Source organism: Rhyacophila brunnea, unplaced genomic scaffold (assembly GCF_057557595.1).
Source record: "Rhyacophila brunnea isolate RB1 unplaced genomic scaffold, BYU_Rbru_1.0 scaffold_20, whole genome shotgun sequence".
NCBI lineage: Eukaryota > Metazoa > Arthropoda > Insecta > Trichoptera > Rhyacophilidae > Rhyacophila > Rhyacophila brunnea.
Window position 1 is genome coordinate 6,552,332 of NW_028232860.1, and position 288,358 is coordinate 6,840,689.

The 288,358-nt window shown below is 35.4% G+C and overlaps 8 protein-coding genes across 14 annotated transcripts in view; 5 read left to right on the top strand and 3 right to left on the bottom strand.

Annotated features, from left to right (window-relative positions):
* The first annotated feature begins 27,703 nt into the window (after positions 1-27,703).
* LOC147071122 (integrin alpha-PS3-like) lies at positions 27,704-85,982 on the top strand. Of its 4 annotated transcripts, XM_085947847.1 has the most exons (22): positions 27,704-27,760; positions 29,627-30,026; positions 39,441-39,562; positions 45,765-45,856; positions 50,570-50,693; positions 53,393-53,496; positions 54,128-54,252; positions 60,388-60,565; positions 61,249-61,446; positions 63,635-63,755; positions 66,319-66,516; positions 69,216-69,395; positions 70,501-70,643; positions 73,846-73,909; positions 74,890-75,028; positions 75,428-75,635; positions 76,812-76,966; positions 78,066-78,688; positions 79,773-79,996; positions 81,691-81,747; positions 84,975-85,063; positions 85,432-85,982. In XM_085947847.1, the coding sequence occupies exons 2-21, from the start codon at positions 29,836-29,838 to the stop codon at positions 85,032-85,034; spliced, it is 3,306 nt and encodes a 1,101-aa protein (XP_085803973.1). In that variant the 5' UTR covers positions 27,704-27,760; positions 29,627-29,835; the 3' UTR covers positions 85,035-85,063; positions 85,432-85,982. The 4 variants fall into 4 exon arrangements, with proteins under 4 accessions (XP_085803973.1, XP_085803974.1, XP_085803971.1 ...); XM_085947848.1 differs by lacking the exon at positions 39,441-39,562 and having other exon boundaries at positions 29,756-30,026; XM_085947845.1 differs by lacking the exon at positions 85,432-85,982 and having other exon boundaries at positions 84,975-85,135.
* A 2,474-nt stretch (positions 85,983-88,456) lies between these two features.
* On the bottom strand, positions 88,457-96,347 carry LOC147071123 (splicing regulator SDE2). The gene is made up of 4 exons (XM_085947872.1): positions 96,118-96,347; positions 92,203-92,501; positions 90,103-90,288; positions 88,457-89,648 (listed from the first exon to the last, which is right to left on the bottom strand). The coding sequence occupies exons 1-4, from the start codon at positions 96,220-96,222 to the stop codon at positions 89,441-89,443; spliced, it is 798 nt and encodes a 265-aa protein (XP_085803998.1). The 5' UTR covers positions 96,223-96,347; the 3' UTR covers positions 88,457-89,440.
* Positions 96,348-101,475: 5,128 nt separating this feature from the next.
* Positions 101,476-165,587, top strand: spn-E (tudor domain containing 9 protein spindle E). The gene is made up of 26 exons (XM_085948091.1): positions 101,476-101,873; positions 107,566-107,703; positions 109,953-110,174; positions 112,426-112,501; positions 113,579-113,709; positions 115,229-115,387; positions 117,482-117,681; positions 121,032-121,207; positions 122,433-122,596; positions 124,188-124,355; positions 125,369-125,531; positions 126,930-127,057; positions 127,612-127,824; positions 133,193-133,422; positions 135,607-135,664; positions 138,351-138,442; positions 141,211-141,376; positions 142,955-143,176; positions 145,642-145,863; positions 147,837-147,956; positions 151,270-151,433; positions 152,075-152,194; positions 153,249-153,516; positions 154,434-154,549; positions 157,757-157,972; positions 163,783-165,587. The coding sequence occupies exons 1-26, from the start codon at positions 101,682-101,684 to the stop codon at positions 163,925-163,927; spliced, it is 4,269 nt and encodes a 1,422-aa protein (XP_085804217.1). The 5' UTR covers positions 101,476-101,681; the 3' UTR covers positions 163,928-165,587.
* Positions 165,588-186,508: 20,921 nt separating this feature from the next.
* On the top strand, positions 186,509-213,479 carry LOC147071125 (uncharacterized). Of its 3 annotated transcripts, none has more exons than XM_085948092.1 (13): positions 186,509-186,841; positions 190,043-190,223; positions 192,212-192,348; positions 194,188-194,317; positions 196,010-196,287; positions 197,119-197,237; positions 198,396-198,521; positions 200,763-201,060; positions 201,789-201,906; positions 202,691-202,940; positions 203,491-203,590; positions 206,486-206,557; positions 209,029-213,479. In XM_085948092.1, the coding sequence occupies exons 1-13, from the start codon at positions 186,646-186,648 to the stop codon at positions 209,700-209,702; spliced, it is 2,679 nt and encodes an 892-aa protein (XP_085804218.1). In that variant the 5' UTR covers positions 186,509-186,645; the 3' UTR covers positions 209,703-213,479. The 3 variants fall into 3 exon arrangements, with proteins under 3 accessions (XP_085804218.1, XP_085804219.1, XP_085804220.1); XM_085948093.1 differs by having other exon boundaries at positions 202,694-202,940; XM_085948094.1 differs by lacking the exon at positions 186,509-186,841 and adding an exon at positions 187,077-187,187.
* A 782-nt stretch (positions 213,480-214,261) lies between these two features.
* On the bottom strand, positions 214,262-216,403 carry TTLL12 (Tubulin tyrosine ligase-like 12). The gene has a single exon (XM_085948095.1). It carries the CDS (start codon positions 216,261-216,263, stop codon positions 214,386-214,388), a length of 1,878 nt encoding a protein of 625 aa, XP_085804221.1. The 5' UTR covers positions 216,264-216,403; the 3' UTR covers positions 214,262-214,385.
* A 1,151-nt stretch (positions 216,404-217,554) lies between these two features.
* alph (protein phosphatase alphabet) lies at positions 217,555-258,514 on the top strand. Its single transcript, XM_085948096.1, has 4 exons — positions 217,555-218,757; positions 232,019-232,136; positions 255,151-255,244; positions 256,177-258,514. Exons 1-4 carry the CDS (start codon positions 217,951-217,953, stop codon positions 256,256-256,258), a joined length of 1,101 nt encoding a protein of 366 aa, XP_085804222.1. The 5' UTR covers positions 217,555-217,950; the 3' UTR covers positions 256,259-258,514.
* Positions 258,515-271,446: 12,932 nt separating this feature from the next.
* On the bottom strand, positions 271,447-278,947 carry Mgstl (Microsomal glutathione S-transferase-like). Of its 2 annotated transcripts, none has more exons than XM_085948098.1 (3): positions 278,738-278,947; positions 272,850-272,926; positions 271,447-272,507 (listed from the first exon to the last, which is right to left on the bottom strand). In XM_085948098.1, exons 1-3 carry the CDS (start codon positions 278,867-278,869, stop codon positions 272,255-272,257), a joined length of 462 nt encoding a protein of 153 aa, XP_085804224.1. In that variant the 5' UTR covers positions 278,870-278,947; the 3' UTR covers positions 271,447-272,254. The 2 variants fall into 2 exon arrangements, with proteins under 2 accessions (XP_085804224.1, XP_085804223.1); XM_085948097.1 differs by lacking the exon at positions 278,738-278,947 and adding an exon at positions 274,229-274,501.
* A 3,062-nt stretch (positions 278,948-282,009) lies between these two features.
* LOC147071129 (microsomal glutathione S-transferase 1-like) overlaps positions 282,010-288,358 on the top strand; it is a 6,753-nt gene continuing 404 nt past the window's right edge. Inside the window, exons 1-3 of the mRNA XM_085948100.1 lie at positions 282,010-282,222; positions 287,860-287,948; positions 288,300-288,358. The exon at positions 288,300-288,358 is cut by the window's right edge and continues 404 nt beyond it. Coding sequence (XP_085804226.1) covers positions 282,106-282,222; positions 287,860-287,948; positions 288,300-288,358 — 265 coding nt within the window. The 5' untranslated portion in view covers positions 282,010-282,105. The remainder of the gene's footprint in view (positions 282,223-287,859; positions 287,949-288,299) is intronic.

Sequence of the window (288,358 nt, forward strand, 5' to 3'; positions counted from 1 at the left end):
TTGAATTCATTTTCAGTTAAGTTTTGTATGAAAAGTTATTTTGGAAGAAATCCGTAATCCAATCCACTATTATTCGTTGCTAGGGGTCTGGGGTTTTAGCAACTAAATTAATAATATATACGTGCGTTACTATGGAAATCGAAATGACATTTCAGTATTATTTCTATCAAGTACAAATTTTTTTGATCGTTTAAGCTAGCAAGTCAAATTTATATGATTCAACAGAAAATTTAAAAACGTTGTATATAAAAAGTTCTTTTTATTTTGTAATTAGTTTTAATGTACGTTTTACGATCTATGTTTCGCTACACAAAACTAGCCTGCTTTTTGAGCGAAAATGAACTGACTCGCCACAAAAGTCGAAAAGAGAAAAAAAAAAAAAAGGTAATAACACCTCTCGGCTTAATGACATTTTGCTGTCTCGGCACTGTACTCGTCAAGGCATAACTTATGTTTTAAACTTAGTAATGCGATTTTGCTTCGTAAATGTTATATTTGACATGGTTTTGATATTTCCGTCAATATCGGGGTGGGACTTAGGATTGTAATTTGTATGAAATTTACTCAAACAGTCGCCTTCAGCAAAAGGTAGTGCTAGCCAATTAATAGTAACTATCACATAGCTCTGGGTGTTGTAGATCACAGCTGACTTAGACACTATTTTCAGACATTAACACTTTTAAGTTTATGTATATTCTACAGTCAATATTGTTTCCTGGATAAAATCTTTTACCATATAATATACACATATTACAGATGTCATTGTTACAATATTGAGATGTTTGAACTTTATGATGCTCTTCGTCAGATTTACTAAGACTAACCGGGCAAATATATATAGGTGATCGAGTACTAAAGCATATCGCAGAGAAATAATGGGAACTGAAAAACCTAACGGGTAAGGAGAAGCAGGCTACCGATCTTGAGTAAGGAAGAATACGTGATAAATTTTAACACGTGTCAATAATACGTTATACGTCTAATACTGACAACTGCTCTCGGTTTATACATTTCACATCCATATTGCGTGGTTCATTTTCGTAGTACTTAGTTTCGTAAACTTTTTGAGCTTGGATTTGCAAGCCTTCCGACATGTCCGTGCGGAGGGGAAATACAGGATGCCAACCACATCTTCTGGGAATGTCTGAGTTTGTGCTCCGAACGGGAGGAGATGCCCAGATCGGTCCAACATCCTGTTAAGCCCATCGGGCCGTCCGACTTGGCTGCTACTAAGTCCAATTATCTGGCATTTAAAAAATTTGCGGTGTCTTACTGGGGGCGTGAAGATTTCTTCACATAATCTTTGATGTCGTTCGTTTCCTTTGTTATATATACCTTAAATTCATTTTCTTTTTCGTAATTTCTATGTGCTTTTCTCTCTATGGCACCTTGCATTTGAGTAAATTCTTTAAACTCAGTCAGAGCTCACTTTGAGCGTAGCTACCTCAGTCTTGCATATTTTCTCCCAGGGCATTCCCAGGCAAAATTGAAATAGATGCTTCACATCGCCACCGTAGGGTCCCGTGATACGTTCGATTAAGACCCAGTGCGGTGCGGGGCAGTTTTGGTTTGGAGGGATTAACTTCAATGTATTGGTATATAGCCTATCGGAATTATATTTATTATCAGTTGCGTGGCATCACGTCTGGTAGGTCTTTGGATACTTCAGACCCAAATGCAACTTTCGGCATACTCACAAGTTGAGTATGAATATTTTGAAGAAAGAGAATGGTAGATTAAGCTCTATGAAGTACCTAGTCTACTTTTAACGCCATAAAATATTTCGATTGAGAAAACAATCTTTGAAATAAATATTGTCATTCTTATAATTAAGATAATATTTCAACGAATTATTTACTCCACTAAAAATAAGTATATTGTTTTGACTTTAGGAAGACCTTCAGAACTTCTTTGATCCCATTGAAATAGCTTTAAATGTTATGATTGTATCAAAAAATACCACCAAAGAACCTGTCATCGTTCGAGGAGAGAATTTTAAAGGTAATACAATAAAACCACGTTGCTATACTGTGGCAACATGGCTTCCTTTCCTCTCGATCCTCTTAGCCGGCTCTCACATCAAAACTTGTCCGCCTACAACGTGTTGAATACATTGATGTGACCTCATCGTTATGGTAAATGGAGCTCCGCAGATTGGTCGAATGCGACTCTTTAGTTTAAAAAAAACATCCCTGTTGCAATCGACAAGTTGCTAACTTCTCGGGCTGCGAGTTGAATTCATATACCGGCTCGCCGATCGCCGCATCCAAATAGCTATATGTTTCGAAGGTAACGTGCGACTGTCGCAAGGTTAATGTACGCGGTCTTCATATGCGACACCGGATCGACGTTCTTGAAAGGTTTGATTTATGGCTGTGCGGCAGACGAGGCGAGTATAGATGTGAGAGCCGGCTTAATCATACCTGTATCACTAATAAGATATTTTAGCGGGCATGTACAAACTTCAGTCAATTTTGTACTCCGTGGGTTTATCCGTTTACGAAAAAAAAATGTGAATTTTGCATTATATTGTCGCTACATTTCAAAATCAGCCAAGTCCACCTTTAGGTATTTTTAACTTTTTTGTGAATTGCTTAAGAACTAATGCTTTCCAACATTTCTTCATTATCGAAACGTGGAACTTATTAACTTTAAATATTCTTTACTCGAAATAATATTAACTTTCACCCTTGTGACCGTGTACTTGGAGAAAATAAAAAGCTTTTTTTCTCCTATTCATCCAGTATGGCTGATTTTGAAATCTAGTGACACATTGGTATCCCTTATTATTATGTGACTGGTTTTGTTTTATATTTAAACCATTAGGTATTTGAAAACATTACTATGAAACCTTTTGTTAAAAAAAAATAATGGAAAAGCAACAAAATAGTGGAAATGTATTATCAGTTCAATTACTTTAGATCAAGGATCGGACACGCTGCGCTAATAATATCCACCCTTCGCCACTCCTGTAAACGCCTCTGAATGAAAGGATTTTAGTGCCACACTTTCTTGTCCCGAAACGAAGCTGCACGGGAATGATGTAGCAATCATGCACCTCAGTGCTTAAAGACAATGCTTAGAAAATAAAAATCTTGACTTCCTTTAATCAGTATCCTCGGAGTTCATATCGAAAACGAGTGAATCGCATCAGTGGGGTAGCTGCTCGCCACAAACATTGGGATTCAGTCGGACAAAGGGCCCTAAATCTCGGATAGTTGTTCCTCAATTTTCTATTTTATAATTTTATACCGTTCACAGTTATATAGAAACGTTATAAGAAAAATTATAATTCCATTAATAACTAAAAGTAAAACAAACTCACCAATTTTTTATATATTCATTTATGTAATTGCACTTAGCACTCCAGCATTCCCTATTGCAGCACCATATTTAGAGCAGTGACAGATAGGGAGAAAATTACCAAACTCATAGCCGACCCTCGATAAGGTATATTATGTGGGTCTATTATAATATACTTATCGACCGCTAAAGTGATACAGTGATAAATACGACGGCTACTTAGGGTGGGTTTGTATCAAGGTATTAGCACTTATTGTAACAATTACAATAAGTTGGTTGTAATTGTTGCAATAAGTACTATATTTTAACAGTACCTCTCTTGGCTGTAATAAAATTTACAGTATTTATTTAAGGCCATGCATTAGTTGAGGCACGGTCTAAAAAGAACGTCGCTAGGCGATGCGCGGATTGCGGGTGGCGGGTGAAAATGACGCCTGTCAAACGAAATATTAATTGTCATATAAATCCAACATACGTCCATTTTATGTTCTGTTTATTGTTCTATTAGTAACAATAATAATATATTCATTGACATGTTTTCTTTTTAAAGTAAATGGGTAACGTTTTTAGTCATCTTTACACGATTTTAGAATTAATTGACCCGTCGCCATCACGCAGCAAAGTGACGTGTTCCTGGGTCAACATTCTCTCAGTGAATGGCAGCGAGTCCAAAATTTCGTCGCGCGTACAGTTGAAAATTATTTGGCGTTTCACTGATGCGTCACCTTAAATAGACAGTTTTGACTATTTAGACGGCTAACTTATTGTTACAATTATTATTGTAATACCTCAATACAAATATGTAATAAATACTATCACTTTATCACTTTAGCGGTCGATAGTCGCCTTGTGTATAGAATAGACCCGATGGTACAAAAGAAGAAAAATAAACTCCCATATTATTAGGTATATAAAAACCTTTTTTTTATTTAAAATAATGCAAAAATTATTTTCTAAATTTGTATTCCGCACTTCATAGCATTTACCATATCTGACCACTATTTTTGGATTGCGGCGTAAAGAAAAATAAGGAGTTATGCTTGAATACCATATTACTAAATTTGCAGATGTCCAGGGTTTCAACAAACACCAGCCGGTGGCAGCGCCTGCAGACTTTATTTTGAGTCTCCATTTTGCCACAGGGTGCGGAAACGACGGCGTCTGTGAGGCTGATCTTAGGCTTCAGGCTTTTTTCCCTCTTATCGGGTAATAATTCTTTGAATATGTGCTGGTTTTCATATACTTAACATGTTGTTTTAACAAGATTATACGTTTGAGTTGCGCACGCCGCTCACACCCAGCCGAATGCTGTCTACTCAGTCTGTACAGTAAGGCTGTACAGACTGTACAGGCAGTGGCAGCGTTTTGCGGAGCGGGACCGTACGACGTACATTTTAAGCAAGAGAATACAATTAATGCGCGCATCATGCTCCGCACTGCAAAACGCTTAGTGATGCGCTATAGACTTTGTTTAGAAATTTTTAATTCATAATTTATTTTTATAATCTAAGATTTTTGTTTCCTTTGAATTTTTACTGCAACCTGAACATGGTTATACTGAATCAAATACATTCATGAATCTTGAATTCATCAGACTGGATCACTAATGTTACCTTTATATGTATATGATATCATTATCTTTGCATTATATTGGAACCCTGTTGAACCCCTGATATGTTAAGAAACCTAGTTAAATGCTGACTTAAAAACTAGGTGGTGGCGCTTTTCGCAGTAGACTGTATAATTTGAAAGATGATGAGAAGTCCGAATCTAGGGGTGGGGGCGATTTAACTAAATTCCAGACACTGACCTTTTTGATGTTCTGAGTGAGACAGTCTTCGGAGTGAACAGTTGTGTTTCAATAAATTTATTTCTCCGTCTAAAATTACAAATACTTACTTAGGATAATTAGTTAGTTATTTCGCTAAGTGATCATTATAAATCGTTTAATTAGTGTTAAGCTAGCTGTTATTAAATTTGGTGTTTCGTTAAAATTTGTTAACGTTATACAAAGTGTTTCAATTTAGTACATCTTATATTTATTAATAATTATTATTAATAATATGTACTTCGTAGTTTATAACCAAACAAGATACTCGTAGTTTAATATTTTTTTTTGAGTAAGTGAAAATACTAATAATATTTCTATGACCGTGCTATAACTTTTGAAAGCCTTAATAATTTATACGCTTACGTAACGTGTGACGAGCGTTACCTAGCGCGCCATGGTCAACCACAAAGGGGACCCCATGCAAGTGGAAGGAATGTCCACAAGGAAGTGGAAGTCAGACGTGGCTGAGGGTATTGATGACTTCAAGCTGCCTCCCAAGGCCAAAAACAAAAGGCCTGATAAAGAAAAAGAAAAGGAAAAAGAGAAGGACAAGCAAAGCGCTTCCACTTCTAAGAGTAAAAGCATTAAGTCAAGGGCTGGTTCAGCCTCCGCATCTTGCGAGGAGATCAGTCCCGTGGCTTTGAGTATTCTCTCTGAGTCTCAAGAGAGTGCATCCAGGGCGACGCTTGCCATCAAGAGGGCGCTTGCCACCCTCAAGAAGGACAGTCGTATTGCCAGAGCAATCGTGAATGCTGTGACCGCGGAGCTTGAGATGGAAATCACTGAAACGTGAGCCATAGCGATAGAGCTTGAGGCGCTCAAGGCAATTGTGAAGGATCGTGCCTCCTTAACGTCAAAGCCATCATCCAGGCTCCTTCAAATGCTCCTCCCAGGGTCCTTTGGAGTGACTTAACCCATAGAGAGGCTCAACCAACTAGAGCCTCTGAATGTCCGCCAGTTCCTCCGAAAGCTGTCAGCATGCCAGGGGTGATGTTTAACCCGACTAAGGGTCAAGAATTGACTGCCACAAAGGAAGCGGTCATGAAAACTTTAGTGCCTGAAACTTTAGGAGTGCACATCACCGGGGTTTGGAAGATCCGGGGAGGTGGGATCATCGTGCATCCTAAAAGTGACGAGGAGGCCCATGGCTGCTCCTGGGCTAACTGAGGCCGGCTTGAAGGCCCAAGTCACGAGAAGAAAGCTTTCCCTTGCATCTGATGATAAAACTGAACCACAAAGCGGGACAAGAAGACCGAACGTTGTCATATGATAATGTCCATCCCGAGAAAGGCTCGAGAGCGCTGCTTGCGGTCACAGCACTAGGGAAGGGCATGACAGAGTGGGGTGCCCCACGGCTGACGAACCAGGCAAGTGCCCTGCGTGCACCGCTACAAGAAGCCAAACGGCCACTTGGCCATCGACCCCGACTGTCCCGCGCGCCTACACGCTATTGAGGAGGAAAGAAGCCGCACTGACTACTGTCCGCAATGATCTCCTTCGCTCAGATCAACGTGGCAGAGGTCGAGCTACATCTGCCGAGCTGCTTGAGGTTGCTAGGGATCAGAATACAGACATAATTATGGTACAAGAGCCATACGCCTTTGGCCCCATTCGGGGCCTAAGCGGTGGCCGTATCATACAAGCTACTCCGAAGTCTCTAGCTTGCATATTTGTAATTGACACCGCACTGACTGTGTTGCATCTCTCGCATCTCTCCAATGAGCTTTTCGCGGTGGCGGATATTGTTAATAACAAAGGGTTCTCCATTGTAGTTATATCTGCGTATTTTCAGTACAGTTCTTCTACCCTGTTTTGCACAAAACAGCTGGAAAAGATCCTATACGCTTGCAGAGGCAAGCAGATAATTGTTTGGGAGAACGTTAACGTCCAGTCCTTGCTCTGGGCCTCCTCTGGGTTTAGATCTCACAAGGACAGTTCTGAGCCACTCGAGGAGCTCTTGGCCGCCTTTAACTTGACGGTTCTAAAGGACCCTGACGGGCCGGCCATTTTCTTCACCAGAAATGGTGAGTCACACATTGATGTCACTCTGACATCCAGTGGCGTTGCCAGACGCGCCGTGGACTGGCAGGTCTACGTGGACGCGGTGGCTAGCGATCACTGTATGATCACATTTTTGTTCAGAGTTGGGGGAGATGCAGCCCCATTGAGCCAAACCGAGAGCGCACTGCTTTCTAGGCGCTTTCGGATGAGCTGTGTCAATTGGGGTGCTTTTGACCTCAAAACTAGTATATTGGCCATTGCCATATCGGCTGACGATCTCCACCAAAGAGCCAATGACTTGACTGCGTTCATTACTCAAACTGGGGAGTCCACGCTGGGTAGAACCTTTTTGAGGCCGCTCAACCTTTCCCCATGGTGGATACCAAAATTGACATCATTGAGAATGACCATGAGACTTGCCCAAAAGAAATTGCAAAGAGCTAGAAGATCTCAGAACGATTTATCCAGAAATGATGAACCTACGAAGATTGCTTATAAATCCGCAAAATTCTAAATAGAGTTAAATAAAGCCAAGAAAAAACACTGGCGGAATTTTGTCTCTGAAATGGGGGGCTATAATCCGTGGGGGCTGCTATTCCGCGTGATAAAGCTGAGCTCAAGGCCTGGTAAAGTCATGGTGGTTTTGCGGCGCCCCGATGGCACCTTTTCGATGGACAGCGCAGAGTCTGCATCCATACTGCTGGAATCTTTAAATCCACAGGACATACCTACGGCACACGAGGATGACAGAACCTGTCAACAAAGACTATCTGCAATCTTGCCGTTGGAGACTCAGCATTCTCCTGAGCCTACCGAGTTGGAGGTGGGATTAATTTTTGATAGCCTCAGGGCGGGAAAAGCTCCCGGACCTGATGGAATCTGCAATGTGATTGCCAGAAGGGCGTGGCTTCGAGCGCCCCATGAGATTGTCAGACTGTATGCTGACTGCATGAGCAGGGGCATCTTCCCGGACTGTTGGAAGAAGGGTATCCTAAGGATTATACCTAAGATGAGCACACGACCACCGCATAACCCAAAAACGTACCGTCCAATCACTCTCCTGCCAGTGCTGGATAAGATATTGGAGCGGCTAATCAGCAGAAGGCTGGAGGACCACCTTGAGAGAATCTACCCTATCTCGGATAGGCAATTTGGCTTCAAACCCGGCAAGTCTACTGAGGACGCCATCAGATTTTCACAGAAATTTGTTGAGGACTCAGATTGAGTCATTGTGGTAGGCTTTTTTTGGACATAGCCGGTGCCTTCGACACCGCATGGTGGCCATTAATTCTGTCTAAGCTTTGGCTCAGACAGAACCCGGGGGACCTCTTTGCCCTAGTGCAAAGCTATTTTAAGAAAAAGGAAGTTATGTACGACTCTACCACTGAATTGATTAACAGGGAGACCACCATGGGGTATCCGCAGGGTTCCGTGCTTGGCCCCTTGCTATGGAATGTACTTTTTGACGATGTTTTGACGTTATCTTTGCCTCCGGGCTGCGCGCTCGTCACGTACGCCGACGACCTTCTTTTACGAGTTGGCTCGTCGTCACACCGCGCGACACTCAAGCGCGTAGCTAAGGACGCATTATCAAGAATCTTAAATTGGGGTAAGCTTAATAAGCTTGCATTTGCACCTGGCAAGATGGAAGCTGTCCTCCTCAAGGACAGCCCAAGGATTAACATAAATAAGCGATCACCCGCAATGCGCTTTGCCGTTCTCGAGAGGTGACCTACTTGGGGGTCGTTCTGGATGATAAGCAGACGTTTTTAAAGCATGCTAAAGTAATTGTGACTAAGGCCAACTCCGCCTATCAGAAAGTTGCTCGCCTGGCGGACAACAATTGGGCTTAAGGCCTTGGGCCCTGAGAATCGCCTACAAGGCTATATTCATGGGCATCGCTAACTATGCCTCCAGCGTGTGGCACACCAAAGTTTCGCTAACAATTGTGAAGAAGGCTCTGCTTAGCGGACAGAGGGCTGCTCTGATTGGCCTTACTAAGGCCTATAAAACCACATTTACGGGTGCCCTGGCAGTCCTTGAGGGGATCTTTCCTCTCGACTTGCACGTTCAAATGAGAGGATCGATCACTTTCCTTATGAAGAGGATCAATATAACTCTCGCCGGTGTCCCTCTGATACTGCCATCGAGAGTGGAGGGCGTGAGCTACAGAAAGACTGTACCTGAGCTGGTTTACAAGACCGCATATCCGGCATGGCAGGCGAGATGGGTGGCCTCCTCTAAGGGCCGCCAGCTTTTTCTCCAGCAGGACGCAGAGAACGTCATGTATGACTGTTCACATATTGGCCCCAAACGAGCGGAGTTGTTTGCCCGGGTCCGACCCCATTCAGGCCCAATAGGACACGCGGACATGGTGGCAACCAAGGCCAATTTTGCGGCATTTACTAAATTTGCCAGAGCGAACGGGGAGCGGCACACTCCGACTACCCTTGCGACTCTTTTCGAAATTAAAGTCACTTTGATAGTTGCCAAATAAATTAACATCATGCATTCGCACTTCGGTGCAAGGTTGCATCACCAGTCCCGTGCAGCTCTGCTCGGGACAAAATGAAGGATTAAATTCTTTGATCTGGCACATGTAAGGGTTATGTTAGGAGGCCGCGCATTGACGTGACTGCATATACACAACGGGTGCAGAGGTCGGAGTTTTACACACCATGACCTTTTTGATGATTTTGATGATGGCTCCGTGGTCTGGTTTCACTGTCACTCGCGCGGTCTTGTTTGATTTGGGTCACCCTGTTTGCGGCACTTGGTACACAGTTTTATGGATGATATGTGAGGGTGGATGAATGATGATGACCTGTATTATTTAAGAGGATGAGAGGATCACTCAAGCCGTAGCAGACATAGTGCAACGAAAGTCTTATAAAATGTTTTGAATCACTCAATAATTAACGTAGCGCGGCAACACGCGCTTGATCGTATCCTTGAGCTGACTCTATTCAGAAGTATCCAGAAGTATTCAGGGTATTCAGAAATATCCGACGGTCACACTATTATCAAACTGACGAATTACTTCTGAATCAGTACTAGCGACGGTAAACTATTAGAAGCCCGCACACGTTCACTATGTGGATGTAACTGAATGTTATTTGCATCATAGTGACTGCGGATCACTTGGTCTTGTGACAATACAAAAGACAAGACTTGAGAGAGGTGGAAAGTAAGGATGAAATGCAAATTTAAATGGCAAAACCACTATGTATACAATATGTCGAGTGCAGGGCTTCCGGGTTCGTGTTGGGCTCATCAGACAGCGTGCGACTACAAATCCAAGTGTGGAACGAGGGCGAACTGGCGTATATGGCGCGTGTGGAAATCAAAATCCCTCCGTCAGCCGCCGTCTTCAAGCTTCTGCCCGCCTGCCATGCGGAGACTCCTCAGCACCTTCTTTGCAATGTCGATGCTGCTCTTCAACAGAATACCACCAAGGTGAGCATATAAGACGCTAGAAGAGATATGTCCCACACCTAATCAGATTTTTCCCCAAAAAATATATCTTTTAATTTTGATGCCAGCCCATAGAAACATAGCATGACCTAGAAATGTCGCTAGACAAACGTTTTTTTACTGATTTTGCTACTAGCATTGCAAAATGTGCAACTAAACTGATAGAAGTCTAATGGCTGACGCTCGTGTTACGGTGTGGCCAAAAAGGAGATGAAATATTAGGAATACTAATCCAATTCTACAAACACTAGAGTAGAGGCTTTTATTGAGAATGAAAAATGGGTACACCTGCAAGTCTGGAACTTGGTTGGACATCCAAATCGACTGCTTAATCCGCAAACAACCGGCTAACTCCACGCGAAATTTAACAATTCCATTAATACACTTGGATTTTTTTTTACAAATAAGCTGCACTATTTTTGCTTCTCTTTTATAAATATAAAGAAAATTTATATAAAGAGCGGAGTTGTTCCATTTATGATATTGGAAATTTGGCACCTGCACTTGGCTGTTTTGTTTGAAAAACGATATAGGTATAATTATAATTATATAATATATAATTTATAGGTTTAAGAATCTGAAATTATGTATGAGCATAGAAAACATGATTTATAACAAAATGCCATCAAAATCTCATTTTTAGTCAAAAGTGCAGTTAGCTGGTTTGCGGATTAAGGTAAACATTGAGGTGAGTAAAAAAAATCCACCAGGGATCTATCCAGTGACTAAAGTTTTATATGTGTGACAGCGTGAATTAGGTCATATACACCAAAACTCATGGCAGCGACCGCAAAGACAGAAAACCGCCTTCCTCGTCTGGAAAAACTTGATGCGGATTTTTATCGCGAAGAAAAATTCACTTTGTGTGAAATGGGCATTATGCGGTTATTATTAATAACCAGCTGCCAGCCGTCACGAAAACGTGGCATCGCGTGGTTGCTGTGAATTTGGTTCTAAAATTTAGATTTTGGTTACAAGTACCTATAGCCTTTGATTTTCTAAAAAAAACAGCACCTTCGACGGATCGACAAGAGCATCTGTCACTTTGACAATTTGATGGCAACCCACGTGACTGTATTGTTTTCACAATGCAAAAATGGACTAACCCGCATAGTCCACTATTGCACTATCTTAATCTGCAAAAACTATTCACTGGCTGCCATCTAGTCATCGTTTAGCGATATAATGTTAGTCCATTAATGCATTGGAAATACTATATTATGTTTGGATTTTTTTTTTTGCATGGTTAACTCAATTCTATGTATTTTGCAGGTTGGTCCACTCTTGCTTCCACTGCCTCAAATATGAGTCGAAATCGCACACAGTAGGGATTGTGTGTCTTGGTTCACATCACTATCCGTTTTTTAATATATTATTATATTTTGGTTCACTTTTATAGACGATTTCCCTCGATATAGACATGCGGAGTGTGAAAGGAAGTGAACTGCAATTTTCAGTGAATGCTCTCACCACGAGTGAAGAAGTCTCTCCAGAAAACAACATTGTTAATGTGACTCTACCGTTATTGGTAAATGCCAGTTTGCAAATTACAGGGTTAGTATTAATCTAATTATACTGAATAAACTAGTATCTACTGTCCGACAATAATAAATCGCTGATAACAGGACGTCGCTGTAGTCGCATATAGAATACTTCTTAGTGACGAACCGGTCATGGCGGCAATGCATGCTAGAGACGTATTTAAATAATATCGGCTCACTTTTTAAATGCAACTCCTTTTCTTCTTCGTAATAAACTAAAAATTTACTAATAATAGTTCTATCATCACTATTGATCGTTTTAGACATATTTTTATTATAAAAATCAGTGTGTGTACTTATGTACGCGCGTTAGAAGTCATACTTCTTTAGCGTAATAAAACAAAAACAAAACTTGTGATAACCTAGATTCGTCAACTAGCTCTTAATTATCTTCTTAAGTTACACACTCAAGAAAAAGGGCCGCTTATTGGAGCGCCGTTGATTTTCTGCTATACACTTTTTAATTACTTCATATCATCATCAGCCAAGGTCGATCCACTACTGAACGAAGTCGTCATTTAGCTTCTTCCACTCCTCACGATCCCCAGCTCAAAATATATCAAATAATCTCGTCGAGCATCGAATTATTCAAAAATTATTTTTCTACTGGGTATCCATATATAAATATATATATATCTGAGGTGTTTTCAAGTTATGTATGTCATTATCAGGGTTGGCGAACCTTTTTACGTACGCGTGCCAAAATTTCCCAAATATTATTTTTCAACCGTCTGACGTGTCGAGCAGTTATGACGAAAAAATAGTTTTTAAAAATTCTATTTAAAAAATTATGATTGTTTCGTATTTGGTGCAATCATTTTTTGTGGGTAGAAATGAAATTGTTTGATAATGTGGTACCTAATTAATTTGGTTCTTTACGCACAAATTGACATCGGAATGGCTCCGATCAGATGAGGCATTTTCTCGCTATAGTTGTCCCAAGCATTATAAATCGATCAAATTTAGAGGTTTGCGGCGCAGCATTCTCCGCCGCCTGATGAGGTTAGTACTATAATATTATATATATGACGCATAAAGTCTAAAGAGCGACCTATGCAATTACATATTTACATTAAACGTTATGCTTATTTTGAAAGAGTATTTAGGTACCTGCTATTTTTTGTACATAGCAATCTTTCATTTATTATTATTATAGGTATTTTTTCTTTTCTAGCATGCCACTGATGGCACGCGTGCCATAGATTCGCCACCATTGTTATATATCACATATTTTACTGTATAAAAAAAATATTATTATGTTATCATTTTTTATAAACGTATTGTTTTGTGTTAGTACTCGTATAAGCAATATAAAATTGTAATTATATTATAAATATATGCAATTTATTTACTATTGCTGTCCCTTCTAAACTATTTGTCTAAGAAAATAAAACAAAAAAAATCACTTCTGTCAGGTTTCTTTGCTACCCACTTTTTTATTATTTTATTAATTCTTTAATATGTTAATTATTATTTCTTAGGAAACCAATAAACAACAATAACAATGATTCGGAATCTAGTCAAGCCCATGTCGAGGAACTTATCAAGTTCCAGCAAATCTTCACAGTGCAAAAGTTAGGAGCCAGCCCCGTTGACGACGCCATAATATCCGTAATGATACCGCACAAGTACTCACTCGGCAGCCGTCAGTTCACATTCACTCATATCCTCCAACAAGATGGAATCCAATCGGGACAAAGCTTCTCTTGTCAAAACGCCGATTTGGTTTATTTCACCGACAATATCACAAGCAATAAAGTCACCGAGAAAACGACAGTAAACGAAGATGTGATCAAAAGAGCTAAGAGGTCACCTGTAACATTTAATAAATCAGCTTATATAATTTATGAAGATGCGTTACGCAATCTCGGTCCGGACGAAACTGGAACTAGGCCAACAGTGGTCAAAGTGGATGATAATATCGATACCCAAAAGGTAGACGAGGACACGAAGAAACTGTCGATGAATAGAACAATTTGGATAACTTGTGCAACAGACGGCATCGTGTGCCATGCGCTGCGCTGCCATCTTCGCCCGTTTCTGAAGTCGCAAACTGTTGCCACGCTCCTAATTACCATGAAATTAAATGTTTCAATACTACGAGGTGAGTGATCTGTAACTATAAGACTTCGGTCACATAAGCAGGTGCTTCGCTAGTGCTGAGCTAAGTGCTATGCTTGTCTACTAAAAATACTACTGCCACATTGCACGCTAGGTACGTGCTAAGGTACAAATTCATTTGACATTTGGGAGCGCTTAAGTCAACAACGATATGTCACTCTCAAAACTAACCAGAAAGCTACTTCTCAGAGAAAATTTCGAAAGTCGCAAATTCGAACATGTTGGGTGCATAATGTCAATTCATCCCGTGCGTCATTATTCATAACCTCAAAATGTACGGTGTTTGACGTTTGTCATACTGAAGAAACATCCGCCATCTTGCAAAATCCATAAACAATGGCAAAATCACTAAAAATAACCAACACGTTTGTTCGCCGGGAGACTCACGAGGTGACTCATAATCACGTAGCGAGGCGCGACGCGTGCAGTGTGGCCATTGCGATAGAATAGTGTGCATATTCGTTCGCTAGGATATGTCACCTACCACGTAGCCACCAAGCAAGGCACCTGCCTGACACGCAAAACTTTCCACTACCTAGCGACTATTTTGACAGGACGTATTTCGTTTTTTACCGGGAGGTCGCCACTATCGCTCTACTGCGCAGACGCATATAGGCCCACACGCCAGCGTGCAGCGTGTAAATTAGACCGGCTTTCAACTTTTTTCGGTAGATTGTTGACAATCTGCTTGTTAGCTTGTTCGATGATGACACTGGGCGAGTTTACAAGCAGATTATAAATTCGCCAACAAGCAGCTTGTAAAGTAGCTCAATGTCATCTAATACAAATATCTATGTACTAAGATTTCAATCTGTTATTAAAATTACTTGGTTTTCGGTTAACCGGTTTCGGTCACATTATTTATGAAAAAATCGTAAAACAGATGAACCAGCTGCTCGCGCGAATGAATTTTCAGAGTCCAAAATATCGACCAAACTTGGTAGCTACTGGCAATAAAATATACCATTATTTCCAAAAAATATATCACCAGAAGAAATGGTTTTTTATAGACAAATTTAAATATTATTCAACAGTAATATTCAAACGTTATAACCTGAAAGAATCATCAATTCACACGCATCAGCCAAAACATTCTTAGTTAAGAAAAGAACGTTCAATATCATACATGTTAAAAAATGAAGCGATTAAAAACACTCAATCTGTTGTAAAATGTCGTTAAAAGTGGTTTTTCTGCCTCCTTAGGTGAGCCCCGGGCCTCTTCAAGCGCAAATCCGACCGTGTATAACACATTATATTCATGAAACCGAACCCAAATTTTTAGAAAAATATCACAACCTATAGATCCACGTGTATAAGTTGTCCGCTGAATGAGGACGCCACATGCTAACATTTCAATACTTTTTATACTTACTGTAATGAGCTTAGTTCTAAATTCTAACACCGGATGATTTATGATGATTATATATACCACTTTTCCTTTTTAGAAACAATCATAGGAGATAAAGACATCGTCGTGTTTCAATCGCATGGTCTAGTACAAGTAACAGGACCTAACAATGCGGGAATAACTTTTGGGGATATGGCAAAAGTAAATTCTGAATTTTTAATCTCTCACCAGAATGGCCAGGTAGGTCCTTTGGTCATTGCCATGTCTGTGATCGTCGGAATGCTTCTACTTCTGTTTTTATCCATGGGACTTTCCAAGGTGAGTATTATCCAGTGGCGAAGGGTGGAAGTAGGCTATTAATATCAGACATAAATATAGTGCATACTAAACTTTGGCATTCAAACGTATTTTCATTAAACTAAGACTACAATGAATAGAGAGTGTTTGTTAGTTTAATTCAATTAAACCCTACCTAATAATGGTAAAAAAATATTTTATAGAAAGAAGAATATTTTTAACGAGTATGGTTTGGTCTAGGCAGGGTTTAATGAATTTAAAAAAAACTAACCAACACCACTTGTAGTCAATTATGTACTTGAAAACTAATAAGTATGACTGAAAAGGTGTGCACAATGTTATTGGATCCCCCATAGCACACAAAAACTATTATGGTTTGGTTTAGGCAGGGTTTAATTGAATTTTAAAAACTAATCAGCACCATCTGCAAATTATTGTATTCTTAGTTCAATTCAAACAAATAAGTATGACTGACAAACTTTATTGTGCACTAGGTATTTATTTCGAATTTTAACAACCTACCTCCACCCCTTGCCACCGGTGTTATCACATGAATAGAAATTTCTTTTTATCTGTGTATCATAATATGATAGATTGACGCAAATCCGAAGAGATGGATGCGGGTTCAAAGATTTTTTTCTAATACGTTTTGGTTTTCAAATTATGTAAATGTTCAGTATAGAATAATAAAATTATACTCTCAAATATTGTAAATTATTCTTTGAAAAAAAAATAGTTAAAGTATTTGTTTTGCTAATAATTTTGCCTTTTTATTTGCAGGCTGGATTTTTTCAACGTAAAATGAAAACGGAACTTGAAGCCTTGATGCAAGCAGCGGTAAGAAAACCACCGGATTTACTAGTATACGTTTAATTCTGTCGAATATAAAAAGTATATATTATACAATTAAATAATTTCAGTAAATAATAATATGTTTCTATAACTATTGACCAGTGGCGAAGGGTGACTTTTGGAAAGAGGTAGGCTGTAGAGATTAGAGAATAGAACACACTTGTCGGGTATATTACAGGCATGCCCCCCACAAAGGGGGGCTGACAGGGCTCTAGCCAAAGGGCCCGGCCTTAGAGGGGGCCCAGCGTTGCGGGTCGACCAGGTAAGTGAGAGAAATGCACCAAAAATTTGCTTGAACAGTAAAAAAAAATCGCCTGCGCCGCTATTTTCCTCAAGAAATATTTACATTTTAATATAGGTAAAATAGTTTAAATTGCTGACTTACGAAAAATGGCTACTTACCCAATATGGCGAAGGGTTGCATGTAGGTACTTGGCTACTACAAAAGGAGGTCGCGATCAATGAATGCTTCATAATCTGATGTGAAATAAATCAACTGGATTTATTTATCGCTGAAAATACACAGAATCACCTTAACTCTGGGGTTCTACGGAAACCATTTGAGGAACACTACTGTCAAAAATCACATTGCCTTAAACTTAGCGATAGGTAGAGGGGCCCTCCATACATCCTGGCCTGGGGGCCTGCTTCAGGGTGTGGGGGCTATGATTACAGGAAATAAGAAGATAATCAATACGAGATTACTACTTATGAGTAGGATTACACTAATGACAACGACACACTAATTCGATGGAATTTCAATAACTCACTCACGACATAAAATTGAGCGATGAGTTTAAATTATGTATCCTAAAAAATTATTTAACCACATCAAAAAAATCATTAGATAAAGTTTATTTTTATTTTTCAAAATAATTTATAGGTATTTATTTAAGTAGTATAATATGTAATTGAATGCCATTGACTTTTTTTTAATTATCTAGTAATTAATTATTGTAGACAAAGCTGCAGTCATAGACAATAATATTATGCGCAAATCTTTTGGACTTAGCCACCGGAGCCTACCCTATTGTATTCATTGCGATAGACATTCTGGGGTCACGTGACATAGAGTTAATACAAAAAAAAACCTCAGCATTCCTCTTCGAATAATCCGATTAATACGTTAAAGACAGTTGGAGCGCTGTGGCATATTTTTTTTAAATCTTCATAAACGTCCGGAATATTCCGGTCGGAGTGATAAATTCAATTTATAAAATACATGTTTAACCAAAAGATAATTATTATTTTTTCCTGTTTCCAGGCCCAACAATCTGAAGACCATGAATGTGTCGAAGGCGTGACTAAGGACAGTGAAGTTGACATTAATGTAGAAACATAATTCCAATAGTGGGGAATATAAAAAACGAATTTGTTCGAAAATATCTAATAATTACTAGATAAAAAGAACTTTTTATATACAACGTTTTAAAATTTTCTGTCGAATTATTATGCTCAATATGCCCAAACTTGTACTTGATATGAAGTACCTAATTAAAAAACAAACAAACCAATAAATATAGAATACTGAAATGTCATTTTGATTTTCATAGTAACGCACATATATATTAATAATATAATTGCAAGGACTACCTCCTTAGCAACGAATAATAGTCTTTTACTTTTTACTGATTTTTCTGAAATAACTTTCCATACAAAACAGAAAGAATGCATTGGCATCGTGTTCTGATATATTCTAAAAGTTTCAAATGTCTAGCTAGTCGGGAAGTTAGTTAAAAATCTATTGCAAGATTTGTACTGGACAAACAAGAATACGAGAAAATAAAAACGTTGTAAAAAGAGGTTTATTTATTGATAAAATATTTTATAAGTATTATTTTATAAAAAACTAAAACTTCTATGAGTAGTTTTTTATATTGAAATGAAAAGCTTAATAATAATAATAATATTTAACTCGGTACAGTTAATATTTAATAAACTCTTTATTTTAAGATGAATATGATATAATATTATTATTTTTTATTTAAAAACACACACAAATTTGGTTAATCTAACATTTTCGGCGTGACCGCTGGTCCAAAATTGGTGATCATTCTGAAGGTGGTTGATAATTATTATTGTCTGATGACTACATCGCAGCCTAAATAAATAAAACGTTTCGTTACTTAATACGGTCTTTAGATCTCGCTAGACCAAGATGTGATTGTGTCAATATATGAAAAAAAAAATCTGGCATACCATACTATTATACTACAAGATATACCTACTGTGTAAAAATTGGCCTCTAATAATAAATATCGTACACAATAATATTATATAGATTATAATGCTCATTTCGTATTGTATTTACTCCCCCTTTTTTTTAAAGAATATATTTTTTACCTCTTCTCTCCCCAATAGAGTGTCCCAAAATATAGGCTTATAATAATTTTAATCATTTAAAACCTCATAAAACTTTTTAATGTTATTAAAAATAATGTATGACATACCTATCATCATCATCATCAACCTGAGTCTATCCATTGCTGAATGAAGGCATCTCCAAACTGATTCCTCTTCTTTCAGCCCTGTGCGTTGCGTTGCCACATATTTCCGCAGAATTTAACCATTCCATCGATCCAGCGGCTTTTAGATCTACCTTGCGGACGTTTTGTACTGGTTGCGTACCACTGGATGGCTAGATTTATCCAGCGATTGTCCCTTCTTCGTGCTATGTTCCCAGCCCATTTCCATTTGAGGTTTAGTGAACTCTATTACATCGCAAACCTTTGTCTGTTTTATTTTCACATCATTCCACATTTTGTCGTTTCGCGTTATGCCCAGCATAATCTCCATACCACGGTGTGCTACTCTCTAATCGCTAGTTTCTGGATCTCTCTTTTACTTAGGGTCCATTTTTCAAATGTGATTACGGGAAGCACATACAATGGGAGGTCATTTTTGTAGACATAATTCATGCAACCAATAAGCTATACTCTGCGAACAATTTCATCAAATACACAACTTATAATTAACTACATTAAATTATTGCAGGTAAATTTCATTGTCAATAGATGAAATTAATTTTTTAAGAAATCTTACTAATAGGTAGGTACCAGGGAACTCAGAAATAATGGGAACTGAAATACACAACGGGTAAGGCGATAGCAGGTAACCGACTCGAGTAAGGAAGAATCCGAGTTAAACTTAGACACGTGTTAAGAATACGTTTTACGTCGAATACTAAAAAATGCTCTCGGTTTATGCATTTAAGCTCATTTAATGTTGGTGTATTACACACTGCACGTGCATTATGCGTGCTTCATTTTCGTAGGACACTCACACATTCAAAAGCCTGCTTCACCATGCGGCGTATTGAATATTGCCTATTGGTATTCTATTTATTATCTGTTTTGTGGTAGGTACATATTACCTACCATTGTTTATTCATAAAAGCGACAATAATACATACATAAAAGCCAAATCACCATGTCCGCTCCAAAGCGATGAGAATCCAGAGTGGAGATTATATTAAAGGATGTTTTACGAGGAATTCTTCTTAATCATTCTGACAGACGCGAACATTCGAAATGTTCCAAGGACCATGACAAACGAGGCCGGAAGACATGCGCTTTTTAATTTGTGCATTGTTGTAATAAAAAGAATTAAAATAATAATCGCTAACAAATAACAACTAACTATCATGCCTTTCAGTCTTCAGATCATGATTGACAATGACGTCCCTAGACAAAATGCCGCCCCTAGGCAGTGCCAAAATGCCGCCACATTTTTTTTATACAGTACTTTTTATCATCCTTTCATGACTCCAATATCTAAGAAATGTGTTGTATGGATACGTTACTAACAAGATATATATCACTAAATCTAATTTAAATGCCATCTCTGCTCCAATAGACAATATTGCGAGTCTACGGTATCAAACAGGTATCTACATTTAAAAATACACTTGACAACTTCTAAAACTCTCGAGTGACTGGCAAACATAATTGGATAAATTTTAAATTAGGTGTGCACGTGTCATTGCTGTTCATCAAGAACGTGACGTCCAAAGACGACGGAAGTAAACTAGACATCGCGAAACCGACAAAAAATCCTGTTTAAACTTTTATAGTAGGTAGGTACCTAATTAATACATTTTGTTTCCAATCAGTGAGCTGATTTTTGTAATTGAAAGATATTTCCTGTATTACTAAGTTTAGTTTAGGTAGCTATTTCGATACTTATATACCTAGTGATTCTCCTCGATTTGCCGCCATTTGGGTAACTGCCGCCCCCAAGCGACGCTCAATCTGCCTACCCCCACGGGACGTCACTGATGATTGAAGTCATACAAGTTAAGATACGTATAATAAAACTTCAATTAAGCAGCATGCTCATAATGCATCAATTAAGCAGCACTGAAGTTCAGTCCTATGCGACATCAATTTACTTTTCCACCTGAAAACTATAAAAAATGTGGTTATAAGTCGCAGTTTTCATTCCCCTATGAATACGACAAAATATTCACAGAATCACTACCGCCTTGCACTAAAAATAATTTTCCATGGTTTTTACTAGGTGATTTCATAGACCCTGGCCAAATTTAAGTCAATAATATACGATACAAGTAGAGGTATTATTTTCAATAAACCATTTTTCTCAGCCGACATATTTGACTTCATGTAGAGTAGTTTGCGTGCCAAATTTCTTAAAGAAACCTTGATAGTAAATACGGGGAGTAAGTCAGAGTAGTAAACGCATCTAGGAAAAAAACCATTCGCTCAATACATTCGTTATTTTTATTGAACTAAACACACTGAAAGACAATGGGTATACCTACCCACTTTATTTGTCCAGCCCCGGCTTTGAACCCATAGCCCATGGCTTCTTCTTCTTCTTCTTTCTCGGCACTACATCCCGGGGCGGGATTTGGCCTCCTCTACAATTGTTCTCCGCACGCTCTTTTGCCTGGCTGCTCCTCTCCAGTCTCCAGCCCTCCCCATCTTTCTCCAGTCCTCTTCGATACAGTCAGCCCACCTCTTCTTTGGTCTGCCCCTAGACCGTTTCCACTGTGGGATCCACTTGGTCATGATTTTTGGCGTCCTGTGCTCAGGCATTCTCTCAACGTGTCCAGCCCACCTTAATCTTTGGGATCGACAGAATTTCACCACCATTTCATGTTTTATTAACTCTTCTAACTCGTGGTTCATTTTTATCCTGTAACTTCCATTTTCCAATGTGAGCCCGAAAATTCTCCTGAGGATCTTTCTTTCGAATATGGCCAGTTTATGTTCTTCCCTTTGAATGAGGCACCATGTCTCACAGCCATTTAGGTAGCTACTGGTTGAATAACTGTTTTGTAGATAAGCAGAATAAAATGGAATCTGGAAAAACTTATGAATTCAGACCCCCTGAAAAACTACCAACAAGTGCTAGATAGCAAATTACAAGTGACACCAATTACTGATGACGTAAATGATGATTGGGAAAACACTAAAAGCTGCATAATAGCGAGTGCCACTGAAGTACTAGGGGAAAGAAAAGTACAAGCAAATAACGGCTGATTCGATGATGCTTGCAAACAGGCAATTATAGAAAAAAATAATGCAAGAAAAAAATGCCTACAAAGAGAAACACGCCAAAGTGCGGAAATTTATAAAGAAAAAAGAAAATATGCAACAAAACTCTGCCGTGAACGAAAACGCGAAATGTTGAGGAAAATGGTGGAGGGTATGGAATCTCAGAGAAGGTGCAATGAAACTAGAAAATTCTACAAAACTTTTCGGGATCTAACTAAATCATACCAACCCAGAATGAACATTTGCCGAGACTCAAATGGAAAAATTTTAACTGAAAAAGAAGATATCATGGCAAGATGGAGAGAATATTTCTATTCACTGTTAAATCATGCTGGCAATGAACAAGGAGAACATGACGATGAAATGGTATATCATACAGCGGAAGAAATCATTGAAGAACCTACGCTGAATGAAGTAAAGCAGGCACTAAGGAGGTTAAAAAATAATAAAGCACCCGGTGTTGATATGATAGCTGCTGAATTAATCAAAAAGGGGGGACCAAAGCTGGAAGAACATCTGTACCAATTAATTCTCAATATATGGAAAAAGGAAACACTCCCCGAAGAATGGAAGATGGGTATTATAGTACCTATACTTAAAAAGGGGGGATAAGACTAACTGTGAGAACTACAGAGGTATCATTCTCCTTAACACAGCGTACAAAGTTTTTTCCAGTATTCTATATGCAAGATTACTAAGGTATACGGAGAGCATCTTGGGAGAATACCAGTGCGGATTCCGCCCCAATCGATCCACCATTGATCATATTCACCTGATGCGGCGAACTATGGAAAAGGCGTATGAGTATAAATAATATGATTTTGTATCATGTCTTCATCGACTTCAAACAAGCTTTTGACAGTATCAACAGAGAAAAAATGTTGCATGCACTAAAATTACTAGGAATCCCCTCAAAGCTTGGAAGACTGATACATGTCTCCCTAACTGAGTCAAAGGCCGTCATAAACATACAAAATGAGCTAACGGACCATATTGTGATTGAGTCTGGTGTAAGGCAGGGTGACGCACTCTCCACCATGATATTCAACCTGGTTCTCGAGGCCATAGCCCGTAAGGTTGACATAAGGGGTTGTGTTAACTCTAACATATCCCAGATGTGCGCCTATGCTGACGACATAGTCATAACTAGCCGATCCAAACAAAGACTGATCGACCATGCCACAACATTGAAAAAGGAAGCGGAAAAGCTTGGATTAGAAATAAATACCTGCAAAACAAAATACATGGTATCCACGCTAGAGCAGGGTCCACCTCGAAATATCTGTGTGGAGCAGCAGGTATGGGAAGAGGTTCAGAGCTTCACGTACCTGGGCTCTAACCTAAACACACTCAATAAAACAACAGAAGAGGTGAACATACGACTCATAGCTGCTAATAAGTGCTTCTACGCCTGTAAGGGTCTACTTAGTTCGAAAATCCTAAGCCCATGGCTTCACAGACTGCATATTTTGCACATGCTCTGCCGAATTCCTTATTGCATTTTGTGGAATTGGTGGAGGTTGGCTGTTCAGATTCAACATAAATAATGCACACTAAACTTTGTCAATCGTACTTATTTATTTTCATTGAACTAAGAATACAATTTGCAGTTGGTTTTTGATAATTTTTAAAATTTAATTAAGCCCTACCTAAAGTAAACCATAATAGTTTAGGTATGCTAAAGGCGATCCGACAAAAATAGGTCACACTTTTTCAGTCATACTTATTTGTTTTCGTTGAATTAAGAATACATAATATTATTATAACAGATGGTATTCGTTAGTTTTCTTAAGTTATGCCCTGCCTATGCAAACCATAATCGATAAAAAATATTCTTATATCTATAAAATATGTATGGTTTAATGGCATAATAATTTAAAATATTTTATAGATAAACAAATATTTTTCGACTATTATCTACTATGGCTTGGATTAGGCAGGGTTTAATTGAATTTAAAAAAAACTAACAAACACTATCTGCACGTCATTGTAGTCTTAGTTCAATGGAAACAAATACTATTAATACTTTCGACCGAAGGTACTTGATGGAATTTGAATTTAAATTCTAATGGATTCAAGCTCTGTACTATTCCATTTAAGTCGTTTTTTGCGACCCGGGTTTCGCCTTTCGGCATCTTCAGGCGTCGTGTACACTCACCAAAGGCAAACACACACTGACAACGAACACCCTTAACTATACCTTATATAGTAAAACAATACAATAAAGTAGGTAAAAACTCCATTACCTACCTATTTAGTCAGAAATTACAACAAAAAGTACAATAAACAAATTATGAATAGCTGAAGTGTCTAATATTTCTTGGTAGAATAATTTATATATAAATAGAGCACAGTTGCAGAGCTTACCTATATTGAACGATCAACTCAGCTTTCCTAGTAGCCCTTTGTTATATCCTATAATATGATGTTTTACATATGAGACTATATTATGGTCAATTGTATTGACACACAATTTATATATGTTTGTATGAGATTATATATATTTGTATGAGAGTCTAGGGATGAGGATTTAGGTATGCATAATTGTATAATATATATATATATATATTATATTAGGTGAGTTATATATTATATTAAGCGAGTTTATATGTATAATTTTGTTTTTGTTAAAAAATAATGTTATAAAAATAAAAGTAGGTACCTTGTAAGTAGTATTATTATAGACATCTCATTAGTTAACTCGATTAATTATTTTTCTTAGAATTGACGATTTACACCTCTTGAGTGTAGTATTTTTTATTGTTATAAAGAATTTTGACCTATTATTAGGTTTGACGATTTATTATAATAATATGCTGTCCAGTGTATTGTTATTAATAAGATAGGGTTTTTACTAATTAGGTTTTTTACTGACACTTCAGCTATTCATAATTTGTTTATTGTACTTTTTGTTGTAATTTCTGACTAAATAGGTAGGTAATGGAGTTTTTACCTACTTTATTGTATTGTTTTACTATATAAGGTATAGTTAAGGGTGTTCGTTGTCAGTGTGTGTTTGCCTTTGGTGAGTGTACACGACGCCTGAAGATGCCGAAAGGCGAAACCCGGGTCGCAAAAAACGACTTAAATGGAATAGTACAGAGCTTGAATCCATTAGAATGGAAACAAATACATTTAACTGACAAAGTTTAGTATCCAATAATTATGTCGGTTTTCAACAGCCTACCTCTACCCCTTGTCACTGCTATATTGATAAGTCAGTCGGCAATTCAGGCTGTTTCTCGTCTCACACTTCATGCTAATTTCATGATTTTAGCAAAACCACAATAATAATAAATAATTATTCATGCAATTCGCAATTGCTATGAATGTAAAATTCTATTGAATTTAATCATATTATATACATAGTAGATGTACAAGTATTTTTAAATTCGTTGTATTGGCTACGAGAGAAATAATAATTTAAAAAAATATATTAGATAGGTAGGTACTTATTTCAATAAGAATAATCTGGTTAGTGTATGTTAAAAATAGTAATTTTAACCACGAGATAAAAACTCTTGACAGATAAGGAATACGATGACCTAACATCCTGCAAAACTGCGTACGATTTTCCTGCGAAAAATCTCCATTTAACTATATTTGTCGCCATCAGACATTGTTGATACCAACATTTATTATTATTAAACCTATATGTTAAGGATTTAAATCTCGGGTGTCGATAAATATGCGATTAACTTAAACACGTGTGTGGTGTTCATCACTGCAGGAGTCATCGACTAACCTACCTATAATGTTATATTTGTGGGAGTCGTCGACATGTCGTAGGTCATGGTGTCAAGGATGATGATCCTGAACACAAAAGTGTTGCGCTGATTAAGATTCCGTAATTCTTTCTCGTGCCGAATGTGGCACGCATAACATAGGCTTGCCACCGCTGCACTACGGCATGATCCGTTTTATTGAGACTTTAACGTCGTAATATTATATTATTGTCAATACTTTTGAAAACACTGATGAATTTATTAGTCACACATCGGAGATATTTAAAATAGGAATATCTTATTGTGTAAATACATCATTAAAGCCTCCAAAAACATTACATATTGGAAAAAATCCTGGATAAGGGGAATTCTTATATCATACTAGCACATAATTACTATGTACCCTAAAACCAGCTACATAGACGAAATAACGAAAGAGTTTGGTGGATGTACGTGGAAGCGAAAAATTAGGGTTCCGAGAAGACTGTAAGGAGCTAAGGGAAGACTTCATCTAGCAGTGGATCGCCCTGGGTTGATTTCTTTCAATAATTTATTTTTTTAACATATTGAGGACATTACAAATTATAAGTTTATGACGTTCACAACATGACATGAAACATTATTATAAAGAAGAAAGGTAATAAAAACAATAAAAATGAAAATATAAAAAGAAATCATAATGCAAACATACAAAAGTAATGAAAATGCAGTTATACATCTATAGAAGTTCAAATAAGTACACCGAGTTTGCTAAAGAGACCCTATTTTAAAAAATTATAAAAAATCGTCCACCTAAACTCACCCTTACGCAAGTGGAATATCGTCGCTGTAGGATTAGTTTGTTGAATATACCAAATGTCAAATTTTCAGGAGACGAAAAACAAATTTAAATACATGAAGGTATTTAAATTGTTGTTTTTACAGCACATGAATGCTGTTTTCATTGCTGTTTTCATTACAAAGCAATTTAAAGAAAAGGATGGTTCTGGTTCATTTAGATACAAAAAATCATTCTGCATTCAAAGGTCGATTTCGACAAAAACGGATATTTGAAAAACCAATCCTATAGCGACGATATATCAACACCCGAAGCAATTTGGTTGAACATAATTATCGCCCTCCCAATTGGCATTACCAGTAGCAGATTGGTTCTGCACCGGAGAATAAACAACTGATGCTCTCTATTTCTAAGATAATTAATTATCAGGGACACACAGGTCAACACTGCCCAGAATAGCAGAGTTCTCATTTAATTTATACCTCGTATAAGTCGAAAAAAATACTTAGCTAAATAAAGATCTCTTCTAAATTGCCGACTGCAGTATGAAAGCATATCTAAGAGAAAGTCAGTTGAATAAAGCCACGGATAGTATACATACAACCTCAAGTAAAGGAGACTGATGATGTTGATGATTATACTATATTAGTAGAATTACCGCCCTTTGGGAAACGTCAGCGCATTTTTTTATGTTATAATTTGGAATATCCGAATATATAAAATTAAATATAAAATGATTACCTATCCGAATAAATTTAATTGAGAAACACTGAAATATGATAATAATAGCATTCGCTCATTGTGGTTATATCTGTACTCGACAATATCAAATGTATAATGAATGACTGTACATATCTAAAGGAAATATATTAATTATTATTATTGAGTTGGAACTTTGTTATAAAAATAAAATGATCAGTATAACGGCGATCACGCGAGAAAGTGCAAATAGCAACAATTTATATCCATTGTAAAAGTTTTATATTTTGTACACACATAATAATATCGTATTTTAAATATTAGTGGTTCTGTTTATTGTTTTGTACACATTGTGTATGGTGATTATTTTTCCTTACGGCGCTTGATCTTTAGGGCATTTGACCTCACCAAGACAGATCCTCAAACCAATTGCGCAGGTTTTTCCATACTTCTCCACACTTTATAGGCCCTTCTAACATTAACATAACAATTATTCATCATGCCTTTAATTAAAATGTGATATAAAATTGAGTTATTGATTGAAAGACAGGCACGCACAAAGAGGGGAGAGAGTTTGTATTCGAATCTGCTATACTTAATTCCATCTAAAAAAACGTATACCCTCATAATATTGAAACATCTCAGAAACATGTATATTAAATAAACCTTTTTTTTTTTATTCAACGAAATAAATAACGCAATTTGATAAGCATTTCGTGTAGGACCTACTAGTTTAAATTATCGCAATTCGGTAGGAGGCTCGTAGCTTAAATAGTTAAAGCATAATGGCGCGATGCCAGTAGATATACGGGTTCAAATCCCTTCGAGCATCGTATTTTTTTCAAATGTGATTTTTATAGTAGGTATATATCTGAGGTGTTTTCAAGTTATGTATGTACATATAATTGTAGAGTATATGCTCTTTAGCATTCTATTATATTACATATTCATAACTTTGCATTCCGGCTATAGGATGAAAATGTTGTAATATATTCTAAAAATATTTTTTACGTACATTATCAGTCTATTTATTTATTACTGCATACATTAATATAGGTGAATATCATTTAATCTAATTTTATGCGAGGTAATCAGGCAAAGAGGCGTATCAGTGTAGTAAAAAGTGCAAAGTTATACTACGTATACTCTATCAGAAAAACTCTTGAAAAAATTATGGTGCTGGGAGAGTCTTGAACCCTCGAATTTCAACCAGTAAAGCATACCAATTTAGTCATTTGCATCCTACCTATTTATGACGTAATTAACTAATATTCACGAAACTGTATTACATTATTGCTGTATTAGATTTTTTATGTGTTTCTGAGGTGTTTGTAAATTGTGTATGTTTAATAAAGATTGTTTCATTCTTAAATATAAATAGATTATTTTAATCTTAATTTAAAAGACAGGCATATTATGATTAGGTTAGCTTTAAACCAGAGCCCGATATGGACCGGAACGGACCGGAGCTTAGCTCCTGTTCGTGAAATCACCGAGATTATCACTCCATCTCGCGGAAAAAATAAATTTTGCATTCCGGTTTGTGAATTATTTAAATATAATATGATAATTATTTACTTTAAGGTTATACGAAACTTATTAAAATCATAGGTAAAAAAATAATGTTTATGACGTGACGTAAACCTCGATTTTCGTCTGCGGCGCCGAGAATATTATGCCCTAATCTTACATATTATAAGACTGTTATTCCCTGAATACTGTCTGGACTTGGCATGTATATTATACATAACCAAAATTTAATTCGCTTATTTTTATATAATACATCAAATTATTACATAAAATATAAGTATGTTAATATTTTTGGAAAATTATCGAGCACTCCGGTTTGTAAAATTGTCCATTTCGAGCGCTGGTTTTTACTAATTATAACAATAAATATTCGGTTCAACGTAAAGTTTTTTTATTTGCTTCTAAAGTAAACTGAAAATACGCATTCGTATTCACCCTCTTCTGTCATGCGATAGATGCGCCTAAATCTAACCACGCCTTGACCACCATGCTGGCCTAGTCATAGTCACTACAACAATATTAATTGTTATAGAAAATGACGGTTTATAATTAATTGTGTTTTTCAGATAGATATTTTAATGTTATTCGCATATTTATTGTTATTCAGTATTTTCTTCGGATGAAATATTTTTCAATTAAGTATTGTCGTATTCATTAAAAGCCCACTGACACATATCTCTTATCAACATAATGCATTTTTTATAAAATTTGATAAAACTAATGACAATTTCATAAGTGGAGTACAAATGTTGTTTGAGGCTTAGTGTTAAACGCAACATTTTGAAGAGTGGGCGACCATATAGGTCGGAAACGACAATGCAGCATACGTTTGGCCTCTTTGTGGTGCTAGTGTTGTGTATAATTGGTGCCATCAGTCAGATCCTTGACACCAACTTTGCGATCGTCTTCGAAGATCCTCAGGCTGATCCCTCATCGACTCTAACGCCTCAACGTAGAACATACTTTGGGTATTCCTTGGTGCTGTTTTCAAGCTCTAATTCAACATGGTAAGTGCAGTATCAATTGTATTTTTAATATACATTATAATATCAACCGGGAATGGGACTATTTATCTCCGACTGGACGACGCCAAGTGTATGCCAGGGTAACAATAGATCAGTGCTACCCAAACTCATGAGTCGCGAACTCCTGGGAGACCTTAGGGGCCGCGAAATGTTTTAGCAGAACTTTAAATATTTATTTAAGAATATGTTTTACAATTATTTATATAATATATTTTTATGAGAACACATAACACAACTTTTTATTGAAATACTTATATTGACGAAAAGATTATGTAATATGAATGCGAATCACCTGAGATGATTGTAGAATCCAGGTATAAGGATATATGTACCATGTTTAATCTTAGTAATGGCATTTAACCTCATATTAATATTTCGTCTCTGTTCTGGCAGAACACACTAACTGGAGAATACCAGTTTTGAGTAATTTGACTTTTGAAGTTGTTAAAATGTTTGAAATGGTCTATCATGTGAGTTTATTAAGTAATCGTAAAAAGGATGACTTTAAAATAAATACTGTTTATTTATTAAGAAGGTTTCCAGATGGTAAAGTTTAAAATAAGGAACATTTTGGTACTTATAACTAACTCAATATGTCATTTTTTCGAATTAGTGTCTTCTTCCAGAACAGTGACGATTTTATATAAAAAAAATGCAACCACAGCATTAAAATTGTTTTTGTATGCTTCATGTTTAGTCTTTTTTTTAATTTTATTTTGTTTATATAAATGTAGTACCTAATAATTAATGCCAAACAAAGGTTTGATAACTATAATAACTTATTTAGTTGGGTTTAGGTAGGGGGATTATTTTTTCAAATTTTGGGAGCCGTGGTATGAAAAAGTTTGGGAAGCACTGCAGACAGGGAGACAATTGCCTGATAAATACGCTACAGGGGCCTTATGTTAGAACTTGCGAGTCCCAGTCGCCCGGTCGACATGACGTCATATGACATAATTGTGCCGTACTACCGGAGTGATAATAGCACTCGAGAAATTAACGCTGCTCAAACACTGGCGCTATCCATTGTCCCTATACACAAAATAGGTGTTTCAGCATGTTTGAGCGGTGTGCGTTGGGCGGCTTGCCTCGACCGTGTATTGGCTCACGTCACAATTACGACATGTCGTCGGGTGACTTAATGTCACAAGTTAGAACATAAGGCCCCAGATACTTGAACCAGCAATTAGACAAACGAGTCTAATATAAAGTAGGTATCTAACAGTGGCAAAAAGTGGAGGTAGGCTGTTAAGATCTGACATAAATAATGCACAATAAACTTTGTCAGTAAAAGTATTTTTTTCATTGAACTACGACTACAAACTAAAATGTGTAGATAGTGTTTGTTATTTTTTTTAAATTCAATTAAACACTGACTAATCCAAGCAATAGTAGATAATAGTCAAAAAATATTCGTTTGTCTATAAAATATCCAAAAAGTCTGCCATTAAACCATATATAATTTTGGAGATTTTATGGATAGAAGCATTTTTTTTTCGATTATGGTTTGGTATCGCAGAGCTTAAGGCCATGCATTAGTTGAGGCACGGTCTAAAAAGATCGTTGCTAGGCGATGCGCGGACTGCGGGTCGCGGGTGCAAATGACATCTGTCAAACGAAATATTATTTTTCATATAAATCCAACATACGTTCATTTTATGTTCTGTTTATTGTTCGATTAGTAACAATAATAATATATTCATTGACATGTTTTCTTTTTAAAGTAAATGGGTAACGTTTTTAGTCATCTTTACACGATTTTAGAATTAATTGACCCGTCGCCATCACGCAGCAAAGTGACGTGCTTCTGGCTCGAGATTCTCTCAGTGAATGGCAGCGAGTCCAAAATTTCGTCGCGCCTACAGTTGGAAATTATTTGGCGTTTCACTGATGCGTCACCTTAATGAATTTTAAAAACTAAGCAGAACCATCTGTAATTATGTATTCTTAAATCAAAGAAAAGAAATAAGTATTACTGAAAAAGTGTGCACTATTTTTACGGGATCGCTTATGCCCTATTATAGCAGGGTTGGCGAACGTGGGAACGTTTTACATACGCGTGGGAAAATTTCCCAAAAAATATTTTTCGACTGTGTGACGTGCCAAACAGTCGGCTCGTTTTTTTTAGGAAAATATTTTCACCGCGGGCCGCAGGTTTCACAATTTTTTGCTGCGTTTTTTTAACTGCTATTTTTTGTACAATGCGTTCTGCGCGTCGATTGGTAAAAATAATAATAAAAACCAAAGGAAAAGCGCATGGCTATGTCGTCATTATTTTTTTATATGTAGGTAAGTATAATATTTATTTGTAACTTTTTTGAAATTTTTTATTGGTTTTCGTTCACGTGCCGTGCAAATTCATCTCGCGTGCCATATGTTCGCCACCCCTGCCCTATGGTATACCTAAACTATTATTAATTGAATTTTAAAAACTACCCAGCACCACAACACTCAAAACGAGGAAAACAAATTAGCTGTCATAGAGCGCAAAATACTCCGCAAAATCTTTGGACCCACGTTGGAAAATGGGAACTACAGAATAAAAATGAACCACGAGTTGGAAGAGCTGATTGAACAGCAAACAATCATAAGATACTGTAAGTCCCAAAGACTACGATGGGCGGGACATGTGGAGAGAATGCCTGAAGTTAGAGCGCCAAGGATCATGACGAAGTGGCTACCCCAACGGAAGAGACCCAAAGGCCGTCCAAGAAGTAGATGGGCTGACGCCGTAGAAGTGGACTGGCTTCATATAGGAAGACCCGGTAACTGGAGAAGTGTGGCGAGAGGCCGGAGTGAGTGGAGAGCGGTTGTGGAGGAGGCCAAATCCCACCCCGGGATGTAGCGCCGTGGAAGAGAAGAGAGCACCACCTGCAAAATTGTATTCTTAATTCAATGAAAACAAATAAGTATGACTGACAAAGTTTTGTGTGCATCATGTATGTCGAATCTTAACAACCTACCTCCACCCCTCACTACTGTACGTAGTTAATTTAAAATAATTTGGTTTTTGGTTTTTGCAAAGACGGTCTTGTGCAAATTTCACATTTCAATATTGCACTTGACTTCACCGGTAGGTATTGCGTAATTATCGAATCGAATCAATATTCCATCAATTTTGCAATTTATTTTAACTAACTTTTGATTAAAATAATATATTATTTATGTTTTTTTCCTTTAATATAGCAAATAAACTATCTTCGGCTGAACTAAATTAAATTCGAATATTTCTTATCTACTTTCTGGTATAAGTCAACACGTACGTGTATTCATTCTCGCATTTAATTAATCTGTGCGGCGTTCAGATGTCCCTCATACAATTGGAGTCATCCAGTCAGTAGCGTCCTGTTGGTGGCGCCGAATTGTCCTACACCTAAACCCTATCAAATTGCTTGCAAAATATTGATTATTATTATGAAAGTATACTTATTATACAATAAAATATTCAAATTTTTAGCTACCGGTTGATTAAAGAGTACCTACCTGCATGTCTATTAAAATCAATATTGAACGATTTTTTCCAAAAGAGCCTACTTTTTTTAAGGTTAATCCAATAAAAAAATTGAAAGAGACAAAAGACAAATTTAAATTCAAAAGTATTGAAATTTCGACAAATTTTTGACATTCATATTAACAAGCCAATAATTAAATAAACAAGTTAGTGGAATAATCGAAAGACAGAAATGTGTATTTGCAACTATATTGCATTGTAACTATGTAGATAGAATCATATTACATTATATTACCTCCATTTGCGCTCAAACGCCTGCCCACCCTTTCGTCGTAGCGATTGTATGAGCCGTACAGTCAATGACATTAATTAATATGAAGTACCTACTCGTCACAAAAACAGTTGCATAAACTGTCATTAACCGAACTTATATATATATATATATATATATCAATGACATTAATATGGACGAATCATCTGGAAAAGAAAATGACACTCACTTTATTGTCGGGTCTGCCGAATGGCATAATCTGTTCTAACGCCATTACAATAAAGGTGATATTGCTATAAATTCCTGATACTTTTTGTTGGGTCTGCCGAATGGTTCGGTTCGAACGGGTTCGCTCAAATGAACATTGACATTAGAAACACTGCTCTAACGCCATTACAATAAAGGTCATATTGCTATAAATTCCCGATGCGTGATATCACATAATGGAAATTGCGTGACGTCTACCTATACATGCGAATGCGCGAATTTACTTGCTAGCTACTGTATTGAGTGCGTCGTCCATTAATAATGTCATTGCGTACAGTGAACTGATGTGCTTTGCGTGATGAACAAAAGGGGAGTAAGTTGCTTCAACGTATGGTTATCGGTTACGTGTAAACTATACGTAAAACATTTCACCGTGGCACAGTTCGCCGTGAGATTTCTATCGGAAGGAGATGAACGTATATATACGGTCTCCAATTTTTTTTCATATTATTTTTAATATTCAATATGAACATTAATTCAATTTTCATAGCTGATTTTGGCAAAATTCACGAATTCAAGAATGAAAACCTATCCCAACATAGCCTAAACTAACCTAACCGAACCTAACCTAACAAATAATCCAGTATATCGGCTATTTTCAAAAAAAATTTGCCGTTGGCTTCCTGTAAACCGACTAGAACCGTGTTTTATTGAGACATACATTTTATCTCAGCACGACCCAAAGAGGTTGGACGGTTTTTAATATACGACCATATATTTCCGATGCAACATTTCATGGTGAAGTGTGATACGGCGAACTGCACACGTACAAATTTTATCATTGCATCTGTAATAATAAAATACAAAAACGTTACTCAAAAAGACTTTTCATGCACTCTACAGTATACAAACAAACAATTATTGCAGTAAATGGTTTTCTTGCATGAAAATAATGAGAACATTTAGTAGCACCTAATTTCAAAAGCCCCTAAAACGATTTTTAAATTTTTTTGAGTTAGATATGTATTTAGAATTTAGATGGATATTTTTGTTACCTATATGATGGCCAAAGATTGAACTTTAAAAAACGCCAAAAACCGTCAATACATAATGTGATCAAAAATTAGGGTAAATTTCAAAACCCGCTAAAATTGTTTAGTGTGCTTTTCAAATACCCCTAAAACGGAAAACCAAAATACTCTTTAGAATGTAACGAATTAAAAAATAAATACATAAAGTTCACAGATTTAATAGATATTATTTTTTTAATTTTTCTCAAAACTACCTAAGTACCTAAAATCATTTTTCTCATAACTACTTAAAATCGTTTTAGGGGCTTTTGAAACTAGATGCTTTTAAATATTTAATATTGATTACGTTAATGAAATTGCTCGAAGAACAAAGCTGGGATGGAGTGCTTTCGGACGTCTGAATATTATCTTCAATAGTGACCTACCATTATGTCTTAAGCGTAAGGTGTTCAACCAATGTCTGCTACCCGTGCTCACGTATGGCTGCGAGACGTGGACCCTCAACACGAGAGATGTCCAAAGGCTAAGAGTCACACAGCGAAGCATGGTGAGGTGCATGTTGGGCATCACGCGAAAGGACCGTAAAAGGAACGAATGGGTTAGGAAGCAGACAAGAGTACGCGATGTAATAGACGTTGCCAAACAGCTGAAATGGAGATGGGCGGGACACATTGCTCGCCGAAAGGACGGCCGCTGGACAAATGCCGTCATCCAGTGGTACCCAAGGGGTACGAAACGGCCACAGGGTCGCCCTAAAAGCCGCTGGATTGACGAACTGGTAAAGTTCGGCGGAAATACGTGGCAGCAAACGACACAGGACCGAGAGAGTTGGAGAAAGCTTGGGGAGGCCTTCATCCAGCAGTGGATTGACCCCGGCTGATGATGATGATGATGACGTTAAATTAAATTTATAGAATTGTACATTTGTTGATAAATGATTAAACTGAACAATACATTGTTAAAGAATACCTGTACCCAGATTTAACGCAATGAAGTAATTTTATTCTTCTTTTTCTGCGGTCAGTTAGTTATCGGCTGCGGTCAATTTTCCGTGAACGGTTTATATTATTCTCGTCTACTTTCCTTAAAACAAATCGACCTAAACGCAAAATTACTAATTTGTATATAATATGTAGGTAAATATTATCTACTATTGTGACGTTTATAATACGAGTATATTATATAATAATAATATTAATAAAATTATAGATAATGTTTTAATAACATTTCTAATCAATAAATAAACGAATAACTACATGATAATGACGTGTTCGGCAACAAAAATCCTTAGCAATGGCCTCTGATTTTTTACGTAATCCAATGAAAGGTGTTTTCAGTGTTAGCAGCGCTCGAAATGGAAAATTATGCGAACCCGAGCGCTCGATAATTTTTCAAAAGTGTTAACATAGTTATCTAAGTTAATGCTGTATTTGGTAAACATAATATTGACATAAGTTGAAAAAATATTTATACACATTACATAAATACAAAAATGTAAGGTATTTTTTGTAGTTTTTTTAAGACAACTGTTAACGCTTAAAAATAATATATTTTACATAGAAACTTTTTACTATTTATTTTTATATAGAATTTTTTTCATTATTTTGATTAAAACACAATGGTGACTTGTAACGTTTTCGAAATATAGCATTCAATTAAGTACCTATATGTATATTTTATAAAAAGTGTTAGATTTTTAGTAATGTTACTTATCTAGCTCAAACAGTCAAAATATTGGGAATTTCATGAACCGGAACTGCGCTCCGGTCCATTTCGAGTCCTGAGTGTTAGTACTGTTTATTTCTAAAATCTTAATGTCCATTGTATAAGTGGGAAAGAACTCAGGAGAATTCGATCCGAAGTGAAACAACTCGCCGAATAGAGCTGAGTTAAGATTGAACGTGTTAAATGGTTCGAGTTGCATTACCATTGGATTACACTCAAATTTGATAGGCCGTCTGTCGAGCCAATCGTCTACGCCGATTGTCCCTGATCGTGAAATGTTATTTTGAATCGTTTCCGAGAGGCATGGTCAAAATATAATAATGTATAATATTATAATATGATATTAGCGTATAACTTAACCGACGACCGGTGACAGTTATATCGACGATTACCGAGAACATTGCGGTAATCGTCAACCCAACTGACACCGATCTTTGATTGCGTTGTGAGCAAAAAATATGAGTTATTATATTTTAGCCACGACTCCAGTGAACGATCCAAAATGACATTTCATAATCGGGACGATCGTGGCAGACAATCGGCGTGAGAATCTGCCAGGGCAATTTGGTCTTTAGAATCATCAATGTTATAATTATTAAATTAATTAGTAACTCTCAGTTCATGGTCAAGAGTTTTATAGTAACACTGCTGTGTTATAGGGTGGATAAGTTAGGAAATATGTATTATAGAGAGGGGCGATGTGGATACATAATAATATTATGATAATTAATATATTACGTGTTTTATCAGTTTATTAGTATTTATCACGAAATAAAACTGTTGCTTTAGCAATGATACAGACATCAGGATAATTACTTGTGTATATACATATTATTATAAAAAAAAATATACTACCTATTCTTGACTATCAAAATGATTTCTAATTTAAAAATAAATTATTATTTTTTCCACTATGCCTCACAGAATGGAAGTTTTATTAAAATATCTTTACGAGAAATAGCTATTAGCTATTTGACTAATCCATTTTGATCGTACTTCACAGAAAAAAATAAAACATAATTTTTACCGCAACAATCCAAAAAAAATTAACTATCCTCGCAAAAGTGTGAAATAATTTATTTTAAAATATTTTAAAGATATGCTGCAATTTATCGTAAGTCCTAGATCAATCCACTGCTGGATGAAGATCTTTCCAACCTGATAATTTCGCTGCCTTCATCATAAGTCAAATGCCAAAGTCTTCGATTATGGCGATTGGTTGTCGCATTTCTACATTATTTATTTATTCTGTGGTGACCACTGACCATATTCGGGGGGGAACTTTTACAGTAGTTTTATTGATAGCAGCGACGCGTGGAATGTAATTTTGATTTAACGAGGATTTTTTACGACATGAATTGTCAAAACTGTCTTTAATTTGACAGCAATATTTTCCGATGTGGACGTGCATTCAGATGCAACCATCTACATTTGTGTAGCGGCAAAGGTTTACAAACCAATGTATAATTTGTGTGCGGACATATATATATTGTACACCCATAGTAGCCGAGCGTGTTACGCGTCGACTTACATATCGTGGGTCCCATGTTGAAATTCTGGGTCTGACAAATACACATATTGTTTTTCAAGTTTGGTTTGGAGTCGGAGTATTAGCCTAATAAGTTCATCAAGTGGCTAACAACCATTTCTCGTAAAAAAAGCAAACAATCACTCCATGGAGGCCTATATGATCTTATTAGGATCAGACATGGTCAATATATATACATGGCCCCCACACCCTGAAGCGGGCTCCTAGGCCACGATGTTTGGACCCCCCCTCAACGTATCACTAAGGTTAGGGGCAGTGCAATGTTCTACAGTAGTTTTCCCCAGATGGTATCACGCGGAACTTCAGGGTTCCGTGTAAAATAAAGGGTATTCCATGTATTTCTAGCTATTTTTATATAAATCCACTTGCATTCTCGGCTCTCGGTATCATATTATGAATCACAGATCATTTTGTGATAGCCAAGTAACATGCGACCCTTCGCCATATTGGATAAATTGTTATTTTTATTAGTCAGGAATTACAAAATAATATAAAATCCTACTCGTAAAATAGTACCGCAGGCGACTCTTTTTAGTATTAGAACAAATTTGTGGTATGTGTTTATCTCACTTAACTGGTCGACCTGCCACGCCGGGCCCCCCTAAGCCCGGACCCCAGACTAGAGCCCTGTCACCCCCCCCTCGTGTGGGCCATGTATATATTATAATATATATTGGTCCGTGGCCCCCACATCCTGAAGCGGGTCCCCAGGCTAGGATGGTTGGCGGACCCCCTACTTATCGCTAAGGTTAAAGGCAGTGTGACGCGCTGCAGTAGCGTTTTCCAAAATGCCTACGCGGTAAAATTATGGTGTATTTTTAGCGATTTTTTATATTTTTTTATGTACATCCATTCGAAATATGGAGCTGTGGAGTTTCGCCACACAGTTAAAAATTGAATAGTACAATCAAATATTTAAACTTGTTAATACCATTGAAGTAAAATAGCGCCGCAGGTGACTTTTTTATTATTAGAGTAAATTTGTGATCTGTATTTATCTCATTTATAGGGTCGACTCGCCACACCGGGCCCTTCCTGAGCCCGGGCCCCCAGGCTAGAGCCCTGTCAGCCCCCCTTGCGGGGGCCATGTATTAGTTTGGGCTAGACTTAAGATTTTTCCAATCGGTTTAGAGTTGGTTATGAGATCTGTATTGCATTTTAGGTTACAGGTGGGGGCCCCGCGAGCTAATTATAGTGAGCAACCAACTATAATCGAACCAGGCGTTGTATATCGATGTCAGCTACCCAATGGACCTTGCCTTTACGTACCAATTGATCCATCAGGTTTGTAATAAATTATTAATAATTCTGTTACCTTCACCAACACCATGACACGAGCAGAAACGCCGACCTTCAGTTAGTGTTTGTGGCAGAGTATGGTTTAACGACATAACTATACAAATCTAGCCTTGTAGTCAATTCTACTTCTCAATAGCCTTGCGACAACCTCACGACACGGTTCAGACAGGATATATAAGTCCCATGGTTCTAAACTATGGAAGAAGCAGGGAAGAAATGGTCGAAAGAGACCATGAACAGGTAACCAGTAGCGTAATCGTTTAGTAATAGGAAGTAAAATGTATGTTGTTAACCTTTTCTTTGTAAATGTAATAAAAATTTTACGTAAAAAATTTCGCCTCGGAGAATCGAGACTGCTCAAGTGTAATTGGAACGCTGTGACCACAGGCCTCGAAATGACACGTCGCGTAGATTGGGCGCGATCTAATTTGGAAATAATTTCCGGGAAATCTCCATTAAACTTAGAAAATAAGTTATGGGAGAGATTGTTTACGTAAAATTTAGCAAGTACATGCTTCAATAACTTTTATAACAATAATGGAAGTGTATGAAAATTTAAAAAGAAAATTGAATATTTATAAATTTATATACTGTATAATTATGAATAAAGAATTTTGATACTAATTTTATCGATACCAGTGGGTCTATTCTATGCTTATCGACCGCTAAAGTGATAAAGTGAAAAATATTATCAAACTTAGGGTAGGTTTGTATCCAAATATTAGCACTTATTGTAACAATTACACGTAGCCGGTTTTTATTGTTGCAATAAATGCTATATTTTAACAGCACCTATCTTGCTGCTGTTAAAATATCGCACTTATTGCAACAATAAAAACCGGTTTGGTGTAATTGTTACAATAAGTGCTAATATTTTGATACAAACCTACCCTAAGTTTGATACTATTTATCAATTTAGTGTTCGATAAGTATAGAATAGACCCACAGATAGAAGATAACTATCGTTATAAAAATATTGTAAACGCGTACCTATATCTATAGGCGCGTAATTATAATTATAGATTTTGTAAATGCTATAACTCGCTGACTATTATAAATATTATAAAAGTAACAATTGGAAAAACTTGAGATTCTGGTATAGATGGGTTTCTACCCATAAACAGTAATAAAACTCAATCGCCTCCTAAGTAATAAAAGAATCAAAAAACACAACTAAAAATACGAATTATCACATAACCTTGAACTTTAAGGCAGATCTATTTCAGTCAAAAGTACCGACCAGCTGAGTCAAGTCGCGGGACAAAAATAGATTCAAGGTTACGTTCATATTACTATGGAAAAGCCACTATTAAAGATTAAATAAATTTGTAGTCGCTCGTAATTAACATCTTGTTAGGATTAAGCATTTATATATTTAAGTTGAAATGTTAAGTATAATATTATAGAGTTTCTACGTAATAATATTCGTCCGGAAGGTAAATATCGAATGAAACGTTTTCTGCGGGAATAAACAGTTTTATTAAAACTTAGTAAAATTCTATTGGCCTAAAAAGGCCAAGAGTGGTGGAAAGGACTGGTACGTGGGTGTCAACCTTTCGTTTTGACATTTTAAATTTAAAGACTGCCATTCCCTTATTTAGTACCCGAATACCTATTCCGATACCTCGTTGGAAAGCTAGAAACTTTCCCCTTCGTTCGAACACGAAAAATCATATAAAATCAACTATTTTGCTTACGTCACCGTAACTGCGTATTTAAAGGACATGTTCTAGAGGGTGCTTAAAACACCCCTATTAAGTCTTAATTTTGCGGAAATAAAGTAGAGTAAATTTAACCCGATTTAATTAGAAGATATCTCTATTAGAAAGTCGCCAGGAACGGGAGATATACGTAAATTTATCCCGTGAGAGAAAGATATACATCTGCTATCCCTTACGGACTGTTTCCTGTTAAACCTCTATCCAGAGGGTATAAAAGGTGACATCCTTTTTCCGTAAAATTCATTAGTTTCCACACTCTTCACCAGCGATCTCCAACAAGCAGCAGTCCTTACTGCTAAGTTGTGAGACATGGTTCTCAGTACATTCGCGATTCATACGTACCAGTAAGTCCCCTTCGGCGGGCAAAACGTAGCGCGAATAACACGTATCTGTCGGTAGTGACGTCGGCCGCTAAAACGTAGCTCGAATACCACGTATCTGTCGATAGTAACGCGCTCGCGGAGTAATTTTATTTTTCATTACTCATCATACGAGGTGATGTAATCGGGATAAATTACGCGATCGGATTTGTTTTATAAAAACAAATTAATAAACTCAGTTTGTAATAATAAATTTTACAAATCTTTTCGGGATTATAAAATAAATTTTTGAAACTTTATTAAGTAAATATAATTAAGCAACAAATTTTAGTAGATAAATTTGTAAACATAAAAACAAATTTTAGTAAATAAATTTGTAAACATTAAGCAAACCTTTTGTAAACAAGTTTGTAAACACAAATAAATATTTGTAAACATACTGTGAACATAAATAAACTTTATAAACAACAATAAAATAAATTCTATTCTTTTTATAAACCCAATACTATGTGACTAAAGAATAATTTATATTTTCTTACGGGAAAATATTTCGTGAAATAAAAATATTCAAAGAATATTTGCGTATACATTCTCCGAGTTAGGTGTGACTTTTGGGAATTTGTGAAAGATTTCACAGAGATCCTATAGTGAACAAATAAATAGTTTACTGATACTTTAATGAGATTTAATTACGGGAACAATGACAGTTAACTTTATTGTGAAACCGTGAACTCTAGAACCCGAATAAATTCGGCACCACACCAGCTGAGAGTTTTATTTGGGAATTCAAAAGTTGTGATACTACAAAGGAGATCCACCTCTCCTAGTTCATCACTAGTCTCCTCAGTGACGGCCCGGTAGCATTATTGAGCTAGCCGTGAGCCGGGTCATGTCAACCACCCATGCTTATTACTGTCGAATCGCAGAATCCTAATCACAACATCCAGAAGAAGTGTCCTCGTATATCTGTTGAAAGGGAAGAAATACCCAAGTACATCGAACCAGCTTGCTGAGCTTGCCATTGTTGCAGTTTTCTAGCCAAATCTTGTGATTTCATAAAACATCTGGTTTATTGCGTTAAGCCCGGTCTTAAACTTGTCTCGACTGCAAAGCGTTGATTTTTTCGATGCAATTTTATTATTATTCAGAAAACACATGTAACTTAATATAGCACATAGCGTCGGTGGAATATTTTTGTTTGTCGCATGCAATAACATTAATATGGACGAAGCATCTAGAAAAATAATGACACTTTTTTGTCGGGTCTGCCGAATGGCATAATCTGTTTTAACGCCATTACAATAAAGGTGATATTGCTATAAATTCCCGATGCTTTTTGTCGGGTCTGCCGAATGGTTCGGTTCGAACGGGTTCGCTCAAATTAACATTGACACTAGAAATACTGTTCTAACGCCATTACAATAAAGGTGATATTGCTATAAATTCCCGATGCGTGATATCGCATAATGGAAATTGCGTGACGTCTACCTATACATGTGCGAATATCGCTATGCGCGAATTTACTTGCGTTGTCTATCAATAATGTTATTGGTCGCATGTAACAAATTTCACTCGACATAGGGCGCAAATAAATGCTCTTAATAATGTACTCAACATAACACTCAAAGAAGAATTAGAAATACTCAAACGTTATGTTTGAACCTAGTTTACTCAAAACTAACCAGAATGGTTCACTTGGCTTCTGAACCACTCATATGCAGATGCTGCTTTTTCATTCGTTCCAGCTAGTCACGTAACGTAACTATCTCACCATGGTTTCGACTGTACGCGTAGAAGAGAATTGCAACATTGTCAGCATTTTGAATTATGACCATATCCAAGTACACACGATTTTCTATATAAGCGACCGGGCTAAATTTCGACTGCATAATCTGCAAACCAGCTAACTCCATTTGGGCACATTGTTCAGGAAGTAGAAAAAACTTAATAATTTAACCATCGAGCGGAATTCAACAATTCCAAAAACACACAAATTACAAATAAGCTGCACTATGAATTTATTAATACACTATTTTAGCTTCCTGTTTATATATAAAGGGAATTTATATAAAGCACGGAGTTGTGTCATTTGCGATAAGTATTGGAAATTTGCGATAAGTATTGGAAGGTTGAAATAATTACAAGATAAAAATAACTTTTTATATACCACGTTTTTAAATAATTTTCTGTTGAATCATTCAAGACAGTTCTATGTATTAATACTTGATAGGAATACAAAGATAGGATCAAAAGTGCGGGGATATAACAGTCGTTATTGTTGCTGTTTTATTGATAGGTTTATTGGAACGTCTGTAAGTAGAGACTCTTTTACTGAGAGATATAATTTTTTTAAATTCCGTCGAAATGAGTGTCAAAAACTTTTTTTCTGGACAACGTCAAGTTCAGTTATTTCCTCTTTACGGAAAAGGGTTCATGTTTCAGTATTTTTAACCATTTCCTTGTATTTTTACCACGTTTTTATTAGCTCGTATTCTTGTTTGTCCGGTACAGATTTTTTCTTGTGCAGTACAAATTTTTTAACTAACTTACCGACTAGCTAGACATTTGAAACTTTTAGAATATATCAGAACACGCCGACAATGCATTCTTTTAATACTTTTGGCCATATTTAAGCAGAATTGAATTCATTTTCTGTTAATTCTGTTTTGTATGTTTCGGAAAAAATTCGTTAAAAGCAAAGAGATTGAAGAGAAGGAGTCCAATTTCTTTGGTTAAAAGTAATATTTACTACTCACTATTATTGGTTGCTAAGTGGATCCTAGCAGCTAAATTATTAATATATACGTGCGTTATTATGGAAATCAATATGAAATGTCAAAATGACATTTCTGTATTCTATAGTATTTATTCAGTATTTCTATCAAGTACAATAATTTTTTTTTATTAATAAGCAGCATCGTGAATATCTGGATATGCATTTGATAAATATTTGCCTTTTCGCACCATTTTTAAATCTAAGTGTGTGAAATACAATGCATCTTTATCGATCATTATTTGAAACTTCTGTCCATTGGATATTGTTTTATAGGTATCCACTTTTCTTATCAAACGAAATGTCTGAGAATGCCATGCGTAATATTAATAGTACTTATTTGTTTTATATAGAATCAAAATAGGTTTTCAATTCAGTTTTAACTCAACCTTAAAGAACTGCATTCAATCACTGTATCAAATCAAACTGTTCACTAGTTATTGTCTAAAACCTAATCTATTATATTGTATAAGATTATCTTCTAATAAACCCTGTCAAAGTATATAAGGTGCTTATATGAAGTTAATCCCGCCATTCCATAACACACGACAATAAAGCGCGAATTATATTATGGTGCATGTCGCTGACTATCACGTGACGTCACAGTATGCAGCCGCTACGGGGAAAAGGTGTGTAATGTCGTTTTTCTTGGTGTTTAAAATGTTATCAGACTGATGCTACCATCCCATAGCTAATTTTTAACCTTTAAACTAACAATGTCAGTTGTTAAAATCTGCCGAAATCACAAGAACAACAATGAGGTCACATCACGTTGAACTGCACTGCACTGCATCGACACCTGCATGACTTAATATACGTTTTTATCATCTTCTACGTTTATCGCGTTTATTTGTTTTTAGCGATTGGTACTATGTATTTTCTATAAGAATGTTGTCTATTATCTCTGGTCTGCAGGTTGAGTTCTATTCAAAATATTATCTATAGATGTCATGTCGCAAGTAATTTTAACGCACGCACATTTAGAAACTGTTAAATAAAATTGAAATTAGCTTGAATAATTAATAATAATTCAAATTACTAATACATTATAGTTGGCACTCTTCATCATTGTCATTCTTCGGTGAATTTACAGAGATGGTGATCGTTCAAAATATTCTGCAAAATGACGAAACTATATACTAAATTTGTCGCCGCGACAGCGTGACAGTAGGCGACATGCACCTCAATTTGATTCGCGCTTTAAACTCTATTTTATTCAACATCATCGCCTGGCATATATTTTTAACAGTTGGCTACACAGTATCTGTCCTTCAGTTCTATCGATTTGTCATTGCAAACTAGTAAAATTGCTATATACATTTATAAGTAATATTATGATACTAAGTTCTAGATATTTTTTTTTTGTTTTGCAGGAAATGAAGATGCCGAAGATTACCGCGATAGGAAGGATGGGGGCTGGTTAGGTGGCAGTCAGGCTGTTCACCAAAAAGGTGACATGGTGGCGGTAAGGCTGAACTCTTTACCATCGATCTACTTCTTCTTTCTTATCAACATCATAATAAAATAGTATAATTTTACAATAATATGCAGGTATTTCATTTGTATTTCGATCTCCAAACATAATTTTCTTCAACAGCCCTAAATATTCTTCTCAAGACTATCCTGTCAAAGATAATATCCAGCTTTCTCTCATCCTGTAAACTGCGTACCGATCATTATGATCAGTGGCGGCTCGACGACTTTCTAGGTAGCGAGGTTTAGTCATCAATATTATTAAATATACATACCTACCTACCTTCTCATATTATACATTATGTCCCAAGCTACTTATAATAATATAAATTTATTAATGAGGAAATGAATAATTTTTCAGAATAAATATTATGATTATCTGAGTCTTTACTCATAGTGCAGGATCCGATAGACTTTTCGTATACATAATATGCGGAACGCATTCTGACAATTGGAATAGGTTTTTGGGGTCACAAAGATATATAATGTCGATGTTGCCAGGCGATATTAGTGGTAATTTTTTTTTATTGAGGTTTTAATTTTTTTCTTATAATCCACCAACAATTGTTCTGAGTTCTTCAATAAAACCAAGACCGAATCAGGGATTGATTGAAAATGCAATAATTGTACCATGCCATCGGCATGGTCGTAGACCGGTTCGTCCCATTTGAAAAAATAAAAATAGCGGGTAGTGCAATGTGTTCAAAATTATCGATTCTGAGGATCCTTCTTGGCTTAAATTATTTTATTAAGTAATATTTTTGTATAGAATCACCCAGATTGGTTTCTTTACCATATATATGCATATGACATTAGTTTTAGTATAATGGTCAGTCCAGAAACAGTGTAGGTTGCATATATAGGTAGGTGAATAAATTAAATAACGATAACCACTAACCACATTAATTACACATTTATTAAAATAAAAAATAAAACAAGTCAAGTGTTCAAACTGCTTTAAGTATCATGATCACATTTTTTACAAACACTACTTACAGATTTGCACAATGATATATATGTCAAAACCGATTTCGTATAACTACATGATAATGTACGGCAGTTAGAATTACATTTGCATGGTTTAACTAAATAATTTGGTAGAGGTTCTTTCGTCATTTGCCTTGGATACAAATTATTTTCTCGTAACTCATAGCCAACTTGTAGGAAATCAACAGGCTCAAATAGTGGATCAGATGAGTTTTTCCATAAATAAACTTGTGCTGAAGCCCTTAAACAATGTAAATAGTTATATTTAAATTCTTAATAATATGTAAGCCTTGGAGATTGTTCCTTAGATGTGGTGGATTAATTGCAAAGATTCTTTTGTGAGCCCTCAAAATAAATTACAGCTTGTTGAATTTATTTGAAAAAATGCTCCTACATTTGCAAAAATCAACGAAGAAAGTGAGCTGTACATTTGTGGTGAATTTGACGACCCCACACAATGGTTTAAATTGCAGGGATGAATTTCCACTGACGCCGTTGATTTAAAATCAAAATCATTTAGAAGCAGACTCCAGATTCCAGAATATTCTGTCATATATTTCATGCTGTAAAAATGCAAAAATTGGAGATTATCACAGTCCCGATACAGATGTTTTAATCTTAGGCATTTATTTCTGGAATAAACTTGAAACGATTGGTTGCCGTGGATTATGGTTTGAGGGATCTCAGAAGAAATCTCGTGTTTTAGGATGCCATTTTGCAGCTAAATCTCTTGGCGAAAATATTTGTAATATTTTTCCAGAATTACATTCTTTAACTTGTTGCGACACCACTCGTCGCATAGGTACAAAAAACAAACTTTTCACTTTCAGCTTCAGGATGCACTTTCAGCTTTAGGTAATATATTGTTGGAGACCACACTAGTTTCAAGACCTGGAAAAAGTTTTCCCTTACTTATTATGTAAACAAAAAACAACAGCGGATGAACTTCGATATAAATTTATTTCCCAAACTATTGGATTTAGTTTAAATTTGTCAAGAGTGATATGAACATATGATTCATTGTATTTACACTGTTTAAAGGCTTCAGCATAAGTTTATTTATGGAAAAGCTCATCTGATCTACTATTTGAGCCTATTGATTTCCTACAACTTGGCTATGAGTTACGAGAAAATAATTTGTATCCAAGACAAATGAGGAATGAACCTCTACCAAATTATTTAGTTAAACCATGCAAATGTAATTCTAATTGCCGTACATTATCATGTAGTTATACGAAATCGGCTTTGACATATATTTATCATTGTGCAAATCTGTAAGTAGTGTTTGTAAAAAATGTGATCATGATACTTAAAGCAGTTTGAGCACTTGACTTGTTTTTTTTTTTTTTAATAAATGTGTAATTAGTGTGGTTAGTGGTTGTCGTTATTTCATTTATTCACATACCTATATGTGCAACCTACACTGTTTCTGGATTGACCATTATACTAAAACTAATATCATATGCATATATATGGTAAAGAAACCAATCTGGGTGATTCTATACAAAAATATTACTTAATAAAATAATTTAAGCCAAGGAGGATCCTAAGAATCGATAATTTTGAACACATTGCACTACCCGCTATTTTTATTTTTTCAAATGGGACGAACCGGTCTACGACCATGCCGATGGCATGGTACAATTATTGCATTTTCAATCAATCCCTGATTCGGTCTTGGTTTTATTGAAGAACTCAGAACATTTTTTGGTGGATTATAAGAAAAAAAATTAAAACCTCAATAAAAAAAATTGACCACTAATATCGCCTGGCAACATCGACATCTTTGTGACCCCAAAAACCTATTCCAATTGTCAGAATGCGTTCCGCATATTATGTATACGAAAAGTCTTTGGGATCCTGCACTATCAATCACATCTAAAAAGCGTGCTTAAAAATATTAACTTAATCACTTAATAATAATAATTATTATAGGCTTACCATTATCAGCTTTGAACAACGACATACAGCCAACATTTTACTCACTTAGGGGTAATTTGATTCGCTTTCTAGTACGCGTATACTAACGCTAATGCATTCACATCCTTTGTATTTATATATTATGTATATATAAATACGCAGTTTGAACCGCGGCGACGGGATGGGACTGAGTGAACCCCGGTCAGCAAAAATAAACGGCAAAGCTTTCTTAATTTGTACATATGGGTCACCGTGAAATAAGGCTTATTTAATTAAATTAATTATTTTAATACCGCGTAATCATTATTATATTATGAAATAATTTATAATCATTCCATTGTTTATTTGTGTAATAATAATAATAAATATATCTATAGAATTATGGCGGAATTTAAATGGATAAAATAAATTAAATAGTTTATTTAATCATGTAATTAAGTAGGTATATTACAAGGTAGACAATGATAAAAATATCGGACGTTTATTTTTGACATGATAACTATGTGGGGATGGTCCCTACGAACCCTGAAGGTAGAGCCGTCCCTGATTATGATCCATACGTTAATAATTAATACTGGACGCAAGAGAGTTCATAGAGAGGTGTTGATTTTCTTTCAGAGAACCTGTTCGCTCTGGAGACCAAAATGTCACCTGTTGGCGATTTATTTCATCGTGTGCATTATTTGTGTTTATTATACGGGAACAAGGGTAAACAAATGGCTCCACAGTTTGAAAAATATCACTGTAATTGCAAGATAGCATACATGAATCAAAAAGTTCGGAGGCTTCTGATTTTTCACGCGACAGTTGAGATTTGTTCGATATTTGCCCTGCGCAGTGGAACAATAGTGGCGAATCTGCCGGAAAAAACGAACTACACCGTGCAGAGACTCATTTTGAGGTTCACCAATTTTCACGACCTGTCAAATAGTACCAAACAATAATAACATCACGTCTAGATTACTCTTGAAGAGTGAGATTGGTGAGACAGTCCGCATTTTACGTGTAAACAGTTATTATCTTGATAGATTAAAATACACATTATTGGTGTCAGTAAATCCATGCACGTGTAAGGCGCTAGATTGTTATTTATTGTGGAAATTATAGCCTACTAGAACATTATAATTGATTGGTGGCGCTTTTCACAAGTGGACTGTAAATTTTAAGGTGATGCTAGATGGCGGATTCCGGAAATAGGGGCGGGGGGTGATGATGTACACACGAATACCAGGCACTGACCTTGGATGTGGTGATGGCTGGCGCACACTGTAGCTAGTTCGGTGTCCACGCACTTACACTGGTAAACTGACGGTGCACTTTTGATTGATGATAATATATTATGATATTATATGAATGATGATGATGTGTCGTATGAATGATGAAGACGCGACGTTCACTTAACCGTATCAGGCTTAGTGCCACGAAGCTCGAACAGATTAGGTCTATTTGGGTCACTCTATAGTTTACGTGGCGTCGCTCCTATCATATGAGATAGAGCGCTAGACCCGTCGGCTGTCTGGTAGTAACTGAATGATGTTCATAATTACATGCGTATTTGACCCGCAATTGCTAAGTCTGGTCTTGTGAGACTAAATAAATAATAACTAAAAAAATAAACACTAAATAAGGGCATTTGAGTAGGGGGGGACTAAGGATGAATGCGACCACAATTTGGCTCAACCATTGATTAGGTACAAATAATACATAATTATATACTACACTACACATTACATACAATTACACATTAATACATAACGTCGTTCGACTTATTTCATAAAAATTAGTTTATTATTCACAGGTGTGCGCACCACGGTGGTCGAATCAGATGCGGCCGACCGATTGGGGGATGACGGGGGCTTGTCACACGTCACAAGCTTCTCTCCCTCTGGATAGCCTGTGGAACAAGCACGTGCCGTTGTTAGGTAAATATAAACGTTAAAAGACCTAGATTTTTTACATGGAACCCGGTTGGAAATGACTGCTTTATGCATTGGTCTACGAGGGCCGCTTAATTTATCACTTCCCCATTACTGCCTCGCTAAGTAAAAATCCAATAAGCATGGAACGTGCTTTTGTTTTGACCACCCGAGCGGATACGTTCATATTCGATAAAAACATCGCGCAGGCACACAGCGGTAACGAATACGAAAAAATCAAGTTACGTAAGTAGCGCGGGCTAATGGCTTTAGAATTCAGTCGGCCGCGAACGGTGCTTCGGTAAGGACGTGTGATCCGCGCCCTGCAACCTCAATTCCTTCGACAGAATTGATTCAAAAAATTATTTCAGCTATCATAAACCCATGACCATTACTTCTAACAATTATGTGGAGCAAAAATAAAATAAAACCATTTTACGTTTTCTTTCGAATTTGGACAACCAGCATTCAGAAAATCAGTAGACAAAGCATGTTCCATGTTTAATAATTTTAGCAGTCAGGGTTTAAGTAACCATCATCTGAAGGGGCCAGGTGAGGCGGAAAATCTGAGGGGCCCAGGGGGGAGAGGCCCCCGCGAGGTGTAAAGCGCCGAGTTTTTTTAATAAACCATTTCTTTTATTCAACGAACATTCCATAATATATTAACATACATAACGCAATTTGATAAGCATTTCATGTAGGATCTACTAGTTTAAATTATCGTAATTAAGTAGGAGGCCTGTAGTACCTTGTTGGTTAAAGCATATTGGCACGATACCAGTGGATGGATATACGGGTTCAACTTCCTACAGGCGTCGTATTACTTTCGAATGTAATTTTTTCTTGTGAGTAATATCTGAGGTGTTTTCAAGTTCAACCAAAACACTGTATTTTTACTTAGCAGGGCAGCTTATGTAACAAAAAATTTATTATACGTGAATCAGTATCAATAATCATACAAAAAATCGATACATAGCAATGGTCGTTTGTTATTAATCAAATTATGGATTCGGCTTGGATTGTATTTTCCCCCCAGAAACCGAAAAATACAAAATATTTAAGTAGATGGAAAACTACTTTTCTTATTCCTCGTCAGGACCCCATGATTGAGGATCGTGACTCAGATGATTTAGCTGTCGAACAGGCTATGAATGGGTTGGCCCTACTCCTCTCGGTATTCTACGACATGCAGACCGGTGGTACTCATAAATAATTGTGGCAACTATCTGGCGCATACAATAATTATATAATTCGTAAGTGAACACCGTTAGTTATACCTGCAGGCCAGGTGTTTATCGCGGTTACATGTAAATTGTACGTAAAACATTTCACCGTGGCACAGTTCACCGTGAGCTTTCTTATAGGAAAGAGATGACCGAATACTATACGGTCACCAATTTTATTAGATTCAATATGAACATTAATTCAATTTTCATTACTGATTTTGGAAAAATTCATAAATTCAAGAATGAAAACCTAACCTAACCTAATAAATTATCCAGTATATCGGCTATTTTCAATATTTGTTTGCTGCTGGCTTCCTGTAAAGTGTAAACCGACAAGAGCCGTGTTTTATTTAGACATGAATTTTATGTCTGTACTATAGACCCAAAGAGGTTGGGCGGTCTTTAATATGCGGCCATATATTCCCGATACAACATTTACGAGACCCCCTAAACCAGTTTTCTTCAACCGGTGGTCCGCGGACCGGTGCCGGTCTGCGAAAGCTTTCACCATACTATCAACTGACTATATCGCTGCACGATTCGGGGAATTTGCACTAGATGAAATGCTGGGAGAATTTTTGAATGCTGCTGATATTAACCAGAAAGTCATATACAACATCATAAGCCAACATTTAAAACCGTTAGCTTAAATATATCTCTGAACATTAAGATTTACGTAAAGACGGACCTGTAATCTGTGGATTAATAATCTCTTTTTAGAAGATATTAAATCATGCACACTTGATCGTCGTGATAAAGAAAAGCTGATCGAGCTATCTTCTGATGTCACTCTGGTGTCCAGACATAAAATGCAATCATTGCCTCAATGTTGGATAGCCATTGATAAAGAATATCCATCTCTGAATTATATAGATCAGATTATTGGTAATTTTTTCGACTTTTCATTTATGTGAAAAGAATTTTTCATCTATGTCAGTAATAAAAACCAAACTGAGAAATCGAATGGCTGGTAATGCAGCGCTTCGTCTCTCAGAAACAATGCTGCAACCACGTCTATCAAATTTGCTTACAAAAAAGCAGCAACAGATGTGACACTAACCAAAAGTTGTAATTTTAAAACATCAGATTTAATAAATAAAATTATAACTATAATGTTGTTTATTATTTGTGGCTAATACCGGTCCGCAAAATATTTCTCCTATGTTCACCCAGCCGCGGGTGTTAAAGGTTGAAGAACACTGCCTTAAACCATATTTTCTTAACCGGTGATCCGCAAAGATTTTTGGGTGGGCCGCAAAAATTTTCTGCAGTTCAAAAATAGTTACCTAGAAACCCAACATTTGAAGTGGGGTTGTATTATACTTCGACAATTATTTCAAAAATAGTGTAAATATAAATATTTATTATTTTATTCCAATATTGATGGTCCGCAAAACTTTTTTTGATTTTTTTGTGGTCCGCGTTCTGTGTTGGTTTATGTATGCCTTTCAATTGTTGTAACTTGTAATAACTTTTTAGAAAATGAATTATATCAATCGTCAGAAAACGGAAAAAAGACGGAAACGAAATTTGATTACCTCATGGGTCAGGCAGGATTGTCAGCATTTTTTGTTGAAGAAAAGGTTAGTTTAAACTAATTTATAAATTACTATTATCTAAACACAAATTCATTAATTTATTAGTACTGTTTCAATATTAATTGAAGTAGATATCTACCTACTAATACCACACAGTAGCGAAGTATGGAAGTAAGCCATTGAAATCCGATATAAATAGTGCACACTAAACTTCAGTCAGTCATACTTATTTGTTTTCATTGAACTAATAATAATACAAATTGCAGATGGTATATAACGGTAAGTTTTCAAATTTTTCAAATTCAATTAAATGCCGTGTAAACCGATCCATAATATTCAACAGATACAAAATGTTCGTTTATATATAAAATATCCAAATTTATTCCATTAAATTATAAATAATAATTTTAAATATTTTATAAATAGAAAAATATTTTTTCCCTACTATGGTTTTGTAACACAGGGAGTAACATGAATTATTATGACTAACAAAGTATAGGTACACTACTTTTCAACAGCCTACCTCCACTATTATGGCTTGGTTGAGGCAGGGTTTAATTAAATTTTGAAAACCTACCATCTGATTTTTAATAACCTGTATTAACCGTATTGAATAAGTCAACTGTATTAAAATATGGGAACATTGATGTGCTAAACGTTAAAACGTTGTCCATAGGTGGAGAGCACTGGAAAACATTCGCTAGAACTGGTTCTTGGAGCACCAGGCGTCAGGAATTGGCGAGGCACGCCAATCCTACTTAACATACAGAAGGAATTATTTAACCAAAAACTATTTAAAAGGTTTGCTCTCTTATAATATTCAACGTTTATGATTTTCACCAAGTGAGAAAAACCATAGAAAACGGCGTAGCGAGCAATGTTCCGTGTAAAAATGTACAAAATGTGTCCGCACCTTAGACTATAGATACATCTAGACGCCACCCATTCATTGCATTGCTAAATGAAGCGGCGTGCCGTGCGTTTGTTTTTGTGGGTGAGCGAACGTATTCGTATACAAATGTTTGGGACCAAAGACTATTTTCTCTAGTGCTCGCACTAGACGCTCAGAATTAAAATATAATTTTCTATTTTTTTACGTACAACCATTAGGTAAAGATATCCATAATTTAAGTTATTTTCAAAAAACACTAGGTCACTTGATATTAAAATATATAATAATATACAAATAAATTATCACGAGCATGTATCAACTTACCTATGAAACGTAATACCATCTTATTGCTTATTAGTACGGCTACCACATTTTAAAACAGCATACACAACCATCTTTTCTACTTAATTAACTAAAAATATTTACCACTAACTTTATATTTAACACAAAAAATAGCAATTTTAGCAACACGCGCTCGCAGTTTATCGACACTTAGCTATGAGACAAACTAAGATTTCACGGCGACACCATAGCAAGATATCTTACAAATCTGTAAACCTTTTATCTTACTCTAGAGTCTAGCGCATGTCGCAGAGATTATAAGGGTGCCGAATACTTTCTCACTCGCACTTATGCATCGTTTTTGTTCAGGCCTTCGTCCGCACACATGTTTTCATCCCCCGCACAGTCCTTACACAAAAATATTGTAAAAGAAAGTTTCCTTTGCAAGATTTTAGTTTTGCTCGAATGCAGTGAATGCACGAAACCATCACATGCACAATTCTTCGACTCATTTCTCAGAAGGCGAAGGTCAAGTCAACAAAAACTACCCAACATACAAACGTTCTGCAAGTTTAGTATTAAATTTAATATATTTTATCAACGAATACTTTTTTTTTATTTGATATTTTTTATTTACTTAAAAAATTATCGTTGTTAGTGTTATTATTGACATACTCCTGGAATTCCCGTCTTCAATGGGGAGCCGGAATAAAGTTTTGTATGCCTAAGCGTGCAGCTTGGTCACATAGTCAATTAACAAAATATGAAAGGCTTACTACGTGATACTATCACTTGGCTATCTGGATAAAAAGAAATAGTTTGTAATATGTAAGATTTTGTTTTTTAAGTTTGAAAGAGATGAGCGTGAAAGATGTATGAGTGGAAGAGAGTTAGTATGAAAGTTCCTTTTGTAGAGACTGTACCACTCACTCAATTGTCAAGTGATATTTTTTTCTTTTTATTTAAAAGCAGTCGGAAGAAACACGTGTTGCGAGCGGACGCAAGTTGAATTTGTGTATAGTAGTTTCGTTCTACATCGGCATTGTTGTACGCTAAAAACGATTTGCAGTTGTGTTGGTGTTCTTTGGTAGTATTGACACAGGGTGTGCATGAAGAATTACGGTAAATAAGCATATTTTTATGACTTATTGTTTTAATAAAATATAGAATAAAAATGCGTAGATTAGAACATAGGTACCTATATATTATTTACTTATACCGATAGTTACAATTCAATGTAAACATCGTGTTTTATTATTTATTTAGTTGGGATTAGGAATATACAATGTTTTGGAATTTATAAATTAGCCTTAACGATATCATTATCATTATTTAACAGATTAGTTATAAATTTATAGAGAACTAAGCAATTAAAGACAATTATAATAACGTAAAGACATAATTTTGTTGGCAATGTCATTTAATTACACATACAATCATTAGAACTTCGGAGAACAATTACAAATGGCACTTTTAACTATAATTATAATGCTGTTAAAGTAAAATAAATAATAGGAAGAACATAATTTAATCGTGTATTATTATTTATTTAGTTAGGATTGGGAATATACAATGTTTTGGAATTTATGAATTAGCCTTAACGATATCACTATCGTTATTTTACAATTAGTTATAAATTTATAGAGAACTAAACAATTAAAGACAATTATAATACCGCAAAGACATACTTTTGTTGGCAATTTCATTTAATTATACATACAATCATTAGAACTTCGGAGAACAATTACAAATGGCATTTTCAACTATAAGTACACAATATGATACGCTGTTAAAGTAATATAAATAGTAGGAAGAACATAATTTATTAAAGGTATTCGTTGATGTCACCCATTTGAGTCACTGTCTGTGTCGTCGTCATCAGAGGTATCTGAGGTGTGGATTATAATCTCACTGGTCAATTCATCCGTTCTTATGTCGTATTCCAAAAAACTGCGTTCTTTTTTTTCCACATGACCACAGATATTCCGCCACTGCTCTATAGGCAATTGATTGCAGGCTTCTGCCACCAATCTATATACAGATGCCATTGTCATTTCAATATTGTTCTTTCCTACATAACCTTTAACAACAGACCATATTATGTTCTCTATGGGATTTAACTCTGGGTGATAAGGAGGTAATCTCAGTACAGAATGCCCGTGCTGATTTAAAATAGCATCTATTTTGTATTTTACATGCCGAGATTTATTCATTAGTACCAAGTTGTAAAGCTCCGGTTTGATCATCGTCGATGAGAAAGGTATATTATTATCCTGTAGCCACTGAATTATTTCACCCTTCTTTTTATTTGATGTCGGTGCTGGGTTCAACAGTTTATTGTGATATGATGCATTATCTATAACAACAACAGATTCAGGTGGTAGGTTAGGAATTAACATTTCTTTTAACCATTTTTCATAATTACTGTATTTCATCTCGTCATGATAATCGCCACTTTTTAAATTGGATTTAAATTTTAATAAAGCATTTGGCACAAATCCATTTTCACCGCCAGCATGGATTATTATTAAGCGAGTACCTTTTGAAATCGGCTTCTTAAAACTAGAAGTCGATCCGTCAGAATAAGAATATGATGTGGTATGTGTGGAATGTATGTAAGTTTCATCCGTAAATATAATAGATTTCCCCTGAACACGATATTCTTTAATTTTTCTTAAATATTCAATTCTTTTGAAAACTATGACACTTTTTTCCATGAGCAGCTTCCGATTGTCTTCTGTTTTTCTCCATCTAAATCCTATATCTTTCATAACTTTCCTTAATGACGTAATTCCACCCTTTAAATTAATATCTTCTTTCAATACGGCATGAATGTTTTTCAGTGTTGCAACAGTTTTATGATTTTTATGAAAGTCATGAATACACCGTCGAATTACAGATTTATCAAAGTCATCAATATTATTTTTTTTATTTTTAACTACCCTTTTTTTAGGACTCGAAAAGGTCCCTGTTTTTTGTTTTTCTCTTAAAACACGCCAAACCGTTCTTAAACCAACTCCTGATGCATTCGAAACTTCTGTCACAACACTACTTTCACTACATATTTGGTTTTTATTTTTTACGTATGTATATATATTATACATAACTTCCTTCGTTTGGGCATTAATAGTATGACTAATTAAACGGGACATTATAATTCAGTATGCGCATCGTTTCGATAACAATCACTATATGAACACACTGTAGACGATTGCAAAGAATGAGTTTATGGTATGTTTATTACCAGCAACTGTCTTTAACAATAGAAACTCCGCTTTTTATGCGCCTAAACTGCACGGATAACCAATTGGTGATAAGGTAATAATTGCAGGTGGTTCTAAGTAAGGTTTTATTACAGGGCTTAATGCATACACACAAATAATACCAACACAGATGCGAAGCAATTTTAGCGTACAACAGTGCCGATGTAGAACGAAACATCTATACTCCGCGCTAAAAATAAACTATTGATTTAATTATTAGCATATGTGTGTGTAGCAAAGAAAAATCACTGAAAATATAAAGCTACGTGCTTATAACCAAAAAAAAGACAAAGACTTTTCATTTAACCCAAATCTATTTAATTAATTTTTGTGAATCCTGAGTTCGACACAGTTCTGAGCTAGACCGGAACCCGGGATATCTCATTATTATATAAAATCACTGAAATTAATAAATACCTTAAAAATATAAGTTTAATGAAAATTGTATGTGTGTGTTTGAGGGGAGGCGGTGTAAATTTACCGCACTGGGTGACGGGTGACACCAACCTAGTTACGCCACTGCTCAGATGCGTTGATGATCCGCACACACAGTAGAAAAATTAGAGGGAACGTTGGTAGCGAGGTGTAAAATTTTCGGCGGGTTTACGCGAAATTGCATACAAAAATCCAATACTTCCACACTGTTCATGGCACTGGAATTTTTACCCGTTGTTATCTCGGAAAATAGATCGACAGCATGTTTTTTTTTTCTTTTTAACACTTATTTCTGGAAACTGACCATGTAGATCCTGGGTGGCGTCGCCCCCTAATCAAGCATCTAGCGGCGTAATGTGAGAGCTCCGCATGACCCGTTTACCCCGCCGCCTCCTGTGGGATTTGCATTATTAGAATTTGACTCTTGGCGATCTTTATCACATTGCGTATTCTTGTCTCTCTCATAATCCATTTCTTTCTTTCGTAGTTATTGATTCCATTTTCACAGAACTGGTAACACACATTGATTGAACACGTTATGTTTTAGTCACAATGGTAGGCAACTTTTGAAGATTCTATGCGTGCGCCTTGGTTCTGCGAGTAATGGACCAATTGACAGCTTTTGTTGACCCGCTCACTTTTCATCTTTCATTAAATTTGTACTTAAACATTTGCACCCAATCCTGGAGGTCCCTTGCGCAGATAACTAAGGTATTCGCCATGAATGTGGATTCACCTAGAATTCGGTAAATGCCATTGATTCGAATTTTATCATATAAGAGGTAAAATCAACTATGCGGACTCTCCATGTCCAATAATAAACCCGACACTGCTTGTCCGCTTAACACGTTTCCGCTGTGTAAATCGCTAATGGCATTATCCGTGAGCCCCATTTTCTTGAAGATGACGACATCCCAGTAGACTTTGTCAAGTTCTTCCTGAAGTTCAGGCAGGTATTGGCGTTGTATGTTGTAGATATACCTACTCCAAATAAAAATATTAGTCTAATATAACTTTTTTAAAGGCTGGTAGATATTATTGATATATTTCATTAGTTAACTCCATTCAATTCCATTAATGCAGTGACGTCCCGTCGGAGCAGGCAGATTGAGCGTCGCTTGGGGGCGGCAGTTACCCAAAGGGCGGCAAATCGAGGAGAGTCATTAGGTATATATAGAAATAGTTACTTAAACTAAAGTAATAACGGAAATATCTTTCCATTAAAAAAATCAGCTCACTGCTTGGAAACGAAATTGGATGGTGTATTTTTAAATGTAGGTACCTATCTGAAACTGTAGACTCGTATATGAATCATAGATGGCATTTAAATTAGATTTAGTGGTATATATCTTGTTAGTAATGTATCCATCACAGAACAGATAATAATTATTTCTGAGTTCCCTGGTATCCATACAACACATTTCTTAGATATTGGAGTCATGAAAGGATGATTAAAAAGTACTGTATAAAAAATGTGGCGGCATTTTGGCACTGCCTAGGGGCGGCATATTGTCTAGGGACGTCACTGCATTAATGTAACTCTTTAAAGTCTGATAGGTAATATTGATATAAGTATCTCATTAGTTAACTTCATTAAATTCCTAGTATTGACGATTTTAGACTTCTTGAATGTAGTATTTATTGATTATTATTTAATGATCTATTATTGGGTTTTGATGATGTATACGCTTATTGATTGTATCATTAGTGATAGGGGTTTTTTTACAAACTCTTCAACTATTCATAATTTGTTGACTTAATAGGTGTGTGATTTACTTACTTTATTGTATTAATTTATTATATAAGTTAGAATTAATTATATTCATTGTCAGTGTGTATTTATCTTTTGGTGAGTGCACATAGTACCTGAAGATGCCGAAAGGCGAAACCGGGTCGCAAAAAACGACTCAAATGGAATATTAGAAAATTTAAATCCATTATAATTTTAGTAAATATACCTAATAATCCAATTAACCCACTAAATGTTGAACGAATATTAATTCGAATGCAGTAATTATTAATATTAAATTAAATTAGGTACCTATTTATTTACTTTTATTTCAGGAGTATAACAGAATCTGAAGATAAAACGGATTCAAACGTAGTCATGCTATTGGAAAACAGCTCTGAAGTTGTAAACGGAGATTATTTTGGTTACTGCGTCACAGCAGGAAGATTTTTTTCAACTAATAAGCTTCTATATGCAGGATCTGCTCCCAGAGGAGACAACTACCATGGAAAGGTATATGTTTATGGTGATAAACAACTCAATCCGTGTCAGCATATTGATCGGCGATATAAATAGATTAGATACCGAAATTACAAATTCTCTAATAATGTCCATTTCCCGGAGTGTCCAATTATTGTAAACTCAGTAAATAGCTTACCGCAGATTATTTACGCGATGTCCATTTTTCCACATCGTCAGCTATATCCGATGACGCAAACTCCTTATAGTAGCTGACTATTTCCTAAATATTCTTCTCAAAATATTATTTTGTTTGTGAGGACGTCAATAAATAGCGAATCATAATTCATTGGACATGTTACTCGAATATAAGTTCCCGGTCTGTAAATATCTCTGTCTCGGAATCGCTCCGCACAACATCTCATTCTACCGACATTGGACCTCGGAACAGTATCATAAGTATTGTAACATAACTACTGTAACATACTCTTGTGCCGAATGTTTACGCTGCAAATAAAACTCGCTCCTCCACCCATCGGTGCAACCACCAAATCTCGACATCTCATCTCTCCTGACGACCTCTTCATCTATTACACCATGACCCCCACAGTGATGACTATCCACTATGACTTCCACATGTTTAATTGACCAAAAAATAAATATTAATTTCATGTCACTTCGAAAACAAGTGAGATATAGATAATATATAATTATATTAAATTTAACTTCGATTGCAGGTAGTGCTGTTTGAATTTCCTAAAAAAACGAGGCAGCCTATGAAAGTGGCGTTCGTTTTAAGAGGTAAAGAGTTTGGCGGATATTTTGGAGCATCGCTGGTAGCCACAGATCTGTCCGGAGACGGCCTGGATGATCTTTTGGTTACAGCTCCCTATTTAGCCACGCCTAAAGTCTATATATATCTCGGAAGTAATAAGGTGAGACCGAATCAAAATAAGTATGTATCAAATTTACTCTCTTATTTATTTATATTGATAATTTGTTTCTTTACCAATTAGCTGATAAATAGAAATCATATTATCACACGTTATCTCATTATTCTCCAACAATTCTATCCACCCTCCATACCCATTGTACTGCTTTCCAGTTCCGTACCCCAAGTAAACTACAGTCATTGGCAGACCCTCATAACCAGCGACTGTTTGGCCTGCCTCTTCTTTTGCGTTTTATTGGATTGTTCGATATCTCATTACCGATTCATTATCATTCATACTGTGCACATTATTTGGTCAGTATCGTCCAATCTTAATTAGTTGAACTGCGCTTATCTTTTCGTACAGACCATAAACCTCAGCAGTGTATCTTCGCGTCCAAATATTGCCGTCCCTGAACACCGTGGAGGTTTTTCTTTCAAAATCGTTGAAGACTCATTTATTAGAGCTAATTTAGGCCATCCGTTCACGAGAAAAAGACGCAACTGAAACTAAAATTCCAGTCAGTATCTAGCTAATGTATTTCAATGGCGGTTCGCTGACGACAAGACTGGAATCTCTCAGTTTCAAAACGTTCGCGAACGAAACCGAAGAGACGCGACATGCTAGTCTCCCAGTCTCTCAGTTTCCAGGCACCCATAAAACAGTGGTACTTACCAATATCAGTAGATTCGATTAGAAATCATATTTTCCTACCAATATTGATAGCACCGAACTGAATTGAACTGAAAAAATCAATAACAAGTCAAGATGTCAAAAGTTAAAGATGGGCGAACCGATTTTTAATTTAAAATATGTAGCAGTTGTTGAGAAATACACCTGCCAGTATAATTACAGGCTGCCAGAATATTCCCGTAAATATATTACGGAAAAAGCTTAGAATCAAGTAGGAAAGACAATGGCTTTGATAGTTTGAGGTTATGAGATTATCATTGTAAATGGGTTTCAGTAGCGCCGTGTGCGAAGCATTCATTAGTCATTGACCAGTTTATGAGTTCCATCAGCAACCAGTTTGTCGGATTTCTCCGTGAACGAAGGGCCTTAGGTTTCCGAAGCATATTATGTGACTACAGATTTTAAGTGTCTTTTAGTTCGTGGGACGTAAAATATTTTTATAGACCGAAGTATCCTTTTTGTTCGCTGAGATGTGAGCTTCTGTGCCTTCATTATACATTTTGTGGAAATGCTGAATTTACCATATTATTATCTAATATGTCTACCATCTGGGAAGTGGGATTCATCTCTTGCCTATCTCTTCCCAACGACTTTCAGCATTTTCTAGTGCATGTGAATGTTCGCCGCTTCTCCATTTTACGTTGACAATGAGTTCTCTCAGCCCACCTATCTATTTACCTACCTGTTTTTCTTCCTTCGCTTCTAACAGCGCTTGCAAACAGTATTGTCACCGTTTCTACTTTTTTCAATACCTAATCCATTCATGTACACTGTGCCCTCCCCATTCTTCTCCTTCTGTCAATTTTTGTATCCACTACTTTCTATAACAAGAATTCTCAACCTTTTATAATAATTACACACGATATTATATTTGACTACATTATTACGAAGGTTCCATGACAAAGCAGAACATGACAAAACAGAATAGTGACAAAACAGAACAGCCAGGGGAAAAATAAAACATTCATTTTTGTGGAATCTATTTATTAAATAATAAAACTTAAGTTTTTAAACGAAATATACATAAATATTTAATAGTTTTCAATTTTTAAGTACAATCATCAACTGTTTATTAGTTATATATACATTTTTTTACACAACCGTTATTTTCAAAATAATGCATTTTTTTATATATAGAGTAGGTATATAAAATTTGCATGAGAGCTGATGACCCAGAAAGAATATTGACAACTGGGAACGGTGATCTGCTCTCAAAATTAAACAAAGATAAGAAATGTATATAGGTACCTAATATAAGTATTTAATTAATAAATAGATTCCACAAAAATTAATGTTTTATTTTTCCACTGGCTGTTCTGTTTTTTCACTGTTTTGTTTTGTCCGGTTACCTATTTTATATAACCATTTTATTGAAAATAAGATAAGAAATGAGTGCAATAGGATTAAAGGGATAGACGTGACATATAACTTAAAAATTGCTTTGGGGTCAGTATTATCACATATTTGTTGGTAAATCTTTTTATGTTTTATATTTTAGTCTTCCCTAGAAATTCCTCAAAATGCGCCGCAGCATCTGGAAGGCGGACCACTTTTGGGAGGGGATTCTCAATTTGCTGCGGCAATTTCCGCTGCAGATCTGGATCAAGATGGCTACAATGGTAACAGCACCACGATATTTACATCGAATGTGTCTTCAATCGATAAAAGTTGCCGATGAACATACTAATCACCACAAAAATTCAAATTGAACTACTGAGCTATTATTCCAATTCCAAAATGTTGTATCAATGTATTAAGATTAGGTACTTATATCTTACATTGATTTATATATGATCAGTGGCGCATTCAGTGACGTAGAGGCCCAACGCACTGACTGATTTTGAGGCCCCCCTACAACAAGAAAAATATAACAATCTAATATTAATTTTCCAAATAAATCCATGCTTTTAAACAATTTATTATTTTAATTTTGCATAAATTATACAAACACGGTTTGATTGAAACACTCTCTTTTCTTACAAATCACAATAGGTACTAGTAAATAGTTTTTATATTAAAACACGAATATAACGAAAGCTCGAAATGGAAAATTTTACGAACCGGAGAGCTCGATGATTTTACGAAAATATTAACATAGTTATCTAAATGTATGAGTATTTTATAAAAATAAGTGTTAGATTTCTTGTTTTATGGCGGATCTAGCTCAGACGGTCAAATTATTTTCCTACGAGATTTTATTAATCGGAACGGCGCTCCGGTGCGTTCCGGTCCATTTCGAGCCCTGAACGAAAGTATGTATGTGAATTACAATAAGTACCTTATAACGGTAGGTACATTTAATCAAAACCTTGTTAATAATTTCATTTAAAAATTTAATTTAATTGCATAAATGCGGCATATCATAAGAATAAGCGCAAATATTAAAATACTATACCTACATCAATCTTATAATATTAAAATAACGTTTAAAATTTTGGTATCTTTCTAAATCTTATGACGAATCGATTGCGTCATTTGCGTTACAGAAACGCACCACTGTAGTCATGGCCCAATGGGGTGACAGGGCTCTAGTCTAGGGGTCCGGCGTGGCTGGTCGACCAGATAAATGAGATATACAAATATCTTAAATTTGCTCTAATAGTAAAAAAAGACACTTAGAGATTATTACCATTCTTAAATATATAGTTGTGCGATGCGATTTTTGGTTTTTGTGTATTGATACACGACCACACCATAATTCGATGATTCGATTCATAATCGCTAAAAATACAGTGAATTTTATTTAACCTCGAATACCATTTGGAAAACGCCACTTTAGAGCGACAGATGCCTTAGCGATAGGTTGGGAGTAGGAATTCGCTTAGCTTAAGATTAGCTATTTTCGATACCTATGAATCCCGGGATTGATAAACATAATCCCGAAACTTTCGGGATTGATTTTTTTATCAATTTTTATGGAAAATAAAATAAAAACGAAAATATAACAGAAAAAATACTTTTAATAACAAATAACTACATTAGAAATAAACTAAGTTTGAATGAAGTTTGATTTATACCCATGTGTAAGTTGCCGACTCATTTTATTTTTTCACATAAATTAATAAAAATGAGAAAGATTGGAAAAAAACAATGCTTCGCACTTTTAATAACAAAGTAATTCCACCATGATCTCTTACGTTTTACGGCAGTTTCATATTTGGCTGACAATTAGATTTATGAAGCAGAAAGACTATAAGTACACCATGATTTGCTATACTATTTTAAATCTTTACTATCAGAAACAGCAATCTCGTATTACATTCACATTATTATTTATATTGCAATATTATTTACTCCATTAAACTTATGTATTTCCAAGATTGAAGGTATACAATATTAACAATAAATGTCTTAAATAGTATAAATTATACTAGATTTATTTTTGACCGATTTTATCAATGTTATTTGTAAATATAAATTTTTTATATCAACAATGGAAAAAATGTCAATCCCGGGATTGTCAAATTGTAATCCCGAAATCCCGGAATCAGAATTTTGGCTCGGGATTGGATTCCCTAGTTGGGAGGGCCGTAGTTTCAAAATAATCATGCATTTTCGAATATATTTTTTAAATAAACTATTTTTTTAGTCAAATTAAGAAACTGTAATTATTAACCTTTTTATTATTGTATCCGACGATGTCCGCGCGGCTTAAACGTCGGCGTATAACGTCGTGGGTGCCAGGTTCGAATCCTGAGTCTGGCAAGTACCTACACATTGTTTTTCAATTTGTGTATGAGTCAGAGTATGGGCCTAATAGTTGAGCAAGTGGCTGACATCCATTTCTCACAGGGCTCGAAATGGACCGGAACGCACCGGAGCGCCGTTCCGGTCCATACAATCCCCAAAATTATCGCTCCGTCTCGTATAAATATTAATTTGACCGTCTGAGCGAGATATGTCATATTATAAAAAAATCTAACAATCGTTTTTTTAAATATATATAATATGTATAGAATTAGATAAGTAACAGTGTTAATATTTTCGTAAAATTATCAAGCGCTCCGGTTCGTAAAATTTTCCACTTCGAGCGCTGATTTCTCATAAAAAAATAATCTGGTAATACAAACCTCTACCCTGTGGAGGCCCATATCATCTTATTGGGATCGGACATGGTCGAAAAAAATGATTGGTTTGACAAAATGTTTACGATGTAAAAATGTATTATATTATTATATTTAGATGTATTGGTTGGTGCTCCCGGAGCTGCTGATGGATTTGGTGCTTTAGTTATCTTCCGAGGAGGACCTAATGGGGTACTATCAGAAAAGCCATCGCAGGTTATCTTTGCAAAGGACATTGCACCCAAATTATTACCATTCATGGGTTTTGGTGCATCTCTTTCCCCACCAGTTGACATTGATGATAATCATTACCCTGGTATGTTTAACTGAATTTTATTCAATAAGTATCCATCTAGGTTGGTGATTTCCCCAACCCAAGTTCCACGGAGCACTGTGGTTCGTCGATAATTTTTAAAATAAATCCCATTTTCAATGGGATTAAAATATCGATGGCCTAATAAATGTCAATATCCCGTAATTGACTTTTTACAAATTGTGCAGGAAGCTTAACAATGTGACTGTTAATAGTTCACACATGTTGTAATCACATAGCATGCCAATAACCTGTAGCATAAAAAGTGATAAAGCAAAGCACATAACACCTAATATAATGATAACATCTCATAAAATGTGACATATATTATATAAAGATAAACATCCAAATTTGTTATATTACTTACTGTTTTACCTTTTAAATAATTCTAAAGTGACATTTTGAAGCTGAATTCAACACACGTCATGCAACACGCTTGACAGCTTAAAGGCAAGATGCTGTTACATGTTTATTTCTGCAATGTTCAGATACGGGAAATTACTAAAATAGCTGTATCATTTTTGTTAAAATAACTACAGATATGGGAATTTCGCAGTCGATGGGCAGTATTTTTATTGTTTTTAGCACCTACATCAAAAAGTCATTTTCGTCATATATGTCAGATACGGGGTATTGACATTAGATGATCGATATTTAACAATTGAACATAATTTAAGTTTAGATTAGTGATATTTATTATTGAAGTAGGTATCAAAAGACATTGGCAAGCTTAAGACGCAATGACGTGCATATAATTTCTGGTGAAGAGGATAAAAAATACTAATAACCTCGAATACTGAATGTACAGATTTGTTAACGAGCTTTTATTTTTTTACTCCTAACTTGTGATGAGCAACTTTCACGAAGGTCAAATTAAATATCATTTTTGGGGGGCCACATTTGTAATGAAATCCTGTACATTTTTCGGCATATTATTATTATTTTAAAAAAAACTTTGTGGGCAGGCGACAATCATCACGGAGGGCACGCGTTGCTTTTCTAAACTGTCAAATCTTTACGGGTAAATGTTGGTAAGGCATAAAACATACTGTGGTAATTTATAGAGGGTTGCCCAAAAATTAAAGACCTTTATTCATTGTTTGCGACGTGGATGTTATTTCCCAAAAGATGGTAGCATTGGCGTGTAGCGTAGACTTCCTTCTCCAGAACGAGTGGTGAGCCGGCTCGGTAGCTGCTTCAGTATGACCTTTGCGTCCGTTTGAGATGGACGCTCCGCTGTCGAATCCCGCCGCCTGCGAGGTGCGTTCAATCATTCGGTGTCTCAGCCAGGAAGGAATCCACCTTGTTGAAATCCATCGTCGTCTCACATCCAATTATGGTAATGTGATGAATCAGCGGAATGTCAGGAAGTGGTGTACTAAGTTTTCGAGTGGTAGAACGAGTGTTCATGATCAGGAGGGGAGAGGAAGGAGATCCTCAATTGGTGACGTTTTGTTGAAGAACATCAATGATAAAGTTCGTGAAAATCGCCGTCTGACAGTCCGTGAGCTTGAGAGGTCTCGCACATCAGAACTCGCCGCATGCGTCTTACGACGAATTCGTCGAAGTGACGTCATCGTAAACCAAGAAACAAACGTTATCAAATGGAGCTTCGCCGATTGGCCGATGCAACTGCGACACTGCGACACTGCCGCATGCGTCAAGTTGCGTTCGCCAGAGCCTGCATGTCGACATCGGCCAATATCTACTCCGCGCATGCGCACAGCCGCACAATCGGCCATTTCTCTCCAGACTGTTGCCGCGTTCGGAGCAGCCGCGATGCGGCGAATGTCGATATCGCTAGGCAGATGTGCGAGGTTGTATCATAGAACACCGACTGCCCGTTCTCGGATGTTTTGATTTATGGCGGCCAGGCACACGAGGCGAGTTGTGATGTGCGAGCCGGCTAAAATTGTGATCCCAGACGTTAGTAAGTCTACCATACAAACGATTTTGAGGGGAAAACTAGGGTATCTAAAGGTGTACTCGTTGGGTGCCCAAAATGCTGAAGGAAACTCACAAATAAAATCGTGTGAAAAGCGCTTAGGTATTTTTGAACCTTTTGGACTCATTCAAATGGGATGTCCTCCGTCATCCTGCTCATAGCCATGGCGCCAAGCTATTTCCATCTTTGGCCGAAAAGCGCTTCGAGACCGACGTGGACGTGGAGGAAGAGGTTAGAATATTTTTGAGGTCGGTGGCGCCGGAGTTCTACGACAAGGGAATCAAGGAACTAGTGCCACGGCTCACCAAATGCATCGATCGTAACGTGGACTACGTCGAAAAATAGTGGAATATGTACCTAAAATTTTGAATGCTTTTTTTATAAAAATAAAATTTTCCTGATTTTTTAAATAATAAGGGTCTTTAATTCTAGGACAACCCTCGTAAATCAATTAAAATGTTTAATATTATTACGTATAGCTTTTATTGCATAGATATTGTAAAATTTTACTTTCGTATTCTAACTAGCGAATGGCTAATAATATATTTCCTATAAAGTTTATACATATTAATATTTTGGCTTAGCTCACAAAGATATCTCTAATTCTCTTGCTGGGACCAGAGAATGCGAAATCATTAAAAATATATATTAATAACTTCATAGCTGTGACATTTTGAAAACAAATCTTGACATAAGCACCGAAGCCACAGTATTTGCCAAAAAATATTTTCAATACATATCTGTTTCGTTGTTTTAGATGTGGCAATTGGTGCTTATATGAGTGGCCATGCGATTGTTTTAAGGAGTAAAGCACATGCTCGATTGAAGGCAAAATTAACAGGACCAGAAAGACTTCAAAGAGACAATTCAGCTTCCTTCACCATCGATATGTGTCTCATTTATTCACAGCTAATTCATATCCCAAAGACTAACATAGGTAAGAAGAACTGTATTATAAATAATGTTCAAAAAAACGCCGGATTTAAATTTTGCGAATTTTTCTTATAAGGTTGGCAGCTCTAAAAGTTTCATATGCTTTGGCTCTAAAGTACTATATTATTGAGATACATGTCGCGTACTGTCACGCTGTCACGGCGACAAATTTAGTCTATGGTTTTATCATTTTGCAGAATATTTTGAACGAACTCAATCTCTGTAAATTCAATGATGGAGTAATCTAGTAACGAGTCTCTGTAAATTCAATAATATTTTGAATGGAACCCAATCCGCAGACCATATATAATAGACAACATTCTTATAGACAATACATAGTAGTGCCAACCGCTAAAATAAAAAAAATACGCGATTTTGACATGTTTCGAAAATGTGTAGGCATGTAGAAAATGATAAAAAAACGTTCATTGAGTCATGCAGATGTCGATGCAGTGCAGTACAACGTGAGGTGATCTCATTGTTTTTCTGATGATTTCGGCAGATTTTGCTAACTGACAATGTTCGTTTAAGGGTTATGTGCTACGGGATGGGAGCATCAGTATGATAACATTTTAAACACCGAGAAAAACGACATTGCATACTTTTTCCCGCAGCGGCAGCTTACTGTCACGTCACGTGATAGTACGCGACATGCACCATAATATATTTCGCGCTTTAATCTCGCGAATAGTAAATTATAGCTTAAGGGGGGAGATCCAACATGTTACTACCACAATCGAGCAGCAATTATGAAACGAAATTAACTTCAATCTCATCAAAAAATAAGCAAGAGTTTGCCAGCAGAACCATGGTGCGCATTTGTCTGACATTTTGTTCCATACATAACATTTATACTTTGCAACGAACTAAAAATATTATCACTTCTCGAATAAACAATTTGTTTAATTCAAAAACAAAATCCGACGCTCTTATTGGGACACCCACCTGCTAGAATTTGTTCACCCCACCCCTCTCGCCGTCTTAAAAATCAATCATTATTATTACTAATTTTTCGAAATTCACCCCCCCCCCTTCCCCATGACATTTTTTTGAGTGCGTGCCTGCACTTACGACAGGCCAAATCTAATTATTTTGTTAATTTATTACAGAGGTGGAAGTAATTCTGAGTCTGGATGAAGAATTGAAACGCACTTATATTGATGGAAATAGTTCCGACTCACCTTCCTACGCCAAAACAATTAATCTTACTCTCGGAAATGAAAGTTGTCACTCTCTAAATATTTTCATTAAGGTAGATATGAATAATACATACTCTACTTAGCAGTGGCGAAGGGTGGAGGTAGGCCGTTAAGATCCACCATATGTAGTGCACACTAAACTTTATCAGATATACGTATTTGTTTTCATTGAACTAAGAATACAATTTGCAGATGGTGCTGGTTAGTTTTTAAATTCAATTAAACCCTGCGAAACCAAAGCCATAATAAATAATATTAAAAAAATACTCGTCGATCTATAAAATATCTAATAATCGTACATAACTTTGGATATTTTATAGATAGAATCATATTTTTTTATCTATTACCTATAGTTTGGTTAAGGCAAGGTTTAATTTTTTTTTTTAATTAATAACAATACATGTAATCCAGTGCTCGAAATAGAAAATGTTACGAACCGGAACGCTCAATATTTATATTATAAATATGTGCAATATTCGATATAATAACTGTAATACAAAAAATATCTCAATTTTAATATACAGATATAAATATCTACATGTATATGAATCTAATTGGAGTAGGAAACATAAAAATACATGAAATAATGGAGAAACCAATACAATTTCCCATTAGTTTCGTCAGTAGTTTGAATAAATTATAAATGTATAAATAACTAAGTGTAGATGGAAACATGAGTGAAGATTCCTTGTCGTAATTGATTTTTAGGTTTTTACCACGTGTACTTCTTCCTTCTTTCCTCGACATGTTATAATATAATTAATTATTATGTTTGATTATTATATTATGATATATCTTGATAATGGCCTCTGCAAATAGCCCAAAACGTCGAGGAAAGAAGGAAGAAGTCCAAAAGTGAAAACCCAAAAATCAATTACGATGACAAACAACCGTGAAAGTCTCAAACAGCAGATACCTTAATAAAACCAAGACACATGCTACTTTATTCAAAGCTCTGATTTTTAGTAAATTGGAAATATTTTGATAAAACTATTTTTTAATCAAATCAAAATCCAACATGTACGAAAAAGCATGAGCATCAAGCATCAAGAGCACAGTATGAACATCATAATAAATTATTTAAATAAAATTAGGTATTCAATTCATACACAAGTTTTACGAATGTAGCATTCTTTATTAAATATGCATACTTTTAAACAACTTTAGACCTAGATTCTTCAACTAGCTCTGGTGTGGTGATTTAGAATCAGGTTCGCAAAATAAATAAAAGTGTTTCTTTGATTCATCGAACTATCCAAATTATTTGTTTTTCTTATTGGTAGTAAGTTGAAATGGAGTGCCGCTGGTTTAAAATTATCTTGTTGCTTAATTCCGTATTTATTAATATTATTTACTATTACTTTTTTAATTATATTCTAGAAGACATTGATGTTTTTCATAAAAAATCTACCTGCAGGGTTTTATGACAGCCTAATACATTTTTTCAAAATATGCGATATGAATATTATTTTAAGCTAGGTGAAAATTCTTGAAGATATTGACATTTTTTCATAAACAATCTACCTTCAGGGTCTAATGAGAGCCTGATACATTTTTTTTAAATATGCAATATCTATAATTATTTTAAGCTTAGTAAAATAGGTGAAAATTCTAGAAGGCATAGCAATTTTTCATAAACAATCTACCTGCAGGGTCTTATAAGAGCCTAATAATTTTTTTTTAAATATGCAATACCAATATTATTTTAAGCTTAATAATAAATAGGTGAAAATTCTAGAGGGCATTGTCATTTTTGTACAAACAATCTACCGGCAGGGGAAAGCCTAATACTCTAATAGTCTAATACGAGTGCCTAATACATTTTCCATTATATATATTATTATTATAAGAATGACGTGAATATTCTAAAAGTGGATTGATTACGTCATGATACTTTTGTATTTCACAAATCATTTACCTTACGTCCTTCTATAATCTATACCCATGATACCCAGGTACCCTAAATAAATTATGTATTTTGTGATTTTGTCTGCACGCAAAAAAACATTGTTATAATAATATACTATTATCTCATATTGTCTTATTAAGAAAACGGAAGAGAGAAATAAATCTAAAGGTGCTTTCTTCAATAAAAACTTTATTTTTTATTATTAGACACATGGGTTGTCTTGAAATGCATTGTTGGGAAAAAAATATACCTAGCTCGATGCATTTCTAAGAACAAAATTTTAACTTGGCTAATTGTGGCACCCATTTGCATCGAAATATTATGTAGGAACAATAATCAGGGATCAACCAGTAAAATCATTGTTTAATAAAAAGATAATTATTTTACTATGTTTTCAAAATATTTTGAACCGGAACGCCATATGAAATATTCTGATGAGGCTCGAGAATTTTCGAGACATCTTGCTATCTTCTAGGATTCCACGAGAAGGAACGGTATATTCGAGGAATTCACGAACCGAAACGGTGCTCCAGGGCGTTCTGCTCCATTCCGAGCGCTGGTAATACCTATGTATTCTTAATCCGACGAAAACAATGTATGAATGAAAAGTGTGCTCAATTTTATCGTATCGCCCAAAGTATACCAAAACTATCTAAGTTTGGTTTAGGCACGGTTTAATTGATTTTTAAAAACTAATTAACACCACCAAATTATTGTAGTCTTGGTTCAATAAAAACCACTACGTATGACTAACAAAGTTTAATGTGTACTATTTATGGCGGATCTTAACAGCTAACCTCCACCCTTCACTACTGCTATTTAGTACTAGTACCTACATACTGACACCAAATGCTATAATATGTGCTTAAATTCTCTGGGTCTAAGACGATTCAGCACCGGGACAACTGGGCGCTACGCAATCGAATGAAATTTGAAAATAAATAGACGTTCGTGAATTATAGATACTTTTAAAATATATATTTGATAGTTATTTATTATTATATTATTTAATACTTGGTGAGAATTTAAATATGCACTCGTTAATAATGATTGTATTGTGCATATCATGTTTAAGTTCCAATGAGAAGAGAGTTATTTTAATTTTATATGAAGCGTCAGGCATAACAATTCTCAATCTGCAATAAAAAACATTAAGTTAGGAGCAAAATCGATTAAAACTACTAAGTAGTAGATAGAAACTTATTGCTTTCTATTTCAAATCATAACGAACGTATATTTATTTTATTTTATTATATTTTTAGCAGTTTATTGAGTGACTTTCAATTAATGTGTAATACTTTTTTCACTACAGTAACTCAAATACTGATTGTATTGTTATATTTTAGAAAGGCGTCCAGAACTATTTTGATCCAATTCAAATATTACTAAAGGCAATGATTATCAATCGAAGTAAGCAATTTTAATGTTTTAATTACTTTTAATTATACTTACCTACTAATATGTGAATCTGTCAGTATTCCGGGAGCCGAATAATCGCAAGACGAGCCCGGGCCCAACCCAAATCCCCCCTGTAATATAATAGAAATGAAATAAAACTGAAATAACCAGTTTCATCATAATATTAAATTTCTATTATATTTATAACCAAAAATAAAGAATTACATTTTTTTTCATAAAACTTCTATCAATTATGATGCTCTTACACTGATCCATTCACTGAGACTTTAAGAGAATGCTTTACGGTATTTTTGTATAGAACTATACTGCCCCCATTAGCAAAAAGGCAGCTATTTGCCAAAGTCACATTTTGAGATAATGAGACATTAACGTTTTTTCAACTTTTCTTAATATTTTTTTTAAATAATGTGGATTAATCATTTGACTTATGCTGTAAAAACCAGTATATTTTCAATCGATGCTGTGTTTTTGCTTATGAATCTCGTTATACTGTCTTCTTGTTTAGAATAACTACCGTTTTCGTGAAAAAAAAATGCGAAACAATATGTCGATTTTTATATTGAAATAAATTTTATACTGCTTTTGACTTTTTGTCAAATGGTTCAGAATTTCACGTAGAGCATTATCATTCTGTACACTAACTCAATTTGTGATTTTTGTCAAAAAGCTCCCTTTTTCCTTATGTTGGCAGTATATAATATTATATCGAGATTTAGTTCATGTATTTGTATCGTATATATTATTTAAGTAAGTTATTAAAAATGTATTGTTTGTTTAAAAAAAAATAAGGTTTTTTTAAAAAACAACATTCAATTAAAATTTTTATTGAAATTTTTTTTATTTTTTATTAAAAAAATTCGTCTAACACACTGATTAAGAAGCTGTATCTTGACACTTTACCATCTTTCACAGTATTTTGATGCTTTGCCTGACTATGGATACACTTGAAAGATAATCTATTTTGCTTTTAGTTGGAACTGAATTTGATAAAAACGATCCGGTGATAGCTCCTGCCGAATTCCATCTCCCAATACCCTTTGCAACGGAGTGTGGTGATGACAATATTTGTTACTCTGATCTCCATATTGAGGCTCACATTCTGGACATTGGGTAAGGACCTACATTGCAATATATATGATAGGTATTACCATGACCCCCACAAGCGGGGGCTGACAGGGCTCTAACATAGGAGCCCGGCGTGGCAGGTTGATTCGATATGTGAGATAAACACACGTCATAAATTAATTTGCTCTAATAAATAGTAAAAAAATCGCCTGCGGAACTCTTTCACGACGGAGATGTTAACATTTAAAAATGAGTACTTTCAAGCCCTGCTCTGGTCCATTAAACGTCAGGGGCTTTGTCGGTACATCTAAACGTAGCCGGCCCAATGCAAGCGTTGGATTTGAATACTTTAGAAAATTTGGCAGCGCATTAGGAGGACACTCACGGCAGACCAGCTGAAAGCCGCTGGTATAAATATATTGATTGATCATCCTTATTTTACAGAAGTTCCGGTTTTGTCCTGGGGTCCTCTGACAACGTTAAGCTGCAGATGATGTTGCATAATGAGGGCGAACCTGCATACCTGACACAGGTACGGGTTAGGATTCCTCATCCAGCAGTCGTTGCCAGACTTCCACCCACTTGCCAGCAAGATTCACCAGAGCAGCTAATTTGCAATATTGATATAGCTCTACACAAAGATATTATCAAGGTAAAGAATTAATAATTAAAAATTCCTGTCTTGACAATGGTGTGACAACCCAAATTGCTATAATCTAAAAACTAATGTGTATATTCTAAAAAAATTAGGTCAGGGCTCGAAATGGGCCAAAGCTCACCGAAGCGTCGTTCCGGTTCAATAAATCCCCAAAATTATCGCTCAGTCTTGTGGAAAAATTAATTTGACTATCTGACCACTTATTTTTATAAAATCTACATAAAATTAGATAACTAGGTATGTTAATATTTTCGGAAAATTATTTAACGCTCCGGTACCTACTTAAAATTTAAGATTTAAGTAGGTAATTGAGATCCCCGGGGTTCCAGCGGCTAGCTCAGGTGTCCATCGAACCCCGGATTCACAAAAAAAAAGTACGATATATTTGAGGGTGGAATTAAATAAAACCACGTCTGTCTCGTGTAACTTGGTATTAGCTTATATTTTACACTTTCTTTACATGTTTAGGTTTTTACAATTAGTTACGCAGGTCCGTATATGTCGGAAAGGGGACGCTTACTAACTTATTTATTTTTTTAAACTTCGCGTACCCACGCCATTAGTAAAAGGGACTAGTGATTGGCCAAATCTTGATCGCATGATCTTTGATTCGGCGAATCACGAGCCTGACCCTGGCGCCGGCGCGCGAGGATTTCACGCACAATGCGCGGCAAAATTTATTATATTTGAATACTTATATTTAGTCTTAAAATTATCGCTTTCATCCATCATCATTTATACTTTTTAAATTAAATTCAATTTATCTTAATTACACCTCCGCCCAATATGCGATTTTCACACACCGGACGAAGGCCTTTACTTATGATTAAAAAATACTTACGTGGTTGAGCAAGGAATCAGATTAGATGTTTTATGAAGCCGTTTCTAGAGGTCAGGGTTACGTTTCGACTTATAGCTACTAAATGATTATTTTACACCGGGAGAAGCCCGCCTGTAACAGGGGTGTATCATAATGAGGGTTAATATTAAATTTTGTAGCCATTTAAAAATATATATTTGGCTCTTGAAATTATTAAATAATTATTGACTCATATTTAACTCATATTTGGCTCTTCTGTGTCAAAAGTTTGCCTCAGTCTGGTCAATGCCTATTCGCAGTAATATTCCAATGTACTGTTTGTTTTAAGTCATTTTATATTTACTCTGCAGCCATTGGAGCTGGAAATCAATGTACGAAGAGTTAAAGAACCACAACTCAACATTAAGATTGAAGCTCTGACTAAGAGTGAAGAAGTCACACCAAACGATAACGCAATAGAAGTAATTTTACGCTTGACCATCCACGCCAAACTAGATGTCATCGGGTGAGTTTTACAAAAACACTTTAAAACGAAAACAATCAGGAATACTGTAATATATTTGGAATCAAGTATATGGACCTCCGTTGACTCTAGCATTATAATCCCCCATTACAACCACCCGGTCTCTTCGGGGGATGGTGGAGACTGCCGGGTGGAGGGAATCGTAGAAGGCGTCCTTTGTTTGCGCATAATCATCCTCAGTAAGGGTAGAACACTGAAAAACAGTCAAGGAGCTACCAGGCATCTTGAAGGAGGCATGTATCAGCCTCTCCGAGATCTGTTCCCATTTCACGAGGCAACGGGCCGCTCACTTTGACATCAATACTGCCACTCCCTGGCGATGATATTGCTGCTGACCCAGTGACGTTCCGTGGGGGTAGGCAGATTGAGCGTCGCTTGGGGGCGGCAGTTATTCGAAGGGCGGCAAATTGAGGAGAAATAGCTATCTAAGCTTAGTAATAACTAAAATTCCATTATAAAATCAGCTCCCTGGTTGGAAACAAAATGTATTAATTACCACAAAAGGTTTAACAGGACTGTAAATTTTTGGTCGGGTTTGCGATGTCTAGTTTACTTTCGTTGTCCTTGGACGTCACTTCCTTGATGACTAGCAGTGACACGTGTAGATTTGCAAATTATAGGTAGGTACATACTTATATAATTAATTTATTCAAATTTATTTCACTCACTCGTCAATCGCGAGATTTTAAAGTTGTCAGGTATATTTTTAAATGTATCAGAAACCATGGACTCGCAATATTGTGTATTGGAGGAAAGACGGCATTTAAATTAGATTTAGTGGTATATATTTTGTTAGTAATGTATCCATACACATTTCTTAGATAGTGGAGTCATGAACGGATGACAAAAATACGGTATAAAAAATAGGGCGGCATTTTGGAACTACCCAGGGGCGGGATTTTATCTAGGGACGTCACTGTCCTGACCTGAGTAAACAATAGAGTAACCCTTAATCAACTTTCTCCCGGCTCCTTTCCAGCGCACTTCCAGCGCACACATACAAACTTAGGTAAATAAATATTTTCAGAAATTTTCTACCATTAAAATATCTTTAAATTTATTATGTCATTATTGTCACCAGGAAATCTATCAAAGAATCAAACTCGTACTGGGATTCTGACGAAAATGATTCATCCAAGCTTATTCGTTTCGATCATATGTACGAAGTACAAAAGTCTGGTGTCAGTCCTGTGGAAGACGCCATACTATCCGTGATGATTCCACACACCTATTCATCGGGCACCGAAAAGTTTATATTCACCAAGATTCATAAGCCGGAAGGTTTTATATCCGGCCATCCGTTCTCATGTGAAACAACAGAAACGATAGACATTGTCTACACAAATAACGAAGCTAATTCCATTACAAAACAAATCGTTCAACAAGATAAAACGTCAAATAATGATACTTGGACGATATCCGAGTCACTCGTGCGTACGAAGCGTACTGATATCTTGGAAGAAACCGCTGACAAAATAATGCATGTGGAGAAAACAACAATCACAGATGAAAATATAACTGATAATCCCAGTTCAGGAAATAATCATACAAATGAATTACCAGCTAATAGAACCGTGCGACTCAATTGTGAGTCTGAAGGAGTTACATGTCATGAAATGCGCTGTTTTCTTGGACCCCTGCAGCAAGAACAGGCAGTCGCCAGCCTATTGGTAAAGATGGAACTAAATATGTCACTACTAAAAAGTATGTTTATTTTCAAATTGTTTTATCAGTAAATAAGTACTAGAGATAAATAGAGTGGTTACGTCATGTAAGTTATACGTAAAACATTTTACCGTGGCACAGTTCGTCGTGAGCTTTTTTATCGAAAAGAGATGATACCGTGATATGATGATCGTATACTATACGGTCTCCTATTTTATTCGATTCAATATGAACATAAATTCAATTTTCATAGCTGAGTTTGGCAAAATTCAAGAATAAAAACCTAACCTAACAAATAATCCAGTATATCAGCTATTTTCAAAATTTGTTTGCTGCTGGCTTCCTGTATAGTGTAAACCGACAAGAACCGTGTTTTATTTGGACATGAATTTTATGTCAGTAGGTACTATACGACCCAAAGAGGTTGGACAGTCTTTAATATACTGCCATATATTTCCGATACAACATTTCACGGTGAACTGCATACGTATAAGTTTCCGGACACGATATAGAGTATAGTTACAGAATCAATCTCTACAACAGTTTATCCCAACCAGAATTTTGTGGACCAGGCCCAATTTTAGGTTGATTGGACCGCTTAGGTCAATCGGGCCTCACGTTCTAGAGAGTCTCGCACCTTAACTAACTGCGAGCACCACAATATAAAAAACAATAATAAACTGAAACGATAATGTTCATTTTTAATTGCTGACAAATATTTGAATTAGTATAAAACCATTGAAATGAGTGGTTCATAAGCCAAGTGAACCAAGTCCATTGTGGTTAGTTTTGAGTAAGTAAACTAGGTTCAAACATAATATTTGAGTAATTCTAATTCTGTAAGGGTATGTATTATATTAAGTTAGTAATGATATATAATTCGGCATATTTGATAGACATATTTTTATTATAAAAACCTTCAAATTATGTCAATTGAAAGATCCGTACTCTACGGGAGCGTAAAATGAAATAATAAATTTGGGGGCATTCCTCATTTGAAAACGGAAGTCCGATTAGCTGCATTGGAGGGGATTGTTAGTTCACAGTTTTAACACGTGGACAACAAGTTCTTACAGTAGGATAACGATTTATCACTTTCATAAATATTTTGTTAATTTTACAGAACCTGTTATGGGACATAAAGATATTCTGGTACTGGAAACACAGAGTAGACTTCACGTAAAGAGCTTTTATACATTAAATAATGTCATAAATCGTGGAACTGCGAAAGTGCAGTCAGTGTTTGTCAGTGAGCCGCCAGAAATACAGGTCCAACTCTGGATCATTATTACATCAGTTGTTGTCGGAATACTCCTGCTTTTGCTGATTGGTACAGTACTAATAAAGGTAAATTTGACGTATTACTTTAGCCAATTATTATATTGACCTTCTTCTCATCACCAATTTCGTGCCCCTGACTGAAATACTTGTATTATTGATTGTTATCTTATTAGTTAACACATTAAATTTCCAATACGTTACCCTGTGCTATTGTTTTTCCAGTAATAACGATTTGTACATTAATTGAATGAATTATTAGTGATTAGGTGTCTAATGATCTATTAGGTAGGGTTTTTTACAAACACTTCAACTACTCTTAATCTGTTTGTTTTTTTCCTCCTTTAATCCTTGAATTAATGGGTATGTGTTAAAGTTTTTACCTACTGTATTGTATTAATTTATTATATAAGTTAGAATTAACTGTATTTGTTGTCAGTGTGTATTTACCATTGGTGAGTGCGCATAGCATGGCCCACAAGGGCTGGCAGGGCTCTAGCCTGGGGGCCCGGGCCTAGGGGCGGCCCGGCGTTCAGGTCAAGCTGTTAAGTGAGATAAACACACAATGCAAATTTTCTCTAATAGTAAAAAAGTCATGCGCTATCTTATTTACGAACTATTAACATTTAATAATATGTTACTATATGATACAACTTGATATGTTGTGATGATTGGTATTTAGGTACGTGTAGAATTTTATGTTATGATTAATTTTAATGTTTCCTGACTGATAAAAATGCCATTGTACCCAATATGGTAAGGGGTCACATTTATTTAAAAATACAAAAAAAAAACACTAAAAATACACTTCAGCGTGGAACCGTGGGGTTCCGCGGAATACCATTTTGGGAGCAGTATTGTAGAACATCGCACTGCCCATAAACTTAAAGATAGGTAGGGGGCCCCTAAACATTCTGGCCTAGGGGCCCGCTTTAGGATGTGGGGGCCATGGTGCATAGTGCCTGCAGATGCTGAAAGGCAAAACCTTGGTTGCAAAAAAACGACTCAAATGGAATATACAAAACTTAAATCCATTAGAATTTAAATTCAAATTCTATCAAGTGGTCGGATAGAATTAATATTGAAATAATAGCATTATTGGGATAAAACCATTTTTGTTTGAATATGCTAAAAATATGCACCATTGTCCGATATAATAATATGTATATCATTATCGTCTTAGCCATTCTGGCTGGATAAAGGTACTTCCTTGCTGTCATCATTCTTGTCGGTACTTATTCTTTCGTGTACTTCAGTTAAACTTGATTATTTCATCGATCTAATGGGCTTTGATGTGTCAATGGCAGTGGATTATAGATCTTTCAAAATATATCTTGGAGACTTTCCTAGCAGTGGCAAGGGGTGGATGTAGATTTTACATATTGCACACAAAATTTTGTCAGTCATACTTATTTGTTCTTATTGAACCAATGCTCGTCTGATCGTCTGCCACGATTGCCAAAATCTATTATCTATGGATTTCCGGGATCGTGATCAAACTGGAACAAATTCTATTTCCGTCCGTCACGATCCATTCATTAGCAAGCGAAGATTGCCGAGAACATATGAAAATATCAGAAAACGCGCCCGCTAGGTTTGACAGCTGAATTTTGATGTAAAATTGCGTGGGAAAACTGTTCAGTTTAGCCACCAATCTAATAAAGAAATAGTTTTTGGTCAACCTATATTTTTAATAATAGCAATGTTTATTTTAAACCAATCAATAGCAAGGCGTATATTAATTAGCTTTGTAATATTTACAGATGGGATTTTTCCAGAGGACAATGAAGGAGGAATTGAATGCGTTAAAAGAGGCAGCGGTAAGAAATATTTTTTTATCATTACATGTTAAGCACCAGCTAGACGCTCATGCTTTACGACAAGCTTACCTGCGCAAACCAGTTTGTATCGGGAAGCCCGTGTGTATGGACAGGAAAACTGAAGCTCGCGCATACCGAAAAGCACTGTAAAATTCTATACCGCGCAGGCAAGTCGTTGCCGTCTAGCCGGCGCTTTAAGTTTGAATGAGGTATTAATTTCAATTAAATACAATTTACTGAAAAATTACCTTTGAAACAAAAAAATAAGAGGACAATAAAGTATTATTGTGAGTACGTTTTTACACGCAGTTGACGAAAAATCCCGGAAGAATGAATGCCGCTAATCTGTATCGAAAAACTATCTTACTCAACAAAAAAATATTAATTGAAGGTAGAAGGCGGGATCTATCTATATTCTATATTATACTGTTAATTCTGCCTATAACGCCATTCCAGGCATCGGATGATAGAATTTTTTTTCCTATAATATATTGGATAAAACAATTATTGTAGACGCAAACCAACACAAAATGTATTGGTTTGTGTAGCAATATAATAGCACCTGTACACGTGCATAAATTTACTTGCAGCAATAGTGTGTATTTTAAATGTGCTCACTGTCTCGCCAATCTCATTCTTCAAGAGTAAGCAAGATGCGATGTTGTCATTTTATGGTACTATTTGACAGTCGTAAAAATCGCTTAACCCCAAAATGAGTCTCTCCGTGGTGTAGTTTGTTTTTTTTCCGGCAGGTTCGGTACTATCGTTCTACTGCGCAGACGCAGATATCGAACAAACTCCAACTGTCACGTGAAAATTCCGAAACTTCTGAACTTTTTTGATTTATGCATGCAATCTTGCAACTTGCAATAGGATAATATATATTGTTTACGCGTGCATTTTCTTGGTATGGCCGCGATAATACGTACTGTCAGCAGTAAACCCATGCACGTGTAAACGGGGTATTAAGTTGTTATTTTTTATTTGAAGAAAATTATTTGGGTTCAAACTTTACAAAAAATAAGAAAATGATCTTTTAATTAGTCAAGAAGTAAATATTGTTTCTAATAAAAATTCTAATTACATGAAAACACATAATAAATGCAATTTACAATGACTGGTACTTACTTTTCCTATAATGGAAAGCAAAATAAAAAGCTTCACATCTGTCGCATACGTAATCTAATAATAATATACTTAATTTATTTTAATCATAATGGGTATTATTAATTATTCCAAATAATTTTAATTGGAATCACTATGTAAATTAGAGACTTTATTTAATTACATTATTTATAAGACTAAGTACTTACCTCAATTAAATACGAGTAGAAATAAAAAGGACTTCATCCTTAACAATTGTACATAAATTCATCTCAAATTATGGACATAACACTATCACCTTCTACTACAGGGGTTATCAAAGTGTGTGCCGAGTAAAAAAATAATTTACACAATTAAATACGCCCTGTACTACCTGTACCTATGTAGCAAAAAATGAGAGACATGGCAAATATTTATATTTCAAGATCAACCCTTTGTTGAAAAGGTTTTCGAAGTCTCACTCTAGACTGACTTCTACATCGAGATGTACATGTTACTGCGGCTGTTTCTGGAACTAAAACCATTGCAATACTGCCAGCATGTAAAAAGCGTGTTGTAATGCTGAAATCGCATACAGCGCCATGGCGTAGGTGTCAATATATTAGTTCGCGGAATGGGACAGAAAGAAAAGAATATATAAATGTTTTATATTTTTATTTTTCAATATAATCTCATCGGACATGAATACACTTCTTAGATCTATCGATTAATTTTTCTAAACCTTCATAAAAATAATGTTCCGATTTGCCTTCAAAATGCTCGTTTACGGCTGCCCGTTGGGACTCATTATCATCAAAATGTTTTCCATATAAGTCTTTCTTCAAATTTGGAAACAAGTAATAATCAGTAGGTGCCAGATAAGGACTGTAAGGTGGGTGAGGTAATTCCTGGAAGCCGCATTTTCTCATAGCAGCCATTGCAATTTGAACCTTGTGAACAGGTGCATTGTCGTGAAGTAAGAACACACCTTTTGTTAATTTGCCCGCTCCTTTTTACTTAAACAGATTCTTTTAAGCGACTTAAAATATTAACGTTGTACTGTCCTGTGTTGTCGGTGCCTTTTGGTTTATAATCTATAAACAGGATTCCTTGTGAAACCCAAAACACCTTCCCAGCCGATGGTACAACCTTGAACTTCTTGGGGGCTGAACCACCCTTTTTATGCTACAGCATGGACTCCTGTCTTGACTTAGGGTCATAATAATGAACCCACCTTTCATCTCCTCTAGCAATTTTGTTGGTAAGTTCCTTTTGATTGACGCCAGACTGCTTTAAAAACTGCTGAGAACATTCCACACAGTTACTTATTTGATATGGCATAAGCATTCATGGCACCCATCTTGCACTTACCTTTGACATCCCAAGATTTTCGTGTATAATTCTGGAAATTGTTGTTTTGGATAGATTGCACCTGTCTGCGATTTCGGTTAGTTTTAGCTGACCATTTTCCATAAGGGCATCTTCGATTTTTAATACCATTTCATGTGTAGTGATGTCACTTGGCCTTCCACTACGGTCAACATCTTCTAATGACCCTCTACCGTTTTAAATAAACGTGACCATTTGTAAATCATGATTTTACCACAACAGAGATAAACCAATTTTATTTCATTTTGGATGGTTTACTTTTTCCGTTTTGTGAGGAATTTAATTACTGCATGAAGCTCAGTATTTGATTTTTTTAAATTTCATAGACTTTCATTTGTTCTTTTAAATATTGGAAGCGATGTATGGAACAATCAACTTAAAATTGCACAAGTATACCTAAAAAGGATTACCTAATAATAAAAAAATAATTTTAACCCTAATATTATGTACTTGCAACTTTCACCACCATACTGCGAACTCCCCTCGTAGAAGCTGAACAGTAGTCTCACATCTATTAATTCCTGAAAGAATTATTTACTGTATTACGCAATCAATCCTGTTGAAAATAGGTTTGAGTCTTTGCTATTATTTTATGTAAAATATTGTCATTCTGAATTTTATTTTTTTTACTAGCCATAAACATTATAACAACAATGCACACCCAATTGATTTTTTTCTCCCTATTTTCCCTAACTGATGTTGAACTATTCGTTTCTATCATGAGATTAATGTTTATATTTTTTTTATACCAACAGGCTACCAGAAACTCGATGGAAGATATCAACTTGAGAAAAGACAATTTGAATACTGAATAACACATTTGGATAATATCTATGAAGAATAAGTGTACAGTTTATTTATTACAACTAGACAATATTATGAATTACAAACCTCCAAATAAACTCTGTCAAATACAAACTTGCTCTTTTAAATGTACAGAAATATCACGTAAAAACACCAGATTGATGCTTTTCCAATGTAAGTTGAATTTATATGCCAGCCATATTGACAGCCGAGTACACCGACAAATTCATTCTTGAGGAGTTAGTTAATGATGAAAGATAGATTCATCTGTCGGAGAGAAACTCTTCAGTTCTATGGAAAAGTGATTCGAAGGGGGGCAGTTCTTGACAATAATTGGCAGCAGACACCAGTGGCGAAGGGTGGAGGTATGCTGTTAAGATCCACCATAAATACTGCACATTAAACCAGGGGGGGGGGGCAAACTGCGGCCCGCCAGGTATTTTTTGCGGCCCGATATCATTAATTGGACTTCTGATAACGAATAACTTTTTTATATATTTTTTAAAAAATATTGACAATAGATTGAAATTTGTTTAGCAATAGTACGCGATCCATTTTCCATTTAGATATTGATAGTGTACCGACAGAGCTACAACTTGAGATTATTGATCTGCAGTGTGACACTGATTTAAGAGAATTGCATCGTCGTGAAGAAATCTCCAAATTTTACAATGCCCTTAATTCAGACAAATTCGACCAACGTAAAGATTATGCAAGAAAAATGTTCGTTATTTTTGGATCAACCTTTATATGTGAACAAACATTTTCGATCATGAACCTCAATAAAAATTCTTTACGATCAAATATCTCCGATGCCCATTTACAAGCAGTTTTGAGAACATCAACTACAAAATTAACACCTGAATTTAAAAAAATGTTAAAAAATCTACAACAGTTTTATTCTTCTCATTAATTTTTTTGTAATGTTTATTTTTCGTGATGATAAATAGTGTATATCTAAAAATGGTATTTTACTTGCGGCCCGCCGATCATTTTGAATTCTTGAATTTGGCCCTCCAGCCAAAAAGTTTGCCCCCCCCTGCATTAAACTTTGTCAGTCATACGTATTTGTTTTCATTGAAAATTCTCAGATGCTGTTGGTTAGTTTTTAAAATTCAATTAAACCCTGCGAAACCATGCCATAATACATAATAGTCAAAAAATACTCATCTATCTATAAAATATCTAAAATTATGCAATTAAATCATACATGATGTTGGACATTTTGTAGATAGAATAATATTTTTATGTATTATTATTTGGTATAGGCAGAGGAGGTTAATGAATTTCAAAAAATGAACAACAATATGAGTAATATGTATTAATCCAACGAAAATAAGTATAAATGAAAAAGTATGCACAATTATCACAATATCACCCAAAATATGCCAAAACTATTATGGTTTGGTTTAGCCAGGGTTTAATTTATTTTTAAAAACTAACTAACACCATCTGTAAAGTGTAGTCTTAGTTCAATTAAGACAAATACGTATGACTAACAAGGTTTAATGTGCACTATTTATGGCAGATCTTAACAGCCTACCTCCACCCTTCGCTACTGGCAGACACGGTCAAAGAAGAAGAACACACCCACATTCTGGACCGATCAAATCTAGAATACAACCAGTTGTGAAAAGCTAATGGCTATGGATGAGTTGGAACCAGGGCCGTATCTAGGGGCTGGTGACTAGGGCGATAGCACTGGGCGCCTAGGCGCTGCAGGAGCATAGGGGGTGCCAAAACGATGCCAGGAGCATAGGGGGTGCCAAAACGATGCCAGGAATTTTAAGAAAACTCAGTCACTAAATTGTTGTAAATGATAAATTAAAAATTTTGACAAACTTGAGTTACTTAACTTATAAAAACGAAACCTGTCCTATTCGAAATGGACAAATAAATGGTAGCCGCGAGTGTTTCTACACTACCAATGGCCGTAGCAAGGTCTTAGGTCTTTTAATTGTTATTTTCAGGAATTAGTATTCCGGTGGGGTTGTTGGGCACAAAATCTACCTCTTGCCCTGGGCACCAAAGTACCTTGCTACGGCCCTGGATGGAACCACCAACTTTCCGACCTGCAGTCAAATGCAATACTAAATATCATCCTTTGCTACACACTATATCATTATAGATATTCGAGCTTGTAAGCAAACGAGAAAGGTCTTCTCTAACCAAGCAACCAGCGAAAGGGATTGTTCACTATAGGAGCGAAATATTACAATATAGACCACAATCCCATCCCTATAGCGTTACGTCAAAGGTAAGTTCCAGAACATCGTGCGCCGACCGGGTAAAATGACATCATATTGGTCTGAGTAGAGAGCAATTACAGATTTGAATTATGGTTTGTTATTATAGACGCTGCAGCTTACTGTTCACGGTCAAATTATGTTTGTTATCTCGTATGTAAAATGCCTGTAAAACTAAAAACAATAGAATTCATTATTTTATAAATTTAAAATCGGTAATAAATACAATGTCGGTAAGATATTTTGATTTAAGTCTACTCCAATTTAAATCAGTGAAGATAAAAATAATTTTGCTACCTACCGCATTTCTGGAAAATTAATATTTCATTATCCTGTGTGTTGACTAAACGCGAAATGATGTCGGTTATTTATAATAGATATAGAAAAATATTAATTCATGAATTCTAGTGATAAGCTAATAAATCTTAATACTATTTCACAAAGTGCGGTTTCATAATAATCATTATTCATAGTGTACAAATTGCTAAAGATACCTAATGTACTTATATAGAATAAGATGGCTTCCGTTAAAAGTAAGAGATATTTATCCACTATAAGAGATACAATCGTTTCTTAAAACTAATCCAATAAAGATTTAAGTGACTCACATCATGTTTTATTAAAAATATTAAATGTAAATTGTCAAAGTCCCAAATGTCAATAACGTTTTGTCAAATCAAAAACAACGCCGAATTGATTTCATTTTTCAATAAGGTAAGTTTCCAGCACACCCTCAAAAATTACAATCCAAAAATCACCGGCCGCCACTGATTATAACTGCATAGTAATGCTACTTCAATTATAAAATTTTGTGTCATTTCTTTAAAAATATATAAAAAAGCAAAAATAATAAAAAAACACCCATTATAATTTTTACACGGGGTCCATTTTTGACGCCACGTTAGATATCTCATCCTATGGGCTCCCAACAACATTTTAAAGCCTTTTTTAACTTCAGCATCCCCAAAAACAAATGTCAACGATGGATGTGGACATGGTGTATGCCAGGTTTAGTGCCGTCCTCAAAAAGTGCAGCTATTTTTTTCCTTACTCGTATGACTAATAGGCAATTTTCAAATCGACTGACAGTTTTAGGCAGATTCACTATACAGGCAAAATTGCTGTAATGCGCGTATAAAAGTTTCACTTCGAATTGTGGTAGAGTAAGATTGAATAAAAGACATGGGTTATTTTTTAAAGTTCTGATTATCTCAGTTATTTATTTTAAATTCTCAGACATATTTATAATCATGTTGAGTATGGTATCGGCGATTGTTGACAATACTCATTGGTCGATCGTCTCTCATGCTTTTTGCATCACCGCCCATTGGAGAGTGAGTGACTGGAAAGAGCATACGAGCGAGATGGAATTTTGGTATTGATTAGTGAACATCGCTCTAAATGAATTTATACATTGTCTTATTTGACTGATACCTTAAAAGGGGTCAATGGTAATTCTGACCAGGTGGATGGAAATTATTGGGTGGTATCAATATTTTAATCAAGGAAAAACATCATAAAAAAGATTAAATTTAAGAAACATTGAATTTGTCCTAATAGGTATGTTTCTGAGATTTGTATTTCAATAAAAATCTTATGCATACTCTTGAATAAAAACAATAACCAAAACCACATGAGCAGACTCGTTAATTCAATTACTTCCACCAACTGGGTGTCCTGATCAAGAATTTATTGTCACTACTTTAAATCCTTATGTCGAGTCGTGATCTAAATAAAAAAAATTCTTGCCTCAAATGTTGCAAATTGCGGAATTTAAATCATTACATTTATTTTGAGACAATACTAACACATATGAAAGAAAACTATGCTTAGAGTAAATTGAATCAGTAACTTACGTCTTGTTCAAATACAATTTCTAATAGTTGGCGGTGACATTTTTATACTTAAAAAATATGCATGATGACTGTTTTGCATAGCCAATATATATTTGACATTTACAATTTTTAACATTGGCAATACAATATACATAATATTATGTTATGAACCAAATGCAACAGGAGTTGAGACAATCGAATTGGTAAGTATGAATCGTGTGTTATCTTTCGGCATGAGTCGTCGAATCTACTCATGCAATTACTGCATATGAATAGAGTATATTTTTATACCGTTATTTTAATAAAAATGTAAACTTGTAATGATAAAAACGATGTCTACGACGCTTTAATGTCTGACTCGTTGCCACTGTCACTGGCATTACTTGCAGTGGGGAGCAAGTGGATCGCAGTCTCGTCTGGGTGGGATCGCTTTCCTTTGCCCTTTCCTTTACCGACCGCGGCCTTCTCGTCCATCTCAACTTTGGGCTGCTCCTCTTCCGAACCCGACTCGCTCGATGACATATCTGATAGGTCATCATCAATCCTATAAAATAAACAAGCATACATAAATTTATTAACTTTGTTTAGGATTTTCAACTCAACTGATTTTTGGAAGGGTTTATTAAATTTTTAAAACTAACCGATACCATCTGCAATTTCAATGAAAACTCATAAGTGTGACTGACATAGGTTAGTGTGCACTATTTATGTCGAATCTTCACAGCCTACTGTTAGCGTATTTGGCGTTTTATATGAAATTTTCACATTTGGTATGACACAATTCCATTTTTCAAGGTACATTATTATTCCACTCTCGTAGTACAGTGCGTAAGGCGCTGGCCTTTCATCTGGGACTCTGGATTCGATCCCGGTGAGGAAAATTTGTGCTACAGCTAAAAATAATTTATCGACAAAATATGGGCAATGACAACTATTAATTTTATCGGTCAAATAGGATTGACACACATCATACAATACAGTTTAAATTAAATACCCACCATAGATTCGGCTTCCGTTTCTTGGCCGATGGTTGGTTGGCGGAGGCGACAGGCTTGGCAGTCGGCGCGGACAGGGGTTGAGCTTTGTGACCTGCATCGATAGCAGCGCCCCCGGCCTCTTCCAGCCCACGCCGAGCAGTCTCATACTGCTCGTCATGGAACTCGTGACTCGGCACTGCACACAACCTGCAAATATAATTCTTATTATGCCCAAAATACTTGATTGAAAAACCTGACAAAGGTAAATTACAAATTACTATTGTAGTAATGACCTAGGCAGAAAGCTATACACTTACTAAACATACTACATTATCGTTTGGTTAGAGGGTTCAGATATAGTCAGAGGGGCACTGAGCGAAGAAACGAACGTAAGTACAGTCTACGATAGCATCCATAACATTAATCATCTTAGCCCTCCCTAATTCCTGCGCACTTGAAGAAATCACATTATCTTTTTATTATTTTTGCATGGCTATCATAAATGGATATAAGCACAGAAAATCTTGAAAATTCTGATATATACATCCATAAATATAGGACTGTTATCTTCTCCATGGAATCTTTTCCCAAAGATTAATTAATTTAAATTCCTTCCTTAATTTGTCACTTCCAAGAAATGCATTTTTTCAGTTTCTCAGCTAGAGTTCTAGTTTTCTTCGTGGGGGGCATTTTAGATGTGATTTATAAAAATTGGTGATACCAGATACAAGGCAAGCCTGAGCGCCGACAGACCTGTGCAAACAAAGCGACGCGACTGAAAGGTCTGTATGTATCATAAATAATTCTACGAAAGCAAAATGAAAAATATTCAACAAAAACGGTCAATCGGCATAATATTTGTAACGGGACCATAATATTTAGACGATAAATCGAGGAAAACGATAAATCGGGAAATGGTGAATGCGGGATTATTTAACATTGTTCTTATGGGTGCTTGGCGGGACTTTCAAAAATGAAAGATCCATGCGGGAAAACGATTTATGCGAGAACTGTAGATCGGGGTTCCACTATAAATACATATTTATTGCTTACACTTCAGGATACGCATCTTTAGATATCGTCGCCATAGATGTCAAGGAAGCCAGTCCACAAAATCATAATGCTGAGATACAGGCGCGCAAAGATTTTGTGTGACAAAAAAAGTAACATGTTTTTATTGAACTTTTTTGTTTTTAAAGATATAACGGTGAAACTTTGAACATAGAATATACTTTGTGGTGTTATCTTTTTATTATTTTGTACAAATAACTAAAAAAAATAATATGTATCTAAGAAGTTATGTGTGTTATATTTCTTGACCATTCAATATTGAGATGTACTAAAAATGTAGTCCAGAGAGTTTTGTGGCTTAAATCCATTGATCACTGCATCTTTGATGATTTTAAAATGATTTTGTGTACTTTACTCATGTTCGCCAAATTTGTGGCTTGGCTGCCTTGACATCTACGGCGACAATATACGAGTTATTTTAATATGATATGTTATATTTACATCGACCAAAACTAATCAGGACACCAATAAAACACAAATACAGCATAATAAATCAATACTGTACTGTAACTGTAATGTTGCAAATTTTAAATGTAATGGATGGTGACCTTCATTAGTTACAACTGAAACTACCAAATTCTGTTCTAATATCTAATTCTATTCTATTTCTAAATTCTAGTATCTAATTATAACCTAATATCTAACCAAGCTATGGTTTCAAAATCAATTATGTACGAAAGTCGTGGACCGCCTGTACACCAATAACTGGCCATACACGGTGAGGTTGAGTAGCAGGTTGAACCTGCCAGTTAACACGTAATGGCGCCCATACAGTTATCTTTGGTAAATATATCTGCTGCGCTCATAGACAAACAGTCTTCGACCGCCAGATGACCGCCAGGCTCAAACTGCCGGCTACCCCCCACTCCAGTGTTTTTGTAAAACTGTTGAACTTTCGACTCGCCGACCACAGTAAATCTTTTATGTCACTCTATCACATTTAAGTTATTCCTTTCAGCAACCTTTTGTGAATTCTTCCGGAACCTGGTTCAAAATAACTACTGTGGAAGAGGGCATTTTTTCAACATGTGAAGTTGTGCCGAATATTACCTATTAAGACGGTCCTGCTTCCGCTTCTTGGCGTCCTCTTCACGCTGTGGTCTTCCAGCCGCCCACCCACGCAGCCTCTGCTCCTCCCGAATGTCCCGCAGTCTCCGCCCTGACAGATCACGACACGCTTCACGGTTCGTGGTCTTCTCAATCTGCGCCCCGATGGCCCTCAGCATGGACCCGAAGCCCCCCTTGCCGCCCACCAATCGGGTGTGCCACCGCACAACCGCGCCTTCCACCAAAGTCTCACTAGCTCTGCGGCCATTTTGAGTAGCATACAGGTCACATTCCGGAACACCCTGGAAGACAATAGCATTGAGTTCAAAAGTAAACCATAATGCACATACTTTAAATCACAAAGTCTCCTACAAACAGTATGACACCTTAATGAAGAAATATTCTCACTAACAAATTGATATTGAAGTTCTGAGATACAAGTGACATATTATTAAAAACTATACCATGAGTATTGTTAGAGGGACCTTATCCTTTACGCCACCTGTGCTGTCAAGGATACTTCCACCCAAAGATAAGATGAAACATGGCCACATTCGAGGGAATAGGTATAAGAAAGTTTTAAAGAACACAAAACTCCCACTACATGCTGACACAACATTGAACAACAAAGAAGTGTCTTCACTCAACAAATTCTTCTCTCTAGTTCAACATTAAGGAAATTAACCGTTCAGTAAATATTCTAAAGATCCAATTTTATAAAAAAAATTGTATAAAAAATTAAGTTTAATGACCTTGGCACTTCGGAGAGTATTATTTTACAAAACTGGTTGAAATTACTTTTGCTCAAGCGGCAACGATATGAACACCGAGGATATGGACAGACTTCTTGGAGAAAGAAAGCTATGTACAAGGCCTCCACAAAAACGAACCATAAGTGCGAGTGAGTAAGCATTCGGCACGATTATATCTCCGCAATATGCGTTAAGAGTAAGATAGAATTTCTACGGCTGAATGAAATATTTTTTTTAAGTGTCGCCGGTATAAATGGATTTGACTGATTACAATTATTCAAAAACTGCGAGTATGTGTTGCTGAAATTTATTGTTTTTGTGCTTAAATATGGTTAGTGATAATTATTTTTAGTTGTTTTAATAGAACATAATATGGTTAACTATGTTGTGTTTAAATTTGGTAGCCGTCAGCGGCGGTTCCTCTAATACCATGCAAGAGCTACGCACTGCCTGCATCTTTGAAGACATCGCTCAACATTTCATTGTTATTCATACGTGTATCACTCACTTTGCGAAGTAGAACATGCAGCAGTATTATGAACAATTAATACTGATCACGAATTAATGCTGAATACGATCCAAACAAATTTGCAGTTTGCACAGGATTACAATGAGGTCATTATATTCTACTTAAACCATGGCCGAATGTTCCTATAATGGCGTTTTGTGTAGAATTTTTTACACACTTTTAGATCAGCACACGAAACCGAAGGACTCTAGAAACAAAAACGCCAGTTTCTGTTTTATAACAATGTTGGCGAGTTAATTTTTAACAATTTTACAGTTAACATATTTAATGAATCGCCAACATTATTTTACGAACATACAAACTGCAGAGTTTATTTCTAAACCTCTCAAATACATTTAAAATAATAAAAAAAATACATATCATTCTGTTCAAAAACTTTTTTGAGTAATAGTATAAATAAACAAAGACATATTTAATTTACCTTCTGAGAAGTAGGTAAGAGAACATGGCAGCTTTCGGTGATTGAGGTAATCATGAAAAGACGCTTTACGACCTTACGTGGCTAGGACACGTGTCCGGATGCCGCCAAAGATTGTGACATCGCCATGGCCGGCCCTCCCTCACCCTGCAGCGGTGCCACAAAAGCGACCTACGTGCTGCTGGTCTGACATAGCGGGAGGCGCAAGAGTTGGCGAGGGAAGTGGCGCGAACTTGTGCTTGCCCTATGCCCCAATGCTGGGTCGTGACAGGGTGAAAGAAGAATATCTTCTTTTTATAGAAGGTAAAACCATTGCGCACTACCAGAAAATGCTATTCTGAAGACCACCGGCCGCCACTGCTACTACTGAGAAGCAACACGATGATAATAATATAACGTTTCATATGTAGTTAAGTTGATAATAATAAAATCGGGGTTCTACTGTGCGTTATATGCAAGAAACACGGTTTCATTTTGCCGAAAAATAGGCGCTCTCTATATATCATTACTGAGGCCATGTAGTATGACCAGCGGCGGCTGGTCTAACATCATACAAGTGCACTGCACTGCCTGCATTGCTATGAAACATCGTTCAACATCGTAAATCATATTTTTTCTTCATAGGTTTTCAAATATTATCGCTCACTTATTGTAATGCAAACCATACACCGATGTGCCCACATTCCCAATCGGCGATAATACAGGCACTATGCACAGTATACGTCATCCTCACTGAAATCATTCGCGCCCCGGCAATATATTTTGTTTACTTAAAATGAACCCAAAGCTTAGCATTAACTAAAGCCATTAAAAAACAACTTAAACCGTGCTAATCGTTTATGCCAGTAAAATGACATCATATTGTTCTGAGTAGAGAGCAATTCATATTTGAATTATGGTTTGTTATTATAGACGCTGCCACTTCTGTTCATGCTCAAATTATGTTTAGTATCATATTTAGCAATCTCGTATGTAAAATGCCTGTTAAACTAAATACAATAGAATTCATTATTTTCTAAATTTAAAATGGGTAAGAAATATAATAGAATGTCGGTAAGATGTTTTGATTTATGTGTACTGCAAATTAAATCAGTGAAGATAAAAATAATTTTGGTACCTATCGCATTTCTGGAAAATTAATACTTCATTAACCTGTGTGTTGAATGATGTCGGTTATTTATAATAGGTATAGAAAATTATTAATTCATGAATTCTAGTGATAAGCTAATAAATCTTAATACTATTTCACAAAGTGCAGTTTCATAATAATCATTATTCATACAGTGTACAAATCGCTAAAGATAATGTACTTATATAGAATAAGATGGCTTACGTTGAAAGAGGTATTTATCTACTATAAGAGATGCAATCGTTTCTTAAAACAAATCCAATAAAGATTTAAGTAACTCGCAACATGTTTTATTAAAAATATAAAATATACAGGTAATTTCCCAAATGTCAATAACGTTTTGTCAAATCAAAAATAACGCCGAATTGATTTCATTTTTCAATAAGGTAGGTTTCCAGCGCACCCTCAAAAATTACAATCCAAAAAATCACCGGCCGCCACTGAGTATGACATGTAGATAGTAGAGTTTCAGTATAATATTATCTAGGTACCTACTAATAATCTTCAAATACCTACAGTGATACTTTGTCAACATAATTATGTGATGAAATTACCTATGGATGTTATGTCGGGTGACTAGCCTCGCTGTCATAATTGAAAGGGTTGTTGCAAGACAATGATATGCCACAGAAACATAGTTTGGAGATAATAATATGAGCAATTTAATGTTCTCATTCGTTGTTCACATATTCATGATCAACATCACTTTTGTAACAGGAAAAATCAATATCCTCATTTTAAATGTTTGATATATCGCACAATCATTTTGTTTGGACCAAGAAGGTGTGGATGACTGACCCGTGTCCATTTTGACCGGTGTGGCATATCATATTGTAACCATTTTTAGAGAAAAAAATGAATTTGCAAGAACTGCACACCTAATATTATATCATATTGAGACATCTGTGTAATTTTTTTCTAGAAAAACGTGAGTGTGCCCTCGGAATTTGTTTTATCAACAAATTTATAATTATGTAGCATATCATTGTCTTGCGATAACCCCTTCAATTGATACGACGGGACGATGTCTTAACGATGCCTAACTAAATATTTAACAATGTATCATTATGTAGATATTTAATGTACTTACGGTTAATCGAGAAACCAAACACGCCATTTGTCGATAATCAGCGTAAATGGAATCATTTTGAAAGCTGATGAGCTTCTCAGATTCAAAAAATATTTCGATTACCATGATTTATTAGATTTACACTTTATATTATAACTGATACTGTAAAAGCGAGTGTATTGTCTTTTTATCACTTTTTATTCAATATTTTTCATTCGTACGTCAACCACTCAATAATTGACCAATAGACTAATGACCTGGTGTTGCCAACTAAAATTTTAAAAGTTCAAAAGATTTTTTGATTTTTTTTTCAAAATATCAGTAGATTGACAAAAATGTATGAAATTCAACGATTGTGTTTGGTGAAAGCGTGCATATTGACATAATCTCACAAGTGTCTTCTCATAATCATAATTTCTTCTTTTCCTGACAAAAATTTCAGTAGATCTACTGAAATTTCAGTAGACATGGCAACACTGACTATGCGATCATTCTAGTGTTGCCAAATCAAAATTTTAAAATTCAGTAGATAGACATGGCAACACTGATTATGCGATCAACCCAGTGCTGCCAAGTTAAAATTTAAAATTTCAGTAGATTTTGACCAAAAATTCAGTAGATTTCAATATCAGTAGATTTTGAAAAATGTGGTTTATTAGACATGATTTAAAACTAATAAGAATAACAATAACTAATAATATTAATTTGTTGTAAACAATGATGATATTAATAGGTAAAATGGCGCTCTTGGGTAGAGTTACAATGCTTTTTATGTCAATTTAGAAGTGTATAACATCAAAAAAGGTCATGCGTAAATCATTTCAAGTTTATTATTAAAAGAATCATCAGTTAATTTACAATTATTATGGAGAAACACAAATATCAGTAGATTTCTTGAATTTCGAAAAAAAAATCAAAAATTCAGTATATTGGCAAAAAATATCAGTTGATCTACTGAAATTTCAGTAGACATGGCAAGAAGCCAAGAAGCATAGAAAAGCCAGAAAGAAGACAACAGAGACCATAGACTAATATACTATAACCAAAGAGATTGGACGGTGCCCACAGAGGGAGCACGTAATAGGTTCATACGACTACCTACCTACCTAGGTAGGTATTTTGTGAATAGGAATACCTATTAATATTTATTGTCTTGACTTTTGACTTAATTACTAAGCTTTAATATAGGTACTACCGTGTAACTTTCTAAAATATTAATATGAAAATCTGTCAACTTATAAATGCCAACGAATGCTGTGCTTAGCATTTTTTAATCTTACAAATATTAAAGGTACCTATATTGTACTAATATTTAGGGTAATATGGGTTTTAGGGTGCCAAAATAATAAAAAGTGGCATGTAATGATGATTCATGCCTTTCAGACCCAGTGATTGCAGTCATATAAGATAGGATAAATCGGTAGATATAATTATACTCAGAATATCAGACATATTGAAAGTAGTTTTACCTACCAATAAAACTCTTATTATTCATGTTGACTTTGAAGTCCTTGAGATAGGGTTTGCTCTTTCTTCTTCGCGTGAGGTTATATTCTACTAATTTATTTTCCTTTTTCTTGTCGTTGGTCATTCCTCCATTTTTATTTACTGGTCATACCCGCGTGTCCATTTTTTATGTATGGAGTTTGGGATCCCTTTGTCTTCATTATGATATGACTCATTGTCAAGGTACTCAACCAGGTAGCAGTTACCTGGACTTCAAAGTCAACATGAATAATAAGAGTTTTATTTGTAGGTAAAACTCCTTTCATTATTCGAATTTGACTTTGAAGTCCTTGCGATATCTGTTTGTTATCACCTGGTGTTGGGTATGCCAAATTCCTGTATGTGACAATGATTCATTGACGAGGTATAGACCATCGTGACTTTCAATGTATATGGTTGAATAGAGAAGTTAATGGGTTCTTTTCCCCTTCTGATGGTGGTTATCCATCGTTCTCTGGTAGTTGTGGTGAAATGTCAACTCACTACGCCAGTTACCTCTCTTTAAGATATCATCTATTGGGTATATTTACAGTTTAAGGAAGCCATCATTGAGCGGACACTGCCTGGTGGTTCTTGTACCCCTGCTTCCAACAGTACTGACCTTATCCAATTCCCTATAACTGTCCTGGTGGCTGGTTTTGGTGATCCTCTTGAAGATATAAATAATTCCGAAATATCCCCACCTTCCCCTCTCTATGGGTTAGACATGCAGGCGAGTTTCCGTAACCAGAATACTGGGCCACGTGGAAGCGCTTAGCTTCCATTCCGATTGACGATGCTTGGCGGTATCTGTATTTGCGCCAAGCATTGGCCATACAATTATGTGCTCACTTTTATCCACTATTCCATTGTCTACTATTACTGAGTAGTGTGAGGTCATGAACCCTTCGTCCCGATGCGAGAAGCAGTCGAGTAGGTAGCTGTCCTGCGAGACGTTTCGAATAGGTTGTACTCCACCGGTGTTGTTTTCCTAAGATGATCTACCACTCGTCCTGGATCCCAAACCGGTGGTTTGACGGGCTTCGTTTTATGTACCGAAATTGCCTGTAACATTATTGTGTTGTACTACCACGTTGGTGCTGATATCTACAATGATAATCGGTTTGCAAAATGTGGCTATGGCTGACTTATGCACCAGGATGGTGTTGTACGACAAACCCTCCATGTTGTGCTTGTAGCCTAGGTATCTGGCCAATTCCATTGGTTGAGGGCTATTATGATCCATTAGGTTCATGTTACCCATGTCATTGTCATCCATTTGTTCCAAGCTGGTTTGTAAGTTTTTAGAGTCGAAGGCCGCCATCTGGAAGTAAGGAGTGCCCTTTCTTCCACCATTAAATTTGATGTTATTTCCACCCCACCCGAAATTACCCATAGTTAAAGGGACAGGTCCTGGGTCCTTGGAGGTGGACGGTTGGTCTCCATACCTACTAGTGTCGTATGTAGGTGAGGCATTGTATAAAGAGGTACTATCGACCTTTTTCGTAAGTCCACTCCCCAAAAGCATTGTTTCCAGCTCGGTGCCACTAGTAAGTACTTCCCTTTTGCTGAGTTCAGGTGCGCTAGGACTCGTGAAAGTATGTTTGGTGGGGGAAATATCCACGCCAGTCTGAAGTCCTACACTCGGCAGAAGGCGTCGTGAAACAGCGCGCCACTGTCTGTAACGTCTCGTGACACATACGTTGCAACGACATGTGCTGTTTTGCTTGCGAATAAATCCACCTCGGAAACACCCCATCTTTGAAACAGGGGGGTGGTTGCGGTGTTGATGAGGTGCTATTCGGGAATGAGTTACCTGCGGGAGAGATGATCTGCCACGCAGATGTAATTTCTGCGGAGGTATTGTGCAGTAACGTGATGTTGGCTCGACTGGTAAATACTTGTATCTGTCGGCATAGGTTTAGGAGGGTGACAGATTTTGTGCCGCCCTCGTTGTTGATGTAATATGCCACCACTGTTTTGTTGTCTCTCTGCAGAAGCAGATTTGATCCTATGATTGATTGTACCTGAGATTGAATTGCAAACATTTCCTTCCTGTTGGAATGCTATGCCATGCTAACTGGTCTTGTTCCCACTTACCTGATAGGTGGTGTTCATTCAGTTGGGCTTCCTAGCCTGTGTCGGCTGCGTCTGTCGTCAGGAAGTGATTGATTTACTGTGTCAACTCTGAGGAGCCTATCACCTGGAGCCACCACATGATGTCCAGTTAGGCCTGTGGTGGGATTGTCGTCTATTGGTGAGAATGGGACCTCGACAATATTGATGACTGGAGCTTTGTAGCCGTCGGCAATGCAACCTGGAGGTAGGATACGAAGTTAAGTCGCCCCAGAAGAGATTGAACATGTGCCTGCCTGAGGGACCAACTGCCTTTTTGTACCTGCGTTGTGTCAAATCTGAGGATCCTATCGCCTAGGGCCACCACATGATGTCCTGTTGGGCCGGTGGTGGGATTGTCATCAATTAGCGAGGATGGGACCTCAGCCATATTGATGACTGGAGCGTTGTAGCTGTCGGCAATACAACCTTCCTCGTGGAGATAGGATGTGAAGTTGAGTCGCCCCAGAATGGATTGGATATGTACCTGTCTGAGGGACCAACTGCCTTTTTGTACCTGCGTTGTGTCAACTCTGAGGATCCTATCGCCTAGAGCCACCACATGATGTCCCATTGGGCCTGTGGTGGGATTGTCATCAATTGGCGAGGATGGGACCTCAGCCATATTGATGACTGGAGCGTTGTAGCCGTCGGCAATGCAACCTTCTTCGTGGAGGTAGGATGTGAAGTTGAGTCGCTCCAGAAGGGATTGGATATGTGCCTGTCTGAGGGACCGTCTGCCTTTTTGCACCTGCATTAGCAGATGGTGACGGAGTGATACACACTTCTCCGGCGACAGAAACCTCTGCTTGTTGTGTGTGTCCTATGTGATGTCCAGGAACCCTCATTGTTGGCTTGGGTTCAGACAGGATATTTTAATATTCATTAACCACCCTAAAGACTGTATGAAGGTTATCCTGTATTCCACCTGAACCGAGACTGTTTCTCGGATTGGTTGGCTACAAAGAAGTCGTCTAGGTAAGTGAATATTCTCAGCCATTCTTTCGTAGGCGTTCATAATAGGAGCGGCTGGCAGCACGAACGGGAGACACGTGAATTGTAGGAGCTCCCCTTGGTAGGCTAGTCGAACGAATCGACGATGTTGAGAAGCCATTGGTACCTGGAGGTACGCCTGGCTTAGATCTATTATTACTAGCCACTAGCCAGTCTTCTGTTTGTAAGACGGCTGGAACCTCATAATGGTGAATTAGTTTGAATGGCTTTGGCTGTAGGAAAGCATTCAAACGCTTTTGGTTGAAAACAGGGCATAGCGTCCCGTCTTCTTTCTTGATCAGAAACAGGGTTGAGAGAAAAACTGGGGGTTTGGGCAATTTAATATGTTCGATTGTCGTCTAAGTCACAAAATCATACTGTCGGCATGAACAAGTGGTCAATTATAAAAAGCTCCTATCAGGGCTCGAAATGGAACGGAACGCACCGGAGCGCCGTTCCGGCTCGTGAAATTTGTAAAATTATTTCTCCGTCTCGTGGAAAAAATACCTATGTCGACCGTCTGACCTAGATATGCCATAGAATAGAAAATCTGACACACTTATTTTTATAAAATACACATACGATTTGATAACTATGTAAATATCTTCAGAAAATTTGTCGAGCGCTCCGGTTCGTAAACTTTTCCATTTCGAGCGCTGGCTCTTATCAAAAGTAATTTTTAAAAACTTGTCATAGGTACCTATAAATCTAAATTAACTAAATGACTACCTATTCACGAAGCATGCGCTACTCGTCAAAAATTAGTTGTCAATTGCTAGCAAATTTGTCTATGGCTACGTTCATAAACAGACAGATAAGAAACTGGAGAGACTATTTCATTTTCGGAATGTTTTGGCAATTGTGAATTTTTTGCTCGTTAAATTGTAACTAATTGATTCGCAAACGCGTTGTTTAATTTAGCCCACCGGCTAACAAGGAGACATCTAAAGGCATCGCTTGATTATTGAATATTGTTTTCAAATTTTCTCACCATGGAGGAACTAAATGCTTGGTTTGGTGCTACAAAAGATTGTAGGCCAGTATATTTGAAAGGATCGCAAACAGGTGGCAAAATGTTTTATCCGCAGGAAGATGACGATAATTGCACTCCGACTACTACTACGCCATTAGGAGTTGATTATGTGGAAAAATTTAAACAGCTAGAACTAGAAGCTGCTTTGGAGGTAAGTGTGCTTTTTATTTCAAAGTAATGAAATATGAGATTGGCGGGAATTAAGGGTTCTATGATAAAAAACTGACAATGCTAAGCACTCGATCAGTGAATAGCAACTGGTCTTAAGATTGTGTCATTTATTTCAAAGGACTTTTCTTTATTTTAGAACATTGTCCTATAGATATGTGCAAATATCCTGGTTTGTCCATTATTTAGCTCTTTGTCCCTTAAAGTATTGAATATTTTAAAAGTTACCCAAAGGGTACACAATGCTAAACTCCCTTATAAATGCTACATATTTGCGTCAATGACATTGACATTGAGCTACTTTACAAGCTGCTTGTTGGCGAATTTAAAAGCAGGCGAGTCAGCTAGTGCGATTGTGATGAAGACACATAAAACTTTCCACTCGCTCAGAAGCCAACAAGCTAGCGAGTTGAAACCGTCATTTTCGGTACTATTTTGACAGCACATATTGAGTAGTTTTTTTTTTACCAGGAGGAAGCTACCATCGCTCTACTGCGTAGACGCAGTAGGCCCACACCCCAGCGTGTAGCGTGTAAAGTTCACCGGCTTTCAACTTTTCTCGGTAGATTATTTGCAATCTGCTTGTTAGCTTGTTCGATGATGACACTGGGCTAGTTTACAAACAGATTGTAAATTCGACAACAAGTAGCTCAATGTCATTGAGGCTTTATAAATGTTTATAGACCAATTCCACAAATTTTTCACTTATAGGAATCATTTTGGTAAATGTGCCGCAGACAATGTCATGAGATTTTATAACTTTTTTTTAGACCTAACCTAACATAATCTAACCTACCCCTACGTAATATTACCTAATATAATCTTAGTTTGTGATAATGATGCATCAAAATGTATGCAAATTTCAAATTTTCAATTTACAATAATTGGATCGAAAAGCCTATGCGCCGACAGAATAGGTAGGTATTTATTATAACTAGCAGAGCCAGCTGGCGGTCGCCAGTCTGTCTTATAATTGTTAATTTAAAGTTTGATATTTTCATACATTTTGATGTATCCATAATCACACTAAAGCGTCGATGACATTGAGCTACTTTACAAGCTACCACTTGTTTACAAGTTAGCCGGCGAATTTACAATCCGCTTGTAAACTCGCCCAGTGTCATCATCGAACTAGCTAACAAGCAGATTGTAAACAATCTACCGAGAAAAGTTGAAAGCCGGGCTACTTTACTCGCTACTTGCTGGCGTGTGGGCCGATCTGCGTCTGCGCAGTAGAGCGATAGTGGCGAACCTGCCGGTAAAAAAACGAACTACGTCCTGTCAAAATAGTCACTAGCAAGGCCTGAACAAAAACGATGCATGAGTGCGAGTGAGAAAGTATTCGGCACCCTTATAATCTCTGCGACACGCGCTAGAGTAAGATAAAAGGTCTACATATGTGTGAGTTAGTTTCCAAAAGTATCGCCGGCAAATCGTGGTGAATCGCTTCACGTAGCGTCGATAACCTGCGAGCTCGTGTTGCTAAAATTGCTATTTTTTGTGTTAAGGGGGATGCTTATACTATCAGAGGCGAAAAGAGGCACCTAACGGAAAAATACGAAGCTTGCAATTTGAGATTTTTTTTTTGATAATTTACAATTTCAACTGTAGTAATTAATAAATATGTATCTGAAAACACTAAAAAGATTTTTTTTTTTTTTATTTAAAGATAAACTGGCAAAATCGATGTTTTTAAAAATAAATATAAAAAATATTAAAACGATGAATTAGTCAAAAATCTAAAATCTAAAACTCAATAAACTAAATTTTAATGATAATTATGACCATAAAATATAATGCAATAATAAGATTTGACCCTGCAACGAATTCACATTTTATTACATTGTATTACAATTGTAAGTTTATCCTTAAGTTTAAAAAAAAAAATCTTTTTAATGTTTTCGGATACATATTTATTAATTAATACAGTTGAAATCGAAAATTATCAAAAAAAAATCTAAAATTGCAAGCTTCGTATATTTCCGCTAGGTTCTCTGCTGGCATGCGTCTCCCCCTTAAACATAAAGTCAGTGGTAAATATTTTTAGTTAATTAAGTAGGAAAGATGGTTCTGTGTGTTGTATTAAAATATGGTAGCCGTACTGATAAGCAAGAAGATGGTATTACGTTTCATAGGTAAGTTGATACATGCTCGTGATAATTTATTTGTATATTATTATATATTTTAATATCAATGACTTAGTGTTTCTTTAAAATAACTTAAATTATGGATATCTTTACCTAATGGTTGCATTTTGACCGCTTAAAAATACTATATAACGTAAAAAAATAGAAAATTATATTTTAATTCTGAGCGTCTAGTGCGAGCACTAGCGAAATGGTCTATGGTCTCGAACATTTGTAGACGAATGCGTTCGCTCGCCCACAAACCAAACGCACGGCACGCAGCTTCATTTAGCAATGCAATGGGTGGCGTCTAGATGTATCTATAGTCTATGGTCACTAGCTTGTGGCTTCTGAGCGAGTGGAGAGTTTTGTGTGTCATCATCACAATAGCACTAGCTGACTCGCCTGCTTTTAAATTCGCCAGCAAGCAGCTCGTAAAGTAGCTCGATGTCATCGAGACTTTACTAAATAAGTACTCAATACGTATTGTACCAAAAATGACATTTTAAGATACATATTATAGTATAATATCCTATGTACCCTTTCAATATTGGGGTCTGGCGTAAATCCCAATGAACTTTTATTTACATTCACAAATTAAAGAAACAACATATGGATTCAACTCGCTAGCTTGTTGGCTTCTGAGCGAGTGGAAAGTTTTGTGTGTCATCATCACAATCGCACTAGCTGACTCGCCCGCTTTTAAACTCGCCGACTAGCAGCTTGTAAAGTAGCTCAATGTCATCGACGCTTAAGATTAGGTAAGGTTAGATTAGGTTTGGTTTAAAAAGAAATTTATAAAAGGTCACGCGGTCATCTGCCGCACTATTATCTGATTATCTGAGATAAGAACTGTGAAATGTAACGTTTGTTAACGGGACCCCGGGATAGCAATTATGTCTTGGATTACGGCGATTTGGAAAATGAATAATCACATCGCGACAATAGTCCTGCAGGTCTATTCCAACATAAATGCTTAAGGTCCTTTTAAACATCAGTTCTGTTGTCCGTTCGGTCTCAGTTAACAGTTCAGTTGGGAAATGGCGATGTATATTTACATATTTTTTATCCACTAAAAATGAATATTATTTTTATAAATACTTTCTAAACATCGTCACTGTTTATTATGTCATTGGATGCTAAAGTCGCACCTAGCGTGTAACGATCAGGCGGCCATTCGATATAATTAGCATGCTATTTAAATGTGGTAATTAAAAAGTTATTATCTAGTCAGCAGTCAATGTGTTAAATACCCCTATGTGGTGATTTTGACGAAAATGAGAATCTTATGTGAATACGGCATGGTTACACATCGCATATCCAATAAAATAGAGTCATAACTTAAAAAAGTAGATTTTTCAGTAGAGCCAAAAAACTAATCTGAAAATGGTCAAAATCACGTTTTTGTATATTTCCCGCATTACTCTTAAGAGTGTTATGTATATATTTGGATTCGTCGTGAAAAATACTATGTTACATTGTAAAAAAAAAACTCATTTTACAGAAAGAAAATCGTGAAAAAGTTGAGTTTTGACACAGTTTTGGGAATATTTCAACAAAAAATATTCAATTCAAATTATGACAATATAGTCACTTTCCACTTGACACTGTTCGAGAATGAACACGTTCAGTCTCAGGCCATCCTCCCACGGCGCAACTTATGTCCGTCGGAACTGAAACTAAAATTCCAGCCAGTATCTAGCTAATGTATTTCAATGGCGGCTCGCTGACGGCGAGACTGGAATCTCTCAGCTTCAAAACGGTCGCGAAGAGATGCGACATGCTAGTCGCGCGGTCTCTGAAGTTTCCAGTCACCGTAAAACAGTGGTACCAACATCATTAGATTTCGGTGAAAAATCATATTTTCTTACCAAAATTGGTTAAATATTAATTGGAAAATCAAAATAACCTTATGTAAACGCTGCAGCGCGCGTGTTGTCAGTTTTTGTACAGCACGGTTGATAGTTGAGTTTGACAGTTTGAGGTTATGTGATTATTATTTCAACTGGGTTTCAGTAGCGCCGTGTGCGAAACATCACATTGGTCAGTTTATGAGTTCCTTCATAAACCAGTTCCATCAGATTTCAGTTGCGCTGTGGGAGGATGGCCTCAGTCTTCTCAGTCTGTCTTCAGAACAGTCTCAATGTAATACCGTCACAATTCCATCTAGTGATTTTAATATTGAAGCTAAAAGTATGACTATTTTTTAGCACATGGAGATTTTTTTTTGTGAATATTTCTGTATACCTACTTAACTCAAAATCGTGTTTTTTTGACTTCTGACTCTTTATCAGATGTGCGACATGATTCAGCGTATTGAACACGGTGCATATAGAATTAATCCTATATGATAAAGTATGAGTATATGAGTACGTAAATTAAAATTATCCAACTTTAATTTGTAATTATGATCTACAAAAAATGTTAAAACATAAATTATATATCATTTATGATTATTTTTTAAAACAAGTAGTTTTTTTCGATTATCTCAGAATATGACTCAAACCACATAAGAGGTATTTAAAATACAGCGACTACATATTGATTGGTTGATATAATACAGTAAGTACCTATATTTAGGATCGATAGCTTAGAGGCCAAAGCACTCACCCGGAAAGTACCTATATTTAAAGAAATTATAATACAGTTGAACTCAGTTATTACGATCTCGGGCATAGCGAGATCTCGGATGTAATGAGGAAACATTCGTTGACATTTTGGTTTATGATTTTCTCCATACATTTATTCACTGTTATAACGAGCAACTTATCGGATATACCGAGCTAAAATACTGTTAATGGGTCGATCGTTTAAAAACATTTCGACCCTAAGCAATAAAATCCAATCCGCCAGGGACGGATTATGTTTATGACACTAGTGAAGTGTCTAAGTACCGACCTAATTGGTGTTTCGCCGACAATAATAAAAAAGTATACACGCTTATGGTTGAAAAATCCAAGGTTTGTGAAGTCCGTAGCTACCTACCATCGTTCATTACAATAAACAACTTCTTTTGTATTTATGAATGCCATGCTTGTTTCGAGGATTTTTACGATGGTTTTCAGATTTTTTATTTTCGACTTTTTGTGTAATGTGACCGCTCATTTAAAAATAACTATTCTCTGATATAACGAGTAATGCTTATAAAGAGCAAATTCAGTCGGTCCCATCTTCCTCGAAATAACCAAGTTCGACTTTATTTCCATAAAAATTAGAAAATTAGTATGAAAAATATGGCAACATAGTAATTTACACGTCAATTTAACTGGAAACTCTAAAAACAGATACGATAAATGATGAAATCCATCCTGTCTCGTTTCCGTTTTAGTTTTTTGTCGGCTGCTTCAGTTTTGCATTTACATGTCAGTTTAACGGACAGCTCGACGAAAACGGAGACTGATTGGATAGCAAAACTGATCGTTTAAAAGCACCTTAACTTCAAAATCATGCAAATTGTGATGAAAATCCTGTTATCACAGATTAAATTTCTATATATATTTACCTAGTAGAAGGTTTTTGTTCAACATCTTCTTGAAATTGATTTTGTAGCTCTCTAAGCAGCCAAAACCTTGGGCAAACGATGAAGTGAGACGAGTCCAGGAGGACAGTATGGCGAACGTCTTCAAAAAGTACTGCTTGAAAATCGATGACAGCGAAACATATGCCATCAACAATTATAAGTCGCAGGTGAGTTTCATTTATCTATGAACAGATATTTTAACCCTTGGCGATCAAACCAGGCACTGAAACACAGGGGTGGTCAACCTTTTTATACCTTCCGCCCACTTTTGTATCTCAGTTAGTAGTAAAATGTTCTAACCGCCTACCGGTTCCATAGTAATGGTGATTTATAAAGTAAGGAAGCAACTTTACTATATAATATTTATAAAGCAGAGTTACAGCAAGTTAAAGCATATAATAAATAATTACTTACCAAATACTTTGACTGTACTGTAATACTGACTTTCGCTAAGTTTGGCAGAATAAATATTTATAAAACAACTTACTGTAGTTAAATCTAGCTTTTTATTAAAATTTATACTTTGCATACATAGAACCATGAAGTCTGATGAAAATACATTTAATTAATTAAATTATTAATGAGATCCCTGAGGCTGTTTCCTCTACCGCCCACCATGAAAGCTGGAATGCCCACTAGTGGGCGGTAGGGATCAGGTTGACTACCCCTGGTTTAAAAGATGACGTATAAAAGATACATTTTTTTATACCTTGTCCGATCTTAGGAATCCATTCTTATTAATTATCTTTTAAATCGGGGGCATCCGTTGTTTGTTCTCCCAAGGTGCAGAACTAACATGCCATTAATAATGCCAATTGGGAGGGCAATAACTATGTTTAATCAAATCGCTTCGGATATTGATATATTCCACTTACGTGAGTTGAATTAAGGTGGACATCATTGTAATTTTTTTTTTCATAGGGTCTATCAACCTACTATACTCTGTGCTTCCATGTACTTTTTTTTTTATTATTCTATTATTTACTCATTACCCTGTATTTTTATTTGAAAATTGTTAACACATATTATTTTATGTCATGTCGTGAATGCTTTGAATTTATAATTTGTCATGTTCATTATTATGTGAAATAAATAAATTTGAATATGGGCCTTCTCAGACTGGAGGTTGTATTAACAGATTTTTTTTACAAGAAATGGATGTTAGCCACTTGCCTAATCGATTAGGTGAATACTAGGAGGTCTAAAGACACATCGAAAAATGTGTGAATTTTGCCAGATACTGTATTGAAACCTAGGACCCTCGACATTATTAACCGACGCCGTAACCGCTCGGCCATCGTGCCAAAATAGATACACTTCAGATATATACTACGAACAAAATACGAAGCCAACATGACTTGAACCTGTAAGCACTGGATTCACGTTGATGCGAATAATACTTGGTCCGGGTAAAGAAAACCAAAGGTAGTGCAATGCGTACGAATGCAGCGCTCTCCGAACAATTTAAGCCCAATATAGTCAATGACTTGAGTCCCTGTGCCGCCCCCTGAGGAGAACGTCAATAGGGACGAAAAGAGGTTAAGTGCGACTGACTGGAGAGAAAGAGAGAGCCGGTATAGAGATGGACGGTTGTCCAGTCGATCATGGACCAGAATGGCTCTAGTGCGAACCTGCTGGAAAAAAACTAACTACACCGCAGCAAGCATTTTTGACATTTACCAATTTTCACAACCAAATATCAAATAGCACCATAAAATGACAACAATCCTGCTTTGAAAAAAGAATCAAGTTTTGTTTACACTTTTGAAGTCTGCTGTTTTATAATCAATTCTCTAAGATTACAAAAATGCATGAATTTCGTTATCTGACAAATGGTCATTAAATGTTATTAGATTGTCGAGATGCGATCTTATCACTGATAACTTTTGTTTTTGACGTGTTGCTTCTTCCTCATGACTTCATCTGCTGTTTCTTTCTTACTTCTAACCATTGTAAACTTATTGAATGGAGTAATAAATGCATCCATTCACTTCGAGTAAACAAATTAAATTGCCGTGCAGCTGCGTGAACTAGCGGTCCGCGTTGTAAACGTCTGCGACATTCAGTCTACGAGCAGGACGGCATTGTGACTCAAATTTGAGTGCGAGAGATACAACGTGATTATCATGCGTAGAATGTTGTTTACAAGCGGTGACACTTGGATTTAAACATGTATAACATTACAGGGTGTTCTTAACAATTTCTACATTTGACCGGATATTTTATCTGTTATATCCGAAGTCCGTTATATCGAGGTTCTAGTGTAATGACTTATACAAATTAATACCGTTTGCAAATTGACCCTTATTTCAATGCAGATAGAGTTCACTTCTTCCAGAAATGAAAAAATATTAATTCTGGGATTATCGAGATTGTGATCTCTTAATCAATATTCTTACATTGGAACTGCTTTCAGGTAATGGCTAATATAAAATCAATGCCTGTTACGATCATCGAGGGTCCGACAGGTTGCGGAAAAACCACGCAAGTACCGCAGTGGATCCTGGAAGACAATTACCGGCGAAAAACGTTCTGCAACATCGTTGTGACTCAGCCAAGACGTATTGCTACAGTCTCAATCGCCAAAAGAGTTTGTGATGTCAACAACCTCGAACTCGGCGGATTGGTCGGCTATCAGGTATCTAAATCTTCTTCTTTCAGTCTTTTCTTATTACTTCCACCTTGCGCACACTGGATCTCAATAATGACCTTATGTTGTTGTTAAACCGTGGTGATAGATTCTTAACCTGATCTGTGCAGGGAGGTTTTGTATGGCAGCAAGTGAGAGGCTGCGATTTTTTTAGCAAAAATAAACCTTATTTTTTTTTTTTTTTTAGATATATTGAAAGTTTATCATAAACACTTCGCGAGCCTAATACTACAAGGTTCTAAGTGTTCGTCCTTGAAAAAACAAACCCAACAATGAAGTAGTATTCTAAGCTGCCTCATTGTTACTTTTGTTTCTCCAAGGACAAACACTTAGAACCTTGTAGTTCTCCACTCGCGACTTACCAACCATATGCTAAATGTCTCATTATTGGACCATTGTTCTTCCGAATTGTAAATTATTCAAAATAAACGCCTGAGACTGGCATTCTATCGTCAAAGACAGGCGAATAAATTCGCATTTTTTGTAGTGCGGGCACTTTACGCCCAGCCATATCCGCGAACATGTTCGCTTTGGCACAGAACCGGTTAAAGTCAACAATACATTCAAGTACACAAACCTGACCGATAACAAAAATTCAACTACAAAGTTCATAAGTTCATGGAATTTTGCCTACATCTCAAAAAAATCATTTTTCACAATTTAAAAAATGGGTATTTACACAGGCAGCCCTCGACTTTCGTACAATTTGCTATATCGTACATTTTTTATAATTTAAATTTTTGTTGATATTGCAAAAACTGTGCGCTTCAATGCAGTCGCAATTGATAAAGACACAACATGTCATAGAACCCTTTATCAAGAAAAAGGGGTGGTATTCAACTATGTATCTCTTGACAAGTTTATAAAGAAAACACCCGATTGCTAACACGCCTCCTTAACTTTATTATACACATTGATAAATGAATACAGTACACTCTCAGCAATTCGCCGCTCGATTATCCGACACTACTATAATCCGCCGTTATTTTTACTAGTTGAAAGCACAAAAGCAAGCTGTATAATTCGCCGGTATTCGATTGTCAACTTCAGTAGTCCGCTGCGTACAAGTATACAACGCAGATGAGACGGGCTTATTTCGGAAACTTCTCCTTCGTAAAACGTACGGTCATTGTGAAGAAAGTAATGTACCAGGGAGGAAAGTGCCCAAGAACCGCACCACAATTATGCCGTGCTCCAATACAACCGGGACACACAAAATGAAGCTTTTGGTCATAGAGAAAGCCAGGAATCCTAAGACATTCAAGAATATCTGCTTCAATGAACAACTGATTGTGTCAAGTGATTTACTGTTTAATATTTTGATTATAAATAAAACCGTAATTTGCTAGTACAAATTTCTCAAAAAAAGTTTTACGTTTTTTTTTACTACTTTTACGAAATACCTGTTTTAATTTTTACCACGTTTTTATTAGCTCGTATTATAGTTTGTCCGGTACAGATTTTTTCTTGTTTGTTCAAGATTTGTATAGGACCGATTGAAGATTTTTAACTAACTTCTCGACTAGCTAGACATTTGAAACTTTTAGAATATATCAGAACACGATGACAATGCATTCTTTTAATACTTTTGGCCATCGTTAAGCAGAACTGAATTCATTTTCAGTTAATTCTGTTTTATATGTTTCGGAAAAAATTCGTTAAAAGTAATATTTACTACTCACTATTATTGGTTGCTAAGGGGGTCCTAGCAACTAAATTATTAATATATACGTGCGTTACTATGGAAATCAATATAATATTTATTCAGTATTTCTATCAAGTGCAAAAAAAAATATTTATTAATACGTAGAATTGTTAAGTTTATATGATTCAAGAGAAAATTTAAAAACGTGGTATATTAAAAGTTCTTTTTATCTTGTAATTATTACCATATTTTGTATGTATGCACTATAATCCGCCACTTTCACTAATAGGACACCTGTCTGGTTTTTGGGGTGGCAGATTACTGAGAGAGTACTGTATTTGAAAATAGACTTTTAGATGTTTTAATTTACATTGCTCTACTTTTGAACATTCAACATTCGTACACACTTTCAGGAACCACTAACCATGTCCACATCTAATCACTTCATCACCCACTTCCACTTCAAGTAGAATTCTTACTTTCTGACAGTAGTAGGTAGTAATCTTCTTTAGAATTACTAGTCGAGTTTATAATACAAAAAGTTCATATGAATCCCTCTATTTTTTCTGAGATTTTTCTAATCATCATTGACAGATTGGCCTCAACAAAAAGACGTCTGTGGACACGGTTCTTCAATATGTTACGACTGGTGTACTGTTGCAATCATTGGGTGAGTCTTCCGTCATCTTTAAATATTGTTATTTACTTTCGGATTTGAACCTATGACTTTCCACATACTTATTGGATTTGTTTTTATTTTATTACATCTGTTGGAGGTTTGAGAAAATTACTTACCATTTCGTTATCCAATGCAAATGTGTATTAATGGGTACATTTATATTTTTTTAATTAATGTAACTAATTTTTATTCAATGAATAATACATTACATCGAAAAATGTAGCATTTGTTATTGCAAAGTTGCAACGCAAGAATTTGCAACACATCGTCGTCATACAAGTAAAAGTGTCTCAACTGCATTTTTCGTGAAAATGCACTAAATAACTATCTGACATCTTAATAACGTTGCGGTTGTCTGAAAAAAATGCCCAGTTGATTTACAGCCTGGAAACATACTAACCCGAGTTTGTCAAAATGACTATCTGCTTTAAGACACATTTTTTTGCCTGGAAAAATTGACTAAGTGACAATAATTATACAGGGAACGTTTAACGTATCAATTTTTGTCTCGCAATAAAGTTACAAAATTCATTTATAAAATGACTAGATCAATGAGGTAAATGTGTCAAAACCATGTAGGACGTGATTTTAAATATATTTGTTTATTAAATTACTTTGTATTTGATTTTTGTAGAACCAGAATGCTTCTTTTCTTTGTTGCATTATTATTATTTAATAATTACATTACAGATGAATGTTTTATATCTTGAATATTTGTATTATGTGTACCATTAAATCATCATGTACAATTTACAATTATTAGAAAATTCAGTTGCCTTAATCATATATATTAGATATAAAAAAATGAAATTTTATTATGTAAAATTTTACATAATGGCACCATTTAAGTACCTTGTTAAACACAAAAATGACTACTGTAAAAAATACTTGAATCTACTTAAAATAAAGTTTTATATCTGTTATTATACTATTTATATATTACACTTGTATTATATTGGTTTTATACTGGTATCTATTGGTTTTCAGGAAATTTGCATTGAAGTTATGTTAATTTACAGATTTGGCTTAGCTTATATATAATCATATAAATAATTATTATTTTTACAGTATCGAGCCAGAACCTAAATAGTTACACCCATATTATCTTGGACGAAGTTCACGAACGTGACCAAGAAATGGACTTCCTGCTAATCATCATTCGGAAACTTTTATACACCACACACTGCAGGGACATTAAGGTTATTTCATTCATTCTCAGACACTCACGGTGAAAGAATAATAATTGAAGAGCTGGATAGGTGATAAGCCTAAGTAAAATTGAAGTTGTCTGTTCTCTGGATTCTTTCACCATGTCACCAAATATCATTTTGATCTGATAAATATACATATATGCCACTATAGTTTAAAATGTGTTATTCTCAAAAACATTTTAATACTTTGCCTTTCGTCTACCCATCTCCATTTACTACAACTATTACAACTAATTGTACATATTATCGCGTACCTTTTGGTTAAACACCTCATCTCTCATGTTCGGTGGGTTTAAGGCCTTTCGCTCATGGAGAAACTAAAATCCGACGAACTAGTTGCTGATGGAACTCATAAACTGGCCAATGACTGCTGCTTCGCACACGGCACTACCGAAACCCACTTGCAATAATAATCTCATAACCTAAAACTGTCAAACCCACTGTCCTTCCTACTTCATTCTAAGCTTTTTCAGCCTGTCAGCCTGTAATTAAACAGGCAGGAGTATTTCTCAACTTCTGCCACAAATTTTAAATTAAAAATCGGTTCGCCCATCTTTAACTTTTGATGTCCTGACAATGCTTGTTCAGTTCAGGGCTACCAATTTTGGTAAGAAAATATGATTTTTTTATCGAATCTACTGATATTGGCACCACTGTTTTATGGGAGACTAGGTGACTAGCATGTCGCGTCTCTTCAGTTTAGTAGTGAACGTTTTGAAACTGTGGGATTCCAGTCTTGTCGTGAGTGAGCCACCATTGAAATACATTAGCTAGATATTGGCTGGAATTTTAGTTTCAGTCTCGTCTTTTTTGAGTAATATCGTGACCGGAAGGCCTAAATCCGGTTCCATTACCAAAGTCACTTATCGTGGTCTAATAGAATCCACTTGACATGATGATGGGGAGAATTGCAGGATGTCAATCATGTTCTCTGGAAGAGTCCCAATATGTGAGTTGAAAGGGAAGAACTTTCAGTCAGGCCTATCTGCTATTATGACCTGGTTTCCACAAGCGATAATTGAGGTGTTGACAAAAAAAAGGATTTAATGATGTAACTGCTTTATATAAAAAAGGGTATAAAAATTCCTATCATCGGAATACACTCAATGAACTGCTGTGTACAAAGTGTTATTATTTTCATGGCAACGCATCTAATTTGAATGTTTATGCTTGACTTGTATTTCATTAAATAATACTAAAAACATATTTTCTTGGAATAGTAATTTGACCATTTAAGAACAAAACCTCTATGGGATGTTTGAAAAAATTAAGTAGAATTTACAACCTCATCTTTAACTTTGAAGTCCATTTAAACATTTTGGATACATTTGCACTTGTTTCCTTTCAATCCTCAATTATTTATCAACGGTCAGAGAAGGTTTTTTCTTAATTAGTCTCAACCGAAGGAAAAATAGCAGTCAAATTATAAACCCTACATATTCTGCTACAATATAGATTTACATAGCTCAACATAAATGATAATTTACCATGTGTTTTTGGTTTACAGATAATTTTGATGTCGGCCACGTTTGAGGTGGAACGTTTCTCGCAGTACTTCACTGCTCCGGGTGATGACAGCGGCGGATTCCCTGTCATAAGCGTTGGCAATCTCAGGTCCCACGATGTGAAGACATTTTACCTTGATGACATACGTCAACTTCCACTGGTTCGTTTCATTCCCTTATTTCTTTTATAAAATTGTAATTTTTATCCGTATTTCCTCCGTAAAGGCTTAATTACATTGGCAGACGCGCAGACCCAACCCGATCCAACGATCCACGTCGACCGTCGTGGCCAACGTTTTTACACTTTTTGCAATTACACGCAACGATTCAATTGCGTTGGTCCTTGTTTTTGATTGGTTTAAGATAAACATAGAGTAAACACTCTATGTTATCGCTCCCGATCCTTGAAAACCATAGAGAATAGATTTTGACAGTCGTGGCAGACGATCAGGCCGGACGCAATCTGCCAATGTAATTTGAGCTTAAGTCACGCCTTTAGGTTATTCCGTTCAGAATTTGATCTAGGTTTGACTGCTAACCTTTGATTGAAGTCCTTGCTTAGGAATTATCAACGTAGTAAAAAATGTGATTATTTTTTGACAGCTATCATCATCATTTTTAATACAAATTTACAAATGAATAAATTGATATTTTTCAATGACAGATATACTGACTTGATGTAGATATATTTCTGTTACTTTTCTGATTATAAACATATTGTACAGTAAAAACAAAATGGTTCGGTTGGTCGATGGTGTGCGTGCGAATATTTAGCCATACTATTGGTACTAATTACCTGGCAGTCGATGTGCTCACAGCGCTGTCAACAGTATACGTATTCGTATGCATACAATCCATGAACCGAATCATTGTTTTTACTGTACTAACATTGATCAAATTTAATGTTGAATTTGATATATTTTTTCTTTATTGTAAAAATGTATGTATATGAGGGCTTTAGAAAAAAATAGCAGCAAAAGGTTTTACAGTAAAACCTTGTTAATACGAATTTCACGGGACCGAAAATCGAAAAAAAAATCGAATTACAGGATATGAAATGTATGGGGGGGAAATATTAAAATTTAGATTTTCTTTTTTTTTATTTTCATTAATTTTGTTTACGATCATAGATTTGCCTACCAAATTTTCGATACAATACTTTCAAATTAAAATCTGTGCAAATACCATGTGTCCTCCATGTGTATTCCATATTCCAGAAAGATATGACATTTTTAATGATTTAGAGGAAACTGTCATTTTTGTTTCAAAGCGCCTCATATGACAGTAATGCACAATGACAGTAGTGCACTAGTAGACGTGAAACTACCACAAACACCAAGGCTTTGAGAAAACCACATAAATATATTGTGACCTCACCGGAAATCGATCCCGGCTGAGAACCCAGTGCCTTATGCACCGGACCACGAAGGCGTGTGATCATACTCCATTGACTGTTTAACTGTTTGGTGACATTATCAAATAATTACGTTCCGAATACCAAACATCACCACCAGGTTTCATTTAATTTAATTGTGTGAAGTATGATTGAAATGATTCATAGGTTCCATTGAATTAATATAGATGTTACTGTGCCTAATTTAAATGGATAAATAAAATATCAATTTGCATTATTAGCAGTAAATGCGTACAGTAGAACCTCGTTAATAAGAACACGGATAATTCAAAATTTGCTGTAATTCGAAATTTTTGCGAAAAAAAAGTCCCTTGAACATTATTTTCATACAAAAGGATACCTTTAATTCGAATTTCATAATTCGAAATTATTTCAGAATCCTGGCATAAAAATATTCAATAAATCATAATAAAGTACACTATTTCATGAGCCAGTCATTGAAAATTGTGACAGACTTTTCTTAAAACATCATAAATTACTTATTTCAAGAAGGTAATAAAAATAATCCTGACATTTTATGACCCATTAACACACACGGAACCGGAAATTTAGTAGGCACATCTATGATCGTAAACGATATTCATGAAACGAAAAAAATTTATTTTATATTTTAATATTTTTTCCCCCATACATTACATAATTTGTAATTTGAATTTTTTTTTCGATGTTCGGTCCTGTGGAATTGGTATTAACGAAGTTTTACTGTATTGTATTTAATAAGTTCTCGTAATTAAATGATTTCTGTAGAAATGGAGGTAAACATTGAACTATCATATTTTTAATCTGTCGCCACTGTTGTTATGACAGTGAAAATATTCACAGTATTTTTTATTCCCTTCAGAAACCGGTGATAAAAGAGAACGAGCTAAGGATCCCTCCGGAAACGTATAAGTTTGTACTCCACCTGCTGCATTGTTTCGAGCAAATGGATCTCACAGAGGAGGCTGACTCCAAAAATCCTCGTCCTTCTGTTCTCATATTCCTGCCGGGAATCAATGAAATAGAAATGGCTTACAATGTCTTCAATTGCCACAAAACAAGGTACGCTGTACTGTCATTGTATTCCAGTAACGATGGGTGGAGGTAGGCTGTTAGGATGCGCCATAAATAGTGTACATTAAATTTTGTTAGCCATATGTATTTTTGTCTTTATTGAACTGAAGTCCGTATTAAGCTGGCGTTCGCGTCACGTCGCTCGCGGACGGAAGGCATTGTGTCACTGCTTTTGACTGTTGCAAGTTTTCAATGGGAGGGAACGAGAGGGAATGCAGTGTTAAGATGCTGAAGCGGGGGGAAAACAGCACGCCAGCATAAAGAATACGGACTCGTAAGACTATAATTTACAGATGGTATTGGTTAGTTTTTAAAAATCAGTTAAGCCCTACGTAAACCAAACCATGATAGCTTAAGTATATTTTAGGTGATACGAAAAAATTGTGCATGCTTTTTCATTCACACTTATTTGTTTTGGTTGGATTAAGAATACATAATATTACACATATTGTTTGTTCATTTTTTAAATTAATTAAGCCCTGCCTAAACCAAACTTTGTAGTCTTATTTCAATGAAAACAAATACGTATGACTGACAAAGTTTAGTATGCACCATTTATGACGTATCTTAACAGCCTACCTGCTGTATTCTGATGCATTAAAAAAATTATACTTTTACCTATTAAGAGATTGAAGTACTGTAACAAAGGCAAACAGTAACAATACAAACTATTTCTGTTACAGCACTTAGCAATTCCAGACCTAATGTTTAGGTCACTACAAGTCCAAGACTATTATTTTTTTCTTTACAAAGGTCCATTTAATTTAAGCATAAAAAATTTGAACTTTCCCAGCATGTCACATATAAATGGTCAGCGTGTCATTGGTTCGCCTTCCGTGACCTATAACTTGCAAAACCCGTGAAAGGTATACTAAAGAAATGTTCAAAAACATGAATATTTAGTAGGTATTTGTTAAATAACAATATATTATAACATTGGCAAAGGTAGGCTGTCCGATCCGACATAAATAGTGCACACTATATTTTGTCAGTCAAACGTATTTGTTTTCATTTAACTAAGCTACAGTGTGTAGATCATGGCTCCCACAAGGGAGGTGGCTGACAGGGCTCTAGCCTGGGGGTACCGTGTGGTGACCAGCTAAATGAGATGAACAGAAAACAAAATGAGACTTTATAAAATTGAGACTTTATAAAATAGAGGCTTTTATTTTGTCCATTCAACTAATATTAATTAATGTATTAGGCACAATACAATTCCTTTCATCATATTGACTTTTTTTGGCTCATGTGATTTACAGTCTTGATCGCCATCTATACACACTTATTGTCTTTTACTTGCCGAAACACAATACAATAAATTAATAACTACATAAATCAATTGCGTTTAATTTAAATCTCAAATTGCAAACACGATAAGTGACAAGAAGCGATTACTTTGCGGGCGGTGTTTATGACCTTTTTCAGCATTAGGTTTGCAGGTGTTTGTTTTGATAATTCGACCGCATTTCAGAAAATGCATGCTGACAAAGAAAATTATTAACTGAACAATATGCAGTTGGTATGTAAATAATTTCATAATTTCTATCCCTGTCCGCCGGGAAGGCTGTGACATGTCTGCCAGACATATTTTTTTCCAACCGTACTATAATTATAGTATTTGTACTATAACTTTGGTCCGCGTACTATGTACGATATAAAAACGGTAGGTATATACTATAATTTTGAATATCAGAAAAAGTTTTTTTTCTTAACCCATTGTGACCGACTGACTATTTTTGTATATAGAAAATTGACTTTCAACAATCACAAAATATTGATAACTCAAAAAGTGGTTGTTTAAATCGTTTGATTGTTTCATTGGTTGAACATAAATAAAAAAAGGGTGCTTTAATATGATTTAAAAGACAACAGAGAGAAAAAAAAATAAAGCGAAATAGGCAGGTTCAAAGTTCAATAAATAACAACTAAAAATTATTTTTCTTCAGAATTTTAAGTTTAGTGCTAAATAAAAAAAACCATTACGTAAAGATTTTAAAAATGGCTTGTATTATATAGCATAATCTATTGTCATATGATAACTCATAAAATATCTGAAAATTATTGACAAAAAATGCCGTACTTTTCGCACTTCTAGAAAGAAGTGTAATTTTGCGAACTTCTCGTGAAATTCACAATTTTTGTTCCGAAAATTAAAAATACAAATGATAATTTGTAATAAAACTATTCCCTGTAATTATCCTGTATCTAAAATCGCTTCGTCGCTAGGTTGGTAAATATTTTAACAAATGTTTATTCCTAACGCCAATAATAAAAAGGTCAATAACCTTTTGTAACACATAATTTTAAGTGTTTTCGTAATTATTTTTTAAAAGTCATCTTGCATCTCAATTTCTCAATATCTAAAATTGACATTTCTATCTCGCTCTAAAAGTTAACATAACCAAGAGACGGGCTGTTAAAAAAATAGCACTTTTTAACAATTCAGATGTATAACTTATTGTATCAATTAACTGCCCGAATACATAAAGTGATAAATGTGATATATTTATCACATGTCACTCTTTTTGGATGTTAAGGCTGAGGCCACACAGGTAAGTGCCTCGCTTGGTTCTTAGTGCTACGCTACGAGCTAGGTGACATGTCCTAGCAAAGGGATGCACACTATACTATCGCAATGGCCACACTGCACGCTTCGCGCCTTGCTACGTGATTATTAGTCACCTAGTGAGTCTCCCAGCGAACAAACGTGTTGGTTAATTTTATTGTGTCACCTAGTGATTTTGCAAGATAGAGGAAGTTTTAATAGAAGCAGTTTATAAAAAAGAGTATATAAAGTTCTTCCTCGGGTGTTATGGAACATCTGAAATGCGTATCATCGTTTTGTAATGTCTTTTTTAATTTGCCCAACACTAAGTCATATGTTTCCTGGTTCATCCTCAAATAACTAAAAAACTTTTCATCATATTTCCGAAATTCTTTGTAGAGAAGTTGAAATTATCCTAGAGTACTTCGAGATGAATTGACATTATGCATCCAACAAGTTCGAATTTGAGACTTCCGAAATTTTAAACTTAAATTCTCTGTGAGTAGTAGCTTTCTGGTTAGTTTTGAGAGTGACATCGTTGTTGACTTGAGCGCTCCCAAATGTTAAATGAATTTGTACCTAAGCACGTAGCTTGCAATGTGGCAGTAGTGTTTTTAGTAGACAAGCATAGCACTTAGCTTAGCGCTAGCGAAGCACCTACCTATGTGGCCGAAGCCTAAGTGATATGCTAGAATAGCTTTGCTGAATTGTAGTCAAATTATCAACCAAAAAGCTTGTGTACGTAGCTAAACCTTTGTTGAGTGAATAATTAATGTCAGTTCTTATGATGCAGGCAAGAATTAGACTGCAACAAAGCTGATCTGAAATGGTGGCTGATCCCTCTGCACTCCTCCATCACATCGGAGGAGCAGGTGAAAGTGTTCCAGAAGCCACCGCCAAATCACAGAAAGATCATTCTGGCCACCAACATTGCCGAGAGCTCGATTACAGTTCCCGACATCAAATATGGTGATACTATCTATTTTTGCACTCTTTTATAATATGAGCATATCCAATTTTATATTATTCTGTTTAATGTTTTGCGTATTGATTAATTAAAAAACTTTAAAATAATGTACTTTATCAAAAAAATGTCTCAAATTGCAAGCTTTGTACTTTTCCGCTATGTGCAAGGACTAAACAAAAACGAACCATAAGTCGGCCCCTTAGAGTCAAAGAAACCTATCTTAATTTTTAACGATTTTGAGTTACGTATGGTACTAGACATTAAATGAAATGTTACGCTAAGTGACAAAGAAACTTATCAAAATAAAATTATTAAACATGGAACATGCTTTGCCTACTGATTCTCTGATTGCTGGTTGTCCAAATTCGAAAGAAAATATATTTGCCAAAGTAGAATCCAAAGGATTCAAACAATTTTACGTTTCTGAAAATTATGTAATTACAATAATAAAACTAAGAAGTAATAATAATAGACAAACAATACGTCGCACAGAATGTAGGCCATAGTATATTAATTAGTCTATGATGTAGGCACTGAATGTACAATGAAATTAATCGGCGCGCGTAAGTAATCAGGGCGCGCGCGCGCGTCTATAGTTATTCTACATCTATTTTTCGTAACGCTTTTGCGTCGGAGATCATGAGTTAAACATGATCCATGTTAAAATTCAATAGATAAAAGATAGGTCAATACATATCTCCTGCAAACACTTTTCTGTTAATGTCGGTGGAATTAAAATTTACTTGTGTTTGGGTCTCCTGTAAAGTAGAGAAAAATGAAATACGTTTCTTTGACTCTTAAGGGGCGGAAGTCCGAGTGAGAAAGCATTCGGCACGCTTATATCTACGCAATATGTGTTAGAGTAAAATAGAATTTCTACGGCTGAATTAAATATTTTTGTAAACATGGCCGGTACATATTGATTTGAATGACTACATTCATTTAAAAACTGCGAGCATTTTTTGCTGAAATTCGTTGTTTTTGTGTTAAATATAATGTTAGTGGTAATTATTTTTAGTTAATTTGGTAGAAAACATGGTCGCCCTTTCGGCACAATAAAAGGAAAACTTAACACTCATTATCGTTAAATGTCACTAACCCCCTTATGGCAACATTGTCTATCTCATCAGTGTATCTGATGTACTATACAGACTTCACTACAGTATTTCCTGTGGTATAAACTGTGTTGATTCACGGTGATGATGGTTGTATATGGATGTGTTGCAGTGATTGACTTCTGCTTGACGAAGGTGCTGGTATCGGACATGTCTTCCAATTTCTCTTCGCTGCAGCTACGCTGGGCTTCTAAGGCCAACTGCATGCAGCGGGCGGGACGAGCAGGGCGTGTCCGTCCTGGACGAGTCTACAGGATTCTACCGAAACATTTCTATGTCAGTCATATTTTCCTATTAGGCGGATTGTGACAGTATTACAAATTAAAATCTCGATGCATACTAATTAACCTTTTCTATGCCTCACGATATTACTATGGCAGTATCTGACAGGCCGCAGAATTTAACGACACACGTTGAATGTAGAGCATAGCTCTTACTACAATCGCTGTAATATCGATAATTTGTGGCTTAGTATTTCATAATCATTCAAACAGATGTCACTGTGTGTTTAATTTTTTAGATTATGCAAATTAACCGACAGTGGCTAGTAATTTGAGTTTAAAGTCAGATGAGATAACTTGCGAAATTTGTATGTGCGGCCTCCTGTTGATCACGGTCTCATAGAGCAAGAAAACTCACTGAAGGCATAGTATTGCTGGCTTTAGATTCATTACTAACTTAGCAGTGGCAAAGTGCTTCCCTCTAAAGCTGTGGGTCACGTATATGTTTGATCCAAAGCAAGGACCCGATGGGGAAAATTAATGTCCACCAACCATTTCTCTTTAGAAAAAAAAAACCTCTACATAACCCAAACTCCATGGTGTACCGTTTGCTCTGCTCGGGAGCGAAGATGATTATTTAACTTATGGTCTGATAAAAAATTATTACTTTATTATTAGGTGGGTACAGTAAAATCTTGTTAATGTGAACACAGTTAATTCAACATTTCGCTATATATCTAAATATTTATTAAAATCCATTTATTGCAATTTCTACTAATTTCGATGAGGTCATGTCAGCCACTTGCTCAACCTATTAGGTCCATACTCTGACTCATACACAAATTAAAAAACAATATATGCATTTGCCAGACCCAGGATTCGAACCTGGGACCCATGACGCTATAGGCCGACGCTTAAGCCGCGTGGCAATCATGGATAATCCACCAGGGAACTCAGAAATATTGGGACTGAAATACTAAAATAACGGGTGTGGAGTAACAGGCAACCGATCTCGAGTGTGGAAGAATATGGGATAAACTTAAATGTGTGTCAAAAATACGCTTGTCCTTCGATCTGACAACTGCTCTCAGTTTATGCACTGACGCTCATTCAATATTAGTGTCAAATTCTAATTCCATCAAGTACCTTTGGTCCATAGTATTAATACAATATTAGTGAATTTTAAGGTTGCAACAGACTATTTCATTTTCATAGGACACACATTCGAAACCCTGCGTTATAAATATCATATATATAGGGTATACCATTCTATTTATTAATCAGTTCTGAGTTCACCACTTTTAATCCAAAATAAATGGTATCAGCGCATCTATTCTAAACACAAGACTGCTATTAGCACCTATCGAGGGTAGTTTTTCATATGTTTGTCGAAGTATTATAATTGTCACAATAAGTTAGCCATCTAAATAGTCAAAACTGTCTATCTCGCTCTAAAATTTAGTACACTCAAGAGAGGTGCTGTTAAAACATAGCACTTATTGTAACAATTACATGCAACTAACTTATTGTAATATTTTTTTTTTTTGAAGCTACACAATCTGAGAAGGAGGCTTACATACTAACAGAACGATTTTACTTATAACTGACGGATAGAGTATGTTGACATGATTATGTGTTAATTTCAGGAAGACCTTCCTAACTACGCCACCCCGGAGATGAAGCGCTGCCCACTAGAGAGGCTGGTTCTTTTGACCAAACTCTTCAACATGGGATCCCCTTGCTCCATCCTGGCCCTGGCCATGGACCCGCCCGACTTGTCCAACATCAACAGGACCATTCTTAATCTCAAGGAGGTACATCACGAAATAACAGCAATTTCACTTTACGACTTTTATGTTTATAAAGAGTTTTCATGAAATGACATGACTCACTACTTCCATAAAGTAAATCAGGGTTCTTCTACCTTTTACCTTTAATGTAGGAGAAATATTTTGCGGCCCGGTATTAGCCAGAAATAATAACCATTATAGATAGAATTTTATTTATTAAATCTTATGTTTTAAAATTACAATTTTTGGTTAGTGCCACATCTGCTGCTTGCTGCTTCTTCTTTGTAAGAAAATTTGATAAACGTGATTGCAGCATTCTTTCTGAGAGACGAAGCGCTGCATTAAGATCAAGATCAAGATGAAAAAGTCTTTTCACATAAATAGGAAGTTCAAAAAATTACCAATAATCTGATCTTTATAACTCAGAGATGGATATTCTTTATCATTTCTTATGTCACTTGACCAGTGAATTCCTAATATGGTCCGATAACAAGGGTTAGATCTAAATTGTATGCAAAACATTTCACCGTGGCACAGTTCACCGTGAGCTTTCTTATCGGAAAGAGATGATCGTATACTATATGGTCTCCAATTTTATTATTATTGGCAAAATTCATGAATTCAAGAATGAAAACCTAACCTAACAAATAATCCAGTATATTGGATATTTTCAAAATTTGTTTGCTGCTGGCTTCCTGTAAAGTGTAAACCAACAAGAACCATGTTTTATTAAGACATGAATTTTATATCAGCACTAGAAACTCAGAGGTTGGACGGTCTTTAACTCATTCACTGCTGACTAGATGATGACTTTTTAATTATCATCTTTAAAATGCACGCTAATTACCACGATCGGCCGCCTGGTCATTACGCGCCAGGTGCGTCTTCAGCGTCCAAATTATTAATATACGGCCATATATTTCCGATATAACATTTCACAGTGAAGTGTGATACGGTGAACTGCATACGTACAAGTTTCCTGACACGGATAGCAAGTATATTGAATACTTTTTAATGTGGTAGCCATGACCTTGCAGATTGGAGCGTTAGTGAAAACAGTAAAAGGAGAGGTGTCTACAGATGACGGAGACATCACTCACCTTGGCAGGGTGATGGTGAAACTGCCGGTGGACGTACGCATTGCTAAACTCATCATGCTTGGTCACATCTACGGATGTCTCAGCGAATGCATCATTATGGGTGAGTCTTTGTGTAATTAACGCGTAAGATTTACCAGGTATTTCGAAGTAATGTTATATAAATACAGTTATATATCCATGGTATACACCCATGGTGGCCGCGTGGCTTAAGCGTTGGACTATCACGCTGTGGGTCTCAGGTTCGAATCCTGGGTCTGGCAAGTACACATATTGTCCTAATAGGTTGAACAAGTGGCTGACATCCATTTCTCGTAAAAAACAAAATCTGTTAATACAAACCTCTACTCTTGGTCGGAAAAAAAAAATATATATATATATCCATAACTCCGTTCTATATAATGTCTCCATAATGACAATTAATTCTCTTTTGTTTAATTCATCAACACCCTAAGTTACTAATTATGTACCATTGTTAAAAATATTCGATTGGTGTGATTTCGACTATTGCAATGTACTTACACAATATTATATTATTAATCAACCCCAATTTATCCACCCTATCTAGCTGTGTTATTACACACATATCGTCACTGTACAGGCCAAGTAGCGTAACCTTCACCAAAGTGACATTTTGATGGTATGTAATGGACTTATTGCATACTCTTACACAAACTGGCCAAGTATCATAAATCCCAAAAAATTATTTCATATATTATATACTTATATATTTCATATATTAACTATTTTTAAGCCATTTGTAACTTAACAGAAAATATTCCAGCCAGATGCTGTAACCCACTCTAAACGTAAGCCACAGGGTACGTACAGAGTAAGCCACTCCATTTGTAATAAAATAATAAGTACTGTCCGACAAGAAGATCTAGGCAATAACCGGGTGTCGCTAGTGCGGTTAAAAGCGGGAGGAGCTTGTTAATTCACAGTTTTAACACGTGGACAACTCGCCGCTAACCGGAAGGCGCTTCAATCAGAGTGCGGTTAAAAATGGGAGGAGCTTGTTAATTCACAGTTCACGTAGCCAAGAAGATCCTGTTGGACAGTAAATCCAACGCCCACAGTTTTTTTCACTTCCTGATCAATTTGATATTTGAGTGTTACGCTACTTGGCCTTTACAGTGACGATAATATAAATCATTATACATGAACTAAGCGTCACTAATGTTACTTACTTTTTCATATTTATAACAACGTAAATGATTCTAATAGCATTCAACTTGCTCAAACTTAACTCAGCTCTACTCTCCGTGTGTCACTGCGGGTTGAACTCTTCCGAGTTCTTTCCCTTTTATTTACACCATGTAACTATACTTTGTGATTAATTGACGAATAAACAGCACTGAAGATTAATATCCACCGAATATTAATACCAACATACACCTTCCATTGGACCATGTGAAGGATCGGGGGCCGTTGGTAAGGATTTCCGTTGCCGAACACAACAATAGGAATCGGAGGTTATAATTTTAAAAACTTTTTTCAGGCGCTGCAATGTGCACAAAAAACGTATTTGCCACGCCCTTCATGGACAAGCTTAGTGCGTACAACTCAAGATTGACCTATGCCGACGGCTGCTGCAGTGACTCCATTGCGTTCCTCAATGTGTACCAGGTTAGATTATGGATCCATACTTATTCCTCTTCATTCTTGAGCTCTTTCAATCAATGCAGATATTTGCTGAAAATCCGGAGATGTCTTAATTAGAATTTGTTGTCAATTATCTCACCCGTATATTTATACATTTCTATCCAGAAATCGAAAAATAGATTGTTGAAGATTTCAGACCGATATTAAAACTAACAAAAAATGAACGAGACAACTGTGGTATGAATCAAAGCGTTTAAATTTCCAAACAATACGTGCGTTGACTGAATACCGTACCAATCACACACATGCCCTGCCCAGTTTGGACATGCTCATTTATTTGAAGTAGTTTTACCGTGGACGATTCCTACATTATACACATCGTTACCACGTCTCCTACCTAAATCAGTATCACTAAAATTAATTACTAAAATAACTAAATTGACTACAGTAGAACATCGATAATTCGAAAAACGAATTTCACCGTATTTCGAATTATAACAAAAAGTTATGTCAATGTCTCACCATACTGTAGTATTTTATCTCCAATGAATATTATTAAACAAAAAATTATATTGTAGGTATACCAAACTCTGAAGCAGCAAAGATACTTTAACACGGTGAAAGGCGGGGAGAAGACATGGTGCAAGAACTTCTACCTACAGCTGAACGCACTGTATGACGTGGAGCACCTGGTGAGAGAAATGCACTCCCGTCTCGCCCGGGAGGGCATCGAAGAGAGGAAAATCGGTGGGCGTCTGTGGACCAAAGTTGAGCTGCCGCTAATACTCAAGGTATATTCAATTTCAATAAATATTGTTATTCCATATTATAAAAACTCAGGCTTATACTGACCTATTGATCAGAATACCTACTGGAACTTATTAAATACTAACATGGCAGAAAACTGGATTTCTTTGAATGACTACAAACTACTGCCCGACAAGATCTAGACGATAACTGGAAGTCGCTGTAGTCGAAGTGCGATTAACTAAATAGGAGGGGCTTGTTAGTTCACAGTTTTAACACGTGGACAACTCGTCGATAACCGGAAGTCGCTGTAGTCGAAGTGCGGTTAAAAACAGGTGGGTCTTGTTAGTTCACAGTTTTAACACATAGACAAGAGGTTCTTGTTCGACAATATGTATAATGTACAATAGGTATAACTTTGTTAATTCAAAATCGGCTATACCGAAAATCGATTAAAAAATTTGAATTACTAAATACAATAAGTGGGGTGGGGTTACTGCTAAAAGTTAGTACCTAATACTAGAAATCATGTTATGGAGTCATTTTAATTTGAAATTTGACATGCTTTCTAAGATCAGGCATAATGGTAATTTCTTTGTGCTATATGTGCATGTTCTATAATATATCTGATGACCTTGAATTTTACTTCCAGCATACATATTTATGTATAGAAACATAATCCGTTGTTAACTCTAAATACCTAAAATACCTAAATTATACTTTTGGCAGCAACCCCACATTATGTACGACAAAAACACAGTAAAACTTTTTGTAACATTGTTCCCGTTTCCGATAGAATTTCTTTCAGATTAATATCAGTGATGCATATTAGTAATCATCGTAGAAATCACTATAAATGGATTTTAAGAATTTTGGCTTTTATTAAGATTTACGGCGATTTTCGAATTAACAGTGTTTGTATTAACGGGATTTTACTCTATCTCTCTATTATCTCACATGTAAAAGTGAGGCGGTAGACCGAAAGGGAAAAGGTGTGTCATAAGACCTACACTTGGTCAACTGTGTAGAATATAACATCTTTGAATGGTAACGAATTGCAAAGAGCTTGCGACAGACAAAGAGAATGGAGATGTTACGCCTCGTGGAAGGCAATAAAATAATCTTCGACATAACCTAATGTATGTATCTGCAAAATAGTTCCATATACAGTACAACCTCGATATAACGAACTTTGGAACAGACAAAATATCCGGTCAAATGTGGAAATTGTTAAAAACATCCTGTTAATGTTATACATGTTTAACAGCATCGCTGCCTTCCGGCTCCGATCGGAGCCGCGTCACCACTCATAGTCGGAGCCGCCTGTATAGTAATCACGAAATTGTCATTATTTCACTGGCATTACCATTGAGTGATTTATTTCTTAGCTGGCATCGTAGATGAATACGTTACCAATATTTTTCGATAGTTGGTTTTTAATTTGTTTTTTTTATAGACATTTTTCGGCACTGTGTTTTATAAGGTCCTAACTACATACCACTTATCATTATCACTTATCACATGTTCGGCAGTGGCAGCATTAGGTTATTTAGAATATTTTTCAGTATGATTTTATAAAGATAAAAAGTTTTTTAGTCAAGCACGCCACTGTGCAAAGAAAATATTAATTGGTGACACATTAGTGTTACTCAAGTGGATTGCTTTGAAATTTGATACTTTTCATAACACATGGGAGCACCAAATCCCATGAAAATAATTAAGAAACCAATAAATTTTAATTTTATGTCAGGCCCAATAAACCATAAAACAAAACTGCGTATTATTTTTTCGATCATTTTACAAGAGCGACTTTCATAAAATCCACTTGAATGTTTTCAATGTGAATGTACTGTGACAAATTTTATAATTTACGACTTGTTATGTTATTATAACAAATACCTTTTCAACCTTTCGAGTTCAAGTTCATTGCCAGTGCCGGCGGCTCCGACCGGCGACATTATTATTATACAGGGGCGTATTGACATGTTAACGACTAATAAAAAAATTCTGAATACAGTCATCGTCTACCTTGACCTAATTTTTACGTTTTCGTGGGTTGGCAAATGGGGTCAATTCTATACTATATAGGGAGGCAGCGAAGCTGTTAAATCCAAGTGTCGCCGCCTATAAATAATATTCTGCGCATGATAATCACATTGCGAGGAAGAAGAAACAACATGCCCAAAAATAAAGTTATCAATAATAAAATTATATATCGACGATCTAATAATATTTATTGAGATAACATAATTCAACTATGTATATTGCACACATTTTTGTAATTTTAGAGAGTTGATTTAAATAATTACAAGATAAAAAGAACTTTTTATATATAACGTTTTTAAATTTTCTGTTGAATCATATAAACTTGACTTGACTAGTCGAAAACCCAACGAAATAACGAAAAACGAAATACCGTTTAAAAAAAAAAAGATTTTTTTTTCGGTTAGGTACATGTTCAAACACGCGTGTTAACATGTTCTTACTCCCTACTTGAGTTTTAGTTTGTCAATTTATGGCTACGGCCGTATGTTGTAGCTTAACTACTGGGGAATGCCAGAAGAAATGGCATATTTCAAAGAAACACTACCTTATTCTTAGGTCAATAATTATTATAAAGCAATCATTATTCGTAGGATGTTTATCACACTTGAATGGTCAAAAACATAGCTTATAATCAATATCTTTAGAATTATCTTCAAATGTGTTAATCTTGCCCATTTTTTGAATAATAAAATGCCTAATTCTTGTCAAATTTGGGATCACAGAGATTATCAATATAATTTTTTATCGTAAATATTTCACTATAATAATGTCGACATAAATTATACTGATGGTTTTATAAATGCGTTTAAAAATTAATAAATGTAAAAAATCTTAACACCACTGCACATTTATGTACTGAAATATGACTATATTCTAAAACATTGGAGCGAGAGGTTTAAAAGAATACTATTTTATGTAATAAAAATACTTAATGCAGTCATCAAATGTTTAAAATAAATATAAAGGATAATAAGGCTTCAAAATTATATAAATAGATTATCTACAACGTTTAAGGAATGTCCAGGATCATGCTTTGAAAATAGAATAAAAGCACCATTTTGACCCACGCTGAGCACGTCCGCCCTTAAAGATGGCTAAAAGCATTAAAAAAATGCATTGGCATTGTGTTCTGATATATTCTAAAAGTTTCAAATGTCTAGCTAGTCGGGAAGTAAGTTAAAAATCGATTGCAAGATTTGTACTGGATAAACAACCACCGGACAAATAAGAATACTACCTAATAAAAACGTTGTAAAATACAGTAGTCCGCCCTTAAAGATGGCTAAAAGTATTAAAAAATTGCATTGGCATTGTGTTCTGATATATTCTAAAAGTTTCAAACAACCACCGGACAAATAAGAATACTACCTAATAAAAACGTTGTAAAATACAGTAGATTTGAAAAGTGCAAACAAAACTTGATTCTTTTTTCAAAGCAGGATTACCGAAAGCAAGTGCATTGACATCGAACATTAACGTCACTCCAGAACACGTGTATCTGGATATATCATCCGAAGATGATTAAACAAGATTTTGTTTGTGTTTTTATATAACGGACTTTCGGTTTTAACGGACATCCCCTCATCCGCATTAGTCCATTATGACGAGGTTCTACTGTATCACTACGCAGTTGGAGCATAGTATGGAAACTGTATCTACATATTTGAATTATAAGTTAAAATGTTATAAAAGCATGAAAAATTTCTTTTTACACATTAGAACATCAGCTGACACGCGTTGCTGCAGAAAATCACCCCATGCGACAATAGATCCAATTATCGCACACAAAGCTGTATTCATCATCATCATCATCAGCCTGAATCTATCCACTGCTGGATGAAGGCCTCTTCAAGTTGCTTCCACTTCTCTCGGTCCTGTGCATTGCGTTGCCACGTACTTCCGCAGAACTTTATCATTTCATCGATCCAGCGGCCTCTAGGTCTACCTTGTGGACGTTTTGTACTTCTTGGATACCACTGGATGACTAGATTTGTCCAACGATTGTCTCTTCTTCGAGCTATGTGTCCAGCCCATCTCCATTTAAGGCTTTTAATATCGCAAACCCTTGTCTGCTTCCTTATCCACTCATTCCTCTTTTTGTCCTTTCGCGTTATGCCCAGCATGCACCTCTCCATACCACGTTGTGCTACTCTAAGTTTCTGGATCTCTCTTTTACTTAGGGTCCATGTTTCACACGCATATGTCATCACGGGAAGCACACACTGGTTGAACACTTTGCGCTTTAGGCACAGTGGAAGGTCACTTTTGAAGACATTATTCAGGCGGCCAAAAGCACTCCAGCCTAGCTTTACTCTGCGAACAATTTCATCAAATATACATCCATCTATAGATACTTGTTGTCCCAGATAGATGTAGCTTTTCACCTGTTCGAGCTGAGTGCCATTGATGAGGATCTCTTTTTGGCCTGCAAAGCAGTTGAACATGACTTTCGTCTTTGTTACATTTATTTTCAAACCTACTTTGTTGCTTACTTCAGCGAGTTCCTGCATTCTGCTTTGGAGGTCTTCTGAGTCTTGCGAGAAAATTACTATGTCATCGGCAAAGCGCAGATGACTCAGGTATTCTCCATTTATGGGGATCCCTTTGTCATTCCAGTCAAGTTGACTGAATAAGTCTTCAAGGGTAGCTGTAAATAGTTTAGGTGAGATTGTATCACCTTGTCGGACTCCTTTGCTGATAGGAAATCTGCGCGATGGTTTATGGAGATTTACAGATGCTGTTGCGCTACTGTATATATTATTGAAAATATTTATATAGCGTCCAGGGATTCCTTGTTTTCTGAGTGCGTCGAGTATTGAACATTTCTTTATCGAATCAAACGCCTTCTCATAGTCTATAAAACCCATGCATAGTGGCAGTTTGTATTCTTGGTACCGCTCTATGATTTCTCTGACGACTTGGATATGGTCCATAGTGCTGTATCCTCCTCTAAATCCGGCTTGTTCTCTCGGTTGGTTCTCGTCTAGTACATTTTGCAGACGGTTTGAGAGAATTTTTGTGAACGTCTTGTAGAGAATAGGGAGTAGACTTATTGGACGATAATTTGCTAGGTCTTCTCTGTCACCTTTTTTGTGAAGAATATTATTATATGCTAATAATTTTTAATAATTCTTTCCAATATATGTATTCTTTATAACTGTAACTATGAACACATATTCTTTTATTTTGTATTCTTATTGTACATACTTATTCTTCTGTGATCGGTCCTGTCGGGTAACCAAAATATATAAAATAATCATGCACCAAAAATAAAATTGTTTACGGACCGGATCCGGTTGAATTCCATGTGTGTTGTATCAAGGTTTTACCATATTCCAATGTTTGATGGCGAAACTAATATTTCAGATAGTGATCGCGGGCGCGTTCTACCCATTCTACTTCACGTTGGGGCATAGCGGAGACGAGGTGGAGCGCGAGGCGACCAAAACGATTGGAGGCCGTGACCCGCGCAACACCGTCTATCTGGGCAACATGGACGTGAACCAGCCCGCCCCCATCTATTCCAACTTCTTCAAGGAGGCCTTTCAGTGCTGCACCAATGAGGATGTCATCGTCAATTTTGACAGTATCAGCAGGTTGGTCTCTATGTTTATTCCCTCCTTTTATGAGATGAGTATATTTTAATTGTCCGACACGTGGTAGGCAAACTGACAATCGCAAAGCTTTTTGTGGTAAATCATGTTTTCATTTCTTTTCCATTTCATTTTTTTTCATTTCCCGAAAACCGAACCATTAACATTGTAACACGAATGTAGCTAACACCTATGAAAGGACAGATCATATCAATTATTGTACTTGGATAGACAACCAAATATGCCGAATCATCGTTATTTAGATAAACAATCACAAAAATATGTGTATGGTATATGTACACCAGTGGCGAAGGGTGGAGGTAGGCTGTTAAGATCTGCCATAAATAGTGCACAATAATCTTTGACAGTCATACGTATTTGTTTTCATTGAAGTTAGACTACAATAATTTACAGATGTTGGTTAGTTTTAAAATTCAATTAAACCCTGCGGAACTAAAGCCATAATAGATAATAGTCGTAAAAATACTTGTCTATATAAAATATCTAAAATTATGCAATTAAATCATACATAACTTTTTATAGATAGAATAATGTTTTTTATCTATTGTAGTCTGGTTTAGGCAGAGGGCATAATGAATTTAAAAAAATGAACCAACAATATGTGTAATATGTATTCTTAATCCAATTAAAACAAATACGTTGTTACCGCCTAAACCATGGCATCCTCAGAGGATCCAAGGCCATGAGGCCTGAATCATCATTGGGCGGATTCATGCAAACATGAGCAGATCGACTGCGAGACAAATTTCTAGCCCGTAAGCTTAAATGTATGAAAATTTATAGTCATCCTTTTGCAACTTCAACAAATGAAATCATTATATATATATATATATAATCATTATAAATATTTTCTACGCTGTAAATTTACTGTAACTGTATTCCGACAATAAAACGCCCTGTTTTCGCCTGTAATTCCGCGTTGTCAATCAATAAGCATGTCCCCGAAAGAAGAAGCCAGCAGACGATCACCGTGACTTTACATCATCAGGGGGGGTCCAGCGCATCATTCTACATATCAAAACTATTATGGTTTGGTTGGGGACCTGCCCCAAAAATTGATTTTTCAAAACTAACCAAAAACAAGTAGTCTTAGTTCAATAACAACAAATACTTTGACTAACAAAGTTTAATTTGCACTATTCATAGCAGATCTTAACAGCCTACCTCCACCCTTCGCTACTGATGTACAGAATAACAAAACAGGCAAGAGTGTGCAGCTATAAATATTTTACTTATGACAATTTATGTAATTTCATTTTTTTTTGCTGGCGCCTAATTAAAAAACTACAAAAACTAAAAATGTTAACGCGCTCCCATTTAGAATGCTGTTATACAAAAAGTTCACAAGACCCATAGTTATAGATTACTAGTAATATAACCTTTTATTAATGTCGTTGGTCCCAAGTTCGAATCCTGGGTCTGGCAAATACACATATGTATTGTTTTTAATTGTGTGGAATCAGCACTGACGTAATGGTTGAGCAAGTGATTATGATCTTTTTAGGATCAGAATGCCGGTAAAAAAGCAAACTACACTGTGTAGACTCACTTTGGGGTTAACCGATTTTCAAGGCCTGTCAAATATGTAGTACCATACAATGATAATACCGCGTCTTGCTTACTCTTGAAGAATGAGATTGGCGAGACAGTCAGCACTTCTGCGTGTAAACAGCTAATATCGCGATAGTTTTTAAAATACACGCTATTGGTGCAAGTAAATCTACGCACGTGTACACGTGCTATAAATTTAATTATTGATACCATCCCGCCATGTACCATGTCCGACTGCTCTTACATGAAGCCTATTGCATCATTTTCTCTCGCTCGGGTCGCTCTAACTATGTCATATTTTCTGCCATAACTATCAAACTTCACGCGTATGTGGTACGGCTATAAAATTAATAAAAATTCATTTTTAAAGGCAGTCGTAAATTATGCAAAATGTCAGCTGATAAATATAAACGACTTTGCAGTCAATTTCAGATTTAACTAACAAACGTGGCTGGATTTTATATTCTATGAATAAACATAAAATGGAAATGTATTTACTGAATCAGATCAAGAAAAAAATATCAAAAACAGTAAAAATGGAGGTTACGACTTTGAAACTAATCACTCTCACATAACCAAACTTATTTTATGAAATATTTGTTTTTTTTATTACAGCAAAGTTTACATAACTTTCCCCAAAAAAGAAGCTGCACATCTAAAAAGTCACTTAGCCGTAAGTATCTTCTGCATATTACAGTATAACCCATATTTTACGTTTTTTAAGGGACTGAAAAAAAAATCTAATTGGAGGGAAAATGTAAAAGGGGGGTATTGAAAAAAAAACATTTAAATTTTATGTTTCTAAAAAAATAACGTTTTATTAAAAAACAACATTCAATTTAAATTTTTATTGAAAAAATTTTTAATTTTTTATTAAAAAAATCATGTACATATATTAGTTTGTTGCATTTTTGTTTTTTTGTTATGTAATTCTCTTTCAAGACTATATTATAAACATTTAAAAGTATCATCTTGGATATCAGCAAAGTTTGTAAAGTAGGTTTTTAAACCCTCGGTGAACCTCGTTGCTTCTTCTTTTGTTAGAATATCAACCTCTTCTTCATCAGACAGTTCTTCAGCAGACAAGTCTGCTGGTGTTAAATGACTGTCAACAATGTCATCAACTGACAAAGCTTTCCTTTGGTTAGACATTATGTGTTTGAAAGAATGAGGATGTAAAAATGAATAATAATCGAACCGAAAACATTATGAAATAAATAAACCGCGAACTTATAACTTGTAAGACTGATGACAGAATAATGACAGATGGAGTGTATACAAACACAAACACGATGCCAAAAGAAAAGATGGTCACCAATGGACCAATCACCTTGTTATGCGCCGAACTCAGGCCAATCACAGCGTCGCTCGCCGGCCAATCACCGTTCGCCGTTCTAAAGACACGGAGTTTTCCCTCCAAACACCTTACGCCGTTCGAATGTCACGACCCAATCATTGTCAAGCGCGCGTAACTCGCATATATTATTTTGAATATTTCCGACGTAAATCGCGGGAAAGAAAAACGTAAATGCGGGTATTAAATGTACTAAACACATCGGGACTGAAAAAATTACACGCAATTGCCGGGAAAACGTGAATTCCGGGCATGAAAAAACGAGGTTATACTGTAGTTAGGTTTCAATCTCCAACCAAATCGGATGGGATGTGATTAGATAACAATTATTTGACAAGTTGAATACTTCAGTGTATTTTCATTAATGATGGTCGGTCATCCGTTCTATCATTGTTTAAGTTCACTAATTTAGCTCAATTAAGTAAATAAAGAGATAATCCAATGTGAAGATACCTATCTAAAATTGACAGTAAACAATTGCAGTAAGGTGAACGAGGGTGTCACCTCTTAGTCATCTCTACCACATTTTTTTGCCCTTATTTCGTAAGCCTTTTTAAAAATAAATGCAGTAAAAGGACACTTATTTAAAAAAAACTCTTACGTCACGTGTCACCCTTATTATAATGTCTGATTAAGACCGGGTGTAGTACAGGGAGGGTTGGATAGTGGATTCCATTATATTGTCTATAATATGGAGATGTATTGGAGAGACATTTGATATACAGTAAAACCTCATTAATCTGAAATCGAAAGGACAGGAAATCTTAAAAAAAATCAAATTACGAAATACAGTCTAACTTGGTTATTACGATCACGGAAATAGCGAGATCTCGGATGTAATGAGGAAACATTTGTTGACGTTTTAGTTTATGATTTTCTCCATACATTTATTCACTTTTATAACGAGCTACTTCTCGGGTATACCGAGCAAAAGTGTTAATGTGTCGATCATTTAAAAAAAACATTTTCGACCCTAAGCAATAAAATCAACCGATGCTGCCAGGATTGGACTACGTTTATGACACTAGTTAAGTGTCTAAGTACTTAATTGGTGTTTTCGCCGACAACATTGAAAAAGGATCCACGCATATTGTACCCCCGCAACTAAACCGCCACAAGTCCAAATATACGTCTTTTGAGTTAATTACTATGTTTCATTGTCTATCGTTCATAGTATATGTACTGAAAATTTCATATCTCTAAGTCATCAAATTCAAGTCAAAAATTCATTCAATATCTAAATATATTTCAAAAACACAGTACAAAAATGCGAAAAGTAAAAACTTCAAAGCTGATTTTCTCTGTTTGACGTTTTTTGGATTGTGGCAGTTTAGTTGCGGGGGTGCGATATATGGTTGAAATTGCATGTAAAAAATCCAACTTTGTGAAGTCAGAAGGTATCTACTTTTACAACTTCTTTTGTAGTTTATGAATGCCATGCTTGTTTCGGGGATTTTTACGATGGTTTTCAATGTTCAATGCTTAAATAGAATGTGGCGCGAAAAATGTTATATAACGACATAGCGAGTAATGCTTATAACGAGCAAATTCAGTACGTCACACCTTCCTCGTAATAACCAAGTTCGACTGTATAAAATGAATTTTTAAAAAAAGTTTTTTTCTTGTTCCAATTTTGTAAAATGGTTCGAAGTCACTATAAATATATGTTGGGAATTTACGACGAATTTCGAATTAATCGTGTTCATATTAACGGGGTTCTGCATTGGTTGCATACTGCCTAATACTGATGAGCCGACTAAAGAATGACCCGCCCAGATCACTGTATGAAATGTCAAAAATTGTGTACAAGTCGTACTTATGTGAATTTAGCTAAGCGTCTGCCCTATATGATAAATCAATGCAATCAAATCTTGTGTGATTACTGATTACTCATTTACAAATACAAGTAATTTATTTTTAAGTGACTTGAGCTGAGCACCGAACGGTACGGTTAATGCCCGACCATATTTACATAATTGATTATCACATTAAAATTTTTTTGTAGGAAACGACAATGCCTGGCTCAATATCTTTCCCTGTGTACAAAGCCATCAAAATGCGCCAACTCCGATTGCCCATCTCTATTAGTGTCATGCCGTGAGTATATTTTCATAATTTAACTTTTCTCCTAATATTTTTTTATAACTTATTCATTTGTATGAGCTACAGGGTAGGGTGTAGATGAAAACATAGAAACAAATTTCATGTATTGATTTACAGATTACAAGCTTAACGTTTACAACATAACATGAAACATCTCTCTTCTTCTTGGTCGTGCACTCATGGCTGAGGATCGTGACCACATTTAAATTTCGCCATCCTTTAAGCGACCAAGACTTTCCATCCTTCTCGATCTTCCGCTTCTATCAGGGCAGAATGGATGGTGCCCCTAGTCAGCTCTTTCACTTGGTCGCTCCATCGCGCAGACGCTCTTCCTCTGCTTCGTCTTCCCTGGAGGCTACCCAAAACTACCAGTCTCTCCAGGTTGTCCGGTCCGCGCCTGACAATATGTCCAAAAAACTGCAGAATTCTTCTCAGACATATCGTCGAGAGCCGTTCCTTTATCTTCAGTCTCTTTTTGATTGACTGGTTCGTCCTGTGCTCCGTCCAAGAAATGTGAAGCATTCGGCGCCAACACCACATTTCAAAGGCATCAATTGCCTTCCGTTCTCTTGCCTTCAGGGTCCACGACTCGACTCCGTATAGAAATATCGAGAACACTAATGTTTGCACAAGCATCATTTTTGTGGCAATCGAAATTCCTCGATCCTTCCATATAGTGGTAAGGCGTGGCATCGCATTTTTTGCAATCTGTGTGCGCCTTCTTATTTCCGCTTCGCATCTGCCCTTTCCACTGATGGTCGATCCAAGATATACAAACTCGTTGACTGTTTCGAGGTTTTGGAGTGTACTTGGTGTTGGTAGAAGGTTAGCCCGATCAACAACCATAAACTTGGTCTTATTCCTATTAATAAGGAGGCCGTATTTGCGACTCTCTTCCTCTACCTGGTGTAGCAGCTCTGTGAGTTGTCTTTCATAAGCAGCGATTAGTGTGGTATCATCTGCGAATCTTAAGTTGTTTATTTTCTGGCCACCAATTGTTATTCCGCCTTGCCAATGATCTAGGGCTCTTCGCATTATATGCTCTCCATATATATTGAATAACTGGGGAGATAAAACACATCCCTGACGAACTCCCTTCTCGGTTCGGAAACTCTCAGAAAACGCACTATTTACTCTTACCTTTGTGTGGCTATTGTTATATAAGTTTTTGATGAGACAGGTAAGGTGTGATGGAACTCCCATTTCCAGAAGTACCTTCCACATACAGTTCCATCTTACTCAGTCGAATGCCTTCTAATAGTCAATAAAGCATAACATCATAGGGGTATTAAACTCTCTGCATTTTTCAATTAGTTGTCTGATGTTCAGAATTTACTCTCGAGTTCCCTTGCCCATAACAAAACCTGCTTATAAAGAGAAATAAGTAAAACAGTGAAAATGACTACATAATACATGTACAGTAGAATCTCACTAATCCGGCACTATATAAAATCTGGAATTATCGGATTGCTGGGATGTATGTAAAAATGGAGAAAAACACATGAAAATTATATTTCAAGAAATGTCGATTGGCAAATGACCGTGTGCCTTATTGATTATATCCAAAAAAAATCGAACTTGTCAAGAGCTCTAAATTAAAAGATAAAAGTGTGGAATTTGAGAAATCTCAACTGCACTACTGTTCTACTAGTGTGTATTTCATGAAGGCCTCCCCTAGTTCTTCGCTGCCGTGTACACCCATCGAACTTCATAAGTACGTTGACCCAGCGGGTTTTAGGACGTCCTTGTGGCCGTTTAGTGCTTCATGGATACCACTGTATGACGGCATTTGTCCAGCCGTTGTTCACTCGCCGAGCAACATGTCCTGTCTTGCCCTTTACCATTTCATCTGCTTAACGATCGGTGAGAACGTGCGAAACTATCCGTAGTAACCGCCTGCTTTGCGAGTCGTATCACCGTAGCTATTCGCGCCATTCTGGATTCGACAGTCAAACGTCACATCTCTTTCGGCTCTTTTCAAATACCATCAAATAACTCTCTTCAACATGGCTAAAAATTGAACAGTGTGGACTAGCGCCGAGGACTCTTTGTTGAATTAATACACTTAATAATTAGGGTTAGTTCTATAATAAGGTTATTTGTAAAACCATGCCGATCGCACTGTTCTTCACTAAGCCAACTTTTGACCCAGTATTTTAGTTTACGCGAGTTGTTCTATCCATCTGAGAGAATTGAAATATAGCCATACTTGCTACAATCAATCGTAACTGATTCAAGATTCACGTTCGCCAGGTAGTTATCCATTATATAAATTAATAATAAGTACCGATATAAAGCAAAAATATTTTCTACTCATAATATTATACTCACTACTTGCTACGCTAGTTTGCTCTTTTACAGCTGAGTTTTGACGTAAAAATGCGAGGGAAAACTGTTCAGTGTAGCCATCAATCTAACGAAGAAATAGTTTTTAGTCAACCTATATTTATAATAACAGCAACACTGTTTATTTTAAACCAATCAAAAGCAAGGACCAACGCGATCGAATCGTTGCGAGTAATTGCTTATAGTGTAAAGACGATTGATCATGATGGTTGGCGTGGATCATTGGATCTGCGCGTCTGCTGGTGTAATTAATCCATGAGTGTCATTGATGAGGACCGCTTTTAATTCAGCAAAGCAGTTTATCATTACTCTTGTCTTAAAGGCATTGAGTTGATATGATGATAATATAATATATCAAATTATTCACAAATATAGTTTAGAGTTTAGTCTATTGTCTAAGTTGTTGTGTTTTTCAGTTCACTGAAGGCGGTACAGTACGCTGAAAAGATGGGAATACTGAACGACGATAACGTGCGAAACTTTGGTCACATGTCCAAGCTAGAGGGACGCGTCCTCCCAAAAATCATGCAGCCCAGACTGCCCGAAATCGACGAATCCTTTTTGAATGTGAAGATTGCGTGGGTAAGAGATTATTTTCAACTCTTCTTTCAATTTGGATGTTAAATAACGTCATTCTTACGTTTTCCTATTTCTCTTATAGAAGTGTCTTACACACTGGACTACGAGAGCCGCCTATTTTGACAGCTAGTTACTAATCAGCCGGTTATCGGTCACATACGTTAAGAGTCAAATAAAGTCACTTATATTTTTAGATCTGGCCCTTGGAGATTAATCATTCCATTAATTGGTACTTGTTAAATAACACGATGCATTTTAACCGCTGTAAAAGATAGTGGATGACACACATAGCAATATGCATGAAATGATCTGTCACTTTGAAATCTCAGAAATAAAGTGGCACTCTACTAACTACTCCACAGTGGGACCTTAAATTCATTTAAATTTTAATAAAAGAAAATATATTAAACATATTGTCACAATTTATAATACATTCCTACATAAGTATATGACAGATGTCATTGACAATCATAATATATATTTTTTATGTGGAATATAAAATAATCAAGTTATTATTTAAATACGTTAATATACAATATAATATGATGGTTTATTTATAAAATATCAGAGAATAATACTTCAAACGGTACACAAAAATAGATTAACAAGATAAGATGACTCGCTCGACCAAACAACCAGATGAACTTACCAAAGAATTAGTTCAGTTCAGGTAGGTATCACATTTGACAACTAGATTACCACACTTTACATTAGAAACGAATCTCGATAGTGTAAGGTGCTTAGTTTCAAAATAAAGGACCTGTATGATCAAAAGGGTCAGAGCTAATCAGACTATGCTGACTGGCTGTAAGGTTGTGATTAATAATTACAGAGTTGACATAGGGTTAAATCCTAATCCGCCTACATATCGCTTGCGACATCCAGTCAATGGGCAGTGCCATCTGTGGGTGTCTTTTCGATTTAAAATTATTTTACTTAAGAAGGTAGGCTTTGGCTAATTTTAGCTAATTGATATAACTCATTTATTATTCATTTAATTCAAATAAATCTTTTAAATATCTATAGGTACATATTGAATTCTTCTATTTATTTATATTTTAAGTAAACTTTGTGTATCAGTGGAATCAAGAAAACGTGTCGAATATAGTTTTTTTTGGGGATTTTTTAGCCTTTTTTTTATACAAAATGACATAGGTAAAAAGTCCATGATAGAAGTAAATGATAAAAGATATACTAAAACCGGAGCTAAATATAATACTCTACAAGATATTTAGAAGATGGAGGGCCATTATATGTTTTTTACTGTCTCAAACACCTCAAACCTACCAAACTGATCATTATTTTGACAAATTTAAATAAAAATAGACTTTATAAATCAAATTATTTTTAAAAAAATATATCGGACTCTATATAACAAACATCATAAAATGATAGCTACATCTATTATTAAGTAATTTCAACTTTTAAAATTCAAAATATGATTAAAATTGTTTGATTTCCATCATGTCCTGCATCCTATAACAGCGGCGCCGATTGGGTCCAATGTGTTGAGACATGAAAACTAATTAACAACATTTTTAAATTTGGTGGAAATTATTGGTGATATGTTTTCATTGACAGATGATGGACTGCGGTGAGTTCTGGTGCCACATGGCAGACGACACCAGCATGCAAGAACTGGATAGGCTCGTCAAGTTCCTCAACGATCCCAAAAATAAACTGGACATGAAAACCAACCCCAAAGTGGGGGAATTTTGTACGGCTCCGTACAAAATGAACAAGTCCGCTGCTCTGAATTACAGAGCAAAAATTATCAAAATGCTTCCCAATGACATGGTTAAGGTGAGTACGTAAAACCACCGCGATAAATTGGAAACTAGGTTACAATAACTGATAACATAATACAGTCGAACTTGGTTATTACGAGGAAGATAGGACCGACTGAATTTGCTCGTTATAAGCATTACTCGTTATATTGTTATATAACATTTTTCGTATTATATACATATTTCAGCATAGAACATAAAAAATCTGAAAACCATCGTAAAAATCCCCGAAACAAGAATGGCATTCATAAACTACAAAAAAAGTTGTTTATTGTAATGAAGTGCGCAGCCGCCGGCGCTGGTAGGTACCTACTGACTTCACAAAGCTTGAATTTTTTACATGCAATTTCAACCATATGCGTGGATACTTTTTCAGTGTTGTAGAAAACACCAATTAGGTACTTAGACACTTAACTAGTGTCATAAACGTAATCCGATCCCGGCAGCATCGGTCTAGTTAACTGCCCGGTCGGATTTTATTGCTTAGGGTCAAAAATGTTGTTTCGACCAAACGATCGACACATTAACAGTTTTTCTCGGTATACCCGAGAAGTAGCTTGTTATAAATGTATGGAGAAAAACATAAACTAAAATTTCAACGAATATTTCCTCATTACATCCGAGATCTCGCTATTTCCGTGAGTTCGACTGTATCTAAATCAGTACTGAGCAACCCACGGCCTGGCGAATATTTGTAGCACAGAACAGTGTTGCGTTTACATGACATGATTAATGATGTAAATATTGAAAACAACATATTCTTTAAATATTTCTACACATTCTAGAATCATACCTTCTTACAGCCTTATCCAGAAGGTAATGCTCTTCTTTCTAATTTTTGTGTTTCCCGGTTTGTAGACTCGTTGGACTATTATAGATTTTATTCAGATTCATCCATTGGGAGATTTGCCAGGAGGACAACGGCCAAGCGGATCTTTCGCGCAACATGATACGTGGGATTCTACCTTTTCCTCATGTGTTTTCCAAAATTTTCTTCCCTATATAACCTCATCCTTCTCAGATCTATTAACTTTATATATGATCCCCAAGGTTTTTACCTGCGATAATCCGTAATAAGTCCTCATTTGTAGGTTTCACTAGATACACTTTGTTATACATATGTCTGATCTGTCCTCAATATATATAATTTATGTATACAAATGGCATAATTGAGCGTAGCTATGCACAAAGCCAAGCCACAATTTTGAAAAAAATGAGTTATTGTGATTTCCATAATCTCACGTTTGTTTTACGTTCTGCACAAATCAGCCAAGCTGCTGTCATACAAAAATCTCATATAAATGCGTTTTAAAGATTTTGCAAATCGCAGAATATGACATTTTCGATTTGCATAAGGCAACCAAGCTGATTTCATACAAAAATGTCATATAAATGCGTTCTAAAAATATGCCATATTCGTTCTGCAAAAAGCAGCCAAATGATAATATTATGTACTTACCTAATTTTTAAAATCGTGACTGTAAGGTGTGTTTTTCTACATTCAATTAATAAACATTATTTTCTCAATTACATTATATGTTTTTCATTTTATTATATATAATATAATATACAGATTTTTCATATAAAAAATAGTGCCAGGCAGCTAAATATTGATGTATAATTTACAAATTTTTCGAAATATTTTCAGAATTTTGCAATTCCCATAATAATTTTGTAACTTAGAAGGCTATTTTTAAAGAAAATAATCAAAAATAAAGACTTTTCTTAAAAAAATAAGAGATGGCTGCATTCTGCAGAAAAAAACCGTTTTACACAAAACACCCTGGACTGCTAAAACACCAAAATTTCATAGGTTATATGCTTTTATCTCTTCAAAAGTTATACAAAATCATATATATATATATTATATCTATCATTCAAAAAGTATAAACAGTATACAGAGGCTTTGCTGATTTAAAAAAACACAATTTACATAAAAGTGCTTCTATCTCTGTTTGTAGTTTGTGTGGCTCGGCTGCTTTGTGCATAACTACGCTCAATTGGTCTTTTCACGTTTTGTAATGAGTCTGTCTAATTTGTCTGTTTTTGTATTTCCAAACAATGTCTTGTATACCATCTTGAAGCGGATGCAACTTATTTAAAATCATGCTTTAGTTCAACTTATTTATGCGAACCATTATTTTCAACAATGAACATAATAAAATTGAAATTCAAATAATGATGCAAATCTAAATATTATCATTCAAGAATTATTGTAATTAATAAGAATAATAATTTTATAATACATTCCTAAGTAAATATTCTTATTTTAATAATCATCAAAATATAATCATTTCTTCTCTGCCTGATGACATATTTCTGTTCAATGACGTTCAGCCGATTCACGTGTTTGTTAATTGAGTTTGACAGTTTGAGTGTTCTCGTCTTTTTTTGGCTTTCATATTTCATAACAAATTACAGATTCTGTCGGTTGCACGTTAACTGTAAATGCAGTCAGTTTAATTGCAAAGTGTTTTATAGGTATTCTTCATTGATTACGGCAACGAAGCTGTAGTTCCTGTCAGCAGCCTGCTAGACTTTGGCATTCACATGATGTACATGCATTCGGTGCGGCCGCTAGCCTTTATGTGCACGCTGTCTGAGGTGAAACCGTCCCTCTTACGCGACCAGAGAGCAATCTGGACCGACGAGGCCAATACCTTCTTCTTCAATAAGACTCTTCACCAAAAACTACTCGGGAAGGTATGTATTATTTTGTATATGTGTAGGTATAGACGAAACATTACAGATTTCAACTGTTTTTGGAAGTTGTAGTTGTTGATTGTCGTTAACTGCAACTTGATATAGACCTGTGTTTTCCAATTGATTGTAGTCACAGAACACTCGCTGTGATTTTTTTCTTTAATTTCATCTTATCCTTAACCCTTTATAGGACAACTTTTTTTTTTAAAGATATGTGCTTAATTATTTTTTTTATGTATTCTATATTCATTTTGATGAACAGAAAAAATATTTTTTTTTTTGAAATGTATAAGTATAGTTTTTTCGTAATTATCGATTTCCCAGCGGTCAGTTTTCTGACCGGTGTCCATTTAGGTAAAAAAAATATTTGTTCACAAAAATTTTTTTTAATAATTTTTTTTAGGAAAAAATTATAATTTCATTTATTTCTGTAACAATAATAATTACTTTATCAATTTTATAGAAATTTCTCAAAATAATAAACGTTTCTAAGGCCTTGTTGGCTTTTTCTTTTGTTCAGACAATTGATACGGCATAAAACACGGTATACAAAGGGATACTTTGCAATTTGTTACTGAGCTTCGTATCACTTTCAGCATAGTGCTGCAATAACCACATCTACAAAGTGTACATTTTTCTGGATAATGATTTGAATTGATATCGTCAGGAAATGGAGGTCGACCAACCCTTTTTCGTGAAGTAAAAGATCCTATCAGCTGATCAGCCAACTTGTTTCTAAAGTGAAGATGTGTAATAGGTTTTTTTTTCATTATCCAACATACATTGGTATTCTGTAATTCCTTCAAATAATCTCATGAATGCGTCTTTACCCATGTCTTCAAGGTCTTTCGCACTAAAACCTCCGCTTCTCCCATTTTCCATCCTCAGACAATAAAAACAAAATTTTGTTCGGCAATATAGGCTTCTACTTATACATATAACATTCCATAACTATTTTATTTCATTCTGAGATATGTATTTCAAAAAATTATTACAGTTTGAATGAAAACAAAAACAATTATTTTTACCCGCGATTTTTATGGAAAACATTTTTTCAAAGAATGACACATATCATCAAATAACTCGATAGCGACTAATTATCCACAAAAACTAACTAGTAATTGTAAAAGTTCACTATATTTTTATATGAAATTAGATGTATTGTGGTTTAGAAATTATTTTTAGTGTTTATATTATGTAAATCAAAAAGGATCCAAATTATACAATTTGAGGTTAGATTTTCGACATGCCACTCAATAATTTGATATTATTTTACTATAACACATACAATTTATAGGTGAAATACAAAAAACTATATATTTGTATGTATAGTATAAATGTGCATACTTTGTTTTCAGTAAACAAGTCACAATTTTCAAAAAACAAGAACTTAAAAACACTGTTGTTGAAAAACTGGCAGCTATCATGTCGCTAAATGGACACCGGTCAGATAACTGACCGGGACACATTTTTCGTAATATACTCAATATGTGCAAACTTCAGGGCGATTGGTCAGATTCAAGACCTCTGTGCATTATCTGAGAATGATTAAAACCCATAAGGGTGTTTATAACTTGTAAAATTATAGAAATATAGACCTTAATGTTGCCGGTCTCAAAACTATCCGTTTTTCGCTTATGACCTATAAAGGGTTAAAGAATATCTGTAAATCCACTGCAGAAATTCAAAATTGCAGCTACATACGAAACTGTGATAAAAATACTCTCACATTAGAAATGTTTATTTCCTTGGATTTACATTACATCACCATGTTCGATTCTAAGTGTATGGCCTGAGTGGACAACGTTCGACGGGGCGTATGCAACTCAAACGTATAACTGTGTGTGAAATGTTTGTAGACAATGTCTTTTTGGTTATACGTTTACTGCAGTGTTTGACCATAAAAGAAAATATTGGTCCTATCTCTTTTCTATCACCAATGTTTACTGATTTATGTCTATGGTGTGTTGTAGGTTTACTCGGTGGCGCATTGTGTTGTGCATCTGGAATTATATTGCGGGAAAGACAATCTCAACCAAGTGTTGGTAAATAAAGGATTTGCAGAGCCGAAGGAGGAAACCTACGCATCGAAGGTATGTTATAATAGTGTCATTGCTGTTAACCGTTTCGCTGCGGAGCATTATTGGCCCCCTAATGAGGGCACAACAGCTGTGCGTCAGCGGTCAATGAGTTAATTATTGTCTGCAATTCATTTTCAATTATGCCTTGACATTTAAGCTTCAGCCACATAGGCAGGTCCTGAGCTAGATGCTATGCTTGTCTACTAAAAACACTACTGCCACATTGCACGCTACGTGCTTAGGTACAAATTCATTTGACATTTGGGAGCGCTCAAATCAACAACGATATGTCACTCTCAAAACTAAATAGAAAGTTACTTCTCACAGAGAATTTAATTTTAAAATTTCGAAAGTCTCAAATTCCAACTTGTTGGATGCATTCATCCCATGTGTCATTATTCACGGTGTTTGACGTTTGTCATACTGAAGAAACATCCGCCATCTTGCAAAATCCATAGACAATGGCAAAATCACTAGGTGACACAATAAAAATAACCAACACGTTTGTTCACCGGGAGACTCACGAGGTGACTCATAATCACGTAACGAGGTGCGAAGCGTGCAGTGTGGCCATTGCGATAGAATATTGTGCGTTCTTTCACTAGGATATGTCACCTAGCACGTAGCCACCAAGCAAGACACCTGCCTATGTAGCCGAAGCCTTAATTTAACACCACATTCTTTAAGTGAGTTTATTCGTCAAAGCTTTTTTTTTTAAGCTACAAAGTCTCAATTGAGTCTTATTTGGCTTTACGTTTACACACACATATTATTACAATTACTCATACAGTTATTACGATACAAATTTACAGGAGAGAAAAAAAAACAAAAACAATTTACACTTGTAGGCCACGCTCCCTCAGAAACACTTGGACACACTGGGACGCTTTGATATTCAGCCGAGGCAAAAATATCGCAAGATCCAGTGGCAATTGGTACTTTTGTTTACTTAGATCTTCAAGAAGCCGCTGTCTCTGGGTATCATACAGAGGACACTGCCAAACAACGTGATTAATGTCTTCAATCTCAATGGCACCCAGGGTCATTTATTATACCCAAGCGAGCCAGGGATCCGCTCTACAGCGATTAATAGTGACAATTGTTTCCCTATTTAAAATTTTACTGGTATACCATGGTTTGGTCTCAGAACTGTAATATCTTTGAAAGTACTTTTTCCCTTTTGTTAGACCTTGTTTTTTACTATATTATCTGTTTCAGTTTTGGCTATTCTCTTGAATGTTTCAAAAAAGTCTGTACATGGTATGGGGAGTTTATTTATGCTCCTCTCAAGAGTTGCTATTTTTGCTAGGCTATCTGCGTTCTCGTTCCCCAGAATTCCATTATGTGAAGGAATCCAGTAGAATGTAATTGTGCTGTTATTTGAAGTTGTTTGTATGTACTGTCAAGCCACAAGCGAGCCAACACGCCAGATCTTGTCGACGTTATAGCAAGCCGTCAAATATTTATTTTGATTTTTATCGTATACAATTGTATGCTGCCATCTATTTACTAGTACTCAAACTTTTTCCCATATGTCAAATATTGATATATTGAATAAAATTTTAGTACGTACTACATTTAGCATTCATAAAGCAGCATTTAGACAAAGTGATTTGGATTCTACGGAGATTCGCTGCATTTAGCTAAGATGCTCTAAGAATTCTCATTCGTTTGATCTAAACACATCGCACCGTGAGTGTAAAACCAACGCATCTGCAAAAGACATATTTTGGATATATTAGGGTTTGAAGTCTTCGTTTTGTTAGGAGAAATAGATTTTCTAAAAAAAAAACATAATGTTTGGTTTATATCTACATTATATTGCATGTTTTTTCAGTTACTTCACTTTTACATGATCAGGTTCACAACTTCTGCAGTTGTTTTGCATTTAATCTCGAAATTGAAAAGTTTGCAGATACGTTGGTTTTACACTCACGGTGCGACATGATAGAGCGAGAGCACAGTTGCGTTGAGCATTCTTTCGTGTTCTGTCGTGCTCGCAGGTGGAGCGGTTTCATCAAAGTGTTCTTCCCTCGCTTGCCGAACATACACATACGATTACTAAATATTTCATCACTTTTGCGTATTGTTACATGTTGCACGGGAATAAAAATTGACCAGACAAATTCACGACTAAGTCGTTCACTCGCGAACTACAGATGATAGTTTAAACCAAATGAATAAAAACACAGAAGAGAACCAGAGCATTCGCTCGCAGTGTTCTATATTCTAGCTCTTTTAGTTTAATTTAGGTGAGGAGGAACAGAATGCTCTTGTTCGTTTGGTCTAAATGCATGTTAACCCGACATATGTTGTTTTAAACATAAGCTCTGATACTGGGCGGATGTCGCACCACCTGATATCGAAAATTGAAATGTCGGTAAAGTAGGAAATACTTCACGCATAGTATTGATTTTTGTATTGAAAAATGCTCTGATTCGTGTTCGTACCGCCATATCGATAACTTTGTCAAAAATATGTTGTTTTAATTTCATAAACATCGATCTTTCGAACCCCCTAGATCTATTGAGATTCGCCGGTACGATTGCATCAGTTCAAATCTACGCGGTATTTTTCTGCGGCTGCGCAGTAGGTATACAAAATATATTTCTTTCGAGTTGAGTGTGCGCCGAGTCATTTACCGTGTAAAGTTGAATATTCACCGTGATTTTTACTTCATGTGCGGGAATACGAAAAAGACAACCAAAAAAACGAAAAGAAATTTGTCGTAATATTTCTAAAAATGTACATGAACTTGTATTCTGGATTATGTCATTTATTACTCATGTCACCCCAATTGTTTCAAAGTCATAAATCGAGCTCATTATTGAAAGTTGTAAATATGTAGTAAAGATGCGTCCACACGGAATGAAAAAATATATATTATTATATTTTAGAGGATTGCAAGTTTTACCAATAAATTACGAATTACTATGAAGGAATATATAAAACGTATAAATTTTTGATAAAAAAAACACGGGTAGGTAGGTGTATACAATATAATATAAATCATGGAATATAGACTTTTCAACTATATTACATATTATTATCTTCGCGTGCAATTTAATGCTTATAAATTTTTAAAACCTCACCCAAAAAAATGTACCTATTCTGAATTCAACGAAAATAAATAAGTATGACTGAAAAAGTCGGCACAATATGTAGTACAAAATCAGGACAAGAATTCTAAATTACACCATAATAAAAAAAGGCCCGTTCTAGTGAAAAGCCTTATAGCAAGTGGCCGTATACTGAGAGATAATTATGTGTATCCTGCTTTTTTAAATGAAGTTTTACCATCTATTAAATGAGTTTGAATTTGTAGTTCAATCGCGAGCTCCGAATGAAGGCTGATAATATGCAACCGATTCAGAAGAAAGCGCATAACAGGGCTCAGGAGAAAGATGGTGTCACCAGTTACGAGGAATCCTGCAAGCCTCCCGATCGCCAGATGTGTACCAAAATGATCACCCTCACCGGCCCTTTCAGGTCAGTCTCTTGTCATTTTTACTTCAGTCTCTTAAATCACAATGAATATAATGCCAAACATACACCGATCTGTATCTTATTATTATTAACTTATTTATATTATTTAACTTATTATTATTACTCCTAATTTCCATCTGACCAGATCTATTACAATAGGTTACATTATTTTTTTTTTTTAATATAATATTGTATGATCAAAGAGATTAAACTACGAATACTATAATAGCATCACGTGATGTCACAGTAAGCTGCCGCTTTGGGAAAATAGTGTGTAATGTTGTTTTTATTGGTGCTTAAAATGTTATCAGACTGATGCACCCATCGCGTAGCATATTTTGAACCTTTAAACGAGCATTGTCACCTCACGTTGTACAGCACTGCATCGACACCTGCATGACTCAATGAACGTTTTTTATTATTTTCTACATGCCTACATATTTTCGACTCATGTCATACACAGGGCATACTGTGGAGCTACAGAATGCCAGTGTGAATTTGGAAGACACAAGAAAAATTGCGAGCCACAAGGACACTGTATATGCTACCCAAGAATCGTGACACGGACAAAGACAAAAGAAGAATAAATATCTAATGACACTCGAACTAGGATGACATATTGGCATTGTTTGTATATTTTTCAGTCCTCTGGAGACCGCAATCTACGGCTTGATGCACATCGGCCGTAACAAGTCAACCGCCATTGACCAGTCATCCATCAACTCTGTCCTTCTTAACACGGATCCCCAGCAAAGAAATGAAAGGTTTGTTTTTCTCTTATCTATTTTACTGTTCTTTCACCAAAGTTATATTATAGTTGAACAATTTAACTTTGAACTTGTGCGAATTTTTGCGGCACCCTTGACACAACTCACGGTAGCCCCAGGATTTCGCGGAATGCCGATTGAAAATCACTAGCGTATTTAATCGATATTATAAATATTTCTATTGCTTGCAAGACCTTTTTGTTATTTTTGCAGTAAATATTCGTAAGTCGTGAATGACAATAAAGTCTTCTAGTTATATGCACATCTTTTTCCACATGTGTTCAAATTTTTTTCACCATTATGGTTACATGGCGAAATAGGAAGGTACATATATCTCAGTGGCGAGGGGTGGATATAGGCTGTTAAGATTCGACATAAATAGTGCACACTAAACTTTGTCAGTCTTACGTGTTTTCATTGACCTAAGAATACAATTTGCAGATGGTGCTGGTCAGTTTTTAAAATTCATTTAAGCCCTGTCAGAATCAAACCATAATAGTTTAGGTATGTTATGGGCGGTCCGATAAAAATAGTGCACAATTTTTCTGTAATATTTATTTGTTTTCGTTGAACGTTTCGTTGTTTACATATTACAGATGGTGTTGGTTAGTATTTTAAAATTCTTTTGAGTCATGCCTAAACTAAACGATTGATAAAAATATTCTTCTCTCTATAAAATATCTAAAATCATGTATAGTTTAATGGCATAATTTTAGATTTTTTGACTATTATCTACTATGGCTTGGATTAGGCAGGGTTTAATTGATTTTTTTAAACTAACGAACACTATCGACACATTGTAGTTTTAGTTCAATGAAAACAAATAAGTCTAACTGACAAAGTTAAGTATGCACTATTTATGTTGAATCTTAACAGCTTACCTCCATCCTTCACCACTGGTATATTATCTACCCTCTTCCATGGCAAATCTTCACTGACCCTGTCCCTTACCTTATGTATGAAAACGGGGCTTTGAGGAATTCCTATTTTCTTTACATAGGTAGTTTTATATTGTAAATAATTAATTTTTGTTTCATATTGTGCTGATAAGAATGCTTGTATCGGCGGACATCGACCAGTCGACGGAGGGCTCCCGACTGATCCTGCGGCAGACCACCCTCATGCCCAACATCCCCGGCTTGCCCAGTCTGTTGGCCCTCCTTTTCTGCCCCACAGCCGAATTGCGGAGGAACACCACCGGAACCCGTTACACCTCTGTACTGTGCGGCCTCGGACACGTGGACGGGAAGCCACTGTTCCGTGAGCACGACTTGCTCATGAACATTGATGTTGACTTAAACGAAAATGACATTAACAATGTAAGCAGTTTTTGCAGTGAAACTTATAAGACCAACAATTAATTTTTTACAAAATATAATACTCTTGTTCACATAATATATACTAGATATCGTATCAAACATTTTTAGTAGCTAAATATTCTTTAGGAATTTCAGCTTTCGTCGGTAAATGCCAATACTACCAATATATTCAATAAAGCAAAAAGAGTAATAATATAAAGAGAGTGGGTAATGTTCGGCATAATGAAGCCGTGTTTCTTGCGTATAATGCACAGTAGAACCTCACTTTTATTATGATTAACTTAAACTATGAAACGTTATACCCATTGCTTCTCAGTACGGCTACCAAATTTAAACACAACATAGTTTACCATATTTTCTACTAAATTGACTAAGAATAATTACCACTAACTTTATATTTAATACAAAAACAATAAATTTGTAATACAAACACATGCTCATAGTTTTTAAATGACTAATCATCCAAATCAATATTTACCAGTGACTTATTCAAAAAATATTTAATTCAGCCGTAGAAATTCTATCTTACTCTGACGCATATTGCGGAGTTATAAGCGTGCCGAATGCTTTCTCACTCACACTTATGGTTGTTCTTGTTCAGGTCTTGTAAAAACGTATTTTTAACAAAATGTCAAAACATCAAAATAGCTGCCAAAGATTGCAATTATAAACAATATGTAGTTATTTATTTAATTAGTACATCAGTTCGGCATCCTATTTGTATATATTTTGTTCAAAATATTTTTTGAAGGCTTGCCAAATTGACCCCACTAACAGTGTCAGGAAATCGCCATCAAGAATTGTAATACAAAAAGTTCATAAGACTACTTACTTACTACTAGTCCAAGCTCTCTGTTCCCCGGTGAGTTTTAGCCAGAATTAATGGAGAAAATTAAATGAACACATCATTGTTTCAGATCAACCATCTGAGGTTCAACATGGACTGCATGATGTGCGATGATACTCCGCCTAACATGACCGTCGAAGCCTTCCAGACCAACGCCCAGAATAAAATTCAACAGCTGATAAAACAGTAAGACCGAACAACCACTAACTGTGGACATGGACCAGTGGTGACGAACCTATAACACGTGTGCCACTACTGGCATGCTAGATGATTTTGTTTGGCATGCGTTTGAAGAGAAAAAATACCTATAATAATAATAAATGACAGATCACATTCTATAAAAAATAGCAGGCAAATACTCTTCAAGAATAAGCATTACATTAAATATCTAATTGCATAGGTCGGTCCTATGTGTCCCATATAATATTATCGCAATAACCTCATCAGGCGGCAGGGAATGGCGCACCACGAACCTCTAATTTTGATCGATTTACAATGCTTGAGGCCACTGTAGCGAAAGAATGCCTCATCTGATCAGAGTAATTCTGTTAGCAATTTGTGCGTAAATAACAAACTTATTAATACATTAACAAACAATTTCATTTCTACCCACAAAAAATGACTGCACCAAATAAGAAACAAAAACTTGGTGAAGCTAGCAGTAGTAATTCTGGCAGACGGTTTTTAAATTGGTGGACCGAAATGTATGGCATAATTGAAAAAAGTGATGAAGCTATAATGTGTGCTATGTTCTGTGAGTGGTAGTTAGTACTTAAAAACTATTTTTATCCCCTGCTCGGCACGTCAGACAGTTGAAAAATAATATTTGGTAAATTTTGGCACGCGTACGTAAAAAGGTTCGCCAACCCTGACATAGACTATTTCATAGTTGCTGCGATTATCTCAACATTAATTCAAACCAACATCCATCTGTCCATGTACAAATAAACATTTTAAAAGGTGTCAAAGAGCCGATGGAACTTGAAATTTTAAAAAATAATATAGAAAATTAACTTTTTATCAAAAAAAAATGAATTTTTGTGACATCTTTTGAACATTTGAATCAAAATTCGGGAGCATTGTATCTAGAGTATGGATCCTGCATAATACCTGATATACGTCTTTCGTAACTGTACGATTACTTTGTTTTTCGACTTAAATATTCTGAGAAATCTACCAGAAGCTAGGGGTGGAGGTAGGCTGTAAAATCAGACATAAATAGTGCACACTAAACTTTATGAATTACACTTAATTGTTTTCATTGAACTAAGAATACGATTTGCAGATGGTGCTGGTTAGTTTTAAAAATTCAATTAAACCTTGCCTAAACCAAACCATAATAGTTTAGTTGTGCTATGGACGATCCGACAATAATAGTATACCCTTTTTCAGTCATACTTATTTGTTTTCGTTGAATTAAGAATAATTTTTAAAATTCATTAACACGTTGATCGCCATGGGGGTCACCGGTGACCGGCATTGGATTACGTTCAGGGGGCCATGGGGGTGACCGGCAAAGAAGACCTGCCTTAGAGTTGTTCTACAGCGCCGGCGGGCACGCTCGCAGTGCATTTTTCGATACGCGGTGACCGGCATGGCCCTTCTGTATATTACTGCCACTTGGCCTGAAAATATGTCTTCCCAGTCACAAAATATAGGCTCACTAATCTAAAGAATGTACATAATGAAAAAAATAGTTTTCCTTTTAAATTGTAAATGTGTTTTTATTGATATAAAAATAAAAATTAAATAGATTATAAAAATGTAAGTTATAAAAAATATGTAAATAATAAAAAAATAGAATAACAAAAATGATTATAAGGTATGTATACGTATATTTCCAGTTTATGTGTATCCAGGTATTATACTACCCAATTTGAAAACTTTTATTCCGTATTTGTGCCTTTTCTGTTTATTATACTATCTAAATCTAAATATAATTCGACCGCGAAATGGCACCATGCTCTCGTCAACACATATGGACAGGTGACCGGCGAAATGGCCGGCACGGCGCAATAGAATAAATTAACTTGTTGGCGCCGCGACGGACACATGTGGCCGGCACATCATAAAAACCAATATTTACGTAGAAAAATCATCAAAATGAAAAAAAAACATATTCTTTCATAATAATCATTTCATTTCAAATAATACCTTAAAAACAAATAATCATTTTTTAACTATTTTATGTAAAACTAGTTGGCGATCAATGTGTTAAGCCCTGCCCATCCAATCCATAATTGATAAAAATTATTCTTTTATCTATAAAATATCTGAAATTTTGTACGATTTACATAACGGCATAATTTTAGATATTTTAAAGATAGACTTATATTTTTTGACTATATCTATATTGCTTGGTTTACGCAGTTTAAATAAATTTTAAAAACTTACCAACACTATCTGCAATTCGTAGTATTAGTTCAATGAAAACCAATATGTATAACCGACAAAGTTTAGTGTGCACTGTTTATGTCAGATCTTAAGAGCCTACCTTCACCCTTGGCCGCTGAAATCCACAAAATCAAGAAGGTTCATAATTCCCAACTCACGGCTGTCACTCCGACAGCAAGGACGGCGTCAGTCATTTTGCATTTCGTGCACACCTAATATGGCAGTGATGTCACGTGTGACGTTTACATTTGACGTTTCGCGAGCCTAATACTACAAGGTTCTAAGTGTTCTTCGTCCTTGAAAAAACAAACCCAGCAATGAAGTAGTATTCTAAGCTGCCTCATTGTTACTTTTGTTTCTCCAAGGACAAACACTTGGAACCTTGTAGTTCTCCACTCGCGATTTGTTATTAAGCCGATCGACAGGTAAATAGATTACAGTAAAACCTCGTTAATACGAATTCCATGGAACCGAAAATCAAAAAAAAATTCGAAATATGAAATGTATGGGGGGAAAATATAAAAATTTTGATAAAAAAAATTGATTTTCATTAATTTCGTTTCCGATCATAGATGTGCCTACCAAATTTGCGATACAATTCGTAAAATTAAAATTTGTGTAAACACCATGTGTCATTAATCCATAAATTGAAGTTACCACAAGTAGCTAGAATTATAGAAAAATATTTCCAATTTGTCAACACAATTGTTTGGCATTGGTTCTCTAGTGAAAGTCCAATGAGTGGAGTGCAGTTGTGCCTCCGATGACATACCGCTGTGTGTGTTAATGGGTCATAAAATGTCAGGATTATTTTTATTACCTTAGATGGGAAGGATTACAGTGATGATGAGAATTCCGTACACAGTTGTCATACATTGACAATGACGATAAAGATTATGAAAAAGGAGAGCCAAACAAAATACTTTTCTTATTATTATTTACTACTTATATTTTATTATTTACCACGGTGGTTTAATTTAAAGTTTATTTGTTTTTCAGTATGATATCCACTCCTCGGAAACACGTAGAGGTGTGCTCAATGAAGAACGAGTGGCGCTGGAACTCGACTGCTGGTGTTGAGGTGCTCTTTGCGCCATCCTACACAGACCTGGCTATCTTCCCCTTGCACAATGGCCTGCCGCTAAACAAGATCACATCGGATCAGCTCTTGAAACTCTACTACGACAACAAGAACATACATGACATATGCAGAGAGTAAGCATTTTTTTGTCATTAACATGCATTCACTGTGGGTCATGCAGGACCCTATTTTTTCAGTCAAGCCTTACTGTAGGACACAGTGTTAAACATTTTAAACTTGCCACATTTCTGGCAGTTACGATTTATCCCACGAGGAGCAGTGGCGAAGGGTGGAGGTAGGCTATTAAGATCCGCCATAAATAGTGCACATTAAACTTTGTTGGTCATACGTATTTGTTTTTATTGAACAAAGACTACACTTTACAGATGGTATTGGTTAGTTTTAAAAAATCAATTAAACCCTGCCTAAACCAAACCATAATAGTTTTGGTATATTTTGGGCGATACGACAAAATTTTGGACACTTTTTTATTCATACTTATTACACATATTGTTGGTTCATTTTTTTTATATCCATGAGCAAACTACATATAATGGATAAAAAATGTTATTCTATCTATAAAATATTCAAAGTTGATTTAATTGAATAATTCTAGATATTTTATAGATAGACGAGTATTTTTTGACTATTATCTATTGTGGCTTGGTTTTCGCAAGGTTTAATTGAATTTTAAAAACTAACCCACACCATTTGTAAATTGTAGTCTTTCATTTCGATGAAAACAAATACGTATGACTGACAAAGTTTAGTGTTTACTATTCATGGCGGATCTTAACAACCTACCTCCACCCTTCGCCACTGCCGAGCAGTAACATGTCGGCTTATAATGCCGTGGGCTCGAATCCAGTGTCTGGCAAATTTACATATTGTTTTTTTTTCAATGTGAGTTTGAACCCAGAGCATGGACCTAATAGGCTGAGCAATTGACTAACATCCATTACTAAATTACAGTCGAATTTGGTTATTACGAGGAAGATGGGACCGACTGAATTTGCTCGTTATAAGGGTTACTCGTTATATCAGAGAATAGATATTTTTAAATGACCGGTCACAACACAAAAAGTTGCAATTCAAACAAAAATACACAATTTGAATTTTTCCCCGAAACAAGCATGGCATTCATAAACTACAAAGTTTATTGTAATGAATGCTGGTGATCAGTGACTTCACAAACCTTGGATTTTTACATGCAATTTCAACCATATGCGTGTATACTTTTACAATATTGTCGACGAAAACACCAATTAGGTAGGTACTTCCGTGTTCGTAATAACCCAGTTCGACTGTATATATTTATTCAATTTCAATTTTTCAATTTTAATTTATTTTACATATTGTGGACATTACAAATTATAAGTTTAAGACGTTCACAACATGACATTTAGAAACAAATAAATATTATTAAAAAAGTATTATGTAATATTGTAATTATGCAATATTAAGTTATTCTATAGTAATGTGTAAATACAAAAAATATGAAGTATATAGGTACAAGGAAGTACACCGGATGAGTTAAGCAGACCCTATTTTAAGAATTTATAAAATAACGTCCGCCTATACTCATTCTCACGTAGATGGAATATATCAACATCCGAAGCAATTTGGTTGAACAGAGTTATTGCTCTACCAATTGGCATCACCAATGGCAGGTTAGTTCTGCTCCTCGGGAGAACAAACAACTGATGCTCCCGATTTCTAAGATAGTTATCAGGGACACACAAGTCAATATTACCAAGAATGGCAGAGTTCTCATTCACACCACGTATTAGTCGAAAAAAATACGTGGCCAAATATTGATATCTTCTAGCACTTAAACTACAGTATGTTAGCATACCTAAGAGAAAGTCAGTTGGATAAAGCCACGGATAGTATCCATATAACCTCAAATAAAGGAGTCTCAAAAATTTCTTTTGAACTCGCTCCACCATAAGGTCATATTTCAACTGATGCGGGGCCCAAACAATCGACCCACTCTCAAGCCGGCTTCTCACTAAGGAATTATAAAGAATTTTTAATACAGTAACATCCGAAAAGACCCGGGAAGTACGCAAGACGAAGCCCAACATTTGTAGCGCCTTTTTACAAATGATAGCTATATGACCACTAAATGACAGCTTACTGTCAAACGTAATGCCAAGATCCCTTACAGATGGTATTCGCGAAAGAACTCTGCCATTCATCGAATATTGGAAAAATAATACTCGCGAGGCTCTGGTAAATGATAAAATATTGCATTTTTCAATATTGAAGTCCAGTTTGTTACGCCTGCCCCAATCTAATATATTGTCTATATCAAGTTGGAGTTGACGACAATCGTCCAAGGTGACAACTTCCATGAAGAGTTTCAGGTCATCAGCGAACAACAAAAACATAGCATTTTTAATGACCATTGCTATGTCATTTATAAAAATCGTAAACAGCAATGGCCCCAAGTTTGAGCCCTGAGGGACACCAGAAAATGTATTGAACATCTGTGACTGATAGACGCCATACGATACGTATTGTTGACGATTCCTAAAATAGCTCCCGAATAACTTCAGAAAACGATCGGACAATCCAATTAGTTGGAGTTTTTCCAACAGGATGTCGTGATCGACTCTGTCAAACGTTGAGAAGTCATTGTAGGAACAGTCAACCTGATGGCCTCTATCTAGTGCTGACGACACATAATCTACAAATACCATCAGGTTAGTTTCCGTTGATCGGCCAACTCTAAATCCATGCTGCTCATTCATTATAAATGACTCAATTTTTGGATAAATCATGTTATGCATGATCATCTCAAGAACTTTTGCGGGTGCCGAGAGAACAGCCACCGGCCTGTAGTTCTCCACTGATGACTCAGCACCACTCTTATGGATTGGAGTAACCTTTGACATCTTCCACAATTCGGGAAAGATACCCGTCTCCATCACAAGATTAAATATATATGAAAGCGGGCCTTTGACAAAGTCAATACACCCCTTTAAAAAAATGTTGGGAGATTATCCGGCCCTAAAGATCGTGTGTTCTTTAGCTTTTTAATGAACCTAAACACAATAGCAACATCAATCGGAAGGATATCAATAGATTGGGCACCGCGTGATGGTTTTCTTGACGTTGAGGCAACATCCAGATTCGGACTACTACTTGCGTAGACAGACCTAAAGTGACCGGCAAATGCCTCTGCCACTCCAGATCCGGTCACCTCTTCGCCTTTCCAACTCATTGAATTGGCAAACCCACCATCCCTTCTTAAAGATTTAACATAGTCCCAAAACGATTTAGAATTTTCGCGGATGCAATTTTCTACCGTTTCTATATGCGCTCGATAGGCCAGTCGAACAGCTTGCCGCACTCTTGAGCGATAAAGACTAAATATTTCATAGTCTTGCTGAATATGCTTAGTCTTCCAAGTTCTATGGTAATAATGTTTGACCCTAATGTCCCCGATAATTTCCCGAGAAAACCACCTCGGGTATCGCCTTCCACCACGACATGGCGACTTCCTTGTAAAACACTGGTCAAAAATATTATAAATAATGTTGTAAAAGTGCTGTACCGCGTCATTTACATCACAAATTTCATACAACTCACTCCAATCTACCTCACCCATTAATGAGTAAAGTAAATCGAAGTTTCCCCCTTCAAACTTCCACCCCCTCTGCAGATTTATTCTGTGTGAGGGAATGTTAGTCCTCTGAATGAGAGTTGGACGAAAATCGTGTAAAAAAGACAAAGTAGGGTGATACGCATCTTCTCGTACGATCGGTGATATACATCGCGAAATCGATATTTTAACGTTGCTAAAAATCCTGTCTAGAAACCCATTAGCAGAGTTAGGAACATCATTGTACTGGGAAAATCCAAAAACAGCACACAGAAATTCGACTTCGCTCTTGACCCTTTCACTGCTGCGCGCTGAATTCAGGTTAAAATCTCCCATTACAATAATCCTTCTATCCCTAATTAAGATGTCGCTAGACAACATTTTCCCAACAAATAGTTTAAACATCTCCAATTCACTCGCTGGAGGAAAATACACGACACAAACATACGTGGTCACTCCGTTACAGGTTAGTTTTACCCAAAGGTCCTCATTAAGAGTCTCCAAAACATGAAAACGTTCGGCCCGTAACCCTTCCATATTTCTAACTCCCAAAAGACAGCCTCCACCCTGCCGGTGGCCTGTTCCGGAGTCTCGATCCCTTCTGAAGACCGTATACTCACTACCAAAATATTCATGACTGAAAACACTGTTATTGAGCCACGTTTCTGTTAATGCTATGACATCATAATCATCAACCAAAACGCCACTCGAAAACTCCACAGTTTTTGTTCTCAAGCCACGGACATTTTGGTAGTAGAAAAACAGCTCATTAGAGCGGTTACTATTCCGAAGTCAGCTACTTGGTAACCTCGGGGTTTCCACATTTGCCACCCATTCCTTTATAAATGAGTGACGTGGCCAATTTTCAGCCTTCAGAACAGTATCAGTAACGTCAGAAGGGATACCCACCTTGAATGATGCGTAGTCCCCTCTTGATTTAATCCGTACTACTGTAAATTCAGCGGTACATAACTTTTTTAAATATGTCAGGAGATCATTGCTAGTAGTGTCTCGGTGAAACGGGTGAAAATGATAGTGTTTCATCACTGGCTTAACCCGTCCTTCGAGACTTCCACGTACGGCGACTCGGTGTTTCCGTGAAATGGTAGCCCATCCGTCGTCTGTTTTTGTTTCTTTGTTTTGTTTCTGAATCATTCAAAAGAAGATTAGCACGTAGGTAGGTTCTCATATGTATCAATTCTTACCTATTAATATCAAATTGATCTTCTTATTGAATTTAATATAATTGGAACATTACCATCTGCAAACAAGTGTCGCATCTACATAAATGGTTTTGTAACATAGGTACAACTACTTCAAATTGAAATGCTCTACGAACATTGCGTCATTTTCGATCTCAATGCTCTACGGCCATCTCTTTCTAATACAATAGCTCAACGTTGAACTGTGCATATGATAAACTAAATAATAATGCCGAAGTGTAGTATGATTGGCTGCTTATTTACCCATCGTAACTCGAATCGACATCGTGAATCGTGACGTGATTGTTTTTTCATACGCCCTACAAATTGTCAAATAAATGTCATAGCAGTAATGTGAAGCTACCTGCAAATGAACCTGTAATGTGAAGTCACTTGTAGCTAACATGGTCAGTAAACCAGAGGTCCTTTTTCTGTTCACTTTCATTATCGACCCAGACAATAAAATAATTGTGGATGCAGAATTTATAACAATTGATTGATTTAAATTTCTCAAAATTAAATGATTTCTGTGCAACGTCATGTTCTATACAGGGCTTCGAACCGGAACTGAACCGAAAACTGGAAAAAATGTTATTTTTGTCGGAACAAAAACTAGAACCGATCCGAAAAAAATATCGATTTTTTTGGTTCGGTACATGTTTAAACACGCGCGTTAACATGATCTTACTCCCCACTTGTCGTTCAGTAGTCGTGACACATCTTGACATAATTCTCATTATATTATTTTAAAAATTTATGGCTACGGCCTTGCGGTGCAGCATAACCATTGGTTTCGGAGCGTGGCACCGAGCTATCATACATGTACCATAGAATGTTCTAAATAATGTTAGAAAATAAATTTTTAATACAAATAAAAACATTTAAAAATTAATCACTCGGACTGAACCGGAAAAACCGGAACCGAAACGATATATATATATTTACTTAAACCGGAACGATAACTGAAATGAAAAAAAATAACAGTTCGAAGTCCTTGTTGGATATGCTTTTATTTATTTTAACACCTACTCATCCGTACCAAAATGAAGTAATACAGGACAGAAAAAATTGGAAACAAACCAGACTTCATTCAATGTGAAATCAATAACAATGGGGGTAATTTGTGTTTCAGTGATGTAAGCAAAAGCGACCAGGAGATGTACTGCAAGCTGTGTGACCTGGGGCCGTTCACCATGAGTGCCCTCCGTATGCACTTGCACTCCCTCAACCACAAGATGTGGGAGGCCGAACTGCCTAGACTGGACGAGATACATTGATCGATCTGATTTCCGTCGCACGGGAATACCGTCTTGTAATTATAAAGCAGCCAACTTAACTGCTCAAATGTGCCCAGCACTCGGAGTCCGACTCATATAGACAACTATTAATTGTTGTATGTACAAGGTGCATTTCAAGTGACTTATTTCAAAGGATCACTGATTATGCTTGTAATTTCCATCACATGTCGGCACATAATTGAGGCTATTATTTCCAAACCCGGCTCATTCCCAAAAACATATTTTGCGGCAAAATGCAATAAACTGTTACACAGATAGATATAAGACAAGTTTTGTGATTTTTTTGTTAATTTGTAGTGTAGCACATTTAAAATAGAAAACGAAGGGAAACTTATTCATTTCTATATTAATAAAGAATCTATTTACATTTAGTTTGTACCAAGCCGAGTTTGAAAGTGACAGTTGGAATGAGCCGGGTTTGCAAATTAACAATTTGGATTAATCCGCCTATGAAAGTATATAACTAAATGAAATACCACTAAAATGTTACAGGCACTGTTTGGATAGCAATTATGACCAGTTTCAATTATTCAAAACTCTCATCAAGCAGAAAAATTAATTAAACAACAAAAATTAAAATTTTGATGACATTTACTGTAATAATAAATGTAAACACAGAAGATTTTTGACTTCATTTCTTTGCTATTTTTCTGGTTCCATTTTTCTAGCTTTCGATGCTATCACAGATGAAACAGTAATGTCCTTTATGTTTATTTTATACAAATAACTGCTTCAACTAATCAAAAAACACCTTTAAACTTGAATTATATGAGGAGCAGTCACAACACAACTGTCATACAAATCGTACCAGATGCTATTAGCCATGTGACCCCAAAGCTGAGCTCCCATTGGCTAACGTGAAACGATCCATCTTTGAAACTAAATGATTGTGGAATAAACAATATTTGAAAGTTTCACGTTATTTTGGGATGATATTCTGTATGTAAAGAAGCTGGGTTTGGAAATAATAGCCTTAATTTTGAAATAATCATACAGAAATAATCTGTGTTAACGGAAAAGGGAGATAAGTCAAAAATCAAAATAAATTTAAGTTTTCGACAATTTTGTACAATGTGAAAATTCGTCTCTTTTCTTCTCTACTTATTACGCATTATGGTGAATTTGGCATTATGTAACTATGCGACTGATTTTTAGACTTGTCTCCCTTTTCTGTTGTCGTACAGAATTTGACCATCAGTAATAAAAAGTAAACAAGTCATCGCAATCCCATATCTGTGATTGATAGACTTGTTATAACTATAACTCTTTATACCTTCAAAGTATCGAAGGCATTGATGATATCTGGATTCGCAAGGTATAGAAACCTTTTTACTTAAAAAAAACTTACAATTTGCTGCTGTAAGTGAGTCCACAGAAGATCTTACATTTTATTGTTTCTATTATAAAAGTATAAACTGTGGTTAACTGGTATGTAGAAATACAGTCCGAGTCAGAATTCCTTTGATTGTTGTTTTCTAACTATGTGTATTTTAGTTTTTAATGTTTTGAACTTTTTTAAGTTTAGAAGGCGGCTCTTAATTATTTTTTACGATTGGTACTTGAAAACATTTTATGTACCTATTTTATAATTGAAGTCCTTCCCCGAACATTGACGTGAAGAACAATGTAATGACTTTACAGAAATAACAAAAAAACCTTTCATTGCCATCCATTTATATTATTTATATTAATTATCATTTGAAATATAAAGAATACGGTTATTTGAAGCCTTTTAACATTATTCTCACAGAAGAACGATGATGTAAAAAAATGTTCTATGTCAGTCGTAAAATTGAACAGTTTTTTTTATGAAAATGTATGCAGGCATTTTAAAGAAAATGTTGCAATAAAACATTGCGAAAGTGCAAATGAGAAATCATTCGGCACGCGTATATCTCCGCAAGATGCGTTAAATTAAGATAGAATTTCTACGGCTGAATTAAATATTTTTTGGAAACGTCGCCGGTAAATATTGATTTAAATGATTACATTCATTTAAAAACTGCGAGCACGTGTTGCTGAAATTTATTGTTTTTGTGTTAAATATTTTAATTAATTTATTAGAAAGAAGCAATGGTATAATGTTTCATAGTTAAGTTAATAATAATAAAATTGAAGTACTACTGTGCGTTATACGCGACAAACACGGCTTCATTTTGTCGAACAATACCCACTCAGGTTCATACCCATAATCATTCATTTATTTATTTGCCGATATGTTTGTTATGTTGCTTGCTTTACAATATTATTCTTCTATAATACAAATTTCAAAGCACAATTATTGCTTTGTTTAGCGGCAACTTTCTTGATTTTATTTTATAATGTTTCTTATACTCGGTACGTGAAAAACTTGAAGGGGTAGACAGTTGAACTTTATTACTTGACTAATTACAGGGTTGCCAACTGTATAAATATATTCCTTATAAGTGTATCTGAAATTAAAAATAAAATTGTCTATGTATATGCGAACACATCATTGTGCAAAATGTGATGTACATCGTTGTTCGGGGGACGTCTTCAATCATCGACTGATAATGGACCAATCCATGAATGAATAGATTATGAATACATGTGATAAAACCATTGATCGACCTAATACTTAGTATTAATTGTGGTCATATACAGTGGTGGATTTAATTAATATGATGATTTTAGTGATGGAACATATTTGAAAATGTATGCTCTTATTTAAAGTTTATTTTTGTATTCTAATAAAAATGTCAATTATTATGATTATAAAAGTGTTTATTAAATAGTTTTGCTATGTTGTACAACTTATTGTTGGCGGCATCTAGTATACAAGTAACAATAAATATGTTAACGGTCACTATCAATTGACTAAGGGTCATGGATCCTGTTTTATTGGTTGATTGTTGTGATGACGAATGAAAGCAAACGACATCAGGAAATCTTTACATTCATTATCAATATGTCAGTTGTGTTGCTGCCAAAAGTTGGTAAGTCGATAATTTAGGTATTTAGAGTTAACAACGGATTATGGATCTATATACGAATATGTATGCTAGAAAATTCATGATCATCCGATATATAGAACATGCACATAAAGCACAACGAAAGTAGCACTATACCTGATTTTAGAGGGAATGTCAAACTTCAAATTGCAATTATTCCATAACATGATTTCGTGACTTAACAACTTTGGGCAGTAACCCCACTATTATTACTGTTGTATTTTTCTTGCCGCAGAGAGGAGCACTTAAAATGAATCTCGTAGATTTAATTTCAATTTCAATTTATCTTTTGAGTATGTAATCTTTAAAATATGTTTTTTTGACTAATAACAATTTAACTCAGATTATTTAGTGTTTATGTGTAGTTAGTAATATTTTTTTAATATGTAGAATGCTAATTGTCTGATGTGGTTGAAGCTATTCGATGATACGAAGTGTGGGGTTTGTATATTATATCTTAACTCATTCACTGCTGACTAGATAATGACTTTTTAATTACCACCTTTAAAATGCACGTTAATTACATCGATCGGCCGTCTGGTCATTACGCGCCAGGTGCGTTTTCAGCGTCCAAAGTATTAATATAATATAGTCAGCCAGCTGCGAAAAATATTAAACTTCAACAATTGAGCCACAGATAATGGCATTTAATGTCTAAGTTACACGAAAGATACTTCTCCTTTATTTTATATGTTTATGTATTTTTTCACATTAGTGTACCTAGGACATAGCCAGGATTGTTAAAAGCAACTCAATTATGGCCACAAAACCTCCGTTACCTTGTCGCGGTAAAGTTCATCATTCATTGTCAACTACATATATATAAAATTGAAAATATACTGTTGCCATCATCTGTCAGAAAACAACTATACGCACATCTTAAACGTAGGGTGTATTAAATATTCACTCAATGATATAACACCACCACTACATTGACAACTGGCTATACAAGTCTCATAAACAAAATATACAAGCACCCACTTATTATATGGTTCTATCTGTCATGTTCCGGGAAAGGGAGACAAGTCAAAAATAATAAATTGAGAGACGTTCGCCAACCACTTCTGTAGGTATTAATGAATATAGAGATGTATGACGGCACATTATTTTTTTGTTGTAAATATAATAAATACAAAAAAAAAAATCTATTAACATATCTCCTTTATAATTAATGATAAAATAGTTGTATATACAACTGAATTTCACGTCTACCTTTTCCTTCACTTAGGTATTTGATTCAATAATCTGATTGAAAGTTCAGCTAATTTTTTTAAGAGATTCTTAGCAACAATGTTTGCGCAGCACGTGATTTACCTACAGCCACGCACGGGAGAGACATTACCATCTATATTAGTCAAAGTGTATAAGCTTATTATTATCACAAGTTAAAAATCAACGAAACCTAACGTTATCAATGAATTTCTATAAACTATTTTTTCTACCGTCTTGGTTGGGCCCTAAGTGTTAAGTAAAATTATGGAAGCAATGCTACAACTCAATTGGGAACAATTGAACAGTGAGTTACCACACTAGCCAAAGAATTTGTTGTAACGTTTCAGGGATACTATATTGTGATAGAGAATACTGTTTAAGAATGTCCATAATGATGAAGAATTGCGTCATAATTCATGATATTACCTTCCCTTTAAAGTGGAATGTAACAGGTATTAGTGACATCTAGTGACAAAATTAAATGACATGCATTTAAATATATTTGACTGATAAATAAATATACTTTTTGTCAGAGTAGTGTCAGCTGATGAGGTATTATTAATTCTGTGTGCGAGTTGTAAACGGTGATAAGTCTATTGAAAAATTAGTTATATTTGCCAAATTAATTATGTTGCACGACTCCATATTCGTAAATTTCACATAGAAACATAGAAGTTCCCATATAAACCTAGGCAAAACTCAATCTTCTTTTGGCTCTCCTGAAAAGTAGCGATTTTAGAGTTATCATCCCTTTCCTTTTGCACATAGAATTATGCCAATTTAAATTTTAATGGCTGTATGTATCAAAAAAATCTCTAAAATTATCAAAAAATACGCTCACAATAGAGCAGATCTAGTTAAAGTTAAAAACCTTTTTTCTGCTTTATAAATAAAATAAATGATACTTGATAACACTATAATTAATTTTTTTAAAATTTCAATATTCGCAATAATGGAGATGACTACATTATAACAATTTAATTGGTTCTTGTTTGGATACATATAGTTCAATTACAACACTACATGTCCTTAGTGCCCATTATATGTGCACTTATTTGGCACTAAAGAATATTTACTTTTATGGCACTAAAGAATATTTAAGTCACAAATATCTTAACATACAGAGTGTGGTATGACAATTATTAAAACCTACGTATTCTGTAATGCATATGATTGTTTAATATGTAAATATGTAATAATGTGTTATGGTTTAAAAATAATATTACATAAGAATATTATTTATTTCACTGGCAACAGATGAATATTAATTCTTTTGAGTATATTGTCTATGTTTAAATATAATGTACAGACTTACAAACTTATCTGGAGAATGGCCAAAAATGGAACTACATTTTAACTGTCTTAACGACGCCATTTTAATTATGTCACTCAGTTGTCAGATCTGCCCGGGTACAATATTTTATCATTTTTCCATCTGCGGGCATGCCGAAAGCCATTAAGAGTGGTGTCCGGGAGATTATTTTAAAGATTAAAATGTTTTTTGAAAAGAAGAAAGAAGCCAGAGACCCAATAATACCGTTTGATTATGTCCATAAAATCATTGCTGCCGCTACAGGTTAATATTGCCATTATTGTAATAGTAATTTTTCTTAATGTAATTAAAAAGTAGTTATGAATTATTTATACAACCCAAGTAAGTGTTCATTCAATAGCATCAAAAATTTATAAATTTGTTCTTTTGTAGGTATTTCTGAATCAAAGATATATAAAATTTTGAAAGAGTAAAGAAAAGGTGGAAACAGGAGTGAAAACTTCTACTCCCGGAAACTTTTTTTAAATCTTTTTAAAGACTTAAAATCCTAAATACGGGAAATTTTCCTGATATGGCAACACTGTATTGACTGAGGCGCCCTCATTTCATTCTCCAGATAAGTTTGTAGGTCTGTAGAAGGTATGCAACAACATTTTTGGTATTTTCATGCCAATCAGTTTATTAGGGTAAATTTATTATTAAAATATTGCACATCAATTGGTCAATAAACAATATAAATCTTATTTCTATAGAATTGGTAATTTTGCTCAATATTTTTTTTATACACCTGATACTTGCCATCTATACTATGTTAATTAATATACCATGTTATTAAATGTTGTGCTTTTCTAATTAACCTATTATATAATATATATGTATGTGTTTAATATCAAATTGGGGTAAAAGTGTAAGCAAAAATTTACTGCTATTCTTGGTAGCTGCAGTAGCACACATGAAAAACTTCAATATAAAGTAAAAGAATTAGAATATGCATATACCTACTTATTTAAAAAAAAAATGAATCGTTATACTATTCATGTGCCAAATAAATTATTAAAAATATTACTTGTGTTTTATTTTTCCATACCTTCAATCTGTACTGTATAATTTAAATAAATTACAATGAGACATTAAATATTACTCAATAGAAACTACTTAGCAAGTTTAAGTAGGCTGTCTGTCATATTGAAAAAAATAGTATCCAAGTATCAGTAAAGTTATAAAATATTGATACTTTTTTCACAGCCCTATATATGTATAAGGAAATACCAAGTTCATAGTCGTATGTATGTACCTGTACTGTCTCAGCCTTTTTGCTTTTTCTTGAAGCCAACAGGATTCTGGCTTCCTGAACGGCCACTAAATACTGACTGAAAGATACTGTTTAGCTACAAGATACTGGCATGACGCAAAAAGCCTGGTAAGTAACAACGTGTAGGCGCTGTGTGGTATCCATATTCTCCACTGGACTAAAAGTAAATGTTTACAGGTAGAAAAAGATAACACACACACAAAAATAAATCATACAATAGTCGGGCCATGACACGATACTACAAATTCCATCCTAGTGCTGGTTATTTGAATGAAATGTGTAATCGAAAATCTACATTTATTGCGAACTGGTTACTGCATTGCATTTGAAGATGATAAATAGCACTACCATCGCAATTCAGTGCCATGGCCTGCATATACTTTGCCTTGACTAAGACACGATAATACGTGGTGAGTTTCATGAATTAAGTTTTTTAATCAAAACCATTGACAGATGGTAGGTATAATTCGGGGGTCTAGGATCATATGGGCGAAACTACAAAAACACTACTGAGATAAATGGTAAAATAGTTTTTATTGTTAAAAAAAACAATTTCACACTATAAAAATACAAAAATAATAAATTAAAGCTGTTGTAGTATGTAGAGCATCAATATCGTCATTTTAGACATTAGTTAGATTGGAAAAAAATATAATTAATGGGAGACATTCGCCCTTTTATCTCTCAAAATATTTTCAAATAAGGTTACTGGTAAATATTTTTCTTAATACAATATAGATAATACAAAACATAGGTGAAATATCTTTCATCAAATTCTATTCCTAAATCTAACTATATAGATAATTTTATTATGCATCTTCTTCATCCATGTTTTCCTAATTATTTTCAAGATTTGACAACTTTAAAGAATTGTAAAAATAATGACTGTTTTACAATGAACATCTTGTGGCACAATCCGGTCTTTGTTTTTCAATATCGCCTAAAGACCAATATGAATTCAACATTTTCTGCCGTCAGTGATGCCAACCGTACTAATTATAGTACAATACTATAATTTTAATTCCGCGAAAAATGTAAAATACTATAATTTTACGCCAAATATACCAAAATACCATAATTTTAAAGGATTCAAGACGAAAAATGTTCCTGTACTATATATTTTTTAGAAATACTATAATTTTTATGCATTTGTACTATAATCAGCATAGAAAAAGATGGCAACACTGTCTGCCGTACTGTTTCGGTAAAATTCTCATTGCACTTTCTGGGACATTTAGAACAGTCTTTGGGCTTTAAATAACTTCCTTCAATTTGCTTACCCCTAACTGAAACATATGACTTTCCGTTTTGTATATTAGTTATATGTTTATTTCTTAATACATAAGTAATTACTTACTTCACATCAGTGTTGCCAACCGTACTATAATTATAGTACAATACTATAATTTTGGTTTCGCGAAAAATGTAAAATACTATAGTTTTACGCCAAATATGCCAAAATACTATAATTTTAAACGATTCTAGACGAAAAATGTTCCTGTACTATATTTTATACAGAAATACTATATTTTTTACGCCTTTGTCCTATAATCAGCATAGAAAAGCAACACTGCTTCACATGCTTATACGTTGGCTCTGTTTAAACATATCCACAATCATTACCTCTCCAAAACATTGTTGATATGCAAATATGAACCGAAAACAAGTGTTTACTTAAGTCAAATTGACAACTTACGCCAAACTAAAAATTACGAAATTTCCATAAACTAAACAATATGTCGGTGACATTAAGGCGAAACGCCGTTTACGCCAAAGTGTCCTTGATTAATCGGCATTAATGTCAGAGTCACACAGGTGTAAGTGGATATTCACACATATGACATTAAAATTCCATGTGGATTTGTAGATACGCCGAGTAATATTTGGCAAACCGCTATACCTACGTACGAGTTTCATCTTTGGACATATGATAGAACTGCGTTCTAGCAAGACAATGCAATATTTAACTCAAAACAGCTATTTTTGTAGTTTCGCCCTTATGATCCTAGATCCCCGAATTAATATCAGAGCATGATAGTGTGAGCTTACTATAGCATCTTAATGATTGTGGTATGACTTGCAGTTACTTTAATTATTAAACTTAGTAACGGTTCTAAATTTCTTAGTAACCGTTTCTAAACCAAACTAAATATGGGGAAAAAACCTAATAGGTATAACCTGGACTAAGTCTTCAACTAGGTAAACTTTTAGTGTACCTATTCGAATTTTCTGTTATCTTCAAATCTGAAACTAAGCAAAAAGTATTTGGTATTTTCTAATTCACATGCATTCATCATTATTGGCGCCACCATATTACAGCCGATAGTGTGCATCTGTAGCCACATAATAAACTTGAAAAGTTATAATACATTTATTGGCGAATGGAAGAATTCTATCATACTTTATAGAAAACCTCGTCTAGGATACGACGGAATTCTTTTCAGCAAATTTCATTTAATCATGCTAAAATAAATGGTATGGTAGACTATGACCATGCTCTTGATAATGTATTCCAAATATTAGAATTTAGTTGAAATCTACAAATTGATAATTGGTTTTGGCCTCTGAATTATTTACCTAATTAATTCTGAATAAGTTTTTTTAATATTACTACTACTGTCCAACAAGAACTTCTTGGCTACTTTTTAGTCGACGGCAGCGCCTTTGGCTTGTGCCTAAATCTTCTTGTTGGATAGTAGGTACCTACACAGTTCAAAATGTAATAATTGAGTTGGCAATGAATAAGTAGTTTTTTTTGTTGCCAATAATATTATGAATGAAATTTTTCAAAATTAATACTTTATAGATAATCATTGTAAAATTAGGTACTATTAGTTGTTAAGAAAAATAATCGATTTTCTCTCTATTTAATCAGCGCTCGGAATGGAGCAGAATGCCCTGGAGCGCCATTCCGGTTCGTGAATTCCTCGAGAATACGTTCCGTCTCGTGGAATCCTCAAATATACCGTTCCTTCTCGTGGAATCCTAGAAGATAGCAAGATGTCTCGTAAAATTCTTGAGCCTCATCAGAATATTTCATGTGGCATTCCGGCTCAAAATATTTTGAAAACATAATAAAATAATTATCTATCTATTAAACAATGATTTTACTGGTAGAAACTCCCTAATTATTGTTCCTACATAATAATATGTCGATACAAATGGGTGCCACAATTAGCCAAGTTAAAATTGTGCTCTTAGAATGCATCGAGCTAGATATATTTTTTCCCAACAATGCATTTCTAGACAACCCATGTGTCTAATAATAAAAAATAAAAGTTTTTATTGAAGAAAGCACCTTTAGATTTATTGCTCTCTTCCGTTTTCTTAATAAGCCATAAGCCAATATGACATAATAGTATATTATTATAACATGTATGCATGCAGACAAAATCACAAAATACATCATTTATTTAGGGTACCTGGTATTATGGGTATAGCTATAGATTATAGAAGGACGTAAGGTAGATGGTTTGTGAAATACAAAAGTATCATGATGCAATCAATCCACTTTGCGAATATTCACGTCATTCTTATAATAATAATAATATATACAATGGAAAATGTATTAGGCACTCATGAAACAATTGCAGGTAGGTGTATATTGGTATATTATATTATCAGGTAGATTAGTATTGTATTAGGTAGGTAGTATTGACCAGGTAGAAACCCGGCTTGGTTTTTCCTGAGGACGTGCATTATTGGGTCCCTTCTTCTCATTAAGAGGATGTTTGCCAAAATCTTTCCCGGGACACTGAGTAGCGTAATGCCTCGGTAATTGTCGCAGCTTAGAGGGACACCTTTTTTGTGAAGTGTGATGATTTCACCGTTCACCCAGTCCCTTGGCTCCAGGGCTCTTCTTCCCACACCTTTGTCATCAGATGAAACATAGAGTGCAGTGATACCGGATGAAGGTCTTCCACAGGAGACCACCTCAAAGGGCGGACCGAACCATCATCTTTCCCAAAACACCACAGCCTACGCCCACTCTTCGCGGTTCTCGCAACCCTCGGCTGAGCAGAGCCCGCCTCCTCAAAAATCCGAAATTCGAATTCGTCCGCGCTCCCGCCAAAACAGACGCGGTCTACCGATAGCGCCGCCACTGGTCAATCTGTCGGTAAAACAGAGAGGTTCGCGACCATTGAAGTTAAATTCCCTCCACCAAAACCCGCCCCGTACCACCCTCGGTCTTAATCGAGAGTATCACGGGACCCATCAATTGGTGATGTGAAGCATCTAAAAATTGGCCTGGGAGTGTCCTGGGAGAAGATGCCCAAGACTTAGGTTGCTACGCTCAAAGTGAGCTCTGACTGAGTTTACTGAGTTTACTCTAATGCAAAGTGCCAGGGAGAGAAAAAGCACATGGAATTTACTTTAAAGAAAAAGAAGCTACTATTTTAATATAACAAAGAACGAAGCTAATCATACAGGCAGCAAAATTTATGTGAAGAGATCTTCACGCCCGTAGTAAGACGCCGCAAATTTTTTGAATGCAAGATAGTTGGCCTTAGTAGCAACCAGGTCGGACGGGCCGATGGGTCCAACAGCTGGTTGGACCGACCTGAGCATTTCCTCCCGTTCGGAGCACATACTCAGACACTCCCATAGGATGTGATTGGCATCCTGTACCTCCCATCCGCATGGACATGTCGGATGGCTTACAAGTCCAAGCTCAAAGAGCCTGCCAGCGAAACCACCATGACCAGTCACAAATTGACTGGTGTAATGGTCTGGAGTCAAATACTTGGTTATCTCCATTCGCGACCGAGAGCGCGATGACGCCGAATCTGATGGTTGAACGCGCGCGAAAAGCTCTCTCTTACATCGGACGCCGAACGAACAGCATCGACCGCAAAAACTCTCTTGCCTCGGACCTCGAACAGCTAGCATCTCCCGCCAAAAAGCCGAACATTGAAGTTAATCCCTCCAAACCAAAACCCGCCACGCACCACAACCGGTCTTAATCGGGCGTATCACGTGGCCCTACATTGGCGATGTGAAGCATCTAGTTAAGTTTTAGGCCGGGAATGCCCTAGGAGGAGATACCCAGGACTAAGGTTGCTACGCTCAGAGTGAGCTCTGACTGAGTTTAAAGTTACTTTCTAATGCAAAGTGCCGGGGAGAGAAGAGCACAGGGAAATTATGAAAATAAAAATGCTTCTAGTGTATATAAAACAAAATAATGAAGCTAATCATACGGAGAGCAAAAATTATGTGAAGAGATCTTCACGCCCGCAGTGAGACGCCGCAAATTTTTTAAATGCAAAATAATTGGCCTTAGTAGCAACCAAGTCGGACGGCCCGATGGACCCAACAGCTGGTTGGACCGACCTAAGCATCTCCTCCCGTTCGGAACACATTCTAAGACATCCCCAGAGGATGTGGTTGGCATCCTGAATCTCCCCTCCGCATAAACATGTCGGACGGCTTACAAGTCCAAGCTCAAAGAGCTTGCCAGCGAACCCACCGTATCCAGTCACAAATTGACTGGTGGGATGGTCAGGAGTCTTGTTATCTCCAATCGCCATTTAATATTTGGAAAAAACATATATGTGTGCCGGCTCTCGGTTGATTCATCCCACCGTCGCTGCCAGGTCTTCCACGACGCGTCAAGCGTCATGAGACGTATTGTCCGCTTCAACGAGGTTACTTTTTCAGCAACAAGCCGAGGAGGCGGGGCTAGGTGAAAGTCACCAAAAACGGCCTCCTTGCCTTTGAAGAGCATCGTTGACGCGCCGCTGACCTGTGTGTGCTGATCTAGTGGGAGAATGCCGGCCAGGACCGGGAGCGTGGCCGTAGAAGTTGTTCGGTAGGTCTTGGTTATGGAGTGCTTCTAAGTTTGACACTTTTCTGGATACGCAAGCACCACGCACTAGCAGCGTAGGCGGCGATCCCCATATAAATGGCGCTATAGGTAATCTTAAGCGCCCTTACTTTTAAGCCCGGCCCACCCCCTGGATGTAATATTGTAATACGGCCCACCCTCTGGAAGGCCCTCCCAGCCTTATAGACTTGGGTAAAGGCATGGTGATGGAAATTTAACATAGTGTCCATTTGGACGCCCAGGTAGGTGACGATCTTTGACACTTTCACACTCGTGTCACCGAAGCGGACTGTGGGTGGCCGCTTACAGTTCAGTCGTCCCGGTCCTTTCAGGACAATGGCTTCTGTCTTGGAAAGTGCGAAAGATAGTCTGCTTACTTTACCCCATGCCTCAATTGACTTTAAAGCTTCGCCGACGGCACTCTCAATCTTCGCCCTGCTGTCGGCCTCCACCAACAGCAGCGCATCGTCAGCGTAGGCGATGACAGTGCAATCGGTTTAAGGCGGGATCCTAAGGAGATCGTCGAAGAGCACGTTCCAGAGGAGGGGCCCGAGGACAGAGCCCTGGGGGCAGCCCATGCTGGTGCGCATCTCTATTGTGGTAGAACCAACACGAAACTCGATCGATCTATTCGTGAAATAACTCTGAATCAACGCGAACAAATTTCCTGGTAGTCTCTTGAACCGGAGCTTTTGAAGTATAAGAGGCCAGGATGCACTATCAAACGCACCTGCAATGTCCAGGAAAACTCCTAGGACGTATTTACGGCGAGAATTTTCAGCCATGGCAATCACGTTTCTTATGGAGTCTGTCGTTGATTTGCCTCTTCTGAATCCAAATTGCTTATCATAAAGCGGCGCATGCTCTTCCAGGTGGGCTTCAATCCTGTACCACAGAAGTTTCTCCAGCACTTTACCGAGAGCCGGCAAGAGTGTTAGAGGACGGTAGGCTTTGGGGCTTGACGGTTCTTGACTGCCGGCTTTGGGGATTACCTTCAGTAAGCCCCGCTTCCAGCAGTCGGGGAACGTGCTGCTCTTGATGCAGTCACTGAAAAGTTTGGTAATTTCTGGCGCGGCGATGGCCCATGTGCGTTTGACAAGTATATTGTCAATGCAATCGGGGCCTGGGGCCTTGCCAACAATCAACGTTCTAATGATGCGATTGATCTCCTGTTCAGAGGGCAACGATGAATGGTCCGTGTCGATAGGAAGAGAAGCCTCAAAGCGGACCATACTCATGGTGGCATCGTCCCTGGACTCGTCATCCACGGGGATGAGTGCCTCGAGCAGGACCGCAGCCGTTTCAGACTCGGTACTGGTGTATCCGCCACCCGGTTTCTCGATACCGCACAAAAAGCTCGTCGGTCTGAGACCAAGCTTTAATGCACGGTATGGAGGACCCCAAGGGTTCGAACCCCCCTCGATGGTGACGAAGTTCCTCCAGTAGTCCTTCTTGGCTTGAGTAATTGCTTTCTTGTAGTCGTATCGGGCGGACTTAGCCATGGATGCAAGAAGATCAATAGAGGCAGGTGGTTGCTTGAGTCGGCGCGCACGTTGATGGACCTTGCGTGCTTTCCTGAAAAAGTCGCGCCAGTTCGAAACTTGCTGCGTCCACCACGGCGACTAGCTGGGTGGCTTTAGCTTGCAGCGTCCGAGTGAAGCTTCGGCTGCTCCGGTGATGTCTGCAGTCAGTCGTGAAGCGGCCGAGTGCAGGTCCGGAAAACGGTATCTCGAAGTCCTATCAAGCTTTTTGGAGAGCGCCTTTTCAAACGTTTCCCAATTCCCGTCACGCGTTCTGAAACGCGTGGGCGATACGTCAGAGATGCCATCGTGCGAGGAGTCAGCGGCCAGCTCAAAAGTGATCAACCGATGATCACTCATGGAGGCGCTCGCATGGACCCTCCAGCCCCTGATACGTCTCGCGACGGACTCAGTGGCAAGGGTGATGTCGATGTGAGTGCTTCCAGAGTTTGCATGTGACGTAAAAGTCGGCATGCTATTTGGATCGTTGAGGACGACCAGGTTGTGCTGGTGCACCACCTCCTCGATGACGTCCGCGTCGCACAAGGGGAGATCCACGGGCGCCCAGAGGGGGGACTGCGAGTTGGCGTCCGCACAGAAGATGACAACTGCGCGGAGGATGCCGTCAACCAGCGATACCACGTGTTCCTTTGTACTCGCCGAAAAGCCGAACAGCGAGGATCTCTGCTCTTGCCTCGGCCGCCGGACAGCCAGCATCGTCTCTGCTCGCCTCGGACGCGAAGCCAAGACACATCTCCTGCCAAAAGGACCGCGTCGGCAGACTTCTCAAGCATCTCCAGGAAACAAAGGACCACATCGGCAGCACGCCAAGCCGCAAACCCCGACCTCTCTCACATCGGACGCCGAACAGCAAGCATTGCCTCGGACGCGAAGCTAAAAGCATCTCCAGCCCAGCCAGCATTTCCCGCCAAAAAGATCGCATCGGCAGCATGCCAAGCCGCAAGCCAAATCTCTATCTTCAATTGGACGCCGGATAGCGAGCACCGCCTCGGACGCGAAGCCAAACCCGCATCTCCCGCCACAAAGACCACATCTGACATCGGCAGATCGCCAAGCCGCAAGCACGGACTCTTGCATCGGATGCCGAAAAGCCAGTCTGCAGCCCGCCAAATCGCAAATACCCTGCAAATTCGAGAAAATAAACCAGCAACAACACCATACACCATGCGTTTCTGTCTCCCACCCCCGCTTCTTTGGCCATGACATTATCACGGTCTGCCATCTCCGCCTAAGCGCGAAGAGGGCCGGTGATAGCAGGATTGCGCTCAGGCTGTACTTGAGGAATTCAGGATGAATCCCGTCTCCCCCTGGTGCCTTTCCGTTCTTGACCCTTTACACAGCCGATTTTATCTCGGTGTGCGTGGGCGCGCAATCGGAAATGTCTGTCGCTCGGGGAATGTCCAAAAGTAAAGCTTCCGCAGATATGTCAAAGGGATCCAAAGGGGGTGGTCGGTTCAGCACTCCGCGGAAATGATTCGTCCAAATCTTCTTGACGCATTCTGCGTCAGACTCTATTGCTCCACTGGGACCACGAATGACTCCGGGAGTCGGTGGTCGCCTGCCGCAGACTTCACGGGTGATTCGAAGTTTTCCTAGTATCATTTCTGCTTGCTGCCTCCTCTGCCGCTTCAATTTGCCGGTTCATAAAATTGCGCTTGTCCAACCGCACGGATCGTTCGACTACACTGTCTTGGGTCTGATAGTCAGTCCGGCGGTCCTCGGTTCGGTCGGGGTCTGTCTCCTCGTCTCTCAGGGCTTTCAGCCTGGCTCGTTTTCCAATTCCAGCCCATGTTTCGTCAGACATCCACTTTGACTGCTCACTCCTTCTGGTACCAAGGACGGTACGGGCTGACGACACAATCGCACTCTTTATGAGGCTCCAGTCCGCCTCAATGAGGTCGGATTCAGATGTGTGCCACTCGTAGATACGATCGACACTATATTCTCGTACAGCAGTTTCGAAGTCGATCCGAATTCTGCGGCATCGGAGCTTCTCAAGTCCAGTGGCGGCTGGTGGTCTTCAGAATAGCATTTTTTGGTAGTGCGCAATGGTCTTTGACCCTGTCACGACCCAGCATTGGAGCATAGGGCAAGCACGAGTTCGCGCCATTTCTCTCGGTCCATCGCCAACTCTTGCGCCTCCCGCCATGTCAGACCTGCAACACGTAGGTCGCTTTTGTGGCACCGCTGCAAGGTGAGGGAGGGCCGGCCATGGCGACGGAACCCTCGAGGCTGTGCCATAAGGGTACGAAGTGTAACACTCTTTGGCGGCTTCCGGACACGTGTCCTAGACACGTAAGGTCGTAAAGTGTCTTTTCATGATTACCTCAATCACCGAAGGCTGCCGTGTTCTCTTACCGACTTCTCAGAAGGTAAATTAAATATGTCTTTGTTTATTTATACTATTTCTCAAAAAAGTGGTTGAACAGCTAGAATGATTTAATATCAATAAATAAAATATATGAATGTCACCGTTTATGGCTTTACGCTCCAAGCAAGCAATGCTTCAGCCAAATAAATAACCACTGGTGTGTTTTTTTTTTATTATTTTGAATGTATGCTTGAACTCGAATGAATTTAAGTGGTTTAGAAATAAACGCGGCAGTTTGTATGTTCGTAAAATTTTGGCGATTCATTAAATATGTTAACTGTAAAATTGTTAAAAATTAACTCGCCAACATTGTTATAAAACAGAAACTGGCGTTTTTGTTTCTAGAGTCTTTCGTTTCGTGCGCCGATCTAAAAGTGTGAAAAAAAATTCTACACAAAACGCCAAGGACATTCGACCGCGGTTTAAGTAGTATATAATGACCGTATTGTAATCCTGTGCAAACTGAAAATCTATTTGGATCGTAATCGCTTTGCGCCCATGAACGGAGTATTGTTCATAATACTGATACATCTTCTACTTCGCGAAGTGAGTGATACACGTATGAATAACAATGAAAAGTTGAGCGATGTCTTCAAAGATGCAGGCAGTGCGTAGCACTTGCATAGTATTAGAGGAGCCGCCGCTGTTCTCAACGTCAATTTGTTCGTACTTTGGAGGCCTTGCCTGGCGACTGAGTTTTACTCTGATGTTTCCAATGAGTAACTCTTGATCGCTATGGATATCGGCGCCTCTGTAAGTACGCACGTCGAGAAGTTCCTTCCGGTGCTTCAAGATGTACAAGAAGTGGTCAATCTGCGTCCTAGTGCATCCATCAGGAGACGTCCACGTATATTTGTGAATGTCTTTGTGGGGAAAAACAGTGCCTCCGATGGCGAGGTCGTTCAGAGTGGCGAACTCTACGAGCCGCTCACCATTATCGTTGAGGTCACCGAGGCCATGTCGTCCCATCACCGTGGGGCCAAGCACCGGGTCTGCTCCTACTCTCGCATTATAATCCCCCATTACAATCACGCAGTCTCTTCGGAGGATGGCGGAGACTGCCGCGTGGAGAGAATCGTAGAAGGCGTCATTTATCTGCGCGTCGGCATCCTCAGTGGGGGCGTAGCACTGAAAGACGGTCAAGGAGCTATCAGGCGTCTTGAAGGAGGCACGTATCAGTCTCTCCGAGATTGGTTCCCATTTCACGAGGCAACGGGCCGCTCTCTTTGACATCAATACTGCCACCCCTGGCGATGATATTGCTCCTGACCTGAGTAGACAATAGAGTAACCCTCAATCAATTTTCTCCCGGCTCCTTTCCAGCGCACTTCGCTCAGCCCTAAGATGTCCACACCGTAGGTGTGCATGATGCGTGTGGCGTGCAGGTCCTTTCCGGGGGTACGCAGGGTGCGAACATTGTATGTCCCAATGCGCATACTCGAGTTGTTAAAGAGGATTACTCTACCTGTTCCATTGTCCATTTCCATGCAAGGTCGTCGTTTTACAGAGCCGGTTGTCGTCGGAGGCTGCTGTGTAGGTGTTGTGTTAATATGTTTCGTTTAAGGAGGCAAGGTGCTTAGCCCAGCGCTCCCGAGGCCTGAGCCACGAGGGCCCTGAGGGTCGGCTCAACTGGGTTTTTCTGTCGGGGATTTCCTTCCCTTAGCCAGAAGGCCAGTTTTATGGCGCCGGTCACTCGCCCTTCACCCCCTGCTGTTAGCTACAGCTTACGCTGCATTGCCCGGAGGTTTATGAAATACAAAAGTAGGTAAGTATCATGATACTATTTACTTTTAGAATATTCTCCACATTCTTATAAAGGCATTGGAAAATGTCTAGGCGCTCATACAACCTATGCAGGTGAATATATTGTTTTTTAAGCTTTTTTAAGTTACACTTGTTTTGGCGCGTTTAGGAAAACAGATCTGTATTTTTTGCATGTGACCGGCCGCGATGTAAAACATAATTTTTATAATTTAAGTACGTATATTGCATTCGGGTTGCGTACTTTGAAATATTTATCGTTGTGTTAGGCGGACTCAAATTTGTTTTTGTTCACTTACCTAACGTTATTCATAAAACTTTATTTATATTGGAGTGTATATTTATTTTTCATTGTATTGATTGTGTATCAAGATTTGAGGCTATATTTATGTAAGTATTATTTATGAGTAAAATTATATATCAATAAATAAATAAATTTTGTAATTATTATTATGATTATATTCATTTCGGTCTCAAGGGTTCATGTTAAACCAGCGGCCCTCCAATAAGTGGCTCTTTTCATGAGTGTGTAATTTAACAAGATGTTTAAAATAGTAATAGTTAATAATATAAATAATTACGGAATGAAGCAACGGTTTTTCTGAGTGTGTAACAAGATAATTAAAATAGTAATATTAAATAATATTAATTATTACGAAATTAAGCAATAAAATAATTTTAAACCAGCGGCGCTCCAAAAAGCGGCCTTTTTTGAGTGTGTAATTTAACAAGATAATTAAATGAGTAATAGTAAATAATATTAACAAATACGGAATTAAGCAACATGATAATTTTAAACCAGCGGCACTCCATTTCAACTTCCTTCCAATAATAAAAACAAATAATTTGGATAGTTCGATGAACCAAAGAAACACTTTTATTTATTTTGTGAACCTGATTCTAAATCACCACACCAGAGCTAGTCGAAGAATCTAGGCCTAGGGTTGTTTCAAAGTATGCATATTTAATAAAGAATGCTACATTCGTAAAACTTGTGTATTAATAATTGAATACCTAATCTTATTAAATTAATTTAGCATGATGTTCATACTGTGCTCTTGATGCTTGATGGTCTTGCTTTTTCGTACATATTGGATTTTGATATGATTAAAAAATAGTTTTATCAAAATATTTCCAATTTACTAAAAATCAGAGCTTTGAATAAAGTAGCATGTGTCTTGGTTTTAGTAAGGTATCTGTTGTTTGAGACTTTCACGATTGTTTGTCATCGTACCTAATTGGTTTTTGGGTTTTCACTTCTTCTTTCTTTCCTCGACGTTTCGGGCTAGTTGCAGAGGCCATTATCAAGAGATATCATAATCAAACATAATAATTATATTATAACATGTCGAGGAAAGAAGGAAAAAGTACCTACACGTGGTAAAAACCCAAAAATCAATTACGACAAGGTATCTTCACTCATGTTTCCATCTACACTTAGTTATACATTTATAATTTATTCAAACTAAAACTGACTCCATTATTTCATGTATTTTTATGTTTCTTACTCTAATTAGATTCATATAAGGTAAATGTACCAGTAGTTGACCATGTACCAGTAGTTGACCTTTTTTCAATAAAATGCCCAAAATAAGAAACTTAGACACAGGATTGCTCTAAATTGTAAAGTTGAGACAAGTGAAGCCATCTGTGGTCGGATTGAGGAACTAACAGATCACCATATGTCATAGGAGCGTCATAGCAGCTATTTGAAAACAACACATCACGCCGTAAGCATTTTATTTTTAATTTCTTAAGTAAATTGTTAAGGATATCAGTGGTTGTAAGTATATGGCAATTTAATGTTTTTGACTTCATAATATCAAGTTAATGTATTACGGGCAGTCATAATATTGAAGTATATATATCATTTGTAATTTTTAAGTTATATTTACAAGGAAGCAAGTTTGTGGGGGGGTCAACTACTCAAACTTTTTTAAATACTTTTTCAGTAGTTGTGTACAGTAGTAGTAGGGTGGTCAACTACTAGATAAATTAAATAAAATTATTTCACTTAGTTTTGAACAATTTTTACATTCATAAGTATGGAACGATGATTATTTATTAATTAGAAGTGTCTAGGGTGGTTCTGTCCAGTAGATGACCTAGGCGTCAACTTTATTTTTTTATTTTTTCAGCAACGGGTTTGTGTATTTTTTCTTCGGAAAACAAAAATTTCTTCAATTATAGCCCTGAATATATAGCAACTGAATGAAGCAGGCCAACAATAGCCGACAACTTACGAGAAATAGCGACGCGATAAAAAAAATGCAGGGCATCACGGAGGATTTACTTTGGTCATTATAACGTACCCATATAATTAATAATGTTAACGTTAGTTTTGCCGCAAATTGTTTATCAGCCTACCTCAGCATACTTTTTTATATAACCTGCCTGCTTCACCATACTTTCATATAACCTGCCGCCCCTAGGGGAGCAGGGTCTTAGCCAAAAAAGGAATCGAGACAGTGTACCAGCAGGTAAATGCTGACGATAAAGAATGCATAACCGTCATAGTAACAGGGAGTGTCGGTGGGGCTGTCACACCAACGACAGTCCTCTACAAGTACAAAAGAATTCCTCAAGAAATTTCCGAAAATGTGGACTTTGTCCATGGTGCCCTTAAGCTGTAACAATACCAGGAGAATCATAAAGTGTGCCTTCAACGGTTACATCAGAAGAACCCAAGCGGTATTTAGAGAGAGTTCCTGAGTAAAAACATTGATGAGGAAAATCTTGAATCATTCCGCAAAAACAACGAACCTGATAAAGATGATAAGTCACTGTTCGCACCTGTGACGAAAAGTAAAAAATGAGTTGGAAAATATCACTCCACCTGACCCGGTCAGACTCATCGATGAGGCATTGCAAGAAGAGGAATCCGATGGTATGATGTCTTTGGCCACCTGCAATACTATGAATTATTATGATGTTTCATCTCCAATCGCTAGGGCACCTGTGGCTGGTCTAACGACTTGTGATGGTGATTCGTCTCCAATCGCCAGTGCACCTAAGGCTGGTATAAGGATTTCTAATGATACTTCGTCTCCAATCGCCAGTGAACCCGTGGCTGGTCCATCAAATATTCGTAGTCCATTCAAGAGACATTTTTCTTCCCCGGTGAAGGGTAAGAAAAATTCAAGAAGAAAGCAAAAAAGGGAAAAAACCCCCACCAGTGTTTCCGGTAAACCTTGCCAGGAGTATTTCCTAAACAAAAAGAGGAAGAAAGAAGAAATGGAACGGTTGAAAAAAGAACGAGCTGCAGAGAGGCAAAGAAAGAAAGAACTAAATGAGCAAGCAAAGGAAGAAAAAAAATGGGGGAATTGAAAGCAGTCAAGAAGAAAATGCGTTTTTCTTCCGAGTCTTCTAACCCAAGTGTTGACATTTCAGACTCAGCGGAGAGTGAATGGCATAAGTCTAGTGATGAAAGCTTTAAGCCTAAAACTCGATGCTGCCCGTTATGAAAGTCATTAATGAACATTATATTATAATACTTCCCGGGGAAAATCGTCCATATTTCTTAACGGCCCACATGCTCGTCGTAGGTCAAAATTGAGTTTTTATTGTATTTTCAAACCATGATCCTGGACACTCCTCACGTTGTAGATAATCTATTTATATATTTTTGAAGCCTTATTATCCTTTATAGTTATTTTAAACATTTGATGACTGCATAAAGTATTTTTGTTACATAAAATAGTATTCATTTAAACCTCTCGCTCTAATGTTTTAGAATATAGTCATATTTCGGTACATAACTGTGCAGTGGTGTTAAAATTTTTTACATTTATTAATTTTTAAACGCATTTATAAAACCATTAGTATAATTTATGACGAGATAATTTTTGTTAAAATATTCACGATAAAAAAATATATTGATAATCTCTGTGATCCCAAATTTGACAAGAATTAGGCATTTTATTATTCAAAAAATCGGCAAGATTAACACATTTGAAGATGATTCTAAAGATACATATTATAAGCTATGTCTTTGACTGATACATCGCATTTTAATCATAGATAATCTTCTGAATGTTGTCGAAGTATTTTAAACGTCAGTTATATATTATTGTTTATGATAATTCCACAATCCATCAATTTGATTAAAACTTCCAAGAACGAACGAAGACTTCCGAAAAACTTAATTAATATTGTAAATTGGTCAGCTAACAAATAATTTACCGTAATAATCGTATTCCACGTTTGTGATATAATTAAAATTCAAAGCAGGCAATGTGTACTCGCCTGACAAGCAAAATACCATTTCAAAAATTCGCGCGGCACGCTTGCGCCTGTCATAACATTTATCAGCTGGATGGCTTGATAAAATAAATAATTACAGCTGGTCGCGATACACGGCGATTGTCGTAATAAAATCTAATATTATTATTAACGCGAAAACTAATATTGTTGCGATCGTAAACGGCTGCTATGGATGAAATATCGCCCTCTAATCCGCTCCCCTACATAAATAGCCGACAACGGGGAGATCTTTATAATATAAAATCACAATTATTCAATGGTCGCTTACGTGTCGCAAAAAATCTCTTTAAAAAAGACCTAGTCTGCCACTATGGGTGTGTAAATGCCATCGAATTCTCCGATGATGGACAATATCTTATTTCAGGTGTGTATTGTTTTATTTTTACATAAATTCCATCGATAATTTTATCGCAGTAGTAGCAATAGCAATCGGTCACGAGTCGGCGAAAATATCCGTACACAACAACATTGTTGATTTTTTTCGTGAACATTGTTGTCGCTGTAAATAATATGCGATGACTGCATTAATTATTAAACGAGTTTACATGTTTATTTTATGTATTTCTTTAATCGTCATTGTCTCTTTAAAAATGTCAAAAGAAAAAACCAGAAATACGTACATCTAAATTTATCATACATAATATAAAACGAAACTATAATACTTGATGCGTTTTTGTGCTACACAATAATATTGTACAGTGTACACCTTGGTACTTTCATAATATCATTTCATTAATTGTAATACATCAGTAACATAGAATATTTTTACAATTTCTTAACATTATACTTAGTGTAATATTAGTACCTCTTCATTTACAGGCAGGCTTGTTATAATATAAACTAGTTTTTTTATAGTTAAGTACATTAATACAATAATTATAAAGTGGTTACATGTAAATTGTACGTATTACATTTCGCCGTATAGCATTGAAATCAAAAAAAGACATTTTTCTTGGAGCATTTCAGAAAGTACTGTTCGAATTTTATTAAATTCAATAACAACATTAATTTGATATTGATCGTCATCAAATATTAAAATAATGTTGTCATTATTATCAGGTATTTGATAGTTACAACTCAATACTTACGAGCACCTTCTTGCTAACCTACTTATTAGAGATGGGAAAACTGGTCGATTTTTAAGACTAAGTATACTTACTACCAGTATAAAAAAATACTTAGTATATAAACTTGTTCCAAAATACTTACTAGTATTTGGAATACTATATAGATCGTTTGGCGTGCGTATGTGACAAAAGTTTCATACTCAACTGAAACTAAAACCAACTCCATATTATTAGTATTTTAAAATACGTATTGGCTCATGGAACTCAGACTGTGTATCGGCTTCAATATAATCGCTAAAAATACGCTGAGCTCCGCTTGTCGTAAAGTCCCATTTATTATAAAATTTTAAATTTATTAGTTGTTTTTCTGTTAGGTTACAATATTATTGTTAACAAAAATGAATAACAGTGATTTTTTTTGTAATTTTAAACATGTTTTGAGCGGTATATAACAAGCCTAAGCCTGTGCGTTATCTAACCACTGTGCTGCGACACAAAATTTATGACTTATTATTATTTATACATTCGAACGCAATAGACTAATAAATTAAAATATACCTATATTCAAGTGCTATTTCGTTTGTGCGCATTTTATATCAATAGTGTTGAAAGTCTACCAACTGGCGAGTGCACAGAACAGCGACTCGCGATAATATCATCACAAGTTTTTTGGAATAAGTTTATTGGGCCACAAATACTTAGTATGGGTAGTTTCATCCGAAACTTGAGTACACAAACTGGTGACAGTATTTCCAACTCACTTCTACTACTTATGTATCAATCGGAATTTCAAATAAATTTGTACAATATTAGGGTTACCCAACATCCTCTTTTCGTGTCCGGAAACTTGTACGTATGCAGATGCAGTTCGCCGTATTACACTTCACCGTGAAATGTTGTATCGGAAATATATTGTTGTATATTAAAGACCGTCAAACCTATTTGGTTGGAAAATACGGTTCTTGTCGGCTTACAGGAAGCCAGTGGCAAACAAATTTTTAAAATAGCCGATATACTGGATTATTTGTTAGATTAGGTTAGGTTTAAATTGGAAAATTATTGTCTGCAATGCTCCATGAACAACGTGTAATTTTTTCATCTCTTTCCGATAAGAAAACTGCGAACTGTGCTACGGTGAAATGTAATACGTACAATTTACATGTAACCCCTGTTTAACACGGACAACTACTCTTTTTTGAGGTCAATGTCTGTGTCCGGTATCTTTTTACATTTTTATCGAATAATCCATAATAATGTCCTCTTTTTCTGCTATGAACATTTCATGCTCCTATTTTGTAAAATCGATTGACAAAACAATATTTTCATTCACTTATTTGAAATAATTGTGGTTCTTACTAGAGGTGAGTTGGAAATACTGTCACCAGTTTGCGTACTCAAGTTTCGGCATATACTACCCATACTCAGTACGTGTGGTCCAATATACTTGTTACAAAATACTTAGAAGTTCGACGCAGCTATGAGATCTCGCCGTCCGCTAGCTAGTTTATAAATACTGTTGGTACGTATGACATCATCGCCGCGGACGCCGCAACTCGCTTATGTTTAAACAATAGGTGATAAATTTTGTGTAATTATAAAATTTTATAATAAATGGGACATTTCAAAAAGCCCAGCCCAGTATGTTTTTAGCGATTCTATTGAAGCCGATAATATTTCAAATACTAATATGGAGTTGGTTTTAGTTCCAGTTGAGTATGAAACTTACGCATGCCAAATGCTCTATATAGTATTCCAAATACTAGTAAGTATTTTGGAACAAGTTTCGATACTATGTATTTTTTTATACTGGTAGTAAGTATACTTAGTCTTCAAAATCGACCAGTTTTCCCATCTCTATTACTTACCTTACTATATTTCATTTAAGTACTGATACTAATAATAAAATTTTTGTTTGTTAATAAATATGATTGTGAAATTAATACATTTCGGGGTAAATTATCGAGATCTAGCCAATGATTGGTATACCACGGATCTAATTGCAGTGGCAAAATACATCACAGAAACACTCAGAATTGAGAAAATCATATGTATGTATTGTGAGAATACCTGGATCGAACTCGTAGACCCCGTACAGCATTGGATGATGAGGCGGTTGTTGATTATCAAATATGTCCTCTTTTTATCATCATCAAATATGGGAACGCTATACAATATGATTGTATGTATTTCTAATTTACTAATATTACTATTATGTACCTATTTTCCATGATTCCAGTGGGTTTTATTGTGTATTTTTTAAGTTTATTTAGGAATTTGATTTCAATACTTTACAGCCAACTTCATTCGTACAAATTTCCAAACAAGTAATTTAATCAACGCTCGACGGGACTTGAATCTGTAACCTGAATTTGATTTTGAATTTAATTACGACTAATTTAACCAGTAGTTCTTGTATGAAATGCTTATCAAATTTCCGTTAATGTTGACTAACGGTTTTTGTGTTTTAAATTAAAATGATACATCTTCTGTTTTAACAGGTGGAGATGATAGACGAGTGGTGCTATGGAGGTTTGGAGAAACACTATTCGACCACAGCAAGCCGGAGCAAATGGCCTCACTGCATTTCTCCAACATTTTCTGTATGGCGATTACACCAGATAACGGCAGGATATATTCAGGAGGGAATGATAACAGAGTTGTCGTGCATGATACACAAACGTGAGATAACAAAAAAAATATTTATTTATTTATAAACCAAGCATGCACTTTTGGAAGACAATATTATATAGAATAAAACAGACCACACACAGAACATTAATAATAACAATAACATATTAGTCAGGTAAAATATAAAAAATTAAAATATTATGATAAAGATGTTGAATCATTTACTGCAGTGCCTGAATGGAGGTATTGAACATATCGACAGATGAACTATTCGAAAGAGAATGAATCCTTGATATTGAATAATGAATAGAGAAATCGTCACATTTTTTTTATCTGTATAGCAGTGACAAAGGGTAGATGTACGCTGTTAAGATCCGACGTAAATAGTGCACACTAAACATTGTCAGTCATACGTATTTTTTACAACGTTTTTATTAGCTCGTATTCTTGTTTGTCCAATACAAATCTTGCAATTGATTTTTAACTAACTTCTCGACTAGCTAGACATTTGAAACTTTTAGAATATATCAGAACACGATGCCGATGCATTCTTTTAATACTTTTAGCCATCTTTAAGCAGAATTAAATTCATTTTCAGTTAATTCTGTTTTGTATGGAAAGTTATTTCAGAAAAATCCATAAAAAGTAAAAGACTATTATTGGTTGCTAAGGGGGTGGTCCCTAACAACTAAATTATTAATATATACATGCGTTACTATGTAAATCAAAATGAAATGTCAAAATGACATTTCAGTTTTCTATATTTGTTTGTTTTTTATTTACTTCATATCAAGTACAAGTTTGAGCATATTGAGCATAATAATTCAACAGAAGATTTAAAAACGTTGTATATAAAAAGTTCTTTTTATCTTGTAATTATTTTCATTGAACTACTAATACAAATTTCAGATGGTACAATATACTAGTTAGTTTTTAATTAAAATCCAATTAAACCTTGCCTGGAGCAAAATAATAGTCGAGGTGGGCTGTGGAGATCTAATAAAAATGATGTACACTTTGTATATATTGGATCAAACATATTCTTCTATATTATATAAAACATTTAAAATGATGTATTCTTTAATGGCACAATTTAAGATATTTTATAGATATAAGAATATTTTTGGTTTGGTGGGCAGGGTTTAATCGAATTTAATATTTGTGTTATTAGTTTCTGACAAAGTTTAGTGTGTACTACTTCCGTGGGATCTTAACAGACTACCTCCGCCCTTCGCCACTCCTGTATAACGGAGTTGACTTAGCCCATTTGTACATTGAAAATCTTACTCGACTGGGATAATAGTCATAAATCTAAACTGAGCGCAACATGCAACTTTCTTATGTACGTATAGGCAAGGCCGAGTGAGGACAGCGACGTCATATGGTAAGCCAAAATGAATGACGAAGTGAGACATTTTGGGATTAATAGTTACATGTGACTCCAGCTGTTTTTTTCAAACTAAAAGGTTCCAATCATATGGTATGCGGCGGTAGATTTAGTTACATGTGTTTTGTGAATGCCAACAAAATCACATCAACATATTCGACATGTCGCAGTCGAGACGAGTTTAGATATGAGAGCCAGCTTATGTAATTACCATCCAGGGTGGATTCATTGCTGGTGTGGTGTGTGACACACATATGAGGCATTTATTTCCAAATACCGATAATACTACAATTCAATAATATGCGTGGTAAACCCAAAAATGTTGGAAAAAATCCTCTTCTATAAAGAAAGGGGAGTCTAAACATATAAAAGTGAAGCAAAAATGAATCCTTAGTCCAGCAATTGTTATACAAACTCTGAAGAGCGGTGGTTTTGTTGCTTAGAAAATTAGCACTGACAAACTGAAACTTGCTTCAGTTATTTAATACCAATGTATCTAATTTGTAATCAAAATCTCATCTCTAATGTAGAATTTACAATTACATATTTAATTTTGAAATTTGCTCCTTGAATCCTTTTAATCCTTAGCTCCTCAATTGTACCCTATTATTACAAATGCTTCACCATTTTAATTTGTACTTCCCACTTCCAGAAAGGGCGTAATAGAGGTACTGCCACATAACAAAGCCGTTTGCGGAATAGCAATAGATCCGTTCAGCTCCCGAGTCTTGGCTACGGCGGGAAATGATGGAAGGCTTTTGGTATTCGATACCAGGCAATCAGTCAATGGTAAGAGTAATATTAATGCATAAATAAATTATTTTGGTTATTTTTTAAATTATCCGGATATATCTATATCTGACAGTGGCGAAGGCTCCATACTAAGCGATTATTTAAAGCTTACCTTCTGTTTTCAAGTATTTAATTTAAATAAATAAATATCTATATTGTCTAGGACTAAGTATAACAAAAATATTGAGTGTCATCTATTGTCAGAATTTAGAAGTAGAGCGTTTAGTTTAGTCAAGTTTTGAATCAAAAATAAATGACGGACAATCACAGACGTGAGTGCTATTTTTAGAATTATGTCAAACATAATCTTTCCCGTTTTTTCTACCGCTATTGCGTCGCCAACTTCATATATTTCTGCATATTTGTTCACGATTTATAAGCGCTACAGGACAAGCTTACACTCTATGTTGATTTGTTTATTGTCGATGACTATCTTTTTAAGCAAATAATAAATAATAAGGATGTTCTCTTTTATACTTAGCATTAGTATAAAGATTTAAATTTAGTATTGTTGTTTTTATTTAATAAAACGCAATTTTTTTATAGTACTTATTCCACTTTTATTAATATATTAGGACCGGTTTCGTCCGCCTCAGTGGGACATTTTCAGTTGAAATAAAAACAACAATACAATGCATTTCCACCATGAATTGACAGTTAACAAAATAAAAGAAATTTAAATTTAGAATTAAGCTCGTCTGATCACAATGATGGTACGAATCATGAACTACAAAACATGCATGGCATACTGCGCAACAATAAATTATTGTTTGCAATCCTATTAACTGTAAAATGAAAAAGATCTAAACTGCATATCTTTTCGATGATTATTAACCATTCGCCCAAGCCGTTTGGTTCTTGCACTGAATTTATACATTGACACCCAACCACGAGAAATTCTCATGTTAGAAAAGGTACTTGTGTGTTAAATGTGTTTAGAAAGAAGTTCTCTACAAAGTATAATAAATATTGATTCTAAAAAATATCATAAAAAAATAGTATGCACCTACTTACTGTGTTTTAAATATTTTTTTAGTTTTCAGTTTGTGACATCTGTTGATTAAATCTTTAGTCCAATATTTATTAAAACAGTTCACTGCATAGAAAAAAATTAAGTATTCATGTTTCTAACAAAATTTTAAATGGCACTTAAAAATCTATGCTACCAAGTTACTTGACCTTTTTTTAATCAGCGCTGAGAATGGACATATTTAGCTACAAACTTTTGAAGCGATTTTAGATGCAGGATAATACAGGGAACAGTTTTATTAAAAAATATCATTTCTATTTTGACGTATTGGAACAAGAAATCGTATGTCATCAAACACAGAAATAAGGAGTTACACTTATTACTAGAAACACGAGAAGTACGACATTTATCAATAATTTTCAGATATTTTATAGATTATCATTCGTATGATAGACTATACTTCATAATACAAGCAGTTATTTGAGATCTTTGAGACATATGTAATTGGTTTTTTATTTAGCACTAAACTTTAAATTCTGAAGAGAAATAAACGATAGTTTTAATTTATGGCACTTTGAACCTCCATATCTATCTTTAAATATTTTTGTTTTCTTTTCTATTTGTTAAATCACATTAAAGCATCCTCCGTTTATTTATGTTCAAAAAATTAAATGATTTAAATACATACTTTTTGAGTTATTAATATTTCATTGTTGGAAGTCAATTTTGTATTCTATATACAAAAATAAAGCTGTAGTCAATGGGTTAAACACACATTCAAATAACAATGTACGTTTCTTTTTGCCCAGCTGTATGATCAAAGTGTTTACAGATTAACCTACAAAAATGGCATTACATTCTTTCAGAGTCTCTTGTGGTTTCCCGGAGTCGGAAAGCTTTCCATGCGGTCGCTTTTCATCCGACACAAAAGGGAATCATTGTAGCTGCCAACGCAAGAGATGGAGCCAATCTGTGGGACCTTCGGAAACCAAAACAGTACGCCACATTATATTATAGTAGGAGCAGGTCATGCATTATTGCATAGGGGCGGCACATTGTAAAAGGCGGCAAAAGAAGGAACGAATTCAAATATGACAACTTCAAGATATCGAGCAGACGATGCTGACACTTCATTAGACAAAGCATCTGAGATTAAAAAATAATCATAAAAATTTTGATAACTTAACTAGTAGATACTTATTCTAATTGATTTGAATTTTGTATTATTCGATTTGAGTAATTTTTTTCAACCCGGGCTTTGCCTGTCGGCATCTTCTCAGAGTAAATGGATGCATTTATTACTCCATTCAATAAGTTTACAATGGTTAAAAGTTAACGAATGTGACCCTGGGTATCACATCATCACGGAAAGTGAAATAGCAGATGAAGTTATGATCAGGGAAAATGAAGAAGAAACAACAAAGTTATCAGTGATAAAATCGCATCTTGTAACAACTAATAATATTTATTGACTATTCGCTTGGTAACGAAATTCAACTACAGTAAAACCTCGTTAGTAAGAACACTGATAATTCTAAATTCGCCGTAATTCAAAATTTTCCCAAAAAAAAAGTCCCTTGAACATTATTTTCATATAAAACCATACCTTTAATTCGAATTTCGTAATTCGAAATGATTTCAGAATCCCTGGCATACAAAAATATTCAATAAATCGTAATAAAGTACAATATTTCATGAGCCAGTCATTGAAAATTGTGACAGACTTTTCTTAAAAAATCAAAAATTACTTATTTTAAGAAGGTAAAAAAAATAATCCTGACATTTTATGACCCAATTCGGTAGGCACATCTATGATCGGAAACAAAATTAATGAAAATCAAAATTTTTTTTTCTTTCAATATATTATCTTTCCGCCATACATTTCATAATTCGTAATTTGAATTTTTTTTCGGTTTTCGGTCCCCATGGAATTCGTATTAACGAGGTTTTACTGTATATTACACGAATTTTCGTAATTTTAAAGAGTTGCTTTTAAAAAAAGCAGACTTCGAAAGTGCAAAAAAAACTTGATTCTTTTTTCAAAGCGAGAGTACCTACCGAAAGCAAGCATGTCGACATCGAACATTAACGTCACTCCACAACGGGTGTGTCTGAATGTATCATCCAAAGATGAATAAACAGGATTTTGTTTGTATTTTTATATAGCGAACTTTCGGCTTTAATGGACACCCCCTCACTCGCATTCGTCCATTATATTGACGTTCTACTGTACTTATATTGGTAACAACATTAAATCTTATTAATGGCACACGTCTTCGGTTTGAATAATTTTTGAACGTTCTGGTGTGTCTGAATGTATCATCCAAAGATGAATAAACAGGATTTTGTTTGTATTTTTATATAGCGAACTTTCGGCTTTAATGGACACCCCCTCACTCGCATTCGTCCATTATATTGACGTTCTACTGTACTTATATTGGTAACAACATTAAATCTTATTAATGGCACACGTCTTCGGTTTGAATAATTTTTGAACGTTCCTCAAATCAGTGTTATGTCAGTATTCTTTACTATTGACAAAATGTTCATGCAAGTCATTGTGAAAAAATCAGAGTTCTAATTGCTCTGGTTGCAATACAAATATTTTATATAAATATTTTAAGACTCTAAGTTCATTTGGACAGTTTTACTTAAATTTTAGATCTGCATGACTTTTTATTCTTTCAGTCCCATAATAAAATACGGCTCGAGCAGCGGAGTGTCCCAGAACTGTATGAGCGTGCGATTCGACAGCACTGGCTCCCGGATCCTGGCGTTGAGGCGTCGCCTACCACCTGCCATGTACTCGATTGACTCGTCGGAGCCCACGGTCCACTTCTACCACCCGGACTACTACAACTCGTGCACAGTGAAGAGTTGCTGCTTTGCAGGAGACAGAGACCAGTTCGTGCTGTCTGGATCCGACGATTTCAATTTGTACATGTGGCGGGTTTCAGACACTCCAGGTTGGTACTTTATCATGATTAAATTTATTAATTATGTATGTAGTTTTAAGGTCCTTTTAAACGTCAGTTCTGTTGCCCGTTCAACCCAGGTTTCCATTTTGGTCCGTTCAGTTTTCAAACGGCGGTTTACTTAGACGATCAGTTTAGTTATCCATACAGTTCAGTTGGGAAATGGCGATGTATTTTATGTATTTTTTATCCTCTAAAAATGAAAATTATTTTTATAATAAATTTCTAAACTTATTGGTTGGTATAAATAATACAGTACCTATATTTGAAGAAATAATAATATTTCAATTGAAATTAGAAAAGTAATATGAAAAATATGGCAACATTGTAATTTACACGTCAATTTAACTGACAACTCTAAAAACGGATATGATATCAGATGGACATCCTGTCTTGTTTCAGTTGTGGTTTCAGTCGGCAGCTTCAGTTTTGCATTACACGTCAGATTAACTGACAGCTCGACTGAAACGGAGATTCTTTATTGAACGTACATAATGAATGCTACATTCTTAAACTGATATTCATTGAATAAAAAATAGTTTATAATAGTTATCAAGTGCAACTGTGTACAAGAAATTCCAACACCGTCATGAATCCTAATACTTCGACCTCACCAATATTTTGAATATGTAACACCTTAGTTGCATACTCGATGGTTTAATAGGTAAATTGTAGCACCTAGATTGTAATGGTTGTATGTTCAAGTCCCATTCGGTGTAACTGTTTATCTAATTTTAATAGGTATGTTTCTGAGGTGTTCCAGACTATGTAATATTGAAAACTTTGTTTTGAAATAATGATTTTTTTTTAAATGTTTTTCAGATACTTGGGTGGATAAAACACACATGGTGCTATATGGGCATAGATCCATTGTGAATCAAGTCCGATACAATCCACAATACTGCATTATTGCATCGTCAGGAGTGGAAAAGATTATCAAGGTAGACATTTGAATATTTATTTTAACGTTGCCTACTATATCATTAAGTTATACTTCATCGGTCATACTGCGAGTTTCCACGATTACCCTTTTCTGCAATAAATTACTTCCAATGCCTTGGGCTGTTGCTATGTATGTCTCTTTCAACATAGTCCAACCACCTTAGAGTCTGGCTTACTAACCAGCGCGCACGGAAGTTGTATTGGCTGTTGAAACTAAATATGCATCCGCCCTATCACAGCACATTCCACCTACCGCTCGCTCTTGGACCACGATTTTAGTCTGTATCGAAGCGTTATGCCGTCATTATATGGATTATTGATTTAATAATCCCTAAACCATTGCGATCTCAGGTTAACGCGAATTAGGAATGTAGGAAGGAAGGAAGGAAGAAAGGTAGAAAGTAGGAAGAAAGGAAGAAAGTAGGTAGGAAGAAAAGCGACACAGATCGCTCTTAATTCCTATTTTTTTTCCGACCATGTTCAATCCTAATAGGATCATATGGGCCTCCACAGAGTAGAGGTTTGTATTAACAGATTTTGTTTTTACGAGAAATGGATGTCAGCCACTTGCTCAACCTATTAAGTCCATACCCTGACTCATACAAATTGAAAAACAATATGTGTACTTGCCAGACCCAGTATTCGAACCTGAGACCCACGGCGTTATGGTCCAACGCTTAAGCCGCGCGGCCACCATGAGTGTGTAATTCCTATAGACAGAGAAAATTAATATAATGCAAAAATGACAAATAAGAAGCCACTGTATTACCAACATCAAAAAAATCCCCACTTTGACTTTGGGAAAAATATTGACTGAGATTTTAATGCTAATGAAATATATTTTTTTTAAATAAATAACTTGAAATAACTGAATTGTAATTGAAAAAAATGTATGCACACGGTAATAAGGTTTTTACTTTCTTTTATTGTATTAAATTGTTACATAAACAATAATTTAATGTATTCGTTGTCTGTGTGTGTTTGCCTTTGGTGAGTGTGCATAGTACCAAAATGCGAAACCCATTGCCCAACCCGAGCAAAGTAAATTTAATAAAAACCAATTTGATAGTCGTGCACTAGGAAGTTCCGAAAATAATTTACTATTTGAAGAATTATAATATGTCATTTAGCATTCAATCTGTTTTTCTGTTTGTTAGACTTGGTCACCGATAGAAATTCCGGGTTCAAGAGGATCCCTGCTTGAAGAACAATCAGGTCCTGATAATCCGAGAGATCTTTATTCACATGAAGGATATGTGTCGTTAGTCCACGACAGCGAGCAGGTAAAATATCATATTATTTAGTTTTCGATTGAGTTATCCTTCGTAATAATATGTAGTGTTTCATTTATTATTCTCTTATGGTAAGGCTCGCTTGGTGCTTAGTGCTATGCTACGAGCTAAATGACATATCCTAACGGACGCACACTATACTATCGCAATGACCACACTGCACGCTTCGCTATGTGATTATTAGTCACCTAGTGAGTCTCCCGGCGAACAGTACAGAAGTTGAAACTCTCCAAGAGTAATTCTAGATGAATTGACATTATACACCCAACAAGTTTGAATTTGAGACTTTCGAAGGTTAACCTTTTCCACTCGAAATTTTTTTTATAGGTACATACCACCTACTCGACTTTTTTCCGTAAAAAGCATAATTTCAATATAAAACATTTAATTGGTGAAAAAAATGTACTTAAAAATTTTTTTTTTTTTTTATTATTTCTGTAAAATAGATTTATAATGAATATACTGTACTTATTTTTAGTTTATTTATAATTCTTCATTGTGTGGTATTTCACAAAGCAATCTCCAATATGTAATCCTGGCTTATCACAGAATCGTAATGAAATAGCGGTATGTAGAGAAGTGGCTATAAAGTGTAAATCGTCCATACATATAGTTATGAGTGTTATGACTGTAAATATGATCCAAATGAATTGCCTTCAAATACACTTGTAATATAAGCGGCCGTCTCGTAAATTTCCTAAATTAGTTTCGGGCTCATAACAACTCATTCCCAGTGCGGTACACATTATCAAAAGATTTCTCAAAAAATAATAAATCGATACGTAATAATTTTCATTTGACTCATTAGAGTATTTCACATTATATTTGTAAGGTTCTGAATCGGCATAATATACTAGTAAGTATTGTCATCAAAAACAGTCTATTCAAATATAAAACTGTAAACTATACGAGACGCCCCTGCGCAAGCGAGAACCAATAAAAAATATAAACACACTTCAAAATCATGCGTGACAAACACTTCAGTTCACTCTAGTCTGGGAACGTTCAATAAATAAAATTTATGTGACAAAAAAACATTGCTTGCAAGCGACCTACGAATAAAAAAAGAGAAGATTCCGATAAAAATACTATGTTGAAATTACGCACGCAGTATTCTTTTGCCGACTTCTTTCTCAGATAAATGTAATAACCTATTATTATTCATTCTAACTTGATTGAAATCGCATTATAAAAATTTCTGAAAATATTACAAAAATGACTTCATAGGCGTGCCGCCGCTACGGCGGCACTCGAGTAATACGGGAAACTTCTAATGCCGCCGATATGGCGGCACTCGAGTGTTAAGGGTTAAACTTAAATTCTTATTTCTTATATAAGCTTTCTGGTTAGTTTTGAGAGTGACATCATTGTTGACTTGAGCGCTCCCAAATGTCAACTGAATTTGTACCTAAGCACCTAGTGTGCAATGTGGCAGTAGTGTTTTTAGTAGACAAGCATAGCACCTAGCTTAGCACTAAGCGAAGCACTTCGGTGTGGCCCTGGCCTAAATTTTGAGATATATTAAAAACGGTAGCTACTAATTCATATAACATTGATATGTTGCTGATAGTGTCTGTTGTCTAGTACCGTAGCGTGTTGAGCGTATAATTCCAGGATTATATCCCACGGTCTTAAGTGAGATTGTTATCTTATTTTTTCAATTAAAATTCTTAAATATGGTTTGAGAATATGTCTTTATGTAGCTGTTAGGTAATAGCTTAATTCTTTGGAACCATGCCGTGGATATGAATAATCAATTGTGAAGATTGTACCCCAGACATCGAGATCCGAACCCATGATTCTTACCATCAGGAGTGCAACTTGCTAAGCTTTGCTCTACAGTGGGTAGGAGTCCAGTGCATAACAATATTCTTATCGGATTAGAACTTGCCGCCATCAGTCGTGCGTTACAGCATGTTCAATGTGTTTCTTTGCAGGATTATTGTTACAAATATAAAGCTGCATGTTTTCAGATTCGATAGCAACTACCAAATTGGTTATTCAGATAACACAAAATCTCCCAGTTTCAACAGTGTAAATAATAAACAAGATGACAATTTGGCAAAAATACTGTTATTGCTTGACTGATGTAATTTTGTGTATGGTTCTTGTGTCGTTGACAAACTGCCGCTATATGAATTAATTACTAAATAATTATTTACCCCTACAATGAGCTTGGTCAGTTTTATGATTGATTAATGTTGCTTAACGAATGATCATTGCAAATTTCAGTACGTCACTCATTTCCACGGCGATCAATCTACAAACGAGGACCCCCGAATGATGGCGTTCTTCGACTCGCTGGTGCAGCGAGAGATGGAAGGGTGGTCGTCCGAAGACACGGACTCCATGAGCGGGGACACTGGGCAGGCAAACACGCATCGTCTGCAGCCCGCCACCACCTTCTCCCAGAGGTTGGCGGCCGCCGTCAGGACCGGTGTACCCTCACCCAACAGACCCGTCAGGGGCTCCGACACTACCGACAGTGAAGATATGTACATGAATGTTTGCCCGACACGCTCTAAAAGAGGTATAATTTCTATATATTTGTAACAATCCCAAAATTTAGACGAAGAAAGGAGAACAAAAAATATTCGGTGACAACCCGAATACTAACAGAGGTACATGATGTGTGGTAACGTATCTGGTTATGAAGTTGTGGGTCTCAAGTTCAAATTCCGCCTACTCAATTGGTTGAGCAAGTGACTGACATCCATTCCTCCTAAAATAAACTCTTAAGAAACCTCCTCGTAGGGTGGCCAAGATCCACGTCGGATTTTAAAACCAATATAAATGTGATAGAAATAATTATTATGGGTCTCTGGGGCTTTAAGAATATCTACCTGTCATTGCATCGACTCTATCATCGACCTTATTTGTAGGCCCAGTGAGCTCGTTTTGTTTTTTTTCTTCATCGCAGTAGGTTATAACACGACTTATAATCCTCCTGCTACCACTTTTCAACACCTTTTGCATTATTAACACGTTTAACCACTTTACTAGAACTTGCAGCACTCACAAATAACGAACGTCAAATGATTGCACGGCGAGGTGAACGAAGAGGAAATGGTTAGAGAGGATTGTAGTTCTCGAAATGGCCACGCTTCACGTTATACTTGCCGCAGTCTACCTAGCAATTTATTTTCTCATATTTTTTGTTTAGGGTTTTTAACTTGGTTGAGCTATGTGGGTTAATCAATTTTTCATGTGTGTTTGCTTGTGTTAGAGAGAACACTGATCATATGTATATATTTGCAGCCACCGCATCGAATACTTTGAGAAATCAGCGGTGCCCGAACAGGATCGCACGTCTGGTGGCCACAAGACATTCCAAACTTCTGAGTGTGGCCATGGCTCGCAAAAGGAACGGTTCCAGGTAATAAATACTTCCACCATAATTATTTATAAATAGGTATTTAATTTAACAGCTATTTAACCCAAGAATTTAAACAAATGTTCTTCTATAACTTATGCAGATGGAGCCATTGTATATTATCTGAAAGTGAAACTATTAGCCGGCTCGCACATCTAAACTTGTCTCGTCTGCAATATGTCGCTTACGTCGATGTGACGTAGTTATTATTCACAAAACAATCGTTACCAAATGGAGCTCCGCAGATTGGGAGATTGTGACATTTTATCATTATTGTGTCGACTCACGCTGTTGGTCATTCGCCGTCAGTGTTCCAGTTACGCCAGCGAAAATCGCTATGAGTCAGCCATTTTAATTCAAACGTCACCGGTCACCGTATCTCCTACAAAATGACAGATGAGCGCACCAATATTTACTTTGTCCAAGAGATATAATTATACATGCATATATGATTTTACAAGAAGAAACCACTTCAGAAGATTTCTGCGCTCAATACATAATAATCGCTGTTATGGCGTCTGAAAGCATTTTTGTTTGGTGTTTCATTTATATGATGACTGACGTTTCAACAGGTTGCAATTGTCACTGTCATTAGGCTCATATGTGCGCGGCCGGCTATGCAACATGAATGCGCCATTCCTACAAGGTTTGATTTATGGCTGTTTCGCAGACGAGGCGAGTTTAGATGTGCTAGCCGGCTTATTTATAACTCTTTACATTTACCTAACTCAATTTCAACAGACTCATTGTCACTCCGTGTATTATTAAGACTGTTTAATTGTTCCAGTAGCAATCGCCAGAGTAGCAAGACCCGACTGATGTGCACTTTCGGAGGGGTGGCCACGCAGCAGCGATGCCTGAGGGCGCTGCGTGCCCTGCGAGCTCGCTACGGACAGAGAAGAAGAAGTGTCGCCAGCAAATCGACGGCCGGCGCCAACTCTGCTTTCCCCCCCTCTGTGCCCACCCGCTCCGACACGGACGCTGATTCCGACACGCCCCCTTCCCCGAGACCTCCAGCAAATAGACACGTTAGCAAGGTACTTAAAAATATGTTTGATTACTGATTGAAGATATTTAATTGTATGTAGACAACATTCTTATTCATTGGAGACTTTAAATCACCATTATGTAACAACACTTGCCACGCACATTCTTTCTTTTCCCGGCACTATAACGTTTGAAATGAAAAATGGCATCCGGCGACGAAATACAACTCAGAGCTTTGTCGCCTATTAATGAAGCCAAGAATAACACTATTTGTTAAGGAACACTTACGATGAGCAGGTTATGCAGCGAGAATGGTGGAAACGTACTTCTTAAAAATCCGTATAACAACAAATCAAGAAGAAGAAAAATTTTAAAACCCAAGCTAAGATGGCTTCATAGAGATGCTACCACACTGAATCTTTAAAACCGGAGGACTACAACTCAGGATTGACAGATGTGGAGTAATATCTTTTAGGTGGCTAAGATCCATATAAATCTTGGAAGAGTCAATGGATACATGGTATATTTGACGAGTAGATATTATGACAATATTGTTTAGTATTGGCAACATGATTTCAACCATTTTGTTTTTTCAAACAGATGACACGATCAAATAGAAGGCGAATGAGTATACCGAGAAATTACAAGCACAGACCGAAAACACTATGTTTCCGTCCTAACGGAGGGGATTTAAGGAATGGTGAGTGACATAAAGTATATTCATAATTCAGTCAGTCTTACCAATCATTACCCAAATAAATGATAAAACTTCTGCTATGAATTAATTATTGGTGATATATGCACTCTGGCCTCTATACCATTAGATGGGAAAATCTATTTACCCAGATAATCAATTTGCCGGTTAATTTATGAAATTAATGAAAATATTCAAAAGTAGTTGTTGAATGTTTAGAGATTACAATTCCAAATGGTAATAAAGAGTCATCTATAAAAATATGATAATACTAGTGGATCACTTAGCACTTCCTTCAGGCTACCGCATATATCAAATTTCATGTAAATGCATCAAAACTATTTTTCCTACCATATACTGCGAATTTAATCATTTCTTTACTGAACCTTTTTCATGACTGTTAATTCTGTGTCCAGCTAACACAACCCTAGTAAATCAAGTGACATCTATTTTAGCTGTTATTTATGTTGGATTGTCCACTACATTCGATTTAACCCTTTATGTAGCTGCTTTTTATGATGTTTTTCAAATTCAGAGTGAGAAGTGCTACCATTTATAATTATTATTATTGTTATCCAAATTTTTTATTGATTTTGCAACATCGCATTATTTAACGCTTTGCCTAACTAATAACTACAAACGTAGCAATAAATAATTACAAGATAAAAAGAACTTTTTATGTACCACGTTTTTAAATTCTGTTGAATCATATTGTAAACTTGACAATTCTATGTATTAATAATTTAGGACAAATAAGGCTTGTCAACAAATCATTTTTTTGCTATTTTGCAACAAAGAAACAAACAAAATAGAATACTCAAATGCCATTTTGATTTCCATAGTAATGGACGTACATATTAAAAATTTAGTTGCTAGGACCATCCCCTTAGCAACCAATAATAGTCAATTGGATTACGGATTTCTTCCGAAATAACTTTTCATACAAAACAGAATTAACTGAAAATTAATTCAATTCTACTGAAAGATGGATAAAAGTATTAAAAGAATGAATTGGCATCGTGTTCTGATATATTCTAAAAGTTTCAAATGTCTAGCTAGTCGGGAAGTTAGTTAAAAATCGATTGCAAGATTTGTACTGGATAAACAACCACCGGACAAACAAGAATACGAGCTAAGAAAAACGTGGTAAAAAAATACAATCCATTTTCGTGTATTTCGTCCCAAAGTTTTTATTCATTTATAAACCCACAACAACACAGACAATTTTTACAATAGCATTTACAATACTAAAATTGCTTCAAAATTGGATTAGTAATAATTGAGTGTTGCATAATTTCCTTAAAACTTGCCAATTGTGCCAAGTGTTCACACACGCATCTTTTCTTTGCTCTACGTCGAAAGTTTACGACACTGGTCATTCTAATGGTTTTGTCACATACCACATAAAGTTGTAAATAAATTCCCGGGTGTATATTTCCAATCGTTATATTGATTAGATAATTGCCGATAACCTCAGATTATCTCTTGATTACGTTATTTCTTTATGTTTTGATTTTATTATATTCAGAATAAGACACAATAACATTTTATTGACAATTAGAAGTTTTATAATGACATCGGTACGTGTACATGGATTTGCCCATCTATAAATAACTTTAATTTCCAAAAATAAATCATCTAACCCGTAAGAGAAATGTTAAAAAGAGTAATTAAATGTACTAAACACACAAAATATTAACTCGTTTGATGATGGCGCTGTAAGTTGACAGTCCGCACCGCCCCTCCCTCTGGAGGATACTGGGAGCATACGGGATCCCCCCCAAGATCATTGCCATAATCAAATGCCTGCACGAGAATAGCGAATGCTGTGTCAGAATTGGAGACACTTTCACGGAATGGTTCGGGGTCACGACCGGAGTCAGACAGGGTTGAGTCCTTGCACCGTTTCTCTTCATCATCCTCTTTGACTTCATACTACGGAAGTCAATTCCACCCGACCGAGGCATACCTGTTACCCCCACGGTGAAGCTATGCAACCTGGAATACGCCAATGACGCTGTCCTATTCGACAACTCAATCGAGGGCATTCAAGAAACAATCGACAGGTTGCATAACAACTCATCTCGCGTTGGTTTGAAAATCAACGTCTTGTGTAATAGCTCCTGTCCTGATCCAGATTTCCCTCTGATTAGCGACGGATAAAACATCGAGAGCGTCGACAGCTTCAAGTACCTGGGGGTACACATCACGGGAGATGGCATTTTGCAGAAAGAGCTCTCTATCTGAATGGGAATGACTGGAGCAACATTCAACTCGATGCGGAATGTTTGGGACTCACGATTGTACTCGGTCAAAACCAAATGCCGCCTATTCGACGCTTGCATTCTGACGGTGCTGCTTTACGGTAGCGAATCATGGCACCTTACTACGGCTCAGAGCAACCGTATACTGAGCTTCGAAAACAGATGTTTGCGACGGATACTGGGTGTGCGGTGGGTATGACTTTAGGAGCAACGATAAGATAAGAGAACGCACCTAGCAACCTCTCATCACGCTGAGAGTGAAGAGGTGAAGTTGGACCTGGCTCGGCCACGTGCTGCGGATGCCAGAAGAGAACCTCAACCTAGCTTGCCTGTTCTTCAAGCCGACCGGATTCCGGCGTCCTGGAAGGCCGCTAAATACTATCTATAGAGTGTATAAGGCGGAGCTACGGGATGCTGGTTTGACCTGGAACGAAGCAAGAAGACTGGCGAGCGACAGGGATTCTTGGAGGCGCCGCGTGGTGTCCATATGCTCCAATTAAGGGGCGGATATGGCCAAAGAAGAAGAAGTTCCTGAATGGCTCGCTGTTATTATGAACAATGACATATTGTTGTTTAGCATTCAAAGGGATAATGATAAACAAGAAATTATTAAATGTCTACTCTTTTATTTTTCAAGGCAATGGACAAAATCAATTGGACGACTCGTCTTACAGAGAAGATAACTTAGCAGTGCCAAGTACAAGCACAGGTTCGTGGATTTTGCAATTTCAATACAGGCGGCCCTCGACTTTCGCACATAACTGGTTCCTGAATATGTTCGAAAGTAGAGGGATGTAAAAAAAATCATCAAACTTTAAAATATTTATTTGTCAACGGGTATAATAAAGTTAATGAGGCATATTAGCAATCAGGTATTTTCTTTATAAACTTGTCAAGAGATACAGTCGAACTTGGTTATTACGAGGAAGATGGGACCGACTGAATTTGCTCGTTATAAGCATTTCTCGTTATATAACATTTTTCGCGCCACGTTCTATTTAAGCATAGAACATAAAAAATCTGAAAACCATCGTAAAAATCCCCGAAACAAGCATGGCATTCATAAACTACAAAAGAAGTTGTTTACAGCGCTGGTAGGTACGTACTGACTTCACAAAGCTTGGAGTTTTTACATGCAATTTCAACCATATGCGTGGATACTTTTTCAATGTTGTCAGCGAAAACACCAATTAGGTGTAATACTTAGGTTAGGTAATACTAGTGTCATAAATGTAATCCGATCCCGGCGGCATTGGTCGGATTTTATTACTTAGGGTCGAAAATGTTGTTTTTTAAACGATCAACACATGAACAGTTTTGCTCGGTGTACCCGAGAAGTAGCTCGTTATAAAAGTGAATAAATGTATGGAGAAAATCATAAACTAAAATGTCAACGAATGTTTCCTCATTACATCCGAGATCTCGCTATTTCCGTGATCGTAATAACCAAGTTCGACTGTAGTTGAATACCACCCTTTTACGTATTTGAGCGACTGCATGGAAGCGCACAGTTTTTGCATTTTCAACAAAAATCTAAATTTTAAGAAATGTACGAAAATAAATAGCGAATTGTGTGAAAGTAGAACATTCCAAAGTCGAGGGCCGCCTGTATTATATCGTCACTGTTCTGGCAGAAAGCACTAATTCGAAAAAATGACATATTGAGTTAGTACCAAAATGTTCCTTATTTCAAACTTTACCGTCTGGAAACCTTCTTAATAAATAAACAGTCTTTATTTTAAAGTCATCCTTTTTACGATTACTTAATAAACTCACATGATAGACCATTATTTCAAACATTTTAACAACTTCAAAGTGAAATTACTCAAAACTAGTATTCTCCAGTTAGTGTGTTCTGCCAGAACAGAGACGATATTATGTTAGTATTTGTGAGATAATTTTTTAAATAAATAATTCAGCAAGCTTTTAACTGTAATAATACCAGAAGGTTGACAATTTTAAAAGTGCCATGATTGTCAGCTCTATTACTAATATTGTCCTTTGTCCGATGAAACAATGAAAACAACAAAAATCGATTGAATCTAATTTCCGGTGGAATTTTGAAATAATAGTTCCAAAAATATATGTGTACAAAATAAGAGATTAATTAAGTTTAAAAAAAATCTACTTTTCAGCAGAGCAAAAAGAAGATTTAATTATGAACAATTTTATATGTGATTTTCTGGTTACATGTAAATTGTACGTATTACATTTCACCGTAGCACAGTTCGCCGTGAGCTTTCTTATTAGAAAGAGATAACCATATAATATATGGTCATCTCTATAGAACCGAGATGAAAAAAATACGCAGTGGAGCATTGCATACAATAATGTTCAAATTTTATTAGATGCTAACCTAACCTAACAAATATACGGTGAACTGCATACGTACAAATTTCCGGATATGTGATTTTCTATGTTTCTGTGTGAAATTTACTAATTCAGAAAAAGGTGTTCATACACTATTTATTCAACTTGACACCAACATAGTCATAAATCAACTGTCGACAGCATTGCATTTATTCTCGCAGGCACAGATGCAACCAACTAACAAAGCAGATAAACATTATACATCTGACAAAGAAACGGTGATTTTGTATTGGCGTTTAAGCATATAAAGTGGAAATTTTGGTACATTAATTATCAATTAGAAATATATAAATGCACAGTGTTACAATTAACTGTTAGAATGATAGTTGTTAACCTGAAATTATGATCACTGCTATTGTCATTTCCGCTCTTATGATCTGACACTGACAGGTCACCGCAATCGTTCGGACTAGCTTGAAAAGCAACTGCGTAGCTGTAGACTTTTACACCAAACGATTCCAATTATATTGCATGCAACGGCGGATTATTTTCCAACCAACAATATTGCATCAACACTGTTACATGTGTTCTGTGAATGCCAATAAAATCACAACGACAAAGTCAACGTGTTGCAATCGAAATGAGTCTGTATGTGCGACTTCTATTTTTCAGACTTAACTCCCTCTTGGTTTCACACACTTATTATATCATCATCACTGCAATCTAATGTGGGTTTTGGCTGCCTTCAGGACCCATCTCGACTGTCTACTGCAGCGCCATATAGTTTTGAAAAAAACTGCAGAATAGATTGATAATTAAATGGTTGTTTAGTGCATGGTTTCAAAATAAAAATACTAATATTAATTTCAGGCATAAGAGGCCACCACAATGCTGCTCTGTTTCGTATTAACGAAGCCGACTCTGATGATGACCAGTCAAGCGGCGGCCGATCCAAGTCTCCGTTGGACGACCGGCAATCCTCCGACTGGCGGAACCTCTCGCCCGTTTCTGCTATACCCGCCCCCGTCAACGGATCCCGCAACAAATCTTCTGACAGTTTCCAGATCGACGTGTGGCAGAACTCTCAAACCGAACGATTCGACATCGAACACAACACTGTATCCGCCAGCGGATACTACAGTGAAAACGACGTCCGCCAAATAAGTTTAACAGACTGGGACTCCAGAAGCGACAGAATCTTACCTTACACCCCGACCCTGGCCAGGTTGCGGAATGAAACCAACGAGAGTGAAGTGGAAAGCAGTTACGGCAGCACGGAGAGCGCTTTAGAAGAAATCATATCTCCCACTAACAATATCCCTGTCGTGGAGACGGCCACGCCTGACAGTGGAATCCACGATCACCCGTGTAACAGTTCCGGGAGTAAAGGGCCGGCTTCGAGGAGTATAATTGTCCGGGAGGTGAGCGCGGGGAGTGACAATGGGCCGGATAACCAAGATCTGATCGTTGTGAAGCAGAGGCAGCGAGTCAAACGGGCGAGGAGAAAATATAGGATGCGAATGGGGGACTCGGATTCTACCTGAGCTCAAATTGACATACAAGTTTTTATTTAAATCGGACACTTCTATCTGCGCATATAGTCAATTGATGGTCTCCAAAATGAGTACCCTGCCTTCAAGATGGTGATTTATTTTATAGTTTTATTGTTATATATTTTGCACAATTATTATATTGGTTTTGACCCAAAGTTTTTTTGTTAATTCTACAATATTTGAGATATCTATGTTCACTACTGTTTTGGGCTTTTAAAAGTGTTTCCAAGATAACCAATATTTATAAAAAAAATAATGGAATGTGTGAGAAAGATTATGTATGTTAAAATCAATTTCACCTAAAGAAACATACAAATTGTTTAACATACTTTTTTAGTCATCTTTGAAAATACATAATATGTAATGTAGTTGTAAAAATCATCTTACATTCTTTTATCAACAATTATTAGTATGTGCAAGGACATCATAACTAAAAAATTGGATTGCTCTTGATGTCGGCTATAAATTATGTTAAGGCCATACCTCAGTTGAGACACGGTCTAAAAAGATCGTCGCTAGGCAATGCGCGGATTGCGGGTCGCGGGTGCAAATGAGGCATGTCAAACCAAATATAATTTGTCTTATAAATCCAACATGTGTCCATTTAATGTTCTGTTTATTGTTTTATCAGTAACAATAATAATATATTCATTGACATCTTTACACGACTTAAGAATTATTACGGCCGTCGCCATCACGAAGCAAAATGACGTGTTTCCAGCTCGACATTCTCTCTCCGAATGAGAGCGAGTGCAAAATTTAGTCGCGCCTATGACCTTAATAATCAAAAAGTTCTTAATTTTTTGACAGTATTTGAAATGTCTCAGATAGTGTAGTTATTAATAAGTATTAAGGACTGGTGGATCGTAATTTAATGAATAAGAGCCCTGGCCCGGAAAGTGAAAGTTGTGAGTGAAATATTCAAATTCCACCGGTCCAAATTTTTTTCTAGAATTTTTCTAATGATTTATAAATTATGTATGTTTTTTTTATATAGGTATTACTTTTTTGATATCATTGTGTTTTAATGGTACTTCTTTTTACTGTCATGTTGTGAACATCATAAAAGCTTAGTTCTCAACGAAAACTGTTGGATTTCTCACAGCATGACTACGTTTTGGAAATCTCACATATTTTGTCAGAAAGATAATATTGTATATAACTCAGATAGATATGCCATTGTATAAATTTACATAAGTATTGGACTTGTCTGTGTTTTATGATAGTCTTATAAGATCTCAAATGTTAAAAACATTAATTATGTCACTTTTAAGTCTCAAAATTTTTACAGTCGATAGAAACTTAATTTGTCCGTAACGTATTATAAAAGCGACTCATGTATATCCATATAATATCTACAATGTTAAAAAATGTCATAAACTAGGCCAGAAGTTTTCAAAGCGTGCGCCTTGGTGTCCTCTGATGATTGCTGACTGAATCCTGAGGGTACAGCAGTATATTAAAAAACAAAGCGCTCATATGTGGTCAGAATGGTGAATTATTCTTATGGCTCATTGGTTGTTATCGTCAGGTGAATTTTCATACACCATTTTTAACTCCTTCTAGTCATATACAAACAACATCAAGATAAGAGAAACTTGCGGTGAACGACAAGCTCACCCATCCCACAAATTGATCATTTTTTTCCTGTGAAAAATTCTTTATACACTGAGGACGCAGTGAAACAAAAGTTTGAAAACCACTGATTATTAGAGTGTGAATAATTAATCTGTTAATGTGCAGTAATGTATATACATGTATTATGTAATTTTTTATTGTTTAATTAGATACTGGTTATTAATTTAAAATTTTAGTTAGTTTAGTTTTATTTGAGACTATGATTTTTGAATAGAATAAAAAACTGTACATAAATATTCTGCGTGTATAATGTGGGGTATTAGTAATACATTTACAGTTGACTCTTGATTTACTGGGGTTGTGTAAATGAGTCAATTCAGCGGTGGATTAACCATGTTTAAATTAGCAGTATGTATATAGTGGAAAAACTACATTTTATACATTTGAATTAAATTTTGTGTCTGTAGTGCAAAGTGATCTACAGTAAAACCTCATTAATACGAATTCCACGGGACCGAAAATCGAAAAAAAATTCTAATTACGAAATGTATGGGGAAAAATATTAAAATTTTGAAAGAATTCATTAACTTTGTTTACGATCATAGATGTACCTATCAAATTTCCGATACATTTCTTTCAAATTAAAATCTGTGCAAATACCATGTGTCGTTAATAGCGCCTGTACATATGCATGGAATTACTGTCGGAAATTGTGCTTATTTTAAACTGTCATGACAATAACTGTTTACACGTAAAAGTGCTGACTATCTCTCCAATCTCATTCTTCAAGAGTAAGCGAGACGCGAGGTTGTCATTTTATACTACTATCTGACAGGTCGTATTGAAAATCAGAGCTCAAAATGAGTAGTTCGTTTTTTTACCGGCATGTTCTCTATCGCTCTACTGCGCAGGTGCAGATCGAAAATAATCTATCTTGTTTGATTTATGCACGCAATCTTGTCAACTGCAGGATAATACATGTTTCCCCATACATTTTCTTACTGTGCACAGTACATCCATGCACGTGTAAACGGGGTATAATTCATTAATTGAAGTTACCAAGTAACGTAGGTATGTATTTACCACTATGTGTTTTTCCAATTTGGCAACACAATTGTTTGGCATTGGTTCTCTAGTAAAACTATGTGAAAATCCAATAAACAATCAACAATTAAATACCTACAGCCGTGAAACATGTGTCATTGTTTTTCCTTTGAGTGGGATGCAGTCGTGCCTCTGATGACATACAGCTGTGTGTGTGAATATTTCATAAAATGTCAGGATTATTTTTATTACCTTCATAAAATAAGTAATTTATTATGTTTTAAGAAAAGTCTGTCTCAATTTTCAACAACTGGCTCATGAAATAGTGTAGTTTATTACGGTGTTTATTTAATATATTTATATGCCAGGACTCTGAAATCATTTCGAATTAAAGGTATGGCTTAATATGAAAATAATCTTCAAGGGACTTTTTTTTGGAGAAATTTCGAATTATCCTTGTTCTTATTAACGAGGTTTTACTGTACTATTATTATTATATTTTTATGAACGCCTCATTTCTTTTCGTCGTGATTGTAATTTGTAAACTTTTAACACGTGCGATAGAATCGAATGTAAAATATTTATGATAGTTGTGTAGTTTTGAATATTTCCATTAATGTTTTGGATTATCCAGCGAATAGATTTTACCATTTACCTTCTCCAGTAAATAAAGTCAACTATAGTCGTAAAATTTTATCTCAGGTTCTGGGCCACCCGAATGAATGGATGTGAAATATATTTCATAATTATTATTATATTATAATATAATGTAAAGTTTTCCGGAAAAATTATCACATGCTTGTAAAAAAATAAAATGAACTGTGATCACAGTATTAATTTTTACTGCCAAACTCAAATTACCTCAGTTAATGTTAACTATCAATACATACGTCATATTCATGGTGTTGCCAATTCAATAGAATAAAAAAACTCCAAATCAGTCTATAAAATTAACGAACAATTTTTAAACTCATTAAAAGTTGACCAATAATAAATCATGGTGTATAAATATATTTTTTTGTTTATGTGTATGGTAATTATAAATTATATTGTATTGGAGGTGTGACAATATGGGAATTTCCTGTGTTTATATATTTTTTTTATAATTTTTGATTTATTGTTATAAGAAATTATTTCCTAATTAAAAAACTGATATTCATAAATTTGCAGTGTTTTATTGAAATAATAATTTTTCGAACAGTTCTTTATAGATTTCATAATAAATATGGAAACCTTACCTGAATGTTGGGCCTTATTACTCATTCATTTGTAAATCAAGCGACATTTCCCAAAAAAATATGTTAATGTTGAAGTTAAGTCCCATTTTCTCTCATAAGCAAAGCATTCAGAGCCCACACAGTGTGGGGGGTTACATAAATACCCTTTTTTTTACGGGAAAAGGTTTTTAGCTATGTCTACGCATAACCTATGGCTTCAGAAGAACTGACACTATTCCGCAGTTGGCGTAAATAAATATTTAAACGACAGCTTAAAAATAGATCTAAGTTCATTTGGGGGAGTTTTAAATGAGGTGGTATTATGCTGATTGTGATGGCATATATTGAGACCAAACTTTAAATCAAATTATCTCAGTTTTTTTTAAATAACACTTGATTTACAAATGCATGTCATTTAATTCAAGTATGGTAAAAATTACGATGTATGATTTTCAGTTCTGGATTAAATTTTGCCACGTCATGACAATGGCGAAGAGTGCCTATCAGAGTGAAGTAACCAAAAATAATAGTGCACACTTCGATAGTCATTTTATTAATATGATTGTACTATTTATGAATGATGACGACAGATACAGTATTATTTACTTAAAATGCTTGAATTAATTAAAAATTATGTCTCAAGGTAAACGCTAAATAATCATAGTAAGTCCTCGCCGTATGTCTATAACATCCAAAGAATAAATAAAATAATTTCTCCAATTTCACCATATATTTTCGTAAGAAAATAATCTTTCTTAAAATCAATAATAGAAAATACAAACATTTTAGAAACAGCAATGTATATAAAAACTCTTTATTTCATTCTGAAATATCCTCAACTGACAGGCAACACTTCCTGACAAGTTTCAGGCACTTTGTCCAAGAAAAATAAAGAAAAGATATCATTATAAAAATCAGGATAATATTGACACGCCCTATTGCAGTCGGGCATCCAATTCATCTCCAGCAGTTTGGGCTGCACGATTTCTTCTCCCTTCTCATTCTTTTCCCATGCTAGCATTATATCGGTTGCGTACAAAGCTCGGGACTGCGGATTAGCGGCGATACCGCAAGGCGGAGGTTTCTCTGTCGCGCATTCAAACAATTCTCTCAGCATTTTTAGGATATCTCCCTCGACTTTACTCCATGGAAAATCAGGATACTGATTTGACCACTCAACCAAGTAATCTGCGCACAGCATTCTGCATAACGTCGCATTTTCGGTATAATTCATTACAGTAAAATGTTGCTCATATTCGTCGAAGTTATTCATAGCAAACGGCTTATTTGCGAATCTCAAGAAGAAATTCTTGTAGATATACAAACTCAACGGGTTGACGCTTTTTAAAAGAATTACATAACGGACATCAAATTTAACTTTTCCATCACATTCCGGACGGTGGAATAAAACTGGACGTTCAATGTACTTCTGAGCAATCTTCGGTCCGGTCAACGAGAGCTGTGTTATAAAGTTAAGATTCTGCGAGATGTGAGTATCGAGACCACGTGCCAAATTGAACGGTTTACAGATCCAGTAGTTATCCAATTCTAGCATTTCTCGTCTTTTGTAATATGAAACGAACTTCACTAGTTCGGTTTTTAAATTATAAGTAGTAGGCAACCATGATGGAAATGTTTGCAATGTATTACTGTCGGCCAATTTATTTGATTTACGTCTGGCGATGGCACTCAGCAAATCCTTAATAGTTAGAACGTTTTCAAACGGGAATTGATTGACAAATTTGTGGGGAGCGGATTCACTGAACTCTTTATAAGCTTTAAAGTGACCGGTGAACCATAAGACTTCGGCTGAAGCTTCGTCATCGACAATTTCAAACTCGGGATGAGTTAAGTTTTCATTGATTCTTGCATATTGTGAGAAAACCTTAATTTTTGTACCAGGTTCTCTCAATTCTTGTTCATGGCAACTTATATTAGGTAATGTCTCTTCCACATGACCGCTCAAAAAATACTCCGTGCTCGGTTCAATCTGTTTAAAGTCTTCATCAAGATTATCATACACTTGCCAAGGAAGAAGCAATGCATCTCTATGTTTATCGTCTTCGAAATTACTTTCAATATAATTTCTAAACACGGTTTCATCTTCTCCTACATTTTTTATAGGGAACAGTAGAGTATATGTAGTTTCCTCAGGTATATAAATAAAAGGCACTGTTCTGAAATTAGGTTGATCTGAATGCTGTATACCTGAGCCTAGCTCATCCATAATATACCAGATCGGAACACTATCTTCAGCAGAAATGTTCTGGGTACTAAGAGCGTACGACTGCGCATATTTCCAAAGATTATCAAAAACAAAATCTACCATATCTCTCTCGTCACTCTCAGGATACGTCGACTGGCCTCCGTCTATCAAATTATACATCCTGTGTAATAATTCGGGAACTTGTCTCAGCTGCTGGCGGGCTGTTTCAATTCGGAATGTCCAGGCATGGTCCACCAGATAGATGTGAGAAGAGTTTAGACAGTCGACTCCGTCTTCTTTCACCACTTGCACGCTCCATGTAGGCTCGTAGGGTTTCTTTTCTTCTTCATATTCGATGAGTAACAATGAAAATGTTTCGCCGGCATCAAAGATTTGATCGGTTAACTTTCTGTAAAGTACGGGCCAGAAATGTTCCGGGACGGCAGAAGATTGCAATTGAGGCCGATGGAGAGACACAAATGTATTATATGCTGATATCCCATCCATATTTAAAGAGTGCAAGGAAAGCGGTTCCACGAGTCAGTCGTTTTGATCGTTATCACCTGTCAAAAGTCAGAATCTGTCAGATAGGTTATGTTTTCACCAGTGTTTCTATAAATATCCTACGCGTAGAGAAATCCCACATTTTCTGTATGGTTTTCTATTTATTAATATTGTATTCATCGACGAACAATGTTGTTTTGTCATTTTGAAAAAATACACCATTGCCCATATTAAAATTTTAGTCGTCGCAATTTATTTAAATTAAGATAAAAAATATCATTGTCGTTTCTTGAACCTTTTTAATAAAATATAAAGCCGGCGAGCCAAAAGTCCGAATCGTCGACTTGTCTAAGCTCTGTTACTGATCAACGAACGAATAAAAAAATCGAGCTATCAAAAGTGAAAAGTTGTGATTATCGTAATGTCTTCTGATGATCCTACAATTTTGTGTTTTTATATATTGTAGACTTGCATAAAATAATACAAGTTTTACGTTTTCTTTTATGAATTTTATAAATACAAATAAAAAATAATTGATAAATCTCTCATTTTCTAATTTGTAAATTAACAAATTAATCAATAAAAATGTTTAAAAGAATTACAGATTTTTGTTCGGTCCGAATGATTGCGTAGCTACCTATTTAATGTCAAATTGAATTTACGTGGTGATTGACGGACGAAGTCTAGCACTCGGAGAATAAAATTTTAACATGTTTGAAATCCAACGAGCCTGGTCTGCGGATATAAAAGTCCGCAGATCTGGAATGCTCCACGCGAAAAAAAAGTCCGAAGTAAGTCCGAAGACTATCGTCTGACTTGCGTGCCAATGGAGCACAGGCCTCGGATTGCTGTTTTCAAGTGAAAAAGTTACTAAAATAATAATTATATCTACCTATTGTACAAGCTTTGATGAAAAACAAAGAACATCAATACAAAAAACCTAATGTCGTCCAATTTTTTTATTATTGAACATAAATTTCTAATTTTAAGAATATTATATAATTTTTTTGTATGAAACGTAAAAATACTTCTATATTATATTTTTATACATTGTATTCTCATGTGGTCATTCTTTCTATTTTTATCGTAGCGCATGCGTTTTTGTATCGTGTTCGTTCGTTTTCGATGTGCAATGTGCATGGAAGTCGGCCTCGTAATTAAATATTGTAAAAGTGACCAATGAAAAGGCATCGAAATCCTCTCTGCCAATGAATTTCAAATATGTTCCACCTCCATTCTCCATTGTTGGAATTCACACTTTGACAAAGCCACCGAATTCAATATTTATTCCGTCATTCATGAATCGGATTTTATTTGTGTCGCTTTTGGGTTTATCTCGCACTCATATGTATGAATAATTTATTTAGGTTAGGTGTTTCCGTAGATCTCATTCGAATTAATAGTTTTCGCATCCCGACGCCGAGGATTACGCGATAGCCAGGCCGCCTTTCAAAGAATAATTATTGCCCGTTAAGGTTGACGGACGTCGAGATATTTTAAATCATATATTTTTGTAACTCGAGTGTGTCTCCGTTCGCAGTGGTTTCTGACTATTATTATTACATTGTAATGTGTCATTTCGCGGATGAGCCGATCGTGAAGTGAAGTTCGCAGACGAATTTTGAACTCTAAGATGTGTAGATAGTGTTTGATTTTTCCGGACGGTGTAAAATTACGAAAGGGAGCCAGAATGGGTATATGTTTGGAGAAGCCCATCACGGACAAGTGCAACGAGCAGGGCGCGGGGAACGGGCTCAGATATGGCGTGGCCTCGATGCAGGGCTGGAGGGTGGACATGGAGGACACGCACCTCGCGAAGACGGGCCTGGAGGGCGATCTGTCAGACTGGTCTTACTTCGCGCTGTTCGACGGGCACGCGGGCGCAGGCGTCTCGAAGCACTGCGCCACGCATCTCCTCGACTGTATACTGAGAACGACGGAATTTAAACAGGACGACGTCGCCAAAGGCATTCACAGCGGGTTCCTTCAATTCGACGATGAAATGAGAGAGCTGCCAGAATTTTCCGAAGGCCCCTCGGGCTCCACGGCCGTCTGCGCGTTCGTTTCCTCCGATAAGATCTATATTGCCAACTGCGGTGATTCTAGAGCGATCATTTGCAGAAACGGCGTACCCATATTGACTACGCACGATCATAAACCGCAGCTTCCGGAGGAAAGAGAGCGCATTCAGCAGGCCGGCGGCTCAGTGATGATCGGGCGAGTGAACGGGAGCCTGGCCGTTAGTCGGGCGTTGGGGGACTATGCTTACAAGAAGATGAAGAATCTCGGGCCGTGCGACCAGCTGGTATCTCCAGAGCCCGAAGTGTTGTGTTACGAGAGAGACTTGAACGCTGACGAGTTTCTTTTATTAGCCTGTGATGGCATCTGGGATGTCATATCCAACGAGGATGTGTGTACATACGTGAACTCCCTGCTTACCATCACCAGTAATCTACAAGACGTTACCAATAGATTGATCGACACCTGCCTGGCCAAGGTAATTCTGTCACTCTCAATTAAGTAAGAAGAGCGTTAGTTACTAAATACATAGAGCTATTATTTTTAAGTATTAGTAGAGCCTTGATTATCCAGACTTATGGACAATAAAGGTACTCAGTCGGATAACGATGAATCTGGAAAATAGGAAAAAGTTAAGTAATTATTTTTTAAATGAAAATTTGGTAATAGTGCCGCAGATGCCCGGATGAGTTTAACTTTCTTTTTAGACCAAACCCTACCTAACCTAACATAATGCCACCTCTTGTCAAAATGGCGCGAGCGAGGAGATGCATTTTCCTACCTCGCTCAGTATGTTGGTCATCGTCTGTTGTTCGGAACTTGGGAGTGAACAAATTAAACACCGGAATGATGGTCGAAAACGGCGGGATTTTATTTACAGTATATTTGATTACTACATTTTTATAAAAATTTTGCGGAACGCGTGAATCGTACTGGTTACAAATTCGCTAGTAAACCGCTTCTGGAAGATTCTACTGTGCTCGAAAATCGTTCGCCTTTCACCGCTTCTGGCGGGGAGCAATTTTTTGATTCCGCTGTCAGCGGGTACAAGAATGCGGTGTTGCCATTCCCTTTATTTTTAACACCATTTGAACAAACAATGTTGCCGGTTATATATTTTTATTATTTTTTTTTTTCCCTCGCAAACAACCATTAAAGCCTCTTGCCCAAGCCCAATTACATTGAGCTTCTTTATGAGCTGTTTATTGGCGAATTTAAAAGCGGGCGATTCAGCTACTGCGATTTGATGATTACACACAAAACTTTCCATTTGCTGAGAAGCCACAAGCCAGCGACTATTTTGACGGAACATAGTTCGTTTTTTTACCGGGAGGTTGGTACTGCGCTCTACTGCGCAGACGCAGTAGGCCCACACGCCGGCGTTTAGCGTGTAAAGTTGACCGGCTTTCAACTTTTCTCGGTAGAGTGTTAACAACCTGCTTATTAGCTTATTCGATGATTACACTGGGCGACTTTACAGGCAGATTGTAAATTCGCCAATAAACAGCTCGTAAAGAAGCTCAATGTAATTGAGGCTTAAGTACTATGAGTCGATAATGGTTCCGGTTTCTCTAGACCCCCAGAGGAGACATCCGCAAATGGGGACAAATCGGGGGTGTGACAATAATCTAACCTAACCTACCCCAACCTAATATAACCTAATATAATCTTAGTGTGTGATAATGATGCATCGAAATGTATGAAAATTTCAAATTTTAAATTAAAAATTATTGGATTGAAAAGCATCTGTGCCAACAGAAAAAGGTATTTAATATTCTAGTCTACATGGAATAAACTGTTTTTGTAAAAAAAAATTATAAAAGCTCATGCGGGCATCTGCGGCATATTTACTGAACATTTTTTATACGCGGTATGGCAATTTCTGTTGCCAGCCTTTTCCAGTTATTAACACCCAGTGACGTCCAGTGGGGGTAGGCAGATCATGCGTTTCATAGGGGCAGCGCATTATAGAGGACGGCGAATGAAGAAACTGTTAGAAATACTACAACTTTGAGAGCAGTGCTGGTTTTCTATGAAGTATGCAATGTGGTCGCTTCATTAGAAAGTATCGACATCTTGTTTAAAAAATATATAGGTAAATATAAAATATCCTGACAAAATACAGTATAACCCCTATTTTACGTTTTTTAAGGGACTGAAGAAAAAAAACCTAATTGGAGGGAAAATGTAAAAGGGGGGTATTGAAAAAAGAACATTTAAATTTTATGTTTCTAAAAAAATAACGTTTTATTAAAAAACAACATTCAAATAAAATTTTTATTGAAAAATCGTTCGAATGTCACGACCCAAAAACGTAAATGCGGGTATTAAATGTACTGAAATACATCGGGATTGAAAAAAATACACGCAATTGCCGGGAAAACGTGAATTCCGGGCACGTAAAAACGAGGTTATACTGTAACTACATAAGTACTTACCTATTGTTTATTGTAATAAGTACCTATTGTAAACATATTGTAATGGCGGTTTACAGGCAAAATTTTCACAAGGGTGCCTCCAATCGTACCTAATACCACTGCTTTTTGAGAGTAGATTTCATGGGAAATGCTCCAATTCTCAATAGATGGCGAAGGCTCCATACTAGGCGATTATTTAAAGCCTACCTTCTTAAGAAAAATATTTTTTAATTGCATATTGACATATTTATATACTTCATTGTTTTATGTTACATAAAAATAATTTATTTTGCCAACGAGAGATGTCATATATGTAGGAATGTATTACAGTATTACACAGTTTACAAAACAACTGCAAAGGTATTAAAAAATATACCACAGCCTTAAATAAATAATAAACGCCGCGACGTCTCGACGTAAATAAATCTCCGATTATGTGTGAAATAATTCTGAATTTTTTTCGTATGGACTTTACGTCTCGTAACCTCAGCAAGTCTGCTGATTTGTACGAAATAAGGTAAGCTCCTATCGCAAAGCCTAAAACATTCGCGCATAATAATGTTGTCACGACTGCGCACTTTGTCCAAAATCATTAATAATTAGATAATTAAAAAAAAAAATTCAACGGCGTTTAATCGAATATTAATAAATAAGTAAGTATAGATTGTTTTTATAAATAAAAATAAATTTTATCTAATGATTTTTGATGGGAAAAATACATAATTTAAACACGTCGCTCATTTTTATGTCGTCAATCAGTTTTTGAAGTTTCATTGAATTAGTGTGTCGTTGTCATTTACTAGTGTGTACCTATTCATTAGTAGTAAATATCGTACTATTCTCGTAAGTATACCTGACAAGTGTGCTCTTTTTATCAGATCTCCACAGCCTACCATTTTCCAAAAGTCACCCTTCGCCACTGATAGTGGTGTGTATGTCAATTTATAGATTTTTGCTGTATTTGTATGTTTATATAATACACATGTTTTCATCCCCCGCACAATTGACCGATTTCGATTCATGACAATTGATGTCAAGAAATCACAAGCTCTAATTTCAACTAAAGACAATTTTAAGGCCTTCTATAAATTAGCAATCTCATGTGAGTAATGTGAAATACTATAAAATGTAATAATTCAATTAGCCATTTAGCCAACTATCGGTTAAGGTTGTCTTCAGAGCAAATGTTTGTTTCTCTTTATGTTTACTTTCCCATTCTTAACATTTCTTCAATTCTTTACGTCTTCTTTATTTTATCTATACTAAGTAATGGCTGAAGCACACGACCTGGCCTTCTGCCCTAATCGAAAAATGTCACTTTTTTTCCATAAGCGAAATAGAAATAATCCTATTATTCCTGATCCAACTCGTCGATTGGAGCCCACAAATTCCTATCTTTAGCCACTCGACTTTATTCATTATTTAAATAAACAATAAAAATCGGTGTGTGTACTTATGTACGCGCGTAAGAAGGCGTAACAAACAAAAAACAAAACTTGTGATAAACTAGATTCTTCGACTAGCTCTTAACTATCTTGTTAAATTACACACTCAAGAAAAAAGACCGCTTAATGGAACTCCATCCATATATTTCTATACACTTTAACTTATATTACTAAATTATATAATCATTTATCGTTGTTTTTATTTTTAAAGTAACAACTGCCACTATGACGTTTAATAGTTTGTTTAGGTAAGTAATTGCAAATAGTCGACAATAATAAATTCGCTGCCTAGGCAACGGAACAATTCTAAACTATAATATTATACTGTATAATCGTCACGATTGCAGTATCATACTGTGGCGTAAAGGTAGTGCGTGCGGCTGATAACCGAACAAACGGTGGTTCGAATTCAATCGAGTGCGTTTTTTTTCTTGTGAAAAAATAAATTATGTGTTACATGTCTGATCTGATTTTCCAAACACGCCTAAAGATGTATAACTTCTATAATATAAAACGAATATGCATATGGTAAATATAATTAGCAGCTTGTTATGGCGTTTGTCCACGATCCCATCCATAATTCTGAATCCGTGATCCTGGATATCAGTCCAATTCGCAGCCTTCACATTCGTATCACTGCTTGCTTGTCTACACAACGTCAGTTTTCTGAGATCGTTCTGATCATTTCTCGAATGCACGTGTTTTGTCTATGACATAATATTGAAAAATGTTTAATTTTTTTATAATTATATCTTCATTCATAGAACTTGTGGAAAACAAACCAACCACACATTTGAGGGACAAAACAATGAATGAGTTTATCGAGAATTAGATTATTATTGAGATATTTGGGAAAAATGTAAAATACCTTACTTAATGTTGAAGGATTTAAAACAATATTTCGTCTCTGTTCTGGCAGAACACACTAACTGGAGAATACTAGTTTTGAGTAATTTGACTTTGAAGTTGTTAAAAAGTTTGAAATAATGGTCTATCATGTGAGTTTATTAAGTAATCCTAAATCCTAAAAAAAGGATGACTTTAAAATGAAGACTGTTTATTTATTAAGAAGGTTTCCAGACGGTAAAGTTTGAAATAAGGAACATTTTGGTGCTAACTCAATATGTCATTTTTTCGAATTAGTGTCTTCTGCCAGAACAGTGACGATTTGTGTTCTGTGTAAGTACTACTTACTTATAGGTATTCAGAAATGCTAAAACTTTTAGACCTTCATACTATAATCGGCACTGAATGATGGCAGCACTGATTATGTCGCATACATTGTCCTTCATCTACTGTTATCTTCCATCTCTCCAAAAATAGGAATAGTTAATGTTTCCTTTTCAAAATCCCAATGAAATCATATTTGGGCATTTTCGCCAAAGTTTGTACATTGCGTTTTTGGCATGTCCCATGACTTTGATTGATTTTTTCATAGTTATTATATTATAAAATGTTGGAAAGTTATGTACTTTTAACATGCAAATTTATTAATTTACTCTATTCAATCAGTTAAATACAACTATCTGACCTGTATATATTTTTAATTGATTATTTAGATCGAAAGGTAGTGCGTTTTTACCATGTCCCACCCATAAATTCAAATAAACAAAGTCTGATTTCGTCATTAATTTTGAGTGTGTAAAATTAAATTCGTAGTGTTTTCAACAGCTTACATTATATATTTTTGGAAAATATATAGTTTTTTCGTAAATTTGTACCAATATTGAAAAAAAATCACGTTTAAAGTGTGTCCCAGGATATTTGAAAAAGTGGAACTCCACATTCCGTTACCACGATTTTAGCATGAAGGCGAAAAATTTTCACTATAAATATGTTTTTTTTTAATGTAGCAACATTTTTGTATAACACTGATCGCCATGTACACTTTAAATTGTTGGTGTGTGTCGGTATCGCTATCGGAACAGGTTGCTTTCTGGGTTGGTCATTTAAGAAGTTCCACTACTGTTACCACGATTTATAAGGTAAGAAAACACATATTTCTATTTCACATACTACACATATGGAGCTTATCTTTCATACTACAGATATAATAAAACATATCGCAGGTTTAACAATAAAACTAAGCTAAATTTTGGCTTCAAACACTTCTGAAACAGAATCCGTTACTTCCACTCCGAAACTATATTGGTGGTAACGTATATGTGGAATGTAAAAGTAACGAAATGGCATGCATAAAGTTGGGTTTACAGTGTGTGTTTAGTTCTTCATAGATTATAAAAAAAATTATTTTGTCTGTTCGTATGAAAAACAAAAATATTTTCATTAAAAAATATAAAAAATAACCTGACTATAATATAATAATATAATAAAGATTAAAAAAGTATGTGATATGTCTGAATACGCAAAAATAGCGCACATAAAAGTATGGAGATAAAAAAAAACAACAGAAGGAAAAGAAAAAACACCAGACTGAAATAATTGCGAGACAGGCACTGGCTCTGTCATACTCTTTCTGTTATACGCCACCAAAATTTTAAAACTTCTCCATACATTTTAGGCATAGAAATTTATAAAAATGTATGAAAAAGTATTTTTTTGTCACGTTTAACAGAAATGTGTACTCGATTAGATTTAATACCTAGAACTGTAGGTATTCACGAAATGTCAGAAAAGTACGTCTTGATTACAATCAACCTGTATAGCTACATTTTATGTTGATGAATACAATTAAATTTCAAGACAACATAAAGTCGAACTTGGTTATTACGAGGAAGATGGGACCGACTGAATTTGCTTGTTATAAGCGTTACTCGTTATATCAGAGAATAGGTATTTTTAAATGAGCATGTCACATTACACAAAAAGCCGAAAATAAAAAATTTGGAAACCATCGTAAAAATCCCCGAAACGAGCATGGCATTCATAAACTACAAAAGAAGTTGTTTATTGTAATTAACGCTGGTAGGTACCTACGGACTTCACAAACCTTGGATTTTTCAACCATATGCGTGGATACTTTTTTATTATTGTCGGTGAAACACCAATAAGGTAGGTACTTAGACACTTTACTAGTGTCATAAACGTAATCCGACCCCGGCGGCATCCTGTCCAATCGGATTTTATTGCTTAGGGTCGAAATGTTTTAAAACGGTCGACACATTAACAGTATTTTAGCTCGGTATATCCGATAAGTTGCTCGTTATAACAGTGAAAGAATTAAATGTATGGCGAAAATCATAAACCAATTGTCAACAAATGTTTCGTTATTACATCCGAGATCTCGCTATGTCAGAGATCGTAATAACCGAGTTTGACTATAATTATTTTCGTAAAAGTTATATACTCCGTGCCGCGCTAGGAACTCGCGTCTGAATCCCTTGCTGATTTTTTTTTTCATATATTGTTAATTTGCTTAAAAATATTTTTTATCTGAGTTACAAATAATATAAATGCCAAATAAAGTTATGGTAATGTATAGTGTGTCAAAATTATTACCTACCTTATTTTACAAGTATTGTGAAATTTATTATAAAATATGTCTATTTTAGTGATTAAGTTTGATTTGTTTTGTTATTTTGACGCACGTTGAATATTTATCTGTCTATCAAAAAATTCAAATAAATTTCATAAAACAAAAATTTGTTTTTATGGTAACATGTAACTTAAGCTTTACAAATTACACTCCGTTACCATTTCGTTCCATTCCGAAAATGTCCCCAAAAAAGTTGAACGTTAACTATTTTTCATTTGATTATTAAATAACGAAACTTATTTATTTTTCCAATAAAATTTAGTAAAAGTGATTATTGTCTTTAAAAAAATAGCAGAACGAACATTGATTGGTTTTTTCAAATACTAAAGGAAAAATGCTCTGCCATTATAGACATAGGGTAACGGAGGGGAACGAAATGTGCCCAAGAATTAAAATTCAATAATATTTTTTGACTATTTGTAGTTTTATTTTGAAGTGTATGGTTTTTTTAATCTAATAGAGCTCTTTTAAGTGATAAAAAGTGTTTCATTCATGTTTTAAAAGCTAAGTTTCGTAGTCACGGAACGGAAACTTATTATGCCCAATTTCATAATAAAAATGATATAAATATTGTATTAATCAATATTTTGCTGAAAAATTGCTATCACCAATTCAGCAATAGAACAAGGAATCTGCTAGCTATATAAAAATGGTTAATTTGAGTGAAAAAATAATATTACCCAAATTTCAAACATGTACAAACTTTGGCGAAAATGCCCATTTACAACTGATTGTATACGCTTTTTACATTTTCACGAGTCAATTGCTATGAGCCTATGGTCCGATCGATCAAAATCCATCCCGCAATCAACACGTTGGAGATGTCTGACCTAGACGGAGGTACACGATTTTTACATTTTCATGAGTCAATGGCTATGGGCCTATGGTGTGATCGATCTAATTCCATCACGCAAACGACGCGTTGGAGATGCCTGATCTAGATGCAGAGGGTGGACCTTTTATTTTTTTCCTTTCAAACACATCTTTACTTACTAAATTTAATGATGATGCAAATTCTACCATTTTAAGCTTGTCCAATAAGCAAATTAATGTTAATAGGATTTTGTACATGACATTAAGTATTGAAGAGAATTATTATTAATCACTATGACATTACAAACCAATAATGTCTCGCCACAAATGACATTTTGATAACACAGATTTTATTGTCTCTTATAATATAATTTACAATAATTCTTGTTTTCAGTTATCCCTTTGGCTGCTACGATGTTTTTCAAAATCTAGGCGAGGATTGCTACCAATTTTTGTCGATTAATTAAAGTATTGTATTATTTTTAGTCACCTTACCACTCTAATTGATTCTTCGAAATCGGAATATTATGAAAACTTCGTAATTAATTTATCGTTTTGAATAGATAATGAGGCAAATAGATATCCCGCGCTGCATGTACTTTTAAAAGTAATTGACAAATCTGGCAGGATCACGCGAGCAAGCGAAATAAACGATCCGCACACGAAGTTTTAAAAGTTATTGGAAACAGTCGGTTACATCAAAATATTATTTTAATTACATTAGATTTCATTAGCTAATAACACGTGCTCCCCATAACATATTATTGTGAAAATAATTCCTCATTTTGTATTATAATTTATTTGTCGTTTATTTTAATTCCTGAAATTGAAGAAGCATTTTCTGAAGTGTTTTTGGATCAAGATTTTGTCGATAAAACTCATATGCCACCACAAAAAAAATACAATAGTTATTATTTCTAAACCTACCCAGTCACAAAACATATTATATCAATCTGGTTATATTACACAACAATTAAATTAAATAGATAAAAAATGTTTCGTACCACTGGTGCAGTATATTTCCAAATTAACTTAACATTTCAGGCATCAAAAGCAAAACGACGATCATTGCTAGCATTCCTCGCCATTATCAAAAACAATAATATATCGTTGCGTAGCATTCTAAGGGATAACCCTAGTAGAAACTTCTTTCTTTTTTCTTGATAATGGAGCAACCATTAAGTAATCAAAAGTTAAAAAAAATTGTTTTGCATAATGCAGTCAATTGAGCCCTTCTCCGGAAAAGAAGCATTTATCTAAATTCTCTGCTTTGAGATAATAGCGATTAAACATGATGAAAGAATCACGTGACATGTACTGCGTGACATCACAGTCATCTGTTGTCGAGATTATATAACGATTATATAATAATTTGTGAAATTACCCATTTGAGTGAAATGTTGTGTCGGAAATATATGGTCATATTAAAGACCGTCCAACCTCTTTGGGCCGTATAGTACTGAGATAAAATTCATGTCTAAATAAAAGACGGTTCTTGTCAGTTTACAGGAAGCCAGTAGCAAACAATTTTTGAAAATAGCCGATATACTGGGTTATTTGTTAGGTTAGGTTAGGTTTTCATTCTTGAATTCAAATAATGATAATGATATTACCAGATATTTGAAACCAATCAATATCAAATTAATGTTTATATTCATATTCATGGAGAACTGTGCTACGGTGAAATGTAACGGTTTTTGACAGATGTGACCAATGTGTGAAGCTCACCACAAATGAATCTTCAATGTGAAATTACTTGCCTGGGTAGCTTAAATTAGAGATGGGAAAACTGGTCGATTTTGAAGACTAAGTATACTTACTACCGGCATAAAAAAATACTTGTTCCAAAATACTTACTAGTATTTGGAATACTATATAGAGCGTTTGGCGTGCGTATGCGACAAAAGTTTCATACTCAACTGAAACTAAAACCAACTCCATATTAGTATTTGAAATACGTAAGTATCGGCTCAGGGAACTCAGACTGTATATCGGCTTCAATAGAATCGCTAAAAATACGCTGAGCTCCGCTTGTAGAAAAGTCCCATTTATTATAAAATTTTAAACACATTTTAAATTTATGAGTTGCTTTTCTGTTAGGTTACGATATTCTTGTTAACAAAAAAGAATAACAGTGATTTTTTTAAAATTTTAAACCTGTTTTGAGTGGTCATATAACAAGCCTAAGCCTGTGCGTCATCTCACCACTGTGCTGCGATACAAAATTTATGACCTATTATTCATACATTCGAACGCAATAGACTAATAAATTATAATAATTAAAATAATAAAATATACCTATATTCAAGCGCTATCTTGTTCACGCATTGTGGACGTGACACGTTGTCGGTTACCGATCACCTTTTTGGGTTAAGTCTTGTGTAATTGCTTGTGAGATATTTTCAGATACAAACTGAAAAAGCTATACTAGTGTTATAGCTCCTGCACTTAAGTCTTGTGTAATTGCTTGTGAGATATTTTCAGATACAAACTGAAAGAGCTATACTAGTGTTATAGCTCCTGCACACGTGCATGGATTTACTGAAACCAATAGTGTGTAAATTAAACTATCGCAATAATAACTGTATACACATAATAGTACTGAATGTCTCACCAATCTCATTCTTCAAGCGTAAGCGAGACGCGTTGTTGTCATTGTATGGTGCTAGTTTTGAATGGCTGTGAAAATTGGTAAACGTCTTAATGCACTTCCCGGGTGTAGTTTGTAATTTTTTTTCCATGTTTGGACACTTGTTTACACGTGCATTTTATTGTTATGGCCACAATAATAAGTACTGTCAGCAGTAAATTCATGTGCGTGTTAACGGGTGTAAGATATACTGTCAGGAAATTTAATAAAGTAAATTGAAGAATCCCAGGATTCTGCATGTATCGAGCTTGAGAAACGTTGGCACAGGGGATATTGATGTGACAAAATTAAAATTAGTAGAGACATAAAATGGTTGTACTTATATATTTTTATTTTTCAAGTCTTCTCAAGCCGGGTACTCATTAGCGAGCCGTAACTGTAGCCGTTCCAGATACTGTAACCAACTTTAGATGCGTAATAATTATTTATTAGGCTCGCGAACTAATTTTTTGCCGTCCATACTGGTTAATGTATCTGCAACGATCACAGTTACGGCTCGCTAATGAGTACCCGTGATTATAAGTTGATTTGTTTAAATAACAAGTAGTAAAGTACTTATCATCATTGAGTATTGTGATAGCTCCGATATGATTAGTATGTAAATTGGAGGTATTGCTATCTTAATTAAAATTGAACATGTTAAATTGAAGGTAGGTAGGTATCTATAATTACTTAAGAATTATATTTTAATTTTTGTGGTGTATATTATAGAACATTATTCGAGGGTTTTAACCTGTGCGGCGTATTATAAATGAAATGCACAGGTATTTAATATAAAAACATTTTGATAAAATTGTCACATTGGAAGTTTTAACAGCCTGACAATAAAAAAACAATTGTTTATCAATAGAGAAGACATGACATCATCGTTGATCTGGACTAATGAATGGTAAAAAGACGACATATAGCAAGATATTTTCATCGACTTCTATTAAAGTATTGCATTCAATTAATGTTTTATGTATGTTAAAAATGTTAAATGCACTTGTTTATTTATGATCAAGCAATAAACCTATTAACCTGGTTAACAAAACAATTCCGATTAAGTAAAATAAATTGCCTTCCATATGCACTATTTTCTCAGAACAGATAATAAATAGAATTCGGATAGGCTATATACCAATACAGTAAAGTTCGACGCAGGGTTTTTAATGTGAGTGTTTTACGAAAATGAACCGTTTTAGACGTGCAATAATGTGTGTAATACACCAATATTAAATGAGCATCATACATAAACCGAGAGCAGTTGTCAGTATTCGACGTATGACGTATTCTTGACACGTATTCTTCCTTACTCGAGATCGGTATTTCGTTAGGTATCTCAGTTCCCATTATTCCTGAGTTCCCTGACTATTTTCTTTGTACAGAGGTTGGTAAACCTCTTTGGATTTGAAGAGTAGAAAGTGAGGTTTTTATTTCTTAAATTCTACAGAATTCAGAAAACTTGGAATCATTTTAATTAAAAAGTAATTACTTTGTCTATTCAACGAATAATTCACAAGATTTAAGAATGCAACATTCTAATTATTGAACATAGGTACATAATTTTGAAAACACTTCTGAGAAAATATATTATAACCAGTGGCGGCTCGTCCATATGCACTGCGGAACTGCAGCACCCCCAAGCAAATTGAAATATTATAATATACATAAATTTATGTATATTATATGAAAATATCAATATCATTTAAGCGTGTATTAAGCTCGCCCGCGCACCCATACGTCCAATAATTATCATATACCGCGGTGATTTTTTGCAGTATTATTTTCAATGGAATATGCTCGAGCATGCGAAGGAGGGGCGCGGGGAGTGGGGCTCGCAACTAGGAGCTCGGTCTGGTACTCTTGACAGTATTTCGTGTTGCGTGCGGGTGTAGCGGTTCTGAGCGCGACTACCTTTTTTCAAGGAAAAAAGACAGAAGAATCAATTTTATAACGAAATAAAAATACATAATATAATGTTTAATTTTAATAATTTTGATGTTAATAGTAAAATATAATCCAAATAAACATTTTTTTTATTTTTAATCAACCGCAGCACCCCTAGATATAATATCCACGAGCCGCCACTGATTAATAGAAAAAATCTTTTTGAAAAAAGTAAGACACCTCACCCCGCAGGAATCGAACCTGCATCTCTCGGGTATCGCGCCCACGCACATAGACCAATATGCTAAAGCTGCCATACTAATTACCACAAATTTTTAAGGGCTAATAGTTAAAATTTGTCGTAATTAGTATGGCAGCTTTAGCATAGCGGTCTATGTGCGTGGGCGCGATACCCGAGAGATGCAAGGTTCGATTCCTGCGGGGCGGGGTGTCTTACTTTTTTCAAAAAGATTTTTTCTTCCCAGTAACTTTCGTAAAAATAGGTTTGCACCATTTATATATCATATTTAATAAGTGCTTTTCCATTGTTGGACCGAAAGTGACTACGTGTCCGGAAACTTGTACGTATGCAGTTCGCCGTATCACACTGAAATATATGACCGTATATTAAAGACCGTCCAACCTCTTTAGGTCGTATAGTACTGATATAAAATTCATGTCTAAATAAAACACGGTTCTTGTCGGATTACACTTTACAGGAAGCCAACAGCAAACAAATTTTGAAATAGCCGATATACTGGATTATTTGTTAGGTTAGGTTAAGTTTTCATTCTTGAATTCATGAAATTTGCCAAGTTCATAAAACTTGGCTACAAATTATTTCTCATTGCAGATTTATTTATAACATTCACACTGCCCCTCGTGACATTTATTTTCCCGCAAGTGCAAGTTATTGTTAATTTAAATACATTCGACGATGGCTACTGTAACAGTCATCACATTAGCCCTGGTTAATTCTTGCGCACTAGAAGAAATCGCATCTCAGTTGAATTGTTCCACTATAATGATGTTTGTATTGTGTGTTCTAGGGGAGCTACGACAACATGAGCGTGGTGCTGGTGGCGTTCCCGGGGGCGCCGAAGCCGTCGGCCGAGGCGCAGCGCACCGACAAGAGACTGGAGGAGGCCATGTACAGCCGCATCACAGGTTGCTATTCACAACACGTCCGCCACCACGGGCGCAAGCATTCAAACCACCGGGGCCATCCCTGACTCTTGCTCTTTTTTCTTACACAATTACCATTGCCACATACACTGCCACTGGCACACCACGCTTGCCTTATAACAATTACATTACTAATCGACAGTGGTAAAACAACGCTCTTATTTATTTGGCAAGTAATTTATGTCAATCCATTTTAATTATTACAACATTAAAGGTACGTTGGTAACATATTTTCATAGGAACTAGGGATTGTAATCTCAGACAGTATTTCCATTTCCAGCGTTTGTAATATGAATAGATTTTTTTTACACTACAGACGTGCCACGAAGACGCCAAGTACTAAAACATGTCACAGAAACTCCCAGTCTTGAAAATAATCACATAAATTTGTGCGATGTCACCGAGATTCGAATCCGGAACCCTTAGTATGAGAAGCTAGTGCCTTGGCATTGGACATATTTATATCACGTTTAGTGCCATGTTTTATTATGATTTATCAGACAAAAAGTATTTTTTTACAAAGTCAGAAAATTTAACAATATACTTACCACTTTGTAATTTTTGTTTATTTATTTAATGATTTATTGAGAAACTAACTATTTTTTTTAAGTAATTTTGGTTCCCGAAGACATAGCAGTATTTCATAATTAACTAATTTAGTGGGATTTGGGATTCTGGGATTGCAAACCTTAATATGACGTAGCAATGATATATGAACAAATTTACTTAGATAAGTTGTACTTACCGTTTATTGATGGCAATACTGACCAAATAAATAAAAATAGCAAGTTTTTTTAGTACCACTGACAGCTTAGGTGTGCAGTGCCACTAAAATCTAATTAATAACACATAATTACTGCCAACATCTACACTTTTTTAATAGTTTAGATAAGGTTACATACCTATGTGAATATATATTAGAGTTGGTTTTAGTCAATTCTGTCCTTACAGTATTACTTCTATATTTCAGATGTATGTATTGTGAAAGAAGGCCGGCAAAGAGATGTGTGTAAAATGTGTGATTTATACTTGACCAGTTGTCTGCTGAGATAATGTTAGCCGGAAAATTGAAAATTACTCACGAATAATTATCACCAAAATATATTTAGATTTAGCATCCTCTTTCTAATCCAATCTTGGCCCTCTACCATAATAATAAATGAAGTACCAATTGGATTTCTCTTATCAATTTTATTGGCCATATAAAAATGGCAATATCCAATATTATGATGCTGAAGTGGCATCATTATTGCACCAAAAGGAGACGTTATTATATTCACGTCAGCGAAGCTATTTTATACTCAAGATGGCTATATACGGTAGTTTATCATATTTATGTATTAATGTGGTTAATTGTTACAATAAGTTAACCGTCTAAACTGTCTAAAAGTGCTATGTTTTAACAGTCCCGCTCTTGGCTGTATTAACTTTTAGAGCGAGATAGACTGTTCATTTATTGTAACAATTAACCGCCTCAATACATAATAAATATGATAAAGTGATAATATTTATCACTTTAGCCGTCGATAACCAGCCGACTGTGTATAGAATCGACCCACAGAGTTATTTTATTTTCCTACCACCCAAAGTTAAATAATAAGTACCCTGCAGCAAATTCAATATACTGATATATCAATGGGTTAGTGCCCAGTTGGTTAATATATTATGTCCTGTGTTTGTATGTTTTGACAAAGTTGAATGATTGGAATCGTTGAAAATCGAAGATGAATGGATTGTTACATGTTTAAATGAGACAATAATATATTTGCAAATACTCTATTTGTAAGTATAATATTTTTACAGTATAACAGCATGACGTTTTTTTGTGTATAGTAACTGAATTTCGGTAAAAACCGGCCATACAATAATTGCGCAATAAATCTTTTCATTGAATTTTAGTTGCAGGCTGCGGTTAAATTTTAACCGATGCTACATTAACTAAGCGAAAGTATATTAAACTTAAAAATTGATATATAATGGGTTCTTAAAACATTGGTTTTTTGGATGCCATGGATGATATATTCGAATCTTTTTCATATCATTATTACCTGTTACTTTTTGATTACGATGAAGACAATTAGGTAAGAACCCTTTCAATCCCAATGAAGATAATCAATTATTTTAATAGTAAATAGGTACTATATTTCCAGGGTTGTATTCGCATATATAACCTTAGTGATATTATTATATATAAGTATACTTAGTATTGTAATATATATATTTTTGTTTTGCTCTTAAATAAATGGATGGAGTGTTTCTATAGAGAAATACTACTGAATTGTTTCCCCAAAAATTTAAACCAATCCCAAGAATTGACAATGCTAAATACGTCGTTCTACTTACGATTATTTTTTCAAAAAGGACGAACCGTCCATGACCGTGCTAATGGCATTGTAAAAATTACCGCGTTTTCAATCTATCTATGCTTCAGACATATTTCCTGTCTAAATTTAACTTAACTTCTGCACTGATGTTTGATATTTCTTCTTTATATTTTTTGCACGATACAAAAACATTGCTGCTTATTACTGATTGCCTTTGTGTTAGTCGATGAATATTTTTTAAATCATTATTACGCAAAGGGATTAATTGAATTTATGCTATTCGACTGCATGAATTGTAATCGTGTTTATAATTTGATATCGGATAACTGCTAATATTGTAAAAAAAGAGAAGCTCGCGTGAGTCGCTAAAGGTTATCGAAATTCACAGGGTTTACTGCAAAGCGTTCGTCATCACGTTTCAAACTTGCCATAAAGAAAAGATTACTTTTTTGCTTGCTACTGCTATCAGTTATGTTTGTAGTATTGGTCTATCTTCAATTTGCATCGCTATATGTTAATCCTTCGGCCTAAGTCCTAGCTACACGGAATTCAACTCCGTTATATATGAAAAAAAATAATAGAAAAAATTCTAGAATACTGTAGGCCCAAGTGGGACTTGTACCTACGTCTTTCACTTTCCCGATGAGTGCTTTCGCCTCTAAGCTATTGATCTGTATTGATCATGATTCATGCGAATTATTTTTTATATTCACGTTTATCCTGAGTGATACCTACTTCAAATTCCATCAATCAAGAAACCACCTGCTTTATGACATTACTAACTTAATCATAACAGACGTTCGATGATATATGATAACAGATTTAGAACTCTTGTTTATTCTTTCAATAGAGGGCTTTATTTTTCTGTATTTTTTTTTTACATCTATATATTATCATTTTTTTTTTATTTGCATAAAACCTATTTTATAGATATAATATTGTGCCATATAATATTTGATGACATTTAGGCCATAGCATCTTCTCTTTTGGATGTATAAATGCTCTTTTACGCGTGAAGTTAGCTTCACTTAAATGTCAATAATCCATTGTACAATGGTTACTACGATTTAAAATAATTTTCGATCATAGATACTTCTGTAGTTCCTATAGCTCTGTGATATCCATTTACAGTTACCCTGTAAATAACTACCTAATTAATATTATAAAATATTGGTCAATCAACTCCTACTGCACGTAACCCGGTTCTATCAATATGTATGCCAAATATTTGAGACTAAAGGTGATAGACCAAACGAACAAGAACGTATAGCGAGAGCCCGAGCATTCTGTTCATGCTCGGCTGGTGTAAACGCCTAGTGAACGATATCCACAAAACAAGTTTAAACTAAAAGAGCTAGAATATAGAACATAATCTATTTAGTAATCGTATTCGGCAGCGAGCGAAGAACGCTATGATGAAACCGCTCTACCAGCGAGCGCGACAGAACATGAAAGAATGCTCAACGCAACTGTGCTCTCGCTCTAGCGTGCATTTAAATCAAATAAGCGAGCATTCTAGCTAAATGCAGCGAATCTCTGTAGAATCCATAGAATGCTCGCTCGCTTAATAAAAAGCGTTTACGTCAAGACAATTTTGCCGGAGCGGGGGAAGAACGAACATTCGCTCGCTTGGTCTAAATGCAGCATAATGTAAATACTTTTAGAAAGTTGGCCAACTACTCTTATCTGAACTGTCGCCACCATTGGGAAATAAAGTTTATGGCCCCAACGCTGTGTTCCTTAACACATTTATGTTGATACGGACAATGCTACGCTACTATGTTACGTACTTGCTGCACGCTGATAATATAGTGCATGTAATGCAGGAGATAGCCATGATAAAACTGCGTAGAACAAATGAATAGAACCTACATTCCAAGATTCTTAAAAAACAAAAATAATCGTTTTTTTCATGCTGCTCTCCATCAGATACCCAATCTATTCCTCAGGGTTGGTTTTCAGATATAAATACAAAAAAGTCCTTTGGGTTGTTGATTTACTTTCTGAGACAATTGCGATAAACACCAATCAAGAAATTTTCACTGTAGCGTGTATTCAAGTTTCCCGCAAATGTCCGCTATGCGTGTGGGAATGCCGTGCTCACATATGACAGGACTTACCTAGGACATGACATAAGATCCTGCGTCTCTATAGCATGTTGCATAGTGATACTTAGACTTTTTTGCCATTGTATGTATTCATTGCGCCTGTAAATGCACCCTCTGTCTTCCGTGCCATTGCGTATAAGTAAGTGATGCAGTACATCGTATTGATGCAGTCAGAGAGTTCATTTCCTCACAGTGAATAAGATTCCTGGGCTTCTGAAACTCGTTCATTGGCGTACTACATTGTTATGTATTCTTCTTTTTCTTGATATCCTAAAGGTTCCTTGGTAAACCAACGTCTCAAAGCCTTTAATTTATTACCAGGTTGTTCGAGCGAGAGTCCGTAACTCTGCACCATGCAAAATAATGGATGAGATGTAATATTTAGCGAAACATGTCCTTAAGTGTAAGTTTTAATCACGATTACCCAGAACTTTGTTCAACTCAATGGACATATTTCTCGCCTGTTTAATCTTCCATGTTTGGATTCCAGTTTTTATTAACTATGGACAATGTTTAACATTCAATTTGAAATATTTAGTCATTTGAACATTGGATTATTTCTTTTATAACCAGTAAAATATTGTTCCAGGAATTTACTTATCACAGTATAGGACACTCTATATTTAAATAAAATTGTATCCATTCAACCTGATGCCTTTATAATAAACAATAAAATCTTTTCTTTTGTTTCCTGAGTGACTAGAACTAACTAGGAGTGACAAAATGTGGATAATATTACATTGTGAATAACCAATACCTACATTGTAAAATTATGGCTTCCAGTATATTGAATATTTTTCTTACACTATATTGTATGTCTATTACTTACAATATTATTTTTCTATTGTGGACACATAATCATAAATTCATCTGAGTAGTAAATTGTGTACAAAAAAATATATACGAAAATATACACAGTTATTTGCATAGATAAATGAACTCTTCAAATTATTATGTCGCGAAAAAGAGTACCTACCTAATTACTTAATAATTTGGTAACTGTAATAAAATGTTGGTCATTGTTCATTAATTATTAATATTATAATATTAACGCCCACGGTGGCCGCGCGGTTTAAGCGTTGGACTATAACGCCGTGGGTCCCAGGTTCGAATCCTGGGTCTGGCAAGTACACATATTGTTTTTCAATTTGTGTGTGTCAGCGACCTAGTAGGTTGAGCAAGTGGCTGACATCCATTTCTCGTAAAAAACAAAACCTGTCAATACAGACCTCTACTCTGTGGAGGCCCATATGATCCTATTAGGATCGGACATGGTCGAAAGAAAAGAAGAAGAATTGTTTATACCTCATTTACACATTCATGGATTAACTGCTGGCATTACGTATTATTACAGCCATAACAAGAAAATGTACATGTAAACATGTATTATCCGGCAGTTGCAAGATTGAATTTTGAACTGACTGAACTGAATTTTCATGCGACAGTTGGGATTTTTTCGGCCTGCGCAGTAGAACAATAGTGATGAACCTGCCTGCCAAAAAATGAACTACACCACCACACCGTGGAGAGACTCATTTTGAGGTTAACCGATCTTTACGACCTGTCAAATAGTACCATAAAATAACATTGGATTGGAGAGACAGTCAGCATTTTTACATGTAAATAGTTATTGTCATGATAATTTAAAATACACAATATTGGTGCCAGTAAATCCATGCGCTATTAGTCTATTTTTGTCATGAAAGTCTAGTATCGTAGACCTTAGCGGATTACATTGAATGCCACACATTGTATGGACCCAACTTACGAGGTTTTTGTAGATTATTTTTAAATGATTAGACACGTTATGGGTACAAGAGTTTTACTGAGACGTAGTTATTGAATAATACTGGTCTTGAATAAAAATCTTATTTTTAACGTAAATAAGATTTACGAAATGGTACCTACCTAATGTATTTTTACACGTTGCGTTGCGTGCTTTTGTTTTTTCACAATACCATCGTTATTTAGTAAACATTTATTTAGAATTTCATCACTCGATTTGGGAGTCACAATAAATTTTGTATGCAATATAAATCTTTTATAATATATTCCGCGTGCGCCGTGTAGACTTGTTTTCGATCCACGCACGCTTTTTCAACTGTCATTCGAGGCATGCATTAAAGATGCTCGGCTCGTCTAAATTCATTCAGTTATTCAGAATAATTGTCAATGCTTCATAGGGAAGGCTTCTGTATTATACAATGATTTCAACATCAATCAGTTGCTAAATGTATTTAAAATAAATTATTCTTTTTTCAAATGTGCAATATATTATGGTGTTCTATTTTTGAAAAATATTCTGCATCCATTGTCAAGTGACAATGAAAATGAAAACAAATTAAATCAGTGCTGTCCTATTCTTGTTCCTGTATTATTTATTCTAAATTCAGCTTTATTTTAAATCGCCATAATATGGCAAGATTGCTGAATATTTATAAATTTAATAGCATTAAATATTATAACCATGCTCGAGTTTGATAATATAGAATAAGTTCTTGAATGAATATCATATATTAAGTATATATTGGGGATACTTTGCGTTGTTTTAATAATTACATGAATTGAAAATACATAACTCACATATTATTTCAGTGGCCAGTTGAGTGTTTTTACCCATTAAGCTACCGATGCCTCTTACTCACGTGAACTAATAACTACGCCCAATCGGTCCAACTTTTTTCTACGTTTTGTTTTTTCCAAAATTATACATTTTCAATATTAAGAATTAAACACTCTTACATTTTGTGTTTATCCAGTATTGAAAATAAAAAATAATAATTAGATAAATTATATGATACAGATGTATGAATATCTCATCATTGTTTTCGTGCTGAAAATACTTTCTTTTTCGAGTGCACTATAGAGTGTTTTAGTCACATTTTTTGTAATTTTATTATTATATTTACAAATGCATTAAAAAGTTTGCCACAATGCAAACTTTTGATATTTCGTTTGACGTAGCTTTTAAAAAACCTCTAAACATTGTTTGATATAATTATTATACTTAGTTGTTTTTATATACAAAACATGCTCTTGAAATGCTGTGATTTTTTGCGTTTCACTAGAGCACTTCTTTAATAATTATATCATGAATTTTATTGATATAAGTGACCAATCATGTAGGTACTCAAATCTATGCTGTAGATCAGTGGTGCACAACCTGCGGTCCACAATGTCCATCGACACCGAAATCCTAAGATATCCAAATACAGTCGAACTTGGTTATTACGAGGAAGATGGGACCGACTGAATTTGGTCATTATAAACATTACTCGTAATATCGTTACATAACATTTTTCGTGCCACGTTCTATTTAAGCATTGAACATAAAAAATCTGAAAACCATCGTAAAAATCCCCGAAACAAGCATGGCATTCATAACTACAAAAGAAGTTGTTAGCCGCTGGCGCTGGTAGGTACCTGCTGACTTCATAAAACTTGCATTTTTTACATGCAATTTCAACCATATGCGTGAATACTTTTTCAATGTTGTCGGCGAAAACATCAATTAGGTACTTAGACACTTAACTAGTGTCATAAACGCAATCCGATCCCGGTGTCATCCTTCTAGTTAACTGCCCGGTCGGATTTTATTGCTTAGGGTCGAAAATGTTGTTTTTAAACGATTGACACATTAACAGTTTTGCCGGTATAACCGAGAAGTAGCATAATTCAGTTATCAAAGTGAATAAATGTATGGAGAAAATCATAAACTATAATGTCAACGAATGTTTCCTCATTACATCCGAGATCTCGCTATTTCCGTGATTGTAATAACCAAGTTCGACTGTAATTACGTAACCAGGTTTTCAGTGAAACGTGTTAAAAGTGCTCTCATCTGTTATGACTTAAAGTTAATTGTGCTATAACATATATCATCGATATACGTTATAGTACAGAGTAATAGCATTATTAGCGTGTAGCTTGATATTATGATTTATGTAATGTTAAATGTGCGCCAAATTATTAGTTTAAAAAAATAAACATTTTTCGCTTTCTTTCACGTTGTTCGAAGATGAATTACGTGTACCCGGTACCCCACAATTAGAAAATGGAGAAATCTGCTGTACTGATAAAAATGTTGTGCATCACTGCTCTTCTTTTCGTTGGGTATGATATTATTGATTAGTCAAATAGAATAATAAATTGTATCTTCTATAGATTTGAAAATAATAAAAATGAAATTTAAAAAAAATAGTTCCAAGAGATTCGGGAAAATATATTTCAAAATAGTGTTTTTACATGTATTTTGTATTTTTAACAAAACAAACCCAACAATGAAGTAGTGTTCTAAGCTGTGTCATTGTTACTTTTGTTTCTCCAAAAATAAACACTTAAAACCTTGTAGTTCTGCACTCGCAAAGTGTTGTACACTGTTTTTTGAAATCAAAGGAAATTATCTGAAGATTTTATAAATTTTAGCAAATATTTCAAATTATATGTGTTTGTTTTAATGGGGTTATATATTATGAATGTATTTTATGCATTGAATATGACTGTATTTTACGTGAACGTATAACCCAATACTGGAATTGATATTAAGTTACATCGTTGTCTAAATTAGATAAACATAAATATTATTCGACTTGCAATAAGTAGCTTTAAATAAACAATATTATATTAAGTAAGGTCGAGCAAGACAAGGCGATACAACAGGCGCGATCTAAACCCCTTAAACTACTAAATATACACCTTAGCCTACTTCCTGCTCACACGCAAGGGCGGATTTAACCGTCCAGGGGTACTGCTCGCTGTACTAATTGAGGTCATGGAATCCCATGGAAAAAAATGCATATTTATATTGTAAATGTAAACAATACTAACTCATGCTCTAATTTGTATTTGACCAGTTTTACACGTCAGGAAATGGCATGATAAAGGTACAGTTGATTATATTCTCCTCTTTAATTCCATAAAAGATGCATCACGGACCTTCTATAGAGGATCTTGTTGCTGACTGTTAATTGGTAAAATAATTTATCATTTCCTTTTTGATTTAAAGTCTTCAGTATCGTTGAATATCTTTTTTTGTTTATGTTACACTTTGGATAGTACCTATTTGAGATTATCCATAAACTTTGTTAAAGACGTTGCGTCTTTTTCACTAACTGAAAAATCTTTTCGTACATAACTCGACAATACATGTGTTAAGAGATGATAATAGTTCTAGAACCATTAATGAATGAGAATTTTCAAGGACTTTTTTTTCTAGGCTATTTTTGCTTAATATTTTTTGAGAATCGTGAATTTATAGGCCTTTTGTCAGTGCGAGCCCTATACTTGCGCACTCAGAGTACCGGTAAAACCGCCCCTGCTCACGGGAACAAATCCAATATGTGCACGTTAAATGTTAGGCAGTATCATTATGATCCGCCACCCATTACGATGACTAGACGCAACCACAGATCGCAGGAAGTTGCAGTCTAGCTGAACATTTCTGAAGGATATGATATGGGGGGAATATGGAGATGTCACATGCCTATAAACATACCATATAAGCGGGAAGTTTGATAGTTTTGACAGAAAATATGACGTGGTTAGAGCGAGGCCGAGCGAGGGCAGTCGGAAATAAAAACAGTAACAATAATTAAATTTGTTTGTTGTAATTCGCAGTCTGCGTAATTTCAAGGTTAAGTTTTTTCACTATATTAATCCGCGCCGTCCATTGGCCAGCGTGTGACACCTCCGTTTCCCCTAATGAAATATCCTCCTATGTTCACATAGACAGAATGCTTTCACCTGCGATCTGTGGTTGCGTCTAGCCGTTGAAACGGGCAAGGCAGGCTACAGTGATAGCCATTTATATTAAGTATAGAAAATTATATTTTGAAAATATTGTCAATTTTTAATTTATTTATTTATTTTAATTCGTAGGAAAACAAAGAGAAAAAATGAAAAATTAGAAACGCAAGAATGCATACCAATAATGTGCCAAATAAGAAATATTTTTTAGCATGGGTAACGATTACTTTAATTAAAACTAAAACATAATACTTTATTTTTGTCCTGTGCCAAACTAACAAAGTAAAACTTTCCAAATTTATATTACATAGTATTATTATATTTATATTTATATGATATTGTAAATATTTTATTATTCATACTGAAACTATTCTATAAAAAATGCAAATTCTTCCTATACCTCTTTCAATAAATCATATGTGCCTAAAATTTTTAATATTTAGTAAGTATATTGTGATTATTATAATATTTAAAGCCAAATATTTTTATAGTCAGTAAATAAATGTTATAATTGAATCTGATTGTTGGATGTTTTATTTTATGTATGTATATTTGTTTTGTAAAAGTATCAACCCTTTTTTCATTTGTTTTTATTTTAAACTTTACTATGCATATGAACAAATTCATCATGTCATGTTCTCTTAAAACTTGGTTTTTACGTTTATTGGATAAATTTAATGTTCCATATTTTTTCTTTTAATAATCAGTTGGTCACACGATCTTCAGTATTTTTGACCCCTCTTCCCACCATTGTCACACTTCATCACAATTTTTTCCCCTTTGTCTAAATTACGACACATTCTCGCGCTCGCCCCCGTTCTGTTAAAAACAAATTTGTTGAATATAGTCGATATTCTTATTGAATTCGGTTTTGCAATCACATTATATCAGACTCCCTCCCTTAAGGTGTGATATGGACGACTTCTTCCCGACCATGTTCGATCCTAATAAGATCATACGGGCCTCCACAGAGTGATAGTTTGTATAAACAGATTTTGTTTTTATGAGAAATGGATGTCAGTCACTTGCTCAACCTATTCGGTCCATACTCTGCCTCATACACATATTGAAAAACAATATGTATACTTGTCAGACCCAGGATTCGAACCTGGGATCCACGACGCTATAGGCCGACGCTTAAGCTGGATGACACCTGATTATTAAAAGAAAAGTTATAACTAAAAAGGGAATTTTAAAAAATCTTGTTATTTGTTCAAACTAATTTGCACTGTGCTGTATTAATGATAAACAATAAATAGCATGCATTTTATATAAATATTTTGCTCTCCTGTCCTGTTGCATGAATATTTAATTTTTATATATTATAATCTATCGGTGGATGTATTTTGTTTATTATTTTATTGGCGGTTTAGTATTATATTTGCAGACTAATTGTTGGGAAAACAAAATGGTTCACATGTGCATCATGTGTAATTCAGTTCTTGTTTCGATCATGAGATACGATTGGAAATAGATTGGAATCACTCTGAAAACCTTTGATTTCAATGCAGCAGATTTCTAAGAAGCATTAAGAATAAAGGCATCTGTCATTACTAAAATTAACTCAGTGTCAGAGTTGAAATATGTTTTCATATCAGATTTGTTTTCCTGTTTCAATTTTAAATGAGGCAGGTGAAGCAATATTTCAGTATGTATCCCACAAGGAGTTTCATAGATATCACATTACAGTCCATTGTTTGATTCTATTCTGTAACTCAGAACCTGTATGTGTTCAAGTCCAATTTTCCAGAAAATGAATTAAGTAGGTAGGTACAATTAATGTTGTATCAGATGTACAAAACATAAAAACCTGAAATTGCATTAAAAATTTCATAAAAATCTGGAATCTGGAAAGAATTTGGACTCTAGAAAGGAAGAAATTAGAGTTTGTGAAATCAAGAATATTTAAATTCTAATTTGATTTGAGTTTTGTACTATTTGAGAAATTTTTGTGGCCCACAAATTGAATTTCTATATAAGCATTAATAATTAACTGTATTTGTTGTCAGTGTGTATTTCCCATATAAGTTCTTGAAGATGCCGAAATGTGAATAATCTGGGTCACAAAAAAATGGCTCAAATAGAATAGTACAAAACTCAAATCAATTAGAATTTAAATTTTAATTCCATCAAGTACCGTCGGTCGATACTATTATTTTGTTTTCTCGAGACTTCGAGGTTGGTTTTTTGAATTATCCAGAAATCATTATTATTACGAAATTACCTCATATTATACTTACACATTTCGTAATAGGATTTTTGAAGACAGTTCGATTTTCGAATTGTATCATAATTAGTGTGGTTGTACTGGTAATAAGTTCATTATTTTCTTCTTTTAGCTGCCCCAAAAACCAAAAAGTGGCTCACGCTCTGGTTTGAAGTCTGTTGCTTTGTTAACATAACCTGTGTACACATTTCTCAGTGTTTTTCATGATTAAATAATATAGTATTGCTTTTGGCTGCCTACGTAAAATTGATGAGGAAGTATCTTAAAAGCATTGATATACTACGAGATGAATCATATGCTTCTTAAAATGACGCCCGATTTTCAGCGACTCGGCCAGTGTTAAAACTTACTGTTTTAATATCAGCGGACTTAACTCGATATAAGCTCACTTAATATTTGTCTCGAAAACGACCTGGCAATAATTATGAGTAAGCCCGATCTAGCTTGCATCTTACTCTAACTAATAGTTAGCGCATGACGACTTGCTCTGTCCGCTCAGACATGAATTTTTGGTAGCTTGCAAGCTTTGGGTTGCAGACACCCTTAAGGTCAATATTCCAAGAACGCAAATTTAGTTTTACAGCCAGGACAATACGGGTGAAATTCGGGAATCCATGTTAACGGTCTTAACGCATTATACCTACAAGGAAATATTATAAGACGATATTCGTAATATCTTCTTTTGTGATACATTTTTAAAATGACACTTGTATGGGAACTCCTCATCTAGTAGTATATCAATGCTTAAAAGCTAATTTTTATAATTAAATGTCTGCTTTGATATGGCAATATTATGTGAGATGCATGAAGTGCCAGATTGAAGTCGAATTTAATTATATTATCCGTAAATATCTCAAGGCTTATTTCAGCAATATCTGCACAGTGTAATTGACTAATTGGGTAAATCTGAAAATAAAGTGAGACGTCATAGTAGAAGTATGAATTCTCTTCAATTGAAACTGCGGTGTGAAGTCCCTTGCTACAATTCCAGATATTTAGGCTGCTTTGAGTGCTTCCAAAATTAGTCATTTTGGGGCTTCAGATACAATGGTTCTCAGACAGTGGCGAAGGGTGGTGGTAGGCTGTTAAGATCTAACATAAATATTGCATACTAAACTTTGTCAGTCACATGTATTTGTTTTCATTGAACCAAGATTACAATGTGTAGATAGTATTTGTTAGTTTTTAAAATTTAATTAAATCTTGCAAAATCCAAGCCATGGTAGATAATAGTCAAAAAATATTAGTTTATTTATAAAATATCTAAAATTTTGCCATTAAAATATACATAATTTTAGATATTTTATTGATAGAAGAATATGTTTTATCGATTATTGTTTGGTTTAGGCAGGGCTTAATGAATTTAAAAAAACTAAGCAACACTATCAGTGATACGAAAACAAATAAGTATGACTGAAAAGGTGTGCAATATTTTTATTAGATCGACCATAGCATATCTAAACTACTATAGTTTGAATTAGAAATGGCTTAATTGAATTTTCAAAACTAACAGCACCATTGCAAATTGTATTCTTAGTTCAATGAAAATGAATATGTATGAGTGACAAAGTTTAGCACTATTTATGTCGAATTCTAATAGTCTACCTCCACCCCTCGCCACTGATATACCTACTATATTATATTATTTAGTTTAGACAACTTTTGACTTTTAAAATCGAGTTATTACTAGTAAGGTAATTAAGTATACTGTGAGAAACTAGAAACACCTTTAAATACATATTGTATATTATCAGTCTTTTAGAAAATATTGAAAATATATAGAAATAAGAGTAATTCAGAAGTTTCTGTACAAAATACTATTTAAAATAAACTGGCATACGTATTCAGTTCATTGTTTTTCAAAAAAATAATGCTAGGATTTTGAAATTGGGGACAATTAATATGTGTTTTTGAAGGAAAAATAAATCTAAAGGGACTAATACAAATGACGAATGGTCTCTTCGGCTATAAGGAAAGAGCAGGCTGAAAAAAATACCCATCAAAGTCATTCCTTTATTTCTAATGGGGCTGTTCGTTCTATATTTTAGATGACAGTTTGTTTTATATATATTAGAGGATGGTTCGTTTGATTTATTTTTCTTTCAAAAACCCACATTAGTAGATACTATATTTTGAAATCTGTACATTTTAAAAACATAAAAGTAATAACTAAAAAAATACTGCGCGTATATTGACATGGAGAGAAAAGTGCCTCTTAGATCTGGCAGGTTGGAAGAACAAGGAAAATAGTCTCGAAATTTTAAATTATCTGTTCAAAACAAAACATTTTTAAGGCAATGTGAAATGAAAAAGTTTTGGAATCACTGCTCTAAATAAATAATATTACCGCTAATACGATTCAGATCGACAATTTAAAAAGTATTTACTTTTACAAAAAATATTATAAGAAAATATCCTTAACAAGGAAAGATGTTAATCGTAAGAATATGTTTGGGTTTTCAGATCACAGGGGCCTATCTTACAATAACACAGTCATCAGATAAACGCAATACTATGAAATTCATTAATAAAGCACACTTTACTCAACTATATCTTGTAAACGGATATATGTACGACATAGAGCTTTGTGTCACCAATAAATATGATTACGGCGTTATCGAAACCGTGGCTAACTCAAAACATGCATTTTTATAGTTAGGCCCCTGTGTTCCTAAGCCATCGTGTTAACATGGGGCCTTATTTTTCCACTAAATGAGCTAATGCACTTACTATCCATACAACTTACGATACGTGTTTTGTTGCACATTACAATGATTTAACCCTACGAGACAGTTGAAGAAATAATCCCAGCCGATCATTTAACATTGTATTATTCTACAAGAGATAAGCTTGACATTTTCATACACTTTCGTAAGCAAAACAGCTAAATTTTAAATAATAATACACAATAATTGTTCATTTTAAATATAACTTTATTATCAAATAATTAATGATTTGTTCTATCGCGTGGGATGAAGATAACATGCAACCATGCAGGTCAATTCTTGTCTGGTCTTCCTTCACTGGCAAACTCTTCCTGCTTGGTCTATTTGATCAGTCTATATGTAACTGTGACTCACCAAAATGTTAACCACATCCTTTGCAAATGTCATGAAATATGCACCTAAGGGAATAATTAATATCTATTCTAGCCGGGCCAACTAATTGTTAGTCGCATCGTGCTGATTCAAAGGTTAATATCAATGCTTTAAAAAAAGAATCTCATCTCTTAATTAGATCAATTGCTTTTGTTTCTACTATTTTTCTCTAAAAATTAATTCAGTAAAAGCACACTTCAGTATCGGCCTAAAATGTGTGAATACCCTAGAGCAGTGGTGGCGAACCTATGGCACGCGTTTTAATAGAGAAAAAAACCCTTAATAATAATAAATGAGAGATCGCATTGTATAAAAAAATAGCAGGCACATACTCTTCAAGAATAAGCATTACGTTTAATTTAAATATATAATTGCATAGGTAATGCGTCACATATAATAATAATAGTAATTCTGGCAGACATTTTCAAAATTGGTGGACCGAAATATATAGCGTAATTGAAAAAAGTGATGAAGCTAGCTATATGTGTGCTATGTTCTATGAACTATTTTTTCTCGATAACTGCTCAGCACTCAGACAGTTGAAAAATAATATTTGGGAAATTTTGGCACGCTTATGTAAAAAGGTTCGCTAACCCTGCCCTAGAGCGTGGCAACTTAAGTATTAGGCTAAAAAATTGTAGATGACTCATTACTTATTACATGTCACGATATGCCCGATTAATACCAGCAACTATATTCAAACCTGCCCCGAGTGTTCCAAAACATGGTTGTATCCATGACAAATGATACCATTATTCCACCCATGTTCGAATCGCGGAAGATTCTCATGAATGATTCCGCGGACGAGATGTTTACCACATGTCTTTTCCGCAGCCGCTGCAGGTCTTGACACCATTAAATTTGTATACAACTTACTGTCAAATAGTATATAGGAATCATATTAAATACATTCTGAATATTTTTAAAAGTTATAGCTCGTTTACACGTGCATGTATTTACTGCTGACAGTACGTATTATCGCGGCCATAACAAGAAAATGTGCATGTAAACACATTATCATGCAAGTTGCAAGATTGGCATGCATTGATCAAAAAAGTTCAGAAGCTTCTGAATTTTCACGCAAGAGTTGGAATTTGTGCGATATCTGCGCCTGCAAAATAGAACAATAGTTACCAATTCACACAACCTATCAAATAGCATCATACAATGACAACACGTCTCGCTTATGCTTGAAGAATGAGACGGGCGGGACAGTCAGCACTTTTATATGTAAACAGTTTGCGAGTGGAGAACTACAAGGTTCTAAGTATTTGATTTTGGTGAAACAAAAGTAACAATGAAGCAGGTTATGATACTACTTCATTGTTGATTTTCTTTTGTCAAGGATGAACACTTAGAACTTTATAGTATTAGGCTCGTGAGTTATCACAATAGTTTAATTTACAAATTATTGGTGCCCGTAAATCCATGCACGTGTACAGGCGCTATTACTGACAACTCCATACAATTTTTTTGTCTAGAATTGCATACTTTAGTTTATTATTAGTTCGTTTTAAAATTGATAATGATTTTGTAATGTCGAATGTTAAAAGGTTCTAACAAGTTCTTCGATTTTCATACAATAACAGTAAATAATATTTTAAAAGCGCCTGTACACGTGCATTGATTTACTTGCAACAATAGTGTGTATTTTAAACTAATATTATAGTATTATAACAACTATATTACTATACTTATTACTAATATTATTAATATATTATTATTTAATAACTGTTTACACGTAAAAGTGCTAACTGCCTTGCCAATCTCACTCTTCTTTAGTAAAATACCCAATTATGACAAATTTAGCAAGAAAATTACTGTTGACATTCCTATCGCCATATTTAGTTGAATATATCGCCATATTTAGGCTTTAGTGCTGTAAATGGTTTGTTATTGAAAAAAAGAAACCGTTTTGATATCGCAAACTGTGGAGATTTATGATTAAAATTGACCGAATTAGTACCTCATATAAAAACTCTTTGCAGCTCACATCAAGCACAAGGCTAGCACTAATTGTCTTCTGAGTTGTACAATTATCATAATATACATATTTATTTACGAAAGTTAAATTAAATAATTACAAGATAAAAAGAACTTTTTATATATGACGTTTTTAAATTTTCCGTTGAATCATATAAACTTGACTTGAAACGATCAAAAAAATTTATACTTGATAGAAATAATACTGAAATGTCATTTTGACATTTCATATTGATTTCCCATATTAACGCACGTATATATTAATAATTTAGTTGCTAGGACCCCAGACCGCTAGCAACCAATACTAGTGGATTGGATTACGGATTTCTTCCGCAATAACTTTTCATACAAAACCGAATTAACTGAAAATGAATTCAATTCTACTTAAAGATGGCTAAAAGTATTAAAAAAATGCATTGGCATCGTGTTCTGATATATTCTAAAAGTTTCAAATGTCTAGCTAGTCAGGAATTTAGTTAAAAATCGATTGAAAGATTTGTACTGGATAAACAACCACCGGACAAATAAGAATACGACATAATAAAAACGTTGTAAAATAGTATTTCCTATGTGCGTTTTTTTTTCAGAATTTGTTAGGTAACTATACGGCATGGAGATTTTTGAAGCGTTGAAGTGGGGTATGACACAACTAAGGTTGGGAAACACTGGAAGCAAGTGGCTAACAGACGTATCTACTACAGAAAACCAAACTTAAAAATAGCTACCCTTAGAATTGATGTTTTTCGATTTATCAATATATTCACGTCATACACGGAAATTAAGTTCATGGAATTATTAAGAATTTTAAATGGTTACCTAAGAATAATAATTCAATTAAATAAATACATAAAACAGGGGTTTAACAACATAAATTGTCAGGTTTAGACAGCTCTCTGTTTTGAACTTTCATTTATTATACATAATTCATAAAACCTCAGTTCCATTAGAAAAAAACTTGAAAAAAAGAAGCCTGGCAGCACAGCTAATGGGTATGTTTCTTCGGTGTTTCTGAATTATGTCCAATAAAGAATGTTAGATTCTCAAAACTTAAATAAATTATTTGTTAAATAAAAAAAATAGTTATGAATTTATTAATTAAACCATTTTAATTCAAATGAATATGCAAGATTTAAGAATTCAGTGTTCTATATAGACTGCACATAGTTTTTTTCAAAAACATCCATTAGAAAAAAAATGTTCCCGCCGAATGGGCCCATAACCATCACAATCCGAGCATTGTGATTTGCCGGTCGATGGTTCAAGTCTCATTCGGTGTTAACATTTTTCTAATACGTATGCTTCTGATGTTAACGACACAATGATGTATAATTAATTAATTTAGTTGGGGTTATTATTTTATTTTATATTAGTTTATAGAATTATGAAGTATTTTAAATACCTGATATATACGTCCGCCTACCTGATTTATAAAATACCTTATGAACAGGGTTTGTTTTGTTATTTTAATCTGTCCCCAAGAATCGCACCTGACGATTCTTTCAATATTAAAACACTGTTTGTGTATTAATATTTTTGGCTCGAGCCTGCTTACCGCTTACTGGCGATTGGCCGGTTGCCAGGTTGTGACAGCTCAAAACAAAAGAACAATAATTGGCAACTCTTAACAATGACCCATTATCCGCAGTAATTCATTTGCATGGCTTCCCTGTATTCTATTAAGGACATTGAATTTATAAGGCCAAGGTTGATGTCACATCCATTCTTATTGATTTTACATTGCATAATCTATCTTACGACCAGACTAGACCGCACTGGGGTTACACCTTAGTAGGCCAGGGCCCACCCCAGGCTATGGCATCACAATTAGGAACGACGTGATAATCCATCTTTGATATATCCAATATGTCCGTGTATGGCGTGAATATATTGATAAGTAGAGACCGGATTATATGCATTTGCATATTTAGCCCATTCCCACAGGTTATTGCATATTTTACTTAAAATCTAGTGATGATGCATATTTTCGCTATATTTTATATTTCGAGGCCATAAAAGGTGTAGTAAATGACTTCGATAGTGCAGAAGCTATGGCAGTTTGTCAGTCCAAGGAAGTATTTAACGATTCTAGTATAAAAAAAACCATAGCTGTGATTAGCACTCATTTTTTCCGCATACCTGCGAGTATTAAAAAACTTGAAACTTGAGGTTTGGTGTTGACTGAATCTATTCAGTTAATAAATAAAATCCACCAAATGAACCCCGCATTACCAGAGGTATTCCCGCGTAAACGTAGAGAAAAGTTTGAAAACATTTTGAACAGTAACCCAGGCTTTGAACCTTTGTGTTAAATTGATAGTTTTATTAATGGGACGGGTGAACTTTTGCCAGAAACAATAAGTGCTAACATAGCACCCAAATTCAAATACTGCCCAGTTACCTCAGTGGATGTGGAACGGTCCTTGTCCACTTATAAAAATATTTTGAGTGACCGAAGACACAATCTTACTACCGGACATCTGGAACAGTACCTGATTGTTAACGTTAACACGAGTAACAAAATGTTAAATAATTGTTAATTAATAATTATCGTCGAAAAATTATATCGGAATAAAAAAAAAACTAAAAATTAGTATCTTTTTATTATTTGATGTTGCATATTTCAAGCTTTTTATGTTGCATATGATCCGGTCTCTATTGATAAGTATAAAAACATTAATTCTCAGGGCAGCTATGAGTAAGGTTGGTATTCTGTGGTAAATCATATTATATTTTTTTTAAATTCTATTTTGTTAAGAATTTACAAGCATTTTACTAAAATTTAAAATCATCCAAAAACATATAATCTGATTTACCAGAGAAAGCCAAACGTACAAATAGCTGCCCTGAGAATTGATGTTTTTAGACTTATCAACATATTCACACCATACGCGGATATATCTTTCTTATCATCATCAGGAGTGCGACAATTTGGAGCAATTTGGTTTCATCCAACCCTACGTCAGATGACATCAACGATTCCATACCCAAAGCATACATCAGTCATCGATAGTTCTATTAATTAATTAGTGAATTTTTAGATAGCCTTTTCCCGTTACGTCATAATGAATTGCTGGACATTAATATTACTATCTTAACTAGTTCATGATCCGTTCATACGGTGCACGTGACCTAACCGACTTAGCCCCCTAATCTTGATTCATTGAACTATGCAAGAATTGAGTGTTGTATATTTTCCTGCAGTTATTAGCATCTTTGATAATACCATATATTGAGGATTAACCGGTTCTATGCCTTCAGCGAGTTTTCTCGCTCTATGAAGCCGTGATCGACAAGCCGCAGATACAAATTTCGCGAGTTATCTTGTCCTACTTTAAACTCAAATTACTAGCCACTGTCGATTGATTGATTGCACAATCTAAAAAATTAAACACACAGTGACATCTGTTTGAATAATTATGAAATACTAAGCTACAAACTATTGATATTACAGCTATTTTAGTAAGATCTTCGCTCTACATTCAACGTGTGTCGTTAAAAATCTACGGCCTGTAAGTTACTGCTATAGTGATACCGTGAGGTATACAAAAGGTTAAGTAACGACAACTCGTAAGTGACAAAATAACAAGTTTACAGGAGAGAGAGAAAACTCGTCTGCACACTATGTGTTTGATATTACAAATCAATGTTTTTGTCATCTATAGTGAATGTATGTATGTGGTAGGAGGATTACTTACATGCATCTGTCAGGTGGCTGGCGGCAAACAAATGACGCTTTTACGAGTTATTATTAATTGAATAGTTCTCATAGTAGATACAAAATATCGTTTCAAACGTTTTTAGTGGCTAAATATTTTTTTAAGAATTTTCGTCGATGTAATATGCCAATACTTCCAATATATTCAATAATGTCACTTACAAGGTGTTGTTTCTGCTCAATATACCGCAGAGAATTTTGCTGATTCATTTTGCAGTGTTAATGTTCAGGTTTCTGAGGTCTACTTGCGCACTGGCTGCGAAAGTGTCATATGTAACACTTGTTTTAAGTTTGTCAAGAGAGTTACCAACCCTTGAAATGCCTGATGTAGCATTGGTTCGCTGATATGATGCTCTTATTAATCAGGTTATCATATTGGTTTACAAGACAATAGAGATAGACAAACTTATTGATTGAATCACAGTACAGATAATAAATAGAATTCTGATAGGGTATATACCAATACAGTAAATTTTGACGCAGGGTTTTCAATGTAATACATCAATATTAAATGAGTGTCAATGCATAAACCGAGAGCAGTTTGTTGTCAGTATTCGACATATGACGTATTCTTGACACGTGTTTAAATTTATCCCGTATTCTTCCTTACTCGAGATCGTTTACCTGCTTCTCCTTACCCGTTAGGTATTTCAGTTCTCATTATTTCTGACTCCCTGGATTGAACTGACGTTCGCCTAGTAAAACTCCATTATAATGGTTTTGAATGGTTCTGATGGCTCAGAATAGATAACGAGGATGGGTTTATAGCCTAAAACAGCTGATAACATTAATAATCCAAATATCGTTGTATTAACAAAAAAAATGTTTCAAAACCATTGTGACACTTTTATAAATAAGTACCGATTTCCAAGTTTAATATTGTTTCACGTGATATGACAATAATTGGCGTTTATTTTGTTTTTGCATCATTTTATAGTCGAGGCTTCCATTGTCTTTATTATGGTGTCAGAACTACAAACTTGTTTATCTACTCATCTCAGTGACGAAGGGTGGAGGTAGGCTGTTAAGATCTGACATAAATAGTGCACACTGAACTTTGTCAGTCTTACTTACTTGTTTTTATTGAACTAAGAAAACAAATTGCATAATGTTACAGAAAATGCCAATAGAACACATACCTATTATGCGGTTTGAGGCAGAATACAAAATTTTGGTTCAATAAAATAATATAACAAGGAAGTAATTAACTTTTTCCAGTTTATCTCAAAACTGAATTAATGTGACAATGATCTTTTTTTCCGACTACCCTTCATATATATTTGGCAATATAATCCTATACTAATACATCAAACCAACAGGCAGAAGTTATTCTGTTCCAGCGCATCTATTCTATACACAAGGCTACTATCAGCGGCTATTGAGGGTAGTTTAACATATTTATGTATTGAGGTATTATCTTTGTTACAATAAGTTAGCCGTCTATCTCACTCTAAAAGTTAACACAGCCAAGAGAGGTGCTGTTAATACATAGCACTTTTTGACGGTGCAGACGGTATTGTAACAATTAACCGCGTATATTAATTGTGTATAGAATAGATGCACTGCAGTAAAAACGAAAATGTTTTTTTTAGTCAATATGCGTGTTAAGTCCAAGCGTCAAAGTCAAAGATGTTATGATGACTAATCCTTTTATAAAATGCCACCGTGATGTATGTTGAGATAATATGGTGATCATTTGTTCTGTCCGGCGATTAGAATTTATTGATTGGAGATTTGGAGATGATAATTGCCAAAATGAAGTGATCCCAATGGTGTTATTCTCTTGGACTTTGCAGAGTTGATCCAGGAAGGGGAGCAAGATCCTGCCGCGATCGCTACAGAGCTGAGACTGTTACCTGATCTTCTGCCGGGTGGAGGACTATACGATAAGTAAGATTACACTTTTATTATGAAAATTGAAGAGGAATGCTGCGATTACATTATGATCACGTCACATGCTGGCACGGCGACAAATTTAGTCTATGGTTTCGTCATTCCGCAGAATATTTTGAAGGATCATTATCTCTATAAATTCAATGATGGAGAGTGCCAACTCTAATGTATTAGTATTTTGAATTACTATTCATTATCCATGGTAATTTCAATTAATTTTAACAATTTCTACGTGTGCGTACGTTAAAATTACTTGCGATATTGCATCCATAGATAATTTTTTTGACAGAACCCAACCAGCAAACCATAGATAATAGACGTAAACACCAGACATAGATAATAATTTAATAGAAAATCCATAGAGATAAAAAATAAAAACGAAGAGCGCACATTTTGATGTATGATTTAATGGAAATGGTGAGTGCATAGTGCCTGAAGACACCGAAAGGCGAAACCCAGGTCACAAAAAAAAAAGTAGTAGAAAAATGAAATCCATTAGAATTTAAATTCAAATTATTATTTTTTTTTATTATTGACATGAGGTCGCAACAGATTTTTTTACGTGAAACGGATGTTAAGCACTTTGGTTTATGGTCTGGGTCCAAACACAAATTGAAAAACAATATGTGAATTTGCCAGACCCACGACTTCATAATTGGACATGTTACCACTGCTTGTCCATCACGGCGTTGGCAAAAGCATACCTTACCTGTAAAGCTACTTACATGTTTTTATTGCTGCAGTGATTCAGTGGTGAGATGGTTCCCAGCAGACTGAAGAATATCAGTCCACCACATGGTAAAGTTTGAGTACCACTGCACTATTAGACATTGACTATGAGTCCTCTAACACCTGTCTTGTCATTTAAAATCTACTCGGTCTTTCCCAGACATATGACGTAATTAATACTGATATTATTTTGATTCCAGGTACGCTCTGATGGAAAAATACATGGATGAATTGGGAATTAACAAATATGAAAAAAAACCTGTCCCGGAAGACGATCAGTAGACTGCTCACCGAGATGCGCGTTGGATTGTCACCAAAACAACGCTGAACCTTCACCGTAATGGGGCCGATAGTCAATCGGCTGCTGCAAAATTTGCAGTCACTCTGAAGTATGGTATATGATGTAATTATATCCCTTTGAAAAATTCATTGTTTCACCATTATATGAATACGTTGTCCCTAATATTGTCGCTTTGGAACACAGAGGTGATATGTGGAAGAAGAGATTTTAGATATCCAATTAAATCACTGCATTATATAAGTGTTTTTTTTTCTGTGGCAGCATGATACACTTTGACAAAATTTTCTCCAAAAAGACATTAAAAAAAATGGACATGTCACTTTTGTGCCCCAAAGGGACACAGTGTAAAATAATTATTGTTACAACTTCCAGTGTCTGTCTTTTTACCAAAGTTTTGATAGAGCACGAATGGCTAAAGGAACAGGTTTTTAGTAAATTTAGTTTACTGGATAAACGAGGGGTGAAGTGAGCTATGCCAAAATTACAAACAATTATAGTCATTAATTACTTATTTACAGATTCATGTCTTATAATTATATGTAATTCGTGTGGGGGGTGTGAAGCCTTGTCGCCGATCGCCACTGGTGGCAAATTACCCGTGAAGATATGGAAGTATCTGAATCGTAAAGTAAAATAAAAATTTTCCAGCAGAACTTGATATTTCCTGTATTTCATTAGAAGTATTTCGCTTTTTTAACGAGTCATTGATGCAATGCTTCCGCAACTTCCAAGTACTTTGTTTCTGTCTCCAGTTTCAGTCTAAATGCAACCTTGAACGGATAATGTCTAACATCATATTATTATGTTTGCATCTATTTCAGGTGTGCCGTTTTTTGCTGTGTAAAATCAATAACAAATATTGAACTACACAATTTTTATATCGTGTGTCAAATTTCATATTGTTATTCGCCATACCAAGAATGAAAAATAGGCTGGCCCGCCTCTGATCTAGTGCCTAATCCATAAATGCGAAATTAAAGCATGGATTGTGAATAATTTTTTTTATTGAAACAATACAGCTTTTTAGTTTTGAATGAAATAATGAAGGAAAAAAACCCTGTTATTTACCACGTTTGCATTACAGATTACGCTTTTATTTACAAATTTATTTCAAACCCAGAAACAGGTGACAGGCACACAATGCATCTGTTGAAACGTGACGCTAATCTCTATGCACTAGTATCGCATGTCTCTATTGCCGAGTTTGCACAACTAGTTTAACATCTAAACCTGGAATTAGAAATAACAAACACTCATATATTTACTTAATTATAATTTTATTAGTACAGTAAAACTCCATTAATACGAACACAGCTAATTCGAAATTCGTTCTACATTCAAATATTTGATTCATTTAATTCTGTTTATAGAAATTTTTCACCAGTGATATTAATCTGAAAGAAATTTTATCAGAAACAGAACGATGTTTTTGCCACAATTCGTAATTCGAATTTCAATTTTTAATTTTATTTTCGGTTCTGTCGATTTTAAATTAACTTGGTTTTACTGTACTTATTTCACTATTAATATATTACACCCAAGACTGCTTTCATCCTAATTGATATTTTCAATTGGATATATCAATGTTGTGATGAAAACGTTTATGGGTGTAATATAATAATTAATGTGTAGGTACTAATAAAATTGTAACGTAACATTTTGAAATACTTTTTTATTTCTAATAACATGTCATTCCGACAAGAATTTACGTTTTTATACTTCTACTATTCATTGTTTCCTACACGTTAAATCATTCCGAAATATTTCAATGGCTATAAAAACGTCAGAGAATATTTTGATTCATGAAATATGTTTGAAACTTGTCAGTTAGCTGACTTCACCTATCGTCTACCCAACTGTTGAATGTTTCCCAAAGAAAAAAAAATTACACCTGTATGACCCTTCTGGCGTAGTAGACACAATAAAACCATTTATATTTTTGTTGGTTGGTATTATTTGTGAAAAACATGAATACATGCAAAAATATTGTTTTAATTATTTTTTTTAGTGTAGACTGATAAATATTTTTTTTTTCCCTTTCTAAATTTATTTATTTATTAGAATATTTTCACAGCTGGTCTTATAATGTGGTTGTATTTTTTTTTATTATTATTTTAATTATACCGCCCAAAGTATACTTTAGTGTGTGGATTGTCGCGACCGTCGCATTTTTGTGAACTGCCAAGGAAATTAGAAAAATTGGTTTTTGATAGATTTTACATTGTTGGCTTATTGTGAACAAAAAAAAAATATCAGAAGTATTTGAAAATGTTGCCTTTCTAAAGAATAAATTGTTTTATTGAAATATTAATTGTATTAAATTACACATTTGCTTATTTTCTCAACTGGATTTGCATTTAAAATAATCTACTATTTTTTCTAAATATCATTAAATTTACTTGTGTTTTTTTATTATTTAAAAATCATCCAGTCAATGAATCTCTTATTAAAATATAAAGCGTAATATTATTATATACTTATAAAATATTATTTCAACACAATTTTGTATTTCTAATGAAATTATGTAGCAGAAAATTGTTTTAAATACTTCTTTCACTAGTATGTTCATTTATTTAAGAATACGATTCTACAGTTATAATTGTGAGCATAATATTTCGAATTGATCTCTGTACTATTGGAAATACAGTAAACTCCTGATTATCCGGTTTGCGGATTATTCGTGCACAATACGGTATATACAACGATATAATAGCTCTTAGCCGGCTCTCACATCTAAACTCGCCTCGTCCGCAATGTGTCGACTACGTCGATGTGATGTCATCATTATTCACAAAACACACGTGCCCAATGGATCGCCGCAGATTGGTCAAATGCAACTTTTTAGTTTGAAAAAAAAACATTTGGAGGCACATGCAACTATTTTCACCCGACATGCTCATATCATATAATCTTGAAATGTCACCCCTCGGCACTCATTTTGGTTTCCCGAATGACGTCACTGTCCTCGCACGGCCTTCCTGTACGCACATAAGAAAGTTGCATGTTGCGCTCAATTTTGATATATGACTATTATCCCAGAGACGATTTTCAATGCGCGACTGGCGCGATATTAGAAAATCATTGAAAGATTCCCGCAAACCAAAATCACAGATTTTTTAAATAGTTCGGATTATCGTGTTTTTTGTTTACCCGTTTATCCACCATTAGCCTGGATAATCGGGAGTCTACTGTATATGAATATTTTTATAAGTTTTATTTCTATAGAGAAAGAATCGCCCCTTTTATTCTCTAAATACTTGAGCTGCACATCATTCATAGCGTTATGCGTCAATGACATTGAGCTACTTTACGAGCTGCATGTTGGCGAATTTACAATCTGCCTGTAAAGTCGTCCAGTGTCATCATCGAACAAGCTAACAAGCAGATTGTAAACAATCTATCGAGAAAAGTTGAAAGCCTGTCAACTTTATACGCTACACGCCGGCGTAATAGCGACCTCCCGGTAAAAAACGAACTACGTTCTGTCAAAATAGTCGCTAGCTTCTTGGCTTCTCAGTGAATGGAAAGTTTTGTGTTACATCATCACAATCGCAGTAGCTGAATCGCCCACTTTTAAATTCACCAACAAACAGCTCGTAAAGTAGCTCAATGTAATTGACGCATAAATAGCAATTATACAAAACGATTCAGGTACCAATTGGATAATCTCGACATTTAAGAAACTAATTGCTGATTGTATTTACCATTCGCCTATTTTTGTTTTGTTTACTATTGTCTGTTCAAATAATGAATAAAATCTAGTACAAATTATTATAAAGGCAAAGACAGCATTGACAGTGTGTTGCACTGAAGGTGGGAACTAATCCATCTTCAAATACTTTTGGTTAATCTCAGTAATCTTAGAAGTAAATGCGGGCTCCAGTCGTCAAGTTGGGAGAGGTAATATTTTTGTTTTCAGAGTCAGAGTGTCATGCAATTTAGTCGTTGAGCTTACAGAAAGCTTTATCCCAATTGTTATTTGTTGTAAAATCCTGTTTCATTTTTTATATCAACTTTGCTAAGCCAAAAAGGTAGCCACAACATAGCTTGTCACTTCGCGAACACGAATATCATAAAATTCGTTTCGGCAAGTGACAAGTGGCAAGTGACATCCAAAAAAAAATATACTATAGAGACAAATTTGCAATGTTATGAGCAAATTGGAAAAAGAATTTTATTGGTGTCATGAATTAGTTATGTATAACTTTGTCACGTAATAAGTCATGCTGACACACTTTTGGATGATAAAGATGACATTCTTCACATCCCTTTGGCTTAGCACTCTCGGTATTACCGTATTCTATCGATTATAAAAAACACATTCTTATTTATTTTTTAAATACCAATAATAAAATAAATAGATATTACAAAAATGACAGCCATTTAATGACAATAAAAAGAAATATATTATTTACATAATTTTATGTTTTATCATAATATATATTCTATGCCACATCAAGAGTACTTCACGTCATATTGATTGTAAAGTTGTGATTATATTATGCTGCACGTCGCATACTATCACGTGACGTCACAATAAGCTGCTGCTACGGGGAAAAAATGTGTAATGTCGTTCTTCTTGGTGTTTAAAATGTTATCAGATGCTCTCCCCATCCCATAGCACATTTTGAACCTTTAAACGAACATTGTCAGTTAGCAAAATCTGCCGAAATCACCAGGACAACAATGAGGTCACCTCACGTTGTACCGCACTTCATCGACACCTGCATGACTCGATGAACATTTTTTATCATTTTCTACATGCCTACACATTTTCGACTTATGTCAAAATTGAGTGTTTTTTTTGTTTTTAGCGGTTGGCACTAGGTATGTAATTTCTATAAGAATGTTGTCTATTATCTATGGTCTGCAGGTTGGGCTCTGTTCAAAATATTATCTATGGATGTAATCTCGCAAGTAATTTTAACGTACACACACGCATGAAAATACTTACTCATTAGAGTTGGCATTCTCCATCATAGAATTTACAGGAATGGTGATCGTTATATAAAATATTCTGCAAAATTACGAAACCATATACAAAATTTGTGGCCGTGGCAGTACGCGACTTGCATCTCAATATAATCACAACTTACGACACACTCGATTATAAGATGCACCTCGAATTCAGAGACACCAAAACATGTGTCTTATAATTGATACTATACGGTTTTATATTTTTTTTAATTATTGCATTTTATTTTATTTTTACAGCTTTATACGGTTTTATAATGCTTCCACCGATATATATTTATAAGAATAGTGGTACGGGAATATCTAATTGTGTAGTATTTCAAAAGAATTAATTGAATATTCTTTATAGCTTAAAGAAGGAGAGGAAACAAGATGTCGGATATCTCACCTTGAGACAAAAAATAATCAAACCGCAGTACACATCTACAATAATTTATTTTGGTTCTATTTAAAAAATATTTTACTCACGCAAGATTTGTGATGTTTGAAAAGTATTTTATGTCTATAAACATGTACCTTCCCTTTTCAGTGATTGTCATTTATGTTTTGTGGAACCTCAAGCAAAATGAATGAAGAAGAAAATATAAGCTTATGCCCGAGGCCGGATTTATATACAGGCCGTGTAACTGAATTGCGAATTAATTAATTAATTGTGTTAGTTATTAAATTATCTTCAAATACAATGCATTAACGTCTTCGTAATAAATGAAAATTTTCAATTGCATATTTCATTAAATGCAACAATTATCATTTTTTATAATTACCATATTGCATTCGAAGTATAAGCAATAACTAGTATTATGATTGGAGTTTAGAGTTTAGTGTTACGGCCTGAATAAAGTGGGCCTTGGCTTGTCGAATTGTCGTTATCAAACGCTGAATAAAAACATAGGTTCATAAGATGAGAAACAAGTTACCTGATGTATATTTTAATATTTAATTACAATACGCGAGGATTTGTGATGCTAGCCGTCTTACCTGTGGATATTTAGTGGTGAAAATGTGAGTCGGAATGCATTGAAATTATTACGTCTTGTCTCTGTCCCTATCAGGTGAGATTGAAATATTAAAAAATTAGACTCAAGATAATTTCTTCTTTCTCAAGATAAGATGCAAAAATTGATACTTTTCAGGGGACATACCTGTACCACATGACGTGGTGAAAGTATGCCAACTGTTTATTTCTTTGGCTATTTTCATCCTCAGCATGACTTCGACATTCGTAACATTGTCCTCCTAACAACAATTAGAACGTTCTCATCCGGGGACTCTCAAGTTTGACACAATACATTTATGTGATTTTATCAAAACAGGTGTTTCTGTGATTGTTTCACTGCTATTGCACTACTGTCATCCAGCCATAGCCTGTTGTAATGCCAAAAAGAAACGAAAACAATGGTTAATATTTAATTTTCATACGGCCACAATGTCTTATTATTTATGTGTATGACGCAGTGGCGAAGGGTGGAGGTAGGCTGTTAAGATCCGCCAGTGCACAATAATTTTTGTCAGTCATACATATTTGTTTTCATTGAAATAAGACCACAATTTACGGATGGTGTTGGTTAGTTTTTAAAATTCAATTAAACCCTGCAAAAACTAAGCCATAATAGATTATTGTCAAAGAATACTCGTCTATCTATAAAAATATTTAAAATTATGCAATTTAATCCAACGAAAACAAATAAGTATGAATAAAAAAGTGTGCACAATTTTGTTGTATCGCCCAAAGTATACGAAAACTATTATGATTTGGTTTAGGCAGGATTTAATTGATTTTTAAAAACTAACCAATACCATCTGTAAATTGTAGTCTTAGTTCAATAAAAACAAATACGTATGACTAACAAAGTTTAATACACACTATTTATGGCGGATCTTAACAGCCTATCTCCACCCTTCGCTACTTGTATGACGTCTTCTAATCGAAATTATTCATCTTGCAAAATTAAAAAAATACTTTCAATGAAACGGAAGGTTGTTAATTGAAATTATCAATGCATTCCGTGCCCACTTATCCATCGTTATCGTGCGGCTAGCAATAAATAATATGTCATGTATTATTCTATAAATAATATGAAAAATAGTGCAAATAATTTTAAAACTTGACTTGTTCCGCCATGTTGATTCACTTGGTGTTGCCATCTCTTTGTGTCATTTTCCTTCGAATACCTGCTTTAGTTTTTTAAGTATTCTTTGTTCACCGCCTTGTATGAGTTTTTTTTATTATATTTCGGACCTTGCTATATTGTTAAAAAAACTGCATAATATACCTACTTAAATATTGATATAGAAATACTGTATCATTTGCTTTTTTCCTGTAGAACCCGTTTATAAATAGTATTATTAAAATTTCAGCATACAATTATTATATAAAATATTAAAACCATTTTCTACAGTTCAAGTAACATTGTTTATTATAAGTATACCGGGTTTTTAAATGTATACAATATCACCTGAAAGCATTAAGAATACAGTAGAAAGTCGATTATCCGCTTCCTGCATAGAATAGACTATTCAATTAACATGACTGCAAAGGTTTATAATACATTCAAATGGGTTAATGCACAGGTGTATGTCAAGTTATGTGTTTTCAAAAAATTCAATTGAAAATCGAAAGCAAAATGGACATTATATGGGTTGCTGCCAAAAGTCGATAATTTAGGTATTTAGAGTTAACAACTGATTATGTTGATACCGGGAAGAATGGAGAGGAACTCACATGTATGCTGGCAGGTTCTTCAAGAGTATCACTTCGATTGAGGGATGTGTGACGTCATTACGGGATAGGATTATAACTATAGATAACACATATTTTCGATTTAACAGCCGCGCAGACTGGATTTATTTAGACTAAATTATACAGGTTAGGAATACAAGGGTTTAGCATGACTGAGATAAAGTAACATTTAAATAACAGGGACCACGCGGAGTATGTCGGTAGCCAGCGGGCACGCGGCGTTCGAATAGACAACGCTTCACTTTGCATTCTTTTTCACATGGACGCGTTTGCACATTATTTAATTTGGCGGGCACTTTGATATTCATCACAATGTCTATTGATAATTAAAAATTGGTTTAGTAATTGGCTAGAAGCACGGTTGATTACGCCATTGCACGGCTGATACCGCCGCCGGCGTGACGCTCGTTTTATGTCATCACTTCGTTGTAGGTAGATTCGAACTGTCCGCAAAAACTATTTTTTCAAGGGACGCTTCCCCCTCGCGGGGTAAGGGATGAAGTTGCTTAACAAAAACTGGCACGAATTACGGTATTTTTCAGTGCGGAGTGAGCGACCGTAAATGCCCTTGGTCGTAGGCAGGTACTTCCCTTTGTGACCGTGGATACCTGAGATTCGCATCGTCGTTTTGAAAGATAATGTTTGTGAGGTAGGGCTGTGCAACCTTTTAGTTGGGGAGGTGTTTTGATATTAATGTTAAATCGTTGATCTAGAATTTGAAACTGTCACGCCGGGGCCTTCTCTTTTTTTGTCTGGTAACAATGTGTCTATCTATAAATGTGTGCTAGAAAAAAATTCAAAGCCATGCGATATATAGAACATGCACATAAAGCACAAAGAATTAGCATTATTGCCTGATTTTATATGGCATGTCAAACTTTAATTACTCCATAACATGATTTCGAGACTTACCAACTTTTGGCAGTAACCCAAATATATTAGAATGAGTTAATCTTCTCAAATACTCAATTTGGATATACAATATTTTTACAGTCTGATTAAGTCATGATTACAGACAGGCATTTTGTGTCTTGATAGGTCAATTTCAATAAAAACTGGACGTACAACATTTATTCATTAACCCCATGATGTATGTATTTGTTTCTAACTATCTATGATTTCAATTCAGGCTATTTTTAATTTTATTACTGCCTTAATAACATATGCGCATCTATTATATACACAAGGCTACTGTCGCCCGCTATCAATGGTAGTTTATCATATTTATGTATTGAGGTATTATAATTATTACAATAAGTATGCCGTCTAAACTGTCTATCTCACTCTAAAAGTTAACACAGCCAAGAGATGTGATGTTAACACATAGGACTTTTTGACAGTTCAGATGGTTAACTTTTTTGTAACAATTGACCGCCTCAATACATAAATATGATAAAACTACCTTGTGTATAGAATAGATGTGCTGGTTTGATTGTAATCTGAATTAAAATATATTGTACATATTAAAAAAATTCTTACGAATGACAACTGTATGTGAATCCTTTAAATTAATTAATAAAAAAATAAACATCCGAAATATGGATTCTTGTTCATTTTAAGTGATTTTTCAAAGTGTAGTTTGCGCCTTTATTTTAATGTACCCACCACGAGTGGAATGTACCACGCCGAAATCATCAAATTATTATTACTTTGGTTCAAGGTATGAGACATTCCACTCGCGGTGGGTACATTGGAATAAAGGCGCTGGGCCCAGGTGGAGCAGAAAATTGATTTTCTATTGTGTCAAACTGAATTTAAAATTTTTATTAAAAGTAAATGGCACCGCATTGTTAAGTTTAAATAAATTTGGGTTTAAAATTAAAGATTTTTAATTCCTTTTATTATGTAGTTTATTGGTGACTTAGGAGATTTTTTTTTACTACGTGATCATTTCTCACTACTTACATGATTTGTTGTGTAAAGCGTCAATTACATTGAGCTTTTTTATGAGCTGATTATTGGCAAATTTATAATCTGCCTGTAAATTCGCCCAGTGTAATCATCGAATAAGCTAATAAGCAGGTTGTAAACACTCCACCTAGAAAAGTTGAAAGCCGGTCAACTTTTCACACTACACGCCGGCGTGTGGGCTTACTGCGTCTGCGCAGTAGAGCGATGGTGGTGGAAAAACGAACTACTCATTTTGAAATTTACATTTTTGACGTTTAATGGAAACATTGTTATGGAGCGTAGCGACCTCCCTGTAAAAAAACGAACTACGTTTCGTCAAAATCGCTCGCTGGCTTGTGGCTTATCAGCGAATGGAAAGTTTTGTGTGTAATCATGAAGTCGCAGTAGCTGAACCGCCCGCTTTTAAATTCGCCAATAAGCAGCTCGTAAAAAAGCTCAATGTAATTGACGCATAAGCAGATTTCTGTTGAATGTCTCTTGTTTTACTTTTTTTTAGCAATTAAACAAATGTTAGGTGTAAAATTATTTAAAAAAAAAAACACTTGAATATTTTCAAAAATGTCTGCTTTAAATAATCCACAGTAGTTGAATAATAAAATTACTATTATTTTATAGCATTTATTGTGGTGGGTATTGATTTTCGCACTCCTGTGTTTTTTTTTTTGATTTTTTTTTATCATTTCACCATACAAAAAAACCTATTACATCAAGTTTCGTCATAATTATTGTTGTAAAAAACTTTTTTTGTAATTAAACCCGAGACTGGGAATCAAATAGTAAACAAAGGTGATTTCATTTACCCACTCTGATGTTTTTTTAATTCCTTTGTTGCCAAATAAGGTAAGTAAAAACGTGTCCGCAAACTTACGTAACGTATGCAGTTTGCCTTATCACACTTCATGAAATTTTGTATCAGAAATATATGGCCGTATATTGAAGACAGTCCAACCGCTTTGGGTCGTATAGCACTGACATAAAACGCGGTTCTTGTCAGTTTACAGGAAGCCAGCAGCAAACAAATTTTGAAAATAGCCGATATACTGGATTATTTGTTAGGTTAGGTTAGGTTTTCATTCTTGAATTTTGCCAAAATCAGCTATGAAAATTGAATAAATGTTCATATTGAATCTAATAAAATTGGAGACCGTATAGTATACAGTCATCTCTTTCCGATAGACAGCTCAAGGCGAACTGTGCCATGGTGAAATGTTTTTTGAAAATTTGAAAAACCTGAAACAATTTACAGGTAACCAAGTAAAAAATGTATAATGCACAATAGAATCTTCTCAACCTTATTCTTGATGTGACACTGTTGAATGAAAATATTTTATATGAAAAAAATAGTACCCATGGTAGATTTTTTAATTTGATTATCATTAAAAACAATTGAAGGGCACATGGCAAAATGATAATTGTGCAGGAGAGCAAAAAAAAGAATGAAATCGTAATTGCATGGAAAATGGATTTAATATTAATTAAAAGAATTTATATATTGATTTCTCATTTATTTTGAAATATAATGAAAGTGAAAATAGCAATGAATTTGTAATCAACTCCTTTGTGTCTAGTTTATGGTGCAACGAGCCCGTTTTTGTGTAGTTTTATACACAATGAGCTGATTTTTGCCTTGACTACACTTTCTTCTCTCTTCATTTATGAAGCAATGCATATGGTAGTTTTAATGATACCATTCTTGAGCACTTCCTCTGTTGAACAAATTGGCATGATTGAAAATGAAAGAAATGCGATGAGCCTGTTTTTGCTTTGTACCCTTCAATTCCAAAATTTAAATGATATGTATTAATACTTTCGACCGAAGGTACTTGATGGAATTTGAATTTAAATTCTAATGGATTCAAGCTCTACTATTCCATTTAAGTCGTTAGATCTTAGAATTCTTAGAATTGAAACATCTTAGAATTGACGATTTACACCTCTTGAGTGTAGTATTTTTATTGTTATAAAGAATTTTGACCTATTATTAGGTTTGACGATTTATTATAATAATATGCTGTCCAGTGTATTGTTATTAATAAGATAGGGTTTTTACTAATTAGGTTTTTTACTGACACTTCAGCTATTCATAATTTGTTTATTGTATTTTTTGTTGTAATTTCTGACTAAATAGGTAGGTAATGGAGTTTTTACCTACTTTGTTGTATTGATTTATTATATAAGGTAGAGTTAAGGCGAAGTCTTCATTGAGCCTTTTTTAAAGAGGCACCTAGCGGAAAAATACGAAGCTTGCAATTTGAGACATTTTTTTGGTAATTTACAATTTCAACTGTATTAATGAATAAATATGTATCTGAAAACATTAAAAATAAAAATATTTTTTATTTTAAGTCAAAGACAAACTTACAATTGTAAAAAATATAATAAAATGTGAATTTGTTCTATCGATCCGCACCCTATTATTACATATATTTTATGGTCATATTTATTATTAATATTTAGTTTATTAAGTTTTCTAAGCATCACCTAAGCGATTTTTGACAAATTCATAGTTTTAATATTTTTTATATCTATTTTAAAAAACATCGATTTTTATAAAAAATATAAATGTGTATAACTTGAAATCCTTTTTATTTATATCAAATCAATTATTTTTATAAATATAAATAAAATATTTATATTAATATAAATAAAATATTTATATTAATATAAATAAAAAGGATTTCAAGTTATACACATTTATATTTTTTATAAAAATCGATGTTTTTTAAAATAGATATAAAAAATATTAAAACTATGAATTTGACAAAAATCGCTTAGGTGATGCTTAGAAAACTTAATAAACTAAATTTTAATAATAAATATGACCATAAAATACATGTAATAATAGGGTGCGGATCGATAGAACAAATTCACATTTTATTACATTTTTTACAATTGTAAGTTTATCTTTGACTTAAAATAAAAAATATTTTTATTTTTAATGTTTTCAGATACATATTTATTCATTAATATAGTTGAAATTGTAAATTATCAAAAAAATGTCTCAAATTGCAAGCTTCGTATTTTTCCGCTAGGTGCCTCTTTAAAAAAGGCTCAGTGAAGACTTCGCCTTAAGGGTGTTCGTTGTCAGTGTGTGTTTGCCTTTGGTGAGTGTACACGATGCCTGAAGATGCCGAAAGGCGAAACCCGGGTCGCAAAAAACGACTTAAATGGAATAGTACAGAGCTTGAATCCATTAGAATTTAAATGATATGTAATCAAAAATGTTGAAAAAACTCTCTATAATGCCTGTGTGAAATTGAGACAAAAAACGACTCTACTGATTAAGTTAGATACTACAATCAATGACATTATTAATGAACAACGCACTCAATACAGTAGCTAATAAGTAAATTCGCGCATAACGACATTCGCACATGTATTGGTAAACGTCATGCAATTTCCATTATGCGATATAACGCATCGGGAATTTATAGCAATATGACTTTTATTGTAATGGCGTTAGAACAGATTATGCCATTCGGCAGACCCGACAGAAAAGTGAGTGTCATTTTTTTTTTTGACTACATTGTAGGTTCATTTGAAGAGAACTTCACACTTTCTACTATGACATTCCACTAAAACTTTAAAGGTTCACCCAATTAGTTAAATATAGATTCTAGGTTTCCAAAATAAGCCTTGAATACTTCTATTCATAAGATTGGATGCATAGACAATTTGACATTATGTGCATCTCGAATATTGCGGTAACAAAGCGGGTAGCTGAATATAAAATTGAGCTATAAATACCTACTTCCAAGTCAATTTTATGTAATAGCCAAATGCAATGCATTGACCATTATTTTTGAATAATCAATCACGTAAAACACCAAGAAATCAATGACATTAATATGGACGAAGCATCTAGAAAATAAAATGACACTCACTTTGTGTCGGGTCTGCCGGATGGCGAAATTCATATTTTAATATCGGTGTCCTACACTCAAATGAACATTCTGCTTGCAAGCGGTCTGGCGACACCGCTGGGTCTGCCCATACAAAATTTCTGACTGTCAGGTTTCGACCCCACCGTTATTATTGTGTTACAGAATGCCAATGTGCCTAGTTAAAAATTGTAAAAAAAATCTACTAAACACTCCAAGAAAGATGGGATATCACTTTTCATGTGTTAGTATTTTTTATTATTTATAAAATGCCATTTTAAGATATTGATGAATGTTTATTCAATGCAATTGAATGACAGAAACCATTGGACAGTCGCCTGTGATGTGTGCGTCTAATCTCCGAAAAGTCGTAAGTCACCGAGAATCTGTTTCTAACGCAATGAGTCATGACACTAAAACGCCATTACAATAAAGGTTATATTACTATAAATTCTCGAAGCTTGTATCGCATAATGGAAACGGAACGTCATATGGTCACGTGACATCTACCTATACATCTGTGAATGACTTTCATGCACAATTTCTCGTGCGCGCCGGGTATGAAGTGAGTTGTCCATTTAATATGTCATTGCAAGAAATACATAATATCGTCACCGTTCAGGCAAAAGTCACCAACCCTGAAAATGGCAGTTTTGAGTTGAGTATGTCACCCGAAGCGTAAAATTATGTTCTTTAAGATGCAAAACTCACCTCGGTACATTAGTTAGTAAAATTTTGCTTAAATCCGAATTATTTGTTTTTCACTAAATGACTTTCGATAAAATCTTAACAAGCAAAAGTCATTATAGGTGAATAGACATTATTGACTCTATAAAAAAAAAATCCTTCGTTATAAATATACAAGCAAAAGTCACTATACTATGGATGGTGAGTTTTACTGATGCTTCTTTTGGCTAACATTGTTCAGATTATTAACAAGCAAAAGTCACCAAACCATAATTTGAGCTACCTTGCCTCCTTTAAAACCTTCCAGATGTTTTAATTAGCATCAAAAAGTAAAAGTACCTTAAAGAAATTATTAAGAAGACATGAGAAAATAATTTAATGTAGATAAAACCTTAAAAAAAATTAAAATCTGATTTTTCCTGCATTTTCAAACTTTCAAATTGCGATATCTCAAAACTATGTTTTTAGGGTTGGTGACTTTTGCCTGAACGGTGACGATATGTAGGTTATGTAAATAAAAAGATTACTAAACAATTACAAACCAGAATGCTAGACGCCGTTTTGTTTTTGATTCTGCCAATAGAAGATAATGAAATTAATGAACTTGTTACCAATACAACCACACATATTATAATCAATGATTCGATTCTTCTGAGGTATGTAAGTAAAGAAATTATTCATCATTTGAATATTATTCAGTTTTTTTTAGATTAAAATCAGAGCGTTGGAGCGGACCCTTTTTTGGGTTGCTCCGCTCCGGGACCTAATACTTGCTCTGGCTTCGCACCAGGGTCTTCTCCGCTCCGGGTAAAAAGTTTTGTAAGTATATATGTATCCAAATCATTAAAAAAATAAGTAATTTTAAAATAATCATTATTTTCATTATTAATTCTATTAAATTGAATTTTGAAATTCTCCGACAACAAATCATCTCTCATTATTTGCCTCTTCTGTCAAAAAAGTGAGGTTATTTATCATACAGCAGAGTTGTCATATTTCAAATAATTCCAGTGTTGCAAAGTGTCAAAATATACTATTTTCATTCGATTTTAGGATGAAAAGTTAATAATAAAAAAAAACATCCGGAGCAGTGGAGCACTACAAATTTTTGCTCCAACGCTCTGATTAAAATATTTTTTTTTCACTGAGCAAATGGTTCTTTGACAGTTCAGAGAATCGCCATATCTGACGATAATATTAAATTTAATATATTTCTGAGTATGGTGTGAATATGTTGATAAGTCTAAAGACATCGATTCTCAGGGCAGCTATTTGTACATTTGGCTTTCTATGGTAAATCAAGAATGTTTTTAAATTTTAGTTTGTTCAGAATTTACTAACTTTTAAGAACTTGTCAACATATTTACGCTATACCCGGAATTAAGGTTGTGATTTCATACAAATAAAAGACGGTTACCTAGGTTATTAATAGAAAAATTGTATGGGTACAGATAACAATATAGTACAAAAATAGGTAAGAATAATAATATTTTATCATTTACGTGTAAAAATAGAAAAATATTATATTCTACGATGTAGAATACTAATTTTTCATTTCAGTCACATTTCTCATATATTTCAATCAAAACAAAGTGTAAAAAGCTATTATAAATGTATAAAAAACATTTCCCCTTTTCCTAATTAAATATTATATAAAGTTATGAATGTGTTTCGGTCAATTCGGATTACAAATAAATACAATTTATTCATGTATATAAAATCTGAATGCAAAAAGTTAACATAATCACTCTGTAAAGTTTGAGTTATTAACATGTAAGTAAAATTTACATAGCGGTTGAGAATGAAAGAATGGTCATCACCGCCATATAGACTGTGATAACCACGCCGACACCAAAAGCTATGGCCCTGGATGGTTGCGGGACGACCACGACGGCGTACACAATGGTGTGTATAATTCTGGCAAAGGTGAATGCCCTCATCAACCAGATGGCCAGGAAGGCGCTCGGCCCTGTCAGGAGGTAGAGGGGGCAGACAAACAGGAAAATCGGTATGTTCTCCAGATCATTCAAGTGAGCCCTGGAAATAGGAAACAAAATATTGTAAGGTTTCATAGCTGATCGATAATGCTATCTCCACTAGACAATAAATAACTGATCAAGTCGATGCAAACTGACAAGCAAATTCCACAGAAAATATGTATCAACATCTTGGAGGATTCCACAATACCGGATTTTTGCAATTCAGTTTGATGAGAGCTAAACATTTTTCTTCCGTCCACTTCATTACACGAACATGACATACACACTACAAGTCCAGTCCGTCCGGAGCACTACTATTGGGTAATTAGCAATGAACAATCCCAGTATAAGTCTTTACAAAAATTATGTAATACAAAACTAATTAATAATATTATATTACCTTCTGACACGTTCAACATCATCATCCAAACGAACCTTCGCCTTCGGCAGTAGAGCATCTTCGGGATTAGCGAAAGCCTTAAAATAAACAGACAAATTTGAAATATTATTTTATAATGTATTATTCGATTAAGTCATAGTAATAAGGAAATAAATTCAACTGCAATAATTTTATTGTTCACCTAAAAATTCTAAATAAAGATAAGTAGGTAAGTACCTAGTCCATTTTATAAGTAACTTATTTTAAGCTTGCAACGCAATGGATGTTTTTCGCTTTGTGCAAACCTGATAAAAAAGTGTGAATCTGCAATGCAAAATGACTTGCGGCTAATTTAATCATTTCAATTTCATATAAGGGGTTACTGACAAAAGTTGGTAAGTTTCGAAATCATGTTATGTAGTAGGTAATTCCAATTTGTAATTTGCATGCCCTCTAAAATCAGGCATACATATAATAAATATTATAGTGATAATATTGGATGGCCTTGAATTTTTTTCCTAGCATACCTTCATACTTATCTATAGACACAATCCGTTGTCAACTCTAAATACCGAAATTATCAACTTACCAACTTTTGGCGGCAACCCCACGATAACTAGGCCCTTCCAAGACAAAAATACTACCTACCTATTGAAAGTTGGTGAGTATCATAATCATGGCCCCTACATTCTGAAGCGGGTCCCCAGGCTAGAATCTTTGCCCCCCTACCTACTGCTAAAGTTAAATACAGTTGTGTATTCCAAATAGTGTTTAGGGTAATATTTAGGGTATTTTTTTAGCGATTTTTTGTATTTTTTAATACACCCACTTGAATTATGGAGTTATCGAATATCGACAAATAATAATCAAAAATTGCATCGCACACCCACGTAATTTTAATAAGTATATACTTTAAGTGAAATAGCGCCGCAGGTGACATTTTTTTAATATTAGTGCAATTTTGTGATGTGTGTTTATCTCACTTGGCTGGTCGATCCGCCAGGCTAGAGCACTATCACCCCCCCCCGTTGTGGGGGCAATGATCATAATATCAAGAGAAAAATATAACTAAGTCAAAAAGTACCTATTAATACCATATTTTCTTGACATCAATACCAATTCACAGAAAAAAGTTGACATCTTCGTAAAGTAGAATTTTATTTATTACACCCACCATAAATAAATAAAAGGCGTAGAATCTGTCAGTGAAATTGGCCTTTACGACATCCCTCAAAATCCCGAATAGGGATGTGCCTATCGAAAAAAAGTATCTATAGTTGAGTAGGTATGGAACATAGGTAGAAAAGGTGATTAAATATTAACTGCTAGGTAATTACTAATTATTACGGAAGACCGCACTAAGAAACCGGTAAATTGATAATGACATTGAAAACACTCACTAATTTTGTCATCCTCTGTCTTCCTGTCAAAAATGACATCAATGTCACTTTTACAGCAAGAACACATGCGTAAAAAACGTAGGCATTGTATGCAGGGTTTGAAAACGAGAATACGTCGCTGACGAGAACCATTGTCGCGTCTTTTTGTTGTATCTATTTTACGCGTGAAACTGACACCGACAACCTGAGGTTGCTGAACTAGACGGCAAACTGAAAAATTAAATTCTCTACGCGGCAAACGTCTGCAACGGGTTATCTTGTTTTTGTTATGTCAGATTTCAGGGGCACTCAAGCGATAAGTTACGCAGTACCTACCTGTGTTCTTGCATTGCAGTGTGCTTTCAAGGTCAATTTTATTATTTTAAAAAATCGGTGTGTGTACATATGTCTGCGCGTTAGAAGTTATACTTCTTTGGCGTAAGTAACAAAACAAAAACAAAACTTGTGATACCTAACCTAGGTTCTTCGACTAGCTCTTAATTATTATGTTGTTAAATTACACTCACCAGAAAAAGGGCCGCTTATTGGAGTGCCGTTGGTTTATTTCTATACACGTTAACTTATATGCCTAAATTATATAATTATTTCTCGTTGTTTTTATTTTCAAAGTAACAACTGTCACTCTGACGTTTAATCGTTTGTTTACGTAAGGAATTGTAAATGGCCGACAATAATAAATTCGTTGCCTAGGAACGGAACAATTCTACTATCAAACTTGCGTTTGTATACAGCTGCCTGATTCGTAGCTAACTTCATACTGTCGCGTACTTTCGTAACGGTGTGCGCGCGCAGCTCTCAATTTCATTCTCTACCAAACACCCTAAAAGACGTATAACTTCAAAAATATTGCTATAGGTACTTATATTTTTGTATTCATTTGTATTATACAATTTTCTGTTCTGCGCTGCCGATCTATTTCAAAAATGTGCCAAAAATATAACGTAAACAGTTGGAGCAAAACAATTTTATTTCTCAACATTAGGGCTGTATTTTGACCAAGAATGGGATGAATCGTCGTAAGACTGTATCAATCAGTAGATTTGGCATACCTACTATGAGACTGCTATCGGCGGTTATCGAGTGTAGTTTATCATATTATGTTTGTATTGAGGTATTATAAATCGTCTATCTCGCTCTAAAAGCAAAACAAAAATATGAAAAACTACCCTCTATAGCCGCCGATAGTAACCGATAGCAGTCTTGTGTATAGAATAGATGAGTTGACTAGATTCATAACACTCATAACTCACATATTGCAAAAATTGAGTTTTGAGAAAATCGCAAAAAACCACCAGAGCACTGTTTTTTGTAATAATTAGTCTAATTAACTCCCTGATATTAAATGAGTGAGTGGTATGGTATATTATTAATACTCCTAAGGCTGCAGACAAACAACACACTATGATAAATAAAGCTTACCAAAAATTGGTTAGAAAGGCCTTGATGACAGAACTCAGATTATTCATTGAAAAATATGAGTTATGACACTAACAGTCAACTTTGTCAACGATTTTCACATGGTTTAAAGCAATGATACTCAACCTTTTTTTTCTTCGGGCCAAATACATATATTTGTAAAGTAACGCGGGTCGCATCACTACTGGTGTGACGAAAAAAATCATGAAACCCCTTTTTTACAAAACATTTTTGAGATTTTAAAAATTATGCGTGTTTTTTTAAATTATTCGTGTGCAATAGCAACACTCTTATACCAGATCTGATGTGGACCATAATGACAATCCTCTTCGGGTGTCACTATCTGTGCGTCAAAGTCGAAACGAATCTCAAGATATACGAAATTCCTGATAATAAATGTGTTTCGGGCCGCACATAAAAGCTTAAAGGGCCGCAGGTTGAGTATCGCTGGTTTAAAGGGACTTTTGATAGCCAACTATTTTTCTTTATATAGGTATATGATGTATGATGCCTTTAGACTCACTTGGTATATTTAATTCAAAAATGATAAAATTGCAAAATGTGAGTTATGACTCTGAGTGGCGACTCAGGATGCGCTAGACTATTTAATATGTTTTTTTAAATTTATTCTACAATCCAGTGTGGATATGCCGACTCACGAAAAAATTTCTTAACAGATTTTTTTACTATCTAAGTACTATTGTTTGGTAATGTATATGCTATTGCTATTGTTAAATAATAATTGGGGTGTGATCAGAAAGTCGTAAAAATTGTGGATACACACGGATAACTAAAATCATAAAACAACTCTGTGTTTTGATTGCGTTCGATCACTCGCGTCTCTAAAAACTGAATTGGTAACCACTGGATTAATGACTGAGGTCAAACTACGCGAGGAACCTGTTGATTATGAAATTTATATAATCATAGCAATATAGGTAGGTAGACATAGATAATATACCTACGTTTAGGTATAACATATACCATTACCTATATCCTATACAATATACAGTATACACACTCATGTTACGTGAGATTTTTTAGTATTACAAAATGTAGAAACAATGTAAAATGCCTATTTAGATATTATGTAGTTACGCAAGTGAAGTGTTGACAATTATTGGTATGAACACGCGTATATCTAATAATCACAATAGTCGATCAATTATCTAATCCTTTTTATCTTTCAAAAATTATATTTAGGTAGGTATATATTTTTTAAATTGAAGTAAGTATGTAGCTTGTTTATTCTTTAATCTAAGATGTAGCTATGTTAATTTGTGGGGTGTAATGAATTAATAAGTTCTAACTTAATATGTTGACTGATGTACTCTACAATTATTGGGATTAAAATTAAGGGTATAGTGTAATAAACTATTTCTTTTATTCAACGAATAAGACACAAGATTTGAGAATGTAACATTCTATATACCTACTGAATATTATACATTCTTGGAAAACATCTCGTGCATATATACACTAGAAAAAAGCATTATGTTGAAAAAATACGACACCCGACGAGACTTGAATCTTGTGTCTTATTCGTTGAATAAAAAAGATAGTTTATTAAATTATTAGCAAGTCGAAGTACGTTATAAGAACTAAAAATAATGCAGTGATCCGCGGCGTCGGTTAGTAATTAAGGAATTAATAAATTGATACATACCTACCTTAATTTAATATAATATTAAGCCGATAGCTAACATTTTAACGCAATTCAATAAGCATTACATGTAACAACTACTAGTTTAAACCGTCGTAATTTAGTTAGATGCCCGTGAGCTTAATTGGAAAAGCATACTGGCGCGAATCCAACAGATACAGCATATACCATGGCCCCCACATCCTGAAGCGGGCCCCCATGCCAGGATCTATGGAGGGCCCCCCTACCTAACGCTAAGGTTAAGGGCTGTGTGATTTTCTACAGTAGTATTTCCACGGAACCCTAGGGTTAGGGGTATTCCGTGTATTTAGCGATTTTTAAATAAATTCAGTTGATTTATTGAGTTGTCAGCATATTATGAAGCACTGATTGCGACCTACTTTTGTGGTATCTACCCTTCGCTATATTGGCAAAATGTTTTGTAAGTCTACGACAGGAAATACACTGAGTAATTAAGTATAACATAAAATTCTACGCGAGAATTATCATTTAATTAAGTATATCTATCAATCATCATATTGTTAGGTACATCACACAGTTACATATTTTTAAATGTCAATAACCACTAAGGAAAATAGCGCCGCAGGCGACTTTATTACGATTGGAGCAAATTTGTGGTGTGTGTTTTTCCATTGCCGACTGAAGAGAAAGCCGATACATTCACGACTGGTCCTACCTTTCCACCCCTCCTGTTGTCTATGGATGACCTGTCATTGCATATTATCATTGTATATAGAGTGCTCATACTGACGCGTTTCTCGTGTTCACTTATAGATGAGTTAAATTATAAATAATACACTAGCATTAATACACCTTATACAAATGCAATGCATAGATCAATGTTACATATTTTTTGGAGATCGATATTACCACCGGTTTTAGTGTGAAGGGCTAGTCTGACTTTGACAGCTGATGAATAACAGGAATGTATATTATTTATAAATAACACTGATAGTTAATAATATTTGATTTGAGATTTTTTTATAATTCAATTTGAAACGAGAAAGGCCGAATCAATATGTCAAGCAATCTGGGATCTGATTGTGACAGCTGAAAAGTGTACCACTCGTTGCTTGTGCAAAAAGTTATTCTCAGGATTTATTAATCTAAAGATGGCGGTGGTTTTTCCCATTTAACTAGTCGATTGCCATGCCAGGCCCCCTCTAAGCCCGGGCCCCCAGGCTAGAGCCCTGTTAGCCCCCCCTTGTGGGGGCCGTGAGTACGACTAATACAACTTACTTATCGGTGTATAACTATTTAATTATATACTTACCTGCCTTAATTGAGTGATAATTAAATACCCGATAGTATTTTAAATGTATTTATAGATTGTAAAACTATCGGAATTGTCTTCTGATCAAAATACAGATGACTTCATTACGGTGCAAAGGTATCTATGTAGGTAAAATGGTAACGTTTGGTTCTCTCACCTGTTGCTTGTGCCGATGGATCGATGTTAATAACGACACAAATATTATTTTTAACACCAAAACTGCTGAATAAAACACAAATGCATTGTAAGCAGGGTTTTTTAAATCAATAATATTACCGACTAAAGACATATTAACAGAATATTTTATTATATTACTGATCGTTTCGGAAATTATCACCTGTTTTTATTATTGGTCTTTGATCACTACAGCAATAGATTGTCAGCTCGTCAGCTGCCGCGGAAAAAATCCTATCTAGCTTAGTATGTTGACACATTATTATAACAGGTATTTTATTAAGTTGCGGCATTGTGATTATAATAATTATTGAATATTATATTATTTGGACAGTGTAGATAAGTTAAAATATTATCATAATTTGTCACTTATGATGTATTGGTAGTGTAAAGTTCAGTAGCGAAGAGTGGACGTAGGCTAGATCCGCCATAAATAGTGCATATTACACTTTTTTAGTCATACGTATTTGTTTTTATTGACTACAATTTACTTATGGCATTGATTAGTTTTTAAAAATAAATTAAACCCTGCCGAAAACCAAACCATAATAGTTTTGGTATATTTTGGGCCATACGACAACATTGTGCACGCTTTTTCATTCATACTTATTTAGTTTTCGTTGGATTAGAAAACATATTACACATATTATTGGTTCATTTTTTTTAAATTCTTAAGTCCTGCCTTTAATAGATTAACTTTAATAGATAAAAAATATTATTCTATCTATAAAATATTCAAAGTTATGTATGATTTAATTGCATAATTTTAGATATTTTATAAATAGACGAGTTTTTTTTGACTATTATTTATTATGGCTTGGTTTCGCAGGGCTTAATTTAATTTTAAAAACACCGTCTGTAAAATTGTAGTATTATTTCAATGAAAACAAATGCGAATAACTGAAAAGTTTAGTGTGCACCATTTATGGCGGATCTTAACAGCCTACCTCCACCCCTCGTGTGGGGGGGGGGGCATGGGTTGTATATTATCAAAAGTCTCAATAGCCACTGGTAAAGTTAATATGTTATTTGCTATATAGATGGCCAAGTCATAGGTAGGTATTTAAATTGAATCATTTTTGTTAAACAATCTTATCTATTTTTTTATTTTAAACATTAGGTACTTATAGTTAAAATTTGAGAAGCATGTGCATTGTGACTATTAAATAAAATAGGTACGTAAAAAAAATATGGACTTACCACGTATATTTCCTGTTAAAATATTATTTTAAGCCATAGATAATATTTTAATAATATAATAGTTTTAAGAAAATATCTATCTAATTATTTCGTATCTAGGTATACTAGTGGCGATCAGTGGAGGTAGGCTGTTAAGATCCGACATAAATAATAGTGCACACCGAATTTTGCCAGTTAAACGTATTTGTTTTTATTGAACACTACGGTGTGTTTGTTAGTTTTTAAAATCCAATTAAACCCCGCTTAATCTAAAGCTATAGTAGATAATAATAATCAAAACGTATTCATTTATCTATAAAATATCTAAAAGGATGTCATTTAAACCATACATAACTTTAGATATTTTATAGATAAAAGAATATTTTTTATCGATTATGATTTGGTTAGGCAGGGCTTAATGAATTATTAGAAAAAAACTGAAAGGAAAAAGGACTTAACTCACACAAAAATAAATTTTACAGGTGGCACTAAAACGTTTAATCATTAATCGGTCAAAGTTAAAATATACAATAAACGAATAAACGTAAACATTATTAAGTGCACAAAGATAGGTAATTGTTTTGGTGTTTTATTTTCCCAATCTGATATTAATTAAGATAATTAAAGAAAACCCAATAAAAATGATGGTTAAGTCTTTTTTCCCACTTCACTTTCTTCTTCTTTTTTTTTTAATTATAAGCTAAATTTAAATTATAATTCGGCATTTGCAGCTTACTTCCTTTGGATACAGCGTGTATTTAGTCGTGTTCAATATTATTATCCAATAGAACCTGTTTTGGAAAAAAAACTGATGGTTAACTCCTTTTTCCTTTCTAGAATTGATATAATATATCATGTAATTTGTTTTGTTAATTTATTCAACAAAAACAAATAATTAGTATGACTGAAAAGTGTGCAATAATTTGTCGGATCGCCCATAGCATAGGTACCTAAACTATTATGGTTTGGTTTAGGCAGGGTTTCATTGAATTTTAAAAACTAACCGCCACCATCCGCAATTGTATTCTTATTTCAATGAAAACAAATAAGTATGACTGACAAAGTTCAATGTGCACTATTTATGTCAGATCTTAACAGCCTACCTCCACCCTTCGTGGGGGGGGGGGGGGGCATGGGTTACATATTATCAAAAGTTTCAATAACATGTTATGAAGTTATCGAATTAAGGTTTTTTTAATAGATTGAAGTACTTACATTCTATTATCTAAGAATTATACACACCATTATTTGGTAGACAAGATTTTACATAAGTATTTTGATTGTTTTTGCACTGTGCATTCATATTGGAATTAAGAATGAAAATTGTCGAAAGTATCATCTGCATGGCAGTGTAGTTAATTAAGAAAAGCTAGAGTTAATGATGTATTACCTTATCTACACAAAAACACTTAGTTACAAATATTCGCCACAACATTTTTTGAACCAGAATTATATATTTTGACACCGAGTTGGACATCAAAGTGGGACAGTCATTTACGAAACTTTACAGGAGCCTCGCGAATATGGGTGTAAAAAAAATCAGCTCACTGGTTGAAAACAAAATGTATTAATTAACATAAAAGGTTTAACAGGACTGTATTTTTTATCGGGTTCGCAATGTCTAGTTTACTTCCGTTGCCCTTAGATGTCACGTCCTTGGTGACCAGATAATGAATGCCACGTGTAGATATGCGAATTATAGGTAGGTATTTACCTAATTTAAAATTTATCCAAATATTTTTGCTGGTCACTCGCGAGTTTTGGAAGTTGTCAGGTGTATTTTAAAATGTATCTGAAACCGTAGACTCACAATATTATATATTGAAGGATTGAAGCAGAGGTGGCATTTAAATTAGATTTGGATGACATAATTACTGACTTCGCAACGAAAAAGGCCAGGAAAGTTTTATCTATGCCTAAAAAATAGATACACGGAAAAAACAGTGTATGTTTACTAAAAAAGGCATCTATTATGTTATTATACTCATACATATAAGTATAAAAGAGATATGCTAATAAAATGTATGGACTTTGTCCAACAGCTAACAGAAACTGGTATTTTTTTTTTAAATGTTTACTTGAAATCTGTTCAGTATTGAAACTGATCTCAGTTTTAGCGGTAAATTCTTTGGTTTGTAGGCAATTGTAAATTGTAATAATATTTATCTAGTAATGTCTACTGTAATTGATAATCCTTTATTCAGAAAATATGCATTTTATGCGGCTGTTTTGGTCGCCAAAACATTGGCAATGGCTCCACTTACCAGCAGACATCGTTTAGAGAAAAATGTAGGTAAATATTTTGTTCAAATTTATAAAAAAAAAATATGTACGATCTTGGAGTCATGGTGCAATCCACAGAGGCATAGAGTATCATAGCATAATAATTATATTATTATAATAAATGTAGTTATGCTATAACACCCAGGCACTAACTTCGATCCAGCAGTCGAAATGGAAAATTTTACAAACTGGAGCGCTGGACAATTTTTTGAAAATATTAACGTATTATAAGATTTTTTAGACCTATCTCAAACAGTCAAATGAAATAACAGTCTTTAAACTTGTGACATGGGAATGTTGTCAATGTCGCAGGCAAAAAACGGAGTTTACGACAGAGCGTTGGAGCGGACCCTTTTTTTAGTTGCTCCGCTCCGGGACCTAATACTGGCTCCAGCTCCGCTCCGGGTAAAAAGTTTTAATAAGTATACACAGAAATGTTTAAATTAAAAAAAAAATATTTTGAAAACAAGGCTTGTTCCTCCGTCATTTTCATTATTAATTTAACCAAACAAAATATCTGCGATCTTATTAACGTGGTGTGTCCAAAGTATCAAAAAAGTGAGGTTTTTTATCACTCGGCAATTTTGCTGTGATTCAAATAATTCCAGTGTTGCAAAGTGTCAAATTATATAATATTTTCATTGGATATTAGGACGAAAATTCAATATTAATAAAATAAACATCCGGAGCAGTGGAGCACTACAAATTTACGGTGCTCCGGCTCCGGGTAAAACCACATTGTTCCACTGCTCCGCTCCAATGCACTGGTTTGACACGTCATAATATATAAATCTTATTATTTTTTACCTATTCGATCAGTTCTGTATTAAACTTAAATCGAGTTTTATTACTTATGATTCGCGAACCCGAATGCAATATTTAATTAGGCGAAGCGATAATTTCCGGAATTTCACAAACCGCAGCTGCGTTATGGTGCGTTCCGGTACATTTCGAGCGCTGCTTCGATCGCCGTAAGATAAAAATAAATTAAAACTTTTGTTTATTGCATTCAGAAATACAAAATATTTAAGTAAATGGTATATTACTTCTTCTTAGTCTTCGTCAGGACCTGAGGATCGTGACCCGGGTAATTTGGCTGTTGAATAGCCTTCTCTACGGTTTGGCTCCACTCTCGGCATTCTACGACACGCAAGACCTGTGGTCACTGGAAAACTCATGGCACTCATAAATTTGTGACTATCTGAGGCATCCAATGTTATTCTTTAATCGTCCGATGCAGCATGTCTACGAGACAAGACAGCGCAGACGATAAAAACGGACACTAATGATCCAAACATTCGACAACTACTTGTGGATGCGATAGTTCGCAATAACTAGTAGGTGAACACCCTTAATAATAATACGCGTGTTTATCGCTAGAGTCAACGTGTGGAGTTTCTGGGTACCTATGGGGAATGTAGGTATCTGTAAAAGTGCAGAGGTTTCCAGTTGAAGTTATAAGTATTAAATGAGGGAAATGTGAAAGTCAGTGACACTTGTTAGATTTTGTTAACCATCCCTTACCGCCGCCTTAAAAATCACTAAAAATATATTATGGATATTTTATGGACCCCCAACAAAACAATTTTTCTGTCTACCTTTGAGATCCCCGGGGTTCCAGCGGCTAGCTCAGGTGTTCATCGAACCCCGGATTCACAAAAAAGAAATTCAAACGGTTGGAGTGTAAATAAAACACGGTCTTTCGTGCTCGTAACGTGGTCTTCTTATATTTTACATTTTTAGTTTTACAAATTACATTTGGGATTTTTACAGTTGTAGTCGTCAGGTCCGTACCTATCGGAAAGGGGACGCTTACTAACATCCTTTTTTTCTTTCTTTTTAAATTCCTCGTACCGACGCCATCCAGCAAAAAGGACTCTCGTGATTGGCCAAATTTTATCGCGTGATCTTTGATTCGGCGAATCACGAGCCTGACCCTGGCGCCGGCGCGCGAGGATTTCACGCACAATGCGCGGCAAAATTTATTATATTTAAATCCTTATATTTAGTCTTAAAATTATCTCTTTCATCCATCATCATTTTTACTTTTTAAATTAAAAAGAAATACTTACGTGGTTGAGCAAGGAATCAGATTATATGTTTTATGAAGCCGTTTCTAGAGGTCAGGGTTACGTTTCGACTTAAGCTACTAAATGATTATTTTACACCGGGAGAAGCCCGCCTGTAACAGGGGTGTATCATTCGCCCCATCTGGATTAAAGTCGAAAGGTACGCCCTGATCTCATCGGCCACCCATCCAATTCCTTGTTCATCCGTTAAGTACATGGCATGATAAACAGTTTATAAAAGAATTCAACTACAATCTAACTATTCTAACATAAAACTCTATACTTTAGCTCTATTTTTATTATTTTCTATATTTATTTTGGATTATTATTTTCAGCTCAAAGCAATGCTTTCGCGATACTTTTGAATAGGTCAGAGTTTGATTTAATTTCAGTGTAGTACATTTATTTTGTGTTACTTTGTTTTAATTAGGTTTTCTTGTTATTTTATTCGTTTTTATTAGTCAGCGGAGGGGTCGCGAAGCTGCAGTCTTTGACTCTCGCGCTTTCCAATCTTTCTTTTGTATTCCTAGGGGCTACATTTGTAGACGTTTGGCCCTCGTTCGGAATTATTATTTCGTGTTACGTTTTTCTTCTTCTGGTGCAATAGGAGCGTACCTCGTTTGGCGTCGTCTGCCTTTGCAACCAGGGCGTGGTAGTGGCGTTACTATTGAGCCAGGCTCGTTCCGAGCAGCGGATATCTTCCTGTGGAAAGTTTTCCACTGATCTGCTGGTCTCTGGAGTATCACCTCATAGATGGACAGGTACTGTGTCTCCATCTGTTCCTATTACTGCGGGCAAGGCATCGTATAGCGGTACAACGGCCAGGCTCGTTGACGGCGGCACGGCTTTCTCACAGGTACTAGGATGGATTTTCACAATAAGTATCCTTTTCTCTTTCCTTTTTTTTATAGATGGTTACACTTCGGAGGTACCTCTTGTTGTTTCACGATATCTTTCAGGCGTCACGTCCCTAGTCTCTCCATGAACCTGCGCGAGAAAGGAGAGTGCGCACTCTCCACACCATCAAGCTTTGGTATCATGAATTTTCGGCTACGCTGCCTTTGGATGCGCTTACTTCGAGAGGTGGCTCCCTTTGTGCTTCCAAATTGTCTTCATCTGTATTTATTCTTTCTCTTTCTTTAGTAATTTATTCGTTCATTAGACTTCCTGTACTTTAAATTTATTCGAGTTTACTTTATTAATTACTCCTACCCCATACATTAAATAGCTACTAATTTTATATAAAATCTTCCCATTGTACTTATGGTACTTACTATCACTTTTAATATTTTACCCTAATACCCATAATTATTTTGCAACATTGTATTGACTGTATAAATCACATTGATATTAAAAATTGAAATATTCCACCCTCTCATTATATTTATTTCTGAATCAGTACACTTAAAACTGTGTAATTGACTTTATTTTTAGTGAAACCCATTTTATTAAAAAAAAAAAAATTGTTGTTTCGTTTTACGCGCCCGACATCCTATTCCAAAGGCGCGCCGCGCCGATTTACGGTGCCTCTCACGTTTTATTATTTTTTTTTTTTTTTTATTATTGAAACCCCGTTGAGAAATTTACGGCTTATTGACTCATTTTTTTTTTTTTTTATCACAAGCATACAATCTCTACTTTCATCCTTTTATACCTAATTTTAACTTATTATTAAAATTTAACATAACAACTAACACTTTGTCGAGTGACGCCTTATTATTCCCGTTCCGTTTTCGCTGTGTTAAATTTACGATTGGTAATTTGTAAAGAAATAATAGGGACGGTAGTGTACTATTTTCCTCGTTTCTCTTTGGATTCAAATTATTAACACGGCGTAACTTTGAAACAGGTTTCGCGCTACTGTAGAATATCGTCTTTCCCGTTTATAAAATTGTTTGCGATTTTCAATGTTAATGTTTTCGAATTCATTCATATTTACTTTATTTGAACGGAAAGAATTGGCGTCACTTTGCGGAGCGTTATTTTTAAAACTAGAATGTACATTTTTCTTACTAACGAACTTAAGATTATAGGGCTCAGAAAGTGGGTCCTTAATTAACTTTTTATCCGTAATTAGAAGAATTTCCGGATATTTACGATTATTATCTTCACTTTTAACTACACTGTTTACACTGAAACTTCCAACAGCAACTCGGCGTTCACCCTTGACTAGAGGGTTGGCGACTGGTCCTGCTTCATCTCCTCGTGGTCGAGCCTGCGCCCGTACAGCTTCTTCGATTCATCTCAGCTTGCGCGCCTTCTCAGCCCTCTTGTGAGGCTCCCTAGCCTCGCGTTTCCTTTTTCTCTCCTCACCGAACATCCCGTGGTCGACTAGGGTACACATGTTAGTGATACCCTAGGAAAATCGGCATTTTGCTCGCCGTTTTTCGTCGTGAGTGGGCCGTGGCCTCTACGAGCCCTCCTCGCTGGATACCGTCGATGATGCGTCTGGTCTCCATAGGTGGGATTTGTGCAGCCATTCGTCGTACTGGAGACGCGCTGGTGCTACGGTCTCCAGCACGACGCTAGGCGCGGTCAGCTCCGTATGTGGACTGTCTTCGAACACCAGAGGGCCCTCCCGGTTTGATGTTGGAGACAGCACTTCTTCTTCGATAAGGGTTACGTCGGAGTCCGCTTTTTAGTTAACCATTTCTTGGTTGTTCCGGCTCCTGGATCGTAAACTTTTATTTAGCGTTCGCGGGCGTAAATTTTATTTCGCGGGTTCGGAAGAATCCATGCGATTCTTCGAGCTTCACGTTGCCAAGGGCGCCATTGAGATCCCCGGGGTTCCAGCGGCTAGCTCAGGTGTTCATCGAACCCCGGATTCACAAAAAAGAAATTCAAACGGTTGGAGTGTAAATAAAACACGGTCTTTCGTGCTCGTAACGTGGTCTTCTTATATTTTACATTTTTAGTTTTACAAATTACATTTGGGATTTTTACAGTTGTAGTCGTCAGGTCCGTACCTATCGGAAAGGGGACGCTTACTAACATCCTTTTTTTCTTTCTTTTTAAATTCCTCGTACCGACGCCATCCAGCAAAAAGGACTCTCGTGATTGGCCAAATTTTATCGCGTGATCTTTGATTCGGCGAATCACGAGCCTGACCCTGGCGCCGGCGCGCGAGGATTTCACGCACAATGCGCGGCAAAATTTATTATATTTAAATCCTTATATTAAGTCTTAAAATTATCTCTTTCATCCATCATCATTTTTACTTTTTAAATTAAAAAGAAATACTTACGTGGTTGAGCAAGGAATCAGATTAGATGTTTTATGAAGCCGTTTCTAGAGGTCAGGGTTACGTTTCGACTTAAGCTACTAAATGATTATTTTACACCGGGAGAAGCCCGCCTGTAACAGGGGTGTATCACCTTCTTACAAAATCTTCATGTTAGCATTACAGTAATAAATCTGTGCTGCGGTGACTTTTTATACTTTTCCACTTTTTAACCTTTCTACGATCGCACCCATTAATAATTATTTGCTACTAGCAAATGCTGTGGTTAAAATATTATTGACAGATTACAGAGGATTTATTCATTTAAAATTAAGCCTTTTCTAATGCTTCTAGATATTTTCAAACAGTGAAGATGCAACATATTTTGGAAACAAAAAAGGCACTCTGAAATTTGATGACGTCGACATTGAACGTGTTAGAAGGTAATGTATAAAATGATTATTAAATTATAACAAAAAAGAGTGCACGTTGACTGTTCAATGCAATATGACAGAGGTAGACAATAAAAACTTTAAAAAAAGTATAAGCGAGATGTAAAATAATATCGTTTTTATTTTAAAATTTAGTTCAATAATAATTGTCATAGTTGCTACTTTGAAGGAAACTACAAAAAATCTTGTACACACTTTCCTCCTTAAATTCGGCTATCCTTGTACAATGTACATATCTCACGTCGCCGGACAAAACTTCTCATACAGTATAATATATGTCAGATATTGACTACTGTCATACTTTCTTGCAGATATGTATAATGCGTTACTACTCTTTTCCAGGGCACACCGAAATGACCTAGAGAACATACCCGTCTTCCTTTTCATCAGCGCCCTCTTCG

Coding starts and splice junctions, on each gene's coding strand:
- LOC147071123 (XM_085947872.1), bottom strand. CDS start 96,222: ATGGTAATCGAAATATTTTTTGAATCTGAGAAGCTCATCAGCTTTCAA. Junction 90,289..92,202: donor AAGCAGGACCGTCTTAATAG/GTAATATTCGGC, acceptor TTATATTTGCAG/GTTGTGTGCAGTGCCGAGTC. Junction 89,649..90,102: donor AAACGGAAGCCGAATCTATG/GTGGGTATTTAA, acceptor TTTATTTTATAG/GATTGATGATGACCTATCAG.
- LOC147071125 (XM_085948092.1), top strand. CDS start 186,646: ATGGATGAAATATCGCCCTCTAATCCGCTCCCCTACATAAATAGCCGA. Junction 201,907..202,690: donor CGCAAAAGGAACGGTTCCAG/GTAATAAATACT, acceptor TAATTGTTCCAG/TAGCAATCGCCAGAGTAGCA. Junction 206,558..209,028: donor AGTGCCAAGTACAAGCACAG/GTTCGTGGATTT, acceptor TATTAATTTCAG/GCATAAGAGGCCACCACAAT.
- Mgstl (XM_085948098.1), bottom strand. CDS start 278,869: ATGTCTTTAGTCGGTAATATTATTGATTTAAAAAACCCTGCTTACAAT. Junction 272,927..278,737: donor TCCATCGGCACAAGCAACAG/GTGAGAGAACCA, acceptor GTTTATTTTAAG/GCTTTCGCTAATCCCGAAGA. Junction 272,508..272,849: donor GATGTTGAACGTGTCAGAAG/GTAATATAATAT, acceptor TCCTATTTCCAG/GGCTCACTTGAATGATCTGG.
- LOC147071122 (XM_085947847.1), top strand. CDS start 29,836: ATGCAGCATACGTTTGGCCTCTTTGTGGTGCTAGTGTTGTGTATAATT. Junction 60,566..61,248: donor GAGACAACTACCATGGAAAG/GTATATGTTTAT, acceptor CTTCGATTGCAG/GTAGTGCTGTTTGAATTTCC. Junction 66,517..69,215: donor TGATGATAATCATTACCCTG/GTATGTTTAACT, acceptor TCGTTGTTTTAG/ATGTGGCAATTGGTGCTTAT.
- alph (XM_085948096.1), top strand. CDS start 217,951: ATGGGTATATGTTTGGAGAAGCCCATCACGGACAAGTGCAACGAGCAG. Junction 232,137..255,150: donor CATGTACAGCCGCATCACAG/GTTGCTATTCAC, acceptor TGGACTTTGCAG/AGTTGATCCAGGAAGGGGAG. Junction 255,245..256,176: donor GGTGGAGGACTATACGATAA/GTAAGATTACAC, acceptor TTTTGATTCCAG/GTACGCTCTGATGGAAAAAT.
- TTLL12 (XM_085948095.1), bottom strand. CDS start 216,263: ATGGATGGGATATCAGCATATAATACATTTGTGTCTCTCCATCGGCCT.
- spn-E (XM_085948091.1), top strand. CDS start 101,682: ATGGAGGAACTAAATGCTTGGTTTGGTGCTACAAAAGATTGTAGGCCA. Junction 110,175..112,425: donor GCGGATTGGTCGGCTATCAG/GTATCTAAATCT, acceptor CATCATTGACAG/ATTGGCCTCAACAAAAAGAC. Junction 122,597..124,187: donor TTCTACCGAAACATTTCTAT/GTCAGTCATATT, acceptor TGTTAATTTCAG/GAAGACCTTCCTAACTACGC.